The sequence below is a fragment of the Phyllostomus hastatus genome, unplaced genomic scaffold (genome assembly GCF_019186645.2).
Source record: "Phyllostomus hastatus isolate PE091 unplaced genomic scaffold, TTU_PhHast_1.1 phas_contig_495, whole genome shotgun sequence".
In the NCBI taxonomy this organism is placed as follows: domain Eukaryota; kingdom Metazoa; phylum Chordata; class Mammalia; order Chiroptera; family Phyllostomidae; genus Phyllostomus; species Phyllostomus hastatus.
In genome coordinates, this window is record NW_025333895.1 from 5,481,715 (window position 1) to 5,760,070 (window position 278,356).

Sequence of the window (278,356 nt, forward strand, 5' to 3'; positions counted from 1 at the left end):
CTGCCACCAGCCAGTGACACCGGTGATGAGGAGCTACAGAACACGGTGGGGTGAGGGCAGCGGTCTGAAGCCAGCCCCCTCCGCCTGGCCCTCTGCCACCCCTTCTAAGGGGCACGCCCTCCAGGGAAGGTAAAGGTCATTCCTGGAACTTCGCCCAGCCCCCGGGAAGTAGGAGAGCACTCCCTGGCCCTCGAGGGCGCCAAGATGACCAGCCCCTTTGTCTGGGTAGCCCACACAGTAACACAGTGGTCACGCCCTGGTCGGGTCAGCATTCTGTAATCCGCCAGCCCACACAGCCTCAGAGTGCCCCCTAGGGGCCGGCATGCCCACCTGCAGGCCACAGCTAGACGGCCTCAAACAGGTCCAAGCCACCTGACAAAGCCTCGCTTGAGGGAGGGTCCCCGTTTTTGTTTTAGGAAGTATGGTGACTATACCCATGAGCGAGGTGAGGACCCCTCCCCAGTCTCCCCCAATTCCCCCCTCGATGGCCTTCCTTGCACTCTACCTGGAACCCCAGCGTGAAAACGTGGTCCTTGTGGGCGGAGCTTGGCCCTCGCCTGATGTACAGACGTGCATGGGGATGCTCGCCACGTGACTTCCCGGTGGCTGGACGGTTGGGACTCTGTCAGCACCGAGGGGGCCCCGAGGGGGGACCAGGGGGGCACAGGCTAGGGCTGAAGCCGCGGGAGGAGCCGTGCTGCCCACGTGCTGAGCTGGCCCAGGCCCACCTGACTGAGGGGGCGAGGCCGGAGCCGGGGAGAGAGCCGCACCTGGACAGGGGCCCCGGCGGATGCAGCCAGAGCTGTGTTTTCTCACTGCGTTTGGGCTCTGCCTCGGGCAAGTGCTTTCTGGGCCTTCATTTGCCACTGATCACTGAACAAATATGTGAAACAGCCGTTTCTGCACCAGGCCCTGAGGACAAGGCAGAGAGGACTGACATGGGGTCCCTGGCTGCAGAGGCCACACCCAGCACAGGAGGCCCCAAATTTAGCCGAAGGCATCTAGGCAGACTTCCTGGAGGAGGAGTCCCAGGAGGATGAAGAGTTCACCAAACAGAGAGGAGAGGGACAGCAGTGTGTCTGGCTAAGGAAACAGCAAATGGGAAGGCCCCGGGGAAAGCCAGACGCTGTCTCTTTGGGGCGGGTCCAGGGCTGGGTCTCCCGGGGTGAAAGGAAGAGATGCAGGAGCCAGCTCTAGTGGGACTGGTGCGGCCAGATCTGAAAGTCTGGATGTCACCCTGGCACTGGGAAGCCATGGAGGGGACTTGCTCGGGGGAGGAAGCTGTGCCCTGTGCCCTGTGTGGAGGCCAGGGCAGGGGTCTAGGCGGGAGTGACAGCATCCTGGACCAGCTGGGGACCGGAAGGGCAGATCTGGGAGGCATCCTGGACACAGCGGGGTCGGGGGTCGATGATGAGATGATGGGCTGGGGAGAAGGCAGCAGCCAGGGGGCCAGGATCTGGCTTAGGCACCTGGCAGTACCCCGGGAGGAAGAAACCCTGGAAAGGAGACCTGCCTGCTAGAAGTCTCTGGAAGATGCTGGCTGCCCCCTTCTACCCAGACAAGAGTGGGGGGACCTCCTGGTCTGAGTAGAGTCCTCCCTCACACAGAGCCGACCCCTCCCGCCTGGCAGGGGGTTTGCACCAGCCAAGGGCTGGCAGGGGACCTGGAGCAGGGAGCTCCTAGGCAGCCAAAGAGTCTCTTTCCTCCCCAGAAGCCCTGACCCGGGAGGGGCGAGCGAGTGGCTGGGCGCCCGGCACCCAGGCACCGCCGTCGGCGCTCCAGCGCTCGCGCAGATACAAGCCCATCGGCCGTGCTCTGTGCAATCCAAAGCGGGGGTGGGTGCCCCGTAGCTGGCTAGGTGGGGGCAGTGTGCAGCCGAGATGGGGGTCACGGGGAATGGGGGCGGGCGGGCTCGAGCGGGAGGGGCGGGGCGGGGCGGGGCTCTGGCTGAGGGCCTGGAAGGCAGGACCCAAGAATGCCAGCCTCGGCCCAAGCCGGGGCGGCCTGGTTCCCACAGAGGCGCTGGCCCTGCGGTGGGGCGCAAGTATGTCAGTGTGACTTCCTCCCAAGCGCTCTAGAAAAAACAAACCGGCTTAATTGTTTACACATGTTGCTCTGGGGCGCTGAGGGAGGGGGCGCGCGGGCCCTCCCTGTAAAAGAAAATACATTCAGACCGTGCTGTCGCGTTGCAGCCCCAATTACAGGGCCGTGTGGGAGCCTCCCGGGCACCAGGCCCGGGATATAATTTTCCACGAGGGGCAGGTACCCACGGCCCCTTCCCAGGCTGGGGGAACGCAGAGCTTGTCTGTCTCCCTTTGTATCTGCCTTTTTTTTTGGCCAGTAAAGGAACTTCAAGTGAGAGAGAAATGGGGAGAAAGGCAGTCTGTCTCTTGGGAACCCCCAAACCTAAGAAATGAAGCCCAGAGCTTTACGCTGGCCGAGGCACTTCTCTGGTCCTCAGTTTCCCCCTCCGTAAACGGGAGTCACCCCGGAAGCCACTTCCCAGGGTTATCGGCACGTCGCCCTCCATAAATGGGTGCCTGCGTGTCTATGGTGAAGGAACACGGTGAGCAGTGGAGTCTGAGGAAGTCAAAACCCTCCCCGTCCTAGGGGGGAACTGGCACCCTCCCTGCCCAGGGAGCCCGGCACACGTGGTGCCAGGGGCCCTGGAACCTTTGGAGCGCCCGCCCATTGGGGACCAAACCAAAACGGTGTCTTCAGCTCCTGCACTCCTGCCCCCCGCCCCTGGAGGGCGCTGTGGGGTCACCGTCGGGCACGGAGCAGGGAGAACACCGCCCCCTCCCCACACAGATCACCGGGTGTGCAGCGAGCTCCGGACCCAGCCTGCCTTCTCTCGGAAGACAAAGAAACCAGCAAATCCCCGACCACCAGCAGGGGTCACAGCAAGGAAATCAGCACAAGCCTTCCGGAAAATGCACCAACCGCCTTGGAAATGTGGGCGCGCTGTCGCTCAGAAATTTCATGTCGAAGCCCACGTGGAGAAATAATCCGAAACGGGGTGGGGGTGGGGGTGCAGGGCAGTGTGTGCCCAGATGTCTATCACCGCAACGCCAAAAATCTGGGGAGACACACACCAGATTGCCAATGGTTTAAATCCCCTAGGGGCTCACGACAGTCGGGTCTCCTCACTGCCTGCGCTGTGACTGACAGCCCAGGAGAGAGACTTTAACACGCAGGCCGGTGCGACAGTGTCACCTGCACAAGCAGCCTTCGGAAGACGCACATCCGCGCTTGCTTCCCTTCTCCGTCCCCCGTGGCGCCTCAGCCAGAGCTGGACCCGATACCTGTTGCTGAGTGAGCGGCCCCCACCCCCCAGCTCGGTGGTGACTCCCCATCAGTCCTCTGCTCTGGAAGCTCTGTGGTCCGGACCCCCTTTCATAGCGCAAGCGCTGGAGAGAATGCGTTTGAGAGCTTCTCACCTCTTGGTTCGCCTCTTAGAAGAAGTGGGAAGGGATTGAGCTTGGGGTGTGAGGGGCAGCAGGGGGCACCTGGGAATCGGAAGAACCGAAAGGAGAGGTGGTGTGGTGGCCTGACGCTAGGACACCCCCGTGAGCCCCACCGCAGGCAGCCACGCCCCTGTGTCATCCCGGCCCCTGAGTGGAGGCGGAGCCTCTGACTTGCTTCCCACCAACAGAATAGGGAAAAAATAAAGGGACTGAGCAGATGCAATTCAGGTCCCTAATCAGATGACTCAGACTTAATCAGAAGGGAGGTTGCCCTGGGTGGGCCTGGCCTAATCAGGTGAGCCTTCAAAGAGGGCCCAGGTGTTTCCTGAAAGAAGAGATTCCAAGCAGAGGGACGTGCCCCGCTGGCCTTGAAGAGCAATGGCCTTGCTGTGAACCGCTGTAAGACTGCGGCGAGGGCCTCAGTCTTACAGCGCACGGAACCGAGTTCTGCCCGCTGTCTGGACGAGCGTGCACGGGACACTGAGATCCAGGGGGGCCTCGGCCTGGGGGAGCCCTTGACGGCAGCCTCGTGAGACCCCGAGCAGAGGACCCAGGTAAGCCGTGCCCAGACTCCTGACCTGCAGAAACCGCAAGGTCATAAGTGGTGTTGTTCTAAGCTCTGCTCGTGGCAACTTGTTACTCAGCCTAGAAAACTAACGCAGGTGGACAGGGAGCTTGGAAATCCCACCTTGAGCTTGGCCTCGCTCTGCCCGAGGTGCCCCAGAACCCCAGGTGATCTGCCAGGCCACAACAATGGCCTCCCGTCTTAACTCCTTCTGGGCCCTTCTGCACAAGCTGACAGATGACCTGCCGCCCTCTAGAGCCTCCTACGGCTCCCCAGGGCTGTCCCCTGGCAGCCCCATCACCCAGGACCGGGGTCAAGGCTCCGCCATCCAGCCCTGCTCTCCCTGCCAGCCTCAACCCCCCTGTCCCCAACCCCGGCTTCTCCCGACAACCCTAACCCTAACCCATCACACTCCCTCCTTCCACGGTCCCCCTGCCGGCCCCCACCCAGCCCCCCTGCCAGAGAAAACCCATCCCGACAAGGGCTATGATGGTGTCGACTTTCGAACACACCAAGTTCACGTCTGGGCTGTCCGCGGACATCGCAGCGTGTCTGGGGAGGTGTGTGCAGGTGAAAAAGACGAATTTGGTGTTATAATTTTATATGTGGACAGTGGCAAGAAGAATGCTATTCTTTTTCTAACTCAAATTTTAAGAAGCAAAGTTTTCTTGTTTTCAAAGTCGTGGCTGGTGCAGAGGCCAAGAGGAGCGACAATGGCCATGCAGGTGGCCGCGTGGCAGGGTCCCCTGGGAGCAGAGGTGGAGACCCGCCTCAGCCTCTCCCTGGGGACACGCAGACACTTTGGGGGTGTATACATACCTATAGGATAATTAGTATAATATATATTTAATATGCGTGTGTATAAACATATCACGCACATTATATATAGCATGCACACATCTTTACTATGCCTAGGGGGAAAGTCTGGGAAGAGATAAACCCTAACGTGAACAGCGATCTTCTTAGGGATGCAGGGTTGTGGGTGGTCTCTGTCCCCGATACACGCCCCTCGTGAATTTCCCGGCTCAGGCTACACATGGACAGGACAGGGCGGGGCCAAAGTGGGCTTACAGTTGTGAGTACGTGAAACAGAGTTTATGCTTGTGTTATATTTATTAATCACGGCATTATGTGCCATACGAACAACTGTAAACTGACTTTCGTCCCACCTTGTCTTGTTTGGAAAATCCCATCCAAATCGGAACCTTCTTTTCTGGGGGACGGCGTACACCACTAGCCTCCAGGGCAGGCGCGCCTTCCGGCCCGGCGAGCTCACCGCTGGGCGCACACCTCAGAGAGGAGCGTGTGCGCGGAGACCGGGGTTGGGGGGCCCCTGGGAGAGACTCGCCTGTGCTGATGAGCCCGGAAAATCGGCTCCCCAACCACGAGGGCAGGTCAAGTAAACGAGGAGGGTATCGGGGTGACCGAACCCCGGGAGCTGGTGGGATTCATGACATTGGCTGTGGGAAGCCCTGGGGGAGAGGGCCGGTGGGCGATTACTAGGGAAAGTCTCAACCGGTGGCAGAAGGGGAGACGGAGCCCCCGAGCACAGATGCCAGCACACCTGTGACACACCGGGGCCTCCCGGCGCCAAGAAACCCTCAACCGGTGTTTTTTGCTGTGAACTTCTGTCCAGGGTAAAACACACACACACACACACACACACACACACACACACACTCACTTTACACGCCGTTCAGTGCCTGAACGGAAACACCCTAGGAGCCAGGTGCTCCCCCCAGCCTGGGGGACATGGCACCACAGGGGACAATGCAGACCCCCAGCCCTGTCCCCCAGGAGCACACGTACTGGACAGAGAGACGGACAGTGGACTGGATGGGATGAAGAAGGGGGCGGGGCCGCCCTCTGAGGGGAGAAGCCTCTGGCTTGGGTGGGGGCGGGGGGTGGGGGGGTGGACATAGGGATCTGATTGGGAGGCCGTTGCAGTGACACAGGCCCTCGTGGCGCCCAGTGTGGACGAGTGTCCCAGAGCCCCGGAGTGTGACACAGGACGGCCTCTGCGTGGTGAGCACGGGAGGTTTACCTTTCTTTTTTGGGGCTTTTCTGTGGTCCTTAAGCCTTTGCTGGACACTGACCATGACATGTGAGTGTGAGTAATTCACAGTTTTTGAAAAGCTCACCCACCTTTCAGGTTCCAACTCCAGCCCGCCTCTCCCGGGAAGCCCGCCTGGAGTGCCACCAACTCCGACAGACACTCCCTTTTCTGTGACTGCCCTGGCCAGTCTGCAAGGCCATTCCCAAGAGCAGCGGCCACAGGGTCCCTGGATTTTACGTGGGAAATGGGCTCTGCTTCCCCCGGGGCGTCCTTAGGTTCTGTCCCTGCCCCTGGGACTGTGCAAACCAGGTCCCTTTGTCCCCTCACCTCTCTCTGTGTCTCCAAGTCCCTCTCACAGGAGGGAAGCTCTTGGAAGCCTCAAGTCAAGAAATTCACAAAAGGAGGGAGCCCCACAGGTTCCTTGGAGGGGCCCCTATGGGAGCCTGGGGAGGCCGGGTGGGCAGGGTGCATCACGGACTTCCTCCTCAGGGATGTGTACTGGGGTGGGCACAAAAGGGTCCACAGCATTAGACCCAACTAGCAGCGTGTCAAGGAGAGGGACCCCACTCACAGCCCAGCACCCTGACCCTGGGCTCTGGGCTCTCCCAGTCCCAGTTCTCGACCCTTCTCCCGGGCTCTGAACTCCCAACAAGCCCCAAACCCCAAGCAAGCCTCGCTGAGGACCCTTTGGCCTCCTTTCCCTCCACACCCCCTCCCCACCACTTCTCAGCAGCAAGACCGCAGGGGGCCAGAGTCTGCTCATCTTTGGACAGCCCCCCAACCAGTGTGACTTACCTACCCTGCATCTCAGGTGAGTTTCCACCTCACCCCACGCAGGGGTGGGAGGGCCCTCCCTGTACCCCCGCAGCACCACCTGCCCCATTAGGGTGCTGGGCACTTGGAGTTGTCACTGTCTGTTGTCCTGGTGTCCCCCGACTGCCCCTGCCCTCAGGCTGGGCACAGCATCCGAGGTGGTACCACACCGGTGAATGAATGATGGTGAGTGAATGATGGCGCAGTGCACAAGGGGCTCCGCATCCCTGTGGCTCCGCCCCCTTCACCCGGGTCCCACTTTCTCATGGTCCCGGTGGCATCGGATGCCCTCCTCATCTGGGTCCCAGCTGGGCACGCTGCCCCCTCAGCCCCTTCCTCCAGGAGGAAAACGATAGAAATATAAAAACACACATGAGACCTGCTTCCCTGAGCCTTACTTCCATATCTACACCCCCTCCCTCCGGGGACTGGCCTAAGGAGTTAAGGGGAAAATTCTAAGTACCGCGCCCCGGTGGTGTTCAGCCAACAGCAGCCACTAGATGCTCCGCCAAGCGCCACCTGGGCTCGCGTGCAGAGAACGGAAGCTCCTCTCACCACCAGGGGGCAGTGCCGCCCACTCCCGCTCTGAGGCCGGAGCACTGCCGGGTAGGGGCTAACCCGGGTTTCCAGTGAACCCCCTCCCACTCCATCAGTGCGGAAGGGCAGGAGTTCACAGGCTGCAGAGTGGTGGGAGGCCCCCACGCCCGGACCCGGGAGCACAGGGCAGGCCTGGCAGGGGGTTTAGGGAGAGTGAGGCAGTAGTGGGCAGTGGTTAGAACAGGGCCACACGGGTCCTGGGACAAGAGTCTCGGAGAGTCCCAGCTCCCCACGGGGGTGCCCGCTAGCGATGTTCAAAACTGGCAGAGACTGAAGGAGCCAGACTTTAAGTGGTGGGCCATTCAAAGCCCAGGGTCCTCCACTAACAGCCCTCGGGAGCGACTAACACCTCAGGGAGAGGGGGGCCGACCTCACCTCGGCCCTTCCCATCGGCACCTGCCCCAAGGAGAGCAGGACCCAGCAAAGAAACGTGGGGAGCACAGGGAAGTGCCCCCAGGACCCAAAGGAGTGAAGCCGCACCCCACCTCACCACATTCCCACCTCCAGAGAAGCCACGAAACCACAGCCTGGCTGACTCTGAGCCTCCCTAGGGAACCGCCAGGGGCTCCCAGGCGTGACCTCGGCTGGGGCTCACGGGGCAGCTTGCCCAGCACGCGGATGCCCAGGGCCCCCTCCAGACCAGCCACACCTGAGCCTCCGGGGGCTGTCTGAGAAGTTAGCGTTTTATTAGAGCTCTGGACCTGGACAGCCGTCCGCTGTAGGGACCTGGGCTGCGTCTCTGCGAGCTCTCCCTGTTTGTAGGCAGGAGGAGACGGGGCGATGTCTTTAGTGCTGTCATCCGAGTGGAGGGACTGTCTCTCAACCCTGATGACCCGTCTCTAAACGGTTCCGATCAGCCACTTCTCCCAGGAATCCAAGGGGCGTGCATTCACACGTGTGCACACACACACACACACACACACACACACAGGCCAGCTGGGCCAGGAGCCCACGCTCAGCAGGTTGCTAGGAGATCAGGCCCTGGGGCCTATCCCAATCTTGAAAGGACGCCCAGTTCCCCAAGTATGGCCCGGCCCGGTCCAGCCCTGGTGGCTGGTGGCCAGCGGTCCGGCGGCCGAGGTGTCAGTGGCCGGTCACAGGTGGCGGGCTGCTTCCCAGATGATCTGCAGGGCCATGGAGGCGCAGGGGATCTGGGCCACCGTGTAGGCCAGGGAGCGGGTGGGCGCCCGCAGCTTGCCCAGGTAAGCCACGGTGTGCACCATGCGGCCCAGGAAGACGAGGAGGAAGTGCATCCGGGCCACGAAAGGGCTGGGCTCCAGGAAGGAGTAGACGAAGCCCAGGAACAGGAAGGGGTAGATGTTCTCCATGTCGTTCCGGTGGGCCCTGGGGAGGCAAGGGCGGACAGTCAGCCGGGCGGCGGCTTTGGGAATGTCACACAGGCTGGGGCCCTCCGCCCTGAAAGGCCCTGCGCCCCTGGGGGGCCATCTCAAGGGCGCCAGACTCAAGTCCCTTCGTGGCCAGAACAAGAGGTACCCAGAGGTGGGAGGGGCGGCCGCTCCCAAGCTGACCCTGCCAGCAGCCAGGGAAACAGCCTGTGACCAGGCTAGGAGCCGTGGGCGGCCGGCTCGGGTCAGCTTACCAAGCCCTAGGGCTCCGCAGCACCAGTCCCTGCCAGTCTCCCCACCCTTGTCCTCTGGCCTTGTACCCCACGTGGGCAAAGTGGGGCTCCAAGGGGCTGAGTGAGGGCCGGGGGAACCTGGGTCTGACTCAAGTTCACGCTCTTCGCCAGCAAGGCCAGGCAGGCTTCCCCAGGGCTGCCCTCTTTCCAAGAGCAGGTTCCCGGGCCCTCCCCAGCGGAATGGGCTAGAGCCCGGGAGCCTGAGTCGGAAATCCACGCCTGCGTCCAATTCTGCCCCTAAACAGAAGCGAGTCCCCTCCCCCTTTCCGGACACAAACAACAGGGCAGCCTCCCCTGGCCGGACCCAACCAGCCGCCGGACCCTGGCGACGCGGTTCGCCCCATCTGAGCTGTCCTGCTTCTGTTTTTGTTTAAAATAACCAAGCGTGTGATGCAGGGGGGGAGGGGGGAGGGGGGAGGGCTCAGGGCGGCCTGCGTGTAACCCTGCCGTAAACAAACAAATGACCAAGAACGAAGACTCGTGCAGTTCCGCGAAGAGTCGGTTCACATTTTCCATGACGCCCGCTGACGGGCAGCGTTCTTCACGGAGGAGGGTGGGCAGGTCGAGCCCCATGCGTTAGACACGGAGCAAGTGACTCGGGCCAGAGATGGCATGTTGGAAGCTCACGTACGCGGGAGCCCGGTGCCGGGGCCTTGACCTCCCCTCGGGAGGGGCCACACGCGTCATGTGTGAGGCACAGGGACTCCGCTGCCGCCGAAGCCCCTTCTCCGGGCCTCCCTTCCAGCCGGAATGCGTCTCACCGCAGCCCAGCCCAGCCCAGCGCCCCCCGGCGGTGACCTGCCGCAGAGCCTTAGGCAGGGGCTGTGGTATGCGGCCCGACAGAAAGGGACTGGGCCGTGTGGGCGGGGCAGGAAGCGGACCCGGAGCTCCAGGCAGTCCAGTGCTGGAGGGGTCTCCGCGGGGTGCGTGTGGCGGGGAGGAGGGGTGGGCACAGCAGCTGGAAGGATGCGGTGCGGGGCGTCCCTCAGGGAAGAGCCTTCCTGGGGAGAAGGTTTGGCACCTGCACAGGCTCTGAGGTGGGGAGAAGCTCAGTGTCCTGGAGGCCTAGAGAAGTGGCCCAAATGGCTGGAGGGGGTGCAGGAGGGAGAGCAAGGCCGGATAAGAGTGGGGAGGGGGTCTGAGAAGCAAGGTGAGGAGTCCGGAATTCAACCTGAGCGCGCAAAAGCTCCTATAAACCCAGCGGGGCCTGGATCTTTCTTGGGTCAAACTCAGGACACAGCAGTCAGTGTCTCTGCCCCTGTGTCCTAGAGCCCAGGTGAGCCTGCCTTCTCCTTTTCTCCAGAATCTCGATCTTGGGACCCGGCCACATGGACAGGAAGTCTCCAGCCCGGCAGGTGTCACCCAGCGGGGCGGGGGCTGCCGCTGCCTCCCAGACTGGAGACAGGAGGCCCTGGCTGGGTCCTGGCCACAGGGAAGAGGGAGAGAGGGAACCTGAGGCCAGGGGCCACTCCAGTTCCCCAATCAAGCAAGGCCCTTGCGTGCCCCCCCCCGTGAGTTACAGGAAGGAGGTGGCAAAGATACCCCTAAAATCTCCCCACCCTGTGGGAACGGAGCTGTGACAGCAGCACCCCCACCCGCTCGCTCTTAGAGGGACCCACTTGGAAAACCTGTTTGAGGTTAGGTCAGTGTGTTCCAGAATGTGCTCTGTCCACCCACGAGATGAAGCCACATGGAGGAGCATTCATTCCTGTCATGTGTGTGTCATATGTATGAATGAGTGACGTCTGCAGTGTCCTGGACTCACAGCCCTGCTCAGCGCCCCCGGACTCCTGCCTGGCGCTTCTTTTGTGGAGTCGGTCCGTCTCCTAGTCGGTCCCCCCTTGTCCTGCTGCCTGACAGTTCTCCGGTGTGAGCACCTTTTCCAGGGACCTCCGCCCTCTCCGGACGTGCCTGACAAAGGGCAGCTTCCGTTTGGCCATGTTTGCCTCCAGCGATGTTTCAGGCGTCCGTGGCTCTGGGACCCACACTCTTTAAGGAAAAGTGAGTGAGTGAATGAATGAATGAATGAATGAGTTCCACAGGCGGGTTACCCTGGTCCTGAAACTGTTAGGTAAAGAGGTCATTTTTGTCACAGTTACCTAGTTTTATCTAAAAGCTTCAGGAAAATTATAACTAGCCTATGAAACCCATTCATTTACTTTTCCTTCAAGTATCTATTTGTATTTTAAGAGTGAGTCTTTTTTTTAGAAAGCAGTTAAGAGACTCGTTGGCCAAACCCCAAAGAGCAGGTGAGGGGAGGAAGATAAGGGGGGTGGGCAGTGTTCGCCCGGGGTGGGGGGTGGAGAAGGACCCTTGCAGGAAACCAAGCACGGGAGCTGAGCCCCGCCTCCTGGCGTCAGCCCTCGGGGCTGGAAGACTCCGAGGCCCCGCCCCCCACCGGGAGGAAGGAGAGGGGGCCGGGACTTGAGAAAAGCTTGGCGCTCTGCCGCTCTGCCGCTCAGCCCCTGGGTCAGGCCGGGTCCCGCCCTCCGCCCTCCGCCCTCCGCTGTGTGCAAACCGCAGGGCTGCCCCAGACAGGGAGACGCGGGAAAATGAGGGATGATGCAAGAAGACACATTCCCTTGCTCCCCACCCCAAAATCTGCACGGAGAGAGAGGACAGAGTCACGTACCCGAGGGACGCTTGGACAAAATGTGTCATTCCAACAACCACCGCTTTTTTTCACGGAGAAGTCAGCCACGGCAGTCCCCGCTAGACTGAACTTGCAGGCTTCCTGCGGCCTCAGGCCTGCCCCACCCCCTCCGACAGCGGTGCGACGCCGCCAGCCGCCCTCTGCCGCATCGGGTGCGGAGTGAGGAGGAGACCGGGGTACCCCCCGAGACACAGCTGGCTGCCAGGGCAGGTCTCTCCTCGCCCCGTGCCCTGATCTCCTCACACGCTGGCGATTTCCCTGGACTCCCGCTTGGAGACCAGACCACAGAAAGGCTGCTTAGTTTTAAAGGCAGGTGTAAGAGACAGTCAAGTCGCCTTCGGGCAGAGGACAGCCTCCCGGCCTGGGCAAACCTGTTTGCTCCTCTGCAGATAAGAGTTCCCTCCTCCAAAGGCTGCTGGGAGAGCCCAGGGGCCGGGTGCCTTAGATGGAACCGAGATGGTTATGCTAAATGAAGTCAGTCAGGCAGCGAAAGACAATATCATATGATCTCACTTGGAGCCTAGCCCTGGCTGGTGTGGCTCAGTGGGTGGAGTGATGCCCTGCGGACTGAAAGGTCACCGGTTCGATTCCCACTCAGAGCACATGCCTGGGTGGCGGACCAGGTCTCCAGTGGGGGGCCGTGAGAGAGGCACCCAGTCACTGCTTCTCTTCCTTTCTCTCTCCTTTCATCTCTCTCTAAAAATAAAATCTTTTTAGAAAGATGATGGTATCTGAGCCATGGCGTTCCAGGGAGATACATCCCGCCACCCAGGACACAGGACCCAGAGGGAAAATCACTGGTCAGCGGATGAAAGCATGTTAGGGAAATTGACGGACGGCAGCTTTTATCTGATTAACCCCTCTTCTGAATTCCAAATCCCTCATCTACATTTTTTCCTCCTTATAAAAATGGCTGGCTTGAAAGGAAATGGAGGACCGTCTGTTAGGGTGCAAACCCGCCGTCTTCTCAGATCGCCGGCCATCTGAATGAAAGCGCCCACAGAGACGCAGTCCCCATCTCTGCTTCCTGGGTCTGGGGGTGACGGGCAGCGCCAGCATCGGCTTTTCCGGTTTCGCTGCAGGTTCATCCACACAGACTCAGACCTGGCCAAGATACGCACAATGCCGGGGACTTGGATGGGCAGCTTCAAAAAAAGGTGGGCTTCCTCCTCTTCCTGGAGAGCTGGCTGCTGGCTGGCGGAGCGGGGCTCCCGGCTGGGCTCCGGCAGGTGCTCATCTGCAAGGCAGACTTACCCTCCAAGAGCCAAGACCCGAGGGCTTTCCTGTTTGTGCAGAAGGGGGGGCCAGACCACCCTGTAAATGCTGGTCTAATGTTTAACCAGCTTTCACTGCTGGGGCGTCTCTCCCTCCGGGACCGGGTTCCAGCCGGTGCTCCAGGAGCCGGTGCCAGGCTGTGCACCTCTGAGCTCTGCGCCCTCGGGGTTTGTGATGTTATGTGAAGTCAGCAAGAGGAGCCCAGGGGACCAGGAACCCCACGTCTGGCATGGCAGGTCCCCAATAAATACCCACCAAATAGATACAAGGCATTAGTAGGTAAGAGGTGCTCAAAAAACGCCGAACTGAATCTCAAGCATTTCCACGTCACCACTAACACAGGTGGTGGGTGATTGCGATCAGAAGAAAACACGGACCCTGGCTGGGTAGCTCAGTTGGTTAGAATGTTGTCCCGGCACACCAAGGTTGCAGGTTCGATCCCCGGTCAGAGCACATATAAGAACCAAACAATGAGCCCTGGCTGGTGTGGCTCAGTGGACTGAGTACAGCCTGCAAACCAAAGGGTCGCCGATTCGATTCCCATTCGGGGCACATGCCTGGGTTGTGGGCCAGGTCCCCAGTAGGGGGTGCACTAGAGGCAACCACATATCAATGTTTCTTTCCTTCTCTCCCTCTTTCCCTCTCTGTAAAAATAAATAAAATCTTTTTTTTAAAGAATCAAACATTGTATCAATCAGTAGAACAAACATCAACAACAAAAAATGTGTGTGTCTCTTTCTCATATAAATTAAAAAAAAAACTGAACTGGGTGTGTGCAAATCTCTCTCGTTCACATGGATACAGCCAGAGAAAATAAACCAAGTGTTCATAAGCCCATGTGATCACTCCTGTGCCTCAAGTGACCTTGGCTGCACAGCACCCCTGGGCCCTGGGGGAAGCCAACACCCCGCTGGTGGCTGCTGTGAGCCGGCTCCGGCCGGCCGGTCTGGGCAGCTCCTGCCCACCGCTGCCCAGGGGGTCAAGCTGACCCAGGGTGGGTGTGGGGAGAAGGGTCCCCAGTATGGATTCAAGTGTTGTTAAGGCTTTTGTTTACTGAAGCACAACTAGGTCTGAGTAAAGCGTCTTGCACATAGTAGGTGCTCATTACACGCTAACTGGGCGATGGCTAGATGGATGGGCCTCATGGGACGGACCAAATGCTGTAGTTATATTGGAAATGGCAAAGAATTTCACTTCTTACATTAACATTTCTGTGATAGATAAAAGCCACACGCGTGTATTTTTTTTGCAGCAACCAAGAATATAATAACAAAAATTAAAAAACAGGTTTTCCTTTAAGAAGACACTCTCTATTACTTAGACCACAGGGTTCCACCCATTTCTGCAGGACCCCTGGGTGAGGGTTTGTCTCCTGTCTCACTCCTGTCCAGCTGCCCACCCTCCCCACCGCTCCATGACCCAGCGGACAGCCCCCACCCCCCGGGGGGTGCCAGCCCCCACTCTCCAGCCCCTGGTATGGAAGAGCAGAGAAGAAACCACCCAGAAGTCCCACACTGGGACCGGCGACAGGACATGAACCCTGAGTCTCGGATGGAATTTTTACATGGCCCTTTTTAAAGAATCCCTGTTGAGTAATGGAAAAAGCTCATGAGATAATGCTGACCGAAAAATATCAGAATCCCCCCAAATTGGGTCTACAATGCATGCTTACGCTGATGAAGAATATAAAAAGTATTTAGACCTAGAAAACAGAGAAGAGGCAGGAGAGAGTGTGAACAGGGACTAGAATCGTAAGTGGTTTTCCTTTCTCTGTCCTCTGTGTGGCCAAGGTCACCCACACTGTCTGCAATGAGTCGTTCTGATTTTTGTGTAAGAAATCTTGTTTTTGACCAACTGGGGGGATGCTAAGTGCAGGAAAAGATATTCAGCTTCTCTCGGAATAAGAGAAAAGCAAAATAAACCAGGACGCGACATGCATTTCCACCTCTCGCTCTGGCGGTGTGTCTGTCCAGAAGCGGAGGCGCTGCGGTGTCCAGCCCCAGAGCAACAGCCCGCGACAGTGCCGGGCGGAGGCCCGCAGCCCGCGGCCCGTTGGGCAGTATTTCCTGCCATCGGATTGCAACCTCCGTTTTGCTCGCACGTGCAGAGGTCAACGTGAGGTTTCGTGCGCTCTGTCTGTAGCAGAGAGTGAGAACGGCCTCAGTGCCCGTCAGAGGGGACTTACGTGAGTCAAGGGTCACCCCCCCCACCCCCTGCAGGGCGCTGACAGAGACACGGCAGCCCCCCCACACACACACACAGCGAAGGACGGCGCTCTAGGAGCCGATGGGAAACCGTCTCCGCCGTGGGAAAACGCACGGTGCACACCCGCGAGCAGAGGCGGACCGTCTGAGGGTGCACACGCAGGACAAGGCCCAGCCCCTGTGTGTGCGTAAGGACAGAGGAGCCGGGACAGCATCTGCCCCGGAGGGTGGCACTGGCTGGGACGCCGCACGCAGTCAGAACCGGCGGGGAGGCCGCTCGCTGAATCGCCTTTGCTGCCTTTGGAATCCGGGGTCCTCAGCGTGTGTGTGTGTTCCTCTCCCACAGTTAGAAACCAGGCCAATGAATAAGGTGGGGCGGTCTGGGGGGCGGGGGCGGGGGGACCAGGAGGGCAGCAGACCCGGGCCCGGGAGCCCTCCGCGCCCCAGTGCTCAGAAGAGGGCCCTGCGCAGGCCCGCGGCACTTGCCTGAGGCAGCGGTCCACGTAGGGGTCGCTGCGGCAGTACTGGAGGCCTCCGTGTCGCAGCGCGTCCTCGGGGTTGGCGAAAGCCTGGAACAGACACGTCAGCTGAGAGTTACTGCGCGTGCGCGATGGGCGGCCCGGTCCCGCCCACTCGCCAGCACCCGTGAACTCCCTCCGTGGGCTAAGTGCTGGGGACTCGCCGTGAACGGGGCTGCCACAGACCGAACCTCTGTGTCCCCGCAGCAGAGTCAAACGTGGAAACCTAACATTTGTGCCCTTATAAAAAAAGACCCCGGGCAGCTCCCTAGCCTGTCCTGCCACGTGAGCACACAGCGGGAAGACGGCTGCCTAAGAATGAGAAAGCAGGCCCTCGCCAGACCCAGCGTCTGCCAGGGGCTTGACCTTGGACTTCCAGGCTCCAGAGCTGTCAGGAATGAATTTCCGTTGTCTGTAAACTGTCCAGCCTATGGTGTTTTGTGATAGCTGGCCTAACACACGAACGCAAAGGCTCTCCCATCCCTGCACTTGTGAAGCTCCCGGTCTAATAAACCAGGGCGGACCAGGGGGTGCATGTCTAGCAGAAGGAGACAGGGTTTGGCCTCAAGAACGTTCACGAAAGAGCTGGCCAAGCCTGGGGACCAGAGAAGGCTTCCCTGTGGGGCAGTGACAGGAAAGCTGAGGCTTGAGGGATGCACCAACAGTAACCGGAAGGAGGGAGGCTGGAGCCACAGCCATTGAGGCAGAGGAAGAGCATGGGCAAAGGCCCTGGGGTCAGGCCAACAGGCGCACCCAATGACTTGTCAATGGAAAGCAAAGATTTAAGGTGTCTCTCAGGTCATCAGAGGCCCACGCCCATCACTCACGCTCTGCTCCTCCCTGCCGGCACCTGGTGAGCCAGCCCCACCGGCTCACGGAGAACCCGGCCCCGGCACCGGGTCACTGAACTGCCCACCCAGGGGGGTGTCCTGCTGCTTCCGACTCCAGAGCCTTTGTGGCGCCTGTCCCCAGGCACTGGCTCGTCCTGCCTGGCGGGCCTGCCCCGGGCCCTCCCCCAGAGGTAAATGGAGCCCACGCCTGATGCCTGTCTCAGAATCAGAGCCCCCCCGCCCCCGGCCCCAGAATTCCCCACCAGGCACCCAATCCTCCTGGCACTGCGACCACCATCCCCGGCGTCCAGCGGAGGACATTGAGCTCCCAGATGGGCTCAGGTCCCAAGGCTGGGGGGCGGAGGAGCCAGCACCTGCGCCTGCCACCTCCGTGTCACCTCCCCAGGCAGGAATGAAAGAGACGTGGCTGGGCTGGGTCCATCCGAGGAGGGACTGCCGTCTGCCGCTGCCCTCAGGCCAGGCCGACAGGCGCTCAGACTGACCCGTCTCCTTGCTTTCCAGAATTCACGGGCGAAGGGAAAGCTCTGGGCAGGCCCCAGCACCTCCCTGTCGGGGCCCCGCCCCCCTGCAACTGGACACCTGGGTTCAAACCCAGCTGTGCGACCTTCAAAGTAAAGAGCGTCTCCTCTCCAGCCCCGATCCCTTACTTGGAACACAGGCGACCACAGCTCCTCCCTCCCACCCCAAGGCCCTGGTGGGGATCATTACTGCTCAGCTCCTAGAAGGCACGCGGCGGGTGGGAGCAGCTGTCCCCGCTGGGTGTCTGTACCCGGCAGCCCGGGATGGGCCATGGCGAGGGGGAGGCCAGGTGCTCAGCACGCCGGGAGTAACGGCACCTGGTGGGCTGCCCTGGCGGAAGGCAGGGCTGAGCCCGTGCTGCAGTGCCTACCCCCAACCCCCCCCAAGGATGCCAGAGTCAGCCCCACCTTGGCCTTTGAACTCGACAAAGGGACACACTTTCCCGGAAGGATTCCTCCACTGGAACACCAGCGGGGGCCCCGGGGGCCTCTCTGCTTCTAACAAGCGTGGCCCCCCGCTTCTCCGCTCCCTCCCACCGTCCAGTGTGGGCGGCTCCCACCAACTCGCCCTGGCTCAGGGCTCAGCCACTTTATTGTTGTTTTGGCTCAGGGACTCGGGGACTCCTGGACTCTGACTGGAGGGCGAAATTCCTCCCTAAAAGCTCAGGTGCAGCTCAGCTGAGAGCCAGCCCGGCCCCCAGAAGCTGTGGCGGGTCTGTGAGTGACCCGGCCAGGCAGCTGGGAATTTCCACTGGAAGCTCTCGGGTCCTGTTTCGCCGGTTCCCACTCCACCCAGAGCTCGGATCTCCCGTGCTGGGAGGCTGCCAGGTCCGAGGAGTGTCTCTGCTCTCTCTCCACCCCGGGGCTCCGAGTCTCAAGAGCCCAGCAGCACTCGAGCGAGTGTCGTCGTGCCTACAACTTCGCTGGTGGCGCAGCGAGTGAGTCAATCTCTTCAGAGGACAGGGAGGTGCGGGCCCTGCTGAAACCCAGGGCCACGGAGGTGCCATCCCTCAGGACTGGGCGACGCAGCGCCCCCAGCCCCAGACACTCGCATCCCGGCGCTGAAACCACCTTGGGAGCGAGAGGGGGAGCGCGCGCGCGCGCCCAGGGCAGGGATCCCCGAGGGCGGCACGTACCTTCTTCCGTAGCCGGACTTGGCCGGTGATGACCGCCACGACGTACATCTTGAGGATGAGCAGCGTGCTGCAGAGCAGGAAGGCCGGGAGCACCTGGCCGCTGACGAGCGCCAGGACCGGGGGAGGCATCTCGACGCGGGAGCTCCGGGGAGGACGCGCTGGGCAGGCGGGCGTGCGGCTGTGCCCGTGGCAGTTTCTAGAGTAGCGAGGAGGCGGGGAGAGCGGCGAGGAGGCCCGTCCGCGCTCAGCACCCGCCCACTCCCAGCCAGCTGCAGAAGCGCTTCTGACCCTAGGTGCTTGGGACAGCAGGGACCCCGGGGGGTGTCCCACACCCGTCCCTCCCCGGAAAATCCTTACCCACTTTCTAATCTGTTTCCTGTTTTAAAAAAAATCATCTGAGTAAATTTGAATATCTAATTGGCTCTATTGAGAGATTCATGAATGGGCGGGGTCAGCCCATCTGGCAGCTAAAAGGGTGCCTCAAAGGGGGGCAACAAAATTGGAGGTGTTTATAGGAAGAAGGGGGGGGCAAGGGAGCTAAGTGGGAAAGAAAAGAAAGGATTCTTTTGAAGCCTCGATTTCTTTGGGGGGAAGAGAAGGGGAAGGAGTTTTATCATGAGATCGCCTCTTCTTTCCACAGGGGGTGGGGAGGGGGTGGAGGGGGCCCACATGCAGAGGAGGGCACTGGGCCAGGCATTCCAGATCGGCCGATTACATTATGGTCCCGAGAGAGGTTTAAACTGCAATTCCTTCAGGTAGTAGATCTATTTTTGGTATCATGGGCTTTTAGCGTGGGTGATGCCAGACGGGGCCTGTGGTTTCCTCTTTGACACCCCTCATCTGTAAAGTGGGGGTGCGTGGCCGTGCCTTCCATCTGGGGGGTGCGACAAGGCCCGGCACCTGGCAGGCAGGACCCTCTGCAAGCAGTGGATGTTGCTCACCTGTGCTCCCCTCCCTGCGAGTCAGGGCAGGTGCTGGGCACGAGAGCTGAGCCACCTGCCCCCAACTCAGCCCGGACACCTGAGCCGCGGCCGTACCCCCGTCGATGTGACCTTGCTCCTTGCGGTAGGCTGCACAATGGCCCCCAAAGATGCCCCCGTGCCAACCCCCAGAGTCGGTGACTGTGTTACCCTACGTGTCCAAGGGGGCTTCACACAGCAGAGATGACCCTAGATGGTGTGGGAGAGTCTGGTTTAATCACAGAGGTTTTCCTAAAACCTCTGAGACAGGAAAATCTGTGGACCAAAAAGGGGGTTCCACGGAAAGTGGCCTCACAGGGCGATCTGATCATAAATCTCTAACTGGGCAGGGCGTGGTGGGTCATCACGCCTCAGGCATGCAGCTTTTTGCTGTTTTTGATTCTTAGAGAGAGGGAAGGGAGGGAGGGAGAGAGGGAGAGAGACAGGGATGCGAGAGAGAATCCCTGACCCGCTGCCTCTCGTCCAAGCCCTGACCAGGACCCGAACCCGGATCCCAGGCATGTGCCTTGACTGGGGGAATCAACCAGTGACCTTTATTTGCTTTGCAAAACGATGCCCAGCCCACTGAGCCGCACCAGTCAAGGCAGGCATGTAACTTTTTAGTAAAAGGTTTATCTTTGCCTCAAGCAAGTTCCATCCTGGGCTTCTGTGCAGGGACATTAAGGTGCCTCTGAAAAGGGCAGTGGCCAGCCACCTCTGCGGAGGGCCATCTCACCAGCCGTCCTGAAACCCAGCCCCCACCGCGCTTCCCCCCACCCCCACGTCCCCTCCCTGAGGCCCCCTCCTTCGTGTCCCATGCACAGAAGAAAGTGCAGAAGCCGTTCTTCTCTGGAACATTTGAAATCGTACTGCCCAGCAAATGTCATCCGTTTGGCTCAAATAAACTCTTAGGAAAATTCTGCACAGGCTGAGCTGTCTCTGTGCTGGCAGATAAGAGGGAGGAAAGGTAAAGGGAGAGGAAAGGTCAGAGGGGAAGAAGGTGCGCTACGGCTCGCGCTGAAGACGGAGAGAAGACAGCCGGGGAGTGCGGGCGGCCCCCAGAGGCCGTGAAAGACCAGGGAACTCGGGCCTCCTGAGAGCTTCCAGGAGGAACCCTTCTCACGGACACCTTGACTGCAGCCCACTGGGGCTGACCTTGGACTTCCGGCCTCCGGAACCGGCCTCCAGGTAGTAAATGTGTGGTCATTCGCTGCAGCAACCCCAGGGGACAGGCTCACATTTCCCGCTGTCCTCGGGCATCGCCGGCCTTTCCCGAGAGGCTCCAGGCAAGCCGTTTGGTGTGGCGACTCCCCCGGGGGTCCGTCAGCTCCCCCCTCCCACCCAAACCAGCCGTCCGTGCCCTGGGAGTCCCTGCGGCCCTTGTTCCAAAGTCCTCACCTTGCTGTGTCCCCCTCCCCCGGACCCCTTCCCCAGGGTTGGGGTGGGACCTCAGGCAAAGGCAGGGATCTGGTCCCTTCCGTTTTGCCAACACAGCTCGCTTTGTCAGGGGCACCCCGGGGAAGTGGGGAAGAGGGAGGATGGAACTTGGGCCTGCCCGGGGGACAGCTGTGTCAGTCTGGCCCATGTCCCAAAGCAGCAAAGACCGAGGCAAGGGCCGGCCAGAGGACGAAGACACAGGCCATGTGCTCAGGACCCAGACTCAGGCGGCGTGGAACCCCGGGGCCGGCTTCCAGCGGCAGCCGTGCGGCTCTGTGCCAGCAGCTTCCCTCTCTGAGCCTGTCTCCTCAACCGGGAAACCGGCTGGCAGTCGGTCGCCCCCCCGCCGCCCCCCGAGCCGCTGGGAGAACCGAGAAAGTCGCGTCTAATGACGAAGCATCTGGCACGTCCTCGGCCCGCCACCAGTTGCGCATCCGGGCCTCAGATTCCTCATCATGGGGACAGCAACCCCAACCCGGCGGGTCTGCCAGGAGGCGGAGCCTTGGAAACTCCTGCCCTTACTGCTTCTTGTCCGTTTGCAATGTGCCGTAGCTTCCTTTATCTGGGCAAAAGATTTACTGGCAAATGAAAAAAAAGAAAAGAAAAGCAAAAAAGAAAGAAAAGAAACGAAAGTGGCACTCGCAGACAGACACCCACGTTTCTGGAGCGTGGGGCTGCCAGGCGGGGCGGCCCCAGCTCCCAGAGATACCGCCGGGTCACGGCCAGGGAAGGGACTGGAAAGCCACGACCGTCCTGAAATCAGGTTTATCTCTGACTGGGTACTGGGTGGAACTGTGCGAACCCAGTTCTCAGTTCCAAGGGCTCCTTGGATGTTTCGTCCTCTGAGAACAGAGGACATCGGCCTCCTGTGCCCCCACCTCGGGCGAGCGCTGGAGGTGGCTGTCTTCCCTGTGGCTCAGAAAGCTCAGTTATGGGGTCTTTTGTGCCCAGCCCCCAAGGATGGTGGACTAGAGACAGCCGGAGAAGGACCCTGGGAGTCGATCCCTCCTTGGCGTAGGAGGCATGCGTAGCCCTGCTTGGTCTTCTGAAGCAACACGATGGAAGCCGCCCCAGCAGGAGCTGGGAAACCAGCACGGGCGGAGAGCGGACTGCTACCTGCTGGCCCCGAAGCCCAAACCCAGAGGGGCTTTAAGGAGGCCCTTCCGACTTCACGTGCGTGACTTCCTGGTAGGAATCCTTGCCTCGCTGGCCGCTGGAATCCACCAGCTGAGCCCGGGCCCGGCAGGGAGGACCAACCCTTCTCAGGTCTCTGGCGGAGAGCATCCCTAACGCCTCACTCAGCTGGGGTTTGTTCGTGCTGCATTGTTTCTGGTGGTAGGCACGGGGGGCGGGGGGGGGGTCAGTTTTCCCTGAGCCCCGGGCACATTCACTGCCCGTGAAACGGGGTGGGACCCCCGGCCTCACAGCAATGAGGGAGACTGCGGAGGGGCTGGGCTGCTCCCTGTGGGCCTGGCCCGGAGGCCTGTGGGAAATGCAGCCCGCGGGGCCTGTGCAGAGCTGAGGGTGCAGGCCGGCACTGGCCGGGCCCCCAGGTGTTGGAAAAGGTTTATATCTGGTCCTGGGTAACGGTAACACAGGCAGGACACGTGTAAACCTTCACCCAGCTCCCCCTTCCGTTGTACCTTTATTGTCTATTTTAATCTCTCCTCTTTATTGTATCTTTTCCCAAAGCCCACAAAAGTGCTGCCGTCACATCTCGACATCTCTACAGAGCAAACAGGAGCAGCTGCATCCAAAGCCCCATGCGTTTCCTCCAGCTCGCCCTCCTTGGCATTTCCTGCGGAGCAGAGGCCCGGGTCCTCGCCGCCGTGTAATTGTCTGACTTCAGAGGCGGCCCAGGGAGAGAAGGAAGCGGCTCCACCTTGCCCCTGGTTCCTGACCTCAGGGAGCGCACGCGTCTGGGGAAATGCATGCTTAAGGAAAAAGAAACCTAAACTGGGACTGTCCTTGAAGTGACCTTTTAGGTCAGATTGGCACTGTAGTCATCACTGTGATGGGGAACTCTAGAGTGGGAAAATTTCAGTTTCAGGTCATAGTTAATAAAGCTAGTAGTTAACGCATGTGAAAGAAAAGCTACTGTTTCGGGAGCTGCAGACACGGCCCACCTTGACTCCGGGAGACCACAGTGACTGGCCTTTGCGCTCCAGAGGGGGCCGTGAGCAATCAAGATGATATCCGAGCCATTGTGCTCCAAGGAGAGACATTCCGCCATCCAGGACACAGATAAAGAAAGTCACCCAGGGACTCCTGGTCAAGATGGAGGTGTAGAAAGACACACTTCACCTCCTTGCACAACCATAAGAAGGGTCACAACTAACCTCAAAACAAAAACACCCAGAACCGTGAGAAGGTTGAGCTGTGTGGAAGTTGGACAACCAAGGATTTCAAGAAGCCGTCTTCACCCAGATGGGCACGTGGGGCAGAGCCGGGGCGCGGGGGTGGAGAGGACCCGGTGTGGCGGCAGTGAGGCGGTGGCGGCGAGGCAGCTGGCGGAACCAGTGGCCCCACGTTCATGAGCGGCGGATAACATCGGGAGGGACACTTGGAGAGTGAGCGATCCCGGCCACGGGCCAGACCGTGCAGCCCAGGGCTCCAGTGACTGGAAAGTAAAGCCTCAGAACTTCGGGCCGTAAAACCCAGCGGGGACTGGGGTGGTGGAAGACACTGCGGTCTCTCAGGGGAGGCCGTTCAAGGGACCCCCGTGGTCCTAGAACATGTCACACAAACCCACCCACTCTGGGAACCAGCACCAGGCAGAGGCTAGAGGGGTGTCAGTCACATACAGAAACGGGGCGAAGTGACTGGGAAGGGGTCAAGTGCTGAGCAAGCTTCAGCATCACTGTCCCCGCTCCACTCCCTCCCCAGCATACAGAACCACGACACAGGGAAGTGGGTTTTCCTGCCCTCACAGGTACCTAAGGCTCTCCCACCCCGTACAGCTCCACAGGTGCCTAAGAGAGGGAGTCAGAGCAGCTCTGCCCAACACACAGAGACAGACCCAGGGAGGCTGCCAAATCGAGGAGACAAGGAAACACGGCCCAAAGGAAAGAACAGAACAAAACCCCAGAAAAAGAACTAAACGAAATGGAGATAGCCAACCTACCAGATGCCAAGTTCAAAACACTGGTGATGAGGATGCTCAGAGAACTCACTGAGTACGGCAAAAGCATAAGGGAAGAAATGAAGGTCACACTACGTGAAATAAAGAAAAATCCACAGGGAACCAACAGTGAAGGGAAGGAAACCGGGGTTCAGATCAACGATCTGGAACTTAAGGAAGAAACAAACAGTCAACCAGAATGGATGAAGAAACAAGAAATCAGAAACATGAGGAAAAAATGAGAAGACTCGGGGACATCTCCAAGTGCACCAACACCCGAATCATAGGGGTGCCAGAAGGAGAAGAGCAAGAGCAAGAAACCAAAAACTTATTTGAAAAAATAGTGAAAGAAAACTTCTCTAATTTGGCAAAAGAAATAGACATAAAAGTCCAGAAAGCACAGGGTCCCAAACAAGTTGGACCCAAAGAGGTCCACACCAAGACACATCATAATGAAAATGCCAAAGGTTAAAAATAGAGAATCTTAAAAAAAACAAGGGAAGCCCTGGCTGGCGTAGCTCAGTGGATTGAGTGTGGGCTGGGAACCAAAGTGTCCCAGGTTCGATTCCCAGCTAGGGTACATTCCTGGGTTGCAGGCCATAACCCCCAGCAACCACACATTGATGTTTCTCTCTCTCTCTCTCTCTCTCTCTCTCTCTCCCCCTCTCCCTCTCCCTCTCTCTCTCTCTCTCCCCCCTCCCTTCCCTCTCTAAAAATAAATAAATAAAATCTTAAAAAAATAAAAAGAAGCAAGGGAAAAGCAGAGAGTTACCTACCAAGGAGTTCCCATAAGACTATCAGCAGATTTCTCAAAAGAAGCTTTGCAGGCAAGAAGGGACTGGCAAGAAGTATTCAAAGTGATGAAAAGCAAGGACCCAAGATTGCTCCATCCAGCAAAGCTGTCATTTAGAACTGAAGGGCAGATACAGTGCTTCCCAGACAAGGCAAAGTTAAAGGAGTTAATCATCACCAAACCCTTATTATATGAAATATTATAGGGACTTATTTAAGAAAAAGAAGAAGATAAAAACCATGAACTTTAAAATGACAACAAACTCACAACCATCAACAACTGAATCTAAAAAGCAAAAACAAACACAAACTAAGCAAACAATTAGAACAGGAGCAGAATCACAGAAATGGAGATCACATGGAGGGTTATCAGCAGGGAGGGGAAGGGGGAGAAGGGGGGAAAAGGTACAGGGATTAAGAAGCATAATCAGTAAGTACAAAATAGACAGGGGGAGGTTAAGAAAAGTATAGGAAATGGAGAAGCCGAAGAACTTATATGCATGACCCATGGACATGAACTAAGGCGGGGGGGGGGGATTGCTGGAGGGAAGCGGGGTACTGGGTGGAGGGGGCAAAGGGGGAAATATTGGGACAACTATAGTAATCAATAAAATATACTTAAAAAAGCAAAAAGAACGTTATCTAGGACACAGGACCCAGAGAGAAAATCGCTGGTCAGCGGATGAAAGCATGTTAGGGAAATTGACAGACTGCAGCTTTTATCTGATTAACCCCTTTTCTAAATTCCAAATCCCTTATCTACATTTTCTTCCTCCTTATAAAAATGGCTGGCTTGAAAGGAAAGGGAGGACCGTCTGTTAGGGTGCAAACCTGCCGTCTTCTCAGATCGCCGGCCATCTGAATAAAGCGCCCACAGAGACGCAGTCCCCATCTCTGCTTCCTGGGTCTGGGGGTGACGGGCAGCCCGAATGCCGACTTTCCTAGTTTCAGCCGCAGCACCAACCCTCCCCTGGGCAGCACTGTTTGTGAACGTGGCCTGCGGTCCACAGAAGAGGCAGGTGCGGATTAGTGAGCTCTGGTGGCTCTGAAGCCCTTCCTGGGGCCGACGCCCACCAGGTGGCACCTTGTGACTTCCCTCCTGACGAACACGTCAATGAAGGGCTGTCATTTTTTTTGTCTGCCAGCTCACCTCTTCCACCTTCCTTTGGGAAATCACACCCTTCCTTTCAGGACCTGTACCCCTAGTGCCTGCAATCCTGGTGGGGCAGCCAATGGACACACTCCATCTTCTTAGTAGGGGCTAGCTCTGTGACCCAGACCAGCCCATCACAATATTACTGGCATCCTGGTGCTGATTGGTGCAAGCACAGCCAATCAGAGGCCTTCCCTGGGAGGTTATATTCTGACACTGATAGCCCCCTCTTGGCTGGAGGCCTGGGCCCCTGGACAGTATTTCCCGTGCATAGCTATTCCCCCTCCCTGCGTGGAGGAGACTGTTCTGGAGGAGACAATGGGGCCCCAGTGTCTGACTCATCTGGGTCTGTGAATCTAGGAGTTTCCTTTTTTGCTTAAACAAAACATGAATCAAATCATGTCCCTCTGAGCCAAACTCCGCAGTGGCTCACAACTTACTCAGAGTAAAAGCCAACATTTGGACAACGGCCCATGGCCCTGTCCCATCTGGGCCCCATCTGGCTAAATTCCTCTTTCACCCCATCCCCACGGCCGGTCACACGGCCTTCCTTGCTGGTCCTCAGACACGCCAGACCCTCTCTTTCTCCAGGCCTTCGCTCTGGCCTCTGCCTCTGCCTGGGGTTCTCTTCCCCCTCAGGCTCCCGCTGGGATGACACCTCACCTTCAAGTTCGCTCAGATCTCACCTCCCCTGGTGAGACGCCCTCTGATCACCTTCATCAGTTCTGCAGCCTGCCCCCACCCCCAGTTCCCTGCTAACACTTTTTCTTCCCGCAGCACGGTCACTCAACGAAAGACACCCCTTATGGTTTATTTGTTGTCCCACCGTGGAACACCGGGCTTCCCAGGCTGGGCGTCTGGGTTTTGTTCTCTGAGAACCTCAAGCACCGGTCCCCTGGCCGACATACAGACACCACTGCACTTTGTCGGAATAAACTGAATGAAGCTCATTTGATTTCAAGTTTGTTCTTTCTTTTTCTTTTCTTTCTTTTTTTTTTTTTCCCAATAACCAAAAGAATCTAGACCAAGAGAAGTGAAAAGCTCTGGAGTTTGGGTCTGGGTCCTGAGCCCTGTGCCCCACTCCCCCCGCCCCCCACCCCCTTCTTGGCCCACCCGGGAGAGCCTGGCTGCCTGTCCCAGCAGGCAGCGCCAGGGAGGAGGCGGATGTGTCTCTGAAAGGGACTGGCTGCTGGGCAGGCTGGGACCAGACCGAGACAACTTGGGCATGGCCCCAGGGCACCCGATGTTAATAATGGCTCAGGACTAGAAAAGACAGGTGTGATATCAGATGTAGTCCTTCACACATCGACGGCACACACACCCACCCAGCTGTGCAGAAACCCAGGACCTGACACCAAGCGACAAGGATGTGTGGTTGGTTAGGACCGGCGGCTGCCTGTCGGCGAAGCGGGCAGGCTCAGGGCCACGTGCCCCATGTTTGCCCCGGCACCCCAACCAGTCTGACTCCTGGAGCCCCTTTCTGAGACGACCAAGATGGCCTTCAGGAATGATGCCACCCCCCTCTAACCCTTGGCCATCAGCCTCTCTGATGGCCAAGAGTCAGAGGGGCTGGTGGTCAAGGGTCACTGGGTTGTGTCCTCATACCTGACACTGGACTAATCACAGACGCTGCGGTGTTTAACTCTCCTGAGGGGCTAAGACCACTGGACCTGTGTCAGAGACGCGGGGCCTGGGGCTCAGGTTGGTGGCCGTGCTTGCCATGGGTCTCACAGCGGGGCTCAGGCGCAGGTGGACGCTCTGGTCACAGACGCGGTGCCGTTCTAGCTGTGGGGCTGTGGGCTCGGGCCGGGGGTAGGGGGAGGGGACTAGTACACGGTGAACACTCAAGAGGCAGCAACTTCGAATGCATCATTTAAGGTCCCTTCCCCTCTCTCCATGTTTCTGAGTCAGAAAATCCCCAGGGAGCTCATCCTCTCGCGGGCATGGGGACGGGCAGGGCTGCTCGGCTGCAACACCCAGGGGTAAGAAAAGACCGGCGGCCACACGTGGAGTCTTGTCCAGCCATGAAAAGGAATGACGGCCCGGCTGGGTGGCTCAGCTGCTTGGAGCGCCATCCTGTGCACCAGAAGGTTGCAGGTTCAATCCCCAGTCAGGGTGCATGCAGGAGGCAACCAATGGATGTTTCGGTCTCCCATCAATGTTTCTCTCTCTCTCTCTCCCCAGTAAAATATATCATTGGTTGAAGATTAAAAAAGAAGAAGACCGGTGCAGTAATACATGCTTCAGTGTGGACTGGCCTACAAACGAGTGAGAGCAGCCAGGGACAGCGAGCCACAGCGCGCACGGGAGGACTGACACGCAGTGTTTGCAGCCCGGAAGGAGAGACGGAAAGCGGATCGCAGTGGCGGGGGCGGGGGTAGGGGGAGGGGTCCCCTAAGGCAGATGGGCCTGCCTTGGGGAGATGCAAGTTCTGCAGACGGACAGTGCTAATGGCTCTCCAGGGATGAGCTGGCTCCAGACCACCGCACCGCACATTTTGAAAGGATTATTTTGCTGTTGAAAATAAGAAAAGCTAGGGCCACGGCTGTGTTCACGAATGTGTTTACACGCCTAACCTGGCGTCCGCCCAGGGCCTGGGCGTGTGCATGGGATGCCGGTGAATTTTGGGGCCTGGCCGTGGTGCGCCTCCCCTCCTCCTGTCCCCGGGGAGAGAGACATGCGTGACAGAGCCGTGCCAAGTTCGGACGGAGCTCGGCCCTGATGGAGCCCAGCTGGTGCTCCTGGGCCCCGGGCCTGGGATCCCGGCACCCAGCTCGGGCGACGGGCATTTCCTGCAAGCAGCCGGGGGACAGGACACAGCTGACGGCCGCGGGTGGGGGAGGAGGGAGAGGAGAAACGTTTGTCTCAGCACAAACCACTCCCGAGCTCCTTCCAGGGAAGCTGCTGTCTGTCACCCGCGTGTGGCTCCAGGCAGTGTCGCCGGGCTCCCTAGAGAGCCAAGGCCCGCCCCGACCGCCGGAGCTGCGCAGGCCTGAGGCGGGCGCACGCGGTCTCACGCCCACCGACGCCGGTGCCTGTGGGCGAGTCCGGAGCCCCCGCTCTCAGCCGCATCAGGAACCCATTTCCTGGGAGGCCCTGGAGGGGAGCCTTGCATTCCTGAGAGCGTGTTCGGGAGGCGAGGGCTCAGGGGACCGCGGCTGGCTGGCCCAGGGTTTTCAAAGGCAGGAGTGGCAGGAAAGCGGCTCGCTTCTTCCGCAGCCTCCAGATCCCCGAACTTCCTCGGCTCCTCCTGGAGAAGCGAGAAGCTCCGCCCTCTTTCCCCGCGGTGGGTGGGGGGCCCTAGTCACCCACGAAGCTGGGATTTTATGACTGCGGGGCGGGGGGAGGGGGGATCTGTTTGTTTGTTTGGGTTGTGGGTTTGTTTGGGTTTTTTTGCCCTTTGGAAACAATGTAATTTTATTTCTTTTTTAAGAGTTGCATCTTTATTGTCATTCTTTCCATGACCATTTCTCCCCCTTAGACCCCCCTCCCCCACGGCCCCCTGGGTTTTTCAACTCATCCCCCCCGAACGGGTCAGATGCTGACGCTGTCAAGGGGGCCAAGGGCGGCTTCCCCCTTCAGCCCGGACGAAAGGGCGGCGTCCGCAGCTCCCTGGCGGCCCCTCTCGACTTGCATGAACCCTGCCAGGCAGGGCCTGGCCACATCCAACAATAACACCCACGGCAACAGCCACGTGGCTGCGGTTCATCAGGCTCCTGCTGGGAATGGGGCGCCTTAGCAGGCCGCAGGCCGGGCGGGTGACCCTCCCTTGTTTTGTCTTAGGCATCGTCCCCCCGTGCCATGAGGAGCATTACCAGGCCCACTTTACTCACGAGGGGAAAGCAGGCCCAGGACGAGGAGCGGCCCCCTGTAAGGTCCCAGCTCTGGGCAGAAGCGGAGCCGTCCCAAGCCAGAGCTGTGCTCCTAACCCCCAGGAAGAGGCGAGGTTTGAATTCAAAGCAGCCTTTCCCTTCTTGCACAATTCCCCTCGTCCCAAATTCCTTCCTTCTGCCGAGCTGGGTCTGCCCCTGGGGGCCCCGGGAACACACTGCCCTTCAGAAGCTGGAAGTCACTCCGGCTCCACCCTGCATCTCCTCCTCCAGGCAAGGCCGCGGCCACGCCATCAACTTATCCTGGGACCCCGTGTTTGCCAGCCCTCACGGCCCTGCCTGTCGAGGTCCCTCTCCGAGGGGCCAGAGCCCTGGGTGCTAGCGAGCCAGCTCAGACCAGAGGGCCACCATCACCCTCTCGAGCGACCCCTCACTGTGACAAGCACAGGAAGAACCGTGACTCTCCTCTCAGCAGGTCTGGTTCCATGATTCGTGGGCCCAGTGCCCAATGAAAACACAAAACCCTTTGTTCAAAAGTTACTAAGAGTTCGCCCTGGCTGGTGTGGCTCAGTGGACTGAGCGCCGGCCTGCGATCCGAGAGGTCGCCGGTTCGACTCCCGGTCAGGGCCCACGCCTGGGTTGTGGGCCAGGTCCCTGGTTGGGGGCGCATGTGAGAGGCCACGGTTTCACTCTCGCACAAGAATGTTTCTCTCCCTCTCTGTCTCCTTCCCTTCCCTTCTCTCTAAAAATAAATACATAAAATCTTTTAAAAAACTAATTAAAAGTTTCAGTGACCACAGCAGAGCATCCCATAAGTATAGGGACTTGTGGAGACCACAGGACACCTGCCCCCATCCCGAGCTCAGGGTGACTCAGCACAGGGTGGGCAAGGAAGGCATGTCCAGTCAAAGCCGGAGAAACCTAACCTACAGGATAACATGCGATCTTCCTGATCTTATCTGCAAGGCTGGGCCTTTCGTCGCCTCTACTGTAGCGGATGCCAGCACCTGACGGTAAATGGAACAATGACAGCAGCTCCTAGAGGTTCTGAGCACGCCCCTGGGGCCAGGCACCGTGCAACACTTTTTTAAACGGCACTTACGTAATGTGACCACGTGCCCAGGAAACATTCTCTTGTTTCATCTCCCTGACATCCGGTGAAGGTAGGCGCTGTTGTCCCCACCCAGCAGAGGAGAAATGGGGATACGGAGCAGCTGGGTGACTTGCCATCACATAACTCTAATGAGTGGTCTCACTGCGACCTTTTGGGGGGAGTACTCGGAACACCGGTACCTCCAGTTTTCAGAGAGGGTTCCCGGGGCTTGGGGAAGAGAGAACAACCAGAGAAAAGAGACCGCCAGTGGAAGCTTCCAGTCCAGAACCAGACGGGTGCGGAGCCCAGGCCCGGAGCCCCGGGCTGTCCAGCCCCTACTGAACAGGCCCAGGTGGCCCTGGCCAGGCAGTTCAGTTGGTTGGAGTGCGTTCAGATACACCAGGGTTTCAGGTTCCATCCCAGACCAGGGCACATACAACAATGAACCAATGAATGGATGAATGCAAAAATAAGTGGAACAAGAAATCGATGTTTTTTTTCTCTCTCCCTCCCTCACCTTCCTTTCTCTCTAAAAATCACTAAAAAACAAAGACCAGGTTACATGCCCATGGGGTGTTGAATAACAGCTCCCACCCACCCCCCGCCAATCCTAACCACCAACCCCCAGCACCTGTGAATGCGACCTCATTTGGAAATAGGGTCTGTATTAGTCAAGGTTCTCCGGAGAAACAAACCAATGGGAGAGAGATGGAGACAGAGGCAGAGGCAGAGGCAGAGGCAGGGAGGCATGCGCACACACACACGGAGAAGTATTTATCATGAAAATTGGCTCATGTACTTGCAGAGGCTCGGCAGTCCCACGATCTGCCATTTGCAAGTCGGGTCCACGAACGCAAACGCTAATCTCATCCAGAAACGCCCTGCCGCACCCACCCAGAAACAACATTTCATTCGGGCACCCCGTGGCCCGTCAAATGAACACACAAACGTTAACCATCACAGGGTCTTTGCAGAGATGTCATTAGTTAAGGATCTCGCAATGAGATCATCTTGGATTTAAGGCGCATTCTAAATCTAGGCACTGGTGTCCTTAGAAAAGGAACTGGCCCTGGCTGGTGTGGCTCAGTGGATTGAGTGCCATTTTGTAAACCAAAGGGTCGCTGGTTCGATTCCCAGTCAGGGCAGATGCCTGGGTTGTGGGTCAGGTCCCCAGTGCGGGGGGGGCGCATGAGAAGCAACCACACATTGATATTTCTCTCCCTCTCTTTCTCCCTCCTTTCCCCTCTCTCTAAAATAAATACATTATTTTTTTTTATAAAAAGAAGAGGAGGGGGAGGGACGGTCAGACAGATAGACGCAGAGGAAGAGGCCCTGGGGAGATGGAGGCAGAGACTGGACAGATGCGGCCACAAGCCCAGGGCCGCCAGGGGCCACCAGAAGCCGCCCCCCCCGCCCCCGCAGAGAGCCGGGTGAGGGAGCTCCTCCCTCGGAGCCTCCGGAAGGAACTGGGGTGGGGGCTCCTCTCCCCTTCCCGGGTTTTCCAGGCGGTCTGATACATAGATCAACGTGAGACAGATGATCGAGAGAAATGATCGAACTGAATCGCACACGTATGTATGGGAACACGAGAGGTCCAGAGGCCGCAAGTGAAAATGAGGACTATTCGGCACTCCGTGTCCAGGATAAGAGGCACTGGAGCTTCGGGACGGTGGTTCGCTGGACCCTAGGAGCAGCAGGTGCCCCCCAAATTAAGTTTGCCCTGGTCCTGACTGGTGCGGCTCAGTCCTCCTGCAAACCTAAGGTCACTGGGGGTTCCACCGCAGTCAGGTGCACGCCTGGGCTGCGGGTTCAGTCCCCAGTCCAGGCGCGCGCGTATGGGAGGCAACCGGTCGACGTTTCTCTCTCACATCAGTGCTTCTCTCTCTCTCTCCCATCCCCATTTTTAAATCATTTAAAAAAAAAAACAGAACAGAACTAATTACCTTACAACAGGGTAGGAAGTATGATGTGTGGGTACCAGGTGAGGAGAGAAACATACAGGAGAAAGTGGGGGGGTGCTGGGTCCCCCAGGAACATGATTGGCTGGTTGGAAGCTTAGACTGGACAAGCCCAGAATAGGAGCCCTGCCCGAGCCCCTGCAAACGGGTTACCCACGGCGCACACGTAGACCCCCCACCCCATTTCCTGAGCCCCACCAGGGCCACAGCTGATTGGACAGCGGAGAGCACCAGAACACAGGCAGCCAATGGGAGACTAGCCAACAGCCAATGAAATCAACAGCCCGGAAGCCCTCCGCCCTAACTAGCGCTCAGAGGTGTGCACGGAATACACCCAGAGAGACACGGGCGTGGGCGCAGGAGCCCACTCACGTCATCGGGAGGACGCTGCGCTCAGTGGCCCGAGGGGTCCCTGCGAGCGGCAGGAGCACTGCGAAGGACTTTGACAAAGAAGTCCCTCCGTGCATCTGCTTCGGTCCGGGCAGCCCTGGGTCCCCACCTGTGTTCCCACGCTCCGCCCAGGAGGCCGCACCTTGTACGGGGAGCATCCTCACTGCGAGCCCCTCTGTCTTAGGGTCCTCAGTGCAGCTCCACCAAAACAAACCGAGGACCCCCAACCGGACCTCGGTAGCGTGGGTCTCCCTCCTGCTCTACTGGGCACTGGGTCCATCAAAAGCCAAGCCCCCTCCCCACCCCCCAGCCCTGAAGGCCATCTCCAATCCTGCTTGTCTTTTTAATAACATAGGATAAGATTTTCTGAGCCAGCCTCTCACTGCTTCCTGGCTGCTCCCCCCTCCTCCCCAAAACACCACCTCCAGGAAGGCCTCCCTGCTCTCACTTTGCCCCTGGAGCCACAGTATTGACCCAGATGAGCCCCTGGCAGCCAGCAGCCCCCTTCTCCTCGCTGTGCATTTCCTGCCAGGCCTTCTCTGGGTGTGATCCTGGCCACATGAAGCCATCGAAGGCCACCAGGGCCGTGGGTGTGTCACTGTCCAGCAGGCTGGAGGCAGCCCTTGAGAGGAGAGTCCATGCAGCCCTCGGGGGAGGGGGCACGCCCCGGGGTTGAGCAGGCCACGTAAGCCCTGGCGACAGAAAACAGCCTCCTCCTACCCTCTGGACACGACAGCTGAGAGACAGCTTCAGTTTGGTCTGGGGACACGAGCTGGGCAGTAAAACTGGTGATAAAATAATAACTACTATCTAGTAAGATGAATGACCACGATAGCTCGCCTCCCCTGCCAGACGCTGTGCCCAGAGCTTTACAAACGTCAGCTCATTGTCTCCCTGTAACGATCCTGGGGGGCGGCCCTGTCATACATAACCCTCCCTTTAGGGACAAGGGAAGGGAAGTCCAGGGAAGTGGACTGACTCAAATCAAGTTCTGTGCTGAACCACAGCCCTGTATGCGGGCTGCTCACGCAGGGCAGCGAGAGGCTCCTGAGGGCCCGGGTGAGGGGCTGCGGCCCAGGGCAGGCCGTGCAGACCCATCGGGCTGATCTCCCAGAGGCCCAGCTGGGGCTCCGACCTCCCCAGGAGCTCCGGTTTCCAGGACCATCCAGCTCAGAGCGGCCGTCGAGGGCCACGTGCTCTATCATCCACGGCTCAGCCCAGAGCACTGGGCTGGGGGCTGGTGATCTGATCTGGAAGCTCTGAGCTTGGAGGCTGGGAAGGACCAGCTGTGTCCCTTGCACAGGCTGCAGCCAGGGGCCCAGGCTGCCCAGTTTGACCACCCAGGGAGACCCTGACCATCCCACCTCATCACAGCAACCCCCTGCGGCCCCGGGGAAAACACGGTTTTTGGCTTCTGCATTGCACGTTATCCTAGAGAAAGAAAACATGCTTCTTCCTCCTGGCCAGACGCCAAATCGGCACCCCGCTGTCCGTCAATCCCCGGCTCTGCACACCAAGCCACACACCCGGAGCCGGCGAAAACAACAGGCCTGAAACCAGAATGCCAGGGCGAGTCTCCATGGGAACCAAGGACAGGTGAGGCCCCAGAAGAGCCGTTTCTGAAGGTCGCAGAACTACAGTGGGAGACCAGGGTGCCCAGCAGAGGTGCCTGGCTGGCTGTGCATCCATTCATTCCTTCCATCCCGGAACCCCGAGCCCTAAGTGCCAGATGCCCTGGGTGCTGGGGACACGGGGCTCATGTCAGAGGTACCCCGACATTAGGAGTGGTCTGGAGCACTCCAAGAAGCAGACTTTGACCTGTGACCTCTCTCCAACCCAAGCCAGCCCCGGCGCTGTCCCCCGCCTCTTACCCTGTCCCCAGGCGCCTCTGCCTGAGGTCATCGGGCGATGACGTCACTAATGTCACGCTGGAGGCCTCTGGCAGCTGGAAACCTGAGGGTCTTCAGGGCTCTCCAGCCCTCCTCTCTCCCAGTGCAGCGGGTGACGCTGTGACTCAGCAAGGCAGGCCTGGGCTGCGGTGAGACTCCCCGCTTTTATGCAATTTCTTTCCTCACTCCAACCACAAGGCCTGCTGGGGGCCTCCTCCACCTCTCAACGCTCCACAGGTCACAGTTCAGACGCCGGGCAAAGATGCTTCCCTCTGCTGGGGTGACGGCACCCAGCCCAGCGACACCTGTGTCCTGCGTCGCTCCCTCCCCCCCTTTTTCCTTTTCTCCAACCAAGAAAGCGACCTTGCTGCCGAATTCAACTGGTTAGTGATGGGACAGGTGGTTTTTCCAAAGGGTAGCTGTATTTCTGGGGGAAAAAGAAAAAGCCCTGGTCACAGGCCATTCACTCACTCACTCACTCACTCCCTCACTCATTCACGCAGAGGCTGCAGAGCGGTTAAGGGAGTGGGTTCAGCAGTCAGACAACCCGGAGGTGTGTCCCAGCTCCGTCGATGGCTGCCTTGGCAACCGTGGACCGGTGACTTCCCATCCTGCCTCCGGTCCCTCACCTGGGTTGTGGTGAGGACTCTGGGGATGACACACCCAGGGTGCTCAAGGCAAGGTGACGATGAGCTGGCGATGCCCAGCACACCGGGCTGGCACTCCCCTGAGGGCGCTAGGAAGCCTCATGGGGAGTCTCAGGCCGGAGGGCAACCTGGCCAGGTCTCCAGCTGCTGGGAGTGGGGGGCGGGGGTCAGAGGGGAGAGGATGAGTGAGGGGGCTGAGATGGTTGCCCACATAAGAGGTGCGGGGCCTGAGAAAGGTGTGGGACAGCGGGGTTCCTCATGGCTGGCCTTGTGATGTGCCGGAGCTCAGGCGCTAGAGAAAACAGAATGCAACGGAAGTCAAGGTCATGGTGACCTCTGGGGAGGAGGGGTATTGGCGGAGCTAGGACATAGGGACCTTCCCGGGTGCTGAGGAATTTCTGTGTCTCTGCCTGGGTGGTAGTTACAAGGGCGTCTACACGGGTAAAAAAAAATCACTGAGCTGTGCGCTTAGGATTTGCATGTTTTACTCAGATAAGTTGTATCTCAGTAAAGAAATCAAGTCCCAACACCCAGCTCCCTGACTTGCAGAGAGAGCTGCGTGGATGCGGCTGCCGTTCGCTGCGCTGGGAAGCTCGGATGGAATGATGACTCGGGGGGCGGGAGGTGGGGGGGATCAGGAACTCCGATCTGCGCTTCACCTGTGCGGGACATTCCGGTTGTTCCCGGTGTGCTCCGGTGTAAACGATGCCGGCTGAACGAACATCTCTGTGCCTTCCGAAAACGTCCTACGAGTGGAATGTCCAGATCAAAGCGTGTGAGCAAGTCTTTCAGATTTTTGACTCAGGTTGCTGACAAGTTCTCGTCGATTTGCATTCCTCCCAGCATTGGTTCCTTCGTTTGCCCACTCCTTCCTTCGCTGAGTGCCCACTCCGGGCCGGTGCTGCCCCGGGTCCCCGCAGCAAGCAAGACCAGGAGACCACTGCTGCTCCCCGCTCTGGAGCTCCTGGTCTGTGGCAGTGCAGGAAGAGGGACCCTCTTGTTCAGCGGGGTCTATTCCACCCTGGAGGGGTGCACAGACTGAAAATGGCGGCCCACAACCTTGGCCTGAGACCAGCTGTTTTCAGTGGTTTGTCTTCTCTATCTACCCAGAGAAAGATGCAGTAGCCAGCTGGAGCTAACTCTGCTGTAGGGGGAAGCGTTCCAGTGGAGGTAAAAGCATGCCAGGAAAGGGAACAGTGTATGCGAAGGTCCTGCACAGAAGAGCGCAGGGCAGGCGAGCAGGACCAGGCCGGAGGATTGAGTTTCATCCCAAGAGCAGGATGGGGACCACAGGAGGCTGTGAAGCAGCTGAGGGGTTTGGGTTTTGGAAAGGTCACCCCGAAGGCAGCAGAAGGGAGAAGGGTTTGTGGGTACGGGGGAGGGGTTGAAAGCCCACTGAGTAAGTTAGATGTTATTTATCTCGTCCGGGAAATTTGAGTATAAATTCCCCAGACTCTCCACATGGCACTTAACAGCTGCTTGTACCCGGAAGGAGCTGGGTTTTGGTCAGCCAAGGCGAACGTGATCTCAGGTCCTATTCACCAGAGGTTCACCCTCAAGACACGGAGAGATGCTGAAACACGTGGCAACGTTTTTGTTATCGCTACGGTATCGATCCGTCTTCTGTGCAAACCGAGGCAAGGACCCACATAGAGGGGCAGCCCTATGCGCACTGTCCCGATGCCTGGAGGCGGAGCCCCCAGCCAGTGGCAGCGTTTACGTCTGGGAGAAGGACCGGAACGTCACCCCCCCCCTGAGTTCACACGCCTCTGGACGGGCGGAAAGTCCCGTCACGGGCTCATGTTTCCCACCGTCCGCCCCTGCTTTAGCCTGCCGTTCAGAGGAAACACGGGGGTGGAGGAGTAAGTCCACCGACACCAGGAGGAATCAAGAGACCAATCTAGAGGGTGGGGCTTTCCATGGGAGCCTGGCCCGGTGTCCCCTGTGGCCACTGGTATGGGAAGGGTGCACTACCTGAGAGCCTTGGGGACACACGGTCGGTGTGACCCAGGCCCTGGACTCAGCACAAATCCTCTGCAAAGGACAACTTGGGGGTCACTGGAAAAGTCTCTCTTTCATAATTTTTAAAAATTGAATTCAGAGAGGTGGGGAGAGTTGGGGGGAAGAGAAAGAGAGAAACATTGATTTGTTGTCCACTTATTTATGCATGCACCGGTTGATTCCTGTAGGTGCCCTGACTGGGGATCGAACCCACAAACTTCGTGTATCTGGCCAACGCTCTAGTCAATAGAGACACTAGGTCAGGGCTGGAAAATTCTTAATAAAATCATGTTTTAGGTGAGAATTTTCTGAAATGGAAATATGGAATGGAAACCACTGATTAAAGCAGGTCATAAAAACAGTGTATTTTGTTTTTCCCCCAAATGAAATGTCATTAAGATACAGCCTGTCCTAAGAACAATAAACGTTCTCCAATAAAACCACAGCCTGTCCTCCTCCGGTGACGTCACCCATGGGCGTGGATCTCAGAACACGAACCCTGACGTGAGCTTGCGCGCGTCTGGAAAAGGTCCGGATGAGTCTTAGACCCTCCGAGCAGCGATGAAATCTGGGCGGTGGGGATGTGATGTTTCTGTCTATTGTTTGTTTCTATTGTCCAGACTTCTTCATGCACAAGTCCTTTTTTAAAAAAAAAGTTTTAAAATACATACATGCATTATGGGCACTAATTTTTCAAAACTCTCAAATCAGAGGAAGCGATGAGGGGCGGCTCTCCCAGCGCCCTGCGAGACCCTCCCCACCCCGTTGCGCAGGGCCCTGCAAAACCTCTCTGAGGACTGTGGTGCAGGGGTGTCCCCACCCCGGGAAAACAGAACCCAGGTGGAGTGCTCGGCCGAGAGGGGGCGCCCCAGAGCCCGGCGCCCTGGCTTCACCGCGGGCAGGCCGCTTGGGGTGTCCTTTGCTCTGGGCTCTGGCGTTTCACCTGGGTTCCCCTTATGACCCGCCAGCCTCGGACCACCTGGCGCGGCCTGATTCCACGCGTCGCAAAGGCGTGGGAGCCTCTGGCGGCTGGGGTCGCGGTCCCTGCCGGGGCGGTTCCCGGCGCAGCGGAAACTCGGGGCGTGATGGCCAACAGGACAGGGCCCGAGCTGCACGCGAGACGCCGTTAAAACCGGTGCTTCAGCGTGTAAGCGCTCAGAGTTGTCAGGTTGGGTTCAAATCCCGGCTCCTCCACTCCGGAGCTGGAGGCCTGCGGGCCCAGTGTTTCAGGTTCCCAGACCTCGCGGTGCTCAGCCCTCGAGGGAACGTGGGCAGCAGCCCCGCAGGCCGTGCGAGGCTCGCGGGAGGGGCCGTGTGCACGGCGCTCCCGGCGCTGGTCCTCACCCAGACCAGACACATCGTCCTGGTTCGACCCAGAGTCCAGCTCCCCACCACAACTAACTGCAAGGCTTAACCCCTGATTAGCTCTTGGATGAAAAGAAAAGCAACCCCGAAGGACCCCGCGGGGACGATGGGAGCAATCTGAATGCGGACCACGTGATAGGTAGTATTACTGTATTGAAATTAAATTGGGTAAGATGGTGGTTTTGTGGTTTTGCTGGAGTTTCCTTGACCTCCGGACACACATGATGTAGGGCTTGGGGCTGAAGTGTAATGACGTCTGTGAAGGGCTTTCAAGTGGGTCAGGAAGAGCAAGAGGGGAGGAGGGGGAGGAAACGCGGCCACGGCACGCATAGGGGGTGAGAGTGAGTGTGTGAGTGAGTACATAGTGTTCTTTCTGCTTTTCTGAAGGTTCAAAACATTTTTTCCCCTCACAAGAAAATGCTATCGATTTTCTAAGAAGGAGAGCCTTGGGACCGCCCCCCCCGTCACTCTCAGGTCCCCCAGCCAAGGTTCGCTGTCCCGTGTCCAGCAGAGGTCCCTGTGCTCGCCTGGGAGCCTCCACGCTGTTCCCGGGAACCTGCCACCAGCACGCCGTCAGTGCCCCCGCCTCCACGCCTTGCTGGGCTGGGACCGCCTGGACACCGGTTCGGGATCCGTGGGTCTGGCCATTGCTGGCCACTGCCCTCCAGCCTCCGCCAGCACGGCCTCTGAGCGAGGTCCCCAGGCACAGACCCACACTCTGGCTCGCACGAGAGGCAGCGCCCCCTAGTTTAGACCGGCTTGACCCGACCAGCTTCGTTTAGCCTGCGGTTGCATTTCTCCGAGTTTGGGGGGGGGATGGTCGCGGCGCCCTTCGCCGCTCTGTTACAACTACACTGGACTGGTCCCATCACACACACACACACACACACACACGCGCGCGCGCGCACGTTTTGCGTCAGGGAGCTGGCTGAAGCTGTGCCGCCCGTGCACGGGCCCTGGGCGGAGGTCCGACGGGCTGAACGGAAGTGGGAAACCACCCAAAGGCCCGTCACCTGCGAAATGAACAGACGAAAACGCGAGCTGCCCTGGTAACGGGATAGGCACCGTTCAGCAGGAAAAAGAAACATCTCAGACCCTTGCTGCGGCACGGGCGGCCCACAGAAATACCGCGCTCGGGGAAAGACGCCGGACACAAGGGAACACGTGCTGCAAGGCCTCTTTGTAGGAAATGTTCAGAAAAGGCAAAGCCGTAAAGGCGGAAAGGAGACCCGCGGCTGACTGCGGGGGGGCGGGGGGGGACGGGAAGTGAGCAGAGTGTACGTGAGGGGCCGTACGGGGGTGACGAAAGGCTTGAAAACGGATTTATGTTAATGGTTGCCTAACTCTGTAACTTCACTTAAAATCACTCAATTGCACACATGAAAATGTGAGCAATGCGATATGCAAATGTGTCTCGATGATGTTATCTTTAATGTCACTGGCCTGGGACATGTTGACTAATATTTCCCCCCCCAAAAGAGCCTTGTGTTAGAGAGGCTAACCCACCTCTGGGAGGATGCACAGGGCCCATAATCCACACCCACGAGATTTCCGCCTGCCCGCGTCTTCCCCTCTGCTCAAACCCTCACTGCATATTTGTTTTGCCCAGACTGGGCGGTGTGTCCCCAGGGGAGGGCTTGGCCGAGTCTCTCTGGCTCGCACTGTGTCCTTGGGCCCCGGAACCGGGAAGCTGCTCTCCAAATACTTGTCTAGTGAGTGAAGGAAGGACGGAATGGTGTCACTCCCTCTGCCTCTCCCCCTCTCCACCCGCCCGCCCCCCCTCCCCCCTGCCCCCGTGGCAGGTTTCTAGCTGCTCCTTAATTTACATGGTATCGAGTATCTAACCACTCTTCTTTCCCGTGGCTGGGTACCAAGGACTATTTGCACCCCTCAGGAGAGCATTAAACTGTTCACTGCATTCCTGTTTTGTTTTTTTAATCTTCATCTTAGAATATAGTCATTGGTTTTAGAGAGACAGGAAGGTGGGGGGGAGAGAGAGAGAGAGAAACACCAATCAGTTACCTCCCTCATGCACCCCAACCTGGGATCAAACCTGCAACCTAGGTGTGTGTTCTGATGCGGGATCAAACCCGCAACCTTTTGGTGTACAGCCTCATGCTCCAACCAGCTCCGCCCCCTGGTTCCTGGTTGAAGCCTTGACCTTGCTCCCTGAAATCGCCTACTTTAGAGTGCTTTGGGCATTAGGGGCTCATGTTTCTAGCGTTTATCAAAGGCCTACTGTGTGTCAGGGACTCTGTGTGTGTAAATAATCTCATTCGACCCTTGCGTAGTTCTCTGCACTAGACACTGTTACTATCCCTAGTTTGCAGATCAGAAAACTTTGAGGCCCAGAGAGGTTACGAGGTCGCCTGGCTGGTCACACAGCGCGGAAGCAGAGCCAGGGTGTGACTCTGGGCCTTTATGCCAAAGTCCAGGCACTTGAGAGTAAACACGGATCGTTCCGCCCTCCAAGGGTGTGCACGCCTCTGGGTTGTTCAATGGAATGGTATCAGTCAGACATGAGAACTGGAGTTTCCCCAAACCCCTTGATGATGTCAGTTTAATAATGCCTAAGAACTGCATCTTGGGTAATGTTAAGGATCAGAAAACGGTGCTTTATCAACACCTGTGAGGGGTATTGCTAGTTCAGCTAGGGTCCTTTTGTTACCTGGGCACTGTTTTCTACCTCGACCTGCCTCTCACGTTCTCAGACGAATTCTCTGCCTTTGCTTCTCTCTTGCAAAAATAGCCTCTTCCTCTGTTCAAGTTTTGGAAGCAATCCGGGCTCCCGATTTCTAACCCTGCGTGCTGGCGCCATCTAGTGGTCATACTTGGGAAGTACACCAGCCTTCCTCCGACGAGCATCGAGGCGAGCAAGGTTTGGAGAAATGAATGAATGCCTTCTGGACTTTCTCTCAGGACAAAAAATACCAACACTCTCCAGGTTACCAGAGGCCAGATTCTCCAGACGTCATCAAGGGACCTCCCTGGAGGCCACGTTAACGCTTTTATTTAATTATAAACTATCTCATTAAAGGAAGCAACATAACACCCCAGATTAAATAGACATTCCATGTTGCTGTATTTCCTTCACTCTCTGTGTATTCAATAAAGCTAAGGCTCCGAGCCCCATCCCTTTGGCTTTCCTCTCCTGGAGTCACCTCCGTGCTGACGCTGGAGTGCATCAGTTCCTTCTCGTGTTTTGTTTTTACTTTCACTGGCTGTGACTGTATCCATCCGAGATGGATAGCATTGTGTATTTTCATGTGTAAATAAATGGTGTACTGCACATGCCCTTTTGCTGCTTTTATCATTTTCACTCAGCTCTGGTTCCTGAGATTTATAGACATCTGATGCACAGATTCAAGTGCATCCATTCCTTTCTCTTTTTTTCTTTTTTTGGTGCCCAAACAGGGACCTGAACTCAAGTGCATCCTTTTATATATCTTTTTGAATAATCTTTTTTTTTATTTTAAAGATTCTATATATTCATTTTCAGAGAGAGGGGAAGGGAGGGAAAAAGAGAGGGAGAGAAACGTTGATGTGCAAGAGATTGGTCAGTTGCCTCTCACACGCCCCCTACTGGGGACCTGGCCCGCAACCCAGGCATGTGCCCTGACTGGGAATCGAACCGGTGACCTTTTGGTTAGCAGGCCGGCACACAATCCACTGAGCCACACCAGCCAGGGCAAGTGCATCCATTTTTATCTGCTATATAATATTCTGTTGCAGGACTAAATTGTTTATCCATTTCTCTAGTGACAGAAAATGAGGGTCCCTCTAAGGCTGGGCTCTGCACCCTCCTTGCCATAAACGGGTTGCAGGTGGGAAGGTGGGATGGGGCAGGGCCAGCCAGAGCCCAGGGGCCAGCAACTTTGTCCAGCAACCCCTCCCCTAACCCCAGTGGACTGTACCCACACTTCAATTTTCTTCACGTGCTGTGATGAAGGTTTGAAGAGCGGAATTTCTGGGCACATGCATCTTCAGCTTTGCCAGGTTGGCCACATTGGTCTTGTCTGCTACCTTACCTCTTTAAACTGACTTTGGGGGCCATTGCTCTCCCAGAAAATCTGGGTGGCTGCTGTTTCCTGGGTATGCAGCTTAGGACTGGAGAGCATCCAGCCATCTCTTCATGTCACAAATACGTGCTGGCATCTGCTGGGTCCTGAGAAATAAAGTATCTATCTCTGGCCCCAGAGGGGCATCTCCTTGGCAGCTCCATGAGACTGGTGGGCAGGCAGGCTGACCCGGGAGGGGGGGGTTGAAAGCAGGGCAAACCCGGAGACCCTTCACTGTTCTTGACAAGACACCCCCTTCCCTGCCATATGCAAAGCCCTGCACCCCTGGCTTCTTTTGGAGGGTACGATGGTTAAAAGCCAAGTCCTTAGAGTAAATATGTATTCAACTGGTCTGTTTCTCTAGAGACCCCTGCCTAACATACAAGCAGTGGAGATCTCCATTTTACAGGTGAGAAATGGAGATCTAGAACGGTGAAACAACGTGCCCAAGGAACCTAGCACGTGAGCGGAAAGGGGTGGGTCCAGAAAAGGAGCTTTTCCTCACGAGCAAGCGCTGCCATCCGGAGTCGTCACAGTATTGTGCTTGCTCCCTTGTTTTGTCTGTGTACCAGCGCCCCCTGGAGGAGGTCCCGGGTCGGGTTCACCCTGACCAGTGCCTGGTGTGTGGGCGGTGCTCACAGAACACCGGTGGAATGAGTGAATGAACGAACGAATTCGGGTGTTGGGAGCAGGGCTGAGCGGTGTTGTGTTGCCGGGCAGAGTGAGAATGGTGCAGCAGGCGTGCAGACTTCGTACGGAAGGAGAGCGGCAGTAAGATGGCGCAGTCTGGACGTTCTGAGCATTTCTTGCACAGCTGCTGGCACTGGCAGAGCGGGGCGTCCTGGCACCCAGACGCGGACCCAGGAGAGGTGCATGCGCATTCGTTCCCTTTGCAGGACAGCCCTTTCCCCATTCACATGGTTGGGGGGCGGGGGCGGCCGCGATCACCCAGGGAATGCTGCTCTCACCCCAGGCCACAGCTGATTGGATCGAGGGGTCACCTGATCCAGGCTGGGCCAATCAAACCCCTCCCCTGGGAGTTTGGGACTGGGGCTGAGAGAGCGGAGGGGAGAAGAGCCAGCCCGTGGTCTCTCTGGGCATCTGGACCGGCACACAGAGCCAGGCGCCGTGCAGAGAAGAGCAGGGCAGATCCACGGGGGGGAAAGCGGAGAGAGAAGGAGGGAGTGAGGCAGGCTCTCGGGTCCCGACTCAAGTCCCCTCCTCGGCCCCTGGGCACCTCTGCACGTCCGATTTCCTTCCCCGTTGTGTTTTGCTTATGAAGCAGGTCGGCGGCCGGTGAGCCCACACCCGTGAAGATTTCAGAGAACTGAACCCTGCATCACTGTCTACAAGGCTGCAAAAAAAGAAACACCGAATACCAGGTGCCCCTCCGTACGCGGGAGAGCCTGTCTGTACAATGCACACACTGATAAGGCTTGGATGAGAACAGGGCTTAGTGTAAACAGCTGGCATTTAAAATAAAGTAGGTTTTTGGGCTTCTTTTGTTGTCATTGTTTTTTCCAGACCTCTTGAAGGTCAGAGGTAGTGAGCATCGGGCTTTGAACCCAGGTTGAAGTCCTCCGACCAGCAGCTCACCAGCACCCCCTAGTGCTTCCCCGGGCGGGAGCCGGTCTCGCCGGCGCCAGCCCTGGGCGCCTTCCCCGGCCATCAGCGAGAGGACACCTCTCCTTAGCCAAATCCGGAGCTGCCTGGGAACCAGGTGCGGCCCAGGGCGCGCTGTCTCTGGTCCTGAAAATCTCAGCCAGGCACGAAACCGAGGGGCCGAGCCCTGTCTACAGCAGCACGACCCCTCCAAGTCTTTCCTGGAGTCAAGCTAGCGGCTCTGAACGTTCCTGATTAATAGTTTAAACACCGCAGGCAGTGCTCCGAGAGAGCTATGACGGGAAGAGTAAAGGGAATGGGGCCTCTGGGCATCAGGACCGGAGGGCGACAGGTGGCGGAGAACGGACCGGCCTTCCATCTTGCCACCGGGACATGAGATGGCAGCCACGCCGGGCTCGAGCAGTTTATGAAATCCGAACATACAGCCTTAGAACCGAATGCGGATCTAAACACCCAGAGGCACTCCCCCTTGTAAGATTTGTAACAAAGTTTTACATGCGGGGAGTTAACAGTTGTAATGGAGAGGTCACCCCAGAGCCATATCGGCGCCGGCACAACAGCGGAGCCCATGAGCGTCCAGGCTCTTCTGCCGGAGCTCTGGTGTCCCATGGCGTCTGAAACCATGACACGTCCCCGGTGGCCCGGAAGGACGGTGTTACAGCAACCCCTAAGGAGACGAACCGCAGGCTCTGCGCCCCTCCCGCCCGATTTAAGCAGTCTGCGCTCCCCATGGCAGTGAAACTCCCAGATGCATTTGCAGACCTCGGAGAATGGGAAGTCCCCATTCAAAGGCAACTTCTCGTACTATATTGTACCTGATACTAATTTTTGTCTATTGAAATATGTGGGACCTGGCTGGCGTAGCTCAGTGGATTGAGCGCGGGCTGCAAACCAAAGTGTCGCAGGTTCGATTCCCAGCCAGGGTACATGTCTGGGTTGCAGGCCACGGCCCCCAGCAACCACACATTGATGTTTCTCTCTCTCTCTCTCTGTCTCCCTCCCTTCCCTCTCTAAAAGTGAATAAATTAAAAATCTTTAAAAAAAAGAAATATGTACGGTGCTTTATAATTTTAAAAGCTTTCTTACAAGACGGGGCACGGGGGCACAAAGCGGTGGTCAGGGTGGGGGTAAGTGTCAGGGTCAGTTATGTTCACGTCTGGGGCTCGGATGTGCCTGGGCCGCCCGGAGGGCCCTTTGCCCTGTGGCCGTCTTCCCACCCTCCGTGAATTCCAGGAATTCAGGAAATGGTCACGCTCTTAAGGGGACAAAGTGTCCCACGAGCAGGTAAAACAGCACAAAACCGGGGAACAGCATTCCAGGAGCAACACCCGGGCCCAACAACACATTCCTGCTGGTGGCTGGTTGGTCCGGGTCAAGGCACGTGACCTAGGCTGGGCCAATCAGATTCTCTTCCCGGGGCGGGGTGCCAAGCTCCCGGCTCTGAGGCCTACACACCCCGCCCCTGGGACCCTCCCTCCCAGCCAGGTCACCAGCAGGTTTTACATTTCCACGGGCACTCTGCATTCTTATTCCTATTCTTCTTCTCCTCCTCCTCCTCCTTCTCACATCCGAGAATTTTACTGGGCACGGCTTGGGCCTGGTAGTCCCAGCACAGGGCCCCACAGCCAGGGCTGGAGGACGGTGGTTCCACCCAAAAAGGCTCAGGGCACACGGTCACCCCTCAAGGGGACACTCCGAGGGGGACGATATGGTTGAGAGACAGGAGGGCTGCCCCACAGACATGCAGGGACATCAAACCTTTATGAATAAACATCTGGTGAAAATGACCAGAGGAACTCACCTTTATACACAGGGCAGTTTAGGGCAGGGAGATGCGTGGGGGTGGCCAGGGGCCGGCGGCCTTGCTGGACGGGGGACTTGGACGGGTGATGAGTGGGTTCAGGTGTCCATGGCACAGGGCGGGTGGGGCGACCGATAGTGGGCCCAGGACACTGTGCACTCATAGGGCCGGCCGCTGGGAGGGGGGCAGCACCCGTGTGTGCCCGTCAGGCTACTTGTTCTGGTAGGAGGATGGGCGGGGGTGGGGTATCTATACGTCATATTCTGTACTGGTGAGCTCAGAGAGGGGCTGCTCTGTGGAGAGGATGAGGGCGGCGGCGAGATCGAGGAGGCCCAGCCTCTCTGTGAAGAAGGAGGTCGCGATCATGGCCGTGAAGAATCGGGGCTGCTGGGCAGCGTCCCCCACCGCCGGGCCAGTGGCAGAGTCGGCTGCTGCCGGCCCACAGTCAGGCCGGCTCAGGCCAGCGCCCAGTTGAAGGCAAGTCCTCTGGAGACTGATGCCTTTGTCCAGGGAGCCGGCGATCGGGCGGCACCACCGGGCCGCAGATCGGGGAGGGGGTAGCCCAGCAGGCTGGGGACAGGCTAGGCCTGGTGGGCAGACGGAGGGAGTCCTGCACCGGGCCACTGACCCGCCGGCTGCGAAGGCCTGTATTCCGCTGAGAAGCCCTAGAAAAGCCGAAGCCCGTCAGTGTCAGCTTCTGTTGTTTGGAAGCAGAGAACCCCAACTGATAGCATCATTGGTGCCTGACAGAGCTGGGGACAGGCCACAGGAGCTTAGGGAAATGAGGGGACTTGGAACCGGTTACTGAGCGCCCCTTCCCACACCCCCCTTCCAGGAGAGGAGCGTACCCGAGCCAACAGTGACAAGAGAGCAAAGCACATGTCACCGGACTCCCCCGGGGCCATGTGCCCACCGAGGGGCCGAGCCCTGAGAGGCTGAGGTGGAGACAGCCCTGCCCTCTGCACCCCGCCCCCCCCCCCCCCCCCGCCTCCAGGGAGGCAGCGGATCCTAATGAAACCGGAAAGTTGAAACCACTTCAAAGACATGTGCAGATTTCAACATCTTGCCCCAGAGCCTCCCGGGCCTTTCTGTACGGAATCGTCAGGAAAACCTCCTCCTGCTGCGAGGGCCGAGACCTCCGGAAGGTGAGTTCAGAGACAGGTTCAGTGGGTGCTGCTGAACCGCCTGGTGGTGATGTTTCCAGGCCCCTGCTGGAGACAGAAGCCGCTTGAGGGCCATTAGGCAGGAGATGGCAGGGGTCTGGAGAACTGAACCCCGGGTCCTCCGAGGCGGCCGCAGCGGCAGTGGTGCCCCCGCACCCCTCCCCCACCCCACCCCAAGGCTCGCCTCCATTGAGCCTCAGCACAGCCATGGTGGCGGGTGACATGCGGGATGTGAACAGGAACGAAGAGCTGGTTCCAGGAGGGACCGCAGAACCCACTATTTTGCACAATCAGGCGCTCTCAGGGGGACACGAGAGCTGTGGATTCTGAAGGCTATCTGACCGAGGCAGGCCGGCAGAATCGAGGACAGAGGGGCCGCACAGGAAGCTCTGCATTCAGGGCCCAGCTCGGGAGACCAGGGGTGGGGGGTGCTGGGCTGAGGGTCAGGCAGCTTTGGGGGCTGCATTTTGCGTACCTGGACCGAACGTGGCCCCTGTCACAGGACGTCAAAGGGCCCAGGTAGCACAGGAGGCTCACCCCGCGGAAGCAGGAAGCGTACCGGGTACCACGGACTTCCCAACCGGAGGGCACGGCGTGAGCAGAGAAAGGAATCCCTTTCCAGGTCCTCGGTTTCCCCCACGCTGCCTCCTAGAGCCGCCACCTCCTCCCTGGACCTGCTCTTCCCACACTGTGCAGAGGGGCCGGCTCTCCGCCCCCGGCTGTGACGCCCAGCTGTGACACCCGACAAGGAGTCCCAGCGGAGGGTGTCGGCAAAGCCTCCCTCGACCACGGCCCCCGCTGGGAGACGATTGTCTGCTTGTTGAATATTTTCAAAACGCGTTCTTGCTATTTGGGCAAACTGTGAATTAGTGATAACTGTAAGGAGGACTCAACCCAGAAGAAAAATGTTAATACTCACAGGCTCGTGGTCATTGGGACTTAAAACATTTAAAAAATTTAAATGTTCATTGTGGCAAAATACACATAACAAAGTTTACTGTCTGAACCACTTTTTAAAATGGATCTTTAGAGGGAGAGAGACAGAGACATTGATCAGTTGTTCCACTTACTTATGTGGTCATTGGTTTCTTCTTGTACGTGCCCTGACTGGGGATCAAACCCACAACCTTGGCGCATTGGAACACTGCTCTAACCAGCTGAGCCACCTGGCCAGGGCCCATGCAAACCATTTCTAGGTGTCCAGTTCAGTAGTGTTAAGGACATTCACGTCGTCGTACTGCCACTCTACAGAACTTATCATTGTGCAAAACTGAAACTCTGCACCCACTGAGCAGCTCCCCATCCCCTCTTCTCCCCGCCCCCCGGCAACCAGCACCTGCTTTCTGTCTGTACAGATCAACTGCTCCCGGGACCTCCCGTACGAGGAATCCTACAGGATTTGTCTTCGGGTGGTTGGCTTACGTTCCTGAGTGTGATGTTTATAGCAACTTCCATACACTTTAAATTTTCAGTATACAGTCTTTCTTTTATTGCAGACACGTTCCATAGGCAAAAGATTGTTCTATCACCTTAAATATTTATTGTCATGATGTAGACTAGATCGTTTACCCACTTCACACACATCGCATTCAGCATCTCTGCCCGTCGAGTGCAATTTGCCTGCTTTCACCACCAGTCTCCATGCAGAAGCTGCAGAGCTCGGGTAGTAATGATCTTACAGTACCACTGATGGTCGGACAGCAGCACCCAGAAGGCTGATTAACGCGAGAAGCCTTTCATTTTAGAAGAGCGTTAGGCTCCTGGTGAAGACGATACAGAGGGTTTCCACAGAGCTCATGCCCAGTTTCCCTCCTTTGGTGCCTGGGAAGTATTGAATCCTTGAACATGAAACACATGTATTGAGAGCCTACTGTGTGCATGGCACAGTTGTAGGAATTAGAGAAGCAGGACACACCAGGCACCCGCCCCCCTGAAGCTCTCAGCCGGCAGGAGAGATGGACGTAGACAAGGGCACAGGGGGGACTGGAAGAGGTGATGGGGGGGTACCTGGGGGATAGGCAGAGCGGGGAGGCTTTGAGCTGAGGCCTGAGGGCTCTTAGCCAAGTGAGACTCAGCAGCAAGGGTCCAGGCAGAGAGACAGGATGCGCAAAGAGTCCTGGACAGGAGAGAGAAGGGGGCAGTGGGCCTGACAGTGAGGGGGTTCAGGGCACGTGGGATGGGGGACAGGTCTGAGGGGAAGGCAGGGCCACACCACCGAGGGCCAAGTGGGGAGGGTGCCCTTTGCCCTCAGTGCTTCCGGAGGCCATGGCGGGATCAAAGCAGCACCAACACGAGATGCGGTTTCTTGTGAAAAGACCCCCCCAACCTCTGTCTGGGGGAGAATGGATGGGAAGGGACACGGGTGGATGTGGGGGACCCTGGGGACGACTGTGGTCATCCATGTGACAGACAACATTGAGAGATAGGGAGGACAGAGAGAGAAGGGTCTAGAACCGAGTGGAGTCAGGGAGACTGCCACTGGAGAGGCAGGGGCCGTCCGGCCTGGGCACAAACTCCCGATCAACACACCACCCTTCACTGGCAGCTGTCAGTGCAGCAGGGGGGCGTCAGCTGCTTGTGGGAAAGGCACAGAGTGGGCGTGAAGCATGATGGGTAAACGCCTACCAAGCAGGGTCTGATTTGGGGTGGGGTCTTCACAGGTGTTTTTGCTCACCCAGCCCCTTGCACATTTTTACATTGACAGTGGAACTTTTCATCATCGTTGAGATGGTTGCAAAAGATGCAGTTTTCTGTCTACCGTAAGCACGGACATCTCCCGGTCACATCGCTACACGGCTGTCCTGGGTGCGCTTGATGGCATCGGAACGCCGCAGTGGCTGTCCCTGACGCCACCCATCCGTGAGACGCACGGAGAAGCCAGGCTGGTGCCATCACTATTTGTACTTGAACTCCTATTTCTATTCCATCCCCCCACCAAATATCATCCCAGTAAAGCACACTTTTGGCCCAGAAGTCTTCCATTGACCTTCCTGTCTCGTTTCTCTGCAACAGAGACGTGCGTACGGTGCGGATGAAAAGTCAATGTAAAGCATCTCTTGGTGAGCTCAAAGTGTTAAAACATTTCGTTTGGATTACTGTGTATTAGTATACGCTCGATCAAAACAACACAGATGTGTTGCAAAACATTTTTTTAAAGGTTTTATTTACTTATTTTTAGAGAGTGGGGAAGGGACAGAGAAAGAGAAGGACAGACACATCGACGGCCTCTCGCACATCCCAACCGGGAGGCTGGGATCACGACAGTCACAGAACCTGGTTCATTCCCTGTCTTCCTAGCTGAGTGGTCCTAGACATTTGGTGTCCCTCCTCTGAGCCTCAGTTTCCCCATCTGTAAAGTGGGGACTCACAGCAGCCCCTTCTTCCTGAAGACGCTGGGGCAGCAGTGAGCTGGGGTATGTAGGCCCCTTACCGCTGCAGTCAGTGGGAGGTCAGCAACGCCATTCGCTGGGACAGACACCTCTTTCGACCCTCGCGGTACCCCTGTGGGGCTCCCAAGTCAGGGGAGACTGTTTAGGCCACCAGTGTTTACAGGAAATGTGTGTGTCTTTCAGATTGTATCCGGCGCTGGAGGGGTTCAATGGTGTTTAGATCTAGGCTCAGGAAGGCTCAGTAACGGCATTCATGACCCTAGTGGTAGCACGGAAGGCACAAGGGTGGCCTTGAGCACTGGGGTGGGGGGGCATGGAGTCCTCATCGCCCCTCCCTGCTCCTGCTCCTGCTCCAGGATGCTCCGCCCTCCCCACCACAGCGTCCCCCCCGCCCCCCAGTTCAGTTCGCACTTGCAGAATGACTCAGATTCCTCCCCTCCCTCCCCATCTCTGCTGCAGTTCAGGCCCCCATCTTCTCGCTTTCAGGGTCTTGACCTTGGACCCAGTCGCCCCCACACCCAAGAGTCTTCTCAAACCCAATTTAACGCCAGTGTGGTTTGGACAGTCACTGCTAACAAGCCGTGTGGCCCCAGGGTAAGGCTCTGTCTCCTCGGCGCAGCTCAGAAGACCCGATGACTGGCCCCTGCCCACCAGTCCCGTCCCCCATCTTCACACCCCCGCGCCTGAGCCGTGTGGGGCCCAGTGTGCCAGGCTCTCACCACCAGCCCACTCCACGTCCTACCCCTGCCCGGACCACCCAGTGTGACCACCCTAACCCTCTCCTCCTCACTCTTCCGGGCAGAACGGACATATGGAGGGGGAAAGACTTCCCCAGCCTACAGACTGGGAGAGGCGTCTCCTCTGGTGACCCACGTCCCAGCGCTGACCTCCATGTCCACAAACTGTCTGCTTGCCCATCCGTCTGGTCTCCCTCAGCAGACTGAGAGGCCTGGGAGGGCAGGGGCTGCCTGTCCTGGTCCCTGCTGTATCCCCAGTGTACGGCACTGATCTGACATAGCCAGTGTTTGTGAAATATGTTGGTGGATGAACCAATTTCAGCAAAATCTGAGCTGAGGTTACCTGGACCACAGCAACGGTCTCCTCCCTAAACCCAGCAGCCACCGTGACCGCAGATCTAGCCATGTGGCTCTCTGTGTAAAACTTTCTGTGGCTCCCTATCGCCCCTCCAAAACAGAGGCCAAAGTCCTTACAGCATTTGCAAGCCTTCCTCTTCCAGTTGCTGCCTAGTTCTCAATCCTCATTCTCACCAGCCTCCACCGCGTGAAATATTTCCAGTGCCCCAAATGGCACATCCGAATACTCCGTTCTCTGGGTAGAACATGCTACTCCTCACTCTGTGCCTGGTGATCTCGATCGGTTTAGACAACAGCCTTCCCTGCTTTGCGGCCCATCGGCTGCCTTCCCCACGGCCCAGAAGCTCCAGAGGGCGGGGCCCAATCCCCACTGCTGTCTCCCCAGCACCCAGCACCCAGCACGGGAGCCTGCTTTGTGCAGCTGAATGAAAGAACAGGCTTCCGGCTCTGCCTGCGCACGCCAGGGCACGTCCGCGGTGGTGCATCCCCCGGTGCTCAGCCTGGGCCTGGGCACCCCGAGTGCCCAGGGACCGTTTCGGGAAGGCGGGCAGGTGGGTGGACAGGAGAAACGCTCATCACGGCTCCGGGAGGAGTGGGGATGAGAAATCAAGGCGTGGGACCCATGGGAAGCTCATAAGAAAACAAAACCGAAAAAGCTAGGCGGGGGCTCGACGGAGGCTAAGAGGGGCTGGACACCCTTTGTGCCCCTCACAAAGATGGCGGCGCAGAGCCGCGCCCCTCTCCAACATGGCGTCGCCAGGGTGGGCGGGGTCCGAGGGCGGAAGTGACGCACACGGAAGTCCCGCCCGGTCCCCGGCGGCGGGACCCCAGGGCGCAGAGGAGAGGCTGTCTGCGATCGAAAGATGCGGGCGGCCGGGCGGCTCGGGGCCGGCACGGCGCTTTGGCTGCTGCTGGGGGCCGAGGCGGTGGCGGCGTTCGAGCCCGTCACCGTGGCCGTCGTCATCGGGGTCGCGTCCCTCTACGTAGCCTACCGACACCCGGCCCTGTACTGTCGCTTCGCCGAGTGCTGCGGCGAGGAGAAGCCGCTCAACGCGTCCGGTACGGCGGGTCGCCTGGAGGGGCGCGAGGGACGCAAGGGACGCAAGGGACAGAACCCGGTGGGCATCCGCGCCTGGCTCACGGCTCACCCGAGGTAGGGGGAGGGAGAGAGGGCAGCTGGGGCCTCCGTTTGGATTCCAGCCCTGGAAGCCGTGCCTTCTGTCTAGGTAAGAAACACCCCGACCTGTAAGAGTTTTTATTAGTTTATCTGAGCCAAACTGACAATGGCCAGGAAGCAAGCTCTCAAGGGATTGGGAAAATGTTCCGGAAGATGGCAATTTTACCATCTATTTTATACATCAGAATCAAAGGGGAAGACTGAAGGGGTTACCTGAAATTCATTGGTGATAGATTAGAGAGGCGGGAAAAAGCAAAGGGGAAATCTTTGAGATTGGATAGAGTGAGTTAGGCACATACTTTTACTTTTGTGCGCGTCGGATAGTTAACAGCAATTAACATGGTAACAATGAGGGGACGGGTGGTGTCCACTCCGCTGCTGTGGTTGTGCCCAGGGGTCTGGGGAGAGGAAATTACCCTGCCTTTCTTCCCAAAGGTGCAGTCCCTTGGCCTCGATGCAAAGAGGCTATAGGCAGGCTCAGGCTCCCTCGAGATAACGCTTGACCTTTATCCAGGAAGCTACAGGCCTGGCAGTGACGACCTGCTTCTAGTTAGAAAGTTTTCCTTTCAGCCTCTGAGTGTGTAAGGCCCACCATGGAGGCGTCCCCCGAGCCAGCCAGATTTAGCTCGTGGCGTGGCCCTTTTTCACCCACACTTCCAAGACATTGTCCAGATTGCGAGGCTCTGCCCGTGTTCCTTTCTATGTGTCTGGACGGACGCCATGGAACTCCAGTAAAAAGAAACCGAAAGCAGCGAGGCCGACCCTTAAGTGCCATGTCAACCCTTTTTTAGATAGTTCTCACATTTGCAGAGTTTGCCCTGGGCGTCCGTGTTTGGCCCTAGGCTTTCTCAGAGCCAGCAGGGGTGACTGGGGAGACAGCTTGCAGCTCAGTCAAGAGAGGGCTCGTGCGTGGCTGCAGGGACCCATCAGCCCCCTTGCCAGACACTTGCGTGTTAAGGACAGCCATCTAGTGCATTTCCTTGCACATGGCATCATGTGACTCTACAACCCATGCTTCCGCCTCGCTGCCAGCTGTGGGGTTGGGCAGAGACCCTGCCGGACCTCCCGCCACTCTGCGCATCTCCTCGGCCAGCTGCGCGCAGTGCTGCCTGTCTGCTGCGTGTTTAACGTGCGTTTCTCTCTGTTCTCGGGTTGGCTCCTGCAGCCCTCCAGCTGCAGTTGGAGGAGAAGCTGTTCGGGCAGCACCTGGCCACGGAGGTGATTCTCAAGGCGCTGACCAGCTTCAAGAACAACAAAGAACCCAAGAAACCACTGACTCTTTCCTTACACGGCTGGGCTGGCACAGGCAAGAATTTCGTGAGCCAAATTGTGGCTGAGAACCTTCACGCAAAAGGCCTGAAGAGTAACTTTGTCCACCTGTTCGTGTCGACCCTGCATTTCCCGCACGAGCACCAGATAAAACTGTACCAGGTAATGGAGTGCTGCCGTCCTGCCCACCCGCTGCCCCTGCTGCTTTCTCGCTGCGGCGGCCCCAGGCCCCGCCGAGTTCAGGCACCTGCCCCGGTGACCCTTGGCCATTTGTACAGCTCTCCCACAGCTTTTTCCTCGCTCGGTTGCAAAGTGACACAGTGACGTAGATGATACTCCTGTTAAAGGACGGAGGCGAGAGAGGCGAGGTGACGTGCTCCTTACAGTCTTTGTGACCCGGGGAGCAAATCGGAGACTGGAACCCATGTCTCCTCACTTCCAGGTCGCAGGATAGCCGCTTTCCGCAGGGAATGGGCGCGTTCGGCATTCCCATCGCAGCCCTTGGCTAAGCGCAGTGGTCTTCAGCGATAGGCAGACACACAGCTCGCTTGGGCGTGGCCTCCTGGGAGGCGCCCACTGGGCCTCTGCGTCCGGCGATGCGGACCGGAGCGTCTGCTCCCTGCCCGGTAGCTCGACTCCCTCCACTCGCCCGTCCTGCAGATCCTTGGCGGCGCCTCCCCCCTTCAGACGAAAGCCTCAGAGCACTGAACCCGAAGCCGATTTCTTCTTTGGAGATATTCTTCCCACGTTTAATTTACGCCAAGTCGTTTAATTTATGCCAAGTCGTCTAGCTCGGTTCTCGTTGAAATGCATGTCACCCTCGGAAAGGCCGACATTCCGCTGGTGGGCAGGGACTGAAGAAATGGACATTGAACCGAACAAGGAAGTGAAAGTAGGAGTGGGGTGGGAAAGGCTGCCAAGAGGACCGTTTTCTTGCTTTCTAAGTTCCTTCAGAAATCTCTAGAAACATAGGAAGCAGCAAGGGCGCCTCTGGAGTCTTGCACATATGGGGGTCGAGCGCTTGTTAATTGAGTGTCTTTGTTTCAAAAAAAAAAAGCCTGGGAAGAAATGCTGCTTTTAAAAAAAAAGAGTTTATTTATTTATTTTTAGAGAGAGGGGAAGTGAGGGAGAGAAGGAGAGAAACGTCAGTCAGTTGCCTCTCATAGGCCCCCACCTGGTGACCTGCCTGGCAACCCAGGCATGTGCCCTGACTGGGAATCAAACCGGTGACCTGTGGGTTTGCAGGCTGACACTCAGCCAACTGAGCCACACTGGCCTGGGCCGGTTTCCACTTTTGATAGATAATGTTTTGGAAAAGCTGCTACTCGGTGAGTGGAGGTTAGGGTGCAGTTCCTAAGAGTTCTTTGTCAGATCCCGGAGAGTTCTGATTTCCCCCTTCCAGGGCTGGAGGGCTGGGGTAGCGCCTCTGCAGCCCGTGGCCCATCCGTTGAGCCTGCGTGCCCTCTTTCTTGGCCTAGGACCAGCTACAGGGGTGGATCCGGGGCAACGTGAGTGCCTGTCCCAGCTCCGTGTTCATATTCGACGAGATGGACAAGTTGCACCCCGGGATCATCGACGCCATCAAGCCGTTCCTCGACTACTACGAGCAGCTGGAAGGCGTGTCTTACAGGAAGGCCCTCTTCATCTTCCTCAGGTCGGCGGGAGGGGCTTCTCCGGGGATGCACCTGCCCTCCCTTCTCCCTGGGCCGGAAGGACGTCCCGGTGACCAGCAGGGACGAGAGGGCCGGCCTGGCAAAAGCGACTTCCTGACCTCTTTTACCTTGGGGCACCAGCTCGGCACAGAGAGGGGACAGGACGGAGTGAAGGGAACGGCGGCTGAAGACGGGCAGTGTCGTCCCCTGCGCATGTGGTTTCCTTGGGTTACGCAGAGACACAGGGTTGCGCAGCGAGCTCTGAAGCAGCAGGTGTTCAGCTCCTTGGAGGCAGGCCCTGTTTTTTTTCCCTTGTCCAGTGGCTCTTAGTAAATATCCCTTAGTTAAGGATAAACCTTAGGGCAAGGACGTTTCCTGGCTAGGCACGGAAGTCTTAATGTGATCTCAATCTTTGTCTCGGCGAAACCAGCAACGCGGGCGGGGACCTCATAACCCAGACAGCGCTGGAGTTCTGGCGGGCCGGGAGGAGGAGGGAGGACATCCAGCTGCGCGACCTGGAGCACGTGCTGTCCGTGGGCGTCTTCAACAACAAGCACAGTGAGTCTGGTGGGCGGCGGGGCCCGGGGCCTTCCACGGAGCCGCGGCACCCGCTCGCTGTCTCCGTGGCTTTGCTGAACCAGGGGCTTTCTCTTAGAACGTTTCTCAGGGTTTCTATGAAAAGCAACCTCGCAGGGTGGTCTCCCCAGAAATCCCTGACTGCACAGGTCGAGGTGGGCGGTCACACCCCAGGCACGTGACTTCTTTAGCAAAAGGCTTATCTTTGCCTTCAAGCAAGCCCTGCCCCTTGTTTCTGGGCGTCTGGGTAACACACCTTGGGAGTGCTAGAGGGCTCCTCTTTCAGACCCCTCCAGGGGGCCGATCCTCTGAGCTCTCCAGTGATCCAGCCCCCCCTGCTGTGCCCCAGCGCCCTCCGAGCCTCCTCCCCGCGGTTCCGGAGGCGTGAAGGAGACTGCCGGCTGTCATCCCAGGAAGCACTTTTCTCACTCTGTTGAGATCTCGCTTCCAGCTGTGTCCTCTGTTTGGCCCAGTAAATCTTTATAGAAACTCTCTATAGGTCTGGCCATTGCTGAGCCCGACATATTCTAGAAGCCGGTTAGTGGGGGGAGCCAGCCAGTCCTTACGTGAGGCTTGTTGCGTTCCTGACCGAGAGAAGTTCAAGGGGTGAAGATGAGAGGGGCGTGCCGTGGGCTGGGATGAGGAGGGGCCCTGCGAGAGCAGGGAGCCCGGCCGGGTGGCCATGACAGCGTCTCGCTCTGCAGGCGGCCTGTGGCACAGCCGGCTGATAGACAGAAGCCTCATCGACTACTTCGTGCCCTTCCTGCCCCTGGAGTACACGCACGTGAAGATGTGTGTCCGCGCGGAGATGCGGGCCCGTGGCGCGGCCGTCGACGAGGACGTGGTCACCCGAGTGGCCGAGGAGATGACGTTTTTCCCTAAAGACGAGAAGGTCTACTCGGACAAGGGCTGCAAGACCGTGCAGTCCCGGCTGAGTTTCTACTGACCTGCCGTCCGACCGGGGTGGGCGGCAGCTGGGCGCTGCGCCGGCCCCAGCCCTGCCTTATGGAGTCGCTTTCGATCGGGGAACTCAGGAGTTACAGGTTTTCGCCCTCGTCGATAGGCTTCCCAGGTGCCCGTGGGAAGCCGTTACCCCGGGAACTGGAACGTGCAGCCTGGCGCCCTTCTGCCCTCGTGCCCCGCCCGGGGCGGCCGCCGGGGGTGGAGATGGTATCGGGTCATTGGTACCTGGGGAAGAAGCGCTAGGAATACGGCATCCACACTGCAACTCTTACAATTCACCTTTCTTCCAAACCCCTTGCCTACCCTTTCTTCTTCTAAAAACTGTCGGCTTGCCCTGACCGGGGAGGCTCAGTGGGTTGAGCACCAGCTGGCGAACCCGAAGGTCTCCGGTTCGATTGCCATTCAGGACACGTGCCTGGGTTGTGGGCCCTGTCCCCAGTTGGGGGCGTGTGAGAGGCAACCAGTCGAAGCCTTTCTCCCTCTCTTTCTTTTTCCCTTACCCTCTCTCTAAAAATAAAATCTTTAAAATAGAAAAAAATAAATAGGTTGGTTTGAGGGGAGCTGTTAGGAGGACTTTTGAGGGTGCATAGCCTGTCATCTCAGATCGCCGGGGTCTGATTAAAGCGCCCACGAAGACCCCACACCTGTGTCTACGGACTGGTCATGGTAGTGGCAGGCAGCATGAATGCCGGCTTTTCCGGCACCCCTGGTGGGGCACCTGCACTGCCACCCAGTGAGTCTGGGTACTGGCAGGGGTCCCTTGGGCTGCCTGGACTGGGGGGACCCTGGGGTGCAGATCTGGAGACCCTCCTCCTTCGACTCTCGACACTCCCTGCTGCCTTCGCCCGAGGCCGGTCCCTGTGCTGTCCGGGTCGGGGTCGCGGTCAGTCCCGCGGTGACTGAGGTGCCTTCTGTGTTGCGTGAGGACTCGGGTGCTACGGAGCCCCGTCCGGTGCGAGCGTATCACGAGTGGGAGTCCTGTACACTGGGAATGCCGGGGTTGTCAAGGGTGTGCTATTTTTATAATGTTTTTATGTACGAATCCTAGAGAATACAAATGCAGGATGTTTTTGTATTTTAAAACATGGAAAGGACACACATGGAATAATTGCCTACTTTATCAGAAATTCTGAAAATAAATGGTGAAGTGTACTGTCAAGTGTGTGGTGGTGTGTGGTCACAATTGCAGAACAGAGTGGGTCTGAAGCTGTGGGTGGTCCTGGGTGTCATCTGGCAGTGGCACCCGCTGTGGCGGCGCTGGGCTGGACCGCCCCGGTCACTGGAAGTCAGACTGGACTCCAGCCAGCGTGACTCGGCACCACAGACACCGTGAGGACGTGCGGCCTTCGTATGTGGATGTGGCCGGGTGCGTGCTTTCCTGACACAGAAGCCTTATGTGCGGAGGGAGGCGCGCACTGAGTCCTTTCAGAACACCAAGGCGGGCCCTGGCTGGTGCGTCTCCGTGGACTGAGCACCGGCCTGCGAACCAAAGGGTCGCTGGTTCTATTCCCAGTCAGGGCACAAGCCTGGGTTGTGGGCCAGGTCCCCGGTGGGGGGCGTGAGAGGGACATCAACTTATCTCTCTTACATCGATGTTTCTCTCCCTCTCTCCTCCTCCCTTCTCTCTCTAAAAGTAAATAAAATCTTTAAAGATTAAAAATAAAAATGCTGAGATGAGGCTCACATTCTGTAGTACAAATGGTCACATTGGAGCTGAGTTACATTTATAACCTTTGGACGTCCGGTCAGGAGACAAGGTTCTCTGTTCACCGTGACGCAACAAACCGCGTCGGCCACCTCTGCACCGCTGTCTCGGGTCTGCGACTTGAAGGGGCCACAGCTGACCGTGGCCCAGCACCCCCCACCCACCCGCCCACCCCACACGACGTAGACAGGAGCTTGAACTGACCCAGGGAATACAAAATAAAGCCACATTTTATCATGCGAGACGTCACTTGCAACTCCCCGCCTTAGTGGACGTGTCTGGGAACGGAAAGGTCTGGGCGTGGCCTAAAGCCTCTCCCCGCAGCTCAGGTGTGCTCAGGTGTGCGGCTCCCGTGCCCCGGACACACTGGTTGGCAGTCCGCATCCCGCAGGATCCGCGTTTACCTTGGGGGGACAGGCTGTCACCCCCACGCGGGTCCGGAGTTAAAGTGGAGTTGCCGTGGGCTAGGCTCCAGCCGTACTTTCCTGGAGGGGGCTAGTCAGAGAGAGAGAGAGAGAGAGAGAGCGGGACTCGTAGTACCTTCTCCTGAGGTGATGGAGGAAGGACTGTGACGTGGGGAGATGCGACGGCTGACGCCCGGGACCCGAGCGAGCGCAGCTGGCTTGGACCAGGAGACCTCGCTGCCAGGTCCTGCAGCCCAGAACTGGAAATAGAACCCTAGGTCCACCCAGACCCCAGCGACCCTCCTGCCAGCACCAGGAGCAGCTGGCTGACTCTCCAGCAAGTTGGTCGTGCCCGCCCCCTCATTCCTCGGCTGAAGGTGCTCCAGTCCCAGGGGCCGCACGTTCCAGGCCTGGCTCCCAGCCCACTTCTGCACCCCGTAACCCTCATCTACAAGGTCAGCTTCCCAAGTTTCGTCAGGGGACCGCTGTGTTCCCCCACTGGGGGGCCCCCAGCTGCTGTGGGGCTGCCATCTCCAAATGAACGATGAGCCCTAATCGGACTCCTGGGGACAGGAAAACGGGCCAGCCTCGGCTGGACATCGAGAACCTCCTCACACTTGCAGCAGACCCTAGGGGGCCCGAGCGGCCCCGAAGAGCCTCCGTACAGGCTTGGTGGCCGAGAATTCCACGGCCTGGTCTTGGGAGCGCCAGCCATGAGGCGCCATACCCCGCGCCATGTCCCCGGGAGCCTCAGTGTCCGCATTAGACTCTGTGTCACTGCAACCCGGACTGCTGCAGCGAGGCATGAAAGGCTCACGGGGGAGGGGTCTTCCCCTTTGAAAATGTACTCGTTCCCGGCTTCGTGGCTAAGTTAACTGAAGCATCTTCTCGTACACCAGAAGGTTGTGGGTTCAATCCCTGGTTGGGGCGTGTATAACCAGTTGATGTTTCTTTCCTCTTGTATCAATGTTTCTTTCTCCCTTCTCTCTCTGAAATCATTGATCATGTCCTTGGGTAAGGATTTTTTTTTAAATATTCAGAAATTAGCTCTGGCTGGTGTGGCTCAGTGGACTGAGCATCGGCCTGTGAACTGAGGGGCTGCCGGTTTGATTCCGGGTCGGGGCGCGTGCCTGGGTTGTGGGCCGGGTGGCCCCAGCTGCGGGGTACTAGAGGCACCCAATCAGTGTTTCTCTCCCTCTCTTTCTCCCTCCCTTCCTGTCTTTCTGAAAATAAAATCTTCTTAAAAAAAAAAAAAAGTATTCAGGAGCTAGTTTTATTGTAAACCGATAGCTAGCTATCGGCATCAGTAAAGGTACTGTGCTCGGCTTCCTCGAAGCGGGGGTTGCTGAGCTTTCCGAGAAGGTACTGGGGGTTCTAATTAAACACAGAAAGTAGTAATAAATGAGCAAGGTTTTAAAAAAAAAACATGGCGAAACCTGCCAGGTAGCCCGTGGCTCCTGCAGGAATGGAGGGCTGAGGAGGGGGCCTTCCCTGGCAAAGCTCCATGACCGGCAGCTGACAAGTGGGCGTGCTGTCAGGGACACTGCCGAGTGTTCTGAGGCACAGAGGTGACAACCCGTGGGGAGGACGCTGCGCCTTCTGCGTGGGTCCACTTACATCCTCGTCCTTTTATCTAAGTACTTCTCCGCCCTACCCCGGCCCCGTAGCTCCGCTGCCCGGAGCATCGTCCCCGTACGCCAAGGTTGTGGGTTCGACCCCTGCTCAGGGCACATACAGGAATCAGTCGAAGAATGCGTCAAGAAGTGCAACGAATCAATGTTTCTCTTTCTCTCTCTGAAATCAATAAAAAGTTAAAAGTAACTACGTCACTGCTCCTGGCGATGGTTGCCCTGCTGACAGATCGGGTCACTGCTGCGGCCTCGGTCCCCGTCCTGCGGGTCACGGGCTACGAACTTGGGCTTTTTCTGCAGCAAAGACATCACAGCCCACGTGATCAAGACGGGAACTCGAAAAAAGCACACCACGCCAACGACGCAGAGTCCGAAAAGCTTTTCATAATGTTAAAAACCATTTTAAATAAAATTATCACATTTTCAGTAACTTTTTCATCCTTCCTTGAAACAGAAACTCTTGAAATTAAAACATGATCTTTAAAAAAAGTCACGAGCCCCGAGCCCAGTGGGCTGGGACTGGCCACTTCCTTCTCGGAGGCCCCTGGGGCTGCCGGGAGGCCGCCGTCCGCAGGGTGGCAGCCCGCGGGCTCCGTGGAACCGGCTCGACGCCCAGGAACTGCCGCCGCCGCCGCTGCGTCAAACAGGACAAATTCATCGGACTCCTGTCCGGGGCGTGGGTGGGGGCGGGACCGGGGAGGCCCGGGTGTCCCGGCATTGGCTCCTGCGCCGTCAGTCATCGTAGTAATAATCCAACTTGGTGAACACAGTTTTGCAGCCTTTGTCGGAGAAAACTCTCTCCTCTTTGGGGAAAAAGGTCATCTCCTCGGCCACCCGGGTCACGATGTCCTCGTCGACGTCGTAGCCCCGGGACTGCATTTCCACGCGGACGCACATCTTCAGGTGTTTGTACTCCAGGGGCAGGAAGGGGACAAAGTAGTCGATGAGGTTCCGGTCAATTAGACTGCTGTGCCAGAAGCCACCTGGGAAGAGGAAAAAGGGGCCGTTCATGCACCGGCCGGCCGCCCACCCGTCCGTCCTGGGCGAGCACGTCTCCCAGGTGCAGGCTGGAGCCAGGCCCCGTGCCTGCCCGCGGGGCTCAGGATCTAGCGAGGCGGGAGCCGTGACAGTGGGAGGGGTGCCCTCCTTCCACAGCGGGCTCTGGCTAGACGACCTCGGGATGTGACCCTCGGGCCTGCAGCGGGTCGGGGGCCCAGCACCCCGAGGGCCTGTGGCCTGGAACGGGCAGAGCGCCGAGAGGGACGGGAGCGTCGCTTCTCTGCTCCGGAAACTCGCGACTCCCTGGAGTTTCGGCGGCGGGATTAGCAACAGGGGCGAAACCCACTGCTGCTGCTGCTGCCGGCGCCCCCACACTGGACAGAGCGTTTGGGGCGGCCCCAAAACCAGGACCCTCAGAGTAAGAACGTGTGATGTGCCCGGGGCAAGAGTGGCCCTGTACCCTCCCGGCCCCACCTCCCGCAGGTCTCCCGGGCCCCCTAACTCCGCACATGCTCGGTCCTGAGCGGACATGGCGCCGCCAGGTCCCGTCCCCCACCCCCCCGCCCCCATTTCCCTTCCGCGCTGCCGCTCTCCTCTCGAGCCGGCTTCCTGCCCCAAGTCTGGCACCGTCGCTGACGGGCGGGGTTTTCCACACCGAGCGATTCTCTGGCCCCGCTGGGTGTCCCAGGGTCCAGGTCAGGTCTGACACCGTCTGCCTGGAGACAGCTCAGGTCCCCCGACCCAGGGGTCGGCTCCCCCGCTTCGGCCAGCTGCAAGTCCAGGGTGTCGCCTGTGCTTCTGACCCACTGGCTACGGCGGTGCCAGGGACCCGGCCTTGGGTTCGATTCCTTTGCTAGAGCAGCTCGCAGAGCCCGGAGGGACATTCCCCTCACCGGAGTACCAGTTTGTGGTCAAGTGACACAACTCAGGAGCAGCCAGGTGGGAGAGACTGATGCACACAGCCAGTGCCAGTGTCGTAACCACGCGCGGGGCCAGGTGGGGGCTGGGAACCCCGGGGAGCACTTTACACGACTGTCTAACCGCCGTGCTGCCCGCCCGAAGCCAACGCAGAAGGGCAGTGACTGAGAACTGCGGCTTGGGGGGGGGGGGGGTTGGGAGGGGAGGAAGACGCAGACTGAGGCCTGGGGACGGGACACAAGTGTCCGTGCCCCTCCGAGGGGGCCGCAGACAGGCCCGGGACCCCCACACGTTCGCCACCCGGAAGCCCCCTCACCCGCACTTGCCCCCCAGTGTTTGTGGAGACTCCATCACACAGGCGCGACCGAGCCCGCCCCACCGCTCTCCCCTGCGGGACTCCCAGTCCCGCCCCCGATCACCAGCAGGCCGGATCCCCTGGGGCTGGAAGGCAGCCCCGCCCCCGGGTGCTTTCCAGAAGCGCCCACATTGACAGGAACTGGGGTTGTGATAGACAGAAGCCTGCTCTGAGTAAACCTGTATGTCTGTTCTCACTCCGTACACTCCGAGGGTTTTAGGAGCTCTGAGCCAGGAACAGGGACGAAGACCAAATGCACACTCCTGGTTACAAACCCCGACTGTGTGTGCGCCAGGACGGGGCGGAGTCTGGGCCGTGGGAAAGAACAGGGCTGAGCGCTGCGCAGTAATGGGGCAGGTCCCACGCCGGCAGCGCCCTGGGGTGGGGTGCAGCCCAGGGCCGGGCAGACACGGCTCTGCCCTCCTGCGGTTCACAAGCCAGGAGCCCCGGCGAGCCCGTGAACTGACAATTCCAGGCAGCGCCGGAGGCTGTGAACAGGAGACGGAGGCGGGGCCACTGGACAAGGACAGCCCCGGGGCAGTCAGCCGGGTGGTCAGGCCGGCGGGGCCTGGCGGAGGCGGCAACCTCCAGGCACAGAGTGAGCGAGGAACCAAGCACACAGAGACCCCAGAAGAGTGCTGGCCGACCGGGCGACCTCTCCGGCTTCGGAAACCACCTACGGACGCCCCACCCCACCCAATTTGTGTCCTCAGCCTGATGCCCCTGACACGCCCCCGGAACATCCAGCCGGCAGCTCCTCATCTGCCCGATGCCACCGACAGTCACCACTCACCGGACAGGCCCCCTGTCACCTCCCACTGCGTGTGTCCAGCTTTCCACTGCGTGTGTCCACACTTCTTCTGGCTACTGAACACACCATGAAGTATTCTTCCATCAGTTAACACGCCAGTTGCACACACTGACATGAAACATCCCACGCTGTTCACGCGACTACACAAGTACGCGCTTCCTGGCAAGTGCGTTTCAGAGAACTTGTGCTCTGTGGTCTCAAGAACAAACCCAAGCAGAGAACACTCGAATGGTAACTAACGGTCACGACGCACAGGTTTTACCCCCGAGGTCGGCCTCCGCCACGTGGCTTTCCGCCTCCAAGGGTTCAAGGTCTAAGGCACGGGCGGCAAACACAAGGCCCGCGGGCCGAATCCAGCCCTCCACCCTGTTTCTACTTGGCGTCAGCGCCGAACTCTCCCTTCACCGGGAAGGAGCAGTTCCATTCACGCAGTCCTGAAATTACATTCCGCCCTTGCAGGCAACCGCCAGGCCGATGTGGCCCCGGTGACAGTGAGCCTGACGCCCCTGCTCTGAGGCTCTAAGGTGTGTGCCTCCCCGGGAGGGCAGTGGGCTTGAAGCTGAAGCTTGGGCTCTGGAACCAGGGACACCGACCAGGTGGTGTGGGCTGGGGCGGGCTCTGGTTCTCTGAGCCTCAGCTTCCTCATCTGCAAAACGGGCATGGTAATAAATAGTTTCCACCCCACGGGGTTGCTAGGAAGGTGACAGAAAAGGTGCAGGCAGAGGGGTCACCCGGCGCCTGGCGCAGAGTGAGGGCCCCACCACCCGTTCGGCTGCTCGCCTCGGGCGCAGGACCTCGGGTGCAGGACCTCGGCGAACGGCAAGAGGGGGGCCCGAGGAGCGTCTCCTCTCTCGGGGGCGCCCATGGCAGCCTCCCTCGCTCAGCCGCCCATTTTTCTTCCACAAAGGAAACGATTTAGGCCAAGAAAGCAGGACCTGATTTCCAAGAACTCCACCATCAACAATTTCCCCCTTTCTTTAAAATAGCGCGTCTGTTCCCGTGCCTGCTGTGGCTCGGCGGACCGAGCGCTGTCGTGTGAACTGAGAGGTCCCTGGTTCGATTCCCAGTCAGGGCCTGTACCTGGGCTGCAGTCCAGGCCCCCGTTGGGGTGTGCGAGAGGCAGCCGATCCATGTTTCTACAGTTCTCCCTCCCCTCCCCTCTCTCTGAAAGTAAATAAAATCTAAGACTATATTCTTCGGGAAAGAAAACAGTGCATCTCGGGGCGAATACATAATACAACATACAGATGAGGTATTATAAGATTGTATACCTAAAATCTACCTAATTTTATTCACCAAGGTCACCCCAATAAATGCAATTAAAACATAAAAATAAGTGCTCACACTTGGGTGTCCATAAAGGTCACCTGGGGTGTCGGAGGCGGATTCCGCTCAGACACGGCCCGCAGAAGGCACTGGCACTCGCGTCCCCACCCAGCTCCAGAGATGGGGCAGGGGACTGAGGACCCCAGGGGGGCGGGGCTCTGGAGATGGGGCGGGGCTCCGGGGGGCGGGGCCCTGAGGGGGGCGGGCCTGCACTCACTGTTCTTGTTGTTGAAGGCCGACAGGGACAGGGCGGGCTCCATGTCTTTGAGCTTGATTTCCTCCCTCTGCCTCCCGCTTCTCCAGAAGTCCAAGGCCACGTCTGTGATCCTTTCCGCTCCGGCATTGCTGCGAAGCGAGAGCAGGGAACGTGGGCTGGGTTTCTCCCTGAAGCCAGGGGCTCGGGCTCAGAGCGCGTCGGGCCGCGCCCCAGCCCCGGGCGGGCCCCAGCCCCGGACGTACCTGAGGAAGATGAAGATGGCCTTCTGGTAGGAGACCCCGTCCAGGTGGTCGTAATAGTCTAGGAAAGGCTTGATGGCGTCGATGAGGCCCGCGTGCATCTTGTCCATCTCGTCGAAGATGAAGATGGACCTCGCACAGGCACTCACGTTGCCGCGGATCCACAGCTGTAGCTGGTCCTGAAGGGCAAGGGGCGGGCCGACACACACTGCTCAGCTGGGGGGATCCCGGTGCCCCGCACGGGCTCGGCAAGCGCTTCGAGGCGGCTGCATTTACCGGCGCTTACTGGGGTCTCCGCACCGTGCTGGGGCGGTGCTGGCGCAAGCTCTTGCGGTCCTCTCCACAACCCCACCTAGCAGGCGCATCGCACCCATGTCACAGATGAGGAAACTGAGGGCACAGGCCGCTTCATCGACTTGTCCAAGAATGTAAGATTACAAAATTACTCTTTGAATTGCCCTGGACAGGTAGTTCAGCTGGCTAGAACACTGTCCCGATACACCAAGGTTGTGGGTTCGATTCCCATCAGGGCACATACAAAAAACAACCAATAAATGGAGCAACAAAGATAGATATCTCTCTCTCTCTCTCTCAAATCAATAAATTTAAAAATGTTTTAATAAAAAATAAAATAACGAAATCACTATGTGGCAGAACTGGGACCTGAATCCCAACCTGCCTGATACCAATGCTGAGGTGCCGGGTTGCCGGCCGTTTGTCATTAAAACGGCAACAGTAACACCTTTCCTGTGTGTACACCAGCTCATCTAGAAAGAAGGCAGAGACCCGGTGACCTATCCCGCCACTCGGCCCTCAGAAGAGCCACGAGAAAGGCGCTCCCGGTTTCCCACGGGGAACGTGAGAAACGCGGGCTTAAGAGAGGCGGCTGCACTCCAGGGCACCCGTGCTTTGGCGTGAGTGTGGTGAGCGGACTCTCCCGAGTTTCCGGAACAATGCCTGGCAGCTTTGCTTACACAGAAACATTCCCTAAGACCGTATTCAGGCACTTAAGATCCTAAGCCATCAAGGCAAGGAGAAAAGACCCTTTGGATCGGAAATCTGAGCTAGGGTGCTTTCCCAGATTGCCCCCCACAACGTGAGGAGGGGAAGTGAGCTGTTTTCTGAGGATGACTCAGGAAGCTACAATGTAGGTTACAGGAAGCTACGATCTTGGCTTCTGGTGATTTTGGCTTCTGCTTGGCTCCCGTGACCACGGTTACAGTGTCCCACCGCACACTTCACACCTAAGCGGTAATTCTGCTCTGCAGGCAGGTGCCAGCCTCTAGGCACTGCAGGGGGACCCTCAGGAGAGCTGACGTGACTTGAGGGGGGCCCAGAGCAAGTCACTGTTTAAACAAGGACTCACGCAGATCTGCTGGGCTCCAGCTGCCGTAGTTCTCCCACTTGGCAACGCGACTTTCGGGCAAGACCAGAGCGTGCGCTGGGCACCGAGTGCAGGTCGGCCCCTGCGGTGGGCGCTGTTCCGGCAGCGCGTGGCTGTGCTCTCCCGCCGAGGCTGTGCACAGCGCCACTGCGCTCCCTATGTTACCGCTGAGCAAACCGAGGCCCAGGGAGGTTGAGTAACTTGCCCCAAGTCACACAGCTAGCAAGCAGCAGAGCTGGAATGCTAACTAGGATGACCACCTTGCCACAATCGGTCTGGAACTTTCCCAGTGTTAGGACCGAAAATCGCACACCCTGGGAACCCAGGACAGCCGGCGATCCTCATGTTCAGCAAGCAGACGGGAAAAACGGGTTTCCGTGGGTGAGCGCTACATTGCTGAGTGTCTTGCTACCTTGCAGGTGTGTTACACGGATTTAAAAAGGTGACAGTTAACGTTTATTTCAACGCTCATGGGCCAGGCCAGTACCATGGCACACGCTTGACAGACTGCTCGTTGACTGCTCATCCCCCGCATTCTAGAGATGAAGAACCCGAGTCTCAGAGAGGTTAGGCAACCTTCCCAAGACCGCACAGCTGGCAGGCTGTTAAGTTAGGACTCGAATCCAGGCTGTTGGCCAGGGACACAGAACAGTAAGAGCGTTCTGCAACACCGCAGGCAAACGGACTCAGGCCTCTCTAGACACGTTTCCTCTTTTCCAAACTGAGTTAGATTTGATGATCCTTTAAAAGTTGGATTTGACCCTGTCCATCTCTAAAGTCCCACGACCCCACTTACTAAAAGGGATACCAGACTGGGCCTGTTTTGGAAACCACCAAGTTTGATACTGTAACTGCTCCTCGCCTCTGAAACCCTCTGTAACTTCCACGTTTCTCAATGGGGAACTGACACATGTAGCTAATTTGAGGGCTCACTCATGTCAACAGGCAATTCCCAAAACCCATCCCACAACCAAGAGACCGCAAACCCGTCACCATCCGGGGAGGGTCCCGACTCCTGCGCTTGCCTTATACAGGGTGATGTTGGAGGCGTGCGGGAAGTGCAGCGTGGCCACAAACAGGTGCACATAGTCACTGTTCAAACCGCCCTCGTAAATGTTCTCCGCGATGATCTTGCTGGCAAAGTTTTTGCCGGTGCCGGTCCAGCCGTGGAGGGAGAGGGTGAGAGGTTTCTTGGGCTTCGGGTTGCTGATGAAGGCAGACAAGGCATTTAAGATGACTTTCTTGGCAAGATGCTGTCCGAAGAGCTTGCTGTCCAGGTCCTTCTGCAGCACTGGGGAAAACAAAGCCGGTCAGGCAGTGCGTGAGGGGCGCTCGGCTGGCAAAGCTTAAAGTTTACAGGATCAGGGAGACAGCACCTGGCCCAGGGATGGCCGGTGGGCCCCGGAGGACCGCCCTCTGCTAGGGCAGCCCTGCACAGCCCTGGCCGGAGCCAGGCTCCCTCCGGGAAAAGGTCCTTGGCTCCTCCGCCGCCAGCGTGTGCTCCTCCCGCCCCGGGGCCGCGCAGGGAGGATCGCCACCACGCTTTCTGTCTCCGGCCGGGAAGGAGCAAAAAGCTCTCCTTGGAGGAAGTGTGCAACCGTCCACACCGCCCCGTTTCTGCGTGAAACAGCCCCACCTGCAGCTCGCCTCCTAAGAGTCGGAGCAAGTTCCGGGCTGTCTCCCGCCGTGGCCCTGGGGCCAGGCGCCACCCCGCGCCCCGGCCATTTCGGTTCGGTGTCCCGGCCGCGCCGGCCTCAGCTCTGCCCCGGCCTCCTGCGCTCCGCGCCCCGCCTCCGACCCCCGCCCCAGTCCTAGAGGCAGCCCCCAGCCGCCGCCCTGTCCTACCTTCCCGGCTAAGGCTCCGCTTCTGGCCGCAGCACTCGGCGAAGAGGCAATAGAGGCGCGGGTAGGAGATGTAGCTGGTGAGGACGCCGGCCAGGGCCAGTCCCAGGCTGATGGGCTCCACCGCCCGCACCACCAACGGCGCCAGCAGTAGCAGGCCCAGTACAGCCCGGCCCAGCTTCATGCCCGGACCCCCGCCGCCCTGCGCGTGCCCGAGCCGTCCGTGGACCCGCGCTCCCGCCAGTCAGCGCTTCCGGTTCCGCCCCTTCGCCGCCGCCATCTTTGCTTGGGACGGGCTCTTTGCGACGCCGTTGCTGCCATCTTTGTAAAGGGCAGAGCCCATTTCTGCTTCCGGGAGGTGAGCACCGGAAGCTGTTGCGGGATGCCACAGTTTTTTTACAAGATTTTTTTTTTTTTAAAGTTTTAGGTTTACAGAAAAATTGAGAAGGCAGTACAGAGCGCATATGGTCCTTGCACCTGGCATAGTTTCTCCTGTAATTAACATCTGTATGTTATATTTGTTGCATATGCACTAGTTCAGTGATAAAACTCACTGAAGTTTGTTCAGCTAGTTCTTAGTCGTTACATAATGTCCTACTTCTGATCCAGGATCCCGTCCACGAACTCACATTATATTTAGTTGCCATAGCTCCTTAGGCTCTTCTTGGCTGTGAGTGCTTCTCAAACGTCCCTTGGTTTGGATGACCGTGACAGTTTTGGGGAGTACGGGTCAAGTGTTTTGTAGGATGCCCCACCATTGGAATTTGTCCGATGTCTGTCTCATGGTCAGACTGGAGTTACGGGTTTGGGGAAGGAGTACACTTTACAGAGCTAAGGTGCTACTTTTATAACATCGCATCAAGGGCACGGCCTTTCAACATGATTCAACTAGCGCTACTGACTTTCATCGTCTGGACGAGGTGATGTTTGTCAGGCTTCCCCACCGGATTAACACCCACTCATGTACTCATAGTTTTGAGGACTGCGTATCTGTCAGGTCATAGACTAGACCCTGGGGATTCAAGGGAAAAAATCAGGCACACGTGACTCCTGCACTCAGCCTCACCTTGCATTCTACTGGGGCGGGAAGAAAGTGCATGAAAAAACAATCTCTGTATAGCAGATGAGAAAACCAAGGCTCCAAGGGAAAGGGATTTGGCCAGGGATATAATAATAAGCTGGGAGCAGGGACCAGATCCGACTCCAAAGCCAAACTTCTGTAACCACAATGCACGTGTGCATCAGCCCTGGAGCCGCCCACCCTGTCATCCCCGCACCCTGAGCTGTTTAAATGCCTCGGGAAAAATGACAGCACAAATGGCACCGTCCTTTCTTGGACGAATTAGCAGCTCTTGCTCAGTAAGTGGGTTCTGCATTTGAGCTGCCCTCCCCTGGGCTCTGCACACACCGCCTGGTGTTGGTGGGAGAAGGCACCACGCGAACAAGGCTGGATTCATTTCACATTTAATACCGAAGTGCAGAGGTGATAGAGACACGTGATTTTTCCTTCTTCATGAAAAGAAACAGGCAACTTTGTGAAAGTCAGAAAATACCAGTCCCTTTGATCCCATCCTAGATTTTTCTGCCGTCCGCTGGATCCACTGGAGACAGTGAAGGATGCTGCGTTTCTCAACCCCGTGCCAGACAATTGGACGTTGCAGATTCAATGACACGTGTAATAATAAGAGCACAATTTAAAGGGTATTATCTCACCCTGAACACACAGCTGTTTCCTCCTGAGGCAGGGCACATGTTACAAAAACGGCAACGTATTTACAAACAAGATTTAATAATGCTCACAAGAAGAGTCTGCCCCCAAATAAAAAAACCCACATATTGTTTTGTTTCAGAAGATTACAAATTCAGAGCTTGAAAAACCCGGCAGGTGAGCAGCAGGACTGAGAGTCTGTTCTTGGAGCTGCCTGCCAGCCCACGGCCAGGTTCCCATGCAGGAGCCCCCTCCCGCCGACCAGAGGCTGTGCTGTTCACCTCCATCCTGCACTGCTCCCCTCTGGCCGCCCTCAGTACCGCCTGTTCATCTTCTTGAACTTCTCGTAATGATAGTCATCGGTGGCCTTCTCGTTAGCGGGACGCTTGCGGTTCGGGGGGGACCCTGGGAAGGAAAAGAGGAAAAGCTGTTTGCCAGGCTAGAGGTCACCGACAGGCTTCGCGTCCACATAGGCAGGGGCCGTTCCGCACAGGAGCCCCGCGCCTACCCTGGCCAACGGAAACACAGTAGGGCCTCAGCTAATACTTGTTGTCGAGTGACTGAAAACAGACACATGGTGGAGTCGGGTGCCGGCCAAAATACACCAATGTCAGCATCAGACTGGGTGACAGGTGTGGCTTCGTTGAGCCTGACTCCGCCCCAGGCACTAAATGGCACTGAATGCTTTTAGGCACTAGCAGGGGCACGTTACCACCTTTGCTCAGAGAGGTTAGGTGACTGGCTCGAGGTCACTCAGACAGCGAAGGCAGGCTGAACACCCAAGTCGGGTAACTCGGAAGTCCTGGCTCACCACATGTTCAACACGAGGCTTTTTGGGAATCAGAGACTACAAAACCGAGATGTCAAATTAATTTCCCAAGTGAGAAAGAAGAGGGAGAGTGACAGGCCGGCTTTGCAGGAGCCTCAGCAGATTCCGCCCTTCCCTGGAGCCATCCCATTGTCGATGAGAAGACGATGCCCGGTGCAGGCGACCCTGTGGGAGGGGCACCGGCCGATGCTGCCGGAGGGGGAACCGTGAGCACCCCGCCTCTCGGGGGTCATCTGGAAACTTCTCAGAACTTGGCCTAAGACCGCGATGCCGTCAGGAACGAGCATCAGAACACATTCAAACGGGGAGGCGTGGGAAGCAGGCGCAGTGCCAGCCAGAGCGGACGGCTCAGACCACAGTGCCCGTCTTTCCGACGGGACAGGGTTCGCTCTTCGACAGAGAGAATACGCACCTACTGGCACAGGGAGACACGCAGGGCGGACGACTGAGTGAAACGCTATGCGATCCCTGTAAGTGTTCATACGATATTTCCTCTATGTGAACATTAAAAAAAGTCTGGCCCTGGCTGGTGTGGCTCAGGGGGTTGGGCGCCAACCTGAGAATTGATAGGCCACGGGTTCAGTTCCCAGTCAGGGCACATGCCTGGGTTGCAGGCCAGGTCCCCGGTTAGGGGCGTGTGAGAGGCCACCACACACTGATGTTTCTCTCTTTCTCTTTCTCCCTCCCTTCCCCTCTCTCTGGAAATAAATAAATAAAATCTTAAAAAAGTCTGAAGGTTTTATGTAACAATGTTAACAGTGGCTACCTTTAGGTGGTAAAATTAGGACTGACTTTTCATTTATTTTTGTTTATTGAAACTCTCTAATTTTTTGAGTCTCTGTGACAGCCCAGTGACTCTTCAGAGCAACCCCCAAGTGGCTGCAAGTTACTCTTCCTCTTCCCATTTTGTAGATGAGGAAACTGAGGCTTCCGAAGGGGAAGGCGCAAGGCCACGGCCCAGAGCTCTGACACTGAACCCCGGCTACAGGCCCCCCCCACCCCAGCCCGAGCGCCAGCCCCGCTGAGTCCCGCCCCACCTCCCGCCCCGCCTCCACGGGCCCCTGAGCGCGGCGACGGCCGACAGCCCTACTCACGGTCAGGCTCCGGCTTCTCGGTGTCCCCCACTCTCAACGGGCGGGCTTTGGGCTCTTCTTTGTTTCTCCGTATCGGGGCGTTGAGCTCCTCGTGATAAACTGAACCGAAAGAGACCAGGGGACGCGTCAGACGAAATGGGGGAACCCGGGACCTCAGACCGAGGGGGCAGGGGCGGGGCCGGGGGCAGGCAAGGGCGGCTCCGCAGAGACGCTCACATCGGTTGTGCTGCACGTAGTTCACCGCCATGTTGGTGGGCACGAAGGACGTCTCGCTGTCCTTCTTCTTGTTCTGCTGCTCTGCCAGCAGCCGGGCCTTGGCGTCCTCCGTGGAGATGATGTTCTTAATTTTCGCACTAAGGGGAGAAAGGAGCCAGGCCGTGCATCAGGTCGCCGCATGTCTGGTCCTCACATGGAAGGGAGCGGAGGGGCGGGCAGCCCGCCACTGAGTAAGGGCAGCACCTTTCTCCGGCACGGCTCTGCACAGCTCACCCCCCCCACCCCACAGCCGCGCCCCCGGGGAGCTCTCCCAGCCACCGGCGGTGCGGGTCAGTCTCCTCTGATAGAGAGGAAGCTGAGCCTCCAGGAAGGAAAGAGAGCAGCCTACCTAAGGCTCAAAGCTAGAAGGGCCAGAAGAGAGGAGAGAACCCAGAGGCCTCCCAGCGTCCTCTGCGCCAAGGATGACTCTGACCGTGGCATTTCCCACAGGACCATCCCCGTACAGAGCAGGTGTTCTGCACCGAACCCAGGGGAGGGCCGGGGGGGGGGGGGTGGCGGAGGCGGAGCTTCCAACACTGCTCCCGCGAGAACAGAACCGAGGAGCGCGAGGCCCCCGCGAGAGCAGCCGAAGGGCTGTGAAGGAAGGCCACACTAAAACACTGTTGCTTTCAGCAGACGGAGTCCCCTGTGTGTCTTTATCACATAGTCTGACCGACTCTTCAGAGAAACTCCCGGGGCAGCCACCTCAGCCCGCCAGAGGGAACACAGCTCATGTGGGCTTCCAGGGAGACAGGGCAGAAGCAGCCCCCCGACTCTGAACGGGAAAGCAGAGAGCGCCTCCGCGCCCCTGCGGGCAAGGAGGGAGGCGAACGCAGGGGCCCGAACGTACTCGATGCCGAGGTCCACCTCGGGGATGCCGCTCAGCATCTGGTTGGACAGCATCTCCTCCGTCTTCTTGGCCGAGGAGACGCGGATGTTTTCCGGGAGCTCGTAAAGGCAGTCCTCTGCGTTCTTGGGTTTCACCTTCTGTTCCTCGTGTTCCACGATCCCTTTCCTCTTCTTCAGCTCCGTTTCAATGTACTTCATCCTGAGACAAGACACCCGCGGGGCTCAGGGAGAGGCAGGACGCTCAGCACACGCATCTTTTCAACCAGTGGTCCCCGAGCCTGGCCCACAGAGTGGGCGGTGACGGTCCCCGAGCCTGGCCCACGGAGCGGTGATGGTCCATGACCAAGTTTCCACCAGTCCATGGGGAGGTGAGAAAAGTAAAACTACCCTGAGTGTTTCTGTTGAGCTAAAATGTACAACGTACAGCGCCAACCTGTATCGCGAGATCATGTCCCAGCAGTCTACTGGCGTTACTCTACTAAGGCTCTTCGAAGACAGAGAGGTAACGGGAGAGGGTGGTTATTTGTTTCACAGCCTGGCTGGCAAAATCCAAAGCGGGCAGGCCAGTGTTTATCCCTGCAATGTCTGGGGGAAGTATGACTAGCCAAGGAACCGTAAATCTCAAGAACCACTTATAAGGGACTTTTCAGAGTTTTTCAAAGTTCTCAAGCCTGGGAAGTGGGCCGAGAGGGCCCCCCTGATGTCTTTGGAAAACTCTACAAATGTCATCTGTCACTAACCGTCCCGGACCGTGTCTGGCTGGAGCCCACCCCTGATCGCTCACGGCCCCACACACCGGCACCTACATGTCAGCGTCCTCGTCCCTGCGGTTGGTTTCCGCCGAAAACGACGTCCCCAGGTGGAGGTCCTCCTCTTCACTGATCCTGAAAGGAGGGGCCCGTGAAGCAGAGCCGTGAAGTCACGACTCGCTGAGCGGAGTTGCATGTTATACCAATGAAACAGGTACACAACAAGAAAGTGCAATATCCTCGTTATGGTTGGGGGAAAAATACACGATATGTAAATAAAGCTATGCAAGCAAACCGTTGGCCTCTGGAGATTCCTCTCGGGGAAGCAGCAGATACTTTTATTTTTTACTTTTGTATATATTATTTTGATAATTGTGTTATTATGTTTTTTGAAAAAAGAAAAACAAAACCTCTTTGAAAGATAATAAATGACGCGCCTTTCCTAAAGCACACAGTGTGCCCACATCTCTCTGAGCTCACCTTTAAAGAGTTTCAGTTTTGCTTTTAAACTACACACCCTTCACACAGCACACAGGATACTTGAAGGTGTCCCACCCACGAGAGCCACCGCCGCAGGCCCCAACTCCCCAGGGGCACTGAGGCCCCAGCAGGGCCTGTGGGTGAATTCATGTCTCAGCGAGTCGCGTACTTACTTATCTTTGCCTCTTTCCTTCAGCTTCTTCATGTCCACCATACCGCCTGTCTTCATCTGAAAGGGATCGTCCTGCAGCGAGCCAGCATGGGGAGAGGAAACATCATGTCACTGGCAGCAGACTTTCTTAGGAAAACACAATCCTCCGCTGAAGAGCGCCCGCATCTGCCCACTGCGCGAGGGGGACCCCACGACTCACCACCAGAGTGGCCTCTTCTTGTACCTTCTCTCCCACCAGCAGGGCCACAGCGCTAAGACCGAAAGGGAAAGGGAGGGAGGGTGGACGGCATCATTCAGAGATGAGAAGGAACACTTAGGATTTTTGTAAACTGCAACGTTAGTGCAAGGGTGAGATTTGAGGGGTGGGCGCCAAAGCCAGTCGGAAAGGCCTACAAGAATAAAACAGCTCAACACACACTCCAGATGCCGGGGGGTGGGGGCGGTGGGAAGGTTTCAATAAAGCCATCTGGCATTATCTTGGCTTGGAAATCTCATTTCTAAGATTTTGCCTCCAGGAAAACTAAAGCTAAAGACAAAGGTAGGAAAATACTATTACTGCAGCCTTATCTGATGAAAATTTACAAAATGAACTACAGGTTCCCAAATAGGGGATTAGTTAAATTATGGTACACGCTTGCAGTGGAGTATTATGTAGCCATTAGAAAGGTTTTTGGGAAAACAACCCACAATGTGAATGAATGTCCACAAGGTCATAATGAGTTGAAAATAGCACAGAGTAACAGTTCTCACCATTCTTTACAAAACGGAGAAAAGAATAAAGATAGGGAAGAACATTAAATATGAACACTTGCTATCTCTGGGGGAGAGAATTATGGGTGCTGTTTATTTTCTTGACTGGACTCTTCTAAACTTGCCAAACTCGATGCACTTCCACAATTAATTGCGTGCAATAAAAACACAAGTTGGTGACCTGTTTCTGCACCTCTGGAGCAAGCCCCATGACCACACAACTCAGGCCATCTCCCAGGTGAACGTTATCAAAGAACGCGGGGCCTCTTCCAGGGCAGTGGAAAGTGCACAGTGTGCCAAGAAAAGGGGCTCTGTCTCAGAAGATATTCTGTAACGGCGACCGGGGTGGGGGTGTGTCTGTCATTCCCGTCTCCTCCTCCTCCGGGTCCCCCTACGGTCCCCACCTCACTCCGTTGGGCCTCTTCCTCATGTTCTGCACTTCTCGGGTTTCTTCTAGTTTTAATCTGAAAAAAAGGCAACGTAGAGGTTGAGAGAACCTCTGCGGAACTCGGAGTCAAACAGCAGCTTCGGCCAGTACCCTAGCCGGCGGCTGAGTCGCCGCCACGTCCGTCCAGAAGGCGAACCTGCACCTAGACCCCCCGGGAATCAGATGCACTGCCCGTCCCTGGGACACCTCTTCCAGTGAGCGGCCTTGGGAGTGGCGGAAGCCCCAATTTCTTCGCCCGCAGAAGGGAACAACAACACGGGTTCACAGCTACCAATGTTGTGAAGGGGGAGCCTGGCTCGTGATGAGTCCCTAAGCCGGCTTCTCCTTTCCTGCCCAGTGGAAACCCCGCTCCAAACGCACCGAACCTCTTCTGAGTCCTGTTCATCTTCCTCCGACTCCGAGTCGGCCCGGCGCCGGCGGAAAGTCTTCCCGGTGACCGGCATGGTCCGGGTGGCTCCGCGGTCCAGCCGCCGCCCCGCAGCGCTGTGGCCCGGTCTGCTTCCGGCGCGCAGCAATGCAGTCAGAGCGCCGGCTCTGCCGGCTCCGCCCCCAGCCCTCCGGGCTCCACCTTTTTCGCACCGCCCACATGGCCACGCCTCCCATCGGTAGCGTAGACCTTTCCCGATTGGGTGATCAAAGCGAGGGGGCGGGGCGCGGCCGCCTGGGCCCCACGACCCTGCGCGGCGCGGCGCCGCGGAGGGTGCGTTTGACTGACAAGCAGCGGTGGCTCGGTAGCGACGGCAGGTGAGTTTCAGGCTGCTGCCGGCTGCTTCAGGGGGCCGGGCCTCTCGGGCAGGGGTGACCCCGGCCCTGCTCCCGGCCATCGGAGTGCCTGGCCCTGCCAAGTGCGCTAAACGCCGCGTCCAGGTGAGCTGAGCCCGGGAACCCCCCGGCCACCGTCACCCCACCCCTCCTCCGGCCGGCGCCCAGGGGGTCCTCGAGTGTCCCGCCGCCCCGCTTCGAGCCCCTGAGGACTCGTGGCTTCTGCGGGACAGGAGCCGCCATCTCTTTTATTCTCCAGGGCCTGATTCCGCGCTGAAAGCGTGCGTGTCGCGTCTCGGGGCGCTGACATTTATTTCCCCTGGGTCTGGGCCCTGACGTGTATTTTTTTCCTTTAAGGACAAAAGATGACCACTTCTTAGTGGTGCTGAATTAAAGTCCTAACGCCGACTGTCTGGCTAAAAATGACACCCAGACACTTCTCCCCGAGGAGAGAGGAGAGGCACGTCCTATGTTTTGAACCCCTAGGGCCCCTCCTCCGGTGTTTGCCCGCGGCCTTTCTGGAGCTTTCGGCGGGGGGGGGGCTTGCGTGTGTCCTTTACCACGAGGACCGTTGCTCTGCCCTTCGCCCGTTCCATCCTGAGGATGCTGTGAGGATTAAGTTTATTTGAAGTATGGGCATCGACAGAGGCTTAGGAAATAACTAAATGCATGAATAGTGGCCTCGAAGGCTTTAGGAACCCCTTAAATAGTAGTTTTCCCTCTCTCATTATAGGCCGGTCCTTTCCTTTGAAAGCACTGCCTCTTACTAAGCGCTCACTAGGTGGCAGGTCCTGGGATAAGCATGATCTCACTGAACTCGCCCAACTAGCCAATGAAGTAGATTCAGTTATTCTTCATTTTGCAAACGAGAGTACCTGGGTTCAGGGAGACGAGGCGTGCTTCAGGTCACACAGCTGGAAGGCGGAGCAGGGACCAGCGGCAGGCCTACCTCTGCTGCGCCTTCTGCACGGCACCTGGCACAGGGACCGTTCAGTAAATGCCGGCTGCGGCCGCCCTTATTGCAGCGCATTGGCGGCGGGGAGGTGCTGATGGAAGCCGGTTTTGGTTCCCTCTTCTGAAGACCATTCTGAAGCTGGGCAGCATTTCTGGAATGCCTTACTTCTTTCTAGAACATCCTCCTCTAAGATTGTTGTTCTCCCCCCCGCCCCCCCGACTGGCTGAGACAAATGGCCTCCTCAGGTAGACTTGGGACGTCTCAGAACAGCCTTTTGGCCTTGGGCAAAAGCTGTTTAGTAGCTGTGTGACTTCCAGCCAGTTCCTCTGCCTCTCTGAGCCTGTCATGCCCCCTTTAGTGGTGGTGGGGTGGACATGCATTTAGCTTCCCATGTTGCCAACCCCCAGGGCGGTTCCGAGGATTCAGTGAGGTCTCTGAGTGTCAGCCCAGTACACGGGGCTGTTCGGGCGGGGCGCAGTGGGTGAGGCCAGTGGGGGTCACTGGAGGTGTGTGGGAAGCAGAGCTTGCCGAGGCAGGAGGAGGCTGAGAGTTCCGCGTTGAGGGTCAGAAGGGTGGTGGACTCTCAGTGCATGAAGACTAGGTTAGAGGAAGGAGTGTGTTGGGGATTTAGGGAAAATGGAATTGCTTGGAAGTCAACTGGAGAAAAGAAGGCAGGAGGGAGGGAAGGGGTCCCAGAGGGGTACGGGTATGGGGACCGGGTCAGGGGGCGCCCTTGTGTTGGTGAGGGGCTTGGCAGCATCACCTTTGCTGTCCCCAGGAACTCGGCTCCCTCCTGGCTGCAAGGAGGATGTAGCCAGAACCTCCAGGAAAATGATGAGTAATGGGCACCTGCGGCCTGGTCGCAGCAGCTGGTGCCAGGCCCAGCCGTGCTGCCTGACGGCTGTGTCCCTGGGGAGGTACTTTCCCCTCACGCAGTGCAGGGCCCCAGGGAGGACGGAGTGCCTGCCCTTATCTAGGATGGAGCGTCTTGGAAGCCTCGCCCGGGCCCTGAGAGGGTGGGCGCTTTGCCAGACCTGCCAGCCTGCCTCCTTTCCTCCTGCTTTCTCATCCCCAAGAGAAGCAGGCAGCCCTGGCGGGTCAGGAGGGAGAGGCACTCTGGGGCCGCTGCGGCGGAGCGGCGAGGCGCCCCACCTCTGGCCGGCGTGCGGGCAGGCACCTCCCCGACTCCAGCCGCACAGTCCAGTGGACCCGCTGCTGCTCGCAAGGGGGCCTGTTCCCAGGATCTCAACAGAGCGGGCTTCTTCCCCTCCCCGCCTCTATTAAGTGCCTCCCGTGTACACTCCATTCGTCTGCACAGGGGGCAGAGCGGGAAGGGCTGCGAAGGCAGACCCGCCTGGCTCCCTTCCAGCTCTGTCACTTCCTCGCCACGTGACCTTGGGCGAGTGGCTTCCCATCTCAGAGTGTCCTCTGTCAGGTGAGGACCAGCGGTGCTCTCACCTGAGACAGTGTGGGCGGGCCTCGCACCTGGCTCGGGGTGGGCGCTGGGTCCCGGAGCCCCCGCTGTTGATCTAGGGTTTCCTTTCCCCAAAGACCGCTCCCTGCTCCCACCTTCAATGAGAGGAAAGGAATCTTTAAAAAGTTTCTATTTCGAAAAAAACCCAGACTCACAGAAAAGTTACTAGAATAAGCAAATGAAATCCCATTCATATCCTTCACCCAGTGCAGGAATTGTTAACATTTTAGCCCTGTTTACTCTCTGTATACTCATTATTATTATCGTTATTATTGTGGATGCATGTAAGAGTAGTTTGCCCCTAAATGTTTCAGGGGAAATCGCCTGAAAGCAAAGACAGAATAACACCCAACCAGAAAGCAGTCTCCATCTTCAGAAACTTCAGTGCTGCTATCATGCCTTAGCCGTCTGCCGGGGCTGCCGTAAAGAACCGCGGCTGGGCGACTTAAACGACAGAAATCAATTTCCTCACAGTCCTGGAGCCTGGAAGCTCAAGATCAAGGTGTCAACTAACTTCGTTTTTTTCTGAGGCCTCTCTCCCTTGGCTTGTTGTGAGCCACCTTCTCACTGTGTCCTCACGTGATCTGTCCTCCGGGCGCATCCTCGGTGCCTCCTGTCGGTCCAGATGTCCTCCTCTGATAAGGACACCAGGGAGGCTGGCTGAAGGTCCCCCCTCAGACCTCGTTTGTACTCACTCACTGGTTTGAAGGCCCTGTCTCCAATAAGATTGCATTCTGGGGTCCTGGGGGTTGGGGCTTCAGTGTAGAAATTTGAGGGCACATTCCGTCCATAACCAGCTTCTCAGCTGTCCCACTGATGCCCTTTCCCCATTAACCCGGGACCCAGTTCTGTCGTGTCTGTTCAGTGCCCTTTGTCTGCGTGGAGAAAGGGAATCGGGTTGCCGGAAGCAGCAGTGCTGGTGGCCCAGGGGCAGGAAAGCTGTTCAGGGATTTGCTCCATTCCCTGAGGTTCCGTTTCCTGGCTCTGCTTTGATGTCCAAAGCCCCAGGAGGTGAGCTTGGCTCTTAGAAAGCAGCACCGAGAATCGGAACTCCCATCATACGTGAGGCACCTGCCGTGTGTCACGCTTAGTCCACACTGTGCATTTCTCAGCTGGGCCGGCGGGCCTGGCTGCTCTGGGCAATGGGAGCCTGAATGAAAAGCTGGTGGGGGGGTGCCCTTGGACATGTGACTTTACATTCCAAGCACCCTGAGTTTACTGATCTATAAACCGTGGCCAGTGAGACAGAGCATAGTGCTGAATGGTTTTTGCGCATTCTTGGCAGGCAGATAAATACAAACCCTGCGCCATCCTGAGGGTCCACGTGACCAGAAGTCGTTGTGCCCAGTCCTTCCTGTGCATCGTCTCCCCACCCTCCCAGTCGCCCAGTGCGCTGGCTCTGTCCCCCTCCCTGGGCACGGTAACTGAGGACTGAGTGATTCAGCTAGAGACACACAGCTCGCAAGCGACAAGAGCGAGGAGCTGAACGCAAGGCTCTCTCTCTCTGATTGCTTTCCGTAATCACAGTCAGCTCCAGGGTTAGTGTGTGCGGAACCACTGGCATGTGGTAACGTGAGAAAAGGTGGCTGCCGTTAGGAATTGTAACGTCCCTACTGGCTGCATGCGTGTAGCCTGGTGTGGAAATACGGAACTCTGAGCCCCATGAGGGCGAGACCCAGGCCCGGCTCGTTCCCACCACCCAAGTCTCAGCCCTCCGTGCTGGGTGGGCACCAGATAAAGCAGCGCAGAAACCTGTCGACAGCTGAGGTGGGCGAGGTGCGGTCCTTGCACCTCTCGTGTTTCAGTTCCCGCATGTGGGATATGAAACACCCACAGTTTCAGGCGCTGCCTCTCTACTTTTCCCCGCCATAGAAGCTGATGTTTTAAATAATTCTATTTCTGTATTTATTTACTTAGAGAGAAGGGGAGGGAGGGAGGAAGAGAGGGAGAGAAACATCACTGGGTTGGCTCTCGCACGCCCCAGCGGGGGATCGAGTCTGCAGCCCAGGCACATGCCCTGGCTCCAGCCAACCGCGCCACACCAGTCAGAGCAGTACGCAGATAAGTTTACGTAACCTTTCTGGAGGACCATTTGTCAATATATACCTGGAGCCGCCCTGGCTGGCGTAGCTCAGTGGATTGAGTGCGGGCTGTGAACCAGGCATTGCAGGTTCGATTCCCAGTCAGGGCACATGCCTGGGTTGCAGGCCACGACCCCCAGCAACCGCACATTGATGTTTCTCTCTCTTTTTCTTTCCCTTCCCTCTCTAAAAATAAATAAATAAAATCTTAAAAAAAATATATATATATATATATATATATATATATATATATATATATATATATATATGTACCTGGAGCCTTCAAAATACCATTTTAACTCAGTAATTTTTCTTTTGGTCAAAGATGTAGTCAAAGATTTAAATTCCCAAATACGAGAGGGGCCCGAAAAAACCTGAAATTATCTTCTGGAGGGTGGGCCCCTTGTGGTAACAGCCCCCCACCCCACTAGGTGATATACCCATCTGTATCAGTGTGCCATCTGGTGTTGTTGTGAGAGGCTGCATTCAGCTTCAGTGAATTTTTTGAAGAATTTTCAACCCATTTGTCCATTTCATGATAGGTGATTTACAGGTGCACCCACCCACATCATGCTGAGTGTTCAGTGGTTTTTGACCAAAAACGTCATGACCCCATGCCCCACCCTCCCTGTTCACCTGATCTCGCACCAAGCAACTTTTTGTTATTGTTGTATCCCCAGATGAAAAAAGCCCTCAGAGGGCTCTGGCTGGTGTGGCTCAGTGGATTGGGCGCAGGCTGCGAACCAAAGGGTCGCTGTCCCGAATTCCCAGTCAGGGCACACGCCTGGGTTGTGGGCCAGGTCCCCAGCTCGGGGCACGTTGAGAGGCAACCGATCAATGTCACTCTCACACACATTAATGTTTCTGTCCTTCTCTTTCTCCCTCCCTTCCCCTCTCTCTAAAATAAGTACAAAAAATCTTCAAAAAGAAAACAAACAAAAAAAAAAGAGCAGATCGCCCCTGAAGGAGGCACATAGTGAAAGCAAAAGTTGCACTTTCAGGCCTGCGCCCAGGTGCCTCCACCGCCGGGGCTGCCGGGGCCTCCCAGGTGCTGCCGGCCCTTCTCCGAAACCAACCCCACGTGTCCCGTTCGCTCGCACCCTGTGGGCCTGGGGAGCTCCAGGGGAGAACTTCCGTCCCCACAGGGAGTTCTTGGGGGCCTGGGGAAAAGCACAGGCAGCCCCAGGAGGAGGCCCAGAGAAGCCACACACCTGCTCTTCTTCCTTCTGGGACTTCGTGAATGACCCAAAGGAATGTATCAGGTTGTAGGCAGTATTCCAAAAGCAACACAAATTCACTGCAGAAAATGCAGACAAGCAAAAGAGGAAGGAATAAAAATCACTTGGTAACCCCTCCTAGAGATAACACCCTTTCTGCGGGCACCAAACAAAAACCAAAATCATTCACCAAAATGGACTCTAACAGTGTTTTAGAGCATTTTGCCCTGTGGACCCCCTCGTTAAGTAGAAGTTACTGTGCCCTGGGGGCCGCTCTGTGTAGATTGGGTGCAACTGTGGGCCAAACAGACCCCGCCCTCAGGACGCTTACATTCTCGAGTGGAAACAGGCGTTGAACAACCGAAGAGTGGGTAATTGTCCCATGGCTCCCAGGCATGCTCATCCGGGCCAGGACGGATGGGGGGGACTCCTTTGGGAGTGAGGGTAGTGGGGAGGGTGGCATCGCATTCAGCGAGGGGACAGTGCAGCCAGGACCTGGAGGGTGAGAGAGGGCAGAGGTCAGCGTGGCAGGGCACTAATCAGGACCAGCATCTTTCCTGGTCAGTGAACATTTCACTTCATAGTCTCTCTCCCTGCCCAGCATTTTCACAGCTTTTTAAGGGTGTCATCATCCTACGTGTATCCTTCTGCACCTTCGTTTTTTTAAAATCCTCACCTGAGGATACGTCTATTGATTTGAGAGAGAGAGAGAGATACATTGATTGGTTGCCTCCCAGATACTCCCCGACTGGGGATTGAACCTGCAACCTTTTGGTGTGTAGGACGATGCTCCAACCCACTGAGTCACCTGGTTAAGGCTATCTTTCTACAACTTTAAAAAAAACAACAACTAAGCATTTAAAAATTGTGGTTAAATACATATAACAAAATCATCACCCTCATATTCAATGTGCTGCTCAGCGTCCATAGGAGGGAATCACACAGTGTTTGCGCCTGTGTGTTGGGCCTGTGCTCTGAGCACGATGTTTTCAAGGGCCCCTGGGGTGGCAGCAGGTGTCCGAGTCTCCTCTTTAAGGCTGCACAGTATTCCGTTGTGCGCACGGACCAGGTTCTGTGTGTCCGTTGATCTTTCAACGGACACGGGGGGTGGCTCCCACCGTCGGCTGCTGAGAACAGTGCCCCAGGGACAAGGGCGCACAGATGTCTGCTCAGGTCACCGCTTTCTGGGACGTACCCGGAGGGCGCTTGCTGCACCCCCTGGTGACGCTCTGTGCTGACCTTCCGGGGAGGGTCCACCCTGCAGTGGGGGCCGTCCCTGCGTCCTGCCGGCGGTGCACGAGCATCCAGCGCCCCCGAGTCTTCTCTAGCGCTCGTCTGCTCCATTGTTGCTGTGTTTGGAGCAGCCACGCCACTGGGCGTGAGGTGCTGCCGCCTGTTTGCATTATTCAGCATTCTCGGAGTCTTCATCTGTATTGATGAGATAGGTCTCAGTCACGTGTTTAAAGCGCAGGGGCTTTTTCTTCTCTTCAGGGTTTTAAATCAGGGATTTTCTAGGCGTGATTTATATCCAATAAACGGTATCCTTTCAAAGAGTGTTGTCGACTGGTACCTGTCTTCCTCCCCATCCCAGCCCTAGACAACCCTTGAGCTGGTCTGGCGCTGTAGACAAGTTGGGATTTAAAGCGCTTTTAGTCAATTTTACTTACAACACCTACAATAAAATGCATGCGCTTTAAAGCTGTATTTCCTGAGGTTCGACCTGGTTAAATCCCATCCCAGTCGAGATCTAGAACATTCCAACACCACAGAAATTTTCTTCCTGCCTCTTTGCACTGCGGCCTCACCCTCTGCCCCAGGCAGCCACCATCCTCTCTGCGGTCCATCGTTGGGCCAAAGTCATTATGTCTGCGCGACTGCAGACAGAAATAATCCTGGGTGATAGAAATTGGACCGCATAAAAATATAATGAAGCTAAAAATTCCTACTGCCTAGTGAGGCCGTGGCCATTTATAAGGTGATTTCAGGGTGCAGGGCATCCCCCACGTGCTCATGGGAAGGCTGGTGCCGGCGTGTGTCACTCGTGTAAAAGGGTAGCACGGACGGTGGTGTGCAGTCCGCGACACTTGATAACGGCAGTCAGTGACTTACTGGGGTAGGTGTTGACTGCACCGTACCTTGTCTTGGTAGAGTTTACTCTTTCTACTTACAAAGAACTCACCGTGCTGGATTGAGCTCGGGCTGCAAACCAAAGCATCGCAGGTTCGATTCCCAGTCAGGGCACATGCCTGGGTTGCAGGCCACGGCCCCCAGCAACCGCACATTGATGTTCCTCTCTCTTTCTCCCTCCCTTCCCTTTCTAAAAATAAACAAATAAAATCTTTAAAAAAATGGAAAATGTCTAGAAAAAAAAACTCACCGTGCACACCGTCCTTTCCAGTGGCTCTGCAGCATCATGGTGTGCGGCTGTGCCGTTGTCCACTCAGTGGCCTGTCGTTCTCGGAGGCCGCGTGCGGGGGCCCTGGTCAGAGATGGCGCTGCAGCAGGAGGCTCTATACCCTGTCTCTGTGCGCCCCCTCGATTATTTAGACACAACCAGGGCCCAGCGAACCCTCTGCACTGCTCCTTGCTGTTTGCCTTATTTACACTGGTGGTGACAAGGGGTGGGGGGTGGGTGGAGGGGGAAGAGGGTTGGGAAGGATAAATGGTGATGGAAAAATTACAATAAAAAATAAACTGGGACTTCCGGCCAAGATGGAGGCATAGGTAGACACACTGTGCCTCCTCGCACAACCAAGATAGGGACAACAACAATTTACAAACAGAATAACAACCAGAACTGACAGGAAATTGATCTGAGTGCAAGTCGGACAACCAAGAAGTTAAAATAGACACGTTCATGCAGACCGGCAGGAGGGGCGGAGTCGGGCAGCCGGCGCGGGTCTCGGCCTGGACAGCAGAGAGCGTTGGGACCAGGCGTGGAAGGCACCTGGGGCTCGCAAGACCGCAGTGGGCAGACCGCGGCCCAGGGGTCGCCACCGGCAGACCCGGCGAGGCGGCAATTGTGAAGCAAGGCACTGCGCACAACCCAGGGTCCCGGCGCCGGGAAATAGAGCCTCGGGGCCCCGACTGAAAACACCTGTGGGGGTGAGGCGCAGGGAGAGACTCCCAGCCTCTCAGGAGAGGTCCTTGGAGGGTCCCACGGCGTGCACAAGCCCACCCACACGGGAATCGGCACCAAAGGGGACCAGTTTGCTCCAGGGGGAAGCAGCGGAAGGGACTGAGGTCCGACAGAGAGCGGAGCCAGCGCCATTGTTCCCTCTCAGACCCCGCCCCCACATACAACGTCACAACCCAGCGACTGGCGTGCCCGCCCTGGTGAACACCTAAGGCCCCGCCCCTCATGCGTAATAGGCGCGACCAGACCAAAGGGCGGGGCAGGGGGAGATGGCTCAAACAGAAGTGAAATCCTCGCAACCGATACTTTTAAGCGACCGAGAAATAGCCAACCTATCAGATGCTAGGTTTAAAGCACTGGTGATCAGGAAGCTCACAGAATTGGTTGGTATTGGTCACAAATTAGATGAAAAAATGAAGGCTACAATAAGTGAAATGAAAAATGCACAGGGAACCAATAGTGATGGAATGAAAGCTGGGTCTCACATCAATGGAGTGGACCAGAAGGAAGAAAAAAACATACAGCCAGAAAACAATGAAGAAATAAGAATTCAAAAAAATGAGGAGAGGTTTAGGAACCTCCAGGACATCTTTAAAAGATCCAACATCTGAATTATAGGGGAACCAGAAGGAGAAGAGGAAGAGCAACCAGTGGAAAAGTTATTTGAACAAATAATAAAGGAGAACTTCCCCAATCTGGCAAAGGAAATAGACATCTAGGAAGCTCAGAGAGTCCCAAAGAAGTTGGGCCCAAGGAGGAACACACCAAGGCACGTCATAACTACATTAGCCAAGGTAAAAATGAAGGAGAGAATCCTAGAAGCAGCAAGAGACAAGGAGACAGTAACCTACAATGGAGTTCCCATCAGACTGTGAGCTGATTTCTCAAAAGAGACCTTACAGACCAGAAGGGGCTGGAAAGAAGTATTCCAAGTCATGAAAGACAAGGACCTACATCCCAGATTACTCTATCCAGCAAAGCTTTCATTTAGAGTGGAAGGGCAGATAAAGTGCTTCTCAGATAAGGTCAAATTAAAGGAGTTCCTCATCACCAAGCCCTTATTATGTGAAATGTTAAAGAGACTTATCTAAGAAAAAGAAGATAAAAAAACACGTATAGTAAAACGACAGCAAACTCACAATTATTAACAACCACACCTAAAACAAAAACAAACTCAGCAAACAACTAGAACAGGAACAGAACCACAGAAATGGAGATCACACGGAGGGTTAGCAACAGAGGAATGGGAAGAGGTAGGGGGGAAAGGTACAGAGAATAAGTAGCATAGATGGTAGGGAGAAAATAGACCGGGGGAGGGCAAGAATAGTATGGGAAATGTAGAAGCTAAAGAACTTATGACACATGGACATGAACTAAAGGAGGGGAATGTGGGTGGGAGGGGGTGTGCAGGGTGGAGGGGAATGAAGGGAAATGCGACAACAGTAATAGCATAATCAATAAAATATATTTAAAAAAACAGAGGGCAAGCCCTGGCTGGCGTGGCTCAGTGGAGTGAGCCCAGGCTGTGAACCAAAGCATCGCAGGTTCGATTCCCAGTCATGGCACATGCCTGGTGTGCAGGCCACAGCCCCCAGCAACCGCACATTGATGTTTCTCTCTCTCTCTTTCTCTCTCCCTTCCCTCTCTAAAAATAAAATGAATAAAATCTTTTTTAAAAATGTGATATCATATGATAGAAATTTTTTAAAAACTTAAAAAAAACAGAGGGCAAATAAAACGACTAATGTTTACAAAAAATTAAAAAAAATAAACTGGTGGTGACTGGTGTGCAGGGGGGTGCGGACTGCCAGTGATTGGGCTGCTTTGGGGGAGAGCAGACAGCACAGGGCCTTAGAACAGGGGTTAGCCAGCTGGCAGCAGGCCAAGGCTGTTTCGTGGGACCCTTGAGCTAGGAATTTTCTTTAAAGATTTTGTTTATTCATTTCTAGAGAGAAAGGAAGGGAGGGAGAAAGAGAGAAATATCTATCAGTTGCCTCTCCCACACCCCCAATTGGGGATTGAACCCCGCACCCCAGGCACGTGCCCCGACCAGGAATCCAACCAGCAGCCTTTTGCCTTACTGAAAAACGCCCCACCAACTGAGCCACACTGGTCAGGGCATAAGAATTTTTAAAATATATATTTTAATGGATGGTACATAAAAGAAACAAAAATAAGAATATGTGGTAAAGATTGGCATGGCAGCGGAGTCTAGAATATCGGCCGCCTGCTGCTCCACAGCCGAGGCCGCTGAGCCCTGGTCTGCAGGGGCTCTGCCCCGGACGGGCCAGTCAGGTCCCCGCCCGCTGCTCCACAGCCGAGCGCCGACCCACCATGGCCAAGTCCCTCGGTTGCTCGGGCTCCAGGTGCGTCTCTGCGGCAGGAAAACAGGCGGTGAGGGGTCAGAGAGGGTTGTTGGCTGCGGGGTTGTTTTTTTTTTTTAAATCTGACGTTGCAGGAACTCAAGTGGTCTGACGGTAGGTGGGAGGCGGGAGTGGGCCTGTCACCGTCGTCCTCGTCCAGGGCGCCGTTCGCGGCGCTGGGCCTCAGGCTCATAACCTGGCCCTGCCCTGTAGCTGGACACGTGGGGCACATACCAAAGACGCTTAAACAGCAGCAAAGAAACCACACATCGCAGCGCAAAATAGTGTGGTCTGAGCAGCAATCCAGCACACTCGACCGCAGTGCGAAAGATGGAAAAAAACCTAAAATCTGGCTTCAGGTGGAGGTTTGGAATTTAGAGCCTTGAACCCTGTCATTGTCATGTGACCACTTAAAATGTCAGCTTCTAATTGCTCCCCTTTGAAGTGTCCACATCCGGGAGATGGTGGCCCACCCAGGAAGGGGGTCGTGGTGATGAGTGGATGACCCCGGTCACGCCTGTAGCCTGGGGTTGCTCAGGAGTCGGGGGTCAGGGGTTCTGAGAGGTCGTTGGGAGGCTCGGACGATGAGCTGAAGGTCCCAGTGGCATGTGTGGAGGGGACTGAGGCTTCTGTCCCGAGGGTGACAGCGGTGGCAGCCACGGCGGCGATGGCTGGAGAGGGCCTGTGGCCCTGTCCTGCAGAGCCTGCGTGTGTCCCCTCTGGGGAGTCACAGAGGTGATGCCCTCAGCGGCTCGGGAAGGGTCCGCGGGCACCACTGGTCGGTGCTGAGTGACTTGGAAACAGCGGCACTACCTCCGATACGCTGGTTTGTCCCCACAGGGTCCCTGCCCGAGGCCTCTCACTCCAGCCCCCTGCAGCCGCCACCGTTGGCCATCCACAGAGAATGTGGATGTTGACTGCTTCCTGGGACAGTCGCGGTATGCAGAGGTAGGCCCCCCCACAGTGTCCCCGACTCGTCTGAGCCGCCGGGGGGTGGGGTTCTCTTCACCCCAAGCCAGAGATCCGGCTGGTGGTGTGGCTGAGCCAGGCCACGGGGCCAGGGTCGTGCCCATGACCACCAGCCCCCACCTGCCCTGAGCAGTGGCCGCAGAGTCTCACCCAGGACTCCTGTGTTTTCCCGCAGGTGAGACCCAGCCAGGATGGGGGACTCCAGGGACCTCTGCCCTCACCTTGACTCCATAGGGGAGGTGACCAAAGATGACCTGCTGCTCAAATCCAAGGTACGAATAAAAGAGGGCCGAGACCCACACTCAGGGCCTCTGCATTCTGGGAACACACGTTCGTTTCGGCAGGACACCGCCCGCCGAAACGAACGGCGCTGCGGGGAACGGCCTCGTAGACGTGCCCCGTCTCGAGGCAAGAGCCAGGCATGCGCCGCTTGCCCCGCAGCGGGGCCGGGAAGCCGTCTGTAGCGGGCCGGCGAGGTGCCCAGGACGCGTGCGTTCTCTTGTTAAAGCGAGGAGGGGAGACGCCGGCAGACCGGGCGGAGGCTCTGCCACCCGGACCGCCAGTAACCTGGGTGCTTCTGTGACCAGCAAACACATGGACCCCCTCATGTGCCCAGACCCCGTGCAGTCACCGGGGTGGACGAAACCCACCGCCTCCGTCTCACGGAGCCCGCGGTCGGGCTGGGGGGAGAGGGCGGGGTCGAAGGGGAGAGGAGGTCGCAGATGAAGGGGTCCGAGTTCCAAATGACTTCACTGGAAATGTTTTTGCAGGCATCCAATGAAACAAAATTCAAACAATAAAGTGCAGCCCCGGCTGGTGTGGCTCAGTGGACTGAGCGCCGGCCTGTGAACCAAAGGGTCACCAGTTGGATTCCCAGTCAGTGCCCGTGCCTGGGTTGCGGGCCAGGTCCCCAGTGGGGGTGTGCGAGAGGCACCGGTTGGTGTATCTCTCACACGCTGATGTTTCCCTCTCTTTCTCCCTCCCTCCCCTTCTCTCTAAAAATAAATACATAAAATCTTTAAAACAAACAAAAAACCATAAAGTGTGAGATGGGGAACCGAACTCAGGCGGGAGGGGCCGGAGCGGGCCCCTCCGAGGCGAACAGAGCCTTTCAGCCGACACGTCCGGGGACTGAGCGTCAGCGGGGGCGGGCGCGTGGCTCCCCCAGCCTAGAGCGGGCAGGGGCTCTGGGAGGGCCCCCCACAGGTGGTCACCCTCTGCTGTTTCCCTTCACTTCCCGCAGGGAACCTGCCAGTCATGCGGTGTTTCTGGGCCGAACCTGTGGGCCTGTCTGCAGGTAAGGGCTGCTCGCCGCTGCGGGGGGCGTGGGGCGCGGTCCAGACCGGGCTGGGGATGTCCATCCCCATGGGCAGTGCTGGAACCTTGGCGGGGACACCGGGCGTGGACGGCTCGGGCGCAGTTCCCGGCCACGTGGGCCGCAGAGTGAGCGAGTCCCTGGCCGGGTGCCTTGGCAGCCACTAAAAACGACAGAAAGGGAAGGCAGGTCGGAGAGGACGGTGGACTCGACGGTCCCAGCCGCACACGGGGCGGGACCCTCCGCTCACACGTGTCTGGGGGCCTCAGCGTGGGCGTCTCGCTCTGAGCCCTGGCGCTTCCGGCAGCTGCCTGCCCCACCTGCAAAGTGGGGGCCACGGCCGTGACGACGGCTCCGCCTCCTGGGGTCCGTGCCCCCCCCCCGGGCAGAGTCGGAGGAGACCATGCCGGTGACGGCGCGGCAGGGCATGTGCACGTGGCCGGTGCGCAGCAGCGGCTGGTCGAGTTTTAATTATTGTTTATAGAAAGGGGCTGACAGACATAACAGGACGGTTTTCAGTGGGTAGTAGAGTTACAGGTAGTTTTTATTTTTTTTCTCTGATTCTGAAGTAGTTTTCAAGTCTTCTGCATGCATGCATTATTACATTTTCAAATTATACTGAAAATGACCGTGACTTAAAATCCCCTCAAAAACAAACACAAGCAGGAAGAAAAGGCAGCTTTAGGGGGCGAGGACATCACAGTGCAAGCCTGTCTTTGCAGAAGACACAGGGTCCCCGGGACTCCGGCCTCCTCCTCCTCCTCCGGCCCCGGCGCCCAGTGCAGAGTGGGCTGTGAGACGCTGGCTGGGTCCCCTGGGGGCGGGGGGACGACAGAGTGAAGTGTGAGCCACGGGCCTACCTGCTGGCAGCCCCCAGCCCCCCGGGGAGACAGACACAGAAGCCCCGTGACGCCCCTGTGTGGCGTGAAAGGCCCTCCGCAGCCTGCGCGGTGCCGACGGCAGGCGGGAACGCTGAGGGCGCTCCTGCGGAGCAGCGGCCGCTGGCTGGGGCGCGGGCCCGCGGGGGGCAGGCATGGGCGCTGGGCCCTGGTGGATGGGTAGATTGGGGATCGGAGAGGGCAAGGCCGCAGGCAGGGTCATCGGGGCCACGCTGGCCACACTGCGGGGCACCAGGTGGGCAGGGGGCCCCCGCCGTCTCCGCCTATTCAGCACCCCCCGTTAGGAAATGGCTGAGACCCAGGCGTGCCCGCCAGAAACATGGACCCCCCAAAACTGGCCGCTCGGGAATGTGGCGGAAAGGGGACAAGCGAGACCGGGAGGGTCCCTGCCCAGGACTGGCTGTGGCCCTCCCTGCCTGGCCTTTCTGCGGGAGGGTGGCGGCCCGGCGCGCCCTGCCCGTCTCACCCAGAGACGGACGGGCCGCTCTTCCTCGGGGGGCCATTCCGGAGGCCTTGGCGGGGGGTGTACCTGTGTCCCTGTGGGTCGGCAGGGCCTCCCTGTTGGGCGGAGTCCTCTTGGACGGAGGGGGTGTGCTGGCTCACCGCGCCAGCCCCGTCCTCCTGGCCAGCCCCCACCCACTCTCCTCCCCTCGCCCCAGGTCGCCTGCCCCTACGTTGGCTGCGGAGAGTCCTTTGCGGACCACAGCACCATTCACGCCCAGGTAAGGGTGGCGGCCGGAGCCCGGGCACGCAGGCAGGCGGGCGGGCAGGCGGGCAGCCCAGAGTTCAAAGCCCACTCCAGCTGCCTCCCTGCTCTATCCGCCCGCCCGGGGCCTCGGCGGCCGTGTCTGTGGAACGGGGATAATCACGGACACGGCAGCGGGAGCTGGTGCAGGTGCGAGCACGCGTCTGCTCGATGGGTGGCGGCCCTCGGCGCTCCGGCGGCGGGGCGAGCAGATTCCGACCTTCAGGGCGGAGCGCGGGTGGAGGCAGCCCCGGTGCAGGCTCCGGACGCCTGTTGTTGGGCCAGGGCATCCGTGACCTCGTTTTGGGTCCTGCCCTCTAGGCAAAAAAGCACAACCTGACCGTGAACCTGACCACGTTCCGCGTGTGGTGTTACGCCTGCGAGAAGGAGGTGTTCCTGGAGCAGCGGCTGGCGGCCCCCCTGCCCGCCGCCTCGCCCAAACTGTCCGAGCAGGTACAGGGGCCGGGGGTGCAGCGGGGTCGCTCTGTCGGGTGGTAATGCGTGTGGAGGGCGGGGCAGTGTGCCCCGCACCCCTGTGGAGCGCAGGTCAGTGGGTCCCGGGCGGCGTCCGTGCCTGGTCACCGCTCCCAGGTGACTCCGAGGGGCTCGCGTCAGCGGATGCTCACGGGACCCCCGCTCTGTGCCGGGGCCCATGGGAGGCGATGAGGATGCCAGGGAACGGGGAACGGGGCCCCCCTCAGCGAGCTCGCAGGCCGGGCCCACTGGGGGGCTCCGGGGAGACTTGGGGGTACTCCTGTGTGCGTGTCGGGACCACCCCCCACCCCATTCAGTGGCTGTCACGTATCTGGTGGTCAGTCATGCTCTCGGACATGGTAGCTGTTTGTGGTTTGTTTGTTTGTTTGTTTACAAAAAAAGGCTGTAAAACAATGCAGACAACATCCCGTTGGGGGTGTGTGTGTGTGTGTATCAAGTTAAAACCTTACACAGATATGTCTGTAGGCTTTTTTTTGGAACATGGAGAGTTCTAACGGTGGTTGTCTAGGAGAGCTGGGTCGCACATTGTGGTTCTTTGGTTCCCAGATTTACTATAAGTGAGATGGGTAACTGTTACTGGTCACTGTAGACAGGATGCAAGTCCCCAGGGCGAGGCCACCAGTGCCAGGGCTGTCCATGCTGTCCTTGGCTCGGCGGGGCTGACTCTGTTGGTGGGGCTGGGCGGCCGGGCTTCCCTCCCGCCGAGGCCCCTGGACCTCTCCCCCCGCTCCTCACCCCTCCTTGTCCTCGCTCTGGGACGCAGGACCCCCCGCTGCCCTCCCACCCTCTGAAAGCCGTCCCCATCGCCGTGGCTGATGAAGGGGAGTCGGAGTCGGAGGACGATGACCTGAAGCCTCGAGGTGATGGCCCTGGGGGTCGGGGGGAGCCATGACAGGGGGCGGGGCTCAGCTCTGGGTTGGGGAGCTGCATGCACGGGGCACCGGCGGAGTGACAGGTGGCCCATAGAGCGTGGCAGCTGCCCCTGGAGTGCCAGGCAGGCCCTCCTGCCCGGTCTCCGAGGTGCGACCCCTGGAAGGCTGGCCCCTCTGCACGGGGCCCCCTCACCAGTCCCATGCGGACAGTGGGCCAGCCTGGGGGGAGGCGCAGGTGGCCTGGGGGGATAGACTCCGGTGACTGTCGCCGTGCACGGGAACCACGCTTCCCTATGTGGTGGGTCTCTGGGGTGGGGCGCCAGCTGCCCGTGTCCTCCTGTGGGTGGGCCTGGTGGCTGGAGAGCCACAGCGTGTCTCCAGGCGTGGGCTGGGAGGGGCCCGGCCGGGCAGGGCAGGGCGCTCACCCCGCCCCCGCCCCCACCTGTGTGCACCGGCTCCCCAGGCCTCACGGGCATGAAGAACCTCGGGAACTCCTGCTACATGAACGCAGCACTTCAGGCCCTGTCCAACTGGTAGGTCGGCACCTCCCCGGGGCCGGGGGCCAGGTGCCAGTGGGGAGCCTGGGAGTAGGTTAAGACTTCACCAGGCGGGGTTACGGCCGATGGTTACTGTTTGCTTATTTGTCATTTTTCTACGGTGAATATCTATTTCTTATGTAATGAGATGGATTGAGTGCTGGCCTGCAAACCAAAGGGTCGCTGGTTCGATTCCCAGTCAGGGCACATCCTGGGTTGCGGGCCAGGTCCCCAGTTAGGGGGTGTGCGAGGGGCAGCCGATCGCTGCTCCCACCTTCTCGCTCCTGACCTGGCTCACCCCCCCACGCCCAGCCCCCCGCTGACCCAGTTCTTCCTGGAGTGCGGCGGCCTGGTGCGCACGGACAAGAAGCCGGCCCTGTGCAAGAGTTACCAGAAGCTGGTGTCCGAGGTCTGGCACAGGAAACGGTGAGTGGCAGCCCCCCCAACCCCGGCAGGGGCGTGGGGACGGGGGTTTCCTCTCTGCCGCTCCACCGAGCTCTGTCCGGGCATCCGGCCCCTCCTGATTATGGCAGCCCTGCCAGGTGGAGGTCATGGCCAGCCCTGTCTTGTGAACTGGGGAGACCGACTCTCAGGGAGACCAAAGTGTCGGCTCAAGGTCACAGCCCATGAGAGACGGAGCCAGAATCTGCACTTGGTGCTGACCCAGCCGGCAGCCTCGTCACAGCTGCGGGTGTGCCGGGCCGGGCTGACCCCCACTGTGACCTCTCGCAGGTCACAGCCACGACTGTGCGCGTAGGAAGGGACCTCCTACATGGTGGCGGGCGCTTCCACTCGGCGTGAAATGAATTTAAAGACCAGAGAAGCTCAGATTAGACCTGTTTCTCCAGAAAAAGTCAAAATTGGGAATAATTTAAAGTGAGGACGTAGAAATGTATTGAGTGTAGAAGCAGATTCTAAAGCAGCATGGTGCAATGCAGTTGCACTTTCGTAAGAAGCCAAGGTGGTTGAAATGTATGCACCGTATGTGATTTTGTGTGTGCATCCGTATTTTCTCGGAAAGTCTAGAAGTCTTGGTGGTAGCTATCTCTGGGTGTTGTCGCTGGGGGCGGTTTGTTTGTTTGCTAGGCTTTTCTGAGGTTTTAGATTTTTCTCCTTTCCTCTTCAACGACAGTCGGCATCTGTAGCTCGGGAGTGCGGCAGAGTGGTTAGACACGCACGTGACGTACGAAGTGCTTCTCCCCCGGTAACTCCAGGGCCCGCTGGGCCCCGCACAGAGTTACGGGAACATCTTTGCCTCTGTTCTCCCTGCTGTACTAGACTTCTCAATAATGAGCACGTGTTACCTTCGCAGCTAGAAAAGCCACAATAGCTGTTTCAGAGTGAAAAGTAGGCACGTCATGGACCAGCAGGAAAGGATGCCTCCCGGTTAGAGGCGCGTGAGCCTGCTGGGGCTCCCAGCCAGCGGGCCCCCACCTCCCAGAGGGGTGGGGAACCCCACACCGAGTCCGATCCCGATCCCACCCCCCAGCCGGCGGGCCGCCTGCGCTGCTCACGATCTGGTCTCCCCACAGCCCGAGCTACGTGGTCCCCACCAGCCTGTCCCACGGCATCAAGTTGGTCAACCCGATGTTCCGCGGCTACGCCCAGCAGGTAGGCCGTCTGAGCCGCCCCCGGGGCCACCCCGGGCCGTGACCTTCCGGGCCTGGCTTTGAAGCCACGACCAGCGTGGAAAACGGGCGCAGAGGCTGAATGGTGCGAGGTGGGCCCTCTCTCTGCCTGAGCCCTTCACGCTGAGGACGTAGGGGCCCCCTAGCACCCTGCTGGGGGTCTCCCCACTTAACTGATGAGGAGACCGAGGCTGAGCGGCCAAGTCACTCACCCAGGTCACCCGGCAGGTACAAGGTGCAGGAAAGCTCGCTTCGGGCGGTCCGTCTCCGAGCCTGGGGGCCTCGGCACTGCGTCCAAAACGGCACAGGGTTCCTTGTTTTCCACACCTCAGGCCGAGTCTCCCTGTGATTCAAGCCAGCATTTGGTTACGAGTTTTGTAACCCTGGAGAACCCCGTTGAAACCGAGGTCTTCGGTGGCGTACAGTGAGGGGACCGAGACCCAGCAGACTGCACCACACACACGTGTCTCAGCCCCGGGCCGAGCCGTTGGAGGTCCAGGTCCCTGCCCCACACTGTCGCACGGCTGGGGTTCACTGCTGGGCTTGCGGGGGGCCGCTGGGCCTGCCTGGGCTGCAGTTCCTGCCGTGGGCACAAGGGGGCCAGGGGCAGCACGTGAGGGATGCCTCCGCCCCGCCGCTGCCCTGCCCCCACGCGCTCCCCGGCCGAGGGCTGCTGGGCCGCTCTCCGCTCACACCCTCGGCTGGGTGACCGCCGGGCTCCCGGCTGAGAAGCCCGGCGCTGCCCGACCATCACCCTGTTTGCAGAGTGACGATGTCCACACAGTGACCAGAGTCCGGCATCCACCGTTTATTAAGTGGTCACTCCCTGCCACATAGGTGCAGCCCTGTGAGTTGAGAGGTACCCCACAGAACCCTCTTTGGGGGGGGCCCTGTCCTCACCCCCACGTTATCGGTAAGACACTGAGGCTCAGAGAGGTTCCACAACTCCCCCAGGTCACACAGCACAGAGCGGCAGGGATGGGAGTCAGGCTCACTGAGCCGTCCCACCCCAGGAGCTCAGTGAGGACAGAGCACAGTGGGGCCGCCCTGCTCGCTGCTGCCCGACGCCCCCGCCCCCCGCAGCAGGGGACGTTCCTGGGTCTTGGCGTGGACACAGCTGCGGCCCCGCGGTGGCCCGGGGATGCTGTCTGCCCTGCTTCCGCCTGGCTTGAGGTCCCAGTGACAGGCACGGAGTCCTTTCGTTAAAAGGAAGACCCGGGAAGAACAGTGGATGGCGGGCGAAGGCCAGGTTCTTAAAGGGCCGGTCAGAGCCGCTGGCCAGGCACACCCGCCTCCACCCCGCTCCCCGACTCGAGACAAGGCCATGCTTAGTGGGCCGCCCTTCCCTCTGCTGGGGCGGAGGGGAGAGGCCGCCCTCCCCGTGTGTGTGACGTGAGCCTTCGGGAGCGAGGCTTGTGTGGCTGCCGCGCGCCGCCCGCCCCCTGCGGTCAGCAGCTGGCCGCTACTTCTGGCGTCTGAGTCAGGGACTGCGGGGGGCAGAACGGGACTTTGAACCCAGTGGCTCAGCAAGGTGCCAGGTGCCCCCAGCTGTGGGAGGCCAGCCGCCCGCACCACCTCCAGGCCTTTCCAAGCCACACACCCTGTGTGCGCACCGCTGGAGACCGGGCTCAGGGACAGGCTGTGCCCGCCCGCGGCCTCGCCGCCCCGGCTCCCCGCGGGGCTGGCAGCGTGGCCACAGAGCAGTCGAAACAGAATCCTCGATACTGGGATTTGAGACCTGGAGTGACAGCTCAGTCTGAGTCACGCCAGGTGTGCAGGGAGGTGACACTCTGTGCTCCTGCCTCAGGTCGGTCGCCTGGGCAAGGGAAGGTGGACCCGGGGCACCGGCAGGACCGGGAGAGCAGGGAGAACCGGAGGCAGGTGGTGCAGGACGAGGGCGGCCTGGCCTGCAGGTGGCGCTGCTCTCTGCGGATCTCTGTGGAGCCCTCGCTGCACCCGCTCCTTCAGTGTTGCCTTCCTTCTTCCTGGGGCTCCCTGCCTGCCCCCGGGGTCCCCTCCTTCAGGGAGCAAGGTGGCATTAGTGACTGAATGTGACAGCTCTGCTCTCTCCCGCACGGAGACGGCAGCAGCGTGACAGTTGCTGGAGAGCGTCAGCTGGGGGTCAGATGGACGCAGCAGGGACCTCGGCTCTGCCCACCCGCAGCTGCTGTGTGACCTGGGAGGGGGCGCCCGGCCTGCGGGGGTTGGGACCGAGAGCCGTGGAGGCCCCTGTGAGGGGCCAGTCAGTGCGTCTGCCCCAGGGGGCTCCGGCCAGGACGGCTCGGTGCCTGGCGGGGCTCCTGGGCGCCAGAAGCAGCCGGGGGCTCGTGGCCGGCTCCCCCCCACCCCGGGGAGGCCCCGCTGACGCTGAGGCCACCCCCGTTCCAGGACACCCAGGAGTTCCTGCGCTGCCTGATGGACCAGCTGCACGAGGAGCTCAAGGAGCCGGTGGTGGCGGCGGCGGCGGCCCTGGCGGAGGCCCGGGACTCGGACTCGAGCGACTCGGACGAGAAGAGGGAGGGCGACCGGAGCCCGTCGGAGGACGAGTTTCTGTCCTGCGACTCCAGCAGCGACAGGGGCGAGGGGGACGGGCAGGGCCGGGGCGGCGGCGGCGGCGGCTCGCAGCCCGAGGCGGAGCTGCTCCTCGCGGACGAGGCGGGCCGCGCCATCTCCGAGAAGGAGCGGATGAAGGACCGCAAGTTCTCCTGGGGCCAGCAGCGCACCGGCTCCGCGCAGGTGGACGAGGACGCCGACGTGGACACCGCCGTGGCCGCCCTGGACCGCCAGCTGCGGCAGGCTCGGCCGCCGTCGCCACGGCCCGCCAGTCCCTGCCGCACACCAGGTACCGGCCGGCCGCTCGGGGAGCCCCGGCCGGGGGTCCGGCGCCCGCTGCGGGCCAAGCGCCGGCGCTCAGTCCCGCCACCACCGTGGGGGGGGGGGGCGGGGGGTGGGTCCCTAGCCCGAGACCAGCTGCTGGGGGGGAGAGGCTGAAGCGAGACCCCCGGAGCTGACAAAGCTGGCGTGGGATTCGGAGCCCGCCCCGGAACCCTGAGCCTCCCCTGCGCACGTGCAGTGTTGTGGGCACAGACGGGGACACGGGTTGGGTGGGGGGGCCGCATTTCAGGCCCCGGTCCCTCTAGGAGGGGCTGGCGGGTCCCCTTCCCGACCACACCCCGGAGCCGGAGCCGGCGTGGCGGCCGGGCCCAGCACAGCGCCCGCTCTGTCCCCAGAGCCCGACAACGAGGCCCACATGCGCAGCGCGTCTCGGCCCTGCAGCCCTGTCCACCACCTTGAGGGCCACGCCAAGCTGGCCGGCAGCCCTCCCCGCGCGAGCCCCGTGAGGGTGGGGCCGTCCTACGTACTCAAGAAAGGTTCGGAGGGGTCGGCGGGCAGGGGAGGTCCGTGGGGCATGGCGCCGAGCTGGGGGCTGGGGGCCAGAGTCGTGCCCGTGGCGGCGTTTCCGAGGGCCCGCTGCCGGGGTTCTGCCCCTCGTGCAGCATCTCCGAGCCCCCCTGACACCACCGGGGCCTGAGGAGGGGAGCCCCACCTTCCAGACCGTGACTGGGGCACCGGGCGGTGAAGACCTAGTCACACGACTCAGATTTGCGCCCCCCCTGCCCTGGCCAAACCAGCCCCAACTCCTGCCCCTGCCCCTGCCCCTGCAGCGGGGGCTGCACCCAGCTCCCTGCTCTGCCCGCAGCCCAGGTGCCGAGCGCCGGCAGCCGGCGGCGGAAGGAGCAGCGCTACCGCAGCGTCATCTCCGACATCTTCGACGGCTCCATCCTCAGCCTGGTGCAGTGCCTCACCTGTGACCGGGTGAGGGCCCTGCGGGGGGCGGGACGCTCCGGCTCCGGCGCCGGCTCCGGCGGCCTCGGCAGTCCTCCCTGGGGTGGGAGCGGGGAGCGGGTGCTCCGCCTGAAGCCCCTGCCTCTCCCGAGGGCCCTGGTCGGGGAGCGCCCGTGTCCAGTGTCCAGGAGCTGAGGAGCTGGCCCTCTGCCTCACACCGGCCAGCTGGTGGCTGGGACTCAGGGAACGGACTCTGACTGGTCTGGGCAGGGCAGCATTCTGGAAGGTGGACCCCCAGGCTGATCTTTAACCCCACAGGTGTCCACTACGGTGGAGACATTCCAGGACCTGTCACTGCCCATCCCCGGCAAGGAGGACCTGGCCAAGCTCCACTCGGCCATCTACCAGAACGTGCCGGCCAAGCCGGGCACCTGCGGGGACAGCTACACCGCCCAGGGCTGGCTGGCCTTCATCCTGGAGTACATCCGACGGTACGCCCCTCTCCCGGCCCCTGGGGACACGAGTGCGCCCGGCCCCGCCTCCCTGGGACTCAGGGCCGGGCGGGCGGCAGACCCGAAGCAGCAGACGCCAGGCGTTAGCAGGGGTGAGGGCAGAGTCCAGGAGGGAGCTGTAGGCTGAAGGGTGCGTGGGAGTCGGCGAGGTGGGGTGGGGGTGCCCCCGTCCACAGTGTGACGGCCTGGATGGGGCGGGTCCTGGGGCCGGACGGCAGGTACCCACAGGCGTGACCAGGCAGCAGCTAGAGAGGAGGGTGGCAGCTCTGGCCCCGGGGGGAGGGCAGTGGCGGCTTTCCACAGCCCCCCCCGTGCCCTGACGCCTGCTTTACCCGCCCGGCATTGGGAGCACGTGCCGTGTCCAGAGGGCGGCCAGTGTGGCCAGGCCCCTCCACAGCTGAGCAAGGCGAGGCTCAAGGTCGCCGACCTGCTGGCCGGCGGTCCCAGGCGTCTGGCTCCAGACCTCTGTCCACTCCGCTGCCTGGGCCACGACGCAGGCCTCGGGGCAGGCCTCAGCCCCCCCTTTCTGTCTCCATAGGTTTGTGGTATCCTGTACCCCCAGCTGGTTTTGGGGGCCGGTCATCACCCTGGAAGACTGCCTCGCCGCCTTCTTTGCCGCCGATGAGCTGAAGGGTGAGTGGACCGGGCTGGCATGGGTCCCGAGGTTTCTGGGGCTGCCCCGTCAGGGTCCCCCGCTCCCCGCCAGGCCGGGCCCGCGGCCGCGTGTCCTCCCAACCCTCCCCCCTGCAGCTCCCCTGCTCTCCTTTCTTTCCAGTGTGGCGGACAAAAATGACACGCCTTAATTCTGCACTTCCTTGACTATCGATTGCTTGGACATTTTTTACGGAGGAGCGTTGGCGGTCGGTGTTTCCTATGTTGACATTTGCCACGTCTGCCCTTGGCCTGTTTCTCCGCTGGGTCTGGCTCGGACTTCCAGCGCGGCTCTGAGCAGGAGCGGCGAGAGCGGGCACCCCTGCCTTTTCCCGGTCGTGGAGGAGACGCTTTCGGCTTCTCCCCGTGGAGCCTGAGGCTGGCGTGGGCTGTCACACACAGCCTGCGACATGCTGTGTCTTCTGTGCCAGTCTGCCGCGACCCTTTATCACGAAAAGATGGGCGCTGAAGTTCGTCAGGGGACTCTTCTGTCCCTCCTGACGGGATGGTGCCGCTTTATCCTTCGTTCTGTTGATGTCGTGTATCGTGTTTACTGATTGGCGTGTCCAGCCATCCTTGCGTCCCAGGGGTAAATCCCACTTGACCGTGGTGCACGGTTGTTTTTAACGTGCTGCTGAATTCGGTTGGCTGGAATTTTGCTGAGAATTTTTCTGTTTATCTTCATCAGGAATATTGGCTTGTAGTTTTCTTGTAGTTGCCTTACCTGGCTTTGGTATAAGGGTAATCTTGGCCTTGTAAAATAAGCTTGGGCCCTGGCTGGTGTGGCTTCGTGGATTGAGCACCGGCCTGCGAGCCCAAAGGTTGCTGGTTTGATTCCCAGTCAGGGCACATGCCTGGGTTTCGGGCCAGGTCCCCAGTAGGGGGCGTGAGAGAGGCAAACAGTGTATGCTTCTTTCCCTCTCTCCTTCCCTTCCCCTCTCTCTAAAAATAAATAAACAAAATCTTGTTAAAAAAATGAGTGTTGGAGTGCTGCTCCCTCTTCAGTTTTTTGGAAGAGTTTGAGGGAGATGGGCATTATCCTTCTTTAAAGGTTTGGTAGAATTCACCTGGGCTTTCCTTTGTTGGCAGGTGTTTCTGTCGCCACTCCAACCTTCTCGGGCGTTACTGGCTGGCTCAGATGCCCCCTCTCCCCCTGGTTCAGCCGTGGCAGGGTGTGCGCCCCTGGGCGTTTCTCCCCTTCTTCTGGGTTGTCCGGTGTGTCGGCGTGGCCTCTTCTGGCCCTTGGTGTTTCCGTGGTATCAGCTGCAACGCCTCCTTTTTCAGTTATAATTTTGTTTGTTTGAGTCCTCTCTTTTTTCTTGGTTAGTCTGGCTAAAGGTTTGTCAGTTTTGCTTATTAAAAAAAAAAACCCTCTTGCCCTGGCTGGCGTAGTTCAGTGGATTGAGCGCGGGCTGCGAACCAAAGCATCGCAGGTTCGATTCCCAGTCAGGGCACATGCCTGGGTTGCAGGCCGCGGCCCCCAGCAACCGCACATTGATGTTTCTCTCTCTCTTTCTCCCTCCCTTCCCTCTCTAAAATAAATAAATAAAATCTTTTAAAAAAAAGACCCTTTTAGTTTTATCGATGCTTTCCCTGCTGTCTGGTGTGCTTTGTTCATTTCTGCAATATTCTTCACCGTCTCCTGCGTTCTGCTAACTTCGGGCCTGGTTTCTTCTTGCTTTTCTAATTCCTTGAGGTTTGAAGACAGGTTGTTTGTGTGAGGGTCTGCTTGTTCGTTTGTTGGGTAATGTAGGCATTTGTCGCTATAAAATTCCCTCTTAGGACCGCCCTCGCTGCATCCCATTGGCGCTGGTATGTCGAACATTCATTTTCATTTGTCTCAAGATACTCTGAGCTCTCTTTAGATTTCTTCTCTGCCCATGGGCTCCTGTGTTTTATTCTAGTTCTCCCTTTCTTACTGGTTTCCAGTCTCATGCCGCTGTGGCTGGAAATGACACTATACAAAGTTTCTACCTCCTGCGATGCGTTAAGGCTTGCGCCGTGGTCCAGCGTGTGATTGGTCCCGGGGAACGAGTGTGCTGCTGCCGCCGGCCGGAGCGCCCGGTGCGCCTGCCGGGTGTGTGTTCGCTGTCGGGTCTGCGGTCGGGTCTGCGGTCCGGTCTGCGGTCCCTGTCGACGTCCCGGCGGGCACTGTGTGTGCGCTCAGGTGTCCGGTGCGCGGAGCAGAGCAGGGAGTCCCCGCTGCCGTGTTGCTGTCCGTTTCTCCCCTCATCGTGTGTGTTTGAAACAGGCCGGCGTCCAGGGTCGGCCACGGTATGTTTGCAATGGTCGCGTCCTCTGGATGCATTGACCCCTTTGTCGCTGTAGCGACCCTCTTCGTCTCTCGGAACTGATTGTCCCTGATGGTTTACCCGCTCCGAGTGTGGCCACTCCTGCTGTTTCAGCGACGATTTCCCCACCCTCCGCTCCCAGCCCGCGTGTCCCTTAAGTCTCGGGTGGGCAGGCGTGGGCTTGTGCTTCTGAAGCTCCAGCCGCCGTGGGCGGGGTGCCGCCCACCGGCCCGCCCTCCCGCTGACCCGCGCCCGTCTCTCCCCGCTCTAGGCGACAACATGTACAGCTGCGAACGCTGTAAAAAGTGAGTGTGTGCGTGCGGCCGCCCCCGCGTCCCGCCTCGCCCTCCGGGCCCGCGTGTGGTCCGCATGCGCCGCCCGGGGCTCCCCAGGAGGTTCCAGCCGGATCGCACAGAGGTGGCCGGGGCGGGAGGGACGCTCGTCCAGCCCGCAGCCACGGCACTGGGTGGCTCACCATCCCGCCGGCTCTCCTCCCCTCCCCCCAGGCTGCGGAACGGGGTGAAGTACTGCAAGGTTCTGCGCTTGCCCGAGGTGAGTGCGGCGGCCGCCCCGGGCCTGCCGGGCCCCTCCATGCTGACAGGTGGGGGCCTGCCTGGCGGAGGGCGACCCCTCCCGACTCAGGGGCTCTGAGGGAGAGAGGCCGTGGGGACGCGACACTGTGGCTGGGGGCCTCCCGGGAGGGTCTGGCGGAGGGACGGGGCCCATGGTCACTTTGGGACTCGGCACCCCCTCTCTCGTGGCCTCAGCTCCGGTGTCACCCTGAGGCAGGTGCAGGGGGCGCGGAGGCCGCCAGCTGGAGTAGGCAGCCTCGAGGGGAGGGGGCCTGGTTGGCGGGGTGTCAGGGAGGGCCATTCTGAGGCGGTGGCGTCTGCATGAGCCCGGAGGATGTGGGCTGCTGTGGGCCGGTGCTGGCTTCGTGGGAGGAGGGCCTGGCAGGACCAGGTGGGCAGATCCCTGCGGCAGGCAGGGGCACAGCCGCACCAGGGGAGGCCCAGGCGGCTGGAGCAGGGGCAGGCCCACCACGAGGGGGCGGGGCCAGTGCGGAGGGCGGGGAGCCTCGGTGGAGGCGCTTCCAGAGAGGCGGTGCCAACAGAACCGGGTGTCGGAGTTTGGGGACAGTGATCTCCACGGGCCGGTGACAGCCTGCTCCCTGTGCAGCCGGCTGCTCTCAGCTCCCGGGACGGCCCCTCTCGGCAGCTGTCCCCAGGACTGCATCTCAGCCCACCTCCCGCCCGCCTTTCCCGTGGGACTTCGGGAGCCCAGCCGGCTGCCGTGCGGAGTTCTCCTGGGCGCTCAGAGTCCGAGGGCGCAGTCCGTCGGGGGCCTGGTCCAGGGAAGGCTCCAGCTGCTGCGCTTCTGGCTTCCACTCGATGACAGGGGGTCAAGCAGAGGGCTAGCAGAGGGCTAGAGGGGCCTGCGTCGAGGCCCCTGTCTGGGTGGCCGGAGTCTCAGGGCCCCCTGGTCAGCCCCGGAACGAGCAGCACTCGGCTCTTCCCCCCAGATCCTGTGCATCCACCTGAAGCGCTTCCGGCACGAGGTGATGTATTCCTTCAAAATCAGCAGCCACGTCTCCTTCCCCCTCGAGGGGCTGGACCTGCGCCCCTTCCTCGCCAAGGAGTGCACGTCCCAGATCACCACCTACGACCTCCTCTCCGTCATCTGCCACCACGGCACCGCAGGCAGTGAGTCCGGCAGCCCTGCCCCGCCCGGCCCCGCCCGGCCCCCACCCCCCGGGTTTCTGTGACCCTGCGCCTCTCCCCGCCCAGGCGGCCACTACATCGCCTACTGCCAGAACGTCATCAACGGGCAGTGGTATGAGTTCGACGACCAGTACGTCACCGAGGTCCACGAGACGGTGGTGCAGAGCGCGGAGGCCTACGTCCTATTCTACCGGTGGGGGCCTGGGCCGGCGTTGGGGCGGGCGGCCTGGGGCTGGTGACCCGTGGGCCTGGACCTCCGGCCACTGTTGTTTCCTTGACGCTGGGTGTGTGGGGGGTGGAGCCTGGGTGTGTTTAAGGCCTAGGGGTAAGGATTCAGGGTTTTAAGAGACCTCTGACTGGGGGGAAGCGGAAGACCTAAGAGGTCAGGTTTGTGTCTTCTACAGTGGTCCCCGAGGGAGGTGACGGTGGCCAGGACTCTGGCAGGGGTGGTGGGCTCTGCTGAGAGGTGGATGGACTGCCACGGGGTGTGGGAGGCTGGATCCAGGAGGTAGGGGTGCCTCTGAACGCAGCCCCGGACAGGGCATGGCTAGTGCCCCCGCGCTGGGCGGGGTGGGGGTCACGGGAGCCCAGGCCCAGCCCTGGGGCCCCTAAGCCTCCCCGCCCCGCCCCGCCCCGCCCAGGAAGAGCAGCGAGGAGGCGGTGCGGGAGCGGCAGCAGGTGGTGTCCCTAGCGGCCATGCGGGAGCCCAGCCTGCTGCGGTTCTACGTGTCCCGGGAATGGCTCAACAAGTTCAACACCTTCGCTGAGCCGGGGCCCATCACCAACCACACCTTCCTCTGCTCCCACGGAGGTGCAGGCGCCTTCTCCACCAGGGAGGGGAGGGCAGGGGAGGGCGGGTGTTGGGGGCGAGCCCTGACCCTGCTCTCCCTGCACCTTCCGCCGCAGGCATCCCGCCCAACAAGTACCACTACATCGACGACCTGGTGGTGATCCTGCCCCAGAACGTGTGGGAGCACCTGTACAACAGGTGAGGCTCCCCCTGGAGGGCGCCCGCTCCTGGGCGGGAAGGGAGCGGGGGAGGGCCTGCCACCCTCCTCTTGGGCAGCGGCTGCACAGGGGCAGTGGCAGGGCGGTCCTCGGGCTGTGTCTGCATCGAGGGAAATGTCGTCGGTGGGCGCCCAGTGGGCCCTGCAGTTACGAGGGGCAGCAGACCGGCCCAACAGAAGCCAGCACGTCGGGCCCTCTAACGGGTAGTCCTGGGGGTGCTGGCCGCCGGGAGGCTGGCTGTCACGCCCCCTACCACCACCACCACCATACCTGGCTCATGTGGCTCAGGGCTTGTGGTGCCTGGGCCCTTCCAGTTCAAGCTCAGCAAGGCCAAGAGCCGGTGGCTCTCCTGAGGACCTGCCCAGGCCCGGGTCACAGCAGCGGGGCAGGCCGGGTGTGCCACAGCCTCGAGGGAGGGGTCAGGCAGGTGCACAAGGGGAGGCCACGGGGCTCTGGCCGCCCCGGCCTCTGTGGGACTGGCTTTGCCCCATCTACCTGCTGGTTGGGTGGGTGGGACAGAACCCCACAGGAGGTGCACCCCAAATCCTGCGGGGTCCATGCTCCTGCCTGCAGCAGGGTCTACAGCCCCCACCCTGACGGTGTCCTCAGGGTCCGGCCAGGCCCCGTCAGCCGCCACAGCCCCGGCCAGTAGCCAGGAAAGGAAGCGAGAGGGTTGACGTGTCCTTCGGCCATGAAGCATACTGGGACGCACTGGCCCTGGGGCAGGCGCCCCGCTGGGCACCACGGGCTTGCGGGCATGCCGGTGCCCTTGTCCGTCTGGTGCGGGAGACAGACCAGTGAACACGCTGGGCGCAGGGCACCCAGGGGAGCAGCGCCAGGAGCCACCCTGGGCGGGGAGGGTCGGGCGAGTGGACCACAGTCCTCGCCCTCCAGCCAGCCCACGGCCTGCCCCGCGGGGCCGCCCCTCAGGCCGCCTGTGTCTCTCTCTGCCTCCCCGCCCGCCCCGTGCAGGTTTGGGGGCGGCCCCGCCGTGAACCACCTCTACGTGTGCTCCGTCTGCCAGGTGGAGATCGAGGCGCTGGCCAAGCGCAGGCGGATTGAGATCGACACCTTCATTAAGGTGCATGCAGGTGCGGGTGGCACGGGGGAGCCGGGGCCCCAGCCTCTGCTGGGGACCCAAGGGCACCCGGGGACCCGAGTCAGTGTGTTTGGTGGCTGTGTTCCGTGGGCGATCGGAACGTTTAGGGTATTTGCTGGCAGACAGGCTGGGTTTGGCAAGTTCAGGTGCATGCACTTGGCGCTTGGCACACCGTTCGGCAGTTGTTGCAGGAAGAGGGTGCTGCTGTTCGGGCTGTGGCGTGTGTCACGGGAGGGTTAGCAGCATCCCTGGCCTCTGAGCAGTGCTGGTGACAGCCAAGGTCACCTCCAGCCAGGGGCTGGTGGTTCCTGGAGGACAGGGTCCCTGCTGAGAGCAGAGTGGCATGGAGACAGCGCTCAGTGCACAAAGCAGGCCGCACAGCCGGGCCCAGTGCCCGCCGTGTAGGGAAGGGACTTGTGCAGTGCGGGCGCGGGCGTGGGGGGGCGTGAGGACAGAGGCTCGCAGCTCGCCGCTCCCTGGGGCTGCTCCGAACAGGGGTCTCGGGGACCACCCGTCCTTCACCAGCGGGGGTGGGGGGGCCGCAAAAGCCACTCAGGAGCCACGCTCGGTGGCCAAGGAAACACGGTCCGGTCAGAGTAGTCTGTGAGTGAGCCAGTTCTGTGAAGTGGGGAGAAACAGCATCCACCGTGTCGTTTCAGTTGACTGAGTTTTTAAAAAGTTATGGAAAAGACATCCACCACACGTTGGCGGCCACGTGGGAGGGGTGGACCGTGGGGGGCGTTTGTTTCCTTTGACCCGTCTGGGAGCCGGCAGTGTCCTGCCTGGGGTGTCTGGCGGGGTGTGCACGAGGGGCAGGGGCAGGGGCTGGGGCTGGGGCTGGGCGGGGTCAGGACCTCGGTGCTGACCCGTGCGGCTGCTCCCTGCGCCCCGCCCCTCCCGCACGCCCCGCCCAGCTGAACAAGGCCTTCCAGGCGGAGGAGTCGCCCAGCGTCATCTTCTGCATCAGCATGCAGTGGTTCCGGGAGTGGGAGGCCTTCGTCAAGGGCAAGGACAATGGTGAGTGGGGCGGGGGGGCCTTGGTGTGTGGATCTGCTGGGAGTGTCCAGGAGGCGAGGGGCGGGGCCCGATGCTGTGCCCGCTCAGCAGGTTTTGGGGGCCACCGCGTTCGGTGAACGCCCTGCCGGGTGAGCGGAGGAGGCGGGTGCTCCTCCAGCTGGCCCCGCCCCGGGCCGGGCACCCATGCCCACCCCCCCCCCCGCGCTCTCCAGCTGATGCCCAGGGGAGGCGGCTGCCCCCCACCCCCGCCCCGCTGTCAGGCCCTTTCCTTTGGGGTTCTGTTGCCCCAAACAATAGACGTCAGTTGTCAGGTGGCTACAGACTCCTGAAAAAGGACACTGTCCCTCTGGCCCCTTGACTTACTGAGGCGGAAACAGGGCTGGTGCAAGGCCGCTCCCCGGGCTGCCTGCAGCCCCAGGGACGAAGAGCAGAGCGCAGCCCGGGCTGTCACCATCGTCCCACCTGCGGGCTCCCAGGTTGGGTCGGGCGGTCGCCTTTCAGAGCCTGAGCACCTGCCGGTACTGGCGTGGCCAGGGGAAGGGGCGGGGCCTCACTGTCACCTAGTCCGAGGGCAGGGACGCCCTGAGGCCTCCCTAGTGTCAGTGGGGCGCCCGGGTGTGGCTGTGCGGGAGAGCTGGCTCTGGAGCCACCCCCACCTCAGGCTCTGGCGTCGCCCCTGCCGGCTCAGCCCCGGCGGTCACCTCCCGGATCTCTGTAAGCACCCTCTTCCCACTCGGTGGCTGCTGAGGATCCTGTCAGATGCTGGAGTCCCTCAGAAAGGTGCTCAGTGAGTGGCAGCTGCCGTCAGTGATTAGGGCGATGTCCAGCAGGCACTGGCCCTGCGCCCCCCACCCCGAGCTGGAGTCAGAAACCAGTGCGAGGGTCCAAGGAAGTCCCTCTGTGGGGTCCCTCTGCTTCCACCCACTTCCAGCCCCCAGGCATCTGTGGATGAGCCTTTGGTGCCCCCGCCCCCTCTCCCCAGGAGGAACCCCATGGCCCCTCAGGCTCAGGGCAGCCTCTTCAAGGCCACAGGGGTGGGATTCACACCTGGAGGCCACTCACACCTGTGGGTGGAGGGCTGAGGAGGGGCGCCGGGACTGGGGTGCAGAGGTGCTGAGCTGGGGGGCCCTGTCCCTTCTAGAGCCCCCCGGGCCCATCGACAACAGCAGGATCGCGCAGGTGAAGGGAGGCGGCCACATCCAACTGAAGCAGGGTGAGCCTCACGTCCTCCCCGCCCCCCGCCCCCAGGCTGCTGGGCAGGTCCTTCTGGGAGTCCCCGGCGCCTGTCTGAATCAGGCCGAGTGTACCCCCAGGTCCAGGCCCTAGTGCGTGGGCGGAGGCATTTGGCCTCTACGTGGGTCCTCCCGGCTCCTCTGCCCCAGCCCTGCCCTCTGCCGGCCTCACCTGCACACCCTTCCTGCAAACCCCACCCCGGGAGACAAGGGGCACAGCCAGAGACGTGCCCAGTGGGGGCCTCGGCAGATGGGTGTGGTGCTGGGACATCCTGAGATTCCCACTGGGCAGCTTTACCCAGAAGCCTGCGGCTGCCCTTCCCCGGGGCCTGGCCCTGCCGGAGCCCCCCCCCCCCCCGCGCTGTCAGGCCCACGGTGCCATCGAGGGCACAGGGGCGCGGGCGGGGCGGGGGGGGTGGTGGTGAGGGCGAGTTCCGCCCGACCAATGGCCCCTGGGGCCCCGCAGGCGCCGACTACGGGCAGATCTCAGAGGAGACCTGGGCCTACCTGCACGGCCTGTACGGCGGCGGCCCCGAGATCGCCGTGCGGCAGAGCGTGGCGCAGCCGCAGGACCCCGACGGCCTGCACGGGGAGCAGAAGATCGAAGCGGAGACCCGGGCCCTGTGATGCCGGGCCGTCTGCGAGCCCCCTCCGCCCTGTCCCGAGACCCTCTCGTGTCCCCCGAGCACTGACCGCTGAGCACACCTGCCGGGTGGCCGTTCGGAAGGACCCTCGGTGGGGCCCCCCCGCCCGGCCGGGTGACGCCCCGCGGACGGTGTGCGGCGCCGGGAAGGGAGGCGGCACCGTGGAGGCGGAGGCACAGGTGTGTGAGAGGCCGGAGGACTGTCCGCCTCCCGGTGGCCGCGCCGGGACTGGGGACTGTGCCCCCCCTCAGGCCGGGTTCCATGACCCAGGCGCCGTGGCGTGGACTTGGGTCTTCGTCCTGGAAGCGCCTGATCGTCACCGTCACTTGGTTCTCACCTCCCCCCAACCCGCCCTCTTGCTAGCTCAGGCCCAGCCTCTGTCCCCGAGCTCTCAGCTGGGCTGTGGCCTTGGGGCCGGGTTGGGAGGGGCGGCTGCCTCACGGGCGTTTCCCGTGGCCACCTGGCCCGGCCCCTGAGACCCGTGGACGTGCAGAGTGCCCGCACGTGTGTCACCGGAGACCCCGCCTCACCCTGCACCTGCCCACGGTCGCCCGAAGGCTCCCGGATGCTGGGCTGCTCTCTGGGGTTTTGTGACGCTAAGGACGCATTGGAGATTGGGGCTGGAGGGGGGTGGTTTCTGGAGGCAGCCAGTCCCGTCACCCTGTGCCGTGGAGCTGGCCCCCGCCCGGGACGGGAGACAGGACAGAAATACCTCGAGTGGCCGGCACGTGCTGCTCCCGTGGGGGCCGACACTGGAGAAAAGCACCCCCTCCCCACGTGACTGGGCCCTGCAGAGCCCCTGGGCCTAGAGTGTGGCCCTGGGGCAGCTGCCACCCCCAGGTCCTGCGGGTGTGTCTTCTGGACGCTGAGCGAGGCCACTGCTGGGGCCCCGGGACCACCAAGCAGTGCTGCTGGGGGCACCGAGGCCACTGGATGACATGGTCAGGGCGAGCTGTCCCCCTCGTCAGGGCCAACGTGGGGCTCGGGGGCCCTGGGACAGAGCCCCCCACGCTCCTCCGGCAGCGTGCCGTTCAGGCGCGTGACCTCGTCTGCTGGGACCGGCACCTCCCCTGCTGGCGCGGCACTCAGCCGCGGAGCCAGCCGCGGCTGGGGTCTCTGGGCATTTACCCGTCCTTTGAAAGCTGCCGCTGCTGCTGCAGCCGCAGCGACCCGTGTGTGATGGAAGACACTGCCGTGCAGGCTGGAATCTCGCCCACGGCTGCGCGGTCTGGTCCGTGTTCAGGACAGCATAATAAATCCAAACACGTACCCGCAGCCCTCACTGTCGTCTCTGTCCCTGGAGGGAGGCCCGGCGCCCGCCAGGGGAGGAGGGGCAAGCATCCCTGCGACCGGCGCTCCAACGACCGCACACATGCGGGGCCTTGCCGGGCTCTGAAACCAGGGTGGGTGCACTGGAGCCGAGGGAGCAAGGCGCAGGCCCGGCCACTTCCAGCACTGTGGTCCCCCGGGTGCTCCTTCCTGGAACCAGCCCCGGCCCCTCGGGAGTGGGCTGGTGTGGTCGGGGGACAGGCCAGCCCGTCCACAGGCCGGTCCCCTCCGGGCGCCACGCCACAGACTCGGTGCCACCGAGCAGGCATTACCTTCCCTGGACCCTGGAGGGCCCCGAGACCTGGGGCACCTGCCCGCGCCCCCTCCCGCAGCGTGGTGCTGTTGGCATGTCCCGTGACACCCGGTGACACTGCTGTGTCGGAGGCCCTGCGGGTGGGCTGGCTTCCGTGTAAACTTCTGGGCCTGGGGGAGAAGACCGGGACTTTTACTCTCGGACTTGTGTGTGCACGGAGTGGACACGGGTGGAGCCCGTGCCGTGTGACGGGCCCTCCGTGTGGGACCTGGAGGATGGGGTGGGGGAGCCATTCGTCTGCAGCACTGAGTGATTCTCGAGGTGTGGGCACGTTTCTGCTGCTGCAGGAGGGGAGAAGGAAATAGGTACCACTTGGCCCTAACTCGTTTCCTTTCTATTTCTGCTCGAAACACCCTGCTTTTAAGTGGCTCCGCCGGACGGAGGTGCCGGAGCCCGAGGACGCAACGGGAGCCTGCGGTCGCCCACCTCGCAGACTGGGCGGAGACAGGAAGCACCGGGCGGCCTCCTGTCTTCTTTCTCCCACGCACCGTCCCCCTCCTTCCGGACAGCAGGCTGGGACAGGCTGGGCCGGGTCAGGACTCCCTCGGGCAGTGCCCACCCCCCCGCCCCGGCAGACTGGGGTGTGCAGGGGCCAGCTGCCCCCTGTGCCCGCAGGCCTCTCCACCTGCCTGCACCGCTGCTCCCAAACCTGCACCGGAAATGCTTTTGCAAGGTGCAGCCCTCCCCCCCATGGCAAAACATGCCACTTCCTTTCTGGTCTGAATTCAGAGCAAACACAGATTTCCCTGCGAGTCTCACGCAGCCTCACCTGGAGCCCCAGAGAGGCTCCAGGGAAGGAGTCGGTGTTTGGGGGTCGGCCTCCGCCCTCGGGCCCCTCTCCCCACCACTACGTCGCCCCCCTGCAGCGAGGGGCAGGCTGAAGGAGCCGGTGCCCTTAGGAAGGGCTGTTCGAAAGAGCACGCGGCAAGCTGCACACGTGTGCTCCGGAAGGCGGCCCCAGTCCTTGGGGTTGACGGCAGCCAGATGAGGGGGTGTCTGGCGAGTCGGAACTGGGCACAGGGTTCTAAAGGGCTGGGCCGGGCCGGCCTGGGGCGGGGGTGGGGGGGTGGGGGGCGGCTGGCACCCTGGGGCAGGGTGCTACGGCAGCCAGAGACCCTTCCTGCCGCCCCACCCCCGCTTCCAGGGCCCAGCCTGGCCCTGTGGCTCTGAGGACCGAGGCACAGGGGCCTTTCTCAGTTTCTGCTTTCCCAGCACCTTTTGTGGCCCAGTGAGGTCCCCAGCTACACTACGGGGGGGGGGTCCACTTAAGTAAATGTCACTCACTGTCCCAGCTAGACAGAGGCAGAAGTGTTTAACTCAGTGCTGCAGGGGTGGAACTGGAGAAAGAGCTCCTGACACACACACACACACACACACACACACACACACACAGAGTGGCTGCCGAGCGCCGGCGTGCAGTCTTCGCACTTAAATCCCAGGCCTCAGAGGGCGAGGGTAGCATGGCGTCTCCCTCGCTGCTCAGGAGCCTGAGCCAGGCCCACGATTACGCCTCCCGCCTCCCCCACTCCTTCCTGCGCGCAGATCCGCACCTCCGCCTGCAGCCTCGATTCCAAGTCGGGGCTCCAGGCCGTCACAGTCCCAGAGGTCCCTTTGCCGTCCCGAAAACTGGGAGGGTACCCTTGAACCCCTTGGCTCTGGCCCCTTCCACTTCCTTCCAGGTCACCCCGGTGGGGACCGAGTTCTCTCCTCTTCCACTAGGGGGTGCCACAGTCCCTGTGTGCACTGCGGCCAGGCCTGGGTGTGGCCAGCAGGTAGGGAGGGGGTGAGGGCAGGAGCTTCCCACACCGGCCTCCCCAGCCCTGCTGGACAGGTCTGGCGGGTGGGGCCCCCCCTGCAGAGCCTTCCAGAGCGCACCGGGGCGTGGCCACCACCTGTTCCGAACCCCAGTGGGGCACAGGCGAGTCACACCAGAAGACTCGGGTGTGTGGCCAGGAGGGGTGCCAACCCCCAAATGCCTCAAACCAGTGGGGGCAGCATGTCAGCGATTCAGACCAGAGATCTCGGTGTAGGGTCCAAGCAGAGAAACGCCAGCAGTCTCACTTCCCACAGCAGCGCCCCAGGCCACCGGGTCCTCCCCCCTCCCCCCAGGAGCTGCGGCCCAGAGTGGGGGTGCCGCGCGCCCCCAAGCAGCACGCCCCATGCGCCCCCCAGCCCCCCCGTGGGGCCCTTGGGGAAGGCAGGCTCTGGGTGAAATCGGGGGACACCTTTCATCTCGGGCACAGACCGACGAAGCCCAGAAAGAACACGCTGGAACATTCTTCCGAGGTTAACCTTTTCGGGGACAAGACAGGCGAGAGGCCTCAGGATAAGCAAGCCGCCTGGTTCCCTTTACCGTCTCTCACGGGGAAGCACCACTGCTGGGCGGGTGGGAGGCGTGGGCTCCCCGAGCCCATCCGGGCCAGCAGGGCAGCAGGCGCAGCTGCAGCTGCAAAGGCGGTCACAGCCCTGTGTGGGAGGAGGCCAAGGGCACACCACACCGTGAGGGCTGGCCTCCCCTCCGCCCTCAGGCAGTGAGGTGGCTCCCAGCGTCAGCAAGAGCTCTGCAGTGGTGCCGGTGCAGCACACAGGTGCTGCAAAGACCGGGAGGGAACAAAGGGGTGCAGACGCAATCCAGGCGCACGTCCCCCAAAGGCCCAGCTGACATACATGTTCCAGGCTGGCTGCGGGAAGGGCCTCCCAGTGCGCACACCCGGGGGTGCCGCGAGGCCCCCACACTTCAGCCGCACACCACCTGCAGCCCAGACACCAATGAAGAGCTCGCCCCACACACACGCCAACAGGGTCCCCGAAAACCAGGAGTAGCTGCCCGCTGAGTGTGCATGCAAAGGAGACCTTCCCGGTGCTCAGTTCCCTGGGCTGAGTCCGCCCGAACCCTCCTCACCTCACCCAGGTGTCAGCCCTTCCTCCCCAGTGGGGGGGGCCCAAGCCCCTCCCCATGAAGACTGGGGAGGACGTGACATGACTAGCGCTGGGTTTCCCAGTGACTCAGGTGTGGACGGGAGCCCGGCCCCAGCCGCAGGCACTCCGCCCGCCGCTGTGACGCGCAACACGGCACTCCCGTGACACGGAGCCAGAAGTCAGGCTTTTATTGAACACTTAGAGGATTAACATACAGTTACAGGGTCAACAGAAGCCTTCCCATGGAACACGGTATTTGGTTTAATTCTATCTCCGGAGACAAACAGGCAACTCCAGAACCGGGACAGCGGCCACGTGGTGTGGCCACCACAGCAGGGAAGTGCCCCCACTGCGGTTTAGAATTAGTGCAGCACACACAGGGAAACCACAAGCAGGTTACGGCGGGCCCTCGGATCGCTTTTTAGAGAGGCTTTGTGACGGCAGGAGCGCCGGAGGCAGGGCCGTTGAGGAGTCCGAAACTAAACTTTCTGGGGAAGCGCTGGGCTCCGCGCACACCTTTCTTGTCCAGCGAACGTTCTTCCGCAGGCACTACCCAGAGGCCCTTGCGTGCTCGCTGGCGGGACAAGCTGCGGGCTTACGTTGCCGGAGGCTCAGAGCTTGGAAGCTGCAAGAAGGAACCCCATGAAGCAAAGCCCCCTTCCGGCGATCCCCGCCGTGGCACGGAGTCCCGCCCTGCAGAGGAGACACGGGGCAGCGACACGTCCCCCTCTTCCGCTTCGAGTCCTTTTTGGGGGGCAGGTTCTCGACACACATTCATGGTTCTTACAACATGACGGCATCCTAGCGTGGGCGGAGAAATGACAGGCAGCGGGCTCCGGGGTGGCTGAGGGGCACGTGGGGAATTCCGAGTTTCTACTCTACGCGAACCGCTCCCCGGACAGCAGGTGGTGTCGCCGGGGTCCCAGAGGGAAGGATATACGGGATCTCAAGGTCGTGGAATAAGCGTTTCCTTTAGTAAGCCCAGCTGGCGCAGCACCGCCCGTCCACGCGGCCACCTGGATCGGCAGAGAAGCAAACTCCAAGGTCAACGTTGAAAAGCGCTCATTGTCCATTCTTTCTCGGACGCAGGTGGCAGAGAAGGAAAAACAGGGCGCGGGGACACGAGAGGACACGGGCGGACACTGGGTTGTGCAGACGTTCGAAGGACAGATCCCCGCAGCTCGTGCTTTCTCCCCCGTGTCTCGAGGAATCCATGTGTCCTGACCCACTGGGAGATGCAATGCCCATGCGTCACTGAGCTCCAAGGTCAGGTTCCAAAAACCGTTCACATCCTGGTGGCGTGGAGAGTTGGCAGGCTGGGCCTGGGGAACTTCAGCAGGTCCCGGGGAGACCTCGTCACCCCGCCGACAGAGGAGCCCCCGGCGGGGCCGCTGGGACTGCCTGCCCGAATTAACCATGCACCTGTTGGCTTGCAGGGATGCAGGTGAGGCCCTGGCTCTTCTCACCTTTGGCATCCTGGCTTCAGTGTCCCCTTTGCCACACCTGTCCCCACCTGAGACTGATTCTTGCTACAAAGTGCGGCCCGTTGTGGGGAGCAGAAGCTGCTTCAAGGACTGCAGCCCTGAGACCCCCCAGCTGCAAGGCTCGGGGCAGGCGGTCCGCACCCCTGGGTCTGGCCCCACCTCCCGGGAAGCAGGAGCAAGAGGGCCCAGGTGGGTCCCTCGCTCGCCCTAAACCTGAAGTCACTTCCTCTTCGCCCGCATGCCCCAGGCGTCTGCTTGCTCCTGGCTGTGGTCACCGAGGGTGGGCTGAGCTGCTGGGGGGTGGGCGGTCAGCCCTGGTGAGCTGAGAGGAGCCATCTCCCTGCCACCTGACAGAGGCCCGAACCTCAGGACCTGCCGTCCCTGCCCCTGCCCCTCGGGCTCCCACGTCTTAGCTTCATCAACATCAAGGAGAACCGAGAATGCCCGAGGGGGCCACCCGGCTACCAACAGCCAAACAAAAGTAGGAAGAGGCCTTGCCTGATGTTACCCTTGGGCAACGGCCTCTCCGATGGTCTCCGCACCAGACCAGAGCCGCCGCACCACTCGGAGGCATGAGTGGAGACAGGCTACGTGACCGACCGCAGTTTTCCTCCGGACCCTCCGGGATCCGGGAGCAGGGGGGCCCGAGGCTCAGAAAGCAAGCTCAGTGAATCCCACGCGGCCGGGAGAGCACACGACAAACGCAGAAGCGGGAGCCACGGGGTCCCTAGAAGGACTGCGAGAAGCACAGGGTCTTTGGTGATGGAAGCGCTAAAACCCTAAGATGCCAACTGTGGGGTTCATGAGAGAGGGGGCTTTTCCCTTGGCGAGGAGCTAACGTGCGGGGGGACCTTCGCTCGCCAGGCTCTGCGGCTCCTGGGGACTCGGTCCTCGGCCCCGTGAGAGCTGGGCCCAGGCGAGACCCAGCGGGCAGGGCCCCCAGTGAACATGTATGCATACACAGGTGTGCGTGTGCACACGTGTACCTGCATGTGTGTGCGTGTGCTCAGCTGCCCACCACGGACACTCACAGGCTGTGACAGAGTAAGAGGCGAGGACCTGCCACCGGAAAAGGCCCACTGAACGCTCGATGGACCGGGGGAAAGACGAGTGTTTTCCAGAGCGAGTGACGCGGGACCACATCAGTGACACTCAGGTGCTCAGTCCACCTGGGGCGCTCCCGACCTGACTCCGTCCGTCTCCCCAGGAGACTGGTGGTCAAGTGCACCGCCAGTGGCAAAGTTTTCACAAAAGGCACAGTGTGAACCGTGGGCGGGCCGGGCCAGGCCAGGAGGACTGAGGGCTGTGGCAGGAGCTGGGGGAGCCCGTGTCTACCCACCTTCCACGGTCCTGCGCGGGGTGAGGACCGGGATGGGGGCAGACCTTCCCCCCCCGCCCCGGGAGGTGGCCGGACCACGGCCCGGGGCGGGGGGGAGGAGCTGAGCCACATGGAGCATGCTGGGAAAAGAAAAGAATGAAAAGGCAAGCAGCCGGGGATGTCACTTCGGGCCAAGGCGACCAGGGCCGCGCTCCGGCCCAGCCCGGCCCGAGAGCGGTGTGTCCGCACCAGGCCTGCGGAGACCAGCGGACCGAAGGGTTTCTCCAGGGAAGGCTCCGGGGGCTCCGGCTCGCACGCCTCTAGGAATCTACGACACAAAAAGAAAGAAAACCCCAGTCAGAGAGGACGGCCCGGGTCGGGGCGGGCAGCTTCTGCGGCTCCGCGCAGACTGGCCCGCCCGGGACAGGGGGCGGGCAGGGGGCAACTTGAGCCCAGCTGGTTACCACAAGACACCATAGATAAGGAACTTTCACGGTTTGGTGTCCCGTCCTCCCTTCAGAGGAGCCCACCTAGGAGACAGTGCGCCCCCGCCCCAGCTCCTCTTTCTGAGTCCAGGTCTGAGAGGCTGAGAGGCAGAGAGGCGACCGGCTTCCCAGAAGGAAGCCAGGCGCAGGAAGGCCGGTTCTCTCTCGGGCGCCGGGTTCTTTAGCGGTCAAGTGCACCACCGCCTTCAGCGAAAAGGAAGGCTTGTGGCCCAGTGTCTCCTTGCTATAAAACCGTGAAAGTTCTTCATCTTGGGGGTGGGGCGGGGGTGGGGAGGGGCGAAACCAGAGAGACAGACTCCTGAAGCCCTCGGGTGCGCACACAGCTTAGAAGCAGAAGGTGTCATCAGGTCGGGAGGGAAAGGGCAGGGTTTTTAAAAAGCGTTTGGCTAGAAAACCCCCATTACGGAAGACGAAGGAGTTAAAGATTTGCCATACAGAGTCATTTTCTCAGAAAGGTGAAAAATCACTGAACGACACCGAGAGGAAAGGAGACCGTTTATTAGAGAGGCGGACACGAGGGTACAACTAGGAGGTGCCAGACAGAGTCTTTTCTTTCGGGGGGGAGAAGAGAGAGGGACAGTCATGTGGGCCGTGTTCAAACAGCACTTACTCAGAACCCCCGGGTCTACAATAAACTCAAGTGTGGAGCAGCCGGCAGGGCCCTAGGGACCCGAGAGACACGGTCCTTCCGGCCTCCCCAGCGTTACACAAACAAAAGGGTCATTAGGCGGCAGAGTCACCAATAAAACAAACAGATAAGAGAGTAAAACGTTAAAACAAACGCATTCAAGTAATCCTTTCCGTTTTTCAATGGCAGTACATACAGATAGATACATTGGGGGGAGGGCTTGCGGACATATTGAACAGAAAGCAATTTCAAAAACAAAACAAAACAAAACCGGAAGAGAAGACAGTCACAACCCAGCGGACCGACTGGGAATCACTGCCGTCTCGACACTTGGGCCATTTTTATTAAAGAGTCACATCATAGACGCCACACACGCACAAGGGCACAGGAGCGACTGAAAACAGAAGGAGCCGCCCGGCCCGTGGGTAACCGGGGTGACCGGGGTGACCGGGGCGACCAGGGCAGGTGTCAGGTAGGCACTGTGTGTGTGTGTGGGGTGCGGGGGAGGCTGAGCAGATCTATGCACGTGGGAGGGAAAAGGCTTCTACATGCACACTAGTGACCCAGACATGGGTCCCTAAATATAAGAACGGTTTCTACACCAGGCTGAGACTTCGCCGCTTTTATTTGAACAGATGACCGGGGAAGACAGACAGAGCGTACTCTGGCAGGCAAGGGAAGTTCCTGATCCTTTGGGGATGGTTTCAGTGAACCGACACTATAAACGAGCACCATTCCGTCAAGTTCACATCCATTCATGGGCTCCAGGTACTGAGGGGCAACTTTGTAATCAGGATTCAGGCACCCACCCCGGCCAGGAAACCGATGAAGCTACTTTTTGGAACCAGTTTCGCACAGCACCAAAAAAAAAAAAAAGAAAAGAAAAGAAAAAAGAAACAAAAAACCACAGAATGCTGTGCTTTTCAAGGCATGCTTTTCAAGGCTGACGTGGCCCGCCCCCTGTAAGACTGCTTCAGCGTTGAGCTGGCTCCCTCCGGGGGCTCCTTGTCTGGAAATGAGCTCACCACGGGGGGGCTAGAAAGGCTAGCTCTTCATTCACATTGTGGGTGACGGGCCCCAGGCCGTGACCTCCTGCTGCTCCCTGACTCGGGCCCGGAGGGGGCAGGGTCAGCCAGTTTTCCGGCCCCCAGACTTAAAAAAGAGAGGTCTGGCGCAGGCTGAGTGGCCTTATTAATATTATGTCAGCAGAAGTGTAATAATTCCGAAGAACTTTTGAGTTGCGAATTTTGAAAAACCGGGCTGACCTCCTGCCTTTGGTGCTGCATTCCATCTGCGTCGGATGTGATGGGGAACATCTGGGGGAGGGGACCCCGGTCTCTCAGCTCTAACTCTCAAGTGGCTGAGACTCTGTCGTTATTTAAAATCAGGCTGTCATTCCCTAAAGGTCACAAAGTTCCCCCTGGGTGGCCCCTGTGAGCCATGGCAGCGAACTTGCTGCTGGAATCGGTGACAAGCGCCGTACCCCCCGCCGGGCCCTAGTCCCCAGGCTGCGCGGCCGCCACCGGAACAATCAGCTCCGTGCTGACTTGAGCTTGTAACAGGAGCCCGCAGCGTGGAGACCGGCGGCCAATTTCCCATTAGAGGGGACGAAGGACACGAGTAATTTTCAAAGCGAAATAAAAAGAGAACCTCAACCCGACGCCTTCATCCTGACCCCTTTATAGCTGCTCTGCATGATCTCAGGGCGGATTCTCCCAGCAGGCACGGACACGGATGCTGGGCTGGGTACCGGTCTGTGCAGCCGACAGTTTCACTCCCTGCCCCGCCGACTCCCAAATGCAAATCCCCATGTGACCCAGTTTCCTTTAAAGATGGTGAAACATCGTGTTTTGTTCTGGCTGCAGTTAATCCTATGAAACCAGCTAGCAATTCTAAAACGATTTTTGCAGTCCATTCACACTTGGAGGCTTAGCGATGCAATGCTTTTTTTAAATCCCCCTTTGCAAAGCAAGGGGCTGGGGTCCGGGTCTGTGTCCCCCCACAGACCCTGCTCACTGTTCTCACAGCCCTGCCGGCAGGCTCAGCCGAACTTGCCACAAAATCCCCGCCAGGACAGAGTGAGCTAAGTGTGCCGTTTCTGCTGAGGTCTGCCCAAACAGCACCCGCAAATCGGCCCAACTCTGTGAGCTGTCCTCGGGGAGACCTCTCGTCCTGTGGGAACACCAAGTGGGTGGCTGACCACACTCTCCCAGATTTCAAGTGGTGGTTTGGGGTCAAGTAGGCGTAACAGGGTCATCAGGCTCTAAACATGACCTTGACCTGGGGCAGGCAGAAATACGCATGCTCGGTACCAATAAAAGAATCTTACTCGCTTCTTGACTCGAGAAGGGGGAGCTTTTATTTAGGACTTCCTCCAAAGCGGACGATGGTAAAATTCAGCCCACTACCGCGGCTCACTCAATGGACTCAGTTACGGAGTGGAACCTCCTAGGGTCGTTCCATCTGCGGCAGACGCGGGCGGTAAATAAGAGAGCCGAAGTCTTCGGCACGGGGGTGGGGGGCGGGGGGATGTGCGTGGACTTTGCCACTCGGAAACACAGATCAGACGCCACAAGGCCGCGCTGCTGTTACCTACAGATGCTGCCAGAGGAGAAACGCGGATCGGATTTCAAACGACACAGTTGTGAATTGGCCGTTGGCAGCTTTCCACATAAAATTTCACCAGCGAGCGAGACTTGGTAATCATAGTCAAAACCAGACCGGGGCGTGCGGCGGGAGACCCCCTCCGTCCGCGCGGGGAGGGGGGTCGCCGGTGCGCCCCGCGTCCGGTCTCTCGGAGCGCCGCCCGCACCGCCACCGCTGTGGGGAGAAACGCCTCCAGTGGTTTTTTTAAAGTTTTTTTTTTTTAAGTTGTATTAAATATAAGTCTTAGCACCTTTGGCATTTTTGTCCAAATAGACTTCGACGTAGGAAGTGGGGACATAGCCCTCTTCGTCTTCGCTCCGCCGGATGCGGGTCCACCCGTCCCCTTTGTCCTCCTCGATGACGTACAGCGTCTCTCCTTCCACCACGGAAATGGTTCCTTCGTTCTGACCTGGAACGGCAGCATCAGAGCCGGTGAGGTTTCCGGGCGGGTCCCGGGCCTGCCCCGCCCCGATCTGCTGCAGCGCTGAGGTCTCCAAATTCCCTTACAGGAGGCGCCACCGTCCTGCCGTGACCCCGCCCCCCATGCGTGCCCGCCCCCCCCCCCGGAAGCTGCCTCTCCCAGGTGCGCGCCCGCTTTGTTTCCCCGAGAGGGACACCGCCCCCTCCGTGCCACCTGCATCCCAGCCCTTGGAGAGTCTTTTCAGGGCCGGTTCATAAATACAGAAGGCACGCACGGAATAATCATTGTTCCCTGCTACCTGCTGCGACCGAGCTCACTGAAAGCTGCTCAGTTACATGGCAAAAGGCAAAATATACAGCCATCAACACAGTAATAATAGTAATAAATACTATCAGCAGAACAAGAGACACAAGAGAAAGATGTGGAAGGTTTCATAAGACAGGAGTCGGGTCGCTGAAAGCGCAGGTGGCCGGGCCCAGCCGGGCCGGGAGAGGCGGGTGACGCAGCGGCGGGGCGTTACCATCGAACGTGTAGAGGGCTTTGCACGTCCCGATGGCTGGCAGGGGCTCCTCGTCGTCGAACTCGTCGTCGAAGTCCATGGCAGGCACCTTCACCTCGCTCTCCTGACTCTGCTCCTCCGTGTAACTGCCATCCGGGCTGCTCAAGAAAGCAAACCGCGCAGCAACTATAGCAACCGACCCGCGAGGACGCCGGCCCCGCCCCGCCCTGCCCCGCCCCCCAGAGCCAAGCGCCGGGAACTAAGATGGGCTCCAGTCCTCCTGCCTCCCGCGTGGTGTCAGACACCGCCCCGTGAGGGGGAATCACGTGCCCGCCGTCACAGACACGTGAGTGCCCGACACACGCCTCACGCTCGTCTGCAGACCCCAGAACTGAGAAGCAAAAGCGGCGCGGCCCGCCGGCCAGAGAGCGGGCAAGGCTGCATCCATACGGTACCTCTCCCGGGCCTGCGCGCAGTTGTTGACGGCCGGGGCGCTCTGGGCGTCGTACAGCCCGCTCTGCCTGCGGGCCTGCTCGCCACGGGCCGGGAGCCTGCCTTCCACCTCCGCCAGCCAGGCCTGGAAACAGAAGCCCCGGGGGGCCCGGGCCTGAGCTCAGCTGGGGGCGCCACCCTGGAGTCTGGAGCCGCCAGTTGGGGCTGCTCTTGATCATGGACTCGGACACAGAAGGACCACAAGGGGGCGGGTCCCCGGTTTTTGCATTTTATAAGCGGACTCAATGGCGGCCAGCTGCTTCCACCCGGTCCAGAGCTGAAGAGGCGGATGTATTTCAGCACCTGCCCACAGGGGGCAGGCGAGACACAGGGCGCCTTGACCTCTTGGGCATTGAACGGCTGTGTGATTTTGGATAAATCACTTTTAGTTCCTTCTGGGGTTCCCGCAGTGCTGTGACCATGAGGTCACACCAGGAAACGTGGGGGCACTGCCACCCTTGAGCGGTGACTCAGTGTGAAAGCCACACTTCCCTTTTCTATTCCTTTCTTTTAGGGACGGCAGCTTTTTCTTTTTTAATAGTGAAGAAACTTGTACAGAGGACATCGAAGTGGATAAAATTACCTTCAGTAACATTTGAACTAGCTGCACTGCTCAGCTTGAACAGTCACACTGCTCAAAAGGCAAAAGATGGCAAATGATCGGAAAAGGACATTTCTAGGCTCCGAAAACTCAAACATTTAGTACTTATTGACAGAGTCCAGACACAATGAAAAAGCCCTATTTGCCCTTCATTGATAGAAATAAGCTATGCTGCCCTGGCTGGCGTAGCTCAGTGGATCGAGCGTGGGCTGTGAACCAGGCATCGCAGGTTCGATTCCCAGTCGGGGCGCATGCCTGGGTTGCAGGCCATGACCCCCAGCAACCGCACATGGATGTTTCTCTCCCTCCCTCCCTCTCTCTCTCTTCCTTCCCTCTCTAAAAATAAAGAAAGAAAGAAAGAAAGAAAAAGAAAAAGAAATAACCTATGCTGATTGGAACGATCATTTGTTATTTATTTTCCCATGCTCTGTAGTCTTTTAATGTGGTGGGGGGTGGGGGGAGAAGCCTCTTGCCCCAGCTTCTGAGTGCCCCGCCCCTGCAAACACGTATGAAGGCGCTGCTGGCGGGGCTTCCTACGCATCCTATTTCCCGCTGGCTTCGGCGCCTGGAGCCTCTGCCGGCCCGCCGAGAGAACTCGGCGCATCTCAACATAACTGCCCCCTGGTTCTCTGACGGCCCCAGTCACACTCTGTCCACACGAGACAAGCTAAAGTCAGACGCTTACATTAAAAAGCAACACTGGAGCCACATAAAGGCCACTTCCAACAGCGCCCGTCTGAAAGGACACCGTTAAAACAGGATGTGCCCAGGCACGGACACTCAGGGGCGACACCCGGGCGTCCCCAGTGGCCTCCGTCCCCGGGAAGGAAGGGCCCGTCCCCCGAGCCAGCTCCCCCCTACCTCAAATTTCTGGGCCTCCAGACGCAGCTTCTCTATATTTTGGTTGACTTCTGCTAATTTGTGGTCCAGACTGGCCGGGTCTCCCATCTGAGGGTTCTTTAGGTAAACGTCTTTCATTTTCGTTATAGCATCTCTGGAAAAAAAAAACAAAAAACAAAAAGAAAAGAAGGAAGCGTGAGCCAGGTGTGGGAAGGTCGCTGTCGCCAGCCACGTAGAGTCCGCAGTCGCCCCGGGAAGCGTGTGAGTGGGAGGACCGTGTCTGAGTGTGGCCCGCACGGGGATGTCGGGGTCAGCGCCCCCTCCGGAACTTCCCTCTAGGGACCCTGCCCCCCCCAAGGCCCGTGTGGTCCGGAGACCGCGAGGGAACCTTCGATCGCCTTTTCGGAATGGGGTCTCCCCCTCGCCTTCGGCCAGGAGGAAGCACGAATCGACCCTGCCCCTCCCTTCGCCCCGAACAACAAAAACAAACAAAATGCAAACACGTTCCACGTGCACATGCTTCACACAAACCGAAACTACAGCTGGCGTCGTGGGTCTCTGTGGGCTGCGACCTGTCCATGTCATGAAGAAACATGGCTAGTGGCTTTGATAGTTTTACGGTGGGACCCGCTATGTCAGCTGCTACGAAATGGACCCCACAGTGGGTGCCCGTGACGGGCGGGCAACAGAGCTTCCAAGCTGCATACTTGGGACCCCACGCCCCTTCTGAACTTGTGCCTGGGGGGCCCCCCCACCCTGCTCCCCGCCCCGCACCCCCGGGGCCTGAGCGAGGGAGCCCCAGGGGAGCAGGGAGGGCTTGCTCGGATCCCGCCAGCACCGCAGAACTCTGCCAACGGGAGCTCTGGCTGCAAGGGGCTTTCGGTAGGGCGTGATCTGTTAAAAGTCTAGAGCAAAGGATTCTGCCAGTTTTAACGAGTTTGGGCAAGAAAAGCGAAGCCAGTGGTGCAGCGCGAGACCACACACCAAACCCTATTTTGAGCCGTGGGAAAGAGTCTAACTGAAAACAGAGCACTGGCAGGAAGAGGATTTCCACGGGTCCTCGACACCTCTCTACCCGCTTCCCCGCATGGCAGCCCGGACGCCCTGCCGGCCCCCGGGGGCTTCACAGAACTGCCGGCGCCCCCCAGCCCCCCGCCCAAGGCCACCTTCCCACGAGAGCCTTTGGCCCCCTGCAGTCCCAGCTCCCTTACGTGGCTCCGTCTCCTTCCTCAGACAGCACGTCTCCTGTTCTGTGCCACTGTGGGGTTGAAGGTTAACCGGGTCCCACGGCCGGGACCCAAGCGGCAGGCAGATTTCTCTCCGCCGTGTTGGACAGTGCGTCTGTCAACACCCTATAAAATGTCACCGCAGGTCCCAGAGTCCTAACTTCCCGCTCCTGTGTGCCAACTACCGCTGGCCCCTTAGCAAACAGCAAGAGGTTTACTTGGTTTATATATTTATACACGCTCTTGTGCTTAGTTCTACATTTATTAAAAAGCACAAAGAGAAAATGGGCATTTCCTGAAGTATATTCTAATACAAAACGAGAACAAAGTTAATTATATGTGTGCCGTTTCTTATGCACTGGAACCGTGTTTGTAAAGTGACAAAACGACCCGTTTTCCCCATCTTTCAGGAGCCGCTGTCACAGAGGAAGAGAAGAGAAAGCCGCCTGCTTTGCGCGCACTGAATGGCACTGCCTTCCCTTTTGTTTGCTTCTGGCATCGCCGAGGTTGAACCCGGCTTCCAAGGGAGCTCGGCTCCTGCAGGGCCGGCGTGTGGCCTGTGCGTGGGGCACGAAACCTCAAGTTCAAGTCTCCGGGAGAGGCATGACTCCCCCGACTCGCTCAGTGAGAACGTGTAACTTAAGGCCAGAGACAATTAACAAAGGGGTTTCCAGTCCGGATCACGAACACACACCCCCTAGGCGATGTGCAAGAGGCGCAGCTTACACATGCAGGGAGGGAGGTGCCAATGAAAAGAGAGCACATCTTTCCGCACCTCTTCCCCGCCCCCGGGCACTCATCCACCACCCCTAGGAGCAGACTCACATAGCAGCTCAGAAAATGGGGCGCCCTCCGGTGGGAGCCGGGAGCAGCCAGGACCCCCGGCACCCCTAAGGGCAGGGCCTGTGTGTGTGTGAGACGTGCTGTGACTCGTCCTCTGGAGTCCTGTTCACGGAGGACGGGACGGTGTGAGCGCCTGCGGGCCTTGGCCCGTTGTCACTCACCCTGGACCAGAGGGACAAGCTCGTTGTGGACCCAGAGCTGGGATGTGGGGGCCAGGGAGCGGGTGGGAGCCCGGCCTCTCTTCTCTTCCTCGTTTGCACAAGAAAACCAACCGACACACTCATGATAGGAGAGGTTATCCTACATATTTTGTTCCCCAAACTCAGAATAAAGCCTGCTGGTCAACCCGCTCCCAGGCGGTAATGAGGTGACCCAGCAGACCGTGGCGGAAAGAAGCGCTTCTGTTAAAATCTAGTCTAGGACTCCCCTCTTTCCAAACGGAACTTGAATTTCTTCATTTCTTTCTTTCTTTAAATTTTTTTTTCTTTTAGTGATTCCAGAGTGGGGAAGGGAGGGAGAAAGAGAAGGAGAGAAACATCGATTGGCTGTCTCCTGCACATGCCCCCAACAGGGGACCAAACCTGCAACCCAGGCATGCGCCTTCACAGGGAATCGAACCCGTGAACCTTCAGTTTGCGGGATGTCGCCCAACCAACCGACACACACCAGCCAGGGCTGAACTTGAATTTCTTAATGGCCCACTCTACCTTTGATCCACTTCCTTCTGAATGTCTTTGTTTAGTTCATCGACTTTCTGTTGGAGCTTTTTCCTTCTCTGCTCAGGTGGGAGGTTGCTGAAGTCCTCTGGCGTGGAGCCCTGCAGACGCAAACAGAAATAAGCCGGAAGGAGCCTTGCGGGAGGAGTGGGAGGCCGGCCTGCAGGGCGGAGGGCGGAGGCCCCAGGCCCCAGGCCCCAGGGGGTGCGCGCGGCCGCAGGCCCTTTCCCACACACCAGCCCAGAGGCAGGCGGAACCAGTGCATGCAAACCAGCCCCAAGGCCGCTCGGGTAGCACTGAGGCTGCCCGGGGGCGTCCCCCAAAAGGCAGGAGCGATGCTGCAGGGAGGAGAGAGGAAGGAATACCCCTGACCCCGGGAGGATCCGAACACCGATTTTGAGACAGATCCTTCGCTTCACCGCCAGTGTTGGTGGCAGCACTGCAGTTTCAAGGAAGCTTTGAGTTTAGGTTTTCTTCCTACGAAACAGGGGTGCGTGGCCCCCACCCCCACCCCGCCCACTGCTCCACGTGGCAGGTTCTGCTCTGCCCCCCGACCGCCACCCCGCTCCCCGGTCTGAGTATTCCTTCCCGTCTCTTTGCACAGGCTGAGGCCAGAAGTTCCCATCCCCGGGAAGTGACAGATGGGACATCTAGTTCCTCAGAGGATGTGGGTGAAAAGGACATTTAAAAAACAGATCCTCCCCCACCATCCCATGCGCTCTCCGGCGGCCCTGCTGCCGCTGCTGCGAGTTCTGGCCGTTTCATTCTGGCCGTTTCTGGGTAATCTTGGAGATTCACAGAGGCTGCCCTCCCACCGGGCTCGGGATCAAGCTCAGCTGCTCCCGGTCCGTCAGAAGTGTATTTCGATATCTGGGTTCCCTTGAAAGGGAAACAACTCCCATCTTTCCTCGGTGCGTGCGATTTGAGCGGAACGCGCCAGCAGTGAGCTTCCGGACTCACGTGCGTGCTCCTGTCAGAAGCTACGTGGCGGTCAAGTGCTTTTACTTCAATGAGGCAGCTTTCATAGAGAAAGAAGAGCTTCTTTGATAACCACAGATCAGCCAGGGCCTTTCTTTAGACGAGAGACTTGACTCTGGAGCCAACTAAGGGCAGGCGAGGCTGGCGTGGGGAGTGGGTGGGAGGGAAGGGACCTGCGGGACGTCACCCCCCCATCAGGCTGAGGCTGCCAAGTGGCTTCCCCGGGGGGGAGGGGGGGCAGCGGCGACTCAAGTGCCTGGGCTGCTCCTGACAAAATGCCAGGCGGCTGGGCTGGCCGCGTGTGATTCAGCAAATAGTTTAGTGCCAGGGCTGCACAAAGAAAGATCTTTCCGCTAATGCTCTCAAAGTGTGCGTGTGTGTGAGAGAGGGTGAGTGTGAGTGTGTGAGTGTGTGTGTGTGTGTGTGAGAGAGAGAGAGAAGTAAGATGGGAGTAAAACCAGACAGGAAATGACTGCTCCCTAATGCCAAACCAAGGAAATCCGATTCACCTCTACAATGAAAACGGAGCAAACTAATCTCCAGTGTAAAAATAAATCTTTCCCATATACTGCTGTGTTAGGATGCTCGAAACCTGGGTCAGAGGCTCTTCCATTCGCTCGATCCCACCGCTGAGCCTGAACGCCCAGCATTCCTTCTTGTGCGGACTCAGGGCAGGGCAGCCCGCCCTACGGAGCCGCGGAGGGCTCTGTTCGGTGCTGCTCCTCGGTGCCAGAATGCCACCGAACCCAGGGGGAGACACACCAGTGCAGAAGCCGGGGCCCGAGCAGCAGGCGCGGCGTGTGAGGTCCCTGACCCTCCCTGAGCCTTACCACGTGCTGAGCCCAAAGGAACTCTTTCTGCAGCGACAGGAATGCCCCCTGTCTGCCCTGCCCCCTCCAGTGGCCACCCGTGGCTACTGAGCACTTGGACAGTGGCTGGGGCAACGGTGGAACTGAGTTTTAAATTCTGACTGAGTGCTAATCAGCTGAAGCGGAAACGGCCACCGGTGGTAGCGAGTGGCTCCCACACTGAAGGGCTCGGGGCTGGGCGGGACAGGTGTGCGATTCGAGCCGGTGTGCAAACAGCTGCAATGAACCGTGTGAGTAAAACACACGTCAGTTGCGACTCCCTCACAGGTGCCCCAGGCAACAACAGTGCGAGCCTGGTCATTCGCAGAACTAAAGTAATTCAGTAATAAATCAATGAATTCTTTGCAGTGGGTCAGGAGTCAGTCTAACGGGCCAACCAGGTCCCTCTCCCTAGGTCCTCCGTGTTTCTGCGTGGTTCTTTGAAAGCTGATCTCGGGAACCGTGCCTCCCACCAACTTCGTGTTGCGCGTGGAGATTCGGGTCCACGGCTTCTTCTAGATCCAAAGAAACTCAGGGTTTCTGCAAATGTCGTCTGCAGGGGTCACTTTGTCCAATGAGCTTTTCGAAGCCTGAATTCCTTTTTAAACGATGCCCTGACCTAGGATTCATTTTGCCAGGAAAGAATTTATAAGTATAGCTTTGAGCCAGAACGGATGTCCCGAAATGCCCAGAGCACCTCGGGGTGCAGAGAATGAGGGGGCCCTGGCCTTGCTGTATGGCATCTGGAATCGAACACGTGCTCCCCAGGGACACCCCCCTTCTCCCCCCACCCCCCGAGGAACACGAGAACAAATGGCTTTTGGGATTTACTGGTTTTGCACCTAAGCCGTGTGTGCGTGACACTTTACTTCTTTACCGGCTGCAGAGTAATGGTACACAGCAACAATTCAACGCCAGGCTGGTAAAATGATTTGTCTCTCAAATCAGACAGACTGCCCAATATCGTTATCTTCTGCTGGTAACACCCCAGCAGAAGGACAGATAAAGGGCAAGAAGGAACCCCTGGCGTCTGAGAGATTCCCTATCAACGGGTCCAGCATCTCCCAGATTCATACCAGAATTGAAACGTCTTGATTTCTCCTTCTTATCCCCGACCAAGGATTCGTCTCGAGATTTTTATCTCTAAGAAACGGTCAGTTCAATAAAATATTCACTTTCTCTAGGTTTGGGCCGGTGGCCAAACCCGGCATCAGGCTGCAGAGACCCTGTACACACTGGGTGTGTACACAGTCACGCGCCCGTGTGTCCAGGAGAATAACCGTGACCGGCGCCCTGAGTTGTCAACGGCGGGGCACAAACCTCTCATCGAGTTCCTGGCTGAACTGTCACCGTGTACCACTCACTGCCTGTGATTTCAGGACAGTCTCCGCCGTGAGGTTTGAAAACACCATGTAGCTTACGCATATCTGAAGCGTAGTTAGGGTTATGTGGGTTAAAGTTTTCTTTCAAGACACATAACGATTAGTTCATTTGCTAGGGCTACACGGTTAGGTGGCGAGAGCCCGGCACGCCGCGTCGAACAGCATGGAAAGGCTCGGGGTGCTCTTTCCACGGGCTGCAAACCCCCCTGTGGCTTCTTGAGTCAGCCACGCACAGGGTGCTTATGCATTTAGGTAGCACCTGGGAGACGCCAGGGTTTCCGCTGTCACAGGCGGCCTTGGATCCGAGTTTGAGACCGGGGTCACCCCGGCTGTGCCCCCTGGGCTCCCAGAGGATGTCCTCAGCTCTGTGGCTCCTGGGAAGGAGCGTCTTACCATGATTCAATTTACTTTCATTCTAAATGATCCAATAAATAAACTCCCCATTACTTAATATTTACGTTCATGTTTCAATAAAGCTCACCAGCATGTGTCATCCTCTTAAGGTCCCAATAGTGGAAAAAAAAAAAAAAGGGGAAAAGAACAACCCCAACACCCAGATCATGAGTTAAGCATTAATTTTCGTAGCAACTGGAAAGGATTAAGGTCCATTAGCCCCTCAACCTCGGTGTTCCAAAGGGGTGACCAGGAAAGAGACACGAGCACACACACACACGAGAGCAACACGAGTCACCAGCGGGCTCTGCGGACGGGCTGCGCGGGCAGAGCACCCACAGGCCGCGCAGCAGCAGGCCCGGCCGGACTTGGGGCATGCAGGGGTGGCTGTGCTTACCAGCTTGAGAGAAAGCTTCACGTGCAAACGGAAGGGGGAACGGGGGTGGGGAGAGAGAGAGAGAGAGAAACAACACGTCAGAAGAGGACCTCGGCCGGCTCCCCCGCGTCGTCACACACATTCATCTGTTCCCTCGTGGAAATGACTCGGAGCGGATCTGTGCAAAGTTCCCACGAGGGGCCGGTCCCCGCCAAACCTTCCCCTCGCTGCCAGGCTGCCAGAGCAAAGGGCGGGGGGGGGGGGGGAAGCAGGGTTTCGGTTGACGGTGCCGTGGGGTCCCCATCAGCCGGCATGGAAACCGGAGTAAGTGTTGTCGTCAGGGACGGGAAACGGTCAGAAAAGACAAAAATAACCGCCCGGTCTTGTGTCCACCAAACCGGCTACAGACTGCGAGAGCCTGAAACCCAGTTACTTCCACAACGCACAGGTTATGTGTTGCTGTCAAGGAAATGCAATACAGATGGACACTGGCTCTCTCACAGGCGCCTGGGCAAACTCTCAGGCTGGTGGACAGGGAACCAAGGGCTGGAAGCTGCTCTGAGACGTGGCCTCTGGGAGCCAGGAGGCCCCCGGGGGCCAGGCCAGAGGCGGAGGGACGAGGCTGTCACCCACCAGAGCACAGGCACGCCAGGAGGAATGGCCACCTGGCAGGGTGACAGAGGCTTTCCAGAGACTGCGAGCCCCCGCCACAGGGGCGACGTGGCGTTTGGGGAGCTCAGTGGGAGCAGCTGCTCCGGAGAGCCGGCTCTGGGAACGAGAGAGCCACCTGGCTCAAGAGCCAAGGGCTCCGCCTTGCCGTGGCTTCCGCGGCGACCACCTGCAGTTGGACCTTAAGGCTAGCAAAGGTGTAGGGATTCCCGGACCCCAAACGGGTTAAATGGCGTCTCCAAGTTAGGAAAAGAGACGCCTGTGTGTTCACGAACAGGTAAGACCCGTCTGTGGCTGTCGGGCAGTGTTCTGAGAGCTCCGTGCGCACACTTGGTGCTTAGCTGTTAACAGTCCTCAAAGTTCAGGCCAAGGGTGGATCCTGAGAGCAGGATCCAAAAATACGTCGGAGACCAAGTATTGCAGAAAGTGCCCTTTCATGTTAAATTAGGAGGAGGGAGGGTGTTCAAAACTCCCTAACCAGATTTAGGAAGTCTTATTATTAGCATTGACTCAGAGTTGACACTTCTTTGTAAACAGGCAGTGAGCTTTGGGAGAAATTGTCCGCCTGAAGAAAGAGAAGATTTTAAGGGAAAGAGCTGCGGGATGAAGCTTTTGAGGGGAAAGGTGCAGACAGCCCCACGCGGGCTGTGCTGCGGGCAGCCGCCGCTCCCCGCGCCCCCCCTGGGAACTTGGCACAGGTCGGTCCGGTCACTGCCACCGGAGCTCCTCCCAGACGACACTTACGGGGCACAGCAGACGGCTTTGCAAACACCTTCCCGACCAAGCACACGGCCACAGACAAATGTTTTCTCACACGCCACAGCTAAACATTGCCGACGCCGAGAACTGAGATTTGAACTTGGCACACACTGTCTGCTCTCTATGGGGCTCCTGTTATTTCAGGTTACGTACTCTTAGGCGTTCCACACCGCGGGAACCCGATCATCAGAACGAATAGCCTAGGAAGGTTAGCGCTTCGTTACAATAGTAAGGTGTTAGGGCTGAGAATCGCTCCCCACAGGAATGGGAAACACCGAGTCGTGGGACGCATCCCGCTTCCCCGCCGTAGCCGGGTTCTCGGTTTTACGCTGTAAGTCAGCCGGTTAGATCACTTAGAATTAAAAAACCGAATCGTCTGTTAAGAGGGCATTTTTAAAGGCCGCGTACGGGGCGTGGCGAGGCACCCGGAGAACTGAAAGGCTGTCAGTGTCGGGTGACAGTTACGGAGCCTGGGGAGCCACGAGTGTCAACAGCACAGGCGGGAACACAGAGCTGGCGCGTCCGTGTGTTATGGGGCAGTCACAGGTACTAACCTCAAGTTCACAGAAAGGGGACAGTGACAATAAGCGGCTAAGCACTGTGTGTAAGGTCCACGGGACACCATGTCCCTCCTCTATGACCTTGCTCATGCTCCACAGATTTTGTCTGGCGTGACCCCCGTAGGGGTCAGCTGTCACAGGCGTGGACACGGGTGACTGTGCCGCACAAGTGCCATCCTCCTGTGACCACGCCCTGTGTTTTGGGAGGGGAGGCTCTGCCGTAAAAGCCACCCCGATGACATCTCAGACGGCAGCCGCCATCCGTGAGGAGGGCATCAAACCAAGCTCCGCTCACCGACATTTTTAGGAAGTCTGATCATTATTGGGAAGTTTGGTTCCTTTTCCCATGCAGGTTTCCCGGAAGGAGTAGCCTGGGGTGGAATTTACACAATCAGGCTTTCCCCCCCAACCCCCATGTCCGGGTCTCTCAATCGAGAATGTCATGTCTCGGTGGAAGCATTAGCGAGTGCCCCCGGGGTCCCCAGTCTTGGCGGTGTCACTGGGGTTAGTGCCTGTGCCGTGACTTGCGACCCGGCCGTCACAGGTGAACTTACAACATAGTCCCTAGCTTCAAAAGCATACGTGGGTTTCCCTATCGTCCTCTTCGTGAGTTCTTTGTGAACACAGAAAGACTGAGTCTGCCAATAGCCAGCGAGAGAGCAAGAGAACATGAACAAAAGGAAGAACAGTCGGTGAGGGTTCTCGAAATCACTTGAGCAACTTTGATGGCATTTTCCCGTACGGTTCATTCTAAACCACGGGGCAAACAGGTCCATATTTTAGATTTAGAAGTCCTTTGCTCAAACTGGGAAAAAAAATCTCAATTTAAGACAATAAAATGACCCTCTGTAGATTGCAAATTGACAACATACTTTCTGGGGTAAAGATAAAATCATGGTTAATAATGCTCAAGAGGCATGCCAATCTTTAAAGATGGTCAGTGCAACAAAATTTTCTTACGAGTGTCACCCATTTACAACAAGAAATATTTTATCCTGTTTAGTTACTTAGAAACAAAATCAGCTGAGAAGTGTTTGCACAAAATGTATACATTTTGGTAATAGGAACAAATTATTCAAATCCGGACCTGAAAGCTGCAAACAGGATCAATGAAAAGACACATTAAAATCACAGAGTTATTACCTTCCCGGGGTACTTTTCCTAACTTTGGCACGATAGTCTTAAGGTTAAAAAGTAGAATAAACAAAACAGTAGCAAGGACTGAATCATTTTACTCATGGATCCAGTAAACCGTGTACCTTCGGTTTTGAAATTGTTTTAAAAGAAATTATTTCCCCAAACTTCCGATTCGGTTCTTGTTTTCACTTCCTGATCTTACTTCCATGATGCATGTCCTTCATCATTTTTTCCTGTTCCTTTTTCTTTTCTTTTCTTTTTTTTTTTTTTGGCACTGCTACTTCCTGAAGGGACATCAACTCTGACCCCAACTAACATAATAAGGGAAATACAACTGTGTTTCTATTTATTTACTAATATTTTGAGAGAGTGTGTGTGTGTGAAAGAAAACACACTCACTGTTTAGGACACTGTTTAAACAGAGCTTTGCTGAACACAGATTCGAGGAATAAGAAACAAAATTCATCTTGCTATGGTAAAAAAAGAAATGGGGGGCGGAGGGGACCTTTAATGCATCAAAATAACCAGTTTCCTGTTTCACTGTGTTTTGTCGTTGTTTTTTCTCGCCACCCTTTGCGACACTTACTGATCACTGGTATTCTCTGGACTTCCGAAACACTCAGAGAACAGCAGGACACAGTCGGAAACCCCGTGCGACCCACAGTCTGTGTGACGCCGAGTGGAACACAACGGCTGCGGGGACACGCTGTCACCAACAGCCGGCACCCTCCACCGCGAGGGGCCGCAGGACAGTGTGGAGGTGTTCATTATAAACATAATAACCGAGTGCCCGTCAAGGCCTCGGAGGTGCCGGTGGTGGGTTAACTGATTTACGGTGTCAACGGCGAACCGTCCGGTCCAGCAAAAACACCCTGGTCACAGGGGGGCAGGTTCTCCAGGAACCAGTCGGGACGGCTGGGGGGTTCTGAGAGGCTGGGCGCTGCGGATCTGCCTGTGGGGCTGGGCACACCCAGCGTTCCGTGGAAGGGCTCCTCGTGTGCAGCTGCACTGGGACTCTCCCCACGGCTGCCCCGACGCCCCGGGGAAACGGAGCTTCCGAGTCTGCGCCTGCTGGGCTGGGGGCCGGGGACACGGCAGCTCCTCCACCGGCTGCGCTCCGCCTATCACTCGGCACGTAAAGCCGTGGGGTCTCCGTCCCTTACTTTAACGGGAACAGCTCAGTCATCTACTACATATTTGCATCCTTCTTTACACAGGAGGGAAAAGTGGAACTTAAGTTTGTGTGAGCGCACATCCCGCCACAGCTGGGCGGCGGCTTCCTCGGCACCGGCCCTGAGAGGCCCTCTCCGGCCGGGTCAAGGGGCTGACTGTCCCCTCCTGACGGCCTCACTTCATCCTTCATTATAAAGCATGCTCGGGGACCGCTTCGGCTAGACCGACAGTTTAGCTTTATTCGGGACACGACCTGTCACTTCATTCAGATGTCCCTCCACACTGCCATCTACTCTGGGTCCCGGGGTCAAGGCCACGGAACCTGGGCCTAAGCGCACGCAGTCGTCATGCGGAGGGCGCGCCCGAGTCTCGGCCACACCCGCTGCGGGTCACCTGCGTTGGGACAGTCTCTCTCGGTGCGGACGGACGGACGCCGCGGAAGCCCCGGCTGGGAACAGGCTCCCTGGCTTCAACGCCTGGCCGTCCGTCCTCCTTTTCCAGGCACACGTTTTATCAGAACTTTTCGCAACATCTTCTACGCTCACCCGGACAGCTGGGGAAACCGCGCTCACCCTTGTTTCCCCTGCCAACCCCCAGGCACAGCCCAGAGGGCGGTGTCTTCACCCAGTTCGCAGCGTTCCAGGAATTACCCAGCGAAACCTCCGCACCCTACCCTGCCTTCTCATGCCCCATCTCCCAGTCCTTCCAGAATGTTCTAAAGACAGAAGGAACTCCGGGCTGGCTGGCTGGCTCTCTCCTTCCTCCATCCTGCTATCCTGCTTCCTCTCTCTTCCTCTTCTCCCTCACTGCGCACCCCGGATCACAGGTTCTCGTTGGCTTTGCGTTATGGGAAGACGCCGTGGGTCCATTCACAAACAAAATAAGTTATGCAGGACGAAACATGCAACCAAAGGGGCACGAGAGAGACGGGACTCGGGAGCAGGACTTACCCCTCGCTTTAGGCTCCTGAAGCAGTGGATTTTGGGTTTGGAGGTCATGAACTCGTTGAAGCGATGGGAGAGGGGTTCCTTTGGCTGCTTGGGAGACTGGGGGCCGTTGGGAACAGCAGAGGGTGAGGCAGAGGCGGGGGGAGGGGGGGGAGGCTGATGGGGGGATGTTAAAAGGGACATAAGCTACGTGTGAGAGATGGAGCAGTGACAGCAAAAATCAGAAACGAGAAGATAAGACACAAAACAAAAGTGAGCATCAAATCATATTTGAAATCCAAAGCAAGTAAAACACAAACCATTACATATTCGGGGCCATGGTCCAAAAGAAAACATGGAGGACATGTCAAAAGGAAGAGAAGGATGAGAGTGGGGGTTTTTGGTAAGTAACGCAACAGAAGAACAGCAGGAGATATTCCGCAAGCCGCTCATGCAGGCAGGCATTCCCATGCAAATAATCGTTCTAATCGGTTACTCCGATCCCGTGGAAGCCAGAGGGGTACATATTTTGAAACCACCTAAACTTACACAGCTTGATGGGAGAAAATGAAAGACCTTAGAGGCTAAAGTTGTGAAAACAGCAAGACAGTTTTTTTTTTTTAAGAATTAAAGAGTACATTGCTCTAAGGCGAAAGCGGCAATGATGCATCCGTCATCTTATTCGCCCCGGTTAATGCCGGCATGCACCTACGTACTACACCGTAGTAAAAAAGCAAACGGAAAACGTTCATGGACCCACATGTTAGAGGAACTCAAAACCAAGTTATTTAGCCCCTGGGAACAAGGTCAATTAGACAGGCTGGTCAGTGGTTGCGGGAATTCGGCACACGGTCCCCTGCCCCGGCCCAGGCAGCCAGCCGTCTGGGACGCCCAGGAGCGCTGGTGAGTGGCGGAGGTCGGGAATCTGTTAGTGTGGGTGACACGGTAGAGTGACAGTGCATGTGAGATCAGACAAATGGCCATGGCAAAGGGACCACCACCAAAGAGAAATACTGTTTTCCAAGAAAGTAACACACTAGTTTTTCGTTTGTTTGTTTGTTTGTGCATTCGGAAGCTACAGGCTTAGAATCCCAGGTGGCTGTCGTGTTCTTTAAGACTACAAGACAAAGTCAAGACCTGCCACTCGATCGGACCCATTTCCGCGCCGGGCACCAACCGTCGGGAAATACCTTGTTTTTCTTGATGAACGGCCACAGCTTCCCTTTGGCTTTGCCGCCGAACTTGGGCTCGGCCTTGCCTTCCCCTCTGGAGTTGGAGAGGCTGTTTTCTGACACGGTGCGCTTCATCGGCTGAGTGTAGTCCTCAAACTCGATGTCCCCGGGCGGCTCGAACCCCGACTTGTAAGCTTCTATGACCAGCTGTGAGTCCTGAAAGCACACCCGCCGCACACAAACACGCTCAGGGACACGCCAGCGCCCCCCACAGCGAGCCGCGCTCACTACAGGCAGGCAGGCAGGCGGGCACTGCTTTCAGGGGGTTCCGCGGATGGAGGACAGATATTCTTCCAGACGCGGTTTTAGCATTAGAGACAATAATTTGTCAAGTTACACGCCGAGCTGAAGTTTGAAGATGCTTTCAATAACCAGTTTTCTGCACTTGGAGAAACATCTATTAATTAAGAACAACTTGGCTAAAAACAGGAACATTTGGGCCATGATTAAGCAATTCCCTTGAAAAATACAGTAATCCAAAAATCTGTTTCCTATCAGAAGTTCTCTCTCTTTTTTTAAAAAGATTTTATTTATCTTTTTTAGAGAGGGAAGGGAAAGAGAAAGAGAGGGAGAAACATCAATGTGTGGTTGCTGGGGGCCTGGCCTGCAACCCAGGCATGTGTCCTGACTGGGAATCAAACTTGTGATGCCTGGCTCACAGCCGGCGCCCAATCCACTGAGCTACGCAAGCCAGGGCTCAGAAGTTCTTAAAACAATCTAGCATATACAAAGTCAGAGCAAAGAGTAGATAACCTCTCTACTTTCTTGGCTTGTTGTGATATTAACTTGTTGCCTGATTTTCTCCACGGACCTAACCACGCCGTCTCTCCTCTGCTAGAGTGTGCATTCTCCTGCCCTTCCTCCACCCCATCCTGCTCCCTGGCTGGCTGCTGCTGCTGAGTGAATCAATGAGCCGAACGCCTATGCTACAGCTCGCCCTCGGCTAGGAACACTGGGTTCAACACGTTCTCAGGGGCCTCCGAGTCAGGTGGTGGGGACCAGTATGTGAGAAAATCACAACCACGGTGTCCTAAATAAAGAAATGGCCCTGGCCGGTGTGGCTCCGTGGATTAAGTGCTGACCTGAGAACGGAAAGGTCACCAGTTCAATTCCCAGTCAGGGCACATGCTTGGGTTGCAGGCCAGCTCCCCAGCTGGGGGTTGTGTGAGAGGCAACTGACGGATGTATCTCTCGCACATCAATATTTCTCTCCCTCTCTTTCACCCTCCCTTCCCCCCTCTCTGAAAATAAATACGTCTTTAAAAAAAAAGAAATTGAGGTATAGATGACATATTACAAAAACACATGTGATCTGTGATAGCATTCTAGTTCAATGATCTCATTTAAAAAAAAAAACTAGAGAAGGAAATTTGAAAAGATTTCAACTTAGCATAAGCCCATCTTTTAATTAGCCACCGTTATTTTAGCTAATCGTTTGTAGGTCTTGCACAGACTGTCAATTGTGTCCCGAGAGCCCGCCGCCCTTCCTTCTCAGGAACAAGAACCCTGGCTCTGGGCGGGGCGCACTGCCGCGGGGCGCACTGCCGCAGGGGAGAGGGCGGTGGCGCAGAGGCTCACGCCTCCCAGTTCTGCAGAGCGGAGGGGGCTGCCTGTCTCTGACCCCTGAGGGCTCTGAGACACAGGCTGAAGTACAGCGTGCCATTTTAGGAAGGCTCTTTAAAGGGACGGCACGGGCCCGCCCGCCTAACCTGCTTTCTGGAATTGGGATGCGATGGCTGGAGCTCCGGAAGCCATTCTGGGTTTCAAGTTTGCATCACTGAGAACTGAGAACTGGGAGGAGCCTGGGTCCATGAAAACGAGGACCGCCTGCCCGTGCCCTGGCGAGACCCTCGGTCTGTGGAAATCTTTTCCGTGAAAGGAAAACTAACCAGCCTGTGTTCTTGTCGTGCGAGGCTCAGCCTCCCCTGGCAGATGAGCAATCCCGGCTGTGCCGGGGACTAGGACCTCCGTCTGTTCTGGTGAAAACCTGGCCATGTGGCATGAGGGGGAAGTCCCCTTATGTAAATAAACCAGTTCGGACTTTCAGGTCCTCGTGCGATCAACACACTGCGCAGAGCGGGGAGAGGCGGGTAACAGCGCTGGGGGCTTTCTCCCCCTCACCCGGTCCCGCTGACATCGTCCTCCAATCACCTCTTCCTCCCAAGTCTGCGCTCCGGCGGACCCTCCTGAACGAACGCCACCCCAGCCCCCCTGGCGTCACTTTCCATCACCCTGTCCTGCTTTATTGTTTCCCAGAATGCTCTAAATACTGTTCTCGTTTGTTTTGCTGTTGTCCGTCTCCCTCTTCAGAATTGTGCCTGGAACTTATAAATGAGTGAGTAGATTCAGACATGTGCCAGGACTGTGCTGGTTCTGGGAATCAAAGGAGCAGGGTGGGGGGGGGGGTGAGGGCTTGGGGCTGGGCAGGGCGGGGCGCCTTCACTCGGGGGCCCTGGGCAGGCTGCGGCCTCCCTGAGCGTAGGGCTCTCCTGGGTGGCTCGTGGTGAGGACAACAGTCATGGGTGCGGGATGGAGGAGGTGTTCAGGGAATCGTTTCCTAAAATCGGCGTTTCTCAAGAGGAGAAATTTAAGAAGGAACATCACAGTAATGAAACAGAAGTAGGCACAGATGAAGAAGGTACGAAGAAATAAGAACTACAGTAAGAACGCCCGAGATCAGAGCGGCAAGACCCTGACATACCTTATCCAGAACCAAATCCGAGAAAGATAAGCCTAAAAAGCGCAGCGAGAACACGGCAGGGGTGTCTGGGAAGAGGAACAGAATGTGCGAGCCGAACTGACTTGTATGGGTTAAGAAAGGTCCGACCTTTGACTTCCCGAAGGACACGGAACAGGACAGAACAGTCATGCTAAGGATGGGAAGGAGGTGAGGCTGGGGGTCGTGCAGACATCTGTGGGAGAGGTACTCCAGGCCGAGAGAGCAGCGAGGCAAGGAGCATGCTGGGAGGGTTCAAGGACCACCCATGAGGAGGCCACTGCGGCGGGAGCACTGGGGAGATGCAAGAACTGGGGGTGTCAGGAAGACAAGCGGGGAGGGAGTTCAGGGTGTTACAGGTTAGGCTTGCAGGCTCCAGCTGACCTTGGCTTTTCCTCTGAGAGAGGCGGAGGCCCACGGAGGGTTCCGGGAGGAGGTGGGACGTGATCTGAGTTATTGTAATAGGGTCCCCCAGGCTTGGCATGAAGAATGGAGCGGGGCAGCGGTGGGTAAAGGAGGAGAGATGAGGTGGTTGTCTCCTGCGGTCCCCCAGGCTCCTTCTGCGTAACCCCAGATGAGGGAGCTCCCGGCCCAGGAGAGAAACAGTGGGGGGTGGTGAGAACTGCTTGGCTTGGAATGTGTTTTGAAGGTAAAGCCAAGGGGATCGGCTGATCAAACTGATACAGGTGTGAGAAAAGGGGAAGATCAAGTCTGACCCCCGGGTCCCAGAAGGACGGACATGCCAGTCTCCGGACAGTGAAGGCCGTGGGAGGAACCGGTCTGGCGGGAAAGGTCAGCAGTTCGGTTTGGGAAGTGCCAAGTTCGCGGCACCTGTCAGACATCCAAGCGGACGGGCCCCTTGGCAGGTGTGAAGATGAACCCGGAATGCGGGGGAGGTGGCCGGGGCGAACCGTAGAGTCAGCGCAGAGACAGGACGCACCGCTCCAGGAGGCCACAGACCCCGCAGAGGCGGGGGTGTGAGGGACAGAAAGAGCTGAGGTCCGAGCCCCGGAGGACCCCAAAGTTAAACGACAAGAAGACAGACCAGCAGAGGAGACAAGGCCAGCGATGGAGGATGAAAGCCGCCACCGCGTGGGCTCCGAGGAATCAAGCGAAGGGGCAGCAGGTGAGCAGGGGCCCAGGCTGTGGACAGGCCACGACGAACTTGACTAAGAACTTGAATGAAGACTCAGAACAGACGCTTGGATTTAGCAACACACAGATGACAGGTGGAAAGAATGGTCACCGACCACACGGAAAACGAGGCTCCCAGATGGGGGGTGGGGGCGGGGGTGGGGGCGAGGGCAGTGGTCTGCACATCCAGGCGGCTCACAGTTCCCGGACCAAACCGAGGAAAGGGAAACCTCCATTCTGACGCAATCTTGAGCAATTGTACGATCTCAAGGGAAAACACATTTCCGAGCTTCTAATGTAAGACATGGACATCAGGCCCGTTTCAGATTTTAACCAGCACCTGACGTCGGCAGAGCGGAAAGCCAGAGCGCACAGGGAGGCGGCACTTCCCAGGGCTCGGCTCACGCACCCCGGCCTCCCCTGGAGAGACCCCCCACCCCCCGCCACAGTGATTTCCTGGCGGCGATGGCGATTCTAGAGGGAGCGACCCGAGAGGGCCTCCCTGAGACGACCTCCTCTGCTCAGCCAGGCAGCCGGAGCCGCCGAGAGCCTCTGACCCGGCTGCAGCCGCAGAGATGCGTGGACATGACCCGTCAACGGCGATGAGAAGTGGGACGGGGCTCCTGACGCGGCAAAACTCAGACGGAGGGGAAGTGGCCACTGTGGGAAATGACTCCTGACCGCCGAGGGCCACGGCCTCCCAGGAGGAGATGGAGGAAGGGGGTCACCGGGGGAGGGGGAGGGGGCATCCGGGACCACAGCCCGTCGTCGGGGACGAGCCACGCTCGCAGCACGTACGTTTTTCTGGTCGATGGCCTCGGCGGCCTTCACGATGCCGTCCAGGCACTTGCCGATGATCGGGGTCACCTGCCGGTCCACCTCCGCGTAGGTCTTCATGGACTCCCCGAGCCGCACTATCCTCCTCTCCTCCATCTCCTGTATTTGCTGCAACATTCAAGTTCAAGTACGATGAATGTGGCCACCGTGGTGACCCAGCATTTAACTGTACACGCGTTTTGTGAATTAATCGTTAGGCTGCCCGAATGTATGCTTAAGGCAATTCCACTCCAGTTTCAGCGAGAACCCCCAGCTCCAGCGAGAACCCCCAGCTCCAGCACGTGCATGGTCAGCACCGTCTGGTATCAGGTGCCCAGCGTTCCCTTCACCTGGGACTCACTCTCTCGCCCTTTTCCAAAGGCACCGTGTTTGGTTCACTGTCTCCGCCCGCCCCAGGCTGGGCGGCGACTGGCACACCTCCCCGAGACACGGTGGAGACCCTTGTTCCCTGCGCGTGCAGACGCCGAGGCGAATACTGATTATTTTTTCTACAGCCGGAACTGAAGTTGTAAAAGATTCTCAGAGTGGGAGGACAGGTAGGTGCCTCTTCTCAAACTATGTTTGAAAACACAGAGGAGCCAAAAGAGAAACAATTCAAAGAATGGCCACCTGTTTAAGTAAGTCCTGCCAACGATGGATGATGCTTTGATTCCTACAGTTAAATTGGCTTTTTTTTTTTTTTTTTTAAAGAATAGTCGCTTTAGCAAAGAGAGTATCGATCTAAGAATCACAGTTCTAGGACTGCAGGGACAGCTCCAGGGAGTTTGCAAAGGCTATTGATTAGTCTTGAGATTAATAGTGTATTTCCCTTTACTGCTAGTCGATGCTTCTGGACGTGAATGCTTTACAACGTGACTGAGTTACAGGGAGTTTAGACTCATACGGACATGGGGAACGTGAGTGCAGCGACCAGGGTCCCAAAGCCACGTCGTGCCTCTCAGAACGGCCCGTCGGACGATGTGAGCCACTCACCTGGAATATGGTGGGGATGTGAGTGTAGTAATACTCGCGCTGCTCGTGGTTGAATTTCTGGAGAATCGAGGAGTAGTCCGCCTTGCTGTCCTCGGCCATTTGGTGACGTAGCTGAGCTTGTTGTCGTGCCTGAGGACAAAACATTGAGAATACCCCCGTGTTTACAGAGGCCAGAGAAAAGCCTCGAGCTGCAAACGGGAGGGGCTGGTCTCCAGTTTCCCTCAAGTGTGTTGCAGTCAGCGGGAGCTCTTTTGAAGTTTTATTTTTTATTACAGTTTGCATGCAACATGGTTTTGGGTCAGTGTCAGGGGTGCGGTGTAAGGGTCAGATAATCATGTACTTTACCAGGTGCTCCTCCTCGCCCGCTACTCCATGCCCACCTGGCACCACACGCAGGTGCTACAATGTCATCGACTACACTCCCTGTGTGGGACTCCACATCCCCATGACTGTTTTGTAGCTACTAATTGGTACTTCTCAACCACTTCACCTTTTTCAACCAGACCCCAAACCCCCTGCCCTCTGGCAACCATCTGTCTGTTCCATCTGTGAGTCCGTTTCTATTCTGTTTGTTCATTTATTTTGCTCTTTAGACTCCACATTTAAGTGAAATCATATGGTGTTTTTCTTTCTTGGTCCAACTTATTTCACTGAGCATAATACCCTCTGGGTCCATGCATGCTGTTGCAAATGGTAAGCTTTCATTCTTTTTCATGGCTGAGTAATATTCCACTGCATATATGTACCGCATCTTCTTTATCCACTTGTCTACGGATGGGTATTTGGGTTCCTTCCATATCTTGGCTATTAATAGCATAGCGAGTGCTATTTTTAAATAAAATGGTTTAGAATTTGAATTTACTTTAGGTAAGGATGTGCATCGTCATTTGTCACAAAGCTAGACCTTTGCTGTCTTAGCTTGGCATTCCTTTCTAGTTAGACAGCGACGTGAGTCACCGTTCTTCGTCACCTGCACTTGGGCCAGAGTCACAGACTTCTGTGTTCGCATGGCCCCTGTGAGATCCTCCACCTATCACCCTGGCTGGTGTGGCTCAGTGGATTGAGTGCTGGCCTGTGAACCAAAGGGTTGCTGGTTCGATTCCCAGTCAGGGCACATGCCTGGGTTGTGGGCCGGGTCCCCAGGAGGGGGTGCATGAAAGGCAACCACACATTGATGTTCCTCTCTTTCTCCCTCCTTTCACCTCTTTCTAAACATAAATAAATAAAATCTTTAAAAAAAAAAAGAACCTCCACACACACACATACTTATATATACACATATATATTCTGTTTTTTTGAGGAGGAGATGAGCAAATCCATACTTTTTAAAATTCAATTCTCAATGGGGTCCACGAACTAAAATGGCATAGGAACCACTGATCAAAATGGACCTTCCTAAACCCCTCCACGATGTGTATTTTTAGTATCTACTTGAAAGAAGCAGGAAGCATGGCACCCTCTTTGTGCTTTTTAGGTGTGTGTGTGTGTGTGTGTGTGTGTGTGCGCACACGTGCTATTTTGTGTTTCACCGCGTGGCTTTTCTCCTAAATGATCGATTACAAAGTTCACACGTGGGTTTCTCTCTTCTGAGTCCTGCTCTGGTTTATCACGTGCCCACAAGAGAGGGGCACTCGTTGACAGGTGCGGAATCGATTTTAAAGCTCCAACAAGAACGCCCGTAAGCTCTGAAGCCGTCCACAGACACCAGAGATCGTGCGGCTGGTCATACCAGCTTGCGTCCACGCAGCACGTCGGAGGCTCCTCGGATGCACAGAAGCTCACGAATCCCTGAGACCATCTGAGGTCCGCGGGGGGCTGACCCGCCGCCGCCAGGTGCAGGCGCGAGCTGGCCTGCGGGCGCCTGGGCAAACCTGCCACACAGAGCCAAACGCACAACAGGAAAAGGGCCTCGTTCCAACATAACCAAGGCAACTTTCTGTTTGTTTGGCTTTTGTTCTGTTTTACCGAACCCAATAGTTAAAAAAAAAAAAAGGAAAAACAAGCACGTTCAAATGTAAACCCTAAAAACAAGACACCCTGGGGTAGCTCACCCCCCTTTTTATCTGATCGCTGATAACATCGCCTGCTGGTTTTCGGCATCTCGGCGTTTTTCACCGGTTTCCTGCCTCTGGGACCTGCAGGCTTGACCTGGTTTTCACTTCCCCGACTCACTGACTCATACGCATCCTGGCAAAAGCCCAAGGTGGTCACTTAAAAGAACCTGACTTGGTTCTCTTCTGCATTCACACGTAAACGCTTCCCAAATCAAGGTAACCATATCAGTATTTCCAAATGAATTTCCTCATTACTGGGGGTGGTTTAGTTTCTTAAGGCCCCCAGGTACCTCAAAGCCACAGGGTCCACCTCTCAGCTCCCCTCGGTGACCTCGGCTGCCGCACTCTTCCTCCTGGTCAGCGGCTCGTGAGCTCCCTTCTAGACCATATGCTTTGTTCAGCTTCTGCTGCTACGGGGTCCCCCCATAAATGCATCACCCAGGCCGGCAGACACTGGGGGCCCTGCCGCCCTGAGGGCCGTGCCCCCCTCTGTGTACATGCCCCGCCCCGGACCTGCGTGCACCCCGTCTGCTCCTCTGCAGTGACCGGCACGAATCCCTCTGAACTCTTCCAAGTACCTGGACTTTTGTCATTTGTCACTGTTATGAATATGGGGGGGAAAAAAACAGGGAAATTCCCAGTGTTTAGACCTCAAATGTCTAAAAACTTCTCGGTTTCATTCACAAACGTTCCTCAGAAAAGCACAAAAGTCCAGGGCAGGGGGTGGGGTTGTCCACCTTTTCCATAAGCAAGAATTAACACGAAATGAGACGGCGAGCCCCTGTATTAGTTTTAGGGGAATGATTCTGCCCTGGCGAATTTTTAAAATGGTTCAGTTCTGAACCAGAGGACAGAACGCCATTATAACGTGTACACGTATGTATGTGTTTACACGTGTATGCACGCGGAGACCACAGGAGCCGACAGTGCTTCCTGCCCACGAATCCATCACACAGCCAAGGGATGCTTCACCGACGAGACTGGCCCCGTGGGGGTGCCCCAGCTCGGTTTGGATGACAATGGCCGTGATCCTGCCCCCGCCCCCCACCCCCGGTCTGCAACGAGACCTCCGCTTGGGCCATCTGATTCCTTTTGTAAGCTCGTAATCGTTTCCTGATGTCCTTTCCACACTGTTTGCAGAAACTCGAGCACATCACGAGGGACCACGAGAAGCAACGGGGGGGAGCCACTGACACGAGCAGTGACGCGCGTGAAGCCCAGCTTGCAGGGGTAGCCGAGCAGGGGAAAACACACCGGATGCACGCACGCTCGAGCGAGGAGGTCTAGCGCTTCCGCCAGAGGGGCGTGGTCTCTCGGGGAGGTTGTCTGGAGCGCAAAAGCGCAGGCGCAGACGGCACGCGTCGCTGTATCCCCACGGTTTCCCTCTCCCGGAAAGGAGGGGGAGGCACCTAGAGGCGCGTTCGCGGCACCCTGCAGCCGGGCCGCCGCGGGAGGACAGCGCCCGCTGTCTGATCCGCAGCCCCCGCCCCCATCTGCTTTGAATTAATACTCGCTTAGGAGTCCTGGGCCCAGGAATGCGCCATTGTTCCGACCAAGCTTTAATATGGAAAAATCTATTTTTGTTTAGTAAGCTGTTGTGTTTACTTTATAGGCATGGAAGGAGCCAGCTTCATCAGTTACTTACTATAACGGATATTTTAAAAAATATCTTCAATAGTATTTTCAGAAATGTGCCTGGAGTAACCAGAGGGTAACTAGGTATTTTAGAAAGTGCACCTCTTCAGGCGAACACCACGGGAAAGATGAAAAGCTTCACTTTTCTCACCTCTTTTGAAGTCGGGCTAAAAATAGCAACTATTGAAGATAGCAGCTCTCTTAAAGAGGTACAGTAGTTCCATTCTAAGCCAGACCTTCAGCTTTTTCTTATAATTGAATTTTCCACTCTAATGCTGTGTCTTATAGCAACACCACTGTAGAGCAGAGACGTTCAGAAGATTTTTTTTTTTTTAAATGAGTCAGAGTCATGGAATTTAGACATAATCTAAAAAAGCCCAGAATGACCACAACGGCCTAAGACTGCAAGTCATGGACATCTTCGAATGCAACCCACGCCACTTTCATCGTCAGTCAGAAGCACTAGATTTAAACTTGGGAGTTTCTGTGACAGGCCCTTGGGAACCTCCCCGCCTAAATCCACATAGGCCTAAGGATGTGCTTCTCTTTACACATGAGTTCACTGCTGGGTAATTCTTCCTCTTCTTTGGTTAAATTTTCATTGCATTTCCTGGGGTGACACTGGTTAATAAAAGTATATAGGATTCAGGTGTATAATTCTATAGTCCATCATTTGCATGTTCACCACCCAAAGTCAAGCCTTCTTTCGTCACCACTTGGGTGACTCTTCTATTTTTTTAATGTTTTATTTATTTTTTTAGAGAGAGGGGAAGGGAGGGAGAAAGAGAGGGAGAGAAACATCCGTGTGTGAGAGAGACATCGATTGGCCGCCTCCCACGCGTCCCCAATCCTCCCACGCGCCCCCAATCAGGGACCTGCCCCGAGACCCAGGCGAGTACCCCTGGCTGGAAACGGCCAGACTTGCAGTTTCTAAGTCAAGAATACTATATATCAGAAACGGAACTGCAGCCCAGTGCTTCTGAATCCTAATGGCTGAGAGACAAAAAATACTGTCATCCATTTGGATTATGAGCACAGACACTGTGTGTAGCGACTTCCTGTTCAGTTCAGCACGACGTTTCTGCACTGTTTCAAACACTAAGGAGGCACCAGCGCCGCTGGCTGGGTCTCAGGGGTCACACACAGACAACAGAGGGGGTGCTAAGGACCCGCTCACGGGTGCAGAGGGAACATGGCAGGTCTGCCCACCAAGGTAGACCCTCCTGTTTTTTGTTTTTTTTTTTCCCATCAGGCCCGCTTATGGCTTTTGACCTGTTAACCAGAAGAGCAGATATGTATGCATTTACTCTAGATAAACAAGGAGCTTCACTAATTTTTTGATCATGACTTTCGATGTCTCAGAACATGACTCACTGCTGTCCCTTGAGGGAGAAACCTTTCATTGCAGTTTTGGGGAAGTCACTTTTTTCCTCTGTGTGTAATAACATGAAGTAGAAACCCCATTTTTGATCCCCAAAAATTGGGGAACAGCCAATGAGGCATATTTTACAGTCGGCCCCGGTAGCTCAAGTAACAGTGAATGCTCTTTCTCCCAAGCAGCTGCGCGTTCAATATTTTATTCCGTCCTTATCAGCAGAGACCAATTGTATTTGAGGCTGGAGGGCAAGGGAGGAGATAATGAAATTTTATTCCAAATTTCCCGTTCTGCACGGCAGCTAGGCTATCTGTAATTGTTACCCTGTAGCCGGCGACGTGCGGCAGCTCCGCTCAGAGGGCAGATGGCCTGACCGCGGGGGGCAGGAGCCCAGCCGGGAGGGGGTGCGGCCGGCCCCAGGGCAGCCGGAACCTGGCACTTGGCTCCTGACCCACCTCCCTTCAAGCTACCTGAGCCGCTGACTTGACATCGTGGATAAAATGACACATATGAATTTAATTACCTGGGCTACCTGCCCCTCCCCTTAGTTCTTTTCTCACCCAATGACAAGAGTTTGCTTGCTGTAACAATTCAGAATTACAGAACTGCATGGTCTATTTTTTTTATTTTTAAGATTTATTTATTTTTAGAGAGAGGGGAAGAGAGGTCAGCTGCCTTGACACGCTCCCAACTGGGGACCTGGCCTGCAACCTGACCATGCCAGAGCCTGGCATGTGCCCTGACTGGGAACCGAACAGGTAACCTTTCGGTTCACAGGCTGGCACTCAGTCCTCGGAGCCACGCCAGCCAGGGCCGGAATTGTTAAGAAGCCCCTGCCTCGTCTACCCTCTGATAATCACTATTAACAGTCACGACCTGGAGTTCTTAATCTGTGGGTGTTTGGCTGGTGGGGGCGGGGATTCTGAGAAAACATCCAGGGGAGGCAGAGCCGTCTGGGGCAAGTCACTGTAAAGTTCTAGAAGTTCAGCTGCAAAGACACCACTAAATGACATTACAATGACCCCCAACGGACAGCTGGCAAGCTTGGTGAGTCTGAGTCACCGAGCAGCCCTGACCAGCGGACCCCTTACCTCCTGCGCACGCCGGGCTAATGAGCACACGCACTTCCGCAGCGCAAGGAGGCAGGGGCTGCTGAACATCATGGCCTTCTCTAGGTGTTGTTGAGGTCAGACAAAACAGCAACCTACTGAGAAGGCCTGAGCACTCTAACTGGTGTACTGGATTTTCTAGGATTTGTCAATGATTAGGAGTGAAACTAGTCTTTGACCAAGCAGTTCTACCTCTGGGAATTTATCCTAATGAAACATTTAAAATGTTCATAACAGAGATCCATCAAAACATAATAGCTAATACTTTGAAACAAATGCACCGTAATGTGATTGAACATGTTATACCCTTTCCTGGCTGGCATGGCTCAGTGGATTGAGCACTGGCCTGTGAACCGGAAGGTCCCTGGTTCGGTTCCCAGTCAGGTCACACGCCTGGGTTGCGGGCCAGGTCCCTGGTAGGGGGCGTGCGAGAGACAACCGCACACTGATCTTTCTCTCCCTCTCTTCCTCCCTCCCTTGCCCTCTCTCTGAAAATAAATAAAATCTTAAAAAAAATATGTATGTTATACCCTAAATGGACTAATGTGTAGTATATAAAAAAAAAAATCAGAAAGAATATTTAAAGATAAGGGAAGGTGAAAACTGTATCTAATTTTAAAAATTTTGAAGGCTTCCAAAATGGTATTTATAGCCTAATCCCATTCTTGTAAAAATAAAAATCAAACATTACTCATGATCACTTCTGTAACAGCGATGAAGGAGTATCGTATTTTGCCAAGAAAATGAGTGAGAGAGAGACAAAGGTTGAACGCTGAGCCGCAGAAGCAGAGGAAGCTTGAGGAGGCGTGGCCTCCTCGAGGCCCACGGGAGAGATGAAAACACTCTGTGTCTACAGCCGTGCTGCTGTGTGATAAGCGGCATTGTTCAAGTTTCCCAGCAAACGGTGACACTGAGAATACATTTCCAAGTTCAAGACTAAGAATGCATTTAAGAATTCCTATTCAGACAGAGTGCGGGGAGTTTTTGTTGGAGCCTTCCAGGCCGGGAACTTGCCAAAACAATGAGTCTGTCTTTGATAATTTAGAAGGGCAGCTGAAATACAAAACAGAGAGAGACTTCAAAATAAGTTAACCAAAGAAATATGCTTGAAACATCCCAGCAATTTCCTGACGCTTTAAAAACAGTCTCGCAGCTCCCAGCCGGGCCGGGTGGCTGCTTCCTCCGGCGCGGCCGGCCGCTGGAGGGGGAGAGGACAGGGGAGGCCGGCAAATGAGACCGGCATCTCAATCCCGCTCGGCCATTCACTTGCTAAACAGCGCTAAGAAAAGGCCCTCTGTTTCCCTACGCCCTGGTTGCTCCATTTGAAGAGCAGAATTTGAAATATCAGTTTACTCAAGTTGGGGGACAATTCCTGCTCCCAGAGAGAAGCCAAGGCCGATGGTATTGTTCACTCTGACACTGGCCCAAGCCCGGGCCAGCGAGAACCGATTTGGTAGGAGCTCAGGGCTCCCGGGGACTCTTCCTCTCCCCTGGTTTCTGATGCATCGTCATGGGCAAGAGGCTGGGGCTTTCGGTCACAGTAGGTCTGAAGCGATCGCTTTCTCTTCCCCTTCTCCCCTTCGTAAACAGTCTCACCACACAGTATGACAGTCCCGGGGTTCCGTGTAGGTGCAGCTGAAGATAACAGCCTAGGTTCTAGAAAGTTGGTGCCTATATAGTCACCATTCTCTCCTGCTGTGGAGTGACCGTGAAAAACAAAAATGCTGAAAGCACTCTGTAAGGATAGTTCTAGAAAAGATGTGTTCCCCCGAAAGGTAAAAAAGATATTCACCGTACATACCCGAAGGGGGAGCAATGAAATACCCTACTTCCGGTTCTGAAGAAATGTGAAGTGTCCAGGGGTAGGTTGGCAGCTGCTCCCCCTGATTACCCACGTCACGACAGATGTTTCAGCAGTAATGATGAATCCTAAAAATCTAACCTGTTATTCACTATGTGCCATCAATGAACTTAAGATGTAGGACCACAGACCCTTCCTCTAGTTCAGCCTCAGGGTTCACTTTCTCTGCTTTCCGTTAAGCCGGTGGCACCTAGGAAAACGTCCCTAATGACCAGACAAGACGGCCAGGAAGCTGGTTTCGGTCTCACGCTATGAGGTGGAGTGGGGGAAGGATGTACCTCAGAAACAAAACCTTAAACTTGTGTGTATTATACAGATGGTACAAGAATCCCAAACCCAAGTACTTAACATGAAAATTAGTTCCAGACTGTTTGGCAGAAACAAATATGAAAATTTGCTGGGGGGATTCTCCCACAAAATCCTGCTTTTGCATGATTCTCAGAGAGAGAGAAAAAAATCCCTGTTGAAGATATGCTCAAAAAAGACAATAATAATCATAAATGCACAAGGAGATAAAACCAGCACGAGAGCTGACACGATAGGAAATGATCACCGTAAGAATTTGAGATAAGAGAACAATTTGAAAGAAAATGTATAAAATAAAAACACTTAAAATGGTCAAAGAAATAAAAGAATCAATAGAAATCACAAGAAAATAAGAATCATGAGGGGTAGAATGAGAAGTTCCACACACACCCGATGAGCCCCAGGACCAACAGTTTGAGAGAATGAGAAACAGACGATACTTGGAGAGTTCACACCGGAGGGTTGCCCTGCATTACAAAAGGGAGAAACCCTCCAGGGAACCTCAAAGCAGAGTGAATAAGAAATAAAAAGTCTGTACTCCGAGACACCATCGTGATACCACAGAACACCAAAGGCAAAGCCAAGGTCTTAAGAACTGGGGAGGAAAGTCAAATATCCACAAAAGAATGTAATTAAGTAGATAGACAACTTCCAAATAGGAAAAATCAATGATAAAAGATAATGCAATGACATTTGCAAAATGTTTAGGGAAAATAATTGTCAGCTTGGAATTCTATACCTAGCTAAACTATCATGTTAGAGTGAGGACAAAATAAAGATACTTCGGACAAATAAAGGAAAACTTAATCCTCATAAGTCCTCATGGGAAAAAAAAATAAAACCAACCTATCATCCAGGAAGGAGGAAATCTGACCCAGAAAGAAATACTACGTAAGAAGTAACAACACGTGGCCTGTACACGGCTACAGCTGTGCGGACAGATGGTGGAACAATGGCTGCCCCCTGTCCACGGTTCCTGTAGTTCCTCCTCTGGTACAGTCGCACCTCTCTTTACTGGGTTCCCTGATACTGAGGCCTCATGTCAGTCACTACCTATCATCTTACTCGGACCCACTATCACCTGCCCAGTTCTGGAGGCGAGCGCAGTGGCTCACAAGACAGAGCGCATCAGATACAGTCCAGGAGGAAGGTCACGTGGTACACTGGCGAGAACACTGAACTTGAGGCATGACCGGGAGATGTGCTTTCGTCTTGGCTGTATCACATCAACAGGGCCACTTCCGGCTCATGGTAACTTAGCATTTTAGAGCCTTCCCCTTTTTATCTAGAAGGGGGTACAAGAATTATGCAGAGGGTTGAAACCCTTTTAGAAAATATAAGACACTTTTCCAGTGGTTCAATAGCTTCTCATCAGGGTCACATTCATTCTGCCATTTTGCTTTTTTTTTTTTTAAGATTTTATTTATTTATTTTTAGAGAGGGAAGGGAGGGAGAGAGAGAGAAACATCAATGTGCGGTTGCTGGGGGTCATGGCCTGCAACCCAGGCATGTACCCTGACTGGGAATCAAACCTGCAATGCTTTGGTTCGCAGCCCGCGCTCAATCCACTGAGCTACGCCAGCCAGGGCGCCATTTTGCTTTTAACAGCACGCCCCATGCTCCCTTGGCCTCTCCACCTGGGTCCTGCCCAGTCCCCTGCTCGGTCGGGCAGGCGGGCATCCGCAGGCCGTGTCTCCCTTGCGCCCCGGATAAAGTTCTCGCCAGCTCAGATGCTCGCTCCCTGCTCCTTCCTTTCTACGTACACCCATCCTTCACACTCCGCTCCCCGTCCCTCCTTGGGGCCTGGCCCCACCAACCGCGCCCCGCACAGAACTCCGTCAGAGGCGGCATCCTCAAACACCTTCCGGGCTCTCAGGGTTGGCTGCTCGTGGGCCGAGTGAAGGGCCCCGGTCATTTTTTAACCACCGCTGCTGCTCTGATTACCTTCCCCATGCATTTGGCATGTCCCGCAGGACAATCTCTTCTCCAATGACCCAAGTGTTCCTTGTCTCCGTCTCACTGTCATTTGCCGACCAGGGTCCTCAGGGAAGGCATCTGTTCAATCCCATTAATGCTGCGCGCTCTGTGTTCGGTAAAGATTCTTGTAGCATGCTTAGATGCCTACAGTGTTCAAAAGACACTCAGTTGTTGCCCAGTGGGTTGGAGGGGAAAGGACTGAGGGAAGAACCAGAAGAAATCCAGGGGGAAGGTCACAAACAGGTAGAACTCAGGTGACAGTAACAGTCTCAACCAAGTAAGTGAGTCCAAAAGTAGGCCACTACTTTGCACATACCACGTGCGCCAAAGCCTCATGGTCAGCCCTCAGCCCTCGCAGTGTGCAATATTATCCTCATCGTATAGAACAGAAAACAGGTTCAGGTTAAATAAATAGCCTCGGGCCACACCATTAGTGAGCGGTAGAAACAAGACCTGAACCCACTCCTACGTAGGATCAAGATGAAGAACAAGCTCTTGGCCAAGCTAGACCCTCCGCTATCAGGAAGAATTAAGACGTTATTAAACGTGTTGCCATATGAAAACCTTCAGAACGGTGAGGGCGCAGAGTTAAGTGCCAAGGGTTCAAAGCCACACACACACAGAAACACAAGTAAATATCACGTAATTTAATTCGTTTTTAGTTCCCATTCGTATCCCCTATATTCATGTCATATGAATATCTGTATTCATACTGTATTTTATTTAATCAATGTCTTAAAGATTTTATTTATTCATATATAGAGAGAAGAAGGGAAGGGATGGAGAAAGAAAGAGAAACTTCCATGTGTGGTTTCCTCTCATGTGTCCCCCCTACTGGGGACCTGGTCTGCAACCCAGGCATGTGCCCTGATGGGGAATCGAACCAGCGACCCTTTGGTTCATAGGTCTGTGCTCAATCCACTGAGCTATACCAGTCAGGGCTAATCTCCATTTTTATTTTCATATCTAGAGTATAAGAATGACCTGCCATCTTACTTTGCTCTATTGGTGTTTTGCACATTAACTTAGAGGTTTTGTAATGATTACATGTTAAAGCAAAGCTAAGATAGATTCTCATGTCAATATTTTAATGCAAGTGAAATGCACACTGGAAATATTTCACTGAAGAGGCTCTGGAAAGCATTTAGTCTTTATATAAATTCACTTTTGGTAGCACCTCCACCCTCAATATGCACGATAAGCTGAGATTTTGACATTTTGATGTTCCTGTTTCTTTTGAGAGGCTTATGTAACCAAACTCCAATTTTAGTGTTGAAAACCCCTTACTTCGAAAACAAGTGAAAAATCAAGGCTAACAATAAAGACAGTAGTAACTAACTGCAAGAGAATGAACTGAAACTAGGAGCTGAGTGCTTGTTTAAAAGTATATTTTATTGATTAGGCTATTATAGTTGTCCCGATTTTTTTCTCCCCTTTATTCCCCTCCACCCTGTACCACCCCACCCTCCAGCATCCCCCCCCGACCCCTTAGATCATGTCCATGGGTCGTACATATAAGTTCTTTGGCTTCTCCATTTCCCATACCATTCTTACCCTCCCTCTGTCTATTTCATGCCTACCAATTATGCTTCTTATTTCCTGTGCCTCTCCCCCTCATTCTCGCCCCCCCACCGATAACCCTCCATGTGATCTCCATGAATACAACTTTAAGAGTACTTTTCTGTGAGACCTTTGACCACAGTAAATAATTCTATGTGCCCACATTCCTGTCACAAATTTCATTTGCAATGGTAAAACTGATATGAATGTCATGGCCTTTTTTAAAAAGCCTCACCTTATAAATATTCATTTGTGTCATGGACTGAAGTCGTCTCCATTTGCAAATATAAATATATTTATTCCGCACCAGGTGATTGGAGGAAATTTCCATTCAACTGTATTTCCCACGTGAAGTGTCAAAGGGAGAAAACGCATCTATTACCACTCAGGACAAACCCCGAGGACTGAAACACTAGCAACCGCTCAGGATGTGCATTTGGTGCAGGCCCACAGAGAGGAAAGGAAACAGAACACAGTCCCCGCGGACGGGCCTGCTTACGGACACAGGTGAACGAGACAGCCACGCGAGTGCCGCACCCAGAACCCCGACTCGAGCAGGAGTCCACTTATTAAAGGAACAGTCACGGCAAACAGCATGCATTTTGGGCAGTCCTTTTAATTCTGGACTTTTCTCCTGCGAATAAAAAGTACTTAACACCAAAAGATTAAGCTGCCATTGCAAAATGTATTTCCTGTGTTCAAACTAACCACTTCCTCTTCAAATGAAAAAAAATTGTTTTCTGCATTGTTACAGTGAGCCATTCCTCCAGACATTTTACATGAAGCAAATGTGGGGAGAGCACGAAAGCTACGGACATGTTCAAGGAAGCTGTCAGCTCCCTCGTTACTGCAGAGAGAACAGTCCGCAGTCCAACTCCTTATACGTACAATAGCCCCAGCCGGCATCCTCCTGGAGCCTGTTTCCCCAAATGGTAAAAAGTGCAGTCACCCTGCTCTCCTCAGCTGGCTTCAGAGCAGGGCCCTGCCCTGCCCTGCCCTGCTCTGCCCTGCCCGCGCTCCACGGGCCCGCAGCTCCGACTCCACCGGAGCAAACTCCGAGACTCCCAAGTCTCCTCCTCGGTCTGAGCAAGACAAGTACCAGACTGCTAATCACGCCAAGTCAACTCCTTTACACTTGCTTCAAATCGCACAGATTCTTTACTATCCCCTTTATTTCTCTTTTCAAAATAGTCTCTTGGGTTGAACACATGATACAAAAAACAGCATGTGCATATGCGATGGTAATCACAAACACGAAGTCTCCTCGCTCCCTTCTTAGAAGTCGACCTCCATTCCTGCCTGACTCGGGACCTCACGTTCCAGTTCACCCAGGGGGCGTCGATGTAGAATTCACGATCACGTTCAAAGCCAAATATTTTTAGCAGCCACCCTATCACACAACCGCGGAATACAAATGCACTAAGAAACGGATGCCCTGTTCTAAGTGCTCGTGGCCAGGATTTTAATTTCATTTTGCTTTGAAAACATTTCCTCAAATCGGGTTATATAACAAAACTCATGATAAGCCAAATAAGGAAAGCTCTCCAACTGTGCAGAGCCCTTTCTGCTGAGCCAACACTCCGAGTCGCCGTGAATTAGAATAAAGGAGCCGGGTCACAGGCCCCCAGAAAACGGAGACCCCAGCCCCGAAAGGATCGTGAACTTGAAGGCAAGGAGACTTGAGAGAAAAGAAGAAATGGACACTCGACTTTCAAGAGCATAACTTGAACTCACTGGCAATTTCTGCAGCTACTGGCGACCAGGGACGGCAGTCGCCGTGGAACAATATCCTATTTTGCGTCCAGAAGTTATGTAAGAGCGCCGAGTCACAAGGCCGGGGCGCGTTAGAGAAAGGGAATTATTCACGGCCTGACATGGGTGAACTCAGTTTAATGCATGCATTTGGAAAACACTGTGCTCTCTGTTCGGAAATATTAGTTCACATTCCATTCATTTTGATAACCTTTTCCTTTTTCATCTCAGCGCTGCACGGACCAGCTGCGCCGCCATCGGAATTCAGGGATCGGGGGCTGCCTCTCGCCCGAGTTTGGCCAGCATGCTGTGATGCCAAAGGAGAGGGACAGAGACGACCTGGCTTTAAAGAGAGTTGTTCAGGGGGCAGACGGGAAAATCCACCAGAGAGCGACCCAAATATCAGGGGAAAAGGGAAAGGCACGTTCCCTGACGTAGAGGCTGGCGTGGTCACACAGGGGCATCTCTGCCTCGCCCACACCTCCCCGCACGGCCAGGGATGATGAGCAAGGGATGTGGGAGAAGGGGTGGGAACATTTCACAGCTTAGGAATTCCATCAACAAGTTCAATGCCATTTTTTAGAACATGAGAACACCATGAAATCATGATTTCACTAGAATTCCCTTCAATTAGATATTTTTAAAAGGATGGGGTAACTCACTTGGGGAGGCTGGGTGAAATGAGAGAAAACACTCAGAATTTAGCTGGATAAAAAGCCATACCAAGGTGGAGCAAAGTGAAAGAAAAAAATAGTTCCTAGACAGATTTTTAATAAAAGTCCACGGTTACTTAGAATTCTGATGCTGCAAAGGTCATCTCCAAACTGTCTAAAGCCTGAAATACTGATCTCATTAGGAAACACTCTCTTGCCCTCTTCTCTGTGCATCACACTCCAAACCCGAGGAGCAGCCCAGCGTGGGCCAGAGCAGACTGGCATGGAAAGGAGCAGCCCCGGGCACCCTGGAGCAGCCCCAGTGCAGCCAAAAGCCGGAGGCAGGAAGCAGGGCGAGGAGCAGAGCTAAGCTGTCTAGCTGGAGAGGGGTGGACCCGGGGCGGCCTCACTGCCGTGCCGTATCTCGATTGAGCTGTTTTGCACTGAACAAAGTTTCCTCTTTCACGGCACCCCAGCCTGGGGATTCCACTGCTGTTGAATTGGTGGAGTGACCATCAGTCGACAGACTTTCCCATGCTCCCTTGCAGTCCTTCCACTTCTCAGTACTTACAACAGAGAGTAAGGACTATCTTTTCCATCTCATAAAAGGGGGGAAGAAAGAGTCCGGGTTTACCTTGAACTTAAGCGCACAGGTCATGAGCCACAAGACCACCTGTTCCAATGTGGTTCTACACACCCAGATGCATTAATTCCAGATCATGAGAACTCATTTTAAGTCTTCAGATTCAAAGCTCTCTGACAGCTGCGTCTGGGCCCAGGGCAAGCGGCTGCAGAGTCCTGGAGTTCCATCCCCAGTAAAACCATTCCACTGAGCTTCTTTCCTCTCCACATCGCCCCTGGGAGGAGCGTGGCGTCCCAGCAACATCATCCAGATGCGTTCACCGGCCCAGGGATAAAACTCCGGTTTTTTCTCATGTCTACTTTGCGTGTATAAATTGACTTTTAGTTAAACTGGCTGCCTCTGGGATAACAAAAAAACTCTTGCAAGCAAATCACTACACATCTGGTCATACACGGACCCCAAACACAAAGCAAATGTCCACTGACGACCCCTGCAGAGGGACGCAGGCCAATTGCAGGCGACTTGGACACGGCGCTTATGATGAACAGCGCGGCTCCAATCTCCGCGTGGGTCATTCAACTTTTCTAAAAGAGAAAGACGTCAGGCTCCTACTTGTCTTAGCGGATCCCTCATGGGCAGTTCACAACAATGGCATCAACACACACACACACACACACAGTTTAGGGAAGTTCTTGCTCCTTAGAGGGGGAGCAGTTACTTCTCTGTAAGTTCAGGCATGTGCCTCCAAGGGTTGTGTGGCTGACTCTCAGAAAAGGGAGGTCAAGCCCTGGCTGGTGGGGCTCAGTGGACTGAGTGCCGGTCTGCAAACCAAAAGGTCGCTGGTTTGATTCCCAGTCAGGGCACACGCCTGGGCTGCCAGTCAGGTTCCCCATTGGGGGCGTGCAAGAGCAACCAATCCAGGTATCTCTGACACATGGATGTTGGATGTTCTCTCCCTCTCTTTCTCCCTCCCTTCCCCCCTCTCTAAAAACAAATACATAAAATCTTTAAAAAAGAAAAAGGAGGTGAAGAGATTTCTAATATAAGTGGGTAATCTAATCGTTGGCAGAAACTGGGAAAAGCCATTTATATGAGATTCAAAGACTTTCCAAAGTCAAAATGGGAAATTACATTAACTATTGATAAGAGCCGAAACTCTACATCCTTTCGGCTTGGGACTGACAAGAGCCTTTGCAGGCAATAAGGCAAAACACTGATACAACAGTCGAACTACTGTGTGTTGGGGGAAATTACAGTGTTCTCTCTGAGTCAGGTCCTCAGGTCATTTATCACATCCTTGGGGAGGAGGCGAGTGGTACTTCCATAAAAATCGCAAGGATGCTGTCCGCAGAAGGAAAAGCAATGCACCCTGGGAAATACTTCAAAGCCGAGGAGAGCAACCCCATCGGCAGCTCCTGCCGAGTCCTACAGCCGCCTCTGGATCTGGCGATTGTCCCTTTGACAACTTAACAGTCATGGCCGACCAAGGCAGGAAAACCAGGAAAAAAGTCATCCTGGAGATTTTTCAACCACAAAGGGCCAGAGCTCACCCAGCTGGTGCGGCTCCCAGACCCAAGTTGGAAAATTTAGACTGACATGGCCCCGGCTCCGTAGCACCCCCCAGGTCATGCCAGCTGCCTGGAGAGTCCACGCTCAACGCAGGCCACGGACAGTCCAGTTTCCAAGGGACGCACGTCCATCATCACACAGGGACGGTGTCTGTGTCCCCTGTCTGTCTGCTCACTGTGACTCCTCCTTCCCATGTGACTGAAACACGGGGCGGTGGCGTGGGGACAAGAGACATCTCGCTGGTCGACAGCGGGTTTGCACGGCTGGGAGCAGCCCCGGGGAAGCCGTCTCATGGCCGCCGGCACAGAGACCGCCCGGGGACGGCTTGCCGGGCCAAGCTCACCCTGACGGTAGGAGCTTGGAACTGAGAAACTGCAGAAGTGTTTCTGCAGAGAAACTGCAGAAGTTTCTGCAAAGTGTAACTGCAGAGGAGACGACCCCACATCCCCCACATCGGCGACACACTAAATCTCGCTGAAGACAGTACAGTTCTGCACTTTATCAAAGGGACAGGAAACGGCAACTCTTCCCCCGTTACCATCCTGACAGTTAACTTGCGGGTCCCCGGCCCCCACCAGGGTGGCTTTGAGTGTCTCGTACACATTCACTCAGTGGACACTCCCCTCAGCCCTGCCCCCCAGTGGGCCCAGGGGCAGACGGGAGAAGCAAGACAGGAGGAAGGGACGCGTCTCTCTCAAGAAGGCTGCGGCAGGAACAAACACATACTTGGTGGGAAGATTCAGAAAACGCAGTCACCAAGTTCGAGCGAATGGGAACAGGCAGAATCTGCAGCCGGGAACTGGAGAAGGCACATCCTTTTCGATTTCTTCTAGAATGTTTATAAAATGGGACCACGCTCTAGGCCGTAAAACAAGTCTCAACAACCACAAAAGACTGAAACTCGGGCTTTCTGCAGCCACAGTGCAGTTGAAACAACAAAAAGATACATCTCCATAGGTCATACAATTGGAAATTTTAAAATATGCTTCTACATAAATCACAGGAGACAGTAAGCAGTAAAAGAAATGAAAAAGATCTAGAAATGAACAATACTCCTACTGCATGCCGACATTTGTGGGTTGTAGGTAAATCAATGCTTAAATGAGAAATGTGTCACCCTGGCTGGCGTAGCTCAGTGGATTGAGCGCGGGCTGCGAACCAGTGTCGCAGGTTCGATTCCCAGTCAGGGTACATGCCTGGGTTGTAGGCCATGACCCCCAGCAACCGCACATTGATGTTTCTCTCTCTCTCTCTCTCTTTCTCCCTCCCTTCCCTCTCTGAAAAGAAATGAATACATTTTTAAAAAATGAGAAATGTGTCACTCAAGTACTTATACTAGAAAACGAGAAAAGCTGAAATGAGGCAAGCATCTGAAGGAAGAAAATTTTTAAAGGACAACAGAAGAACTCCAAAGGCTAACAGATAAGGAGGAAGGAAAAGACACTCAATGAAACAGAAAACAGAAGTAGAAAAGAGAAGTTCCACAAAGATAAATTTTGGTTCTTGGAACATAGTCATAAAAATGATTTTAGAAAAGTGACCCCCCGCCCCCTAAAGGGGGGAAATGGCATAAACAAGTAATATTAGGAATAAACAACAGATGCCGCAAACAGTAAGGTGAGAGAGTATGACAGGCAACGTTTACTAAGATGTTTCCAATCTTATGATGAGATGGATGTATGTTTAGAAAAATAGAATGCCGGGGTCAACCGAAACAGCAGATATTAAAGGAATCGATTTGGCAGTCAGAAGCTTTCCCACGATGCAGTATCCCAAAACATTTAAACATCTAAGAACTGCTCCTCTCACGTAAACTATTTCAGAAAATAGAAAAACGAGCAAGTTGAATCCAAAACTAGCAAGTAAAGCAAATTAGAACAGATGAGAACAATTATAGGCTCATCTCAATGACTACAGAGTAAAAAAAAACCTTGACTAAAATACTAAAACAACAAATTCAGCTACATATTTAAAAAAAAATACATGATAACCTAGTTGGAATTGTCCCAGGGAGGCTAATTTGGTTCAATATATTAAAAAATTGATGAATGTAGCCCTGGCTGGCGTAGCTCAGTGGATTGAGCTCGGGCTGTGAACCAAAGCATCGCAGGTTCGATTCCCAGTCAGGGCACATGCCTGGGTTGCAGGCCACGGCCCCCAGCAACCGCACATTGATGTTTCTCTCTCTCTTTCTCCCTCCCTTCTCTCTCTAAAAATAAATAAAATCTTTAAAAAAATTGATGAATGTAATGTATCTCATGAATGGATGAAAGGAAGCAGAAAATGTATTTGGTGATACTCAATATCAAGTCAGGCTTAAAAAAAAACCAAAACGAAACAAAAAAAAAAAAACACCTCTTGGCAAAATAGGAAGAGGGAGCTCCCTGGACCTGGACCGCCTGAAGCGCTCTGTACAATCAAGCACGAGATAAGGAAGTCCAGGATTACTGCTTCTACCAGCGTCATGGGGGCCATGACCAGCAGAGCGAGTCAAGAAAAACAAATAAAAGGCTCAAGGATTGAAAAAGAAGAATGAAACCCGTCATTGTTTGCTGGTGGTAGGATTCTCTCTACAGAAAACTCAAAACAAACAAAAAGAGAGTTTAGCCAGGCACCCGGCTCTAATGTCAACACACGAGAGTCCTGCGCTCGCTACACCCCGCGCGAAGCAAGCGTCCACCGTAATGCTGCGTGAAAACAAACGAAGTCAGAAGAAATCACGTGAAAAGAAGATAACGGTGCACATAAAGGTGGAAAAGAGCCAAATTATAAAATCTACTCTTTAGAGGGAAAGCCATAAAGAGCGAGGAGGTCATTAAGACCAAATTAAGGGCCTACAGGGTGGGGGCAGAAGGGTGAAATTAGGGAGGGAGACTTCCAAGGCGCCAATAACATTTTATTTCTTAAAATAGGCCTTCCTTGTGTTATCGTTCTGTGCCCTGGGCGCACAGGGTGGGGCAGAAGCAGGCACTCACAGTGGTGAGTGCGTGAAACAGAGTTTATTCGTGTATTGCTATTTATTAAGTATTATCTTATTTTCCATCGGAACCACCAGAAGCCTTTTTTTGCCCCTGTCTGTCTGTGGTTTACATAATTATTATAAGAGGCCCTGAAGGTAAAATTCCTTTTATTACCAACCGTTGGGTGTTTTTATATTTTTCTCCTTCTTTAGATGTTTGTATTTTCAGATGTTTCTACAACAAGGGTGGATGGCCTTTGTACTAAGAGACCTTAGAAGTCATTTCTTTTAAAGGCCGTTATGTGAACAAAAACCACTCCAGTTTTACACTTAGGGTAATAAAATACTTGGAAAAGAATGTATAGGTTTGTGCTAGATGTATTTCTCATTTAATCCCAAATTTTTAAAATAAGCTTTGGGTCAATCTACTTTAACTGAAGGACGCTTTGAACAGTTTGGGAAGCTGGCTGTTTAATGAGAACTTATGACAAGTTTATGATGGTTTATGGTAACTTTTCTAGCATATTCATATATCTTTTGGTAAACAACCCCCCTCGAGCTGAAACATAGATATCGAGAATGTTTGAATACATTAGATAACCCTAGAGGAAGGCACGCTGATCCGTCCCCGGGCTCTGAGCGAGGAATGGGGCAGAGCTGGGCAAACATCTGAATAGCTCACACACGCCCATCTCCCAACTCACCTCGTCTCCCACTGCCCCGGCAAAAGTGCAAGAAAGGTGTGAAAAGGCCGGGCTTTTCCCCCAGAAAGCATGTGGCTGTGACCCAAAACAGCCCTGGGCAGTCACGAATGAATGCTGTTATTTAACAGCCAAATTTTGTTTACGCCATATTGATGACTCTCATAAAAGGAAACTCAGCTTCTAGGGGAAAAGCACAGATACTGCACGAGCTCAATGGCACTCCCATTGCTAGGACAAGTGCACCAGAGACAGGCTTCTGAGAGGGCCTGCCCGTGCCGGCCTTGAACTACAGCCTGTCAGCAACCTGGGGGACCCACGCAGAGGCCAGGCCAGCGGCAGTGAGCGCGCCTCCGTCTTTCTCCCGGGGGCCTCAGGAGCAGCCAGCCTCTGGCAGGTGGCGCTGGGCGGCCCGCCCCCGGCGTTCAAGAGGTCCACCGATTCTCTGAAAAGCCACCGAGTGAAAGCCACCGTCCCCAGACAGCACGCCCTGGGACGGTCCGTGGTCTGTCCCTGCGCTGTCACCCTGGCGACTGCACGAATAAGCACCACTGCTCAGTCCCAACCCCCGAGAGTCCCCGGGGTTTTCGCCGCGGGTCCCCATGACAGCTGACGCAGACTGAAAGTGATCCCAAGTCAAGTGGCCTTTTGTGGCCACATCAGAAAGGAGAACTCGGGGGGGACCGACCCCGGGAGGATGCGTGGCGAGCATTTGAAAGGGGAAACGAAAGGAAGGCTCACTTTCACCTCACCTTTTCGACATCTGCTTTGGTGACGTTGATGTCGGCGTCCATTTTCTCGAAGTACTGCTGTGCCCGGTCTGCCTCCTTGCACTCCCGCTCGAACCGCCTCTTGCTCTGCGGGCGGGGGGAGCCGTGGGGGGGGCACTCAGGGGGGAGGCCAGGAGACTCCTGGGGCTCCTGCGAGTTCCCTGAACCCCCCCCCCCGCAACACACACACACAGTGTTCTGCTCTGAACTGGTTTTCTGGGTATCCTCGTCTCAGGGAGTTGATCTAAAATCTGCATTTAGCTCTGGCTGGTGTGGCTCAGTGGATCGAGCGCCAGCCTGCGAACCAAAGGGTTGCCAGTTCGATTCCCAGGCAGGGCACATGCCTGGGATGTGGGCCAGGTCCCCAGTGGGGGGCGTGTGAGAGGCAACCACGCATTGATGTTTCTCTCCCTCTCTCTTTCCCTCCTTTCCCTCTCTCTAAAAATAAATAAGTAAAACCTTTTTTTTAAAAGATTTCATTTATTTACTTTTAGAGAGGGAAGGGAGGGAGATAGAGAGAGAGAGAGAGAAACATCAATGTGCGGTTGTTGGGGGCCGCGGCCTGCAACCCAGACATGTGCCCTGACTGGGAATCGAACCCGCGACACTTTGGTTCACAGCCCGCGCTCAATCCACTGAGCTACGCCAGCCAGGGCCAGTAAAATCTTTTTTAAAAAGTCTGCATTTATGTTCACCTCCACTGCCCAATCTTTGTTCTTTCCATATGATTTCCTTAGAAAAATACTCTCCTGGAGCTCTTTTGGCTCAACATTTTACTTCAGATACAAGTTTTCAGAAACAGACTACCTTTTAAATTAGGAAAATCTCTAAAGACGTTTTCCTTTGGTGTTTTCACTGGTTTTTGCACGAGTGGGTAGATTCCAGCTTCCCTTAGATCCAGATTAGAAAACCGACCCAGGCCTCTCCCCGAGCTGCGGGCCTCCCACTCACCGACTCCAGCTGCTTCCAGCATGTCTCTATGTGCTGCTGGGCCTTCCGTCCGTCGTGAAAGTGCTGCAAGCAAAAACACACAGTGATCAGCCCGCCTTTCTCGTGCTGACACGAGAACAGAACCCACCCCCTGAAACAACACTCAACTGTGGAGACCCAGCATGTGCCCTCCCCAGAAATCCAAGATTTAAAACATGAAGGGGAAATGAAAACAAGAGTAGGCACAGAGTACCCTTTTAAAACTTCAGATGTTGCAATATTGAATTCTAAGACACACACCATGGGTCCAAGTGACCAGGGGTGTTTTAAGACAAAAATCACTTAGGTCTCTCTGTTTCGTTGCTTTGAGATGCAATTCACGTCCCGTACGGTTCCCACATTCAAATTGCACAGGTCGATGGCTGTTAGGAGAGTCGCAACAATACGCAACCCTCACTGCAATCCATGTGTCTCACCCCAGAAAGAAACCCTGCGCCTCTCAGCGGTCACCCTCCTACCCCGAGTCCTCCCCAGCCCTGGGCAGCCACCGACCTACTGCCCGTCTCCATAGATACGCCCCTTCTAGATGTTTCATTCAGAAAACATGTTACAACAGGAAGCCTTTTGTGACCGGCATTCACGCTCTCATTATTCCTTAATGTTCACTTGGCAAATGACGTTGTCCGGGTTCATCCACCTGGTCGCACGTCTGAGTGCTTTGTCCCTCTTTACGGCCACCCGGCATTCCGCTGTGTGGTCAGGCACCACGCCTTGCTGTCCATGCGCCAGCTGATGCACGTCTGGGGTGTTCCCATGACTTGGATCTTTTAAAGCGGCCACATAAATCCGCATCCCCGCTACGTGCAGAGGCCCCGAGGCCCGTGTGCGCCCGGTGCCAGCCAGCGAGGGCACCCGAGGACTAGCCCAGGTGCGCCTCACAAAACCAGGAGATGCGGCCAGAGGAGAAGGGGACAGACTGTGCCGCAGGGGTGTCCGGCCCGCGGCCCGTGGCCACCCGCAGCCTACGGTGGCTCTGAATGTGGCCCGACACAAAATTGTGAATTTTCTTAAAACCTTTTTTTTTTTTGGCTCATCGGTTTTCACTGATGTTTGTATATTTCATGTGAGGGCCAACACAAACTCTCTTCTTCCAGTGCAGCCCAGAGGTACCCAAAGGTCGGACACCCCTGCAAGGGTCTTGTGGGGTTTTGTCTGAATGAGCTGGGGCCATGCTGTGCGGGACGGCTCCAGGCAGAAGGCCCCCTCCGCCTCCGGAGATGACAAAGCCTCGGACCACGGGGTAGCCCTGGAGGTGGGGAGCGGGGCCGGACTCCGGTGTCCTTTGATCGCAAACCACCAGGATTCGTGGTGGGCCGTGGGAGACTTGGAGGTCGGGGGGACCCTGTCCTGGCCTGCCTGGACCACTCTTGCAGGCTCCCTGGCCCTCGGAGACGTTCTGGCATACGGGGTCGGGGTGCATCAAGTCCAAGCCTCCCCTGGAGAAGATGTTCCAGGTGGGCGGGGGCCCTCGACCAAAGGCCACAGCTCCGGCCAGGCAGCGCTCCCCCCCAGAGTGAATCTATGAAGTTCCTGTAAGGCTCCCCCTGTCCTGAGACCTGGGGCCACAGGAGCTCCCCACTGCGACCAGCCCCAGGGGTGCAGCACCCCTTGGTGCTGTCCCTGAACCCTCCCCCACCACGTCCTGAAGGCGTCTGGGCTGAATGGGCCATGTCCTCACTGACAGGTAAGCAGCAGGGGTGGCTCTCCGGAGGAGGCGGGGTGAAGGAGGGACAGGAAACAGGAGGTCCCTCTGTGCAGCCTCAGGACCTTCACCTCGCTCGGGCGGGCGGAACCTGGGGCTCGGCTGCGTCACAGAAGGGAGCTGGCTCCTGGGAGGCCGGGGAGCAGGGGGAAGGTCGGGTTCTCTTTCAAAGAACAGTGCTTCTTTATAAGGGCACTTTCTTGTCTCCCTATGAGGTCGCGTTTCACTGTCCCCAGTGCCTCCTGACAGCCAGTTTTATCCACCCAGCGATTTGTCAGTGTCTGTGGACCCAAGAGAGCCCCCGGGGGCTTCCTCTGCTCGAGTCTCCTCACAGAGCAGAGGTGCCGGCAGAAGCGAGGCCGAGGCCGGGCGTGCTGGGAGGGAGCAGGGGCCCAGATAGGATCGCGGCTGGGAGGGAAGTGAGAAGTAGGGCCGAGGGCACAGTTAGGAAAGCCTCGAATTTGGAGGAAGTACAAAGTGCAAGCAGGTTTTCTGAAAGCCACAAATCAAACGGGGGGAGGGGGGAGTGACAGCAGGGGGTGGGGGGTGGGCAGTGCTCAGGGGGGCCCCCGGGCGGATGAGGGGGGCAGAAGGACAAGCTCGGGGAGACGCCGAGGCTCAGCCGTGCCTCTCCAGGGGGCCGCCTTCGGTCCGAGCGTCCTTGTCCCTGCAGGAATGTGACTTCCCCAAATCGTCACCAGGACCGGCCCCACTCCGAGAGCAGCATCGCCACGTCGTGCAGTTTGCTGAAGAGTCTCCCTGTGCCGCCCAGTTTTACTTTGAGATTCAAAGACGGGGCTCCCCAGAAGAAAAAGCTCCCCTGGGCGGACTGAGGCAATGCGGGCACAAGGACATGCAGACAGGGACAGCCGGTGACCCAGGAAAGGAGGACTCGGCTCCATCATTCCCGGAATATTAAAAAAAAAAAGCCCTGGCTGGCATAGCTCAATGGATTGAGCGCGGGCTGCGAACCAAAGTGTTGCAGGTTCGATTCCCAGTCAGGGTACATGCCTGGGTTGCAGGCCATGACCCCCAGCAACTGCACATTGATGTTTCTCTCTCTCTCTCTCCCTCCCTTCCCTCTCTAAAAATAAATAAATAAAATCTTAAAAAAAAAGCCCTATTTTGGAAGCACGAGGGATTGATTCCCATAGAAAACCCACATACCCACTCTCCTGCCGTTCCTTCACTCCCCTACTTTATCATGCATATGAACTTATGTCTCAAGCGCAATGCGGACCGTGGTTGCACCGGGGAGCTTTCCCCCCGAGAAGCCACAGCTCTGTCAGGCTAAAGCGAGGACCCGAAAACCACACGTGTGTGTACGGCAAGAAAGAGATCCCGGGGCTGCTCTCTTCCTCCTGCTGGTTCACAGCGGGTCCCTCCCCCGCACGGGTCTGGCTGCAACGCCCACGCACGCAGTGGCCGCGGCCGGATGCCTCGGGACACGGCCAGTGGAGGTGGGGCAGGCGGCCTCCTGATGGCTGCATGCGTGACCCAGAAAGCTGCGGCCGTTTGGGTCCAGGCCCATCGTCCCTCCTCTAATGGGGAAAGCCGGCTTCACGGTTACCAAGCCCCACACACCGGCTGGCCAGATGCGTTTGTTGCTTGTTGACCAACAGTGGCAAACCCTCTCTCGGCCGGACAGGGACAGCGCGCGGGTGTGTGAGTAAGACGTGGGCCCCCGCAGCCCTGCACAAAGGGGGACTGTTCTCCAGCAGGAGATAATGAGCGCTTCTTTCAGAGCCACGGGGTGAGGTCAGAAGTCACCCGGCTGTGCTCTCCTCTCGGAGAGACAGGAAACACCATCCCTGGGGACCCAGAGAAGGGCCCCGACTGGCTCCCGCAAGCAGGCGCTTTGGTTTCTCTTCCAGCACAATAAGAACCGCTCAAGGCGCCTGGCCGTACCTGGGCGACGGCTGACCTCACTTTCATTTCAGCTTTTCGGTTGACCCCGAAAAACACACAGACAAAAATCATCCTTCAGAAATGTTTGAGAAATTTCCCAGGGACCAGGGATCGCTGAGATCAGAAATCACAGGGAAACTAAAATAAGCAAGCGTTCATGGCAAGAAAAATGACAATGACAAAGCTCTCAAGAGACTACTGCTCTCTCTGCGAGAGCTCCTTCTCCGACCGGACGAACTAGAAGAATGTTTAGCACCCACGCTCTGCCGTCAGGGACAACGGAGGCTCACTTCTATTGTACGTAAGGCACAGGCCATTAGCCTTTCAAGACTCCTAGCCCTGGCTGGCGTAGCTCAGTGGATTGAGCTCGGGCTGCGAACAAAAGTGTCGCAGGTTCGATTCCCAGTCAGGGCACATGCCTGGGTTGCAGGCCACGGCCCCCAGCAACCGCACATTGATGTTTCTCTCTCTCCCCCTCTCCCCCTTCCCTCTCTAAAAATAAATAAACAAAATCTTAAAAAAAAAAAAGACTCCTTGCTGGAGCAAACGACAGCACCGACGTGAGAACAGCCCCTTAGAAAAAGAAAACGGAAAAAAAAAAAAAAGAAGGAACACTCCGCAGAAGACAGGCAGCCATCTGGAATTTTAAGCGAAACTCAGATCCCACAGACGAAAACAGAGGAACGCAAGGGCGTGGAAAGGGCGAAGGAAAAAGCAGCACCTGGAAACTGGGTCTGCGACAAACATCACGACTTCCCCCGAACCCACAGAGCGGTGGGCTGGCACGCCGGCCCCTGCTCAGCCTGACTCGGGATGAAGCCGCGCAGCGCTGAACCCCGGGGTGCGGCCACCTTCAGGCTCGCCCGTCGGGGCGTCGCACCCCACCCTGGAGTCTGAAGCCACAGACCCAGAAGCGTTTGCGACAGGTATCACCTCCTGCTGTCATTTAAAGCTTATTTTCCCAAATTCACCTGTAATGCAAATACCTTCTCGCCCAATGTGCTGAAAGTTCCTAAAATGCCGGCCTCCCGCTGCCACGCTCCGTGGCTCCGCTTCCCCTGAACACGGACCATCTGGGCCCCCGGCAGGGGACCCTGCCTGTGGCCCGGGGCCAGGGCCAGCGGCCAGGTTTCCTTCACTCCCTGTCCTGGCGTCCCCTCTGTCATCCTCCTCATGCTGGCTTTTGCGACCCAGAGCCCTCACATCTACAATTTACCCAGAATGCACCGGTCTTTTATCTGCTCCTCAAAAGAACCCCTTCTCTCATATTCCTTGAAACTCTGATTCCCCTGGGGAATCCCAATGAACTCTGGGGTGATAGGATCTTCCAGCGACCGCTGTTCCGCAGCCAATGACTCATGCCCCTCACTCATCCCTTCCAAGGGTATCATGCTCTTACTTCCAAACCAGAACAAGAAGAGTCACCATTATTAAGAGGTGAGATAGGGGCCAGTGTGGCTCAGCGGACTGGGCGCCAGCCTGTGAAACGGAAGGTCACAGGTTCGGTTCCCGGTCAGGGCGTATGCCTGAGTCACGGACCAGGGTCCCCGCTTGGGGGCCTGCGAGAGGCCACTGGTTAGCGTTTGTCACATTGCTGTTTCTCTCCGTCTCTTCCCCTCTCTCTAAAATTAAATAAATAAACTCTTTAAAAAAAAAAAGGGGGGGTTAGATAGAGTACCAGGTCGATGGGCGGCACTTCAGGGACGGCAACCCTCCCCGGGGCTGAAAGGTCTCTGCATCCGACACACGGGTGCTGCATGCGCCCACACAAGCGGGGCGCTGCCCCGGTGCCAGGGGAGCCGTGTGAATAAAACAGGGACACAGCGGCCGGAGACAGAGGGTTGGGGGACGGAGGGGGGCACGTGTGTGCGGGCACCAGGGCGGAAGTGTGTATTTATACACTAGTTCTCACGGAGGAGCACATCTGATGGCCACGCTCATCTCAGAGGAGCCTGTTCACATCCAAGTCGATCGTTTCGATGCCCTGGGAGTCTCCTCTATGCTTCCGCTAAAGGCCGTGAATCATATAAATGACCAAAGTCTAATCAAGAGCCACAAATCAAGCCCTGGCTGGCGTAGCTCAGTGGATGGAGCACGGGCTGTGAACCAAAGTGTCGCAGGTTCGATTCCCAGTCAGGGCACATGCCTGGGTTGCAGGCCACGACCCCCAGCAACCGCACATTGATGTTTCTCTCTCTCTCTCTTTCTCCCTCCCTTCCCTCTCTGAAAATAAATAAATAAATAAAAAATCTTTTTTTAAAAAGAGCCACAAATCACATATGCTTTGACCTGACATTCTCATTTCTGGGAATTCAGTGTCGAGAGGGACTCTCCACTCCCCAGAGGAGGAAAACAACTATAAAAGTAATTAGTGCACTGCGGTATTGTTCTCGTGAATAACCAAACGACTAATCAGAAACTGGGGATAGCCTCTAGATCAAACAATAAAGAATTGGGCAAATTTTAATAGAGTTAGAACATACAGCTACTGAAATCCTAATTATTAAAACTGTATTTTCACATAGAAGCATGGGAAGTACTTATGATACTAAATGGAAACTGAAGAAGAATAAAAGTTACATTTATCTGTATAGAGACATAGAGGTAAAATATAGATATAAATACTTTAAAAGATGTGAAATATAAGATGTATAAAAATATAACATATTTATATAGAGAGATACAGAGATGTGACATTTATATCTATATATCTGTATCTCTGTCTCTATATAAATGTTTACATATCTATAAACAACATTCAGAAGAAAACTTGGAAAAATGGGGGTTTTGGTACATAAAGGTTGTAAAGTTTTGTTTTATAATTCAGAGGTTTAGTAACATTTTTTAAAAGTGTTAGCAACTAATAAACCACAGCACCCCCCAAAAAAAATCAAAGGGAGAGTAAATAAAAGAAACAGAGGTTTTTATCGTCTGTGGTCCCCTAAAAGAGACAGAACGTCGTATTCACTATAAATGTGTAAAAATCCAGGAAAACCAAGCATGTGTAAAATTTCCAGCGTTTACACATTAAAGCTAATCATGTTAACCTTATAAAACACTGTTGGTTTCCCACTTATTTCTACTCCTTATCACTGAATACCAATGAATCCTACACACTGTCAAGGAGTAAAGATTTATCGACAATTTATGTTTGTCAATGAAAGACAACACAGCCCTGGCTGGCATAGCTCAGTGGACTGAGCACAGGCCTGCGAACCAAAGGGTCACCAGTTCGATTCCCGGTCAGGGCACGTGCGTGGGTTGCGGGGCAGGTCCCCAGTGGGGGTGTGTGAGAGGCAACCACACACTGATGTTTCTCCCCCTCTTTCTCCTTCCCTTCCCCTCTCTCTAAAATAAATAAATAAAATCTTAAAAAACACATATATATTTTTTAAAAAAGACAACAGCCACTGCTTCCCTCCTCTCTAAAGGGAAGGTGAGCCTCGTGCCAGAACACAGCTGCCGAAGTGGAGCCCAGCAGGCATGGGAATTCAGAGCCCCGGCCTGCGCCTCCAGTGGCTCCCGCCCCCCCAGCCGGTTCCCGCCCCCCAGCGGGTTCCCGCGCCCCCAGCGGGAAATGCCGCCAGCTCGGACATCAGCCCGGGAAGCTCCTGAACGCTATGCTTTCACGGGTGGCAAGGAAAGGTCCTCTTCTAAAGAATGTACTTCTGGAAAGTCAACCTATTTTCATAAAGACGAGCCTGCAGATGTGCGTGTGTCCGGATGCACACGGGCCATTCACACTCAGGAGGTGAGTGAGCTGCATCGTCAGAGAATACGGCGCAGGCGGGAACTGCTGCATGGAAAACATCCTTCCACCCAAAGCAACACCAGAAGAAACTAAGCCAACAACTAGAACAGGAACAGAACCACAGAAATGGAGGTCACATGGAGGGTTAGCAACAGGGGGGTGGGAGGAGGAGGGGGAAAAGGTACAGAGAGTAGGTGGCATAGACGGTAGGGAGAAAATAGACAGGGGGAGGGTGAGAATAGTATGGGAAATGTAGAAGCCAAAGAACCTGTAAGTATGACACATAGACATGAACTAAAGGGGGGGATGTGGGTGGGAGAGGGTCTACAGGGTGGAGGGGAGTGAAGGGGGGAAATGGGACAACTGTAACAGCATAATTAATAAAATACATTAAAAACAAAACAAAACAAAACATCCTTCCCTACACACACGAACAGCAAGCACTACCCTGCCTGGGGGAGTCCGAGGCTCAAAGACTGAACGGACGGCCTGTCGTCGGGCTACGGGCCCCAAGGCCAGGAGAGCACCCATTCCTCCCACTCACTTTCTCCTGCCCCCTCTCACGTCCGTACAAAAGGGGAAGGAAGCCTCGGCTTTTGCGTAGCTGGCTATGTGCACCATGCAGCCTCCCGTTAGAGATTCGTCTATTCAAACACAGCGAAATCCAGATGCAAGGTAATTCTCTACTAGGATTCTGAACTGAGCTCGGAAACACACTATAGGCAGTCAATTGGACATCGTCCTTCTGGGCAGGCAGGATTTCGCCTGCCCCGGCTGGCGAATGTACCGTACCCCACGGCTGGAAGACATGGTACTATTGCTGCTGGTTAAGAGTGGTACTTAAGCAAGACGTCATTTCCAGCCGGCCGTGAGAAACCGCAGCTAGACCTAAACATTCGGTACTTTGCAGCAACTATCGCTACTGCAATTACCTAACTATTTTGGTCATGATTAATTCATGCCTCCTCCATTTCGGCCGGAGCCCTGCCTATCCCGTGAGTCCCTGCACCTCCAGAGCACTACAGGAATTACTGTGGACTCGGGTTTATCTGAAAAAGCCTATCACTGGCCCATGTGAGTGCTCTATTCCTAACAAGTTACTATGCACCTAGCAGCGGGTCAGAGTTCAATGACACGGTCCAGCGCTTAAAGATCAGTCTCTTCGGGCAGAATCTGGACTGTGAATACTACCCTGAGAGTGCACATTTTCCTCTCTTGCTCACGCAGAAGCTATGAGAAGATTCTAATGGCGTCAGGAGAAGTAAAAGCTCCTCTTCATTAGAGAGCAATGAAGGAGCCAAGAGGTTCAGTCTCTCTGGCTTTTTAAAACGCCTTACAAGCATTTATTTTAATGCCGTTCATGCCACACAGCGCACACCATGTTATACTGCCTACTCTTGTGTGTCTGATACCCTCAGATGGGGTTAAATTCCTCCAACGAATTACTTGGTATTCGGGGGCCCACAGATGAGTCTCAGGGTGTCCCAGGGACCCTGGAGATGATAAAGACACAGAAACGCTTTCTAGGAACAAGGCCCGTAACTTTGATACGATTCTCCAAGGCGTCCGCGTAAGACCCACCGTTTATGTGTTCTGTGTCATTTTAAAGTTTCTAGGGGTATCCCCCTTCTCGTTGGTCCACATCTTAGGGGGGAAAAAAAAAACAAGTTCCGTTACCGATTTCCTTTCCTGCTTCAGCTCCTGGACGTAGCGCGCCAGCCCCGCGATGATCTTCGAGGTCAGGTTCTCCGAGATGACCTCGTGCTGGCCGGCGTAGTCGTTCATCTCGTTCAGCGTGGAGAGGAAGGCCTGGCAGGCCGTGTACCTGCGGGACAGAACACAGGCCGCGCCGCCGCCTCAGATGAGGGCTCGGCCCAGCTCCCTTCGCTGGGGAGACAGTCACTCGTGTCAGCTTAATTTGCACCGGCCTCCCGGAGGACCCTGGCGATTCATTCATCACACAGGAGGGCGTCTGCGCCAGAAAGGCTCCGACTTAATTACAGCAGAGACGTTCTCCAGCTTGTGAACCGGAACTGCTCTGTGCTACACAGGGCAGCATTCGGCTTTGTTAACCCTGAGTCCAACTATATGTGTGACCCAGAACACGTATGTATTAACGTAATGGATACTTCAATCCAAAGTAGAGAAACAGTACTTTTTTGGGACCATCTGTGTTAAGACGCCTCCTGAATCACTGACCAAAATGGACATATTTTTCAGACTGTAAGACACCCCCACCCCCAGTTTGGGAGGAATGATGGTTGTTCATGCTGCTGTTGAGTTCTGTTTACGTTTATTTACACTGGTGAAATATTGTGTTATTAAATATTTTACCACATTTTTTTGCTTCAAAAATTTTTTCCCTATTTTCCTCCTCTAAAACCTAGGTGTGTCTTATGGTCCGGAAAATACGTTATTTCTTGGATGCATTAGTAGGAATGAGACTCTTGATATCACAAAACCAAACCAAGACTGTAGACGCACAATCCATACTTCTTGTGTTTGCTTAGATTGTTTCCTAAGCTTCTCTTCACGACCCTCACTGAAGCCATCTAACATAGGTCTAGCGGCTCAGTGTGAGACAAGCTAGGGGAGTAGGTTTATGTGTTTCTCTCCCCCGATTTAAAAGCTAACACAAATACAGACAGAGAGTGAGTCTCGTTGCCGTTGGGATCTGGTTCTCCCTTCCTTTCCCAACCAGCACCGACGGCGTGCGGACGGACGGTGCCATGCCGTGATCAATGGGCGTCATGATCAATGGGCATCGTGATCAATGGCCAACAGACCTGTATTCTTCCTCCTCCTTCGAGTTCTTTTTAGGTTGGTATTTCTTCGAAAGATTCCTAAAACAAAAATACAGACATGTCACCTCACACGGAGAGAGGCAATAGAGAGATCAGGGACGACAGATGAAGTTAGTGGTTTTTTTTGTTTTTTTTTTTCCTGGTAAGTTGAAACCAATAACTACGAACTGCCCACAGCCGAAACCCACTCGTTTCCTCCCATCTCCCAACACGGGCGCAGGCGCTCCCGCCGGGAGGGACTCGCGTGGCTTGGAGCCGCCACCTTGAAGGCGGGGCAGACGAGAACAGACATGGTCACCAGCCGGCCACTTTGCTGGACCGGGCGGCCCGACTTGATTGAAAGGGAGGGGACAGGCCACGTGTGGACACGCGGTGGCTTCCACACAGCCCTGAGCTGAGGGCGGTTTTTCTCAAGTCGAGCGTTACTGCCCCGAGTTCAAGGGCAGCACAGGCTCTGGGTCCATGTGTGTGAACGGAGCATCTCAGTGCCAAGGGCGTGTGGCTGCTCCCCCCAAAGAGCGAATGGAAACCACCTGCGAGTAAGTCCTCCCAGGCAGGAGAGACGGGCTTCTGGGGATGTTCACGCCACGATGTTTAACCAGGGGACCTTCGAGGCTGCCCCGCAGGTGAGCACCGAACACGCCCCGATGAGCCCCTCACCGAGTCTGGCTTCTAACCCGGCCTCCAGGTCGAGAACGCAGGCGCTCTCCTCAACGTTCAGACACCTAAGTTAACTAAAAAACTAAGAGGCCATCCTGAAAAACGACAACGACAATCACACCTCGCTGGCGCTGGTTCCCCGGGCGGCTCTCTCGGGGGTCCTGACCGGGAAGCCCTCGCTGGGGGAACAGGTGGGAGGCTGGCGCACGGCCCGCGGGGGACCCCACCGGCAGCGGCTCGGCGCTCACGGCCCGGCTTGCGCTGCGGCAGCTCCCAGCCCGCTTTTCCAGCCGCTGCCTTCCTCGGTCACGTGCAGACCCAGGTGAACCCAGTCACCTTCGGCGGGTCCCTTGAACCAGTGAAACCCTGAACGGGGTTCAAGGCCCATGGTGGGCGCCGTCCCGGGAGGACCACCGGGTTCCGATGACTGCCTGTGGCCGACACGGCTGGCACCTACGGCATCCGAATGCTTCCTAAAAGCACCGATAAATAATTCACTCTGTCAAGGCCAGCAGACAACTAAAAGCCTGAGAGGTCTAGAAGTGAATTTCAGGTCTGAAGATACGTCTCTCAGGGACCACTGCAGGGAAAAAAAGAGCTACTTGCATTTCTAGTCCCGGAGACGGGCTTTTTCGCCCTGTATTTGTATGAGGTTATTAAAAAAAAAAAAGCAAGCCAACAAACCACAAAAAAGCACCTTTAAATTTATGAGATCTTCCTGAAAAATTGTGAGTGTTTTATATACTTAATTTGTTCTTCAAAGAGGCTAATGAAGAGGTAGGAGAAAAACGTACAGCCTTTCACAAGGACTCCCCAGTTAAAAATCAGAGCCGCAGGGATGGCTTTTAGAAGGCAGACACTTGGGCCTGTTCCAGACCCTCTGGAAGGCAAGGTCCAGGGCTGGGTCCGGGAATGTTTTGTTTTTCTCTCTTTCTTTTCTTTTTTTTTTTTTTTTAAAGCTCCCGACAAGATAGCTGGAAGAAAGATGGCAGAAGAAAATTCGATCCAAGAATTGTGCTTCTGCAACAATGAGGGATGGAGATGAATGGCCAGGAACATGTCCTGCAGCTGCAGACACATCAGGAAAGAAAGGAGCGTCACCGCAGCGCACACGCTGCAGAGAGCGGTGACTGGGGCGAGGGACCGACGGCGGGGGGCAGCGGAGAGCGGGTGCTGCTGGCCCACCCTCCCTGCCACGGGGAGTCAAGTCCGTGAGCCCCAAACCAACGCTGATACAGGCAGAAGCGGACTGAGGGGTCAGGCAGCCCTCGGAGAGCAGTGACAAAGCACTCTGGGAGGAAGACAGGCAGGCCGACCACCCAGAGTCCCGGACACGGGCAGGAGCAGGAGCTGACTGCCCGGGAGGGGCTGCGGGAGGTCACCCCAGACCTAAGGGTTCCAAAGGAAGAGGATACACCTTTGACCTCGTAGAGTAAACCCCAAAAAACAACCTGTAACAAAGTTGCATACGTGACAATAGACTCCAAAGAGGCCCTCCCCACCCTCACCCTGGGATGGAGCTCAGGGGCAAGGCCGGACAGCACCGGAAGCAGGGAAGGGACCTTGTGCGACACCGTCAGGGCCCACGGGAGCCCGGGAGGTGCCCACAGCGGTCACAAGAGTGGGCTTCGCATCGGCCTAGGGAGTCTTCCCGCTCTGTCTCGTTAAGGGCCCCCAACAACCTTGTGTTCGTATTATTTGCATTTGACAGATGGAAAAGATAAAACACAGAGGGTGATTTGCCCCCAAATCGATGACAGGATGGAGACGGCATCCCAGGCACTGGGACTCCACCGTCTGTGCTCTTGACCATGTCCCTAAACTGCTCGCGTTCAATATAAGCCGGCTGAAGAGATGCGATACGTAGTTAATGTAGAAGAAAAGGGAGGGAGGGAATGAGAGAGAAAAACCCCATCTGGGAGAAAGCATCCAAGGAAAAGAAACTAAACCAAACTCCTCCAGAACATTTTACACTCCGGGCAGACTTCGTAAAAACGCAAGGACAGCCGGGCAAGAATCCTCAGGCGACAGGACAGGACAGGGCGGGAAAAGGGGGACCCCGCAAAGCTGAGAAAGGAACCGAAAACGAAAGGCACCCCCGAGGGTGACAAACAAATGAGGTGGCCATCTCCCTGCGCGGAGGACAGTTTTGAGACAGCATCCTGTGAAAGGAACCAAATCATCAGGAAAAAAAAAAACCAAAAAGATCTGAAGAGCAAGAGGGCCCTGACACAAGGAAAATTCCATCTCTGAAGCGTGTAACTCTAGAAGCAGAACGGGCACAACAGAAAAGCATATTTAGACACAACGGAAGAAACGGGGAAGACTGGAGTGTGCGTAGGAAGGGGCTCCGTGACCGACGGACGGAACGGCCCACGGCCAGGCCCGGCCCGGCCAGTGACCCCACGGCCGAGTGGAACAACGACAACAACAACTTCTTCACGAGCGTCCTCACCAAAGCGAGACACCTACAGAGGAAACCCATCTGGCTGGTCCCGGGAGGTGCCCCCAAGACACAACACAGCAACCGAGTTGGGAGACAAGGGGCCAGGGACCCACCGAGTCACGCGGCCATGCAGGACGGGCGGCGTGCAGGCCGGCGTGCTCTGAAACCAGAACTCGGGGGTTGCGCCACAGGCTCTGCTGGGGGGGGGGGGGAACAGCCCTGTTTTCTCCCAACCAGCAGGCAGGGAGGCTGTGGTAGAAGGGATGCTGCTGGTGAACACAAATCTATATTTAAGTATAGAATTACGACAAATGCGGGCATCGTGTTACAGGCCAAATTACATAATTCGATTAGAAGGGGAAATGAAAATGTAAATCCATTTCTTCTCTTGCCTAAGCCATGAGTCAGGCGAGCCTGCTCAAAATCACACCGCGGAGCTTCAGAAAAACCTGACAAAACGATGAGGGCACCCTGCAAGTTTTCCGTGGACTTTTTCTGCTAAATCTTGTAAGAGTCCGTTTGATAGTTCAAGTTCGGCAAATCCATGTCCCCGAGTCCCTTTTCCCCTCTGCTCGGTCCCCCCCACCCCCGTGTGCTCCCCCTCAGCTGCCCTCCTGGTGTCTGTGTTTCTGTCTCCATTTGCTTGTTAGTTCCGTTTGTTCATTAGAGTCTGTATATGAGTGAAATCATATGGTACGTGTCTTCCTCTGACTGGCTTATTTCCCTCAGCATAATGTTCTCCAGGTCCATCCATAATGTTGCAAAGAGTAAAATCTTCTTCTTTTTTATTGCTACATAGTATTCCATTGTGTAAATGTCCCAGAGTTGTTTTATCCACTCATCTACTGATGGACACTTGGGCTGCTTCCCTATCTTGGCGATGGTAGATAATGCTACCGTAAACATGGGGGCGCTTATGTTCTTTCAAATTAGGGTTTTGGGTTCCTCCCGATATATTGCCAGAAGGGGGATCTCTGGGCTGAAAGGCAGTTCCATTTTTAATTTTTTGAGAGTATCTCCATACAGCTTTCCACAGTGGCTGCACCAATCTGCATTCCCACCAACAGTGCACGAGGGTCCCCTTCTCCACGTCCTCGCCAGCTCTTGTTGTTTGTCGATTTATTAAATGACAGTCATTCTGACGGGTGTCAGGTGGGACCTCACTGTGGTTTTAATTTGCATCTCTCTGATGACTGGTGTCACTGAGCATCTTTTCATATGTCTACTGGCCATCTGTGTGTCCTCTTCAGAAAAGTGTCTGTTCAGGTCCTTTACTTATTTTTTAATTGGGTTGATTGTTGGGGGACACAAGAGGGGTATAAGGGACTGACTAAATAGTAATGGAAAAAATACAATTAAAAATTTTTTTAAAAACCCAAAGTACTAGGAAGAGGAAAACAAACAAAAAAAAATGTTCAGCAAATCCTTCAGTTTCACTCTAATGTCCTTTCTACTATTAAAGTAAATGTAAACGTAAGACCTTGTATATACGACATGTGACACATTTTATGAAATGGTTTCTACACAGTTACCCTTCATGGACAATGAGCCTCACTGTTAAAAAAAAATTCACAAGGACATCGGTGGTTCATCAAGAAGAAAGTACAAATGACTTAAATGTATGCAAACACGCTCAGCCTTGTTCACACTAAGAGAAACACACATTCACACTCAGACTTCCCAATCTTTGCTTGTTGCGTGGGCACAGAGAGAGAAGATGCGGGTGGGGGAGGAGCACCGAGGGTCCGGGGGCCGTCAGCAGCGCCACCGGGCAGAGTGCTGGGGGCGGTAAAGGTCCAGCCTCTGAGGAGGGCAACTCGGCAAATCCCACCAACCAGAGCGCTACTTTTAGGAACTTCTCCTCTAGCTGTGCTTGCCCATGTGCATCATTCAAGGTTGTGCGTTGCAACTTTGTTCAGAGTTACAAACAATTGGAAACAATCATATGCGTTACAACTTTGTTCAGAGTTACAAATAATTGGAAACAGTCAGCACATCCGCTGGTCCAGTGCAACATTGTGAAGCCATACAAAGTGAAAATGAACCTCAGAACAAACTCCACGACTCAGGGGGGGCACATGCACACTCAGATGCTGGGGGAGCAAGGAAAAAAACACACACCTCTCTGCCCGTGCGCGTACGTAATATCTCTCTGGAAGCATGCATAAGAGACTGATGACATTTATTGTCCCTGGGGAGGGGGATACTGCACTGTACACCATTTGGTACCTCTGCCATTTCTGGATTTTGAATCATGTGCATGCATTATCTGGTTATGGAAAATCATTTAGTTTTTTGGGTTTTTTTTTTAAAGAAACAGTTGCTGAGGGCAATCAATAGTTGGTGGTCTTATACAGGGCACAGAATTCGTTTTAAGATTATATTAGGAATGGAGCCCTACGCCATTTTGAATAGATAATAACTCTAGCAGGTGTCAGCAAACTTTTTCTATAAAGGGCCGACCCATAAGTGTTTTAGACTTGCAAATAGGTCACGCTCACATGGTGTCTGTTAAAACTAAGCAACCACCACTGGTCTGCAAACAGACAATACACAGATGAGTGAACGTTGGATGTTTATTCCAATAAAACTTTACGAAACTGGGCCATGATGGTCTGGGGCAAGGCGCCCGTCTGGTTGAATTTGCCCTGTTGTGGGTGCAGCCCTGACCTCAGGTAAATTCCCAGGAGAAGTTTTTCCAGGGTTTTGAATTCACAGTAACGGATGTGAACATTCTAGCAGCAGCTTGATGATCATGCATGACTTTAAAAAAAAAACCAAAAAACAAAAAACGAAAAACCAGGCAGTGGATGGCTTTGGCGCTGGGCTGTGCGGGCTGCCAGCCACTGACCTAGAAACCAAAGTCCCGATCATCTTCTCCTACGACTAAAATAAGTTGCCCATTTTCCCCTCCTTTGCAGAGAAGAATAAAAAGTATTTAATGACAGATGTCTCCCCCAAAAGATCACGTGGCCTCTCAACACCACAACTGCTCTTTGCAGCAGCTACCTGTGGAGTATGCTCCGGTCACCTTCCACGCTGTGACCACGTTCCTGCCTCAGGACCTTTGCACTCGCTGAGAAGAGCTGCTCCCAGGCCCCCGCACGCCTGCCTCCTCTCTGACCCTCCATTCTTGAGCAGGGGGCTTTCCCTGGCCAGTCTAGCCAGGTAACCCCCGCCCGTCCATGCTCCACTGCATTACCAGTTTTACTTCCTTGGGGTGAAAAGCTCTGTCTTTAGGACATTTACTTCCTCGGGCATTTGCATGCAGCCTCTTTTCCACAGCGAGAAGTGAGCACCTCAGGCCCAGGCACTTCCTGTGTCTCGATCATTAGCGTCCCCCTGGAACCCCGTGGACACGCTGTTAGCTGTCCTGTTGGGGATTAAGGCCCTCTCACGGGCCTGTGCAAACACATTACTCTCCCGGAAGCCCTGTGACCAAGTGTCTCACCTTTAGACCCGTGCCCCGTTCATTCTCTCTTCCTACGACGACTTCCCGAGCACCCAAGGTGGGCCAGGGCCGTTCCATACCACCAGGCACACTAGCGCACACCCTCGGAGCCCTGCCCTGGAGGGGCTTACACTCTGGCAGGGAAGGCGCGGGAGGCGGTGAGCAATAAACACAACAGACCAGGACACTGGAGAGAATGTTAGAAAGCCACCAGGGCTGTGGGAAAACTGAACAGCACAGCAGATGATGTCTGAACAAAGACTCCAGGGCAAAGGGGCAGCTGGCCACGCGGCTCCCGGGGGGGAGGGGGGTGAATAATCAGGTGGTCTCCGTACAGAAAGGCCAATACAGCCCCCGGGGCGACAGCACGCCCGGCAGGTACAGGAAACAGGGAGGAGGCCAGCGTGGTTCGAGCAGAGAGGAGGAGGGGGGGAGAGGAACGGCGGGGGGACCCGAGCATGTTGGACTTCCCAGGACATCCCCCTGCAGGGGGTTTTGGATGTACTCTGAGTGACATGGGGAGATGGTGGTGGTTTGGACAGAGGAGCGCCGTGATGGGCTGCCCAGTGGGAAACAGACAGAACAGAGGGGAAGAGGGTGGACCAGGGGGATCTAGTTAGGGGACTAATGACCCAGGCTGAGGTGGGGGGGACGAGGCCTCGGTGGCGGGGGGAGGCAATGAGCGGTCGGACCCCGGATCAGTCTGGAATGGAGAGTCACCAGGACTCGCTGCCCTTGGATGGGGTGGGGGCCCAGAGCGGGGAATCCGGGAGCTGAAGGCGGCTGTAGGGCGCCTGAGCCCAGGGAGGAGACGTGCAGGCGCCCTCGAGCGAGTGGGGGAGCGCTGGGCCGTGGAGACGCACGTTTCCAGTGGTGGGGCTCAGTTTCCGACGTTACGTGGCAGGTGTCCTGCAGACATCCAAGCGGAGATCTGTGGGCTCGGTCTGGAGTTCAGAAGGGAGGTCAGCGTGAAGGCACACATCCATCTGCCAGCCGTGGCCTTGGAGATGCAGGCCGGATGCGGAGCGGGGAGCAGCCCCACGGCCAAAGTGGGGTGGGGTCCAGGATGATGAGGACAGAGGGCAGGCGGCTGAGACGGTCAGTATGGGCGGGGGTCCCCGGCGCCTGCAGGAGCAGAGCTGGCGAGCCGGGGCGCAGGCAGCGAGAGGAGAGCAGCGGGAGGGAGGCAGTGAGGCCTCTCGTGAGAAGTGTTGCTGCAAAGGGAAGGAAAGCCGAGAGATGGTGGGGGCGGCGGGGCGCGTGAGCTCCAGAGCCATGTTTTCCTAATGATGGGCAACACCGTGGTGTGTCTGCACGCTGATGAGAGCGGTCCAGGAGAGAGCGAGGAGCTGGTGTTGGAGGAGAGGGAGCAGAACCTGGGGCGGGCAGGGTTCTGGGCCAGAGAGCGGGTGAGCCCCAGTGCCCAAGAGCAGGGCCTGGGTTTGCACAGGGGCATGGAGGAGGGGGGTGCAGGGCACAGAGACCCGGGGACGCGCTGGCAGGCGGCCGCTGGGGTGAGTCTGAGGGTGCCTTCTCCTGACTTCTTCCGTTTTCGCAGTGAGGGGCGGGACAGTCACCGAGGGCGGAACGGGGGGGTGTTGGGGACAGATGAAAAAAGACATTGTGCAAGAGCCACTCAGGAAAGTGGGAGAGCGAGCCCTCCAAGGGTCCACAGCCTGATGCTGCGGCACGAAGGGTCCAGCTGAGACCTCAGTGTCAAAGGTGAGACGACCCGCCCGATCAGTAATCACTCGGAAGGCATTCATTCAATTACTCATCTTTTCCTATCGACTTCTCCCAACGAGCACACATCCAGATACTTCCGGGGGACGTGATGAAACAAACGTCAATGTTTCAATCTCAGGAAGAGGACTTGCCCAGAGGCGAACATCACGGCAGTCACACTGACACGCTCTGTCAAGCTGGGAAATGTGATCCACAGCGGGGCAAAGCGGTGGGTGGGGCGCTGGGCAGTTTCACCCCAAGGCTATCTTGGAATCTGGAGTCTTCTCCATAACCTCCCATTTTGTCAGCCAAGTCCTTGGTTCCCTCACCCAGGGTGACGAGAAAGGGTAGGGAGAAAGGGTAGGGAGCCGGTGCATGGGAGCAGGGCCGGGGGTGATGAGAGAGCGCTCCCCAAATGGCACAGACTGGTGCGGAAACCGTAAGAGCCAACTTACCGACATCTAACAACAACCCTCCAAAGCCAAAGGGGATGGTGGACGAAGGCACCAGCCAAGGGGAGCGTGTGTGGTTGAAAAAGAAGAAAGACAATGAGCGCCCTGGCTGGTTTAGCTCAGTGGATTGAGCGCGGGCTGCGAACCAAAGCGTTGCAGGTTCGATTCCCAGTCAGGGCACATGCCTGGGTTGCAGGCCACGGCCCCCAGCAACCGCACATGGATGTTTCTCTCTCTCTCTCTCTTTCTCTTTCTCCCTCCCTTCCCTCTCTAAAAATAAACAAGTAAAAAAAATTTTTTTTAAAGAAGAAAGACAAGGAGTAGAGGTAATTCCATAAGGCAAGACCTTATTTTGGCTGAAACCATACGGAACCCCTTTTCATGTGGAAGACAATGTGTTACGACCAATGGGCAACATTTAAATCATCAACACGGAGCAGCTCCTTCTCGAGTCCCATCTTTGGTTCTAAGAGTCTCAAAATACTAACAAGGCCAGCGTGCACACGGGGCACTAGACACCCACCTGGATTCTACGAGGAACAAAAAGTATCTCATCGAGCAGTATCCTCAATGTGGGACTCACTCAGTGGAAGGCAAACTGGTCAGCTGTAGAACTGCCCCCTACGAACACTTAGGTGCTTGCTTACCAACCGCCACCAGCCCTGAAGAACCCGCATTCTTCGAGGACAGGAGACACCCCATCTGCAGATGCTCTTCAGGTGAAACAGAAATGCTTCCGCCCTAAGTCACTACATCTTTAACACGCCCTACGGCCAACTCCGCCCACCCAGCGGGCACTCGAGACTTCGCACGCCACCTCAAGTTCAAGCTTAGTCCTGCCAAAACCGTCAACGTTCTATAGGAAAAGCATGGATTTCTCAGTCATTTCAACATTGAAGCGGTATCGGGCCCAAAGTGCTTTTCAAACGCTGCCCGAGGGACCTCTCACACACTGCCGGCCGGAGCAGGCAGCCGCAGAAACATTCTGGAAGAATGTTTGACCCCATCCACTCTAACTACACACACACACAAAGCCTCTGACCCTCAGTTCCGCTCCTGGGGGTACACTGCAGCCCCGAATCGGAGACAAGCAACCGGCTAGTCCCCGGGAGACTAGACGGGAGAACGGATGGGCCGGGGCAGGCTCACAGACCGAAATCCCGAAACCAGCGGAAGAAACCAGCTCCCGCCACGGTCAGCAGCATGCAAGAATCTTGCAAGTGTCACGGAGCAGAGGGACACCAAAGACAACCGCCACCTAACAAGTGAGCGCATTTGCACAAGGTTCAGAAGCAGGTGGCGCGAAACCCAGGCTGTGAGAAGCCCGCAGAGCAGTCCGCCACCTTGGGGACGGACGGTGGTGAAGGGGAAGGGGTCGGGGGTCCTCCGAGGCCAGCGGTTTTCTGTCCCCTCACCTGGAGGCTGGTGACGGGAGTGCGCTCGCTCTGAAAATTCTGGAGCCACACACTCAGGATGTGTACCCTTCTCTCTACGGAAGTTATAGTTTAATAAAAAGGTTTCTGAATAAAAAATCAGCTGCTCCAAAATTGAGAAAGCATTCTTTAAAAAAAAAAAATGAGCTGAAAAGCAATCAGTTTGTTTTTATGTTTATTGTTTTGTGAAAATTACTTTTCCATACTAACAACAATCATTCCTATTGAACTATCATCTTACATGTACTGGAAGAAGAACCATCTAAAGGATTACACATGCCTACTATAAAATAAGAACATCAATTATCCTCACACCCATCGCGCAGGTAACGAACACGTAACCTTTCTCCACGGCAACTTACCTGAGTTGCTTTGCATAGCTGAGTTCGATCTCTGTCCTTTCCTTTACGAACTTGATGTATTTCTCAAGAATGTCGATGCCCCACTGTGTGTGTTTTTCTAAGTTGTCGAATTGATCCTGTTTAAAAAGAGAGAGAGAGAGAGAAAGAGCTTATTTTCTTTCTCTGTGATGAAGAGAATTTCAGTGGGCAGTTCTCTCAACAACACATTGCTACACAGAGAGCAGTTCTAATCTTTTCCATGATTATGCGCGGGTGCTTTTGTGAGGAGCAGCTGGAAGTCGACATTACCAAATTTGGTTGGGAAACTGCCTCGGGTTCTGAACGCTGACCCATCTGCCCATGCTCTCTATCCCCATTAGAAACATGTCTTCGGATATGATTAATGTCCCGGCACAAAGGAAAATCTCTGTATCAGATACTGGCAGCTGAGAGGTGAGACACCACCACCACCCCCCCTCCCCACGCACACACACTAACTCAGTCACACTGTTAGCACCTTAACTATTGTCTCTGAGTGATCACTCTAAACAGCTCATTGAAACGTGGGGCCAGGCTATGGGGTGGAAAGAATTACAAATGCTGCTTTCTTCAAACTGATACACAAAATAGCTCACATGGACTTGACTCACACAGGTCAAGCCCGTGGACAGGGTACAGCATTAGGAGCTGGGGAAACAGGATGAACAGAAATACAGCTCAGTTTGCATCGAGTGTGGGGGTTCCTGGTCTGCAAGAATGGAAAGGGTGGGGGGTGGCGCAGAATCCAGCCACAGCTACCGCAAAGGCAGGCAGACGCCCAGGGAGCAGGGGGCCTTGTCCTGCGGGAGCACAGGGTGGGTAGGGTGCGAGGGAGTGAGAGGAGGTGGGTGAGGGGACCGGACCCAGCCCCGGCCTGATCACCCAAGGCCTCGAATGCCGAGCTCAGGCTCGCCAGCTGGCACCAGTGAGCCGCTGAGGGGCTCGAGAGGCGGGTGGCACAGCCACACACGTGTTCGGAAGGACCGGAAGACTGAAGGCGGGGAACTATTCCAGTTCAAATGCGGGAAAATGCAGGCAGAGAGGGAAGGATTTTGCTGATCGAGGGACTGACTGGGAGAGGAGGCCGGGAAGGGATGAAGGAGAGGGAGGATTCCAGGGTGACCTCCTGCTTCTGCTTCCTGTGCTGACATAGAGGGAGGGGCAGTGGCTGGGGGAGAAGCGACAGTGGAGAAAGTTGGAAACGCAGCTCTGTGGGTTCAGAGCTCCAGGAGGGAGGCCAGGGAGCTGGTGGACGGGTGCAGCGGCCAAGGATGAGAAGGCCAAGGGCTGGGGCGGCTCGGCCCTGGGTCCATCCATGCAGGGGCCTGGCCCGGAGGGAGAGCCCCGCAGGGGTATCCGGGCAAAGAGAGGGCTGGTGCGACACCACGGGGAGGAGGGGATTGCAACGAGGCGAAGATGGGACGTTTGGTGACAGTGATGGTGGCGGGTGAGGGTTCTGCACCCAGCTCTGGGACTCCCCAGGGAAAGGCCACCGAACAGCGCACAGTGACAGTCATTTGCCTGCCAGATGCAGACCCGATCCCTACCCAATGGCACGAATCAGTCGCCAGGGTCAGCAAGATGGGCACGTGCCGGAGCAAACACGGAAACGCACGGCTGCCACGGCGACCCACCGCAGGCACGCGCAACCTGTGGGGGCGCGCCCAGCCTCACCCCGCCGCCCGCCCGCCGCCCGACTCCAATTCCAGCGTCTCCCTGGCCTTCACGCTGCCACGGTGCTTCCATTCCGCTTCCCATTCAGAGCAGCGCAAACCGGAAAGTCAGTCCCCATTCCCCGTGAGCCCAGCCTGGGTGGGAGCCGGCGGGCGGCAGGGTCAAACAACGCTTCTTCTCAGACGGGAGAGACGCAGTTCTCAAGACCTTCCTCCACCTGCTCCCGCTCCCCTCCCTGCCCCCCGCCCACGGGACAGCTGCAGAAATCCAGCCGAGAAATTGAGGGTTTGTTCTACCAGCATGTTTTTCTCATTAAAAACAATCACTGCGCAATGTCTTTCTATCTGGTCATTTTTTTCACAGTCTCATATAAAACAAGGGGCACATATGTAAGGTGTCCATGGGTTCGATAATTCCACAAGCTCCGAGATTCCCTTTCAAGAGTCACCGGCCGCCCAGGGAGATTATTTATTTATGTTATCTCTGAGGACGAGGGTGGTCGGGCAAACGGGCCGTGTAAACAGAAGGCCGGGGGCCTCTCTGCACCACTCGAGAGGACAAGGGCACAAATAATTCAAGTGTAATCACCCCCCCCCCACTCGCCAGCAGTTTCCTCTCCCCCCTTGTGGTTATTCTCGGGCAACCGTCGTCTGAAAACATGAAAATGGAAAATTCCACCTCCCTTGGTCGCATCACGCAGGCACGGTGTCATCTCGCCTCATCCCGAGAAGGGTGAGTCCAGGACAGCGGGAGATTTGGAGAGGGAGAGAGAGGCACCGTGTTGACACAACTTTCATTACAACGTGTTACTGATGGTTCTGTGGGATTGCTCGTGACTGTTGCTCTCTGACTGTGCCTCACTTACAAGTTGAGCCTTATCACAGGCATGTAACGTGTAGGAAAAAGCATAGCGTGGATAGGGTTCGGTACCGTCCGGGCCCAGGCAACCCCTGGGGTCCTGGGTCGCATTCCCCGTGGATACCGGGGGACGGCTGTAAGGATTCCAAATTGTCCGTCCCTAGCTTTTCAGAGCAAGGTTTCTTTAACACTTTCTGCTAATCAGCAAGCCTTTGTTCATTTAGTTTCATAGCCATCATATCTATTTAAAAACTATTTTCCACATCCCCCCCTTTGAGAGCGCCCCTCTCTGTGTAATTTCCCACCTTCTCTATAAAGCCTTGGCTATTTTCAACACTCCTGCCTGGAACCATCTAACTCTGTCTCGTTTTAAAGATTTTATTTATTTATTTTTAGAGAGAGGGGAAGGGAGGGGAAAAGAGACGGAGGGAAACATCAATGTGTGGTTGCCTCTCACACGCCCCCCACTGGGGACCTGGCCCACAACCCAGGCAGGTGCCCTGACCTGGGAGCGAACCCCCAACCCTTTGCTTATTAGCAGGACGATGTTCCAACCCACTGAACCAGGCTGGTTAGGGCTAACTTCATATGTTTCCCTATTCCATTACGTTTGCAATTCTTTTTTAGTCCTAATGTGTGCAATATAAAGCATCAGCTTTCGATACCAAAACCTTTTTTTTTTTTAAATCTACATTGGACTTGAATTCACCTTAAAAATGCTGGCCGAACCCCACCTGTGTGTTTTTACTAAAGTTATCGGCATCCGAGAGCATTCTGCAAGCTGTAATGAAGCACTTGCTAAAATAACAGGGTCCGCGCGAGAGAGGAGAGCCGCACGACCAAGCCTTCCCGGCCCAGAGAAGCCAGGGCCTGCCTGTGCGGGAGCCCGGCCCTGGGCGGCGGGATCAGCCCAGAGAAGCCAGGGCCTGCCTGCGCGGGAGCCCCGCCCTGGGCGCGGGAATGCAGGCGGGGACGCAGGCGTGGCGGTGCCTCCCCCTGCGGCCCGGCCCGGGCCTCCGGGATCACCGAGGCATGAACCTTTCTGACAGAAGCTAAAAGGAAATTCGAAACAGATGAAAAACTAATCAACCCACTTACATTCTTGCCTAAAATGTGGAAAACTTAATGGAAAAAAAATTCCACATCTTTAAAAAAATAGTCTTTGCGACTTGGGGAGGGCGCCAGCCCCCAGGGGGAGGGCCTGCACCCCCTTCCCAGTTGATGTCACATGACAGCAGTTCAGAAGACCCCCCTCTGCCCCGTTAAAAATCATTAGGATCCCCCCAAAAACTTTTGTTTACGTGGGTTGCAGCTGCCAGTATTTGCGCTCTTAAAAATGGAAGAGTGGTATTTTTATTTAAATTCATTTAAAAAGACCATAAATTCATTACATGTTAACGTCAATGACAACTTTCTTTTTCCCAAAACAAAACTAAAAACTGGAAAGTAAAAAACCAGTGAAAAGCGTGGCGTCGACTGGTGTCTCTGCAAACCCCTTTGACGTCTGGTCCCGAGGAAGACACCTGGGTGGTCGGTCGCGGGGGCTGCCGTGTCCAGTGTGTTGTGTGACCCCTCCCTCGGGCCGAGGACCACGGGAGAACGCTCCACACAGCTACGCAGTTAGAAGACAGAGGAGAAGTTCAACAGCCTTCTTCTTAGGTAATGGCGGGCACTCTCACTCGATGCCGCATCAAAACCCGACCAATACTGGTCACTCACAGGCTAGTGGCAAAGTGCGACCTGACACCCTGGCAACGAGTCTTTCATACTCGGTTACCGTGAAGGGCGCCAGGCTGCCGTGCACTTTGAATGGGTCCTTGGCCTGTGTCGATTGTAAGACACACGCGCTGGTCGTTTAAGGAATATTACTTCATTAACATACCGTGTTCTGCAGCCCATAACGTGCTCCCGTGTGTAATGCCCACCCACGAGTGGCGTGCATCGTACACGGGATTATCACACCCACTGTTACCCCCCCCCATGGCATGCAATCACCACACCCACGTATACCCCGTGCATTCTTATTTTTCCCTCAAAAAATGCGGGCAAAAAAAGTGCGCACTATACGCAGCAAAACACAGCACGCAGGTTTCCCAAGTGTTAGCAGCTACACTTCATTGTGAAATACTTAAAAAATCGCATTTGTTTGTATCACTACTCATGTCGTCTCATCTGATGAGTCAAACTATGTGCACACTGCCACGCTCACAGTGGCAGATACATATTCTCCAAAACTCCGGCTTTCCCTTAAAAGCTAGAAGTCGAGCACGGGCAACAAACATCGTGAGTGGTTTCCTTGTGGGGACGGGCTCCCTTCATTCATTTTGAGAGAGTGTCTGCCAGATTCTCGAGGGCCTGCCTGTCAACCTTAGTCTGAGGCACAAATGGTGTCCCACGTAAAAAAAGGGGGCTAGTTCCGCTCGCAGCGCAGTCGGTGGGGGATCTGGGGAAGCGCCAGGTGCTGCAGGCACGATCCCCATCTGGTCACACACGCTGTCAAGAAGATACACCCGAGGGTTAAGACGAATGCAAAACGCCAAAGGTCGCAGAAAAACAAAACGAAAAATAATCATTTTTCTTTGGCCTGAAAAATGGAAGATGAAGTTGAATCACTACCAAAAAAAAAAAAAAAAAAAGGGAGTGGTTGAGATTTAATACGAGTAATAATCTCTACTGTCTCGTCAAGGTCACTTTTAAATAAAAGACAGATTTTTTTAACAGCTAGGGTGCTGGGCACAGCAACCACCGGCAGCTTGGAGCCAGGGCCCGGATCCACGCCAAGGCGCCAGCAGGCCGCCCCACCGCCGCGGCTCCTGCGCGGTCGGCTGCAGGCGTCCACACACGGTGAAAAAGGCAATGTCACCGTGAAGACGGGTTTTGGCCGGTGGACTCGGGGAGGGAGCTTCGAGAACCTCCGGAGGCCCGGGGACCACACCTCTTTAGGCTACCCGGTGACACAGGCTGCGAAATCTCTGCTTGAAAGCTGCACTTTGCCGCAGATCGAGGAGGCCAGCGAATCCATGACCTAATGGAAAATCCTGTTTAATTTATAAGGGCCCATGATAGATAGACTCAACAATGAGCTGTGCCATTGCTGAGAGGACTGCAAGGGGACGCTTCCCAGCGGCTGCGTACAACCCTGACAGGCACCCTCCAGGAAGCCCCCCCACCCCAAAGCCCTTCACCACTGACTGGGTTCACACCCACCGGAGGTCTGCACTGGCAGCGTTCCGCTGCTAGGGGCTGGCAGAGCCGAAGAGACAAGTGGGGCAAGCGCGACTGCATTAGCCAGTCCACCACCGCTGCATCTCACAAGGATTTCTGGGCCTGGTTTCATGCTCCACACGGTGATTGAGACCCGTTCTGTACTGCGGGTTGAGCCAGAACAGTAGGAACCATGGCACTGGCTTAGGGTCATCACAGCTTCATCCGAGTTCCCAAAGAACCACCACGTTCAACAGCAACAGATTCCGCCCTCAGGTGCCTACGGCACGAACCCATCAGCCGCGGGGAAGGCTGGTCTCTCTAGCTCGGGACAGAATGATTATTCTTGGCTCTTCAGGAAATCGTCTGACATCGGATTGTTTTCACTCGAACTGTGCAAACGAGCTGGCACAGGAACTGCACTCAGAGAAGCTAGTTCGTTACTGCGAGATACGGAGACCCAGATGGGCCACAAGAAGATTTTCCTCCAAAGTGGAGGTCAAGTTGTCACAGGGTCGTTCCTGTCAATGAAAAGTGGACTACGCTGTCACTAATTCAAAATTCCTGGAATAAGCCAGTCTAGTAAGGAGCGGAGTTGCTAAAGCTACAACAATACCTCTCTGTAAATGGCTCGGAGGCAGAGAAAGGGGCCAGCTCACCTCCACAGCACCACCCCCCCAGCAGGCAGGGTCCCCACCCAGGAGGGGGGCCCTTCCTTCCGTATCACCGGCTCCACTTTCGTCCGTGCCGTCTGGACCGCAGCTTCAGGATACTCTTTACTTTGGGTAAACCCACTTTTCTAAGGACTTGGACTTTGTGAGAAGCAGACCTCAAATGGCTCTACTTAAACAGAATCCCTTGGGAGGACACGACGGGTATTAGCTTCCTCTTATCTTTGAGAGAAAAGTGTCAGAAGGTATAGATTTACCCAGAGTAAATGTAACAAAAGCTCCACTTAAAATGTTCTAAAAAAAATCAATTCGGGCCTGAATATGAAAGTGGCTGTGCATATAAAAACAAACAAACAAAGAAAAAAGGTTTATAAAACTTCAGAAACGAAAATACATCATCACAAATACCACCTGAAGTCCTAGTTGTCAAAGTCTTTACAGACACTTGACTTCATGCCCATGGACAAAGTAAGAATCTTCCTTGTACACTGAATTAAACGCAGAAACACCCACACACACAGTTTCAACGTAAAAGCGTCAAACCTTGACGTGTTGGCACGCAGTTGCCCAGAGCGACGACGGCACTGTTTGCCCACAGCGAGAACGGAGAGAGGATGAAAGGAAGAATTAAGGGGCTCCTTTCCAGGAGCACAGGCACCTCCTGTGCTGACGGTCCGCGCAGATGCGGGCTGGGGCAGGGGCAGGGGCAGGGGCCGGGGCCGGGGCAGGGGCTGGGGCAGGGGCCGGGGCCGGGGCTGGGGCCGGGGCTGGGGCAGGGGCTGAGGCTGGGGCAGGGGCTGGGGCCGGGTGGAGGTGGGCAGCGGCAGGGGTGGGGAGCAATGGCTGACCTCTGTAATAGTGTCAACAATGAAGCGTTTTTAAGAAACACATGAACTAAGATTTAAATTAAAATGAAAAACAAGTAGACGCAGATCCCGCAAAGCCATATTCTGCGTTCACCCGCCGTTTCTGAGATGGGCCCGTGAGCCAAGCCAGGGTGGATGGTGCGGTCCCCAAAGCCGGAGCCCGGGACACGAGGGACAGAGCAGCGGCTCCGGCCCCCCGGGCCGCGGCGGGCACTGAGACGATGGATTTGTCAGAAAGGGAAACACGTGGGAAGAGGGTTTCCCAGCCCTGGGAACCTCCCTCAAGGGCACGTCTACGCGCAGCCCGCCGCACGGGCGGGTACAGACGGACGCACGGCCGCGGCGTCCGGGCACAACCGACGGGGCGTGTTTCTGCTGGAAAAGTGAAAACACCAAGGACTCGGCCTGTGTTTATGCTTCTCCCCGGAGCGGCATTCTCAACACAGGTGGTCAGAACGTCCACAGACCCAGCATGAAAATGCATGCACGAGTTTAAAACAAAACAAAACCTTAAAAAAAAAAAGCCAACGGCCTAGGGATGAAGCCAGGGGGACAGGAAGACGGTGGAGAGGCACGCAGAACATAAAAAGCTGCACTTTCATCGCGTTACCACGGTGATTATATTGTCTCAAAGGGCAATAACGAGGCTGACGTCGGATGGCAGCAAAGGCCGGGCGCGGGGAGCGGCCGCAGCGGGGCTGAGGGCGGGGGTGCGTCCAGTCTGGGACCCGGTCACACCACCTCCTGAAACGGACATGGAGGGCGAGAAACGCAACTCGGGGAACGGGCACCAGGGTTGGAGTGAGCTGGGTGGGGTCTGCGTGGACGAGATGGGGGGGGCGGGGGACGGCCTGCCCTCCTTCGAGAAGCAGCCCTGAGCGCCGGGCCTCTGTCCACGTTCTCGGGACGCCTTGGCCACTCTCGGTTCCCCTCTCCGTGCCCCTGGACACCTTGGAGGCGACACAAACAGGTGTCTTCTGTGACTGCCCCCAAATCTGCTGAGTGAACACGATCAAGAACAAGGGTTTCAAGGACAAACGTTTTAAAGAGTGCTTCCTTCTTCTTTATTAAAAATAAAAAAAATAGCCCTGGCTGGTATAGCTCAGTGGATTGAGTGGGGGCTGCGAACCAAAGTGTCGCAGGTTCGATTCCCAGTCAGGGTACATTCCTGGGTTGCAGGCCATGACCCCCAGCAACCACACATTGATGTTTCTCTCTCTCTCTCTTTCTCCCTCCCTCCCCTCCCTAAGAAATAAATAAATAAAATCTTTAAAAAATAATAAAATAATAAATAAAAAATAAAAAACCCACTGCCCCAGCCAAGTAGCTCAGTGGGTTGGAGTGTAGTCCAGATGCACCGAGGTTGTGGGTTCGATCCCTAGTCAGGGCACATACAGGAGTCAACCGGTAGATGTGTGGATGGGTGCAACAACAGATCAATCTCTCTCTCTCTCTCTCATCAATAAATAATTCTTTAAAAAACCCATTAATTTTTAAAATGATCTTAAAGATGCCTCCTCCAAAGAGGCATTGTCAAATACCCCAGCCAGAAGAGGAAAAGAAGGAAGAATGACGAGGCTTGTACAAACTTGGTTCAGAAGGCTGGGCTACCTCGTCATCGTGGTGGGCTGGGTCAATGCTCAAGAAAGACCGAAACTAGTCACAGGGGCAAAATCTTGCTCGTTATAAGAAAAAGAAATGCTGTCTCCCCGTGACAGAACACAGGGGGAGGGGCTCAGCCAAGCTGTGATTGCACGATGAGGGTCTTTTCAGGCAAACCTTCAGTGTCCTGAGTGTCTGCCTCCGACCCAGAATGGAACCTTCTCCCTCAGCTCCTGCGTCCCGTGCACCGGCCTGGACAAGCGCGGCCGAATGAATGTGCACTGAGCTCCTCCCTGAGCCTGCTCGGTCAGCAGACACGAGAGTTTGGTCACCTCCCCCCACCGCAGCCCTGTCCACCCTGGAGAACTAGCCTCAGCCTCTCGAACACCCTGTGCTGATCCCGGCAGGTGACTGCCTCCCTCAGGAGCCGAGTTCAAGACCAGGCCAAGGGCGGAAGAACACAGAGGGAGCCAGGGGAAAACCACACTCTCAGCACCAGGAGGGACTCTGAAGGCGATCCAAGGCCTTAAAGAACAGCTAAGTGTAGAGGCTAAATTTTTAATGAGAAAAAGCCAGATTTTTAGAGACCTGACTTGTTTCTAAACTCTGTAAGTAATTCCAGGTATGTGTGTGAGTGTATTGGAAGGGGATACAAAATATTACAGAAATATCATAGAAAAAATAATTTTTTAAACCCATTGGTGATAGAAAAGATTTTCCAAACACTTAGGAATTAACTCACAATTTTAAGGGAAGAGGGGTAAGCAGACACATAGGTATTGTCCCCTGGGAAGACAAGGGGTCCCACTCTCAACCCCACTGCCACGGTTGAGCATCCGACCCAAAGGGCCGACCTGACAGGCGAGGCTGGACCAACAAGGAGCTCCGGAGCCGCGCATGGTGAACCAGGGGACGCACGCCGCTCTGCAGAGACGAAGATGAAGTGGACAACTAAGGCAATGTCAGTCTGGGCATTCAAAATGGGGGTGCCTGTGTGCTTCCACCGGCTGGCGCCCGTCTCTGGGGGACTGGCCTGTTCTTGCAGCCCCTAATTTTGTAAGGTGTGTGTTGGAACAGAAGACCTTGGCGGAAAGTCCACTAGCTGCCCCCCCATCCGTCCCATGGGCCCCGCACCTCTGCTCTGACAAGATCACATTTCCCGCCTCCCTTGCAGCTAGGACATGGCTAACCAGGTGTCTGAGGTATCTGTGGGTGGCTGCGGAGAGAGGCTCCCCTCCCTTCTAAACGCCCGTTCTTCCTGACTGGACCTGCTCGTGGCCGCCGGGGACGCTGGGAACAGAGGAGACGGAGGGTGGAAAGGACCTGACGGGCAGACAGAATCACTGAACCTCAACACCAGTCCCGGAATCGCCCTGCCTGGGGACTCCCTGACACGGGAGGTACTACAGGGTCCCACAGAGGTAAGGCCTGCTTGAGTGGGCTTGGGAGGGTCATGACACGGGTGCCATAATGTATCCTTTTGATTCCAACGTTTCACCTGAAACGCCACACGGTGTGCTTGAGTGGGATTCCGCGAGGTTACAGACGGACATGCTTAGGATTCTGCAATGAAAGATTTGGTCATGAAGAAGGGGCGTTCTCTGTGCCGGATGGGACCCTGCCCGTGTCCCCGTCTGAGCCACTTCTCTCCGGGTCTTGGGTCACTTTCGGTCTAACCCATTCATTCACCCCTGTCCCTTCCCAATACACTGCAGCAATCCAGCCAAGCTCTGTGCCAGACCCTGGGACTCCATCCCGGCGGAGAGCTGGGTGGGGGGGGCGGGGGGGACACAGACACGTGGGGCCCGGTCTCACCGTGGACCCAGGGAAGGGCTCTCGGGGGAAGTGATGTTTACACTGAGACAGTAAGTACAAGCAAAGCCCGCAGGCGACCCAGGAGAAGTGAGGACAGAAGGTGGTGGGGAGAACATTCCAGGCAGAGGGACGAGATGTTGTAAGGGTCCGAGCAAGGGCAGGGCACAGCCAGGGGAGGGAAATGAGAGAAATCCGTGGACCTGGAGCGTGAGGACACAGGGCGAGCACGGCGCAGTGGGGAGGCGGGGCCCTGGAGACCGCGGCCAGGGTTTCCTAAGACTGGTGAGCTCAGAACTGGCGGAGAGCTTCTGTAACCAACACAATCGATCCTCCCTCCTCCCCTCTCTCCCAGACCCCTTCGTGGCTCCCGGCCTGCGCTTTTAAATTATTTAATGAGGTTCGGGGATATACCGTAATCTGTGCCTCTGAAAAGATTTTTTTAAACTACATGAGGCCCACCATTTCATTAAAAAAGAGAAACCTAATTTTTGAGATAAATCAAAATCCTGATTGGCTGATATTTTCCTCTAGCGAGGCCGATAAGCCCAAGCCCAGCAGAAGTTTTAAATTCCATCTTTCCAAACTTTCCCAAGCAACAGAAGATAACGTTTGTGTAATGAAGTGTAAGCTTTGGCTTTGCAACCAGGAGGCCTGGGTTCAAATTCTGACTCAAAGAGCGGCAACTCCTGTTACCTGGGGGCAAGGTTCTTTCTCTATTAAGCCTCAGTTTCCCCATCTGAAAAATGGGGAAACAGTCTTCCCCTGCCTGAAACTGGTTCGAATAACAATGTACATAAGCATGGTAAAATTGCAAGACTTTTTAAAAAGATTTTATTCATTTATTTTTTTTTAGAGGCAGGGAAAGAGAAGGAAAGTTCCATGTGTGAGAGACACATGATCAGTTGCCCCTCGCATGTCCCTGACCCAGGACCTGGCCCCCGACCCGGGACCTGGCCCTCAACCCAGGCATGTGCCTTGACTGGGAATCAAACTGGTGACTTTTCAGTTCGTAGGACAACGCCCAATCCACTGAGCCACACCAGACAGGGCAACACAGCAAGATTTTATGACTAACTCTGGCAATATGGTGAAATATAATTTATTTTACTTTGGCATTCCAAAAACGGTTGATGTCTTGGAACTGACATCCTCAGAAAAGGAACTAAAGTGAGAGAAGAGTCCCCAGAGGAAGGCCGACCAGACCCACTGACAGCACTAAAGTGATTTACTCAGATAAATGCCCGGAGAGGAGCCACACCATCCCGTCAACAGTCTCCCGTGTGCAGATCCAAAATCAACCACTTCCCGAAGGCCAGGAGCTTTTTTTCCTTAACTCATCTGGTGACGGACCTCGCCCGATTCTGTTTATAAATAAATTGTGGAAACATCTTGGGAAGTTAGTTGCCTAACAAGACAGGAAAAATAAAAGGTGTCAAGACTGGAAAGGAAGAAACGAAACTGTCGTTACTCACAGATGACAGGATTAACTAGGAGTAACAGACAAAGGTCAGGAAAAGAACCCACTGGAAAAAGTTATTAGAATGAAAAGTTCACTGTGATTGCTAAGTGTAAAATCAACATGTAGAACGCAATCGCTTTTCTATATACACCAGCAACAGGCAGAACGTTGATTTCTGGAAACAATATCACGTAGGACAGCATGAAAAATTGCAAGGAGACAGAAATAAATGTAATAAAAGCTGTGTAAGTCCGTCATGGAAAAGATGGTAAAACTTTATCGAAAGACAACGAAGGGAACCGGGGTGGGGTGGGGGAAAGTGGTGGCGGGAGAATGGAGACAACTGTGCTTCGACGACAATTCTTTAAAAAGGGAAAAGAAAAGACAATGGAGAAAGCCAGAATAACGGAGAGCGAGAGAGAGACCACGCTCACGGCTGGACGGCTGCACACGGGAGCACGCTGCGGCAGCTCTCCCCCGGATTACCCACGGACTCAACACGCAGAGCCAACGGAAACCCCGACAGGCGTTTTCGGAGAACATAAACCGAAGGTTTAAACGGAGCTGCAAAGCTCAAAACGCTCCTGCAGAAGGACAAGGTGGGGGGGACAACCTTTTTGCCACCAGGGACAGCTGGCTCGCCCGCCTGCTGCATGGCCCGGTTCCTAACAGGCCACGGGCCCGTATGGCCGTGGCCCGAGGGGTGGGGACCCTGCTCTCCTGGACCACGTACACTGGCGGCAGGGGACACGCCGAGCGGCCAGATTCAGAGCAGCGACATGCAGGGAACAATAACTGTCCATCTGATTGCATTCATATAAACTCCAGAAACAGGCGAAACGAAACAATGCATTTTATTCACTGCAGCATTCACCAGTGATGAAAAACTACAAGGAAAGACAAAAGAATATACATATTCAAGTCCTTACCTAAGACATGTTTCTTGATTTTAGAGAGAGAGGAAGGGAGAGAGAGAGAAACGTCGACGTGAGGGGAAAATCCATCGGTCACCTCCCACACGCGCACCTGCCGGGGATCAAACCCGTCACCTTCAGTGTATGGGGCAACGCTCTGGACAACCAAACCACCCGGCCAGGGCAAGAATATTTTTTAATGCAAAATTCTGGACGATGCTCAGTTAGGGTGGGGCGATGGGGAGATGAGAACAGGAAGGCAACAGAGCAATGTTCTAGTTCTAGTTCAATGTTCATCCCTGGGGGGGCTGGACACGGGCGTTCATTTTGCTGCTGTAACCGTGTGGTACACATCTCTCCGTACCCACACGCTTGCACACGTGCTCTCGTAAGAGACCAGAATTAGTATATAAGAGTTCACACCCGGACTGATGGGGAAACTTCAGTACAAGAGAAACTTAAGATCACCTGAGCCTCTGCCATCTAGAGAGCAAAAATGAAGCTGAAACATTTATGAAATTAAAAAGTCGATAGAAAAATGTACTCCACACAGTATTGAACTACTACTTTTTCTCAATTGATGTATTCCCTGTTTTGTTCCCATTAAAAAACATAAAATGTTCTTCAGAGAATGGGCGTCCCCAACGCCCAAGTATGAACTGATTATTGGTTGCGAAAAGAGACTTCACACTTGGGAGGAAAAACGGCTCCTTTAAAAATCCAGCACTATTATTGCCTAAAAGCGAAAAGTGTTTTTCACATTTTACTGCAGTAATGTAATAGATAATTTCCCTCAAGTCAAGTGGTTGCGAAGATTAAGAGAACACAAATAATACATTAAGCAACATATGCTGTGTTTCTAGTCTAAGCCAAAATCATGTTCATCAGGTCCAAATCACCCCCATCTACTCATTCACCCATCAGTGTTTTACTGAGCAGCTACTGTGTGTCAACCACTGTGCTACAAACGGAGGACATAGCAAATAGAAGACAGAAATTCTCAATTGGCAAGGAGCTAACGTACGAGTAGATCTTTACAAAGCTGTAAAGAAGTTCCAGAGAGATTAATTTAGTTCGTGGTCCCAGGAGAACTACTAGGCCTGTGACTAGGGACGTTTTAAAGCCCGTTGATACGAATTAGCAGCAGTGACGGTCAAAATCTTTAACAACCGATTATCAACGCACGGGCTCCCCACCCAATCAGAACACAGGCCGGCTGTGCACGGGCATCCTGGCGGAAAGCCAGCCTCGCCTGCTGCCTGCGTCTTTCCCAGAGAAGGTGAAGCAATGTCACACCCACCGACAGCGTACAGGGTCCCTGTCTTACAGACCCCTGGCCCGGACTGAATACTGTCGCTTGCAAAACAAACAAGCAAACGAACCGAACAATGAAAAAGAAAAGATGAAGAAGAGGAAGGGGCGGGGGGAGAGGGAGATGGAGAGGGAGGAGGAGCTGGGGGAGGGGAAGAGGAAGAAGAAAGCTTTGCTTATTATTCGGTAAGCAAATCGCTGTTATGCATTCTTTGCTCATTAAGTTACGCTTTTTATACACGTTCATTAACCTTTTGAATGTACGGTAATTGTTCTCCTTGGCAAAGTAGGTTTACAGTTGTGAGTACCCCAAACAGTTTATTCTTGTATTATTCTTTATTAATTGATTATTTATCAATTATTCTTGTATTATTTTTCCATACAAACCACTGTAAATCTATTTTTGCCCCACCCTGTATTTATTCATTTATCTATGAGAAAATTTACGTTTTTCTTACTGTTTTGCATAAATTGTGCATATATTAAGGTTTAACTCGTACTTGGTATAAATGATTGTCTGGTTTGTTTGATTTCAATTTTTCTATAGGTTATGGTGCACAGACTTAAAAATGTATTGTTCCTCAATACAGAGGTGAGAACCAGGGGGGTTTCACCCAGTATTTCAGGTTTCCCTGTGGGCTCCAAATTTTCTCCAGTGAGTATTTTTTGATTATCAGCATGGTATAATTTAATTAATTGTATTTAACGAGTTATTATTTTGAAGACACCTAAGGAAAAAAAAACATAAGGAAGCATCTATTCCGGAAGTAACTTGACCTTCACTTGGCTGTATTACCATTTCCTTCTAAGCAGGAAAACCGTCTCTCCTGACACATGCTGTTAAGTAGAAATCCGGGATTCATTTTCAACTGTCTTTTTCTCTGAATTTCTAACCCCGCTGCCAAGTGCTGGCCCCACCCCCGCACTAATCCATTTACCGAGGGTGCCCTGGGCGGTCTCCCCTGGGTCCTAACACCTGTCGCTTCTTCCGCTCAGCACGTCCTCCCCAGCGGTCAAGACCAGCGTGGCACATCCCACTTGGGTGCCCTTCCATAAATATTTGCTGACTGAATGAATGAGTCAACAGAAGCTTCTCCAACCATCACGGTGCTTCTGCTGTTTAATTCCTTCTGGCCCACGATCCGAAATCCGCTTAGTGCGCACATGCAGCTTCTTACCCTGGATTTCAGGACAGCGCACGCCAGCCTCTCGGCATTTTAATTTTTTTTTAATTTTTAATTTTATAATTTTTTAACTTCCAATCATACCATTAGGAGCTCTCAAGTCCCTGAGGTAGACTGAGAAAAAAAAAAAAAGGTCTAGTCCGTGGCTGCCTCCCCTAAGCTGCCGCCAGAGAATGTGAGACTGATAAATGTTTAGACACCTATAATCCCAGCACCAGCATTTTCTTTTCACGAGTTATACACGGGTAATCAGTCCTCCTAATAACTAACAGCTATGCGAGTTTTAAAAATAAACATGAATAGCTATTTCAAGGAAAACCCACCATGTTTGGCTCTATTTTGCGAGCGGCTGGAATTATTTCTAGCTTTATCTTCCCATGTTTTGAGCTCCTGTTCTGCTTTACAAGTTTCTTGTGGGCAAATGCTAACATAACCAAGACACTGAAACTAATATAAGCAACACACTAATGCTTTAAAAACAAACCAAGCCTGCCCTGCCTGCTCTGGCTCAGTGGGTTGAACACAGGTCTGTGAACTGAAGGGTTGCCGGTTCAAACCCCGGTCAGGGCACACACCTGGATTGTGGGCCAGGCCCCCGGTTGGGGGCGAGCAAGAGGCAACCAGTTGATGTTTCTCTCCCTCTCTTTCTCCCTCCCTCCCCTTTCTTTAAAAATAAATAAATAAAATCTTTTTAAAGTGACAAAAAATTAAAATTAAAAAAACATGCAGACTCCACAGAAAAGCCAGGATGTCCTCAAGTTGAGAAAGCTTTCTCTTGGACGGTTCTCTCATCACTCTAGGCATTTATAAGACATGCTAATGAGCAACAAGGACACGGAGCCTTTGTTTAAGAATGATGAACAATTTAGTGTGTGGTCGACTGTAGGCGTGGCGTGTAATTTTTTTCGGGGAGTATCTGTAAAGGTGCCAGATACTAGTAAGACAATATTTGCTTCTCTGGGGAAGCCACTTGGGATCCCCAGCACATAGCTGGCTCCTCAGTATGCGGTCTCATACCCTTTTTATGTGCCTTTCCTCTGGGCACTGACCGGAGTATAAATCCACATTAATCGGAGTTTGATTAGAAGCCTAATGATGGCAGACCCTCTGGGCTCGCCCCTGTATCCCCAGGACACAATGGAAGGAATGAATACCTTGGCAAATGCACAATTTTTAAAAATATCTAGAGAGTGTTAGTGAGAAATTCCTTAAACTTAAGGACGTGTTTCTCGTTTTGAGAAAATTCAAGTTACATCTTATATTTCATCATGCACGGCTAGTGAAACATTATTGCAGGAAGGAAAGGGAAGAAAACTGCTAAGGTTCGCTGCCATTTCCACTATCTCAAAATTTTGTTTTTCGACCTGCCATATAGCATAGAGGGAATGTGTGGATTATTTTAGGTGCAGTCAAAAGAACCCACTTTTACAGACAGTTACTTACCATTACAAAAAAATTAGAATACATGGATAAAGAAGATGTGATACACACACACACACACACATGCACACACACACATGCACACACGCACACAACAGGATACTATTCAGCCATGAGAAAGAAGGAAATCCAGCCATTTGTGACAACGTGGTTGGACCCTGAGGACATTATGCTAAGTGAGGTAAGCCAGACAGAGACGAGCACTGTCTAATATCACTCCCGTGTAAAATCCACAAATGCCAAACTCAGAGAAACACAGAGCAGAAGACTGGTTACCAAGGACCCGGGAGTAAGAGGGTGGGGACGTCCTGGGCAGATGTTAGTCAAAGGGCACAAACGTCTGGTTAGAAGATGAGTAAGTTCTGGGGACCGAATGAACAGTCTAGGGACTATAAATAATAATACTATGTTATACACTTGCAAGTTGCCAAGAGAGATCTTAAATGTTCCAACACAAAAAGGAAGTGGCAAGCATGTGACACGATGGAGGTGTTGGCTTGCTGGTAATGTTTCCATATATAAGTGTATCAAATCAACACATTGTATACCTTGAACCTATACAATGTTACAGACATCAGGTGTACCTCAAAGCTGAGGGGAAAAGAATCTAATGTAGCTAAATTGTACCAGGAGAATTTCTACAAACTCTGGAAATTCTGTCCCTGAAAACCAGAAGTGGGGACTTTATTTCAAACAAGTAAGGGGCATCTTCTATTAGCTAGAAGTAGTAAAACAATACATAAAAAAAAAAAAGACAATCCAATAGTTACCTTGTTCCCCAGACAAAAGCCAACAGAAGCCAGCCAAATTGAAATTTTGGAATGAAACTGACAACTAGAGTGCCCTGGTTTTTTAAAAAGGATCTGTGGGTTCAATAATGATTTTAGATGAAAGATACATCCGTGGAATGATTTCAGGAAATGTTTCAGAATGTCAATTTTGTAATTTGACACACAAAAAATTTAAAATGAAAAGAAAAAAATTATAATTTGCTCTGATGTTTGCAAAACTCAAAGACTAAAGCTCCGAAACAGATCATCACGAATGCTCCATCTGGAGCCCAAATCTGCCACATGTTCGAGTTTGGCAACAATTAACTGTAAAGACACAAACAATGCCACCCCTGCTCATGTGGTTGTTTATTTGGTGTTTGGAGGGATGGCTGGCCAGAGAGGAACTTCAAGTTCTCCGAGCGATCAAATGCACGGTGCTGATTTCATCCGTATAAACACTGGGCTACTTTCACAGGACGCCATGCGATTAAACACAAACCCAAAAAAGCCTACAGGACACTTGAAAGTAACCACTGCTCCAAGTCCCCTTGAAAGCCGTCCTGATGATTTATTTGCCTTTTAGGCAACTGCACTGTTTCCATCGCATTTCTCGATGAGAATGCCACGAGGGAACTCCCCGCTGGCCGCCAAAACCCTGAGATACACCAGCGGCTTCGATACCAGCAGCTCTGCCTCGGAGACGGAGTGGCACATGTTCACGGCAGCAGCGCGCCTGGACACGCAGACAGCACCTCGCGCCTGTCAGAATGGCTGTAATCAATGCATCACACACGTGTGGGCTAGGACCTTCAGGAAAGGGACCCTGGTGCACTGCTGGTGGGAATGTAAATTGGTGCGGCCACTGCGCAAAGCAGTGTGACATTACCTCAAAAAAATTAAAAAATGAACTACCATGTGACCCATCAATCCCACTTCTCAGTATTTATCTGAACACCCAAACACTGATTTGGAAGGATACAGGCATCCCCATGTCCACGGCAGCAGTGTTTACAATAGCCAAGATACGGAGCAACCTAAGGGTCCATCGACAGGTGAGTGGATAAAGTGGTGCCCACATACGATGGAATATTACTCAGCCAAAAAAAAAAAAAAAGAATGAAATCTTATCATTTGCAACAAGTATGCAGCTACGGGGTATTATGTTAAGTGAAATACGTCAGACAGAGAAAAGTACAATGTAAGCTCACTTACATGTTGAATCTAAAAAACAAAATAAACAAACAAAACAGAAACAGACTCAGAGAACAAGCCGATGGATCCCAGATGGGAGGGGGCTGGGGGCTGGATGAAAAAGGTGAGGGGACTAAGAACTACAAACTGGCAGTTACAGAACAGTCATGGGTATAAAGTACAGCATGGGGCATATAATCAATAATATTGTAATAACTGAGTATGGCTATTACAGGTGGATACTAGACTTACTGAGGATGTCTAACCATTACACTACACGCCTGAAACTAATGTAATTGAAATTTGTTTAATTTAAAAAATATTTTGGACCTGGCTGGCATAGCTCAGTGGATTGAGCTCGGGCTGCAAACCAGGCATTGCAGGTTCAATTCCCAGTCAGGGCACATGCCAGGGTTGCAGGCCATGGCCCCCAGCAACTGCACATTGATGCTTCTCTCTCTCTCTCTCTCTCTTTCTCCCTCCCTTCTCTCTCTAAAAATAAATTTTAAAAATATTTTGGAAAAAATATAAATACATGTATATATATGTATACATGAACATGAACTTCCTCATTTAATCAGAGTACTTTAGAACTGCCCTAATTTGTCTTGTGTTGGGCATTTCCCCCCATTTTTGTTTACTAAATGTTGTCTATCTGAGACCCATAGCTCACTAATGACTTTACTGTTTCTATAACACTTGGCCTCTCACATCAGCACAAAACCAAGAGGCTCTCAGAACTTAGTAACACCACCAAAAGCTATTGATAGGAACGGAGGATCTAACACGCTACGCCAGCTGGGCAGAGAGGCGGTCCCTGTGCTGTGCTCTGAATGCCTGAGCAGATTCGGGGGAGGTGAGCGCTCCAGAACGTGGAAGAGCTGCCGCCTCCTCAAGCGGCAGGAGCCACGGAGGATGTAAAATGCGGTGCGCCCCTGTAGATCGGGGGTGCCAGGGCGGTCACATTTCATTCTAACATCCTGTATGACTGAAACTATTTAAAAATCTATGAAACAGATACAGTCTCAGCTTTGCTAAAAAAAAAAAAGAAGAAGAAGAAGAAGCCCTGGCTGGCGTAGCTCAGTGAATTGAGTGCAGGTTGCGAACCAAAGCATCGCAGGTTCGATTCCCAGTCAGGGCACATGCCTGAGTTGCAGGCCACGGCCCCCAGCAACCGCACATTGATGTTTCTCTCTCTCTCTCTCTTTCTCCCTCCCTTCCCTCTCTAGAAATAAATAAATAAAATCTTTAAAAAAAAGAAAAGAAAATTTTAGTTAAAAAAAAAGAAAAGACTTCTCCCAAACAATGTCAAATTGCTGGCTATTTTTTTTTCAAAGCACTTCTGATATAAGATAACATCAAACCGGTCATTCAGAACAGATGGGCTTTCAGGTAATGAAAAATTATTATAGCGCTTGCTGGGAATCTCACACCTATTAAACCTAAGGACAGCTGTCAAGCCCTTCCCTACTCGGCCCCCACGGCACCCAGCTCAGCGCCTTGCACAACCCGTGCTTGCGGGGGCTACGCCCCAGGTAAAATGAATGGTGTCTATACTCAGGCTAACTATAGTGGCTTTAAAAAAAGCACCAAATAGTCATTTTCAGTCATGCTATAATTACGGTAAAAGGTGTGGAAAAGAAGTCAACCTTGACCTCTCACTCTGAACTCCATTCTCTTTTTCTTGGGCTCGAGTCGCCCACGTGCTCGGAGAAAACCATCATTAGCCAACCTGACAGAAAGCCACTAAACACTGCTTTCCGCCCTGGCTGCTGCGGCTCAGGGGACTGAGTGCCGGGCTGCAAAGCGAAGGGTCGCTGGTTCAATTCCCAGCCAGAGCACATGCCTGGGTTGCGGGCCAGGTCCCAGGTTGAGGCCGTGTGAGAAGCAACTGATCGATGTTTCTCTCCCTCTCTTCCTCCCTCCCATCCCCTCTCTCTAAAAATAAATAAATAAAATCTTTTAAAAACACCCACTGGTTTTAGTAGGTAGAGGATCAATTTATTTGGTGTGAAATTAATTTGCAGACAAAACTATTCCCAATTAATTCTTCGAACTTGGTTCTATGCTGTGCATATTTTTAAACAGCGCCTAAAATAATACCCTTATGACCTGTTCTGCAACAGCGTTACTTAGACAAGCGTCAAGGAGACTTCAAACGCAACACAGCACCCCTTAATTACTTGGGAGAAAATTTATAGAACCCTTCTGAAGAGTTAGAGATCAATTGTTTCCTACAGCATTTACAATGGCTTTTACATTTCCAGAGACTGAGGAGCTTCCTAGGTTGCGTCTTGGTCGTCTAGGGGAAAACTGAGACGCCCAGGACAAGTCTGGGGGTTGTTGGTTGTTGTTTTTTCTTTTTAGTTTTAACTGAGGTGAAATTCACTAATATAAAATTAACCATTTTACAAAGAACAATTCAGTGGCATTGAGTATGTTCACGTTGTGCAGCCACCAGTTCTACCGAGTCCCACGAGATTTCCGTTCCCCTACAGGAAAGACCCGGGCCCGCCCCGCAGGTCCTGCCCTCCCGTCCCCACCCCACGCCCTGGCAAACGCCAGTCGGTTTCCGGTCTCTACGGATTTGCTCGTTCTGGCTACTTTACACGAATAAAATCACACAGTATGTGACCGTTTGTGTCTGGTTTCTCTTCACTAGACTTAATGTTCTCAGGATTCACCCTTTTTCTGGCTGCGTAATATTCCATCGTGTGGAGAAGCCCCGTTTGGTTCATCCCTGCAGCCCTCCGCCGACATAGGGGTTGCTCCCACATTCTGGCTGTTGTGATCAGTGCCACTCTGAACACGCCTGTACACATGTTCCTTCGAACACCTATTTCCATTTCTTTGGGCGTATGGTCTTCAGTGGAACTGCTGAATCATACAGCGATTCTAAGTTTAATTTTTTGAGGAATTGCCAAATGGTTTTCCGAGGCAGGGGGGAAATTTGACATTTCCACCAGCAACCCACAGTGGCGCCACGTGTTATTTTCCGCCGTTTTTACTGTAGTCGCCCCAGTGGGCGGGATGGAACATCGCGCCGTGGTGTTGACCTGCACTTCCCAAATGACTAACGATGCTCATCATCGTTCAGATGCTCGTTGGCCATTGGGCCACCTTCCTCGGAAAAAATAGTCTCCTTCTGTCGCCCACTTCTGTGACAATAATACAAATAATTTTAATCTTGACTATCACATTCTTTATCATTGTTTTTTACTATCCCTCTCTTTAAAACTGACCCCTCTCCCCACTTTTTAAATCATGTCCAGAAGTCACATAAACTACGTTTAGAGCCTGAATGGTATCTAGTCACAGGGCAAAATCCAAGACCGTTTCCAGTTTGGCAACCGGCTTATTTATGGCATACCTACTACGTGCAAGGCACTATGCTGGGTGCTGGTGATGCAATGTTGAACAAAACAAATAAAAAACCTTGCCCTCATGGAACTTATTTCCCATGGAAAATTTGATAAATACTAAATCTATTTAAACCTGGAAAATGGACATAGTAAAAATGGGAAATTTGCCATCTTCACAGGAATACTTTAAAATAGAAAACCCATAGCCCTGACTGGTGTGGCTCGGTGGATTGAGTGCCAGCCTGTGAACCGAAATGCCGCCAGTTCAATGCCCCGTCGGGGCACAGGCCTGGGTTCCGAGCCAGGCCCTCAGCTGGGGGCGTGTGAGAGGCAGTGGATCCACGCTTTTCTCCCTCTCTTTCTCCTTCCTTTCCCCTCTCTAAATAGATAGATAAATAGATAGATAGATAAGAAAATGAATAGAGGACATGAATGGTTTGCAGAAAAGAAAATGATTCTTACACTTGGGAAGGACAAATGACAATTAGCACTATACCAAAATGCCACTTTTCACCTGATAAGCAGACATGGAGACGCCTGACCGTGCACTGCTGGGAGGGGGGGCGCGCTGCAGGGCCGCAGCACCCCAACACAGGGCTGGGGAGGGCGCACCGTGGGGCCAGCCCGGGGTGGGGCGGTTTGGCCACACCTCTCCAAGCTAGAGGTCTTCACCCTTCAAATACACTCACACGTATACAAAATAACACATATAAGACTATTCATCTGTGCCATTTTGATTTGTTTAAAGATTTTATTTATTCATTTTGAGAGAGAAGGGAAGGAAGGGAGAAAGAGAGGGAGAGAAGCATCGATGTGAGAGAGATCGATGGATTGGGGGACCTGGCCCACCACCCAGGCACGTGCCCTGACTGGGAATCGAACAGGTGACCTTTGGGTTCGCAGGTCGGCACTCCATCCACTGAGCCACACCGGCCAGGGCTGTACCATTTTTAATAGGCAAATGTATTGAAAATGCTCTAAACGACCATAACAAATTTTAATGCAGCCATACAACAGAATTGTATGTCACCATTAATTAAGAACTAATAGTTACAGTGCAAAGAATGAGACAACTAAGAAAAACAAAACCCACGATATTATAAGCGATAAAAAGTAAGGGACCGACAAGTATGAACAGTAGCCTAACTAACGTTTGCATGGGGGGGGGCATTTATTTCTAAACGCTCAATTGCTCTCCGGAATAGACCAGGAACAGCGGATTCCTCCGCGGAGGCAAAGGGCTGGCGGCAGAACCACGCGCCCTGCCCGCGCGCGGCCTGTGCAAAAGTACACGAACAAACAAGAAATCAGTCATGCTTTGACATCGGGATTCTCCTTAACAGAGTCTTGTGTGCTGGCGGAACCCGGAGATCATTCCCGCGTGCGACTGCAGGCAGGATATCGCGCCAACAAAGCCGCACAAACACACCAGCAGGTCTGGCGGGAGGCGGGCGAGGGCCACAAAGTCACCCGGGGCAAGAGCCCACCTGGCGGGAGGCTCCGCTAGGACCAAGCCGCACAGATCCCCGAGGTAGCAGCAGGCCGGTGTCAGGAAGGATGAGAAGGCCACCCGGGCTGTGGGGAGGACAGGCCAGCGACAGAAAGGCCTTGATGGTAAACCCTTGCTGGGTCTGTGCTCAAGTCTGAGCCCCGCCCACTCCACAGTTAGGGAACCCAGGTTCCCACGTGATCTGCCCACAGCACGCCTCGGAGCTGCCCCCAGAATCCACGGGGTGGGTCACCCTTCTGACTGCCGGGCACGTTAGCAAGTCGTCCACTTCCTCTCGTCTTACTCTTTTCCCTCGCCTCAGACGAGGTTCCCGCAGCCCTGGGCCTGGCCCACAATTCAAAGCCTACCAAGTAAATAGATGGTGTGTACAACAGTTTAATCCTTTGCTCTCCCTTTGAGCTCCCCTGGTCTCTGCTACCCTGAAAAGTCAAGGATAAGTATAACCTTCAGCTTGGCCTACGTGTGCAATCCCTGAACAGCCAGCCCCGCCACACTCCACACGTGTGATCTGGAGCTACTTATTTCTACCTACAAACACTGCTACGTATTATCACTGACAAATACAACTCATTTTTAAACAGCTCTTTTTACAGACCACCCCCCACGGTAACCCCCTAACGGAACACTGCTGGTGGGGACTCTCCTGTGCCTGTTTCTGCAGCTGACTGTTGACGTTTTCTGTCTTTTTTCTTTTTGTAATCGAATGGCAATTTACAGATCTGCTGGGAGTTATCAGAAACAATCCTGGCCCTAACCACCTGCTGCCAACTTCCTCGGAGGGTCTTCGTCTCGTTTTGTCGGCTGTCACCCCACCTCCCCAGGCAACGGCTGGAACTGCATCGTCCAGAGAAACCCACAGAGCGAAGAAGTGAATGCAGGTCATCGCCCTGCACTCTGTGTCCATCAAGCAGTTGGATATTTTTATCTGGTCGTGTAGCTCTCAAGTGCTTGAAGGTTTTTTGGGTGTGCTGTTATGTACCTACCACACTGGGAAAATAAACAACGAAAATGTGTCTCGGCCAAAACATTTTTGACCGGCAACACAGGCCCAGATTTTTTTTTCCCCCTACAGAGTTACACCCAAGACATTCAATCCATAGACAGAGTGCCGGACAGCTTAAAGAATGCACCTCCTGGTTCTATTTATATACCGCTTTTTGAATTGTTGAACCTTCCACAAACCTACTATTAACATTGTTCGCATTTCTCTGAGCTCCAGTGTGGGAGCTACGCATAAAACGTCTACCTAGAGTGCCCAGCCTGGGAGGTAGTCACGCCACAGCTCTTGACATTGACCTGCTCCCCATTTATTATGAATCAGTGCTCCCAGGACCGACAGGCCGGTGTCAGCCGATCCCGGCACTCGGATTACCCTCGAACGCTCGAGCTGGAGGGAGCTGAGGTCACGCAGCTTGGTTCACACCCAGTTCATCGATCACTCTACACGGCACCCTGCAGAAGTGTGTGCTCAGCTGGTCTCTTTGCAACACGGAATTCCAGGTGGGAGCGACACAGCATCACAACCAGCCACGTGCCGAGGCAAGTGATGACAGCCAGCGCTCGGACAGCTCACGGCGGCAGACGTGTGCTCCTCCGAGCGTCCGTGGACGCAGTGAGGAGTGTCAACAGCCCTGTGATGGAGGCCCTATCGTTATCCCCACCGGACAGGTGAAGGAACCGAGGCTGGGAGACTTGCCCAGAAGTACTCAGCTAGTCAGTATTCGGCTCTACACCGAGGAGTCTGGCTCCTGAACCCATACTCTTGGGCAATATGATGTACTGACTACATTGGAGAAATATTATAAGAATAATAGAATTGTCTGCCCTGGCTGGCGTAGCTCAGTGGATTGAGCTCAGACTGCGAACCAAAGTGTCGCAGGTTTGATTCCCAGTCAGGGCACATGCCTGGGTTGCAGGCCACGGCCCCCAGCAACCGCACATTGATGTTTCTCTCTCTCTCTCTTTCTCCCTCCCTTCCCTCTCTAAAAATAAATAAATAAAATCTTTTAAAAAAAAGAATAATAGAATTTTCTTAACGCTCCCTCGAGGACACATGTATTGATTTTAGAAAGAATGGAAGGAAGAGAGAGAGAAACATCAATCTGTTGCCTCCCGAATGTGCCTGACTGAGAACCGAACTTGCAACCTAGGTACGTGCCCTGACCGGGCATCCAACCCGCAATTTTTGGATGCAGGGGATGACACTGCAACCAGCCGAACCACACCGGCCAGGGCCTAAAATGGAAGCACGGGGACACGAGCAGCCACCGGAGGCCCTCCGGTCCGAGAGCGTCCCCCGGAGGGCGAGGACATGGAGAGACCGAGCCGCAGAGAGACACCCGGACCCCCGCACCCCAGCTCTGGTCCGGCAGGTCCGCTGCCTCCAGAGCACGGGCTGCACTTCACAGCTAAGCCGACAGAAAATGTTGCCCTTCACTCGGTATTTCTCAAACAACACTTCTGGAGCAGAGCAGTGTGGCTGACGTTGCAAAGAACGGGAAATGAACTGGAGGGGAAAACAACCAGCAAGACCATTCCTCCTGAAAGGAAATTGCAATAAAATGTTCTCTTCTGCGGGTTGCTGGTTATTCCAATACTGCAAAAACTCTTGAGATCTTTACCAAGAAGGACACAGAATCGCAACTTCAGGGTGCACACTCTCGTGTCAGGAGCTCGGGGCTGCGAGCTTGGGCTCAGGAGGTTCTTGCCTCCGACAGTGAGTCTTCGTGTCAGACTGTCTCAGCTTCCTATCCCGTTGTTTTCAGAGAAGAATAGTGTAGAAACTTCTGGAATGTTCCTAAACTTTCAATTTCATATTGTCAGGGACTTCTTCACAGAGAAAGCGATCACAGTTTACTTCCAGGCGAGAACAAAAGGACGCACAGTAGGCCTGTTCTTTAATCGATGAACAAGGGTAGTGTTACCAGCTCCGTGACATCCAAGGCTATTGTCCCCGTTTCTACTGTTTAACCTATCACCCCCGAACTTTGCCCCAAATCTCGCCCAAACATGACTGGGCAAGAACCGTGTTATCACGGGTCAGCCACCTGACGGGGACGAGTGGTCTCTGCTCCTCCTCGGCCGGGACCCCAGCTGGAAAGGCTCACGGGCTGTGGGGTCTCGACTGCTGGGAGCTGGAATTATCTAGAAGCCTCTCCCTCATATGGCTGGCAGCCGATCAGGACTGTGAGCCAAGACCTCACTCAGGCTGTCAGCCAAAACCTTTCCCGTCGATTTCTCCACAGGGTCTGCCCACACGGAGCTTCCTAACAATAAGGTGCCGGGCTCTCCGCGTCAGCACCCCAAAAGAGCAAGGCAAAAGTGTACGGCACATGTACGCTCCTGCCTCAAAAGTCACACGCTGTCGCTTTTACCCTATTCTGCTGGTCAGGGCAGGACGAAGAGCTGCCCAGGTTCACGGGGAGGGGACGTGAGCCCGCTCCCAGCCCTCAGCGGAAGGAGACGCAGGTCAGATTGAAAGAGCATGTGGGATGGGAGAGGTGGTTGAGGCCGTTTTCGCAGAATAGAATCTGCCACATGAATCTGACAGCATGAAGCAGATCCCCCCCCCCCGACTCCGGTTTATTTGGTGATCTAGTGTGACCCATGTTAAGCTGTCTCCGAGAAAACCAGAGAGGAAAATCGCTATCAGGTACAGCAGAGATCTCAGTCGACAAGGCGTGAATTGAATAATTCTAAATATTCTCTAGTCACCCTCAGATGTCAGAACAAAAACAAGTACACAGGCAGCTTTCAGAGAAGTAGAGTAGAAGCCCTGGCTGGCGTAGCTCAGTGGATTGAGCGCGGGCTGTGAACCAAAGTGTCCCAGGTTCGATCCCCAGTTAGGGCACATGCCTGGGTTGCAGGCCATAACCCCCAGCAACCGCACATTGGTGTTTCTCTCTCTCTCTCTTCCTCCCTCCCGTCCCTCTCTAAAAATAAATAAATAAAATCTTTAAAAAAAAGAAGTAAAGTAGAAACTATTAGACCGTCTGCAAAAACCTGTCAAAATAATGCACGTATGACACTGATTTCTGATTACTCCCCAAAAACCAAGTGCCCATCAGTGGCCCATTTGTGAACTGGCACATTAGTTTTACTTCTACGCCTATGAAAGCTTCCAGATCTGTTTATTACGCTGTTAGGGCAGTTTACAAAACCAGTCTTCTCGTCAGTCTGCACCCCTCCCAACCTGAAACCAGTTTTGCATAATGATTCTCAGGAAGACAAACAGCTCGGCACACAGAGGGCACAGCCACTGTCCAAAAGGGCAACCTATTGCGACAGGGCCACTGCTAAGAGACAGAGTTCTCAGGTTCAAGGGGCATGCTTGGAGGAACAGCGCCGTGCCAGGAGCTTAGAACGTTGCCACGTACGTTAATGCTCGCGCTCCTGATGCCCCACAGGTGCACTGCGCCATCCGACCCGAGCAGCCCGGCCCCGTTCCCGGAGCGCCAGGGGCGCGCACTGAACTGTCCCCCAGCTCAGGGCTCCTCAACCTTGTCCTCCTCACGGCACACGTACGCTAGTTACTAACATTCTACAACACACCAAAACATGCATTTTTTGTCGATCTGACAAAAAAGGTATAATTTTTATTGATTTACCAAAATAATAACAACAATAATAATAATAATAATAGTAATTGCCTACACTTTTGGCTCCAAAGTGACTTTTTAAAAGAGCAGGTGTCTACGTAAGGATTTCTGGTGCCAACATTTAACCAGTCAGAAGCAACCTCATTATGTGACCAATAAGCTGTAACTCTGCTGTATGACCCGTGGCTCAAGACAGGGCATTCACACCGGACGGCTATTGTTGTGTGGGCCGTTGTCACTCTTTTATTTGACCATCTGAGGGAGAAGAGGTCAGCGCCCCTGACCAAACAGTCAGGCACTGCACGTTTCCAGCGTTCTGGCGGCGCGCTGGCAGAAAATCGCCGTACCGGCTAGCAGGTACGTGCATATCTGACCGGCATCTTGCGTAACGTCCGGCAGGACATCCGTCTTCTCCTCGTCAACCACAACGCTTCCGTCTCTTACGCCCTTGTTTTTCTGCGTAGCCTTTATCGGGATCAGATACGCTCTATAGAGATCCCACAGAAGGGCAATCGTTGTTGGTGGTGGTGGTTTTTACTGTTTGGTTCATGGCCACGCTCCCTTCGCCTTGAATGAGCCTGGCATACAGTGGGTGGGTGGGTGGTCAGTAATATCTGTTGAATGAATTAGCAAGGACTTATCAGGGCACCTGAGTAAATGACAACGAGACAATTTATTCCACAAGGAATAAAGAACACCTCAGAATAGTGACGTGGTTCGCAAGTGGCTGTCAGGGTAAGAAGGTAGCTCCAAAATATTGCTGGGTTTCACATTTGTTATAAAGAATAAAAATCAGCAAAAACTGGGAAGGCAGGAGAAGGAATCAAAGTGTCACTGTGCTACCTGAGCCACGTCAGGATGACCTTGGGGAGTATTTTGCAAGTTCGGATTCTCAGATTTGCCAGTCTGGGAAAGGCTGGTAAGTGAGACGATAGAACACCTAGCATCCAATCTGGGTACCGGATATAATCTCAGGGATGCAGGACTGAAGAAAGATGCAATTGAAAAGGTCTGAATGTAACTTATTGCTCTGTAGTCTCTCTGAAGGAAGAGCACGTCAAAGAAAAGGAATGATCTACACAGCATCTATAAGATAGACTCTATTCTATCCTTAATGTAGATCTATCCCTCCGGAAGCGACAGTTGCCTTAGGCTTCCCAGAGTTTGCTGTCACAAGCCATTCCATTAATTCAAGTCCGTTTTGATTGTGTGCGCGCCAAGAAATGTTGCATAGAATTTAGCTCTCCACATAGATGAGCCTCCAGGGAGAAAGTGCACGGCTCAGCAAATACGAAGACTCTCCTCACGGATACACCCCTGTTCCTGGCTGGGTCGTCAGTCTCGGGAATTTGGTCAGTGCGCACCAAATGGGTCACCTCCCGCCAGAGGAACGGAAACACAGAGGGCAAAAAAGGAGAGACTGCGGGTTTTGACTTTCTGCCCATTTGGTGAATGGAAGGGACCCAAAGCTAATATACTAGTTAACCCGCAAGCCTAAAGAGCGCATTGGCCTGGCCCTCCCAGCCCCTGGCTCACCCCTGGAGATGTACACTGCCAGGTCTTCGCGTACCCAGGACCTCCTAGCTAACCCCACCGTATAAGAATGGGGGGGTGCTCTCTCTCTTGCAATTCACACAGTCCAACCAGCCACGCCCAAGCCTGCTCCTTCCCAACCTTCACGCTGCGGTCAGAGGACAGGAAACCTGGCCCGCGGCTACCTGCTTTCTGCAGCTCAAGGGTGACTGTGCGCCCTCTAGGTGGAGCCGTGGTCCTCACGTGGTTTTCAGCGGGTCGGTCTTTGCAGGCTCCTCCTTCCGTGCTCCGCTCCGCTCCTTCCTCCCAGACTTCGGAGGCTTTGCACGTGGCTTTTTCTCCCTCTTCCCGGAAGGCTGTCCGGGTCGCGATCGCAACCACGTCACCCCCCTCCCCTGGACACCCTACGATGACGGCGTCAGGACGGCACCTGGACGCCCCGCAAGCCCCACTGCGTCCCGGTCTCCAGGCAGCGACCTCCCTGAGCCCTCCTCGCACCGCACCGTGACTTCCTGTCCACCCTGCGGCACCCCTGCCAGACTGGAAGCGACCTGAAGACCAGACCGTGCTCCTGGCACTGAGGAGATGTCCCAAAAATAGATGCTGTGGACGCAATGTGGAAGTCTCAACGATACTCATCATGGGATCTCATGTTTATAATTTCATTTGATTACTTTTCATGTATACCTTGGTATCTTGAAAATTAAATAATGCAAATAGATGACCTATATATATTTTTTTTCATTTAAAAAGAGCCTCTACTTTTTTTTCCAATTACAGTTGACATTCAGTATTATATTAGTTTGAAGTGTACAGCATGGTGCTTAGATAGTTAAGTAACTCATGAGGTGGTCCCCCGATGAGTCTAATACCCACCTGGCACCATGTATAGTTACTACAATATTATTGACTGTATTCCCTGTGCTGTACTTTGCATCCCCCCATAAACTATTTTTTTAAGAATAAGTAAAATTTAAATTTAAAAATCCAATGTCAAGCTAGACAATATATTTTAAATTCACATACACACTCATGAAATCAAAATTTCTTTGTCCAAACAGACATTGTCAATCATTCCCATATGTAAAAAAAATATATATGTGTACGTATATCTATATATCTATATGTCTGTCCTAATGCAAATAATTTAAACTTCTTAGCTTTCTTTCCTAAGAAGAAATGAACCTCACACTCAGCTGGCATATAGAATAATTCATTATATATCTCAAGCAGCAAATATCCCTGTAACTTCAGTAGAACTTTTTAAAAAAGTGGTAATAATAGGCAAAGAGAACTATTTCCCCCTCAAAGGCAACATTAAAATTATATTTTGTGTGAACTCAAGTATACTACTAAAAGTTAGCATGGTTGCCCTGGCTGGTGCTGCTCAGTTGGTTGGGATTCATCCCACAAACTGAATGGTCACCAGTTCGATTCCCAGTCGGGGCACATGGCTGGGTTGCAGGTTCGGTCCCCAGTCAGGGTACATACAGGAAGCAACTGATCCATGTTTCTCTCTCACATAGATGTTTCTCTCCCTTTCTCCATCCCTTCCCCTTTTTCTAGAATCAATAAAAGAAAACAAATTAATAAGTAAAAATTAGTATGGTTAGTGTTTTTCAGTGCATTATATATATATATATTTTTTTTAAGAAAGAGATAAACATGCATGCTCTCCGAAAATCCAGAGTTCCTTCCCAAAGCAATGAGTCCCAAGCATTTTCCTACTATCAGGTTGTCTTACTTTATTATTTTTTTAAAGATTTAATTTATTTATTTCCAGAGAGGGAAGGGAGGGAGAGAGAGAGAGAGAGAGAGAGAGAGAGAGAGAGAGAGAGAAAGAAACATCAATGTGCAGTTGCCAGGGGCCGTGGCCTGCAACCCAGGCATGTGCCCTGACTGGGAATCGAACTGGCGATGTTTTGGTTCACAGCCTGAGCTCAGTCCACTGAGCTACACCAGCCAGGGCTGGGTTGTCTTACTTTATTATGAACATGCAAACAGAAGGTTAAATCCGAGGACAAAGACCTGACCGTGAAAACCTGATGTCGGGGCCAGTGAGCAGCTCATCTGTCACGAGTCCTGCCTGGGACAGGAGGGGCTGCAGTCTGTTCCCGAGGAACAGGGTTTTCTCTCCCTCTAACCCTCCCCGTGACTCCACTAATTTGTATCACCCATCACCTCACCCAACAACCTCCGAGCACGTCACAGACAAGCACTCATCTTCGTGGTGAAGAGGAGGCAGGCGTCAGCACCGGGCTTACAGGCTGGCGCAGCCAGGAGCACAGGCACACGCGGACTCGCCCGACACCAGCAAGGGGCACGGGAGGCCAGCGGGGCAGCCAGGCCGGGCCCTGCCCAGCCGCCTCCCTCCCGTGGGAGCACCCACGCCATCTCTCCCGGGAACCTGCAGGGTGTTGCCGGGCACCTCGGGAGCCCGCTCTCGGTTTTGGTTATGCAAATAGAAGCACAAAGGGAACAGCTTCCTGTAAAGGTGCCAGGTTTTCTCTTGCCAAAGATGGGAGGGAACACGTTTCATTTCACGTTCCTCAAGACCCAAAACTGGCGCAGCCCTGCGTGGGACGGCCGGAACACCTCCAAAGAGGTCGGCATCGTCTTCATTCTCTCGCGACGGAGTTAAAGAAACGTTTCACCCAGACACACGTTTGGGAGACGCAAAACCAGCAACCTGATACTAGTCTTACTATTTCACACCTGTACACATTCGTTTCTGCACATTAGAAGAGAAAAAAAGAAACCTTGGATTTGAAAGACGGGGCGGGCTCACTAGACACAGCAAGGAACACCTGCTGGGATGCAAGGAAGCCTCATTCCTGACCGCGGTGCTGAGTCATTCATTCTCAACGACACTCTCAACACTCTCAACTCTCGGTATGAGGAACCTCGAATGCTTTAGAAAGCAAAACCTACAGCAGGGATGGGAAATGGGAGTGATGGGGTGAAAAGGGATTGCAAGACACTCACAGAGAAGATGCCAGCCATTTTTAAACTGCTCTTGTTTGGTGTCAGAAAGAAAAAAAAAACCCTGTGTTTAAATTCCAGCCCTAGCTCCCATTGTTGTGGTGAGTCAGGTAGGTAAGCACCGTCCCCTCTGAGACTCATCCATAAGGTGATTCAACCCCCAGGGCCCTGTGAGGTTAGGAAACAATGCATTTACATCCCCCGAATAAAGCCCTGACCAGTGTGGCTCAGTTGGTTGGGCGTGGGGTGCGCCCTGCAAGGTGAAAGGTCACTGGGTCTGTCCTCAGTCCGGGCACACACCTGGGTTGTGGGTTCTGGGGGTGCGCACCAATAGCAACCAAACAATATTTTTCTATCTCGCTCACTTTCCTCCATCCTTCTCCTCCCTCTAAAAATAAACAAATAAAATCTAAAAAATTAAGCAATGAATTAATTAACATAAAGTCTTAAGCCCTGGCTGGAGTAGCTCAGTGGATTGAGCTTGGGCTGCGAACCAAAGTGTCACAGGTTCGATTCCCAGTCAGGGTACATGCCTGGGTTGCAGGCCATGACCCCCAGCAACCACACATTGATGTTTCTCTCTCTCTCTCTCTTTCTCCCTCCCTTCCCTCTCTGAAAATAAATAAATAAAATCTTTAAAAAAAAAGTCTTGAAAAAAGATGCCTCGGGTGCTTAACAAGGTGCTCCCTTCTGCTTTCATATTTTAAAGCACGGGGGAGGCCATGGCTGGTATAGCTCAGTGGACCGAGTGCCGGCCTGCAAACCATCAAGGCTGCGGGTTCGATTCCCAGTCAGGGCACATGCCTGGGCTGTGGGCCAGGTCTTTGGTGGGGGGCGGGTGAGAGGCAGCCCAAACACATGGATGTTTCTCTCCCTCCCTTTTCCCTTCCTTCCCTTCTTTCTAAAATTAAACAAAATCTTTTATTTAAAAGATAAAAAAAGAACAGGGGAGAATTTGGGTTCTCTGCATGATTCCTCAGAAGAGCAGGGCGGCACAGCAGCGTCACAGTCTGCAGCGGGGAAAACCCACGGGGCGGGGGGGCGTGCAGATGAGGCCAGCAGGCCGTGACACCGATGCTCTAAAAGCTGGGTGGGGAGTACATAGGGGCTCATAATGTTCCTTTTTTTTTTAAGATTTTATGTATTTATTTTTAGAGAGGGAAGGGAGGGAGAAAGAAAGAGAGAAACATCAATGTGTGGTTGCTGGGGGCCGTGGCCTGCAACCCAGGCATGTGCCCTGACTGGGAATCGAACCTGAGACACTTTGGTTCACAGCCCGAGCTCAATCCACTGAGCTACGCCAGCCAGGGCTCATAATGTTCTTTTCTTTAAGTACACTGGCACATTTTCTATAAGTAAAGAGTTGAAACAATAACAATTTTTGAAGGCATTAACTGGGAAAAGATGAGGAGAGCCCCAAAGCCCTGGGATTCGATCTCTCCTTTCTACACTGTGACCTTGGGCACCTCGCTTTACCTTCTGAGCTTCAGCTCACTCTTGTGAAAGCAAATAGTGCGGGGAGTGTAGGAAGCTACACTCTAATCAAATCATCTTTCCAGAAAGGACTCCCTGCCCAGAGGCAAGGGGTGTGGTTAGCAGACGGCTCCCTTTGGAGTCTGCCTCAGCTTTTGAGCCAAGGTCACTGGTCATCTTACAGCAACCCCCAACCAATGACTGAGCAAGATGGTAGCCAAGGTGACAACATCCTGGGCCCATGAATGAGCAAAGGAGCGGTACAAGGGCCTGGCCCGTTTCTGTCCAGTGTGCGACTCCTGGAGTGGGTGATCTTTGCCCTGGAGCTCCCATTCGGCCTGGGAGAGACGTCATCATTGTCGGGTGGCGTGGTGGCCGGAGGGCTCCCTCTGCCTAATCCCACTTGCTCCCTTTTCCACTCACAGGTGCTGCTTCCCAATAAAGCTTAGCGCTCCTAACTCCATCTTAGAATTTTCCTCTCTGGGCCTGCCACTGAAAGGCACCTGCCTCACTGGATTCTTTGTGAAGAATAAATAAGGCGATGGGTGGAAAAACTTTGCACAGCACTGGGGACGTGTTAAGCTCCAGATAATTAGCAAAGTCGATGACAATTATTCAACAGTGTTTATGGCAACAGGGAATGGTGCATGTGAAAATATGAAAAGAACCATGAAGTTTATGTAATTATAAGCTCTGCTTAGTTTTTTAACCCATAAAGAGAGTGAAGAAGTACAAGGTAGAGAGGAAACTGAAGTTGCTAAAATATATACACGATAATCCCAGACAGTCTAAGAATTAATTAAAAAAAAAACCCTCATTCTAATTACTAGAATGGTATGGTCTAAACTAAAAAAAAACCCCACAATATAGCTAATATGATATCATAACTTAAATGTTAACAGGTATTCTAACTTTTGCAACAACAGATTGAAAGTTTCATCTCTTTTTTGGTGGTGGTGGTGGTTTAAATCTATGTGTAGCATTAAACAAGTGAGGCTATTGAGTATTACATAAATTTAACACAGAATTACAGAATTTACAAACCAGGCGAGGTTGACAAGCTAAAAGTTGGCCCCATTTGGAAGACTAGGATCAATCAATATTAAAAACGTGTCTATTCTCAGTCAACTCTCTAATCCACATGTTTGGCCCTTTCTGATTTTCAAAAGCTTTAAACTAGACACACCATTCGGTCCGAGCTAGTCTAAGTCTGCATCACTGAAACAGGAAACAAATACTTCGTTACAAACACTAGTTCCAGAAGACATCACACCCACATCTTAAAGTCTAATTAGATTAATTTCCCGGGGAACTCAAGTATTCTCGGTAGCTTGCAATTTTTCAGTGTCAAAATAAAGCCTTATTTTAAAGTGTGGGTGGTGTTGCCGAAACATGTATGAGTGATACTTGCAGGAAACACAATATTAGCTTTAGCTAGGGAGGGGGTGCAACCTGACAGGCCCTTCAACAAAGCACTTTCCCTGTCACACAGACGTGAAGCAGGACTTAAAATGTGTCACCTGGTGAGCACGGACACTCACAAAACCGCCTCATGGCGCTAGACACGCAGCCTGACCCACCGGAAAGGCGACTTAAATAAACGTTCGGGACCAGATCTAATGCACACGGTGAAGCCGACAGGCTGATGTGTAAATATCAACCACAAAATCTCCGGACCTCCCAGCTTATGTTTAATATTTACTAACAGGAAAAGACTGGGCAAAGCTCCTTTCAGTGGAGGGAAAGGGCTGACGAAGTTGAACTTGATTCCATCTACACTCGATTTCATCTATCGTCTGAGGCGGTTCCTCTCGATGCACCACAGTCCCGGATGTGACGTCCCCCCTGTCGTTCTTGCTACATTGGGGTCCCCCCATGCGTCTCTGAAGGGCTAAGCAGAAAGAGCGGCGGACAGCTGTGAACCGCTCTCCATGTAAGTGTTCTGCAGCAAGAAGAGGAAATAAGATAATTCTCCAAAACCTGGAACTATTTATAGTCCACTGCTTCAAGACGAAAGAAGAATCAGTTTCAAGTCTGAACACACTATCGAGTGTTCTACTATAAGCACACACATACCCATCAGGCATTAGCAGCATGAACAACAGAAAGGAAATGAAATCTCCCAGCCCCGTCCTAGAGGTGGAGAAGGTACCCAGGCTCGGATATTCACGGGCAAGGGGTCTACGGGAAAAAATCTCTGTACCTTCCACCCAATCTGCCGTGAAGCTAAAACCACTCTGAGAAATAAAGTCTATCAAAGAGAGAGGGGCCTAGAATGACAACAAATGAAAAAAAAATTAAATTTTAAAAAAGAAGTGTACATAGTGCTCACAACCACTCAAGTGCAGAAAGGTGTTAATATTATTCTCCCATTACTTTAAAAAAGCCAATGTTAAAACAAAAGGGGGGAGAAGGATTCATTCATTTACTCAATAAATATTTATCAGACTCCCACGACATGAGTCAGGCATTGTTCCCAGGGCAGTGGGAGGTGCCTCTCCCAGCGCTGCTCTCGGGAGCGCATTCCACAGCCGGTCGCCGCAGTCAGCGCGGTGCGGGGTGCGCAGTGTATGCCCGGCCTTGTCCTACAGGCACAGGTTTAAAAACAACCTACCTACGGTCGACACAGGTGGGTTTTTACTAAGCGAACCAATCTGTCTTGTTCAGGTCTCTCTGTTCACTTTTTTTTTTTCCTTTTCATTGACTCCAGAGAGAGGGGGAGGGAGGGAGAAAGAGAGGGAGAGACTCCTCGATGTGTCTGAGATGCCTCTCACACGCCCCCTCCTCCCCCCACTGGGGACTAAACCCGCAACCAAGGCACGGGAGGACAGGGAATCGAACCAGCGACTTTTCGGTCTGCAGGGCAACGCCCACCCAACTGAGCCATTCTGGCCAAGGCTCTCTGGTCATTTTCTTGCTTTTAGTGCTTTGGGCTCCTCTGTTTCTTACTAGCACCAAGATAAACAAATAAAGATGGCAGCGAGGACACTTGGGAAAAAAAGCAGCTTCTGTCGCCCAGTAATTTGCTGCCTGTAAAGATTAGCATGGTTATGCGGAAAGCTAAAATTGCAAATGGATTTATTTTCACTTCACAGCAATGATCAAGCTAATAAAACATTGACCTGATACTTCTATAACTTGTCACTTCTTTCTAATAAGTAGGTAAGAAAGAAAGAAAAAAAACTTCAAATGTAAGAAACTCTTGCTTTGCCATTTCTCAATGACCAGTCACAACTTCAATAACTCAGTGTGACCTAATTTACTCTGTTATCTTGACTCTTAAAACAAAGTCTTGAGTAAATTCATTGGGTTCTTCTGACAAACAAATGTAAATCTCTCTTTCCACTCTGATGTTGTAGGCCAGGGTTAAGACCTCCTTTGTACATCTTTACCAAAATAAGTCGGTATCCTTCAATGTATGTAATGTAACTTAGATTCAGATGGGTGCCTTGCATGTAGTTGCTGCTCAATACAAATTCTAAAACCTGGATTAAACAGCAAGGTTATGAATAGTTGTACAGAAACAATTTTATTGTAACCCAATCCCTTTAAAACAGCCATTTACACTTTGACCTGATACAAAATAGAAAGCCGCAGTTTAAATACAAACTAAGCCAATAGGCCCTGGCTGGTGTGGCTCAGTGGACTGAGTGCTGGCCAGCAAACCAAAGGGTCTCTGGTTTGATTCCCGGTCGGGGCACATGCCTGGGTTGCGGGCCAGGTCCCCAGTAGGGGGCGCGCAAGAGGCAACCACACATTGATGTTTCTCTCCCTCTCTCCCTCCCTTCCCCTCTCTCTAAAAATAAATAAATAAAAATCTTTAAATACAAACTAAGCCAATAAAGTCATTACAAATTATGGGTTTTGAGTCCATTTTTATAGTTGTATGATAACTTCCTGACAATTCTAAAAATTTCCTAGAATATGAAGGTTTAGTGCTGTACAAGTGTGGGGGGGAGGAGGTTTTACTCCCTCCACAAAGCAGGATGTGGGTAGAGAGTGAGACTTTCATGTAAAGTGCACCTTAGAAACCTGCAGTTTTTAAAAGTCTGTATGTCATTTCTCAGAGAGCTTATGGGACCAAAAGCTGACCTAAGACTGAAGTTCTCCATGGGATGTAATAGACAGTCAGTAGTGCTATGTTCACCTGAGGAGATATAAGATTTTTTTTTTACATCTATATGGACTTCGAGAAAAGTCCTCAAGTGTGCGGACACGGGAAGCTATTTGTGAAGGTCACGAAAGCTGCAACCACCTGGTGCAAATCACTCAGGGCGCCCAAACCACAGCTCTGTCTCTCTCCATCTAGAAGCGGGACTCGGCCAAGTTATGCCCGAGCGCCCCGTCATCATCTCTGGACACCCCAATGCCGCCATTCATGGAAAACCCTCAATCGCTGCCCTGGCTGGGCGGCCGACGCTGCCCAGCACCGCCCAGCACCGCCCAGCACCACGCAGCACACCACAGAACTGGAGTTTATTTTTCAGAACCCTTCATGGGTCCCTTTTTTAAATTTTTTTTTAGATTTTATTTATTTATTTTTAGAGAGGGAAGGGAGGGAGATAGAGAGAGAGAGAGAGATAAACATCAATGTGCAGTTGCTGGGGGTCATGGCCTGCAACCCAGGCATGTACCCTGACTGGGAATCGAATGAGTCCTTTTTTAAAAAAAAAATTTCAAATACTCATAAAATAAGGCAACTGAAAACAGACATTTTGTTGCCTTCATACTTCTTCGTATTTCACCTTAAAACTCAAAGATTTTGCACTTTGCTTATTAGAGCAAATAAATGTGTTATTCCTTTCCCTCCATGAAAACTCTAAGCCGCTCCAGGGCCAAAGCCGATACTCCAACGAACGTCTTTAGAAAAACAACAACAACTCTTCCCTGACACATGCTTGCGTATACACAACTGCGAACTGACTCACTCTTCCTCATAAACTTACCAAGCAAAAGAAAATGTCAGGCGCTTCACAAACCTCCCTCCTTCGAAATCTTTTCCAGCTAGTGTTGTTGTAGAACAGCTCAAGCACAAGCAGTCAAAAGCACAGCGGTCATGCGCCCCCCTGTCCCCATCACCCAGCTTCGACAACGGCCCGGTCACTCCTGACTGCTTCTCCTTTTCAATCATTTATTTGTCTGTTTGGTCGTTTTGCAGGGAGAGAGGAAGGGAGGGAGCAAGAGAGGGGGAGAAACACCCACTGATTGCCTTTCGCGCGCCCCCTACGGAACCAAACCTGCACCAAACCTGCAGGCTTGTGCCCGGACCCGGGGTCCAACAGGTGTCGTCGCGCTTGTGGGGAGGGACGCCCAGCCCAGTGAGCCACACCGGCCAGGGCCTGACGCCTTTCTTCCATCGCGGTGCCCGCCCGCTACCACCCCAGATCCTCTGGAACAAATCTAAGACTTCGCATCATTCACATATATTCCAGTTCCCGTTTATCTTCAACAGCTCCTCCCCTCCCCTCCACTGCGCCCCCCGCCAAGTGCACAGAAGAACGCAGGCCGTTGGGCCTGGTGGACCATTTCCCTTCTCCCCACGGCCACTCCCCTGCCTGGGTCAGCTTCTGTAGCATGCACCAGCGTCGCAGGGGGTGGAATACCCCCCTGTGTTCGGTCCCTTTAACCACAGCCTAGTTCGCTCAGAAATACACTGTAGTTTCCCGCCCCCCAGAATCCCCTTTTCTTGTTTAAACAAGTAGGGGGGTGGGGATTGTGCCAAAATTTCCATTCTCTTGATAAAAATCACTTCTGATTTGCTCCCCCTCCCCCAGCTAAGCTGAAAACAGTCAAAGGGAGTGGAGCAGAGACAGCAGAGGGAAGAAACACATTTAAAACGGTAGATTCTGCCTAATTAGGTGTGAGCAAATATTTTCAACCATCTGTTATTTTATTTTAAAGGGGAATATTTGTAAACATCAGCCCAAACTCTCGGGTTCCTTTAGACAGAGGATGTTTATTAAATGGATTATCTTAATTTAAAGGGGCCATTGCCTTCAGGATTTTGGTTAATAACCGTAGGTGCTTCTGAGTCTAAGAAATGGTTATGTAAGAACAATTAAAGCAAAAAAAAATAATAATTAAAGGAGGATGTGCTCTGTTTCTATAGCTCTACCCTTGTTTTATTTCGGGGTGAGCCTCCCTGGCCTCAGCTCAGAGAGCAACCACCACCCTACACTCGCCGCTCCACACCCTTTCCAAATGGGATTCCGAAGAGGCACTTTTGAGTTCATCATGGGAAATGTCTCGTCCGGAGGGACGGTTCGGTGCCGTAATTGAGATTTCCTCCTCTCCCCGCGCCGGACCCTGCGCTGCCCATCCCTCGCCCAGTGACCTCCCCAGGAATCCAGAGGAAGGCAGGGACGCGAGCCCCATCGCGCCCCCCACAGCCTGCGCTCCCGGGGTGACCTGTGCGCTGCCCGGTATTCCCAGTTCGCCCCGGTGCGGGACGCAGGCTTCCCGGCACTACGCCGCTGGTTTACGCACCGCACCCCCAGGCGAAGGACCTCTGTGGGGCGCCCCTCGCCGCCAGCCTTCCCCATTTCCAACTGTTTCCTCTGAGCAGTTGAAGAATGATTACCCCGCGAATGCCTCTTTCTGAAGGTGAACCCCCCCGAACTTTCCCCTCCAGGCCAAACGCCGCAGTCCCCGCATCAAAATCAGGATCTGAGCTTCCCACCGAGAGCGATACAAGTGCGCCCCAAACCGCCACAGGTCGGAAAGTCCTCGCCTCTAGAGGGAAGTCGCCGCTTCCAGACCCCGCGCCCCCAAACCCAGGCTGCGGGACCCGGCCCCACCGGGGCCGCCCCGCCCCCGGGAGCAGAGCCCGCTCGGCCGCGCCTCCGCGCACGCAGAGCAGCCCCAGGAACTCGGGACTGCGCGCCCTAACACAGAACGCGGCCCCCCAAAGCCGAGGGCTTCCACGCCCCCACCGAAGCCAGTTCGCGGCGCCTCGGTTACTCACCCCGAGGGATTGAGGTTCTTCCCTACGAACACCGCCGGCCTCCGGCCGCCTGGGGGACCCAGCCCCGCGCCCCCTGCTCAGGCCGCCGCGAGGACCCACACCCGCTCCCCTCGCCTCGGAAGCGTGAATCCGGCTCGCACCCCCTGCTCCGGCCAAGGCCCGCGAGGGGCACCCGGACCCGCGCGCCATCGCCCCCACCGCGGCAGCCCGGCCCGCGTCCCCAGCCCAGGCGCGCCGGCAGCCGTCCCCCGCAGCCCCGCGGGCCCAGCCCCTCACTCACCCAGAGCTCGGTACCCCAGCTCATGGTGCAGGGGGCGGGAAGGGGCGCGCCGCGCGGCGGGCGCGGCTCTCCGGTCCCCCTCCCTGGCGATCCTTTCGCCCCTCGAGATCCCCGCGATCGAGGGAAGCCCAGGCCCGCGCTGCCGCCGCGTCCTCCGGCTCGCTACTGCTCGCCTAGGGTCTCTTCGGCGGCTCCTCCTCCCGGTCGCTCTTCGGCAAAATGGCCCGAGGAAGGAGCAGCCCGGCAGCCGCAGCGCCAGCCAGCCCGCCCCACACCCGGAGAGCGAGGGGAGGGAGTGCGGAGGGCGGGGCGGGGGCGGGGCCACGCGCCGGGGCGGGGCCAGCTGACAGCTCGCGCACGCGCCGCGGCCCACCCTCCCCCAGGTGCCCTCCGCCCCGCGGGCGCGCCCGGAGGTGCGGAAGGACGCCGAGGGAGGCGGGAGGGGTACCCCCGCCAGTATTTTTTATTACTTAATAGCTGCCGCACTGTCTGCTCTTAGGACAGCCACTCTCCTTTGAACAGAGCCGGCCCCTGTTATTACCGGTGCTCTGCCGGGCCGGAGGTGGCGCCCGTGCGCGCAGCGCCCCCGTGCACTCGAGGACGGAGCTCTTCCCCGGCAGCCATTGGCGCCGACCCGAGTCCGCTGGGGGTGCGCCTTCCGCACGGCGCGGGAACCGCGGAGGCCCCGGAGCCCTGCAGCGCTGCGCGGTGGGTGTGGGGCCTGGTACGGTGCCGCCTGCACTGTGCAGACAGGGATGTCGGGGCCAGGAGCGATCGAGCAGCTTCAAGTGGCTAGGGAGGGAATCCAGGGGCGCACAACCAGTGATTTCTAATCTGTGAAACCAGTGGTTTCCAACTTGTTCGGCCAAGAAACGGCTCAGACGTGAAATCACGTTGCCGCTTAGTGGATAAAAACAAAGGCACTGGGTCCACAGATAAAAGTGTTTGGTTCCAATCCAGCCTCCCGCACCTACTAGCTGGGTGGCCTGGGACAAGGACTCCGCCTCCCGAGAAGCTCAGAGCCCCCGTCTGCCAAATGGAGGTAACGCATCCTCCTCAGCGTTTGCAGCCGAGGATCAGGGAGATAAGCACCTGTTACCTGGCTTATGTTTGGTAAACTGAGAGCTAGTTTTCAAGTAGATACTGACTCCATCTCTCTGTGTTCCACAGGTCTACACAAATATTCACGACAAGCTACGGAGAAATGTTGGAGTTTCAAGTCTGTCCTCCGAATCACTAGGCCCTTTCTCCTCTCTTAATACTACCGACTTTTCTGAGTAACTGTGGGCTCCTAGAGTGGTCCCCTTTCAGAAGTATTTCATGATGCGTCTCCCCAATAGCTACTGCGCACCCCCCCCCCCCCCGGCGGCAACCAGTGTATGGTTCTCCCCCACGAAAGGGTGGAGCTGAAAAACCCTTGCAGATAAACCTCCAAGCCCTACTTCCTTTGTTGGGCAGTTAGGATAAATTTAACCTGTCAAAACTGTTTTGGTCTGTCTTTTTTCAGTTTTCTGCCACCCGCTCATTTTTACTGTGTGTTTAAATGTTTTGCTCTCATAGTTACCAGGTCTGGGAACTCTTTACTCCAGAGACGCTGAGATATAAAGCAATCAGAACCACCTACCTCCCAAAGCAGATTAATAGCCAGGGTGAGTAGAACGGGCAAGAAATTCAAACAATGCACAGTTAGAAACTGCAAGTGCAAAGCAGGTTATCGCACAAGACCCTGCCACGGTAATCACCTTGATTTCCCTTCCTGCCAAGGCTTCGCTATTTTTTTTTCAAATTCAGTGATCTAATCTCTACTCAGTTCTTGGAGGCTTCTCAAAAACAGTGACCACTTGTGAAAATATGTTCATCAAAAAGAGAAGCAACCTGCTGATTTAAAGATGAGAAAGAAGAAGGGGGGAGGAGGAAGGGACAGCAGAATTAAAAGAAAGACCACATAAAGATTTAAAAAAACCCTTTTAAGATGGGTAAGCAGGAAATAGTTATAGAAACCCACTAAAAGCCACAGCAGCAGAACTATATGGAATGGGGTTAAAAACCTTTAACTTCACTAAGTTTGGGTAGTAACTGGAAAAGATTTGAAAGTGTCAGAATTAAAAAAAAAAAAAAAAGAAGAAGACACCCCTTATCTTGAAGCAATGGAAACAGAGTTTGGGATAAAGATAAATAAGCCAGCAGAGAAAAAGATAAAATTAATTCACCACAACATTTTTTTTTAGGAAGAACAGAGTCTACTGATTTTTCCTAACAGCAACAGGGAGTGATTCTAAGACAAGGAGCAATCACTATTAACTAGTGACATGACCTGACATATTTAAGAATCAGTGTCACAGGAGGTATTCTAAACCTTGTCTATGTAAACACTGGAATTACCTAGGGGTCAGTGTAGGTTATGAACGCCTGTAACACTTCAGTAACATCTCCAAAGCACTGATTTACAAAGTCAGGCAACTGTAATGGTGCTTTACAGGAACACATATTTAATTCAGGGGCTTAGACGTGTAGATGTCTGTATCTTTATCTAGCTTTTATCTCTTTTAAAGGAGGTAGCTTTTGTCATTGTTAAATTGGGGTCCTGGTGTTCCACTATCACGTAGGTGCATGGCCTTCGGCACCTCATTTAAGGAACCGAACCTCGGTTTCCTTATTCGTAACCCAGGGGCCTCACAGATCTCCATGAGGCCGAAATGAGGAAGCCAGGAGGAGCACAGGCTTAGCATTGGTCAGATCTGCATAGCTCCGCAGTGCTCTGCTTGAATTATTTTTCTGCTCTAAGCCTGTGTCTTCTGAGAGCGGAAATAATGCTACTTACATCAAAGGTTCCTGCAAAAATGGAAAGAAAAAAAAAAGGACAATGTTTAGCACAGAGAGCACACGTATTTGGTTCTCTTTCCTTTGCTCTTGTTTTCTGGGGGATTTGTACTTATCGGATCAAGGAAATCGATCCTTTAAGCACTTTGGATGCATCAAGACAGCTTGCCTGCACTACAGTCGATTGGCTGTCTTTGAGGTGCTATGCCTATTGAAATTCTCAGGATTTTGGGAAAACATAGCTTCCGCATCAGTTTTAGGTTAAAATTCCCCGTTTGTTCAGTGTTCAAACTACCTATTTACTAAGGACCCAAGAAAGCAGTCGAGTGGAAAGAGTCGGACTGGGATCAAGGTGGGGACTCGATGGGGAGGATTTTGAAACTGCAACCAAGTGGCAGGAGGTAGCGCACCAGCCTCCTAACACTGGGACCCCTCTGTGCGCCCCATCACGGAATTCCCCCGGAAGCCTCTAACGACGTGCACAAAACCAGGAACAGCTAGCTGCCCTGAGGCTGAGCAAGCTACACGCTGTTCCACCAAGAGCAGGAATGAATCTGAAAATTTCCCTCACCCCGCAGGATTCAGGATGTGTCAGCGACTTGCTTCTCCACGAAGCTCAACCTCTGCAAGAAAATACCGTGGGCTTCCCCCAGGCCCCGGGGAAATGACGTTTCTAGTCAAAAGAATGAAAGTGACATCTAATTTCTAAATGTACTACTGCCAGTCTCCCATTTGATCCCTAGTCCCCTGTACCCTTTATAGACGTTTTGGGTCTGAAATATCAACTCTTTGGATGAGAAACCAAGTGACAATTATACCTTATTACAACTGGAGAATTATTAGCCCATTAATTACATAAAAGATTTCTGGGAGTTTCTAAATGGATGCCAAATATTAATGACAGTAGGCCCAAATTACAAATTCTGCTACTAGAGGCAAACTTTGATGGGTCCTGCAAAGTTAGAGGAAGTAGAAAAATGCCCTTGACTAAAAGTCAAGTTTAAGAGATCAGTTTTTCCAGCCCCTTCAGGCCTTCAGTCAAAGGAGCAGGTTAAGGCCCCTTTGAAAAGGTTGTCAGGAAGAAGCAGGCATAACTTGTCCTGTTACTCAACGTTGTCTGTTTCCAGTTACAGTATCATGAGTATGCAAGTAAACTTGCCCTGAAACTCTGGAATCGTGTACATAAATATAATTGCCAAGATAGCTTTCACAGAATGTGAAAACTGTCTAAAAAAATACTTCAGTTTAAGTCTTTGCATAGTGTTCCCTTTTTGATTTCTCTCCATTCCAAACTAATGACTGGCACAATATACTTCTCAGAAACCTGAAGGAAGATATTCGTCCTGAATCTGGATGGGTACCACTGGTATTTAACCCTGTAAAGGTCACATGATCTTTCCAAGTGAAAAGAAGAAATAAGAACCAGCTTTAGGCCCTTGTCAAATTGTTTTCCAGAAACTAAAAGGCAGAATTCTATTTTATAAACTATTTGAATGTTTGGTAGTTGTATTATTAAATGAAATTAAGACTACTCCTGACCATTCCCCATTTTTAAAAGCCTGTTGCTTTCAAATTTAAATAAGAGATTCTCAAAAATGGTTCCTCACTTTAAAAAGTAAACAATACTTCAAAGCCTTGAAAACTGCCTTTAAAAATGAAACTGCATTAAAAATCACCTTTCCCTTTAACAACTAGTTTTTTATTCTGTTTTTAAAAGATTTTATTTATGTTTTTAGAGGGGGAAAGGGAGAGAAAGAAAGGGAGAGAGACTTCAATGTGTGGTTGCCTCTCACATGCCCTCCACTGGAGACCTGAAGGGCAACCACCATGTGCCCTGACCGGGAATTGAACTGCTGACCTTTTGATTTGTAAGCCGGCACTTGATCTACTGAGCCACACCAGCCAGGGCTAACAACTAGTTTTATACTGCAGCAAGAACTGGTTAACTGCCTTTGGTATTTCTCCTGATACCCCAAAGAAAAGACCACTTATCTTATATTCCAAGTATGTTCTTTCAACTTGATGATTTTAAAAATGCTTTCTGAAAATTTTTCTAGAGATTCATTTGATAACACATTAATTACTCAGATTCTGGGCTTCACTTTTTGAAATAAATTAATATTATAAAAATTAGCCACCTATAGTGTGAGAAGCACAGATCCAACTGTCAGGCAGCCGAGGTTTCAGCCCTGGTTCTGCATGTGCCCACTGAAGACCACGCCACTGAAGGTGTGAACCTGAGCGAGTCATCTGAGTCCCTCGGGTTTGTTTCCCTATCTGTCGGTTATCTAAGGACCCTTCCAGCCCAATGTGCAAATGCACTTTTTACAACTAGGTAGGACAGATTGAGTGCTGGGCTTTGTGCATGGGAGCTGGGTCATGGAGAAACCAGTAACCCACCCTTGAATAGATGAATCTAATCGAACCAAGTCTCATCTTTAAAAAAGGATTACAGTACCTTATGAGGTTTTTGTGGTGTTCAATGAGATGATGTGTGTATAAAGTACTTAGCAGAATATTTGGCAAAATTTTTTTAAAGAAATTTTTTAAAAAGATTCTATCCATTTATTTTTAGAGAGGAAAGGGAGGGAGAGAGAGAGAGAGAAACATCAATGTGCGGTTGCTGGGGGCCATGGCCTGCAACCCAGGCATGTGCCCTGACTGGGAATCGAACCTGCGACGCTTTGGTTCGCAGCCTGCACTCAATCCACTGAGCTATGCCAGCCAGGATATTTGGCAAATTTAATTGTTAAATAAATATATTTGATTATTTATGCTGTGTGGACTCACATAATAATAGCTTCTTTATCACTATGACAAGTCTGTTCAGATGTAGGCTTACATATTAGTGATATATGGTCAGAAATCAGAGGTTTGAGAATGAAGGGATATTCTCCCCCACCTAGTAAACACTGCCATTCTGTGTTCCTGGAGTCACCTTAGTGCCTACTTTTGTCCTTGCAGAGGGTGTGACAGGGCTTGTATGTTATTGGGTTCTTTTTAAATGAGGCTTTTCTTTAAAGATTTTATTTATTTACTTCTTAAAGAGAGGGAAAAGGAGGGAGAAAGAGGAGAGAAATATCAACATGCAAGGAATTCATTGATCAGTTGCTTCCTGCATGTCCCCAACTGGGGAACCTGGCCCACAACGCAGACATGTGCCCTGACCAGGAATTGAACCTGTGACCCTTTGGTTCACAAGCGGGTGCTCAAGCCACTGAGCCACATCAGCCAGGGCTTGCTTCACCTTCTTCTTTTTTAAAAAATATTTATTTATTTATTTATATTTTTAGAGAGGGAAGGGAGGGAGAAAGAGAAACATCAATGTGCGGTTGCTGGGGGTCATGGCCTGCAACCCAGGCATGTACCCTGACTGGGAATTGAACCTGCGACACTTTGGTTTGCAGCCCGCGCTCAATCCACTGAGCTATGCCAGCCAGGGCCTTCTTCTTTTAACTCAAGGGAAGAATTCATTGATTCACAATAGTATTACTAAGATTGCACTCAGCTAAAAAAAGTCTAGGACCCTCCCTTTCTCCCACCCTCCACCCCTATTCTATATTTTCCCAATGTTTTTTTTTTAACCTGAGTGCAGCACTTGAACTCCATTAAAATATATCATCCTAATTTCAGTTTCTAGTTCCAGTTAAAAACTGTAAGAATCTGATTCTGTCATAAAATACACTAGTACACTGACAATTTCTGGTGGTTTTTATTTTCTCCTCTTTCGCTTCAACGACTTCACACAGAGCGCATGCATTACTTGTGTGTGGTGTGCTGGGAAAAAAAATCTGAAAACTAAATAAATCTGGCTAGTTCATTAACAACTTAAATAAGCATGGTCTTCCATAGCTCCTTAATGAAAACGGTGAGAGGAGGGAACCAACTACTGAACCCTTTCCTAAAAGACCTCATGGCCTTTGGTGTCCCAGCAGGTAGGTAGCTCTGCTGGTTGGAGTGCTCATCAGGCGGGCCTGTCCGGGTCAGGGCACATACAAGAATTAACCAATGAATGCATTAACTGGAACGAAATTGATGTTTCTCTAAAATCGACAAATTAAAAAAAAAAAAACTCTCCCCATAATTTCCACCGATGAGAAGCAGAGAAAAAATGTTGACACTCTGACTCTAGTGGTCGGCTGAAATCGCACGAGGCAGCACAGTAGTTAAAAAGATGCCATGTGGTTCCCAGGTTAACTGGGAACAAACAGAGCCTCAGTTTGCTTACCGGTAAACTGGGGATAATACCACCTACCTCCTACCACATTCGATTGTTTCAAGGACTAAACGCAATAATGCATACAAAAGGCCTAGCCAAATGCCTAGTGAGGGCTTAATACATCGTATTACTGCAACGATTTCGTTTGAAATTTGAGTGTGAAGTGTCTAAAAAAAAACAAAAACAAAAACAATTCAAGGGACCTATGAGAAGCCAGGAACTCGGTATTTCCCACCGAGTCCACGCCGCTTCTGTGACCAGTTCAATCAAGCGCCAGGCAAGGCGCTGTAGCCGGTTTTAAGACATCCCCACCCTTGCCAGAGCCGGGGTCCCTCCGGGGTTTGGGGTCTCGCAGGCCCAAAGTCGCTTTCCTAGCTCCCCGGGTCGTAGGTGCTATCCGCACTGTTTCCATGACAGCCGTCACAGAGTCCCCCCATCTGCGCGTTCCACCTGTTCTGGTTAAACCGAAGGTCGGCACAGGGGAGGCCGAAAGAAGGAGCCCTCGGCGACTTGCCCAGCTACTCGTCCAAAGAGAAAGGCCACAGACACCGCGCAGTTAGCCTCCGAGACGCCCGCCTCCGCGCCCTTCCGGCGGCCGCTGCCCTTTAAACCGGAAGTGATCATAGGGAGAGGAAGCAGCTGGTGATGCTGGAACAAACATGGCCGCCCGGGCGCCCGTCGGCCCCTCGGGCTCCAGCTGTCCTCGGCGGGTCGCGGGCTTCTGGTTTCTTTCGCTACTGGGGTTGCTGCAGCTACTGGCGGAGCCCGGCCTGGGCCGCGTTCACCATTTGGCGCTCAAGGTAAAGCCGCCAGACCGGGGCGCGGCCGGGGGGCGGAGGCCGAGGCCCCTCCCCCGGGGCTGGAGGCAACTTTGGCCCGGAGCGGGGACCCTCTGAGCGATTGCCCCCCACCCTTTTCCCCCGGCGCGGCCTCTCTGAGATAGGGGTGTGTTGGGAACTGTGGGGATGGCGGGGAACCCCGCGCCGTCTGGAAGGGACAGCAAGATTCAAGCTGACAGAAATGAAGGGGAGAACTGCGGAGAAACTCCTAAGGGCTCGGGAGGCCGCGCTCGCGATCCCTGCTGGCTTCCCCAGGTTCCTCGCTGACAGGGGCCAGCTCCTCTTCCTCCCTTCTCAGCTTCAACTTTTGTCTCCGACTTCTCTGGTCCGCGGTGTCCGCTCTTCCATCCCCTGGTGCCTGGCGATTTGAAGATAACGCGAAATCTTAGCTTCAGTTTCCGGGTTCGGCTTACGGCGCTCTCTGGATGATCTAAGTGGGGATCCCCAGGGGGAATTGCAAGTTTCGCTTCAAACACAGGACCGAGCATTAAAATATGTGCATCTAATGAAAGGGCCTTTTTATCCTTCGCTCCTGTCATTGCCTGTTTAGGGAAGAGATTTATGATAGGCCTAGAATGATCCTTTGGACCTAGCTTTGTAACTCGCAGCTACAAGCCATCAAAAGCTAAAACAGGCGGTTCAGCAGGTTATATATCTGGAGAATAGAAAAGTAAATCGTTATGACTGAAATATTTGCATATGATGTTCATAATATGCAGTTTTCAAAGAAGTCATGGGATTGTAGAGTTAGTCTTATTAAAACTCTTAACTTAAATTTTGGGAACGGAGAGTTTAAAAAATACAGAATCCGCTAAAAAGCCTGGCCAGATGCATACACCATACTCTTGAGTCTGTAAATAAAAATTATCTTGATTAAAACTGTTCTCAACTGCCGGGAGCTAGGTGAGTCTTGACTCCTTTTGGGAATCTGGTAGAAGCAGTAGAACCGCTCCCTGGAAAAGTGCCAGTAAAAGCTTAGGCAAAATTTTCTTGGAATTTGTAGGGCTCTACAGTCCTCCCGAAGCTTGTCTGTAGGCCCTGTCCCCCAGGCTTATGGCACCAAGTTCAGAACACCTGATCTTTAAAATTCTTTACTTTTATAGTTCAGGATCCTGAGTCTTAGATTAAATAATACTAGAGACAAAGCTAATAATGGGACATGCTGGATCATGTCTCTTGGCTTCCAACACAGTCCTCTTTGTGTGGTACATTTCTAGAATTAAAATATCGAGTGACATCATTAGGTAAATATTGACTATTGGTATACACAGATTGCAAGAATATACTAACCTCAGTGGTAGAAGCAAACTGAATGGTACAATTCTGGTGATTGATTTCTCCCTATTGTGCTAAGTTACTTAATGTTTTTAATCTTTGCAATATGTCGCTTAAGTACTCTTCAAGTAGATTCTAACTTCTTGCTCGAGCAAATGGAAATCACCTGAATAGAGCCTGTGAGCATCAACATTAGATTTTCTTGTTTTGCTTTGAGACTGAAAGAAACAGGAGACTTGGTCAGGTTATAGACCCAGGCTGGCAAGAATAACATGTAGAGAGGTCACTGCGTACCAGAAATATGCACTGATCTTTTAAAAAACTTCTTATCATAGAGAATTTCAAACACATACCCAAACATAGACTGGCATGAGATCCACTGAGCCACACCAGCTAGGGCAAAATATTTTATTTACTTTTTAGAGAGAGGGGAAGGGGTGGAGAGAAACATAGACTGGTTGTCTCATGCCCCCAACTGGGAAACTTGGCCCGTAACCCAGGCATGTGCCCTGACTGGGAATCGAACTTGCAACCTTTTGGTTCACAGGCTAGAGCTCAATCCACTGAGCCACACCAGCCAGGGTAGATACCTTACCTTTTTAAAATAACTTTATCGAGGTATATTTTGCACACCATAAAAATTGCCTACTTTAAGTGTGCGATTCAGTGTTAATAAAGTTATTAACTTGTACAACTGTCACCACAATCCAGCCGTAGAACACTTCCATGTGCTGGTATACGATTATTCCCACCGCAGCCTCAGGCAGCCGGTAGTCTGCTTTCTGTCGCTGTTGGTTTGCCCTCTCTGCATATTTCCTGTAAATGGAATCAGAGTATGTGGTCTTTTTGTGTCTGGCTCCTCTTACATATGTCTTTGAGGTTCACTCATGTTGTATCATGTATTAGCAACTTACTCCTTCTAATGGCTAGATAGTATTTCATGGTATGGATATACTGCATTTTGCTTGGCCATTCACCAGCTGACGGACATTGGGGTTTCCATTTTTGGTCATTGTGAGTGGTGCTGCTACCAGCGTCCACGTGTCAGTCTTGGTGGGGACATATGTTTTCACTTTGGGGGGTGATTCTTAGGGGCGGAGCAGAATTGCTGGGTTATATGGTGGGTTTATATTTAATTTTTTGAGGTATGATTGATAGACAGCATCACATTAGTTTCAGCTGTGCAGCATAGTGATTTGACATTTGTACACGTTGCGAGTGGTCATCACACCAACTCTGGTCACCACCACAACCTTACAGAGTTAGCATTCCCCGTGCTGTGCATTACATCGCTGGCTTTTTTATTTTATAACTGGAAGTTTATACTTAATTCCCTCGTTCCACCACTCTTCCCCTCCCTCCCGGCCACTCCCCACTCTACGCCGGGCAGCCTGCGTCTGTACCTGTGAGTCTGGGTTTTTGTTTGTGTGTTTTGCTTTTACAATTAATTAATTAATTAAATTATTTAGAGAGAAGGTAAGGGAGGAGAAAGAGAAACGTCAGTGTGGTTGCCTTTCACGTGGTTCCTACTGGGGACCTGGCCCACAACCCAGGCATGTGCCCTGATTGGGAATTGAATCGGTGACCCTTTGGTTTTCAGGCTGGCGCTCAATCCACTGAGCCACCCCAGCCAGGGCTATATACATTTAACTTTTTAATAAACTGCCATACTACATACTACTTTTTTTACATACATGTAAAAGTGACTGTGCCATTTTACATTCCTAGCAATTTATGAAGGCTCCCCCTTTTTTTTATCTTCACCCAAGGATATGTTTATTGATTTTCTTTTTTAATCCTCACTGGATGGTATGCTTATTGATTTGAGAGGGAGAAGAAGAGACGGAGAGTGAGAGGGAGGGAGGGAAACATCTCTGTGAGAGAGAAACATCCATCAGTTGCCTCTCGTACAAGCTCCCCGACTAGGGGACCCAACCTGCAGTGTAGGTATATCCCCTGACTGGGAATGGAACCCTCGACCTTTCAGTTTATGAGAGGATACTCCAACCCACTGAGCCCTATCCACCAGGGCTGAATTTTTATTTTTATTTTTTAGAGAAAAAGAGGACAGGGGAGAGAGAGAAACATCAATAGGTTGCCTCCAGTATACGCCCCCGACTGGAGATCAAACCCGAAGCCTCGGTGTGCCCTGACTGGGAATCGAACCCACAGTCTTTTGGTGCACCGGATGAGGCTCCAGCCAGTTGAGCCACCCAGCCAGGCCTGAGTGTTCCCTGTTCTACATGTTGTGCCAACATGCCCAGGGTCTGTGGGGACGCAAGGAGTCCTGAACCCTTTAGGACAGGATGAGACAAGGAAGATTTCCTGTGAGGGGTAACATCTGAGCTGAAGCTTCAAGAAAGAGTTTACACGTTAGGAAAGGAATTGGCCAAGAGAAGCATGTGGAGAGAGTAGAATGGTCCAGTTAAAGGGGCCCGCCTAAACACGGTGGCAGGAAGTCATCCACTGGGCCTGATGCTGCTGGACGAAGAGTGAAGCGCAGCCCTGGCCGGGTAGCTCAGGTGGTTAGAGCATCGTCCCCGCACACCGGGGCTGCAGGTTCCATCCCCAGTCAGGGTGCGTTCTAGCACCAACCAAGAAACCCATAAATAAGTGGAACCACAAATCAGTGTTTCTTTCTCTCTCTCCCCACGCCCCACCCTGCCCTTCTTCCTACTCCCCCCCTCTTCCACTCTCTGTCTGAAATCAGTACGTAAAAAGGGTGAGTACGGAGCAGAGACGTGGAGAGGCAGCCCTTTACGACATGTGGAGGCATTCGAGTCCCCGTTGTCCAGCTTTGGGTAGCCCTGAAGTTTTGGGGTTTCTTTTTTAAGATTTTATTTATTTATTTTTAGAGAGAAGGGAAGGGAGGGAGAAAGATAGGGAGAGAAACATCGATGCATAAGAGACATATTGATTGGTTGCCTCTCTCACGCCCCCCAACGGGGACCTGTCCTGCAACCCAGACGTGTGCCCTGGCCGGGAATTGAACCAGCAACCTTTCAGTTCACAGGTTGGCACTCAGTCCACTGAGCCCCACCAGCCAGGGCAGATTTGCATTTTAGGTAGATTTCTCTGGGAGCTCAATCAGGAGGCAAGACTGGAGGAAGCAAGGGACCAGCCAGGTTATAGACAGATATCCTAGGTGTGAGATTAGGGACCAAAGTAGGGTGCTGGGGAGAAGGGAGAAGAGAGGACAGACCTCCAAGCTCCTTAGAGGGTACACGAGGGGCAGGTGTGAGGGCGAGGGCGAGGTGAGGTACTGGTTGCTGGCAGAGGGGGCTGTGGGTGCCACTGCCCCAGAGGCTGTGGGAGGACAGGAACAGGAGGGGCAAGATGCCCTCTCACTGCCCGTGTGACTAAGGGGTCGGGGAGGAAAGGCGAGCAGGATGCGCGTTCGCCCTCGGAGTGTGGACGTGTGCCCCTGCCCTCCCACTCCCGCTCTCGCTGGAAGGATCGGGTTGGGGGGTGACCGTGTGGCATACTTTGCAGGATGGGAAGGGCAGTTCCCGAGTGAAGCTCCATTAGCACAGCTGAATTACCCCTTCTTCTTGTTTTGAACCCAGAGAGTGAGACGGCGTGGATGGGCTCCAGCACGTGCTGCTTTTTGGTTGGTCCGTGTGGCCAGAGGCAGCAGGTGCCCGTTTTGTGGGAGCCCAGCCAGTGTGGACGCGCAGATCGGTCTGGACCGCCCTCGCGGTCTGCATTTTCCTGTGTGCTTCCGTGCGGCAGAGCAGGGGGGTCCGCGGCGCTCTGGAGGTCACTCTGACACCAGTGCCTGGCCCCTTGGACAAGAGAGACTCCTAACCTCGGTGTCCGTGATCTGTTATGGTCATTGTGGGGTTTCATCTCCTGTAAGTACGAGTACCTGTTGAACATCTGTTCTCTGGCGTGTGTCTGTAAACACACAACATGCCCTTCTTTAGTGACTCCTGTTGGATGGCACCTGTGCCAGTTTGCTGTCTTCTGAGAATTCTGGGACAGAATAATCACATCTTTGATTTTCTTAACGAAATAGCCCTGGAACAGTCCAAAGATTGTTGTATATTTTTTCCACTTTTATTGCCCTCTCCCCCACCCCTTCCCCTGCTGCTACTGTTGTGGATTTTGGCTTTGGTTTCTCTCTCCCCAGTGCAGAATAGTAAACACGTCGGCCATTCTTTTTTAACTGAGAGGAAAAAGTCGGGGTCGAGAAACATTGCCTGGCCTGCACAACAGGTAATGTCTTCCTTTCTTGCATCTCTCCAGCTGGAGAGTGATGACAAGTACGCGTGGACCAGGTGGTTGAGCACTGGGACACTCCTCTGTGAATGACCAAGAACATGCGTATGTGTCTGGGTTGACCAGTGTCCCCTAAGGTTAGTGTCCACCTAGAACCTCAGAGTGTGGCCTCACTTGCAGACCTGGTCTTGCAGATGTGAGTAGTCAAGGTTGAGTCATACTGTGTTAGGATCGGCCCTCATTCCACCATGACCTGTGTCCTTACGCTGTGACGAGGAGGCACATGCAGAGGGAAGGAGGCCACCTGAAGTCGAAAGGACAGAACGGAGTGGCGCAGCCTCGAACCAAGAACACCAGAGATTAGGAGCGACCACTAGAAGCTCAAAAGAGGCGAGGAGGAATTTTTCCCTGGAGCCCTCAGGGGGAGACGGTCGTGCCTGCACCTCGGGACGCCCAGCCCCCAGACTGGGAGAGCCGGACTTCCTGTTGTGTTCAAGCCCCCCAGCCCCGGGGACCTGATAGAGCCTAGAGTGAACTGCACTTCAAAGCGCTGCCTCCACAGCAGCTCTGTTCTCAAGTAGTGACTGTCAGAGAGCGTCTTCAGCAGCGTAGTGACGTTCGTAAGCAGGTACATCAGATCTCTCCCGGTGGGCGTGTTCTAGACCCACTGCCCTCGCTCAGGGTCCACCAGACCACACCGGCCTCACGTCAGCGGCCGTGGTCTTTTCTCTCCAGATTTTCTCTGTCCGCCGGAAGCGGTCAGAGAGCTCACGTCAGTGCAGACCGACTTCTCGCTGTGTGTGTGTGTGTGTGTGTGTGTGTGTGTGTGTGTGTGTGCTTGAGTGCCGGTAAAGCATCCGCGGTGGTGGGCAGAAAGTTGCGTGCAAGAGAAAACGGGGAGCGGCTGAGAAGAACGTTGCACTCGTAATTAAGACCTGAAACTGCATTTTACGTAAACTTTTTTGGGTGTCATTTTGGTTTAGAATTTTAGAGGTAATTCCAGGACCTTGTAAATGGAACTGCTCCTTCACAGTGAAGGGAGAGGTCGGTGCTGCCCCCGGGGGAGAAACAGGGTGCCAGCCGGCCAGATGAAACCAGGCGGAGGGCTGATTTGGCCCGTGGGCCTTGTGTGTGCCACCCTTGCTCTGTGATAAACCAGATGTGCATTAATTCAGATTTCATCATCATCATCCACCTAATGCTTATTTCCTTGTTTGGATTAGTGCCGTGGAGATTGTAATTATGTTAGGGCCGTTCATGTTTCCACTTATTTCAGATAATATAAGCCTACTTAGGAAAGCCAGGAAAAACTACAAGTTTTTACAACCAACCATATAAATATATACCTGGGAACAGCTCTGTATTTTATGTTCGTGTAACCTTGACTTCTCGGGGATGAATAATCTTGTTTAATTAACTTGATAAGCAGTTTACTGCGATTAGGAATATAGCCTGTTATTATGGTTATTTTTTTTAAAGCCCTTATCAGATACATACTGAGATCGTAATAGATGAAATCATAGGATATTTGGGATTGTCTCTAAATACTTGAGATTGGGGGTGGGGAGGAGTTTCAAAGGACAAAATTGACCACGAGTTGATTGTTCGAAATTTTCTATAATAAAAATCTTTTAAAACAAACAAAAGATATACCATTTATTTGGTTGTAAAAGTAAATATAAGGTGATTAAGAACACAGGGTTGGGGCTTAAACAAACCCGGGTTAGGATACTGGCTCTGCACCTACTAACACTGTGCTTTTAAGCAAGTTTTATCACTGTGAGCCTCAGTTTCTTTATCTCTAAAATGGGCATAATAACCCCCGTCTCAGAGTGTTGTCATAAGAATGAGTGGCAGCAAGTAAAACAAGCGCTGGCACCCTCTGAACTCCGGGCGAAGCAGACAGACATTGCTGCTGTGTCAGGGCTGTGTGTGGAGGCGATGGGGCGGCCTCTGAAAATGCAGCGGCGGCGGCACTGATGGGTTGTGTCTGATACTGTCCTCCCCGCCCGACTCGGGCAACTCCTCCTCGCCCGCGTCTCCTTTGGTCTGCCGTCGAGGAACTGAGAGTGCCCCTTCCAGGAGACACTCGCATCTGGAGGGGCAGATGTGAGTGCTGACACTTCTGTCACCCCCATGCCCACCCGTCCCCGATGCTGGCTGACGCTCTCTTGGCGCGGTCAGGGCGTGTGCCCCGGAGTGCCCGGATCTCTGGCTTCCCCGGGGTGGGAAGAGAGGTTCTTGGCCCTGGACACTTAGGACTGGCTGCTGGAGACTTCTTTCTGTGACCGAGTGTTTTTCTTTCTTCCTTTTTTTTAAAAAAATTTTATTTACTTATTTTCAGAGAGAGGGGAAAGGAGGGAGAAAGGGAGAGAAACACCAATGTGTGAGAGAAACGTCTGCCATATGCCTCTCCCACGCCCCCAGCTGGGGACCTGGCCTGCAACCCAGCACGCGCCCTGCCGGGAATTGAACCCGCAACCCTTTGGCTCACAGGCCGTCGCTCAACCCACTGAGCCACACCAGCCAGCGATGAGTCTTTTTCATTCTTTGGGCCTCAGCCATTAGTGGTGTTTTCTAAATATTGATTTATTTACATTAAATTGAATCAAAGTGAATGAGTAATTAGAATGTATGACTTGGCTGTCCCATTTTTAGTCTTAAGATTTCTGTATGCCTGTAGTTTGTATAGTGAGATATACAGGAGTGGGCAAGAGTAGGTTGGCAGCTGTGAGCACGTGAGAGTTTATTCTTGTATTATTAATTGTACTATTTTCCATACAAACAATTGTCTACCTACTTTTGCCCACCCAGGTACAAAGTCACTTCTCTGCATCCATTAGAAATGGTGACATTGTAACTTAAGTGGGGATGGGACACAGGTAGGTGAAGCTCTTCCATGTATTACTGGCAACTGGTAATACATTTAAAAAAGATTGGTTTTTGGTCATTTGTTAGAAACTTAGAAAATATAAAAAAGTCTAAAGAGGGAATTGTTACTATCCCATTGGTAACTAATCTTTTCATATTTAATGAATTTCTTTCAGATCTGTTATAAATGAATAAATAAGTGTAAATATTTAGCCTTTTCACTTTAAAAAAATTTAGCTCTTACTATATATAGTTTGGATTCTGCTGTTCACACTTAATATTTTTCCAGCTTTTTTTTCCTTTTTTAATCTTTTTTCTTTATATTTTTCCAACTTTATTGAGGTATAATTAACAAATAAAAGTTGCATTTAAGACACACAGTGTGATAGTTGGATATACGTGTACATGGCGGGATGATTAGCACAGTCCAGCAGTTCACACGTCCATCTCCTCACACGGCTGCCTTCTTCTTTGGTGAGGACAATGAAGACTTCTCTAAGCAAATTTTAAGTGTACAGTACAATATTGTTAACTGTGGTTGCTGTGGTGTATGTTAGATCTAAGAAATTATTCATGCTGCGTATCTGAAACTTTGTACCCTTTTTTAAATGAGATTTTCATTGACTTATTTTTAGAGAAAGGGGAAGGGAGGGAGAAAGGGAGGGAGGGAGAGAAACCCTGGCCCGTGGCCTCTGGCGCTGAGCCACACCGACCCGGCCTGAGACTCCGTGCCCTTGACCGGCACCCCCGTCTCCCCGCACGGCCCTCTCCCACCCCGCCCTCGGTAACCACCGTTCTGTTCTCCGCCTCCGAGGACCTGAGGTCTTTCCATTCCACATGCAGGTCGGGGCACGCAGTGTTTACCTTCCTGTGCCTGGCCTACCTCACTCAGCTTAACGTCTTCCAGTGTCGTCCCTGTCACAGGTGATAAGGGCTCCTGCTCTGTGAGGCTGAGTAACCCTTCGTGTGTGTGTGTGCACGCGCATGTTTCCTTGTTCGTCCCTGGACGGCCACCCAGGTGGTGCTGGTGTCCGGGCTGCTGCGGGTGGCGCTGCAGTGAACGTGGGGTACAGCCATCTTTTTGAGATAGTGATTTTATTGCTTTTGGGTGGATGCCCAGAAGTGGGATTTCTGGATCATATGGTAGTTCTACTTTTAATTTCTTGAGGGACCTACATACTGTTTTCTGTAACAGCTGTTCCAAATTTCATTCTCATCAACAGTGTATAAGGGTTTCCTTTCTCCATATTCTCATAAATGCTTGTTTTTTGACTTTTTGATAATAGCCATTCTAACAGGTGTGAGGTGCCTTTCCTTCATGATGAGTGATGTTGAACGACTTTTCACATACTTGTGAGTCATTTGTATGTCTTTTAAGAAATGTCTATTCAGATGCTTTGCCCATTTTTAAGTCAGGTTTACTGTATTTTTAGGACCATAAGATGCACCTAGGTTTTAGAGGAGGAAAATAGGGGAAAAAATTTTGGAGCAAAAAATGTGGTAAAATATTAAATAAACTGTGACCCCGCTCCACCGCCCCCCCCCCGCCGTGAGCCAGGTAAGCGACACTTGGACTATAGGACGCACCCCAGTTTTCCTCCCAAATGGGGGGGTGCATCTTATAGTTCAAAAAATAAGGTATTTGTTTTCTTGCTATTGAGTTGAGTTCCTTCTGTGTTTTGGATATTAACCCTTTATCAGATTGCACAGTTTTCAGGTATTTTTTCTCATCCCATAGGTCGTCTCTTCGCTGCGTTGTTTCCTCTGCTCTGCAGAAGTTTTTCAGTTTGGTGCAGTCCCATTTTTTTTTATTTTTGCTTTCGTTACCTGTGCTTTTTTCTATCCGCAAAATCATTGCTTGGACCAATGTCAAGAAGCTTTTTCAAGTGGTGTTGCCATTTCAGATCTTATATTTGAATCCTTAATCCCTTCTGAGTTGATTTTGGTATACGGTGTGGGGTAAGGGTCAGTTTCATTTCAGGCGTGTGCATGTCCAGTTTTCCTGACACGGCTTACTGAAGGGAGTGTTCTTTCCTCACTGCGTGCTCCGGTGCCTCTGTCGGAGGTTGGCTGGCTGTGAATGTGGGACTGGCTTCTGGGCTCTCTGTCCAGTCCCGTTGCCCTGCGCCAGCGATTTCCCGTCTTTTTTCTTTCCATGGCACGCGTAAACACCAAAATTCTGTGGCACACTAAAGAATATATTTTTTGCCGATCTGCCAAAAAACAGGTATAATTTGTATTTATTCACACTGGACAGCTATTGTTGTATTGGCTGTTGTCATGCTTTCTCTTTGACAATTTAAGGGAAATTAAGTCAGTGCCCTTGACTAAATAAATAGGTATTGCACGTTTTAAAAATTCTTGTGGCACACCAGTATGCCTCTTATAGCAGAACACTAGTGTTCTGGGGCACACTGGTTGGAAATCACTGGGTGACCGACCAGTCACCCTGACTGGTGTGGCTCAGTTGGTTGGACATTGTCCCGCAAAGCGAAAGGTCACCAGTTCAATTCCTGGTCAGGGCACATGCCTGGGTTGCAGGTTCGGTCCTAGTGTAAGAGGCAACCAATTGATGTTTCTCTCCCTCTCTTTCTCACTCCTTTCCCTTCTCTCTATAAATGAATGAATGAATGCATGCGTGAATGAAAAAAATCAAAGAAAGAAGGGAAGGAAGGAAGGAAAGAGGAGGGAGGGAGGAAGGAAAGAAGGAAGGAATGAAGTCAAATCATTGGTCTTTATGTCTGTTTTTATGCCAGTACCATACAGTTTTGATTACTGTAGATTTATAGTGTATTTTGAAATCAAGCAATGCGTTGCTTTCAGCTTGTTCCTCTTACTCATGATTGCTTTGGCTAATGCAATTTTTGGTGGTTCCATATGACTGAGGATTTCTTCTCTTTCTGTGAAAAATACCATTGAAGTTTCTATAGGGATTGCATTGAATGTGTAGATTGCTTTGGACAGTATGGACATTTTAACAATATTCTTCCAATCAGTGAACACAGATTACTTTTCTATTTATTTGTGTCTTCATTCCTTTCATCAATATTTTTGTAGTTTTCAGCATATAGTTTTTTTTCACCTGGTTAAATTTATTTCGGAGTCTCTTTTTGTTTTTGATAATATTGTAAATGAGATTTTCTTTATTTCTCTTTCAGGTATTTTATTGTATAGAAATGTCATTGATTTTTGTGTGTTGATATTTATATCCTGAAACTTTACTGAATTTGTTTCTCTTTTTTTTATAATTTATTTATTTATTTTTAGAGAGAGGGGATGGGAGGGAGAGAAGGAGAGAAGCATCAACATGTGGTTGCCTCTCAAACACCTGCCACTAGGGACCTGGCCCGCAACCCAGGCATGTGCCCTGACCTGGAATCGAACCAGCGACCATCCGGTTTGCAGCCCATGCTCAGTCCACTGAGCTACACCAGCCAGGGCTGAATTTCTTTATTCGAAATTTTTTGGTGGCGTCTTGAATGTTTTTTATCTTCGAACAAAGACAGTTTTACTTCTTCCTCTTCCATTTGGATGCCTCTTTCTTCTTTTTCTTGCCTAATTACTTCCAGTACGGTGCTGAACAGGAGTGGTGAGAGTGGGCACCCTTGTCTTTTCCTGATAGAGGAAGCGCTTTCAGCTTTTCCCTGTTGCATTTTAGCTGTGGGCTTGCCATACATGGCCTGTGTTGTGCCGAGGTAGGTTGTTGCCTCTGTGCCTGTTTCTCAGTGCTATTGAGAGTGTCGTGAAAGGATGTTGTGTTTGGTCGCGTGGGGCTCTGCACTTACTGACACAGGGTTTTCTCTGTTCGTTTGCTAATGTGGTGTGTCCCACTCACGGACCCACATATGTTGAACCATCCTTGCATCCCGGTGATAAATCCCGTTCGATCATGGTGTGTGATGCTTTCAATGTGCTGTTGAGTTCAGTTTGCTGATATTTTGTTCAGCATTTGTGCATCTTTGTTCATCAGAGACTGGCCTGTAATTTTCTTTTCTTGTGGTGTCCTCTTTGGCTTTGATACCGGGATAATGCTGGCCTTGTAAAAATAAGTTTGGAGGTTTCCCTCCTCTTCAGTTTTTTTGGAAGAGTTTGAGAAAAATTGGTGTTACTTTTTCCTTAACTGTTTGATCACTGATTTAATCTCTGTAGTCATTATTAGTCTGTTCAAACTTTCTAATTTCTTCATGATTCAGTTTTGGTAAATTGTATGTTTCTAGGATTTTGCCCATTTCTTCTAGGTTATATCATTTGCATTTTTAATAAGATTTTGTTTATTTATTTAGAGAGCGGGTAAGAGAAGGAGAAAGAGAGGGAGAGAAACATCAGTGTGTGGTTGCCCCTCATGTGTCCCCAACTGGGGACCTGGCCCGCAACCCAGGCATGTACCCTGACTGGGAATCGAACCAGCAACCCTTTGGTGTGCAGGCCCATGCTCAATCCACTGAGCTACACCAGCCAGGGCACTGTCATTTGCATTTAATATTGTGAATACCTTCTCATATTAGAGGACAGTAATGTGAAAATGGCTTTCACATCAGATCTGTGTTGAAATCCTGGCTTTACCACTTGTAGTTTGCATGTCTCTCCCTCCCTCCCTCTCCCTCTCCCTCTCTCTCTCTCTCTCTCTCTTTAGAGAGTACATTTATTAAAGTCAGGGATGGTGAACAAGGAAGGACTTAGGATAGAAGAAGCCATAGGAGGGAGCCCAGGTGGGGCTGCTTGGGCTCTCCAGAAACGTTACAGGACAGAAGTGAGCCCACAGAACTGCGCTGTCCCTCTGAGAAGGTGGAGAAAGGGGGGCCCTGGAGACCGGCTCAGGGGTTGGCCCGGGATGAGTTGCCGCTGCCCACTGCTCCCCTGGCTGCACGTCTCGTGAGGACCCTTAGGGTTTAGGAGACGCACGACTGTGGGGGGTGAAGAGGGGGGAAGGGGAAGGCACGGGTGTGCTCCTGGGAGGGACAGCACCTCAGTCCGCGCAGCCTTGGTGGTCATTTTCCCTCTGCACTTGGCCATCATCCCTCTGGGGGGGCGGGGGGGGGTGCCGCTCTGAGCCGAGTGAGGCTTAGGTGTTGTGAGAGAGGCCTTGGTGCAGAAATCCGTTCTTGGTGAGTGATGACAGTGCAGAGTTGTGGAGCTTATGCTTACTCAGGAACACCTCAAAGGGTGTTTTTAGTGGCACCGTATTATTAAGTGAAATGATACAGAAAAGCGAGCAAAGCCCTGGCCAAGGACCGAAGTTGGTTGGAGGATCGCCCCAGTAGGCCAAGGTCGCAGATTCGATCCCCAGTCAGGGCACACACAAGCATCGAAGATGTTTCTCTTTCTCCCTCCCTCCCTCCCCCACTTCCCTTCCTCTCTCTCTTTCTAAAATCAAATAAAAATTAAAATAAAAGTGAGGAAAAACAATAAAGGGATGTACTGTTTATATGGAAAAAATAACTGCTGTGAGGTTGCAAATGATAGATTCCCCCCAGAACCTAGAAAATACACACTGTGGTGGACTAAATGAGTATAAAGAATTGTTTAACAGGCTTCCATTTCACTACACAGTATCTAAGTGCTGGATAAATTAGAGTATAGCATACTTTTAAAATGCAAGCTTTGTTGAAGAACAATATACAATCTAAAATACTTACAAGCATACGGCTCTTTTCTCTCTCTTTTTTAAAGCATACAACTCTTACAATAAAGTGTCCCTCTGTAAACACACCTGTGCGCCCAGCAACAAACAGAATGCTACCCAGCTCTTCCAGCAGCTCCTTAAGGCCCCCCTCTCCCAAGTGACGGAACAGTGCGTCCTTCCCAAGAATAATCACCGTCCTGACCCCTGTCACCATAGATTGTTTCCCTCACGTTTGACTGTGTTACGCTTGTGTTAAAGATGGCTTGTTTTGCTTCGCAGAATGTCTGTGAGATTGATCCACAGTATTGCACTGTGGCAGGAATGTGTTCATTTTCCTCTTTCTCTCTGTGGCCTTTCTCATCTGGGGATTCTGCCCAAGGATTAAACCCTGATGGCTTTTAACCTAAAAATAAAGGCCAGAGTGAGAGGCAGCAGCGTTTATTTGAGATCTAAAAGAACAGCTATTCGGGAGGCACTGGTTCAGGCACAAACTCAGATAGTGTTCCCGTTAGGAGGGGAAGGCGAGGGGTGTTTGACAGAGGGAAGGGGAACCGTTTACATCAGTAGAAGGAAGGCACTTCTGTAGGTGCAGGCAAGCTAACATAGGGTTGCTAATTCTTTTTTTTTTTAAGATTTTATTCATTTATTTTTAGAGAGAGAGGAAAGGAGAAAGAAAGCGAGGGCGAGAAACAGCAATCAGTTGCTTCTCGCATGCCCCCAACTGGGGATCTGGCCCACAACCCAGGCATGTGCCTTGACTGGGAATTGAACTGGCAACCTTGTGGCCCGCAGGCCAATGCTCAATCCACTGAGCCACACCGGCCAGGGCGGGATGCTAATTCTAAAGTTTTAAACCTTCAGCCTGGTAGTCATGACCTCGTTACCTGTGCACACAGCTGGTTAGAAGACAGTGCTGCCGTAGGCCTGGTCCAAAGGCTGTTTTGCCCAGTTTTAACGTCCAGAGCTCTGAAGAGCGAGACCTGCAGGCGGTTCCTCTGGGATGGCGGCCCTGGCTTCATTTTTCAGCGGCTCCAGCGATATTATTTTCCACGTGTCCTGTGGCTTCCATCATACGTAGTGGAATCAGTTTCACTTCTGTGCACCGAGGATGGTAGTAGCCTTGTAACACCTTTGGGAGAACTGAGAGAACAGTCACTCAAATCATTTTCCACAGGGGTTAATCTTTCTCACAGTCCTGAGAAAGGCCGTGAGCTTTAGCTTTTCTTTCTTTCTTTCTTTCCTTTTCTTTGCTCCAGCAGCTCCCTAAGGCCTTCCAGCAGATGACTTCTTTTATCTTAGCTTGCTTTTCCACTGCTCCCTGGCAGTGCTGGTTTGCTGCAAGCTGCTCCAGCCCACCAGGAAGTGCAAGTCCGGCCAACATGCTTTAGATGCACAGCTGGGCTCCTAGGAAAATAAGGGAAATTCCCAAGGGCCAAAAAAATAGAAACGGTGGCGAGGAGGAGCTGGAAGTCCAGTGGGTGAAAGAACAGAAGCCAGGGCTGCCGTGAAGCATTGCAGAAACCGGGACCCTAGGGCCTTGAATTTTGAACAGCTGGTGGGGGGAACAGGCACTAAAGCCCCAGGCCCCCCCTCAGCCCAGGACGCGGGACTCTCAGAGGGCTCTGTGCCTTGAATGCAGGAGTGGGCTCAGAAGTGCAGTGGCCCTGAGATGCATGTGTTAACTGTCCATGTGCTGGGGGAAAGGACAGTGGATGATTTTCCTGCTGAAGCTCTGTCTGATCCATAGCCTCCCCTCCTGGGCCTTTGGTGTTTGTGGTCAGCCCACCTCTCGCGTCCCGGAGACACGTCCAGAAGTGAATAGCAACCACTCACACACAGAAGCAACGTGCTGTGAACAGCGGCAGAGATGACAAAGAACAGAATTAGGCCTCAGAGTACCTCAATATACCGTAAAAGAAAAAAAGCTATATTTAAAATCAAAAGAGACAAAGAATGGAATTTAAGAATATGAGCAAGAAACAGAAACACTGGCAAAAATGACTATGTGAATTTGAGGAAGAACCAAATGTAAGTTTTAGAAAAGTGCTTAGCGTAGTGCCTTGCATTTAGGAGCTGTTAGTAACTGTTAGCTTATTGCACACTGATCAAAAGTGTTCTGAACTGGGCAAATAATTCTCAACGTGAAACTCGTGACTTTCTTTGTGGCACTTCAATTTTAGAAGTATTCACTAATACTGCTACCTGTCCAAAGTCCATTTGCCCCGTGCTTCGAGAGGCCAAAACTCGAAGCATCACCGTTAGGAATGAGGAAAGGCTGTGGATTGAGAAGGCACCAGTCAGGAAGATGGGGCCCTAGTAGTTCCTCAGATTCATCTTAAGAAAGCCTTGACGGCTGCGGCTCTCCAGTCAGGGCCTCAACTAGGTGTTTTGTCACCAGAAAGGATTTATTCGGGGAGAAAGAAAGGATTGCCACCCAGTGCATGCAGGCACAGCGAGCCACATGCCCACTCGGGCCCGTGTGCCGGGACGGAGGGGCACGGACAGAAGGGAAGAGGAAGTTAAGAGCTTTGTTGTGAACAGGGAGCTCTTCCAGCAGGATTCTCGCGATCGCTAAGGTGTGAGAGCGTCCGCATGAGCCCTAGCTCCTCCATAGGCCTTCCTGACTGTTGTGTTTGCTTCAAGTTCCAGCTAGCCTGGATCAGCCTTAATATTTATTAACCTAACCCTGACCCGCGTGGCTCAGTTGGTTGGGCGTCATCCCACAAAGCAAAAGATCACTGGCTCGATGTCCAGTCAGGGCACACGCCTGCGTTGCGGGTTCGGTCCCTGGCCAGGGCGTGGACGAGAGACAAACGACCGATGTTTCATTCCCTCTCTTTCTCCCTCCCTTTCCCTCTCTCTAAAAACGAATAAATAAAATCTTTTTAAAAAATGTACCGCCTTAGTTGGGGTTGGAGTCACCCTCTGAGACAGTTTCAGGCAGGTGTGACAGGCCTCTGCCCGTGTGGTTCAGCTTCAACAAACCTCAGGATTATCCTGTGCCCTAAAGGTCCCGTCTCCACCTGGCTGGTATCTGGCATTCCTTTTGCATAAGGCTTTGTTTCTGGAAACACATCATATGTAACATCATTTTCAGATGCAAATGAGCCTGTGTTTAAAAAAAAACAACGAATTACAGGTTAGAAAAGTCGTGTGCGTGCATGCACCCTTCATCATCCTGCAGGGGGAGGGGCTGGTGGCACACGACTCGTAGGAAGGTGTATGTCAGTGAGAGGGTTCTCAGAGCAGCCTCGGCTGCTCTCCCCCCACTCTCGGTGATGATGTTGAGGGCCTGCTGGGCGCCAGGCCTTGTGCTGGCAGCAGGGAGGCGAGGATGACTAAAGCATTGTTCCTCCCACCCTGGAATTCACATTCCAGCTGACCATTGCGCCTGGACCGTTAGAAATGCATCCGAATGCATGACATCTTATTATGTCAAAACCGTCGATAGCTTGTGAGCTTCTGGCGAGTCACCTCCAGCCCTGAAACAAGGTGAGGCGCCGCAGCCGTGTGTTTTCCTGAGCGCACGGAAACGCTGGCTGGCTAGCAGGAACCTAGACACCGTGGTTTTCCAGGCAAATGAGTAGTTTAAGTGATCAAGTTAACGTCTCCCTATTACTAATTCCGCCACCTTAAATCTCTTTAGGACGACGTGAGGCACAAGGTTCATCTGAACACCTTCGGGTTCTTCAAGGACGGGTACATGACGGTCAATGTCAGCAGCCTGTCGGTGAGGGAGCCCGAGGGGGCCGCCGACAAGGACCTCATGGTGAGTGCCTCCCAGGGCGCCGGGGCTTCGCCTTCTCTGCTCCTTGGGCGGCCGCGCTGCTGCGTCCGGAGACACGGAGAGAATAAAGCGAGTGAACAGGCAGCAGGCAGTTTTCTTTATTTTCCACCCCTGAAGTGTGATTACTGAATAACTTCAGTAATTAATGGCCCTTCTCATGAAGTGAACGCTAAGAACACGGGGAGGGGCCAGGCCCCGAGAGGAGCCCCCTCTCCGCGTGCAGGAGGGAGGGAGGAAGGGAGGGCTGGGCGCCAGGCCCCCGTGCGGGCACTTACTGTCTGTTGCACGCCTCTCAGGTCGGGTTCAGCCTGGACCGCACGAAGAATGATGGATTTTCTTCTTACCTGGTGAGCATCGGATGTGGCCCCGCGCGCTCCCCTGCGTGGAGCTCAGGTCACGGGGTGGGACACTCCGCTTCTGTCCTGCCGTTCCCTCGAGGTGGTGGCCACCTGGACCTCCAGGCTTCAGATGCGCGCGGCTGAGTCCTTTGCAGTGGGGGCTGGGTCGCTGGTTTGCCTCGTGCTCGCAAACTTTTTCTCGTTCTGGTGTGAATGAGTGGGGCGATGGATAATTGGGTCCTCCTTTCTTAGGATGAAGAAGTGAATTACTGTATTTTAAGGAAACAGTCCGTCTCTGTTCCCCTTCTAATCCTAAACATCTCCAGAAGTGAGTAAGTAATGCTGATATTCCTTCAGTTCGATCCCGGCGTGAACTTGGGGGGCGTGGTCGTTAAGCCCGCGTGCACCGAGGGTCTCCTATGTGCCGGTGCCGTGCCGGTGCCGGAGATGAGAAACCGGACGAGGGAGACAGGACAGCCACCCGGGGGCCACAGCGAGGTAGAGGGGTGGGGCAGAGAGCCCAGCACGCTGCGGGGGGCGGGGGAGGCGGCAGGGGACTGTCAGCCCAGCCCAGCCCAGCTTCTGGTGAGGAGGCCTCCCCGGTGAATGAGACCGGGGACAGCGTTTCCCGCGAGGGGAGCTTGTGGGCGAAGGCAGACGGCGTGCCGCAGTGCGGCGTGTGCAGTGCAGTGAGTTCTCACTCGCATCGAGCTAAGGGGAGGACAGGAAGCCTCTCCCCTGGCAGGGCCAGAAGTGCTTCCTTTCGGCCCGATGGTGCCGGCTTCGGGCACGTGTCCTCTCGGGCTCAGGGACTCCCCGCCGCCGCTGGGGCAGGCGGGCAGGGTGAGCAGCAGCGGGGCCTGCTGAGGGTGGGGGGGCACGGTAGGCAGGCTGCTGGTCGTCCCCGCTGCCCCCGCCGCCGCGTGTCCCCCCAACGCGCTCTGACATCTTGTTGTGTGTACCCCTCATTCCCTCTCCTGTGTGCACGGTTTGTTGGGCACATCACAGGGAACTTAGTGGGGAAGCATTTACGTCAGAACTGCGGGGTTACCGAGACCCTCAGCCCTCGAGTGAGATTGCCTGGGGCCTGGGTCCTCGCCCAGACACTCACGGGCCGGCTGCTTAGTTGGGGCAAGGCTCCGAGCCTCCCTGTCAGCCTCCCCGTCAGCCTCCGTGCAGCACCGGCAGCGCCGGGGACAGCTCGGCCCCCCAGGGCTGCGGGAGACAGCGAATCCAGGGCGCGAGGCGGGGCCGCGCCTACCACGCTTGCATGGCCATAGCGTTACCTTGAACTGGCTTCCTCCTCTCTGTTTTGAAATACAGAGTGAAATTAAAATCCCCGCCAGAAGCGGGAATCCAGTTACCGAAGATCGTCTTCGGCAAGGATGAGAACGCCCTTGGCCGGGGCCCGGAGGCTGGAGGCGGCCCCGTTTCCGCGGGCAGCCAGGCCGAGAGAACACAAGGTAAACTAAACTTGAGGAGGGAACCAGCGCCTTGTTCACTGCCTGGCTTTGTGGGTCCTCCCTTGTCCCCGGGTAGAAACAAACATGATCTTTGCATTGTTTTATGCCGAAATAGGTAATCATTAAAGAAAAATGTGGAAAATATGGAGAAGGTGGAGAAAGTACAGTCATTTCTCCTTACCCCCAGTGTTAAAACTGGAGTAGTGGATGTGTTTATCTCAGCTTGTTTCTTAAGTCCAGAGCATTCGATTTCTGAAATTCAGTCACATTTACTGTTACAAGCATCCTGTTCATTGAAGATACTTTATACTGATCAGATATCCCTTTCAGTGGACAGTGTAATTTGCTCAACCTTTCCCTTTACGGAAACATCTCTTCATTGATGCTTATAAGTACTGCTGCATGGGACTTATTTGTACTTAGAACTTATTTCATGTGTAGAACTTTTTTAGGATGAGTTGGCGTGTCTGGTTCAAAGGATCTGAATATTTTGAGAATATTGATACGCATTTTCAGTTCCTTCCCGAATGAGGCGTGTGGTTTTCTATGCTGCTGTCAGCCAATGTGTGGGAACCGTGCCCATAGGACCCTGTCCTAGCCAGGACTGGGAGGGTGTGCACACGCGCGTGTGTTCAAGTGAGAGGCAAGAAAAGGTATTCTTGTTTTTGTACTCACTGTTATTACTGGGCTGTACTTCTTCTCCCTATGCTCATTAAGCAATTTGTATTCATCACCTCTTTTACTAGCTGTCAGGTTTGTCTGACAGTCTGTATGAGTTCTTCAAAGATGATGTCGTGTTTATTGTATCATTGACACATGTTTCCAGTTTGTCGAACTGGCACCCGAGGTACAGACACAGACAGAGAAGCACGCGTCTGCGCAGTGGCGTGGGGCCTGTGCGCCGTCTCCTCCCCCCACCCCTCGCGCCCGGTGGCTGTTTCCTGGCCCGGAAACAGAAGGTCTTCCTTCTTTTTCCTCTGGCACTCCCCTTCCTGCAGGGAGTTTGAGGTCCTGTTTTCCTCGTGGGGAGCATCTTAAGTAAACGCAGGGCCCACAGGCCCTCTCTGCCCCGTGAAAGAAGGCGTTGGCAATCTTAACTCTTCTCACTATAGGAAAAAATGTGTGCTTTCTGCTAATATTATTTGCAAATTATTTTTCCCATGTGTGTAAACAAATCTCACATATGTTTATTTTAAACAGTGATCTCTTTTCAAGCATAATTACTTTGAAAATCAGGAACGTTCACTCCATGTGGCATCTCTGGCAATAACATAATGCCAGATTATTTGGAGATGAGTTCCTGATTGGCACTGAATATTATCATCAGATCATATTTATAATATTATAAATTTTGGTTTGCAGCTTTTGCAGCTTAGGCATTATTTTGGGATCTAAAGAGATGGCTGTGCATTCCTTGGCTGGTGTGGCTCAGTGTATTGAGCGCTGGCCTGTGAACTAGAAGGCTGCTGGTTTGATTCCTGGTCAGGGCAGGTGCCTGGGTTGCGGGCCAGGACTCCAGTTGGGGGCACGTGAAAGGCAACCAGTTGTGAATTTCTCACACATCGATGTTTCTCTCCCTCTCTCCCTCCCTTCCCCTCTCTCTAAAAATAAATTAAAATCTTTAAAAAAAAAGAGAGGGCCGTGCATAAGATAGCATATGGTTTCACCTTTTTTGTTTGAATTATTTGATATTAAACAAGCTAGAGTCTCATAAAATGATAATGTAATATAATGCCTTTTCCACGTTTCTGCTTCCAGAGAGCGGGAAGTCTAAAAGGAGCACAGTGAATTCAAAGGTAAGAATTAACACCCGCCCGTGCTCAGCTTTCTGGGTACGCGTGTATAGGTGTGCGCGAACAAATGTGTTTCTGTGTGTGCGCATTCGCAGGCACATACGCATACGCACTCACCTGCAGGGGGCTGCCTGCTGCTTGGGGCGCTGATGTCGGCACACTGACACGATTTCGGAGTCACATTGGGTGCCGAGTTCGGTAGCCCTTATGTGACAGTGGGCGGAGGAGGGGGTGAGCCCCTGGAGGGTCCCGAGGGCCGGGGCTGTGGTGGTGTGTTTGGGGAGGAGGAGGAGGAAGGGGCTGAGGACTGTTGTAAGCGAAGGCCGGAAGTGGACATGAGGGTGGCAGGGGCTGGGCACTGGCCGGCTTGCCGTGACAGGCACGTGTTTGGGGGCGGAGAGCAGGCCCCTAGGCAGCAGAGAACGAGCTGTCCATGCCGCTTGGTTGCGGAGCTGTCGTCTCGGTGATGAACTCAGCCGTCACAGTGTCGCAGCCTCGTGTTCAGGGCACCCTCATTTACGTAACGACGGCTGCAGAGTGCAGAGTAGGGGTGCCGGCAACGCGGGCACACCAGAGAGAGGCTTCCTTCGTGTGAAAAGGTGGACATTCTCAGCTTAGTAAGGAGAGAACAAAGATGGTGTAGTGACGTTGCCGAGATCGACGGTAAGAAAGAATCTTCTGTCTGTGGAACTGCCCAGTTTATAAATGAAACGTGACCATACACAGGTATGGGCGTACAGGAAGACACGCGGACCTAGTGTGTACAGGTTCGGTACTACCTGCGGTTTCAGGTATCCACTGGGGGCCTTGGAAAGTATCCCCTGCAAGGAAGGAGGGGACTGCTATCTTTAAAGTGGCAATTTGAGCTCTGACCCGTGTGGCTGGGTGTTGGTTGGGTGTTGTCCCACAAAGAGAAAGGTCGCCAGTTCGATTCCTGGTCAGGGCACATGGCTGGGTTGCGGGTCCGGTCCTGGTCGGGGCACGCATGAGAGGCAGTCGATTGATGTTTCTCTCTGATGTTGATGTTTCTGTCCCTAAAAATTAAATAAATGAATAAATAAATCTTAAAAATAAAACGAAATGGCAACCTGATAAATTTTGTCTAACGCCTGTGAAGGTGCCACCACAGTCAAGATAGTCAACATGTCCATCGCCAAAAAAGTTTCTCTTGTTCCGTTGTCACACTCCTGTCCCCAAGAAAGCACTGATCTGTCACTGTAGATTAGTTTTATAAATTTTTAAAAATATTTATTTATTTTCAGAGAGGGGGGAAGGGAAGGAGAAAGAGAGGAGAGACACGCCGATCATCTGCCTCTTGCAGGCCCCCAGTTGGGAACCTGGCCCGCAGCCCAGGCGGGTGCCCTGACTGGGAGTTGAACTGACGACCTTTCCGTTTGCAGGCCAGCGCTCAGTGCACTGAGCCACACCTGCCAGGGCTCAGGGAACTTTCAAGGCTTTATATTTATTAGCTTACTTTTTCTGCCAGTGTCCTAAAACAGACTGTTAATGTCTTTTTAGGTGATGGAAGAGAAATCTTTTTCTGTTCATAATAAAGATGGAGCAGTTTCATTTCAGGTATGTATCTTCTTTGAGTAAAATTTTGCAGAATTTATCTCTACCGTGTGAAAGGTGAATTTTTAAAGGAATTTTGAATTTAGGGATAATTTAGGCATGGTGTGTATCTGTCGCTTAAATACAGTAGCTCTCTCTGTAACGAACCTACAAGGAGGGTGTTCTCACTCACCACGTATCAGATCGTGCACCTGTGAGAATAACTGCGTGAGTGTCCAGTACAAGCGACGAGGCCCAGGTCCGCGCCCGGCCCGCCCTGGCTGTCCCCACCGCTCTGCCTCTCCGACCCTGCGCAGCCCCCCGTTCAGTGCGCCCCAGGGGCACGGGCCGCTGTGCCTGATGGGGCCGTGGGCAGTCACTCGGGGGTGCTGTGATTTCTGATGAGCTCCCTGAGACTCGGAGTCCCCGAGTGACCTGCCCAGTGGTCATCACTATCAGCTGCACGGGAGCGTGATGGCACCACAGCCTGTGCGTGGGGTGGGACATCGGACTGGGCCCCAGCACCCGTTTGCTGGCCGGCGACCTTGGACAACTCACCTCACTTCGGAAGTGGCCTGTCCCTGTTGTTACTTGTTATGCTGATCGTCAGCCTCTCCCTTTCGAAGGTAACCATAAGGGCAGGGATGTTTTCCAGTTTACCACGGATGTACATGAAATTCGTAACCCGGGCCTGGCGGGCGGTCGGCTCTCCATCAGTAATCACGGAGATGAACGCATGGGTGCCAGGCACTGTGCGGAGTATGTCGCCGTCATCTCGGTCCTTCCTCCCAGCAACTCTGTGAAGTGGGTACTGTTACTGTTCCCCTTGTACAGATGGGGAAACTGAGGCTCGGGTTGAGTAACTCACCTAACAGGAGGACTCAGGCCCAGGTGGTTCTGACTCCACGGCCCATGTGCTTAGCCACTTTGCTTTACTGCCTCCTTAAGAAAATGTGAAGGTACTTTTCTTTTTTCCCTCACTTTAAAATGCTTGTTAGTAAGTGTTCTGAATGTTATTTTTAAAAGCCTTTCAACAAATAATCACAAAGGAAAGCATTACAGGATGTGTACGTTCGTCAGTTACACGCTTTGCGTCAGGGTGAGTGTCCAGGGGAGAGCAGCGTGCGCACTGATGGGGTGAAATGGCGAGTTCACGGGGCCCTTGGGGTGCAGGGACAGGCCCTCGGGAAGCGGCCCGTATGTGACGCCTGCTGTTCTGCCGCCCGGTGTCCCCCCCGTCTTGGACGGTGCGGTCACCCTGAGCCTGTCTGCTCCGTCCTCGGGACCGGGGCGATCCTTAGCCCCAAAGCGGGAAAGTGGCTGGCAGAGCTTATTCCAACCCCCAAATTTTCATTTTTATTGTTGCTTTCTCTTTGGGGGTCAGGTGCCTACTCTGATCTCCTTAATGATTCTATTAGATTTTTTTTTTTAAGTATTCCTTAGAAAATTCATGTGAGTCTTACTTTGAGAAGTAAAAGTTACTAATTTGTTTAGAAACATCTTCTGGCTACCTTGTGTGGACTAAAACACACGTCTCGTGTTTACAAGGATGCGTTTGGGACACGGTTTAACAGATTAATAATTTCAACCCAAATAGTCTTGGCCTCTTATTTTCATCTCCTTGTCAGAAGTCTCTTTCCCTCCAACCTCCTGCCCTTTTAAATGACAAAGTGTGGTAAACACGGAAGAGCGTCCGAGCCTCCGTGGGGTACAAACAGTCGCCAGGGATCACTCTGTAACCAGCACCTGCAGCAAGAGAGGGCACAGTGCCGGCGCCCCAGGAACTCCGCGTGTCTCTCATGTCCCTTTCCAGCTCCAGAGTAACCCTGACCGTGAAGAATGTTAGAGTTCTGTCCTTGCCTTCCTCTGTAGTTCACCGCCTGCATATCAGGTCTGTCCGGAAAAAGTCCAGCCATTGTTAATACAATGGGAATGGTTTGCGTGACATCGACGTAACCTGGCAGCCAAGGCGAGGGGACTGGAATGGGCATGCGTGAACAACGATGACTTCACTGCACTAGTCAGCGGGGGCGGCGGATGCCATTCAGTGAGCAGGTGCACTGTGTGGCCGTCCCATCCAGAAAGACGGAGTGAGCAGAGCAACAAGCCTGCATCAGATTTTGCTCTAAGCTTGAACATCCTCCACGGAAACTATTTGGATGATTCAGGGGCCGCAGCTGTGGGCAGCTGGTGACTGGCAGCGTCATCATGACAACACGCCCGCTCATGCATCACGGCTCGTGCAGTTTTTTGGTGGAACATGAGATCACCCAGGTGACTCAGCCCCCCTACAGCCCAGAGTTGGCGCCCTGCGACTTCTGGTTTTCCCGAAACTAAAACCACCTTTGAAAGGGAAGATATTCCAGACTGTTGCTGAGATTCAGGAAAATACGACGGGGCAGCTGACGGCGACTGGGAGAGCTGTATGAGGTCCCAAGGTGCCTGCTTTGAAGGGGACTGAGGCGTCACTGTCCTGTGTGCAGTGCTTCTTGTCTCTTGTGTCTTCTTCAGGGAATGTCTCTGTTTCTCCCATCACAGGGCCAGATGCCTTCAGGCCAGACCTCATAAGTAGCCCTAAACAACATACTTCAGGCATATAATGAAATGTTCTCTAGACCAGACCAGAGAGTCACTTCTGTGATCTAATATGTAAATGTCTTTTAATCTACATTAAACTTCATTCGAACACATGCACTATATGAAAAATGGAAATGTCTGAATGTAGAAAATGCAGCATCCACTACTATTGTTTAGACTCACAAGTGTAATTTTGATGAGGGAATATTGGTTGTTTGCCTTGTCAGGTATCAAAGGAACCCCCTTCCTTTTTCAGGAGTATTTTTTACCTAAAGCACAAGATAATATGTTGCTTCAAAAACTAGGTAGCTCCATCTAAGGTTATCTCTGCAGACTCCTGCTGAACCCGTCCCCAGTGGAGAGAGATGTGATGAGGCAAGATAGTGGAATGTTCGTTGTGGAATCTAGGTAGCGGGTACATAGGGATTCACTGTACAATTCTGAAAACTTCGCTGTTAGCGTGAAAGTTGCTGTAACTGAACATTGGGAGGGAATCCTTGAAGAAGAGGGCGTCTGTTTAAACTCTGCTCTGGGAGAATTTGATTTTTTTTTAAAGATTTTATTTATTTATTTTCAGAGGAAGGGGAAGAGAGGGAGAAAGAGAAGGAGAGAAATATCAGTGTGTGGTTGCCTCCCACGCACCCCCAACTGGGGACCTGGCCCACAACCCAGGCGTGTGCCCTGACTGGGACTCGAACTGGCGACCCTTTGGTGCACAGGCCAATAGTCCACTGAGCCACACCAGCCAGGGCGAGAATTTGTTTTTTTTTTAAGTAGCCTCTCTTTTCTCCTTTTCATAATAGGATTCGTAATTTTTTTTTATGACTTAAAAATCTGGCTGCGGACTTGGGTGCCCTTTAATCTTTTTCTTCTTCACTTTCAGTTTTCCTTTAAGATCAACACCAATGACCAAGAAGGCCTCTACAGTCTGTATTTCCACAAATGCATTGGACCCAAAATACAGTCGAACGACAAGTTTTCGTTCAGCCTCGATGTGAGTACCGTAGGGGGACTGCCGCACGCGAGCTCTGGCAGCTGTGTGAGACGGGAGACACTCCTTCGTCCAGAGGAGCGGGCTTTAGGGGCCCTCAGGCAGAGTAGAAGAGGAGCGTGGCCAGCGGACGGGCGCCGCCGCGGGGGGGACTCGTGCCGAGAAAATAGAAAGCCACGGGGAGGTGTGCACCGCCGGGCCGAGCATGGAGAAGGGGCCTGTTACCTGCTGGTGCTCGCTTTCCTCCGCTGAGTCAGGCAGCTGCGGTTACACGTTGCCGGCTGTGGAACGATGTGTTCCTGAAAAGTAAAAATTAATTTCCCGTTGGTTTCAGATTGAGATCATAGAGAAGAACCCTGACAGCTACCTCTCGGCAGGAGAGATTCCTCTCCCTAAATTATACATTTCTATGGCCTTCTTCTTTTTCCTTTCTGGGACCATCTGGATTCACATCCTTCGGAAACGACGGTAAGGTACTGCTTCCCTGAGCCCTGAGCCCCCCAGCGTGCTGGGGTCGGCGGGCTCGCGCCCTCCGCTGGCCTCTGCCCCGGGAGGCGTGGGCACCGGCCCTCTCGTTCTCTTCGCAGGGCGTCTTCCCTGGAACGCGGGGGCCCTGGGCAGGGGCTCCGCGTGCCTTGGTATTGGCTCACGTCCCACCACTTTGTTTGAAAGGCAAACCCAAACGTTTCAGGAGTGTACAGGCAAAATAAGATGCGTAGCTGTGGTGCTTCTGCAGCGAAGACATCACGGTGCAGGGGTGCGAGTGAGCACAGGGGCCCGGTCAGGGGCGCCTCGCTCTCGGGAGGACACAAGGGACCGGGGCCCGCTGCCTGGGTGAGAGCGTGAGTGCCCGCTGCTTGCCGAAGGCCGCGGCTCCGGGCTGGGCCGGCAGCACTGCGGACCTCCCGGAGCGCTCGCTGGGGGAACCTCCCCGGAGCCGCCTGCCTGCTGCTGGCCTCACACACCAGCGCGTGTGTGTGGGGTGGGGAGTGCTCAGTTGTCTCTCTTCGCCCAGAAGTGTGCGGTGCAGGGACAGTGTGAGTGTTTGTTGTAGGATAAGCCCATTGACTAAACAGACAATGGTGTGTGAATATGTCCTGTAATACGGATTCGTTTAAATTTACGTGATAATTAAGAATCCCAAATGCCTCCTCGCCTGGAGCGTTGGGGCAGAAGCTGACACCGCCGTCCTCTCTCGTGGCCTGTGTGGCCGTGGACGTGCTCAGCGGGGAGCAGCGGCAGGCTCCCGTCTGTGGTCACGCCCGTCGGGCGGGAAGAGCCTTCGCTGCCTGCGAAGGGCCCACGTAGTCACGTTTGCCCGGACGACCTGCAGCCATTCATGGGATAAAAGAACCCTGCAGATTCAGGACACGAAAGGTGTTTGTTTGCTTTAAAAGAAGGTTTTGCTTTTGCCGTTACTAGAAAAGTGCGAACTAATAGTCCGAGACCTGACGTCAAGTGTGAATGCTGACCGTCCCCACCCGCGCGCCTTGCCTTGCGCCCGGTCCTTTTCCCCGCGCTGCAGCGCTGCAGAGCCGAGATGGTGACGGGTGTCCCGGCCTCCCTGGGGGCCTGAGCGCTTCAGGTTGCTCGGGGTGGGGCGGGGGGGGTCTGCACATCAGGGTGCTGCGCACGTACGAGGCACACGCTGGCCAGGTGTTCGGTGTGTCCGATTTCCCTTTATTCAGTGACAAACGGTCGCTGCCACCGGCTCACTCCTCTCACCAAAGGGGTGGCAGCAGGTCCGGACCTGCAGTTAAAGGAGGCCGACCTGAAGCCTGTTTTAAACTTCCTGTTGGAGTGGAGCACGCACACCAGACTCGAGCGCGTGGGGCCTCCCCACCAGTCTCACAGCCAGGTGTGTGACATTGCAAGTTCAAGTTGTGGAGTGGGCCTGGCTCCATGGCTGCTGCTGCGTTTCAGGGGCTCACAGCCCCTTGGTCTGGGCGGGGTTGAGAGGCCTTCGCCCCCGGTGTGTTGAGGCTATGAGGGGGCAGGTGAGAGCCACAGCCAGAGGCAGCCGAGAGCTGGGGCTGGGCCCCAGGCCTCCTCACTATCCTGGGGGCTCCTCTGCACCCTGCTCCCTGTCCTGGGCCCTGGGCCCCCGGAGCACGGGCCGGGGAGTTCTGGGCAAGTGGGGGGATCTCGGGCAGCTGGTCATTTTGTTTCGTTTTTTTGTGTGTGTGGTTTTTTGTGGGCGTTTTTTAGATTTTATTTATTTTTAGACAGGGGAGGGAGGGAGAAAGAGAGGGAGAGAAACATCAAGGTGTGAGAGAAACATAGACTGGCTGCCTCCTGCATGCCATCCTGCAACCCCGGGCATGTGTCCCCCGCCCCCCACCCCCCCCCTCCGGAATCAAACCAACAACCTCTCGTTCGGCAGAGCCACGCTCAGTCCACACAGCCGCCCCAGCCAGGGCAGCTGGTCGTGTTGGAGTCAGGCGCTCGAGGTTGGTTATTTCAGCCAATCTTCTGAGCTCCTGGAGGTAAGCAGGTGTTGCCCCATTTTCAGAAAAGGTTACTGAGGGTTAGAGAGATGCGGGTCCTCAGGGCAGAACCAGTCTTCGAGCCAGTTCAGTGTGGCTTTGGAGCCTGCACTCCCTCCGTGACCTCACGCCCCGGCCGGGGAGGTTCCCACCAGGACGGCGAGTCGAGGTTGCTGGGGGGCGTGAGTGAGCACCACTCAGGACAGGGGGCGGTTTTGCCCTCTGGGTGAATCTCGTTGCTAGTCAGAGTGACAGATGACTCTGGCCCTGACTTCCTTTTTCTGACTGCAAGTCGTTGGGCACTGGGGCAGGAAATTGCCAGGCAGGAAGCCGCTCCGGAAACGGAGCGCATGTCCGTTCAGGACACGCCCTCCGCACCGTTCTCGCAAGGCCCTCTCCCTCGGTCCCCTCGTTCCCCAGTCCGTCTCTCATCCCTCCCCGGCCCGGACGTGTTTGACGCCTGTTTGCGGAGAGACACTTGTGCCCTCTTTGGTCATGTTTGTTGATGTTGCATGTGGTTTTATTTAAACTGTACTATCTGTAGATACTGCTCTTACCATTTTTCATAGTAATTCCTGTTCTGTTGATGTATTTGTTTGAAGCTGCACCGTCCACATTTTTCTCTGCTCTGGCTGTGCAGAATGTCTTGATACCCGAGATCATGACTTTCTTTTGTGGCTCACACTCAAGTCTTTGTGGACTTTTTAAATACAGTTTTACCCTTTTCTCCACAATGGTCTTGTGTGCCCTATTAGGTTAGGTGCTAGGGTGAGATGGGAAAGGGTAGAGGGACTTAGTGCCCAGCGGCCCAAAGGGGCACAGGTACCTGAGTGCGGGCCTCATCCCCCGGCCTGGTGTGTCTGCCGGGTTCCGGCCACAGAGGGGGCAGAAGAGGGCGGGGCCGTCCCTGCCCCCGGCTCCAAACCGCCTGTCCTAGGCCGCACGTTTCCCCTCCCACTGGGCCTGCTCACCTCCGCGTTCCCGGGGGTCCGTGTGGCTGTGGATCCAGCCAGCTCCTGCTCCGCGGCCTCTCCTGGGTGGTTTCCGGGGAGGGAGCCTGGTTAGCTGTGCATGTTCCGGGACTCAGGGTCAGTCCTGCCTCGGTGCGTGACCCAGCCCCCTCCCTTGGACTTGGGTGGTGGGGACGCGTCCGGGACGCATCCAAGGCCTTTCTGCTGGCCGCGTGCCCTTTAAAAACAAGGCGTCCTGTCTGTGGTTTGCCCAGATCGTATTACTGCCCCACAGGCAAGTCTCATGCCCGGGGCTCGGCTGTCCTTGGGGAGAATGGAATGTTTCTCTCATTCTTGTCTTTCTGTGTCTACAGGAACGATGTGTTTAAAATTCACTGGTTGATGGCGGCCCTTCCTTTCACCAAGTCTCTCTCGTTGGTGTTCCACGCGGTACGTGCTCGTGCGTGGGGTCGTTCGTGGAAGGCTGCGCGGTGCCTGCACGGTGCCTGCGCGGTGCCTGTGCGGTCGGGAAAAGCCGGCTTGGGGAGGGGGGCGGACCCACGGGAGGCGGGAGGCGGAAGGGCGCTGTTTCCGTGAAGCCTCCTCTGACCCGGGGGCACCGGGCCTGGGTGTAAAGCATCACAGCCCCCCGACTCGGCTCGGGGTGGAGATGCGCTCTGGTGGCGGCGTGCTCCGGGAACACTGGCTTCTGTGGGGCGGGTTGGGGTCCCTTCCTGAGGTTGGAGCGCCACCTGTTGAAGCGTCTCCAGGACTCCTTTTTCTGCCCAGCCCTTCCCTCCTGTTCCCCTTTGATTTGAACTTCAGTGTTAGCGTGCTTCTTTGAGAGAAAACTGATGCTTTGCGGGTTGGGGCGTAAAGTGGAACTGGAGCCTTCGCGTGCCGAGTCCCAGTGCAGGCTGCCGCGAGCCGGCCCGTGGCGGTGAGAGCGTGCCTCCCCGGCGCCGTCTCCAGGCGTGTGCTCTCCCTCCGCGCTACAGGGTGCCGTCACCGAGAAAGTAACGATGCCTCTGGCCACAGTCGCAAGACGTGACAATTACTTGCATAACTTTTAAATAATTTTTTATTGGTTGGTTTTGGAAAGGGTGGAAGGGAGAGAGAGAGAACATCGGTTTGTTGTTCCACTTACTGGTGCATTTGTGGGTGGTTCTTGTATGTGCCTGACCAGGGATCGAACCCACAGCCCTGGGGTATCAGCACGATGCCCCAGCCAACTGAGTTCCTGGGCCAGGGCTGGATAATTGTTATTTGGATCCGAGTTAAAGGGTTTTTCTGGAACCGTATAGGTAATGAATGACGGGATCCTTGAGTGACTTGACTATCGAGGCAGCCGTTTGCGAAAGCATGAGAGGCATGTAAGAAATCTGCATCGCCCGTGTTAGTTCTGCCAGGAAGCGTTGTAGGCACACTGCTGAAACTCACCACTCCAATTAAAATGAGTTGGTGGCTTCAGGTAGCTCTAAATTTACAAATATTTTTCAAAGAAAACAGTTTTTTTAGCTGGGTGATGCCACATAGTTTTTTTTTAACTGAGTGAGTAACTAACTCACGTAAACTGGGATGTGGAAGGTAAAGACACGGAGTTCTTGGTCGGACACTGAAAGCCCCCGTGGCACTCGAGCCTGGGAGATTGGAAGGGAGAGACCGGGCAGCCGCCTGCCAGGGTGAGCCACCAGCCTCGGGACAGGGCCTGGGCTGGGCGTTGGGACACGAAACCCACGCCAGGTTCCCCACGCCGACCGACCTCGTTAGCACACTCCCACGCTTCGTCGCGACCTGGCACTCGGCCGTCAGATCCCCGCCAGCCCGGGGTCCCCAGCGGCGGCCGCGGTCCCTGTTGGCCGCACCGGCCTCTCTGATCGCAGCTGTCTGATTGCAGATCGACTACCACTACATCTCCTCCCAGGGCTTCCCCATCGAAGGCTGGGCCGTGGTGTACTACATCACTCACCTGTGAGTACTCGCGCTGCCTCGCGACGGGCGCATGCGGTGACACAGCACACGGGGGTGGGGTGGGGGGAAGCTGTGGCAGGCAGTGACCTGCCCCGCGTTGGCAGGCCCCGCCCTCCTGTGGCTGCTCGCCTGGGTTCCCGCCGTGCCAGAGGTGTGTGGCACGTGGTTGGCTGCCCAGACGTGAGAGCCCAGGGCTGCTGACGTGCCCTGGAGGGGCTCGCCTCCCGGAGGGGGCCGCCTCCCCGACTGTGGGTGTGTCTGGGAGGGAGTGTCGCTCACGTGAGGGGAGCGTCCTGCAGGCGCCCACCTGCCTTGGGCAAGCATGTGAGGAGGTCACAGAGGGAGCTCCGGAATCTGACTCGCAGGGTGAGTCCGAAGAGACCCACTGGTGTGTGTAAAATTTTTCTTTTTCAGTTTGAAAGGGGCCCTGCTGTTCATCACCATCGCGCTCATCGGCACCGGCTGGGCCTTCATTAAGCACATCCTTTCCGATAAAGACAAAAAGATCTTCATGATTGTCATCCCGCTGCAGGTAAAGGGGCTCTCGTCCCACTTGCTCTGGGTCTGGCTCGGCGCTCGGCAGCCCAGGCCTGTCGGGAGAGGGGGTCAGCCCGCCCAGAAACCCCGGCAGCTGCCATCGGGGCTCTGCTGCCGAGTGCCGAGTTCCGGCGGGCCTGGGCCTCCTCAGGCTGCCGCGCTGGGAGGCGTTTGACGGTCAGCCATCTAGACAGTGGCAGGTGGACGCCGATCACCTGCCCGTGCGTTGTGGGCTCACCAGCTTTTCACGTCCCCCAGGTCCTGGCGAACGTGGCCTACATCATCATCGAGTCCACCGAGGAGGGGACGACGGAGTACGCCTTGTGGAAGGACTCGCTGTTTCTGGTGGACCTGCTGTGCTGCGGGGCCATCCTCTTCCCGGTGGTGTGGTGAGTGCCGGGGGGGGCGGGGCGGGGGGGCGTGCACGCGTGCGCCTCGGGGCTCGTCTGTGAAGCCCAGCAGCCGGGCCCGCCGTTCCCGACTTGGGGGTCACGCAGGGCGTCTGTGCCAAAAGCACGGCTTCCCGGGTCCCAGACCGGCCCGAATCGAGGTCCCCAGGGGACTCCGTCAGAGCGGGTCTGCCGCCAGGGCCAGCCTGCGGCTCCTTCAGACCGCAGAGAAGAGCCTGGCCCCGGGAGCTGAGCAGCGGCATAAATGGCAGGAATGGGAGGGGAGTTGAAGAAACCCCCAAACAGGCTTTTCCGGGGATCGGCCGAGTCCGTCTCGCCCCGGGAGATGCAGAAGGAGGAAGCCCACTGACACAGAACTGGGGGTGGTTCTCAGCACACGACCGACCGTGTCGGCCGTCTCCGGAGGGCTCTGCCGTGTCCCGGGACGGCCGACTGCAGGCGCCGGCTGGGAAGGTGTGTCGGTGCTGGTCGGTGGTCGATGAGAGAAAGTGTCCTCGTTGCACCTCGCGCAAAGGGAGGGGGGTTCTTGGCTCAGTGGAGGAGAAAGGGCTGGCAAAAATAAAGCCCTCTCCTGAGTTGACCATGGAGTTCCATGGCTACCTGAAAGCAGTTAATTCTCTGGGAATAAACTTTAAAAAAAAATACAGATTTCCCTGCAGAGTTCCCTGAGAACGGGGTGTTTTGCACTGCAGTGCCCCGTGTGGTTAGGGCGATGTTTGTGAGGGCCCCGGGAGGGTAGGTCACTTACCTACTGTGACTATTGAGACAGAACGTGGCGCCGGTGGAGTGCAATCCTCGTTCCAGCCGGTTAGGTTCGGCCTCAGCCCTCGTCTCATCGTGCGTCAGGCGTGGGCACGTGTCGGTTCAGCGGAGAGGGGAGTGCGGACGAGACTTCTAATCCCTACACCACCCTCCTGCCCTCCTGCGCAGGAGGAAGTAAACGCAGACACCTGTCACAAGGTGACCAGCATTGTCTTCAGGTAGAAGGAGCATCCTGGGAGCGTTTGAGGTCATGCTTCCCAGCATATGTCATCAGTTTGGCTCAAATAAATGCATAGAAATTAAAAAAAAAGAAGGAAGACAGGGCATCCTGTGATTAGGGAACGGAGTCAGACTCCGCTCACACCTGCCACCCACCGAAACAGCGGGGCCGGGGCGACGGGGGGCCCAGACACACTGCAGAGCTGCGGACCGCCGCTTCCTGCCACTTGTTAGTCACACCACTAACAAGCAGGCGCCAACTGGCAAGATTCTGTGAGATAAATACTCTGAAAATCGCTGTAAAATGAGAAAAGCAAGTACTGAAGAGGAGATTTAAGAAGCAACACTTGGACATGAAATACACAGAGTTTGGAAAGGTAGTGGGTGGTCTGGAGACTCTAGCTGAAGAGGAGAAGCTGCCAGGAGGTGAGAAAGCATATCGCCCTCTTGGCAGTGGGCACATTGATGACCTAAGCGTTCAGGCCGGCCCGTGGGCTCCGTGGCTGTGCTAGACGCGGACACACGCGTGGCGGGCGCGGAGGAGCACGCCCGTGGCGGTTCCCCTGCTGTGACCGGGCGGAGATGGCGTCGTCTTGCTGGTTTGCGGCTCAGACCTTCTGAGTGGGGCCACCAGGTGGCTGTTACTCCCGTTAGTTAACTCTCACCCAATGTATTTATGTAATTAATTCTTTTAAAATTCTGTTTAATTTTCGTTACATAAAAACATTTATTTTTAAATGCTGAGCCTGAAATCAGTCATTTTGGAGCACCCCAATTAAAAACTCCTACTATAGCTTTCAAAAAAAAGAAACATTCCGGTTCAGCCAGCATTGGTTCAGCGTCAGCTTTCCCACGTGGCTGCTGCTGCGTTCCGGTCTCCGGGGTTGGCGGACCGAGGTGGGTCGGGAGAAACCACTCCTTCGCCTTCATGGTGGAGGAGGGGGCCGTGGGTGTGCCGGGCCTCCAGCCCAGGGCGGGCGCTCTCCCGGGCCGCAGCTGCCGGTGCTGTCCCGAGGGACCGCGGAGGGACGATGGTCTTTCCCCCGGAGCCTGCAGCTCTACCTGGAAGCTGATCTGCAGCGTCCCTAGCGATGATGTCGGTGTTCTCCTGCCTAAATGCAATGATGGTCTAGTTACCAGCACAGCCCAGCTGGAGGAAAGACTGCCCCCGGGGCCTGCATTTCTCAGCACAGGCTGAGCGTGCGCGAAGCCACGTGTTCTCGGCTCCCAGACCCAGACTTCAGAAGTCGCCTCCTGGGTCCGTTCTCCCTGGGGAGCCGGGGAGCCCAGGGGCACTTCCCCGTCTCAGGGTCGGGTGGGGGCCCAGGCGGGAGCTACAGGAATGGGAGGCTGGGGGGTCGGGTGTGTTTTGTTTTGTTTTGTTTTGATGTCTCCTCGCCCAGGCCCTGCCAGACCTTTTCTGGGCAGCAGGGGGCACCTTGTGCACTCAGGCCTGAGCACGAGCTTGCTGAAGGGGTGCTGACCGCTGACCGGCGGCCCTGTGCTCAGGGAGTGTCCAAGCACCTAGTGCGGCCCTTCACGTGGGTCAGTCACTGAGGAGTTCGAGGCCCCCAGTGACCAGCCCTGGGGCAGAGGGGAGTGCAGATTTGTGAGCTAACCCTTCGCTCTCTGGATGTTTGTTTTTAGGTCAATCAGGCACTTGCAGGAAGCATCCGCAACAGATGGAAAAGGCAAGTCCGCTCATGCTCTCTCTCTGCTGCCGGCCCTCCCGGCAGCCACCTGCCCGGGCACTGCTGGGAGCCGGCGGGGGAAGGGTGTGCCTCCCGGAGCTGGCTGGGGGCCCGGCGAGAGCAGGGGTGGGGAGCACAGACGCCTGTTGTCTAAGGAGGCCTTGGGGGGGGGGGGGGGGCGGTGACTGCTGCTTGTTATAAAATGCCTCCTGTCATTTCCACTCCTGAGCGTGACTTTCACCTTCTCCAAACTGAGTCGGGAAGGGAAGGTCTGGTCTTAGAGGGACCGGATAACACTTCGCTGTGCGAACAGGAGGTACTGGGGAGGGGTGGCTACGTGTAAAGCATCCCTCCCTGCTGACCTCACGCGCTTTCAAAATAGATGCGTTGGCACTCACTTAGAGTGAGCCTGCTGCCAGAGAGAACCTCTAAGACTCGGATGTGGAAATGGTCGTGCCATTAAAACCCTTCTGAATCTCCCTGGCTTTCCAGCCAGGCCTCCTGAGTCAGAAAAGAAGCCACAAAGAGAATGTGTCATGTGTTCCTGGGCTTATTTGAGTCAAGTCCACCGCCACCGGCTGCCCCGGGACCGGGGGGCTGCAGGGGCAGGAGCGGCGGCAGTGCCCCCAGGGTCCGGAGCTGCCGTGGGCCCGGGAGCTCGCACACTCGGTGCTGCCCGCAGCGGTCCTCCGGGCAGATGCCCGGGCGTTGTTGGTACACGGGCTTTGCCGCGCTTCTGTTTTCTGATCATGGAGGCGATACGGATTCAGTTAGAGACTTGAGACAACAGGTAGTAGGGGCCAACCTTATTTCACACCTGCTGTGCAGTTAATATCGTGTTATCTTCTTTAAAGTGAATTAAACCCATCTCCAAGGGTCCTTGGCGCGTGGGGCTCGGGAGTGTCCTGTCCGGGCCAGAGCATTTCCTGTGGGGACTCCTGCCATCAGGCTGCGTGAGGCTCTCGCTCCTCCGCCTGGTGCTCGGGGGCCCGCCCTGGCTGGGCGCCCGGGCAGCGCTCCGAGTCCGTCCCCGGCCCGCCCCGAGACCCGCTGCTTACGCCTGGCCCCACGGCTCTCCCCGAGCCACGGCACGCGGAGAGCCCTCCGGCCCTCCATGTGGGGGGAAGGAGAACTGCAAAAAACAGAACTCAAGTTAGAATTTTCATAAAGCAACTTGCCGCAAAGAGAAAAATCCAAAGAAGAAAAAACCCGCCGTCTGGAAATAATGATAGTTTGGGGATATACTTGTCTTTTTTTTTTTTTCCGGTCTTCTCCAGTGCACGTCATAAGATCTTCTGTTGTTCTTAGAAGCCCTCCCCCAATCAGTAGGTCTCTCACTGTATTGAGATGGAGCATTTTGCTTTTGCACCTGGGTACATTTCAGTATTGTTCAGTATTTTTGGATTTGTTTTCTGTTCGGCCGAAAATGTTTGAGGATCCCAAGGGCAGCGTTTTCTGGTGGATAAGTCTCCTCTGTCCTTGGCTTCTTGGGCCCACCCCCCCACTGTGAGTGCTTTCTGACCTTCCGCACCCCTCCCTCCTCCTGGCCCTGGCTGCCCCTCTGCCTTCTCCGCTCTGCTCTCCGAGGACTGGGGGCTGGCCGTCTCCGTCTGTTCCACGAGAGGCTGCCCGCTAGCTGAGGACTTGGTGAGGCTCTGGTGGGGTGGGCAGCACAGCAGGGGAAGCCTGAGAGGGGTCTGGTAAGTCCCCCAGCACCTGCCGTGGGGGAAATGATGGGACCGGAGTGCTGTGGTCATCCCCGCGGAGCACGCGGCACTTCCCCGTTTGCTCCACCAGGTGGCAGCACAGGACCTCTCCGCAGAGAGCGCACCTGAAACCAGGAAGGAAGTCAGGCCGGTGCACCCACCGGGGCTCTCTCCCTCGCCAGTCTCAGGATGACGCGCTGTTGAGAAAGCGCCCGTTCCTCATCAGCACGTGTCTCAGACTCTTGGAGAGGGGGCAGAGGAGGTCGGCAAAGGGGTGCCTTCTGGAGTCAACGAGTTGATTTAGGCCTTGGAATGCGTTGAAGCTAATCTGCGCACGCACATTTCAGCCCCCACTGAACAATGGGTCCATTAGTGACACTTCCCGAGCCAGGGCAGCCTGCCCCCGAGGCTGGAGTCTGCCCCGCGCAGACGCATGGAGACAGCACACCCCCCTCTCAGCCCCCTCCCGACCCCCCACCCCACCCCGGCAGGGCAGGGGAGCTGGAGGGAGCCCTGGCCGGCTGAGCGCTGGGGCCGCGGCACAGCGGGTGACCCTCTGCTCCTCAGCCCGCCCCGGCTGAGGTCGAGCCCGTCCTAGAGGCAGCTGGCGAAGTGAAGACCGCGGCAGTGGTGTCTCCTCCTGGGTTTGGAGCCCTTTGCTGCACGGAACCTGCTCGCAGGCTCCTTATCCCACTGACTCATTGCATGACCTTGACACTGACCTGGGCTTAAGACTCGGCGTCAGTGCAGTCCCGGCCTACGGGCTGCAGGCGGGGCTGCAGGCGGGGGCGACGGCACGTGCCCGGGCTGCGCGCGGCTGCCGGGGGTGCGCTCGGCGTCGGTTGACTTCTCGGTGCCTGGGGTCCTGCTGACGGAGCCCGGGGGGAGGCGTTGAGGAAGGAGGAGGCTGCCCACGGCCCCTGCGCTCTGTCCTGGTCTCTGTGTCACACTCTGGCTTCCGTCGGGTCCTGTCACCTAGAGCACCGCCACGCTGTGCCCTCCGAGAGGAGGCGTCGCTGCACAGACACCGGCTGTGGCGTCACTGTGCTCGCTTGTCGGGGTCTCCCCCTCCCCCCGACCGCCCTGGAGCCTGTGTCCCTGTCTGCGAACCCTCTGGGGCCACCGCCTGGGAGGGCGGGCTCGGCAGTGTCCACCGTGCGCTGGGGTCGCTGTTCTGCTCCCGACGACCTGTTTCCCCGTGTTTCTGAGCAAAACTGAAAGGTAGTATTCTGAGGAATTTTACCCGGCACATGAGCGGTCTTCGAAAGCACCTGAGCGAAGGGCGACAGGCTGGTGGGAGGGCTCACAGAGGAACGCCTCCCTCCGGGGTGACGGTGGCCTGGAGCGCTCACCAGCCGCTCAGAGCCGTTCTCCTAGGACAGCCTACCAGCCTTCTCCGCTGCCGGCGCCTGTGCCGACGGTGCCCAAGTGGAGGTGCGGTAGCCAGCTGGCACCTTGGCCCGGCTCCGGGCAGCGGTGCCTAGGTGGGCCAGCAGCCGCTGCGCTCCTCATGGCCGCCTGCCGGCAGGGCGTGGAGAGGGCTCGTTTCAGCAGTGGCCTTGACGACACAGTGAAAATTGTGCCTCTTTCTCTGATGCTTTTTATTACTTATTTAAAGTAATTTTCTTACAGGGAGGTGCACAGCCCGCTTACAGGGAGGTACTCGAGCCTGGGGCTTCCACGGACTGGAAGCGCTAAGGTTGAGGCTGAGCTGGAGCGACTGGTGCCGCCTGGGCTTGGCCACCCCCCTGGTTGCCTCCACGCCCCTGCTGACTCGGCAGTCCCCCCGCCCCCACCCCCCGCAGCAGGGCAGGGAGAGCAGGAGGAAAGAGTGTTGGGCGGACAGGGACGTTTTTAAGCCTCGAGGCTTTCCTTACACCAGAGGATTGTTTTGGAAATCTTTCACCCGTTAAGTGGCAGCTGTGGGCCTTTGGTCTGTGTGCCCCATAAATCACGTAGGATTAACTCCTCAGGACGGAGCGCGAGCGTTCTGAGCCGCGGTCCCTCCTCCCCCTGCGCTGCCAGTGGACCACAGAGCTGCCAGCCGCCTTTCTCTGAGCGCAGAGTGGGGGCGGGGAGAGCCGGTCCTCGGAGGGACTCGGACTGGGTCCGAGTGCTGGCCTCTCCGTTTGTGAGCTCTGTGACCTTCGTGGTTCACTGAACCTCGCCGGGCCTGAGCCCGTGGTCACCTGTGAGGCGGAGGCGGTAGTGCCCTCCCTTGGAGAGGCGTCGTGCGGTTACACAGATGCAGCGTGGACAGTGGGTGGCCAGTGCCTGGCGCGTGCCCGGCGCTCAGTGGGGGCGAGGGCCCGTGCAGCTGTTCATCGCATTGCCGCGGCTCCAGGGCTGGGGGCGGGGGGGGGGGGGCACGGATGGTCTGTCTTCTTGCCAGCCCCCTCGGCCGCTCTCTGGCTTCAAGGAGAGGCGGATGTCTAGACAGGGGCCGGCACCTTCTCTTGGGAGTGCCTTTGCTCTTCCGCTGCTGGGTCGGAGGGAGGACTGACTGTTAGGCATTCGAAAGGGCTGAGCGCTTTCTGCCCCAGTGTGTGCCCACTCGAGGTGGGGTACACTTCCTCTCAGAGGACACGGGGTCCCGTTCCCGTCAGGAGGAAGCACGGGCCCAAACCTGGGTCCTGGCCATCGTTCCCAGAGCGAATGGGAGGAGGAGGGAGCCCGCAGCAAGAGCTCCTGAAGCAGGTGTGCGTGGCCCCGCCCCCCGCTCTCCTTCCCCCCTTCCCCACTCCCTGGGAGGTTTTCCAAAGTCCTCAGGACTGGGGGCGGCCCACGCATCGTGCTGGATGAAGCTGTCCCTGAGGACGAGCCATCGCCAGGGAGGAACCCTCCTCCCGACGAGGACGCCGACGCCCGAGGAGAAGCGCCCGGCCAGGCCTGGCGCCTGAGCTGTGACAGCGCGGGGGTGGGAGCTGGGCCCTGCCGGCTCCGCTCCGAGGCACTCTCCCCACGCCAGTGCTCTCCCCACGTCGGCTGCTGCTCCTGGCGGGGTCGGAGAGAGCCAGCCCAGTGTTCTGAAGTCCAGGGAAAGCTGTTTTGGAAGAAAACGGGGAGGATGCGGACCCCCCGCTGCAGGCTGGCTCGCCTGTCGCAAGCGTGCGGGGGCACTGTGTCCGGGAGAGCCCGGGCGCCCTGGCGGTCCCCAGTCACCGCCTGTTCTGGTCCACGCCCCAGAGCCGGGGTTTCTGCCGGAGGTGGCAGCTGCCAGGACACAGTGCAGGCCCCGTTGGGTTGGGGTTAGGACAAGGTAACCCCGACAGAGTCCTGAAACTGTAACATCAGCCGTTCATCAGGCGCTTACCCCGGGCTCCCTAGCACCCTAGCAGTAGGCGCCCTTACTCCCGTTGCACAGATAACGAAACTGAGACTCAAGACAGGTCAGGGGACTCACCCAAGGTCACGTGGCCAGGAAGCCGCAGAGGGGAGCTGGAGCCCGGGGTGCGCGGGGGTGCGGGCCTGCACCGTCACCCCTGCCGCTGCCGCCTACTGCGGTAAGGAAGCTCCCCCCCCCGCCCTCGCTGCCTCGCCCGGGACTCATCCCGAGGCCCGCAGTCTCGTGAGCGGTTGTCCTGCGTGTGACTGGACCTGTCGTCTGTCGCCACTGGTGGGCTTGGGAACAGCCGTGAGCTCCGCTCTGCGGTGGCTGCACGTCTTAGAGACGGCACCGGCCATTCCCCAGGTGCGTTAGTGAGTCCCGGCACGCACGCGTCCTGGGCCGGAAGGGCATCGCTGCCCGTGCCGACGATTCCTCGCGGGCACCGGTGTGGGTGTGCGGGCCCTCGCTGGGGGCGTGGCCTGCCCCGCGGCAGTGTCTCACGGTCGGCCTGGAGGGGACGTGGTGGTGCGAGTGGCACCAGGGAAAGGACAGCTCCTTCCACTGCCCCCCACCGCTCCCGTGGTCAGACCCCTCTGCTGTCTCCCAGCCGCCCTCCCCACCCTGCTCTCCTGCCCTGTGACCCGGAGAGGGCCCCTCGGGCTTCACCCAAAGAGTTCTCTCTGGTCCACGCTTCACCGCCTTGTCCCTGCACCGTCCCAGCAGACCAACAGGGCGGGGTCAGCCTTGCTCCCTGCCCCGTCCACTGAGAAGAACCAGCCCTCCCCTTTCCCGAGGGGACCTCCGCACATCTGAGGGTTTCGACCTCGGTCGGGCTCTTACTTTGCTTCTCTCCATCCTCTCTGCAGAGAGGTGGTTCTGAAACTCAGGTGTGATGGTGGCACCGCCCCGCTTCGGGCTCTCCGGGGTCCCGGGGCCCGTGACGGCAGCAGGGCGGCCAGCTGCTGTGGCTTCCCGCCTTCCTCTCAGCCCGGCCCAGGCCCTGGCCTCCCCGGCCTCTTCGTGGTGCGGCCCCATAGGGCCGCGCTCGCCCCTGGTGCGTGATGCCGGCTCACCTCTGAGCCTCCGCGCCTGCTCCTCCCGAGCGTTCTGTCCACTGGGTCTCCCCATCCATGCTCCCCCCACCCCAGCCCCACTCAGGCCTGCGCTCAGGCACCGCCGCCTCCGGGAGCCTGCCCTCTCCCCGGGGCCCGGGGCCCGGGGCCGGGTGGGGAGCGTCTCGTGCGCAGCCTTGCAGTCATGCGCATCTCCTCACGGCGCCTTGAAACCGGGAAGTGAAAACGTGACGCCTCCCTGTGGGGCGGACGGGGCCTGGCGAGCCCTCGAGCCTGGTGAGGCGTCTCGTCAGTCGGGAGTCCGTCCGGCAAGCAAAGCGCAGAGGGGACTCGGAGCAGCATTTTTACTGTTTCAGCGGTCCGGGTGTTAGTGCTGTTCTCCTCAGTTCTTCTGAGCAAAGAGGGGAGTTGAGTGTTTGTGTTTAAGGATTATTGTGCTTGTCGAGGGGCCCGTGGGCCCCCAGGCTGGCTGCGTGGGTGGGCAGAGTGTGGTGTCCGTGGCTGTCCTGTCGGCCACTGACGCTGGCGGGGGCGGGAGCCACGCACGGACACGTGAGTGAGGCGTTAAAACCCTGGAAACTCTGTCACCCTGCACGTCTCGGCGTCCCCACCTCATTCCCAGCACCCCCCACCCCCACCCCCGGACGAGGAGGAGCACCTGTTCCGGCCGCGTGCTCCCCGAGCATCTGCGTGCACTCGGTGTCACAGGAAGCGGTGCGCAGCTCAGGGTTGGGGCGGCCTCCTGGGGAGCGGCAGCCTCGCTGGGGCCAAGGCCACGGCCGCCATGGTCCCTGCTGCATCCGGGGCCTGGCCCAGGGTCAGGGCGAGTGGAAAGTGGCCGAGAACCAGAGAGATTTAATTTAAAAAACCACAGGTCTGTAAGAAACATTGTGTGTTAGGCGGCAGCCCTTGCCGGTCTGCGTGTGTCAGTGGAGCTCCTTCACATGCGTGGGAACCCACGGCCCTGCCGTCCAGACGTGGGCACACCAGCCTCCCCGTCCGGGGAGCCGGATTCCCTGGGAAGGTTTGCTGGTCTTCCCGTCGCTGCGTTTGGTTTCTCAGGAGAGACCCAGACGGACACTGTTGGTTGGTGATCGTCTTGAAAATTATTCAGGGTTCAAGGGGTTTCCTTTGGAGTCCCAGGCTGGCTCGCCCCCCACTGACCACGAGGCGGCGAGGGCAGAGGCAGGCGGAGCCCCCACCTCCCGTGGGCCCGTTCTTCAGTGGAGCCGGCAGCTGAGTGCCGGTGAGCGGGGTTGACCTGCCGCCTGCGGGAAGGCTGGTGGTGGGCGAAAGGGTCGCTCATCGGGGAGGGAGCCTGGCTGCCCTCTGCGGGCGTCAGTATTCCATGACCCTAGGCAGTGGCAGGAAGTGAGCTGTCCTGGCCCCTGACTTGGAACGGCCGTGATGGCAGGACAGAGCCAGAGAGGTTGTATCTAAAGGGCTGGCAGTGAAAATGGAAGTGAAATCGGAATTTGCAAGCTGCA

General features: G+C 54.9%; 8 protein-coding genes and 1 non-coding gene across 28 annotated transcripts in view; 4 read left to right on the plus strand and 5 right to left on the minus strand.

Annotated features, from left to right (window-relative positions):
- Nucleotides 1-8,160: 8,160 nt before the first annotated feature.
- PTGES (prostaglandin E synthase) lies at nucleotides 8,161-18,689 on the minus strand. Its single transcript, XM_045845864.1, has 3 exons — nucleotides 18,293-18,689; nucleotides 15,756-15,838; nucleotides 8,161-8,842 (listed from the first exon to the last, which is right to left on the minus strand). The coding sequence occupies exons 1-3, from the start codon at nucleotides 18,419-18,421 to the stop codon at nucleotides 8,593-8,595; spliced, it is 462 nt and encodes a 153-aa protein (XP_045701820.1). The 5' UTR covers nucleotides 18,422-18,689; the 3' UTR covers nucleotides 8,161-8,592.
- Nucleotides 18,690-52,866: 34,177 nt separating this feature from the next.
- On the plus strand, nucleotides 52,867-58,851 carry TOR1B (torsin family 1 member B). The gene is made up of 5 exons (XM_045846457.1): nucleotides 52,867-53,114; nucleotides 54,398-54,663; nucleotides 55,980-56,155; nucleotides 56,584-56,711; nucleotides 57,434-58,851. The coding sequence occupies exons 1-5, from the start codon at nucleotides 52,919-52,921 to the stop codon at nucleotides 57,673-57,675; spliced, it is 1,008 nt and encodes a 335-aa protein (XP_045702413.1). The 5' UTR covers nucleotides 52,867-52,918; the 3' UTR covers nucleotides 57,676-58,851.
- A 2,702-nt stretch (nucleotides 58,852-61,553) lies between these two features.
- On the minus strand, nucleotides 61,554-69,804 carry TOR1A (torsin family 1 member A). Its single transcript, XM_045846514.1, has 5 exons — nucleotides 69,527-69,804; nucleotides 68,707-68,972; nucleotides 66,301-66,476; nucleotides 66,059-66,186; nucleotides 61,554-62,415 (listed from the first exon to the last, which is right to left on the minus strand). The coding sequence occupies exons 1-5, from the start codon at nucleotides 69,705-69,707 to the stop codon at nucleotides 62,165-62,167; spliced, it is 1,002 nt and encodes a 333-aa protein (XP_045702470.1). The 5' UTR covers nucleotides 69,708-69,804; the 3' UTR covers nucleotides 61,554-62,164.
- A 1,167-nt stretch (nucleotides 69,805-70,971) lies between these two features.
- Nucleotides 70,972-77,351, minus strand: CUNH9orf78 (chromosome unknown C9orf78 homolog). 2 transcript variants are annotated; one of them, XM_045846208.1, is made up of 9 exons: nucleotides 77,218-77,351; nucleotides 76,814-76,873; nucleotides 75,859-75,910; nucleotides 75,661-75,731; nucleotides 75,065-75,142; nucleotides 74,260-74,457; nucleotides 73,371-73,507; nucleotides 73,155-73,253; nucleotides 70,972-71,636 (listed from the first exon to the last, which is right to left on the minus strand). In XM_045846208.1, exons 1-9 carry the CDS (start codon nucleotides 77,298-77,300, stop codon nucleotides 71,545-71,547), a joined length of 870 nt encoding a protein of 289 aa, XP_045702164.1. In that variant the 5' UTR covers nucleotides 77,301-77,351; the 3' UTR covers nucleotides 70,972-71,544. The 2 variants fall into 2 exon arrangements, with proteins under 2 accessions (XP_045702164.1, XP_045702165.1); XM_045846209.1 differs by having other exon boundaries at nucleotides 77,223-77,350.
- Nucleotides 77,352-77,497: 146 nt separating this feature from the next.
- Nucleotides 77,498-111,534, plus strand: USP20 (ubiquitin specific peptidase 20). 2 transcript variants are annotated; one of them, XM_045846164.1, is made up of 25 exons: nucleotides 77,498-77,601; nucleotides 89,686-89,793; nucleotides 89,990-90,086; nucleotides 91,058-91,111; nucleotides 92,688-92,750; nucleotides 93,095-93,226; nucleotides 94,032-94,128; nucleotides 94,604-94,673; nucleotides 94,989-95,102; nucleotides 96,209-96,287; nucleotides 98,693-99,146; nucleotides 99,535-99,675; nucleotides 100,005-100,120; nucleotides 100,409-100,581; nucleotides 101,141-101,235; nucleotides 103,816-103,849; nucleotides 104,051-104,096; nucleotides 105,067-105,247; nucleotides 105,332-105,458; nucleotides 105,907-106,076; nucleotides 106,172-106,253; nucleotides 107,246-107,354; nucleotides 108,287-108,389; nucleotides 109,531-109,602; nucleotides 110,088-111,534. In XM_045846164.1, exons 3-25 carry the CDS (start codon nucleotides 90,006-90,008, stop codon nucleotides 110,246-110,248), a joined length of 2,754 nt encoding a protein of 917 aa, XP_045702120.1. In that variant the 5' UTR covers nucleotides 77,498-77,601; nucleotides 89,686-89,793; nucleotides 89,990-90,005; the 3' UTR covers nucleotides 110,249-111,534. The 2 variants fall into 2 exon arrangements, with proteins under 2 accessions (XP_045702120.1, XP_045702122.1); XM_045846166.1 differs by having other exon boundaries at nucleotides 77,514-77,724.
- A 3,465-nt stretch (nucleotides 111,535-114,999) lies between these two features.
- On the minus strand, nucleotides 115,000-227,648 carry FNBP1 (formin binding protein 1). 18 transcript variants are annotated; one of them, XM_045846432.1, is made up of 18 exons: nucleotides 227,369-227,648; nucleotides 185,687-185,802; nucleotides 175,140-175,196; nucleotides 174,031-174,178; nucleotides 164,954-165,016; nucleotides 163,985-164,089; nucleotides 143,139-143,267; nucleotides 142,128-142,274; nucleotides 137,438-137,635; nucleotides 136,272-136,454; nucleotides 133,566-133,649; nucleotides 131,045-131,059; nucleotides 127,038-127,147; nucleotides 124,283-124,415; nucleotides 122,784-122,905; nucleotides 122,350-122,489; nucleotides 121,659-121,817; nucleotides 115,000-117,956 (listed from the first exon to the last, which is right to left on the minus strand). In XM_045846432.1, exons 1-18 carry the CDS (start codon nucleotides 227,390-227,392, stop codon nucleotides 117,949-117,951), a joined length of 1,941 nt encoding a protein of 646 aa, XP_045702388.1. In that variant the 5' UTR covers nucleotides 227,393-227,648; the 3' UTR covers nucleotides 115,000-117,948. The 18 variants fall into 18 exon arrangements, with proteins under 18 accessions (XP_045702388.1, XP_045702393.1, XP_045702389.1 ...); XM_045846437.1 differs by lacking the exon at nucleotides 115,000-117,956 and having other exon boundaries at nucleotides 121,099-121,817; nucleotides 136,272-136,367; XM_045846433.1 differs by lacking the exon at nucleotides 115,000-117,956 and having other exon boundaries at nucleotides 121,099-121,817; nucleotides 136,272-136,424.
- LOC123823621 lies at nucleotides 180,874-181,038 on the plus strand. Its single transcript, XR_006786558.1, has one exon. It is a non-coding gene; the product is annotated as a small Cajal body-specific RNA 16 (non-coding RNA).
- A 7,390-nt stretch (nucleotides 227,649-235,038) lies between the features above and the next one.
- Nucleotides 235,039-278,356, plus strand: part of GPR107 (G protein-coupled receptor 107) — a 49,001-nt gene continuing 5,683 nt past the window's right edge. The window contains exons 1-14 of the mRNA XM_045845951.1: nucleotides 235,039-235,207; nucleotides 252,883-253,005; nucleotides 253,320-253,370; nucleotides 253,614-253,693; nucleotides 254,685-254,824; nucleotides 256,583-256,620; nucleotides 258,136-258,192; nucleotides 261,629-261,739; nucleotides 262,071-262,204; nucleotides 265,547-265,622; nucleotides 267,070-267,143; nucleotides 267,558-267,675; nucleotides 267,939-268,069; nucleotides 270,719-270,762. Of these exons, the coding sequence (XP_045701907.1) occupies nucleotides 235,067-235,207; nucleotides 252,883-253,005; nucleotides 253,320-253,370; nucleotides 253,614-253,693; nucleotides 254,685-254,824; nucleotides 256,583-256,620; nucleotides 258,136-258,192; nucleotides 261,629-261,739; nucleotides 262,071-262,204; nucleotides 265,547-265,622; nucleotides 267,070-267,143; nucleotides 267,558-267,675; nucleotides 267,939-268,069; nucleotides 270,719-270,762 (1,318 nt within the window). The 5' untranslated portion in view covers nucleotides 235,039-235,066. The remainder of the gene's footprint in view (nucleotides 235,208-252,882; nucleotides 253,006-253,319; nucleotides 253,371-253,613; nucleotides 253,694-254,684; nucleotides 254,825-256,582; nucleotides 256,621-258,135; nucleotides 258,193-261,628; nucleotides 261,740-262,070; nucleotides 262,205-265,546; nucleotides 265,623-267,069; nucleotides 267,144-267,557; nucleotides 267,676-267,938; nucleotides 268,070-270,718; nucleotides 270,763-278,356) is intronic.
- LOC123823350 lies at nucleotides 275,905-277,003 on the minus strand. The gene is made up of 2 exons (XM_045845952.1): nucleotides 276,637-277,003; nucleotides 275,905-276,304 (listed from the first exon to the last, which is right to left on the minus strand). The coding sequence occupies exons 1-2, from the start codon at nucleotides 276,922-276,924 to the stop codon at nucleotides 275,945-275,947; spliced, it is 648 nt and encodes a 215-aa protein (XP_045701908.1). The 5' UTR covers nucleotides 276,925-277,003; the 3' UTR covers nucleotides 275,905-275,944.

What these genes read in the sequence shown, in the direction of transcription:
- CUNH9orf78 (XM_045846208.1), bottom strand. Translation starts at nt 77,300, where the DNA reads ATGCCGGTCACCGGGAAGACTTTCCGCCGGCGCCGGGCCGACTCGGAG. An exon ending in GAGGTGGACCTCGGCATCGA is followed by an intron (nt 73,508 to 74,259) that starts GTACGTTCGGGC and finishes TTCTCCCCTTAG; the next exon opens with TGCGAAAATTAAGAACATCA. An exon ending in CGAGAAGCCGGAGCCTGACC is followed by an intron (nt 71,637 to 73,154) that starts GTGAGTAGGGCT and finishes TTTCCTTCCCAG; the next exon opens with GGTCCCCCCCGAACCGCAAG.
- TOR1B (XM_045846457.1), top strand. Translation starts at nt 52,919, where the DNA reads ATGCGGGCGGCCGGGCGGCTCGGGGCCGGCACGGCGCTTTGGCTGCTG. An exon ending in GCCCTCTTCATCTTCCTCAG is followed by an intron (nt 56,156 to 56,583) that starts GTCGGCGGGAGG and finishes CGGCGAAACCAG; the next exon opens with CAACGCGGGCGGGGACCTCA. An exon ending in CGTCTTCAACAACAAGCACA is followed by an intron (nt 56,712 to 57,433) that starts GTGAGTCTGGTG and finishes CTCGCTCTGCAG; the next exon opens with GCGGCCTGTGGCACAGCCGG.
- PTGES (XM_045845864.1), bottom strand. Translation starts at nt 18,421, where the DNA reads ATGCCTCCCCCGGTCCTGGCGCTCGTCAGCGGCCAGGTGCTCCCGGCC. An exon ending in AAGTCCGGCTACGGAAGAAG is followed by an intron (nt 15,839 to 18,292) that starts GTACGTGCCGCC and finishes TGTCTGTTCCAG; the next exon opens with GCTTTCGCCAACCCCGAGGA. An exon ending in TACGTGGACCGCTGCCTCAG is followed by an intron (nt 8,843 to 15,755) that starts GCAAGTGCCGCG and finishes TTGCCTCCCCAG; the next exon opens with GGCCCACCGGAACGACATGG.
- TOR1A (XM_045846514.1), bottom strand. Translation starts at nt 69,707, where the DNA reads ATGAAGCTGGGCCGGGCTGTACTGGGCCTGCTACTGCTGGCGCCGTTG. An exon ending in GCGGAGCCTTAGCCGGGAAG is followed by an intron (nt 68,973 to 69,526) that starts GTAGGACAGGGC and finishes TGTTTTCCCCAG; the next exon opens with TGCTGCAGAAGGACCTGGAC. An exon ending in CCAACATCACCCTGTATAAG is followed by an intron (nt 66,477 to 68,706) that starts GCAAGCGCAGGA and finishes CTTGCCCTTCAG; the next exon opens with GACCAGCTACAGCTGTGGAT.
- USP20 (XM_045846164.1), top strand. Translation starts at nt 90,006, where the DNA reads ATGGGGGACTCCAGGGACCTCTGCCCTCACCTTGACTCCATAGGGGAG. An exon ending in CGCCCAAACTGTCCGAGCAG is followed by an intron (nt 93,227 to 94,031) that starts GTACAGGGGCCG and finishes TCTGGGACGCAG; the next exon opens with GACCCCCCGCTGCCCTCCCA. An exon ending in GTCCTACGTACTCAAGAAAG is followed by an intron (nt 99,676 to 100,004) that starts GTTCGGAGGGGT and finishes CTCTGCCCGCAG; the next exon opens with CCCAGGTGCCGAGCGCCGGC.
- LOC123823350 (XM_045845952.1), bottom strand. Translation starts at nt 276,924, where the DNA reads ATGGGGAGACCCAGTGGACAGAACGCTCGGGAGGAGCAGGCGCGGAGG. An exon ending in AGAGGATGGAGAGAAGCAAA is followed by an intron (nt 276,305 to 276,636) that starts GTAAGAGCCCGA and finishes CGTCCCCTCCAG; the next exon opens with GCCGACCGTGAGACACTGCC.
- FNBP1 (XM_045846430.1), bottom strand. Translation starts at nt 227,392, where the DNA reads ATGAGCTGGGGTACCGAGCTCTGG. An exon ending in GCTGGGGTACCGAGCTCTGG is followed by an intron (nt 185,803 to 227,368) that starts GTGAGTGAGGGG and finishes CTTTTTAAACAG; the next exon opens with GATCAATTCGACAACTTAGA. An exon ending in TGAAGCAGGAAAGGAAATCG is followed by an intron (nt 165,017 to 174,030) that starts GTAACGGAACTT and finishes TTTTGCTTGCAG; the next exon opens with CACTTTCACGACGGACGGAA.